Below are 202,261 nucleotides of genomic sequence, written 5' to 3'. Positions count from 1 at the left end.
TAGTGGATACATTGACATCTTGACCTGATGATGCAGGTGGAGGAAAAGTCGGATCGCTGATTGCTGTTCATCCTGAGGGGAACATAAATGCCTGAGCCGGCAGATTTTATGCTGGGTCCACATCATGTGGGGAAGATTCACTTGTTTATCACTTGCAAATGTTCGTGTCACAGGACAACTGTTGTCTGAAGTCTGAAACTATTTGGAATTCCAGTGATTTGATGAAACCTCTCTCCAGCTACTGGAGAGATTATAAACCGATTGTATGTGATCATTTGAAGAGTTTTCCCTCAGGGGAGCAGAAAAATAGGAACCGGCCACTTCTGCAGTGTGTTCATCGCTGCCACAGCCGGCAGCTCTGGAGAGGATGACCACGCATAAAAGGATGGCTCTGCAAAAATACTTCCGCTCTTGCCTCCTTTCATGTGTTGGAGGAAGAACAGCCTCCGGTGAGCTTCACATGATGCTTTGACCCCCGTCATCCAAATCTGCTGAATCTTTGTCACTGTTAAAGCAGCGCAGTGGGGGTCAGATCCAGGTCACAGTCAAACTCCCTCTTCCTCCGTCAGTGTTTTCTGTTCAACGGTCGTTTGCAAAGATTCTGTTGAGCTGCGAGCAAATGACTCACTCAGCCCCGTAAAGCATTGAAATGCATTAAACATATGTTTCTGTATATTTCAGCAAGACCAGTTTATTTATAGACAGAGCCCGTCGTGTGACTTGTCATGACGTCCACAGGAGTGAAACAAAGCTAATGTTCAAAGCACTTAGCCTCACTTACGAGTACAGACGGAGCGTGGGCCCCCCCGCCTCCTGTCCTCTCTGTGAACCTCCTGCTGCAAAACGCTGCAAGGAGCACAACCGTCCCGATACTGTTCACATTTCCTCCTGACTCACTTTCTTCAGACTACACTCGCACACATCTTGAGAGCTGGCAGACTGGCGAGGGCCACGCAGAGGAAATCATGCATACATCAGCTGCAGTTTGTTCAGAGATGAGACGAGATGCAGCTTCGGAGTCTGAAGCTCTCCCAGGCTTTTAGCATCCGACGGGAAACAGAGGAGGAGGAAACTGCTTTCTAGTAGCCAGTATTTCACTTCCATATTTTATCAGGAAGCCGTGCCTCAATGTTCACTCTTGTTTGGAAACTGGTTTGAGGGAAACCCTAACACAGCGAGCTTTAACTGAGGCAGTCTGAGATAGTCTGAGGCTTCACTACCTGACGAACTCAAACCTGCCGAGGCCAAGGTGTTTTAAACATACCCATACTGGCTTTGAACAACTCATAAACAGCGCCGCCTTTCAAACATGGTCGAGTCCGAGAAACTAATCCTAATGACGTCATCATCAGAGAGCAACGAGTCTGAGCTCAGGAGCGATTCAGGAAACTCCAGAGAGTAGCTCTGTGCAAGGAATGGACCAAAGCTTTACCTTATTGAGGGGGCGTGGTTGACCCTGTTGCTAGGTGTGAGGCATTCTTTTAAAAGGTGTGATTGACTGGTAAAAACACATGACGCTCTTTGTGGTAACGGACAATGAAATCTATAGGCCAAAGTCTCTGTTAAGACATGGTGTAATCATGAGTACTGTTTGATGTAATGAACATCTCTGGTGAATAAATGGTCAGTCATACTGTAAAAGTAGCCTGCAAAATGTCTGAAAACATGCTGATAGTTGTTCTATCAAGTTTATTTACCATGATTGTGATTTTAGTACTAAATCTAATGATCCTATTGATGAGGAGAAATGGTTCAGCTTCCATCAGCCTCCATGATTGCTGGTGTTACTGCGTTGGGTGGAAATGTGAGCGCATCTCTAATTAGATCTAATCTAATCTATAGCGTTTCATTAACTGGCTGTCAGTCAACGCTTGGAGAACATTTCTCCTGTCTCTCTCTCCTTCCACCTTTTTCTCCTCTGCTTCAGAAATTCTTAAGCCTCTTAAAAGTCCTCCTCTGTGCAGTTTTTCACCTTGTTTCAGGCGCGTGCAGCTTCAGAAAATGACATTTCAAAGTTAGTCCCGGTGCAAGTGCTCCCAGCTGGATGGCCTTCTGTGGCTGGACTGTCCGAATCTTCAAGCACCAACCCCTTCAGCACCATCCGTTACCTCACATACAACCATCTGTTACCGACCACTGTCGCGTGTTTAAGTCACATGGTGACAACTGAGCCCTCTCTGTGACATCCTGACTCCATCCACTGAAGAAAACCATCAGGCGAGGAGGAGGCCTCCAGTACAATGGATGTGAATCTCTGAGACGCATGTCTGAAAACACAGACACATCAAACCTGAACTATCTGCCTGCTTAGATACCACTGAAGCTGATTGAGGAAATATGTCTTGTTTTGCTTGGGTGAAATGACCTTTTACCAGATTCCATATGGATTTTTGGGTCATTTCTGTTTGATCGTGCCCTTTAAAAATGACAAGATCTAAAATAAAACTTGAGCTTTGTAACATTAAACTTATCCCACTCCAAGACAAGATGCAAAGCTTTCTGGCCAAACTAATTCAACAAAAGTGACCCTGGGCACAACTTCATAATGTACTCGCAGTCTGCCGGCTACGTCAAAGGCGATCCCACTGACCTTTTGTAAGAAATGATGTAAAGCAGAGAAAATCAAGAGAGTTCAGGCAGACTGGAGAGTTTTTTGCCTCCTGACCTGTGCTTCACCTCAGGCTTCCCAGAGGCATCTTGACACTTGAGTCATGTTTAGCCCCTGACTCACACCTGAGGAGCACAGATTGTCTTTACACTGAAGTGATTTGAGGAATCGCAGCGCCGCTCCGTCTTCTGTGTCACACTCCCTGTGGGAGAACAGGCAGGTGTTTGTGTGAGGGGCCGTGGACTGCATAAACAGCTGTTCATTAGTTTGGACAGCAGAGGTCATTGTAACTCAAACACACTTCCCCTCGGCTCCGAGCGATGCTATTATATTTACATATAGATAAGATTCATAATGAAAGAGGCAGGCTGGAGCATGTCCGGGGTCTGACAGCATGATGTTTAAATCTGTTTAGCATTTCTGGACACTGACAGCTTGGAAACTAAGTGTCAGACCATACTGACTCCTCAGTAAGTGGTGTGTACCTTGACCTTAACCCACTGAGCACTTCCCCGCCTGTTGTGCTCGCCAGCGCATACCTGTGCTTTTATCTCTGGGGAACAAAACATCCAGCACTGCGACTGAAAATCTATTCTGAAATCCCGGCGAGCAGGTGCTTTTTTACTACATCTGAATGTAAAACATTTGATAAGGGGGAGCTTTCAGTTCAGCACATTCAAGCAAAGCAGAGGAGGGTTGAAAGTGCGTTTCCTTAACCCTTTCATGCATGAATTATGACAGCCTCACTCAAGATTTTTGTGTTTTATTACTCTTTAGGCATGAAAAAAAACTGAACTAAACTTTTGCCAATGTTAGTTTTTCACATGTATACTCAGGTGGCCAGCATGCGTTTGAGTTTTCAGCTGAAGAAATATGTATTTCACACACCAATAAATAAAATGATATATTATTTGTAAAATCTAAAGTAATATATATTGTTAATGCTGTTAAAGAAATGTGTTCACATATTTTAACATATTCTAATACTGTCCATGTCTCTCCAAATACTCTTTCAGATGTCATTTAGCAGTATTGTGTCTTCAGTTGGATTTGTACATCACCCAGGGCACAAAGCCACAAGACACTGCATGTAGATGTACTTGGTTTTTCGTGTGCTTGCAGCATCATGGCATCTGTTTGCATTTTTTTTTTTTTGCTGTGGTGAGTGGTTTCCAGGGCCAAACCTGATCTCAGGGGGTGCCTTGGACACTGCTCTGCGCTTCAGAGGAGCGCAAGGGATGAGGCATTAGCGTCCACTGTGGTGGCTGATGTGCAACTATACCATTAAAACCCATGCATAAACAAGAAAGCAGCTTCTGAATAACTGTTCACTGCACTGTGTGAAAGGGTTAAAGCTGCACTTATCAATGTTTTTATATTAACAATGGATCAAATCACTGTGTGATGTAAAAGCTGTAACTCATTGAAAATTGAGTTCATTGTTTTGATTTTACATCCCATAGATGTAAAACCAAAACATAGCTGCAGCCCACTGCCACAACCAGCAGACATTATGCATTTATTGTGTGGTAAAATGGGGTTGTTGTGTTCACAGATGGTTCTGCTCTCCCCATGTTGCAAAAAATCTAGTGAAGCCGCTTAACCGACTAGAATTTCAAGCTGCTTGTACTTGTTACCGTGTTCCTGTCCCATGCTGCTTTATGCTTCTACTCCACTTCAGATTTCAGGGACAAATATGAATGGAGCTGTGAAGTGGAGAGGAGAACATTTGAGGGCAGAGGAGTCAGGCCGAGGCGCCCCTTAGTCACAGCCTGTGTGAAGTGATGTTATTAGGAGATCTCATTCCAAAGTGAAAGGGAAAAGACCCCTGTGCAAATATGAAGGAATAACCCAAACATTTACCTTGAGGCTGTCACAAGCTATCAAAAGCTATCGTAGGGAACCCCTCTGGATTCTACGTAGCATGTTTAAGTTCACTTCGGGTGTTGACATCATGCAGTCAGGGCTCTCTAAATCTGCTGAAAGACAACTTAAACTCCAGTCACTTGGTAGGATGGGCTTGAGCATCTATGCTCAGGGTGTGATCAGCTTATAAACTATAAAAAATCTTATAAAATCTAACACAGCAGCAGTTTAGTGCTGCTTTTACATTAATGCAGCATAAGTAATAGCCCAGTTACTACATATATAAAGTATTAACTGATAAACCCTCCACAGGGACTGGTCCTTTATGAGTACTGCTCATACTTTTGAGCTGCAGTGATCCTTTTTGGCCACTTGGGGGCAGAAGTTCACAACAAAGTGAAAATCCCACAAGTTGTGTGAAGACCTTGTAAAGTTGATCCGGCTGAAGTGTTGGCAAACAACTGTGTGTTCACACATCCAGCAGACACGTGGAGTCCTGTTTCAGGCCACCTGATGAATGGAAGTCCAGCAGTCTCTCTACTTCAGCTCTGCTCTAGTTTCCACTTACTCCAGACGCTCCACTGTCTCACCAGCTTGTCTCTAACCGTGTCCGTCTGCTGCCTGATGCTGGGCAGCTGCTGCTCAGTGGGTTCATCGAAGCCATCTCTCTAAAAACAGCTACTGCTGGAAATGACACTGATGACAGGACAGTGGTGAGCGTGAACCAAAAATAACTGTGAAACGAAGCACTGAGCTGAAAGACAGTAAAAGGTTGACGCTCTGTACAGCTGAAGGGAACTGCAGTCTGCTAATTTCTCTTTGGTTTGTCACTGTTGCACTGCTTTTAAATCACTTCTGACCCATTCTGAAAATATTCCTTGTCGCCTTTAGTTTATTTAACTAGTTTTTCTTCTCAAGCTTACACAAGGTTTTGAATGCAACATGTTTGAGTTTATCACTTTTTACTGAAAGGATCTGAATATTTATCCCACAACTCTATAAAAGGCAGCTGGGCACAGCCTTGTGACGCCTGGAAGTCTGAGCGGTTTGTCAGTAATGGTCATCGGTCATTCACAGTGCTGGATTTGAAGTGCAGCTATGTAACTTTTGCTCAACAGCAACCAACATCCTCACAAATGACAAGCGGGGTTTAACTGTAAATGTTAAAACGTAGCGTAATAGTGGAACAGAAAGAGTCAATAAGTCAGTAAGCTGACTGAGTTAATGTTGAATACACAGTATCTACTTTCAATTTATAATCATTAGCAAACACTAGCCACCGTACGCATCCAGTCATATCAGACCAAATCAGGCAGAAGCAAGAAAACCTCTGAGTCTACTTCTGCTTTTAAAAGTTAAAGTCTCGCTGTCAGTACACAAAGTCTCACGCAGCCTATAAATGCAGCATACAAACTTTGCTGATTAACATTTTGCTTTATTGAGTTGTGGTTTTAACCAGACATCTGACAGGAACATTTCTATTGATCAAAGTACCCAAGACATTTCATTTGGCACACTGCCCATGTGTGTGTCTGTTTACATGTTTACATGACTCATCACATGTAAACTGATATGTGCCGTGCCATGACTTTATCAGCTCCGAGGACAGCTTTCAGTCACCTGACTTAGTCGTATCACACAACTTTCAGACAATGCATTAAGTGGTACAATAATGGAATATATTAGCTTGAACTATGGGATAAAAATTCTTTAGAAAAATTACCTTTCTTTCTCACTACATTAGAAAAGACACAAGGTGAAACCCAGCCTTCAGAAAGGCTTTGATGAACTTAGGTACACATAGGTAACCATGAGCTTCAAGTTTTATTTTCCTAACAACCACAAGGATTAGCACTGCGCTCTCCCGTACAGTCAGAAATGGATGCTGTTTTCACACAGGCACGTGGTTTTTTCATCCCTTTGAAGCCCAGACCTCTTTCTCCTCATACATGTATGTGAAGAGAAATGAGAAGACAGCTTGTCTTTATTCAGCCAACTTACAGTCAACCATGAGTTAAAGTCCAGATCACTTGAGCCTGTGTAAATCCAGTCTGAGATGGCTGAGCCAGGATGTAGCATTTCCAGGAGTTTGCTAAGCTGCTGTCTAGTCTATACTTATAGTGCATCGTGGTAGAGTTTGGACAATTAGGGATTGAATTTTGACACTTAAACAGACAACAGCTGATATCTGAAATTTGTGAGGCAAAACTTTAGGACAAGAATAGTGCAACGTCTCTATCTCTTTAACAAACTCTCTTAGAAGTGCCGGTACTTTCCCAAAACTCAAGGATTACTTATCGAGATCAAAATAGGATCATGTATTCAGAGGCCCCATCTGTAAACTTGATTCACTAATCATTTTTCTTTCTAAAAAACGTTTTTCCTTCGGAGACTCTGTCTTTGGTTTCCTGCAGTTTCTCAGAAAGCTTGTCTTTAGTCTCTTCCATTTTCTCTGAGAAACGTTCTTTTGTTTCCTCCATTTTCTCTGAAAATCTCTCCTTCGTCTCCTCCATCTTTTCTGTCAGTTTCTCCTTTGTCTCCTCCATTTTGTCCTGAAAGTATTCTTTAACTGGGGGCGGTGTGGGTAGGTAGCCATGCTTGCGGAGATACTGAACAGATAGTGACGTGCCGCCCAGAGTCACCGTGTATCTAGCAGGGGTAGCAATCTGATGAAACAAAGAAAAAGACACTAGCTGAAAGCAGAGCAAAAGGCAGGCCTGAATCCATCACTCATAAATCACTTGTTAGATGTGCTGTATCTGCCTTTCACATGTGCTCTAGCTGAGGAAATGCGACACATTCTACGTCGGATTCAGAAATTTGACAGTGTGACTGTTTTATTCAAGTGTTTTGATGCTGATCATTGAGCAAATATGTTTAATGTTCATTTTAATAAAAACCCAGAGGATGTTGGATGACATTACCTTGTACATAGCATACGCAGTCAGAGCATAGCCACTCGAGGAGTCTCTCAAAAGGCCAACTAGTGACTCTGGTAGACCAACCATCTCCAGGAATGGCACTACATTCACTCCTCTGAGGGGAAGAAAAACACGGAAAGGGGGAAGAGTTCAAAAACTGAGCAATGCTGTGTTGCTGACAGTGTGTTGCATCAGCAACAATTTTATATAACAGTATTTGTTAACTTAATAAAATAAAAATAATATAAAATTGTGGTAGTTAGTATACCAGTTAAAACTGTACAGCTGACAAAATACAGTTTACAGGACATAAAATAAATCAAGCAAATGTCAGTCTGATCTCTGATGGGGGGGTCACACAATACTCACTTCATAGCAGCGTAATAGAAGGTTCCAAACCAGACGGATGATGTCAGGAGATGCACAGGGATCAACACCTTCCCATACTGTTTGAAGGTCTTCTTAAACCTCTGGACGAGCCCGCTGGACTTGTCCTGCAGGGGGTCCACCTCTGCAACATCAAGCTCAGCTTCCCCTTTCTGGACCTCCTGTGTTGGAGGTGTGGAGCCGGACTGAGGCTCCTCCTGTGGTGGCTGGTGTTTTGGCTGGTGTGCTGCCTTGTTGGAGGGTGAGGTCGACAGCCAGCGCTGGCCTGTGGGTGGTGGCAGTGACAGGCGGAGGGCAGTGCAACAAAATGCTGCTGGCGGCTCGGGGACGGTGACACCTACCAGAAATGGGCGCACTGCTGCCACCCGCCGCAGTGTCCCATGACTTAGGATGCGCTGCATTATCATCCTCTTCCTGTCCTTCCTCTCCTCCTCTGGGCTGCTGTGACGTTTAACCACAGACTAGGGTAATACAAAAGAAGACACTCCAATGACATATTGAAATGATTATATGCGTCTTTAGTGTGGTGACTCAGCTATATTCATTATCGATCTGCTAATCATTTTCTTGATTAATAATTTTGTGTAAAATGTCACAAAAGAATGTCCATCATAAAGTCTGTTAGTCCAAGGGGACATCTTTGAGCTGCTTATAATATTTTGTTTATTATCATATCATAATTGACATTTGAGAAGTAATTTTTAGCATTTTTGCTTAAAACATGGACTAAATGATTAACTGACTAATCGTTTCCGCTCTATTATTGTTCCTTAAGTCACTCTGATTGAGGTGTAAGGAACAAGACCAAATGGGCATTTTTGGAAAATCTGCCTATGCCATGATTAGCATGCATCAGAGACATGTTGCAGGAAAAATAAAGGCTAAATCATTTACTTGAATTTCTGAGTTTTCATGTCATGGACCCAGATTTGCCATGACATTCTGTTTAAAGCACCCACATATATTGTAGAAATGTAGCAACTGTTTTTGATCACCTGTCATCTGGCTAACATAACTATAAATTACAGTTGATCTGTTTCTCTCTGTGCTAGAAATATGCCAATATATCAAATACTGTGGATCAGTCTTTAACATACATTTGAAATACCAGCAGTCTGTCTACATGACAGTGATAACTGGGTGACACACTGAACGCTACATGACCTCATTGCAAAATCTATGGAGCACAGACATGTGAGCACTCCAAGTCCAAGTTCAAATTCAGGCCGTGAAGACAAACATGGACTAAATTTAACTAGTATTCATTGAAAAAAGAAGTGTTGTGTATCCCTGACTTTGGTTTCCTGTACATTTCAACAGATTTCCCCTTATTCCTACAGCGACACTGTTCTTACCATACAGAAGGCTGAGCGCAACCTTACAATTTCTTTCATGCCTAAGTCTGGACTGCAGACTTTAGGGTTTTTATGATTAGCCTTTTCCTATGACTTTATTCTCTTTAAAAAGCATACTGTATACTTTATAAAAACACTAGCTACATATATGTCTTACTTTTACACAATAGCTAGCTTTTGCATTATATATAATAAATACTACTGAAACTACCAAGTCAACCCTCATCTTCAACAGTTCACTGAGCACACCAACCATGACCCAACTCCTTCATGCATTAGCTAGAACATTATCTCTTTTGCATTCACTGATCACACAGGTTAAATGACAGGTTGAAGGTCCTGAACATACCTTGAGTTATGACTGCACAATCATAAATGCCGCACCTGAAGCAAAACAAACAGGCTGGTGAGTTTCACGCGGGATGATCGAGTCAAATTACGTGTCAAAAGGTAGTGTACACACTAACGGTACTAAGAGCAGGGCAGTTATTTCTCTCTCTCCAAACTTCTGGCAAACCGGCTAGCAGCTAGCCAAACTACTGCAAGAGCTGTGTGAAACCACAATACACACAGGAAGTCATTACATTTAACTTCAAAATAAACGTACTCAAATAGACTGTAGGATAACAAGTCAACAAGCTACAACCGGAAAAGTACCGCTAAATTCATGATAGCTTTACACAGGCACTATTTTTGGCTAGTTGACATTGGCCAATTTTGTCTGGAGGACAAGGAGGAGGCAGCATCAGCTAGTTCTTAGGCTGCTGCGCCACTGTTCAAGAGGTGAAGTGAGGACGCCTTTATCTTATTACTGCAGACAGTGGATCTACTAAATACTCTGTCTGGCAGGCAGGCTTGTTAAGGCCAGACTCTGAGCTGTTGCCAACTTTGGCTTCTGACGCCTGACGTTAGCTAGTTGGCTGTTAGCTAAGCTAGCTGCACTGCTAACCCTCACAGGCAGGAAAACAAGTAGTAACTATAGAAGTAAAAGATACTAAAGCAGAGGATAGAAAGCAAACCACACTTACGTTGGTATGTACGTGCTGAGTTCAAGACAAAATCGTACCCCTTAATTCTGAGGGCCATACGAAAGGTACCTGGGCTAGGAGTCCTTCAAGTACCACATTTATCGCTGCTGCAGCACGGACTGGTGGAAAGCAGCATGTAAACCCAACCGCGCAGACAGCCACGGGAAATGTAGTTCGCGTACAGCTGACTGTTCAACGTTCAAAGACGTTCACGAAATCCATTTCCCAGCGTGCCTTGCGCAAAGTCAACTTCTTGGACAGCGATAATAGCCAGTGGTTTGTACTCGCTTTCTGTAATGTGCCACTGACGACCTTCAAACGTATCTCTACAATGGACATAGAACTATTTACAGCTAAGTGTCTGCGGACCACAGACACACACTTTTAATAATGTGTGATTTTACCTTTTGGATTTAAGTGTTAATCAATTAATTGCCTCCACGGGCAACAGACAATGCAAAAAATAGTGCTAGATATTAAAACATTTTTTAAAAACACAATCGTTCGTAAAACCACAGTGCCATGTCTGTGCATCAGCACCATTCATTACACACCCATACTCAAGGAAACGTGACACTTGGCAGATTACATCCGCACATGCAGTACATAACTTCCTCCAGCAGAGGGTGGTCTGCTCGTATTTTTGAATCTAGACCACTTTCTGTATGTGATGCAGGTTTTCAGTCAGTTATATATAATGGAGAAAAGATGTAGAACACATTATTGTGTAATGTGGGAAATATAATTCAGATAGGGAGACATAAAGAAATACAGTACACACGACAGGGCAGGAATAGAGTTTCATATCACTACTGAGCACAGGACAGGACAGGACTTCATGGAAATCAGAAGTGTCTGGTAGGTTACATAATATAGGCAGAATTAGGAAAAAGGGTGTGATTTCTTTTCTATATACCAATCAGTATTCAGATGATTTAATGCCATGATTCTACACACAAGAACACAATAGGTGCGATATGCAACTTTAAAGCTGGTTTGCAGTCTGAACTGCATCGTCATCTCTATTTCAAAGATATGGCTGGCAGAGTTTATTAATCCCCAGCCTGGGAAAATCGGGTATTCCAGGCAGCAGGTAATAGCAGTTGGAAAAAAATAGCAAAAGAAATAGAGAAATAAAAATTACAAAATACAAAATAAATGCTACCTATATGTGTACATTTTATTCAATTATTTATATTTTAGACTATTATTTATACTATTAAAGAACTATATAAAAATATATATCCCACATAGAACTGTAAGAAAATTGGCATAAAAATATACTACCAAAAACTCTATAGAATTACACAGTTTTTACACAAATTGCACTTGGGTATAAATTGCACATGGTGGGTACAGATTAGAATACCAGTATGTATCGACAAGTTGAGTACTCAATGAGAGTGAAAAAAGTAATATTGCACAACGTAATTTGTGTATGATAAGTCACACATCAGTGCAAAAAAGAGTCTGAATATGGATCCAGTGCTACATGAAGCAACGCTGGAGCTGAACACTGACAGCTGTTGGAATGAAGGACCTGCGGTAGTGCTTCTTCTTGGCAGTACCACCTTTCAAAAGCAGTCTGTTGAAGTAAAGGTCCTGCATTCAAAATCTTATGGAAAAGTATGAAAGTATTCGCATCAAAATATACTTAAAGTACCCAAAGCGCAGAATGGCCCACTTCAGAAAAATATATATGTTATATTACTGGGTTATAGTGATTGATGCATTAATGTGTGCTGCAGCTGGTAAAGGTGGGGTTGATTATTGAATTACTTTATATTCTGCTGGGTAGCCTAATTAATAAACATCAAGTTAATAGTTCTTTTTTTAATTTAAATTTTTGAATCTGCAAAGTAAGAGGAGTAAACTGCTAGTACCTCTACCGCTATTAACTCGTCTTCTAGCTCTGTGTGGTCTCCATCAGCTCTATCTGGCTATATCTGGCTCTTTGCCCACTAAATGTTCACCAGCTTGTCTCTAACCTTGTCTGTCTGCTGCTTGGGGCAGGGTAGGCAGTCTGCAGTGGGTTTAATAGAGCGTTTTCACTGCAGACATATGGCTGCTGTGGCTGGAAACCAGTTGGTGGCAGTGATTAACCCAAAACAGTGAGCTGAAGGATGCTTAAAAGGCTAAAAGGGAACTGAAAAGTCAGGTGATAATTCACTGTTGGCCCCATTCTCTTTGTCATGTGCTTTGTCTGTGAGCAGGTCCTTTCACACTACACATCCCCATATCATCCACTGTTAAAAAGATAGTGATTACTGCATATGTGTCAGTGTGTACAAGCTAATTCAGCATTTAGTTGTACATCAATGAAATACACACATACACAGAGTTTCTAGGGATGAAACAAATATGGCCTTCATCCCGTATTCTCAGGTTATAGTCAGCGTTCTCTGATCTTTGCTCCACAATTAACACTCATCTGTGTCAGTTACTATAACTAGAAAATCCTATTCTGATCAAAGAAGACAAAGCCAAGGTGGAGTTGAAGTGGAGCAAACCAGAAACAGCTATTCTAGCTCACTGCTTTATGCCAGTAAATTAAGCAAACATATCCCAAAATAGAATTTTCTATCCTCAGTTAAGTAGTCGTTGGGACTGCTGCTCACACACTCACACTCACAGTGTGTTCAGTGCTCAGGAGGAGCTCTGTCAAGCCTGAAAAAACCCAGATGATGTGTTCAGGGTTGCTCCAGCTCGGACGTGGTCACTAAGCATTTACAACTGAAATCCAACATCACAAACTGGCAGCATGGAGTTTGAAAGCAGTGGGTATATTGTAGGCAGGGACGGTCTAAAAAGCATACTACTGCTTGCATGATGGGAAATGTTGGGTTTTTGGAGCTTGACCCACACCAGGAATTAAAAGTCATTGATTGTGACTATTTTAAAAAAAAAACAATAAAAACATGTATCCCACAAGCCCCAAAGTGTGTGAAAATGCAATACTAAGTCACTTTGATGCCCCTTTGATGCCCCTCTACAGTCAACAGTCTCAGAATGACCACCAGTATACATACACACAAGAGATGAAGCATCCATTTTTTAAACTGATCTTAACTGTTGGAGTAGAACTGCTGCTCCACCACACTGAGTCAGCTGAGACAGTTTTGGCATGAAATCCCAAAAATACAGTTTTGACCGCTGTCGATAAATGCAGATGATTGTATTCTGTTTTTAATGATGTTTTACACAATGTCCCAACTTTTTGGAATCGGGATGTTAGGAGGCCAGAACTGGTCTGGGTAGACACAGAGAGGTTATATGTTCCACATTGCGCAGGAAGAGCTGGAGAACATTTGGGTAGAGCAGTGCCTGGGCTACCTGTCTTAGCCTGCTGCCACTGCAACACAGATTCAGATAAGTACCAAAAAATGGATGGATGGATGGATAAATTGTGGGGGGCAGGCGTCTAGATCCATTTGGGGTACTGCATCTTCAACATTCACTTTGGCTTCGGTATCAAACGAGCACTCAGACTGTTGGCACTGCCAGCCCCCATCTTTCTGGAGGGTAATTGGCAGTAAAAAGTGAGCACATTAGCTCAGTGTTGCTTGTATAAAATTGGGGGGGGGGGACTCTATTAGCGCTTTATGTTTTGATGCTTGCACTTTTTCAATTTGTACTTCTGATCTTTTTCTGATTTTGCCTGCAGTGACTAAGCTGCTGCTACTTCTAACAAGCACTGGTTAGAAAGGAAGCTGGTGCAGCAGTGGCTTTTTCCTGGCAGGAGGCATCGCTCTGAGCGATGCACAATCTAAAAAGTGAAGACGTCAGTGTAAACGATTCCAGACTGCTTCGCAGAGTTTGATGCAGCATTTTGTGTGAAGATGTGATGTTGTTGTCAAGGTTATTCAGTCGGCAGCGTGCAGACAGCGAGGCACAATAGGATCAAAATGAGCCCGTGATGCGTCTGTCACCTCCTCCAAAGCAGGCAGCAGCAGGCTTTCCAGTCTGCCTCTCGGGTTTACCAATTGCTGTGAAGTGGTCAGTGGAGGTGGATTGTTTGCTGATATGAACCTTTCCAATTCCAGTGTGTTCATGGCATTTTCTGCAGCCCCCAACAGCAGCGCATGAAAAAAATGTTAACCTTTTTGTTTTGTTCAGTTTGCTTTTTTTCCTTCTGCACCGGGCCTCTGCCTTCAGGCAGTTCGCAGTTGTTAGTAACCACCAAGTCATAGCAACAGGATGTTCTGTGCTGCAGTGAGACACAAGGTGATACAACCTGTTCTCATTTTGGTCGGGTTTAGGCACCAGTTTAGGAAAAGATCATGTTTGGGCTAAAATAACAACACAAACAGCGAGCTCCTGGATGAGATCCTGTATTTTACTCATCCATCCACCACGACCCTAAATACTGTACATAAACCACGCCACCTGACTTCCTCTGACGTCTAATACTGCTGCGATGGGAGCGCTGGTTTGTGACACCCTGCGAAGGAGAATGGTCTGTGTGCTACTGTGGTAATCTCAATCACATTAAATTGTTGACTCATATTATTTATCAGATTTTTTTATTAATTGATTTTTTGGGTTTTTTTTTTCAAGCCATCATAACAAGCTGTAAACACAACACTGACATATTAAATTATTATGACAGACGTGAGAAAGCACATTTAGTGCACATTAATGCATATAAGATAATAAGGCTATCATAAAGATTAGATTAGATTAGATTAGGTAGTTAGTTTATTACCAGAACCGATGACATCCTTACCATCTCCCAGCACCACCGCAGTACCTCAAGTCAGAGCCAATAGCAAGGCTCTAGATGACTGTCCTTGTTTCAGCATAACATAAATATTTTACCACTTATTTGCTTGTTAGAGAATTATGGCCTTAAGATATATTCTGAGTGGGACAATTTACAGTTGAAAAATAAGCTTGCTCTGCGGTGGACAAACCACATAACAGTGTTTAGAAATGTCCTCAAACATATCTTTGACATTTCTGAACTGGAGTATTTTCTTACTTACATCCATATACTTTCTAGAGCAACTGGGCAACTGAGGTAACACATTGCACAAGTGTAAAGAAAAGCGTGCACAATGTCAAAAGCCTTGTGATATGTGCATGACTGCTGGTTTTTTCACAGCAGAAAATGGATGTGGCATCATGGGACCATAGCTTTCATTTCATGTGTATTAGTTCCTCATGCTTGCTGAACATGGATGAGGCATTTCATGTTGCCCTGTGAATACAACACGCAGTACCTCCTTGTTTCAGCTCCGGCCACTGATTTAGAGACATTATGCATGACAGGAATTTAGTGAAGATAGATATTTTCCGTGCTTCTGATGCAAGTTATGAAACTGGCTCAGTCCTCTGTTGTCGTGTAATTTGAAGATATAATCATTTCTTTGGCTCTATTATAGTTTTTGTTGTCTGCTGTCGAAAGAAAACCTGAGCTCAAGGTCCAATTCTATGGCTGGTTCAGGTGAGTTTTATTGTAGAATAGATAAATAGATAAACAAATTCAACGTTCATATTTTCTTGCGATGCATTTTAAATTGGCACCAAGCTCTTCCAGAGGTGCAGCACCTCACCTGTCTTTATTTTTACCCACTGTGCTTTGTTCCCGTGTCTTATCTCTAGCCAACAGCTTATTTTGTCAGCAGTGTACCTTTTCAGTATACTACCCTTGCAAACTGCGCCCGTCATGCTGACACACAAACATCATTAAATAAATGATAGTTTGTTTCACTAAAAAGAGAAACATTGCAGGGTTCAGTAACAGTTGGCAAAAGGTGTGCTGGGCTCATGTAAGACAGCGACGGGCTGTTCAAACCCCTCTGCTGCATCCTCAGAGGCTGTACTCCAAAGTACACTGAAGCCTATTGTGTTTCTTGTAGAAATGACCTAAATACCACCAAAGTTCACCAGGTCCAAGGTTCAATTTGAGATGAACCAGTTTCTTACTGAATTTAAGGTCATGGAGGCAATAAGTAACCATATCTGGATTATAACAGCACAATAAAGTAGCTGATGAACCACAAGTGCAGTACATGCAAAAAGTTCTTTCCCTTGTCAGCAAAATAGGCAGGCGAGCCACGTGTGAATTATTAAATAACCTGAATTTTTAAATGACAGTCACAGAAAACACAGTCATTAAAGATAAATGTTGCTGCTGAGTTGTAGGATCCTTTCCCAGTCCAGTTATATATAGGTCACAATATTTAATCCAGGATCAACACTGATGCACCATAGTTCTAATCAGCAAAAGCTTGTTTTTATAAAGGAAAGATCATGGTTTGGGTTTAAATAATAAGTCAGTGTTTTATTAAGCTATTCAGAAATGCATTGTCTGATCCTGGCATTACTCATTACTGGAATCTACTAACCACCACAGTTTAAACCATAAACACTGCTCTCTGTGAAAAGGCAAACTACAAACAGCTGCTTGTTTAACCACGGAAAGAAGCAGATTCCCTGAACCACAGTGGGGATACTCAAAAGTGACAGACCGGCAAAATGACATTACATAAACAGAAAGGAAGGAGAGAAAAAAAGAATTATTTTGCTAATTAGCATCAAGTTGGTTTAACTAGGATGAATGAATGGCACACTATTAAAGTGACCAGTCAGACAGGCCTGAAGGGTGAAGCATTGCTTTCATTAATGTGAGAGGTGCTGTAGTGTGCAGACACACTTAATTACTCTTCTGTTTCTTGCACACTGTCCTTGCCACGCTTCCTTCTGCCAGAACATTCAGAGGCTGCGGCTGTTAGAGCTTTTCATCTGGTTGTAAAATTCACTGTGAATGGAAAGGATCACTGGAAATATTTATTTGAAGGATACATTTTTGAAGGATTGTTCCCACTGAAAGCCTCTTGGGTGTGGATGTCACTTCCCCTGTCTGGTCCCCTGTCATTAGTCTAGCCTCATAGAGACTAAAACAAGTGATGAGGACCAGAACTAAATTAAATAATTATGCAACTGAGCATGACCTGATGCAGTAGGCTCACAGACAGTGAACTGGTGACCTCATAAACCTCATAAACCTCATGAACTCTGACCTCAATAAATGCTGCTCTGGAGCATTTAAGCCCTCAATACTGTCTTGGTGACAAAGACCACTGTTGCTGTCTCCCTCACTAGGCTGGACTGGCTGTCTGTCGCTATATAACTTGGGCCATGAAATAAAGATAAATATATGAAAAACAAAAACAGACACACATACACACTGGGCTGTGCATTGGTACAGTGTGGCTGTGGGTGGATGTCATCTCCCTCACATCTATCCCCTTGTATCCCCTCACAGCCCATCACATAAGGTCATCGTATTATTAGAACCATATAACATTGCACAGAGGTTTCTACGTCATATACTGGATTATACTGGGTTATATACTGGATTGCAGTGCTGTACTGTGCACACAAGTAATCACACTTGGCACACCTATGGAAAGTGTCATAATCACAGCATACTGAGTGTATAAATCATACTTATTATATTCTCACATCATTCCTACACCGACACATTCAATTTCCAGGAATTCATAGGAATTCAGCCTATTTTGTGGAGTAGAGAGTGTGGGTCTGGACTAATGCTCTGCTCCTCTCCTCTGCAGTGCTGTTGCTTCCCTCTGGGTCCACATATTAACAACAGCATTTGTAGGAACATGCTGATTCTCCACCTTCTCTTGATTTGCCTGTTAATGGCAAATTAACTGTTAACAAGAAAACCCCTACAGTGTCAGACAAACAGTGTACGTCTCACCAATGGCCTCTGTTAGTGACTACTACTGATGGATCTTTGTGATTTGGTATTCCATTCCATTTGGTATTACTGATCAGTGTTTATGACTGCATTTTTTTCTGCAATTATGGGATAGTCAATGTGATCATTTGCAGCCAAACACTGCAGGAACAGGTGCTCTGAAAGTGCTTTAACAGTCACACTGAATGGCCAGAAAAGTGAGCAGGTGAGATATGAGACCACTACAATACCAACAAAGAGAAAGCGAGGTTTGGCCTCGATTGGACAAGGTTGAAAACATCAAACACTAAGGCGGGGTCTGTCTTTGCCTTAGGTGGTCACTATCAAAGATGGTGCCGTCGCTTTTTAAACACAGAGTTTAACCATGTCAAAAGCAGTCTTGTGAAGTGGACTTTCAGGGGGCTTTCATAGGACCTCAGGAACATGTGAAACTGTGTTCGCTCACCTGCAGACACCTAATTATATGCACCGCTCGTTGGTCCACAGGAAAATCCATAATGGTAACTAGATACTTAACTAGAAAATGCTCTAAGGGCTCTACAAAGGAGGCAGAACCCACAGTTCAACAAGCAATGAATGAGTCCTGAACTCAACTAAAAACTCCTCTTCAGGATCCCAGGAAGCAACAAAAATACTCAGTTTGGCCAAAAAAAATAAGCTCAAGTGACTCCTCTTGTGTCTAATATACAACCAACCCCCGGCAATCCGATCAGTGTGCTCCTGTCGGCTCCAGGGAACATTCAGTGAGGCCATGGAGTGGAGAGGGGGAGTTTGAGAATAACCTGCTTCTGTAGAACATGTTAACTATGAATTACGGACTTTTTGGCTCATTGACAGGCGTTGACAAGCAAACCCACAATCACTCTCAGGACGGACTGGGCCTCTTCACTGATATTCTGCAAGTGGATGGGAAGCTTTGGTGGGCCGCATGTGGCCCATCACCCAGAGGGAGAGTGAGCAAGGTTTATTTTGAAAGTCTTACTCAATGAGGCAAAACATGACACCGACATGGCGTACTGGAGGGTCTATCACTCTTTGCCATAATGGCGGGCTGAATTAGATCTCTGCTGACGGACTGTTCTTCTTGTAGCAAGACCATGACTACGAGTCTGCAGCTCTGCGAGAGTGTATTTCAGCACATCAGTGCACGCTAATAAAATGACAACAGTGACATGTTGATGTTAAGCAGGTGGCATGTAAATCATGTTCATCATCTTCATTTAGTGTGTTAGCATGCTAACATTTGCTAATTAGCAATAAACACAAAGAACAGCTGCAGATGTCATTAATTCTGCAGGTATGTGGACATAAACCAAAGTAGAGGCACTGGTCATGGTGCTAAAGGTAAAGCCAGAGGATCTACAAAGCCATCAAAGTTCATTGAATTCATTTGAACCCTTGAAATGAGCAGATCCCAAATGACTCTTTTTTGCAACCCTTTCTAGCACAACCCTGACTTTTAGCTCAACGGATCTCCCTTTCACTTCCACACACAGGAGCAAAATGGAATCACACATCCACCACCTGTTTCAAGACAACTCATTCATCCGATCTATGTACCAGATCCACAGATATGGGCTCAGGCGGGGAAATTTCCCCCAGTGCTTACAACTAAAACCAACTGCTGAAAATAAAGTCAATATAATGAATAACCCTCTCCTTCCACCCCCACCAGCAGAGGAGGTCATGAATGTTCTGCAACAACCAAAAATCTCTATGACTCGTGAAAATTAATTTCCAATACAGATGACAACACACGCCTGCCAACTGCTCCATGAAAGAGACTCATCTCACCTCTGACACCAGCCTCTGGACACAGGTCTGCAGAAATACATTTGAAATGACCAGGAACACAAATCTATAATTAATCCAAAATGGAAGTCTCCATAGAACACACACAGTTTGTTCACACTGCACACTTTATGGCTCTGTCCACTTATACAGTGCTTCTGGTCTAAGCTAGCACAAAAGCTCTCTGCAGCACTGGGCTGCAGGATTCCTCTCTCTCTGTCACTGTGGATAATTGGTGATCTATCCTCAGCTGAACTTCCACCAGAACACACAAAACCCACTCAAGCTGCCCTAGCTGTCACCAAGACGACCATGCTTACAACCTGGAAATTCAAACAAATAATAAGCACCATTCATTGGTCTAATCTGTCACAGATCATATAACAATGGCAAAAAATAACTGCCTCTCCAGGAAAGAAAAATCAAAAAACAAAAAAACTGGACTCCATTTGTTAATCTTGAATGCCTGCATACACCCATCATACACATGCCTCACACTCACTACCCCCTATCCTTAACAACTAACCCTTTCCTCTGCTCCCTCTCTGTGTTGTGACGTATTTCTGGGTGCAGCAGGACAGCCAGGCTGGACAGAACGCTGGCAGGAAGCTGATTTGAACATTGAAAAAAAAAAAAACGTGTCGTGACAAACACGGAGAATTAAAGTGACTCAGAGTGTGATAGCATCCATTCAGTTGTGGAGGACTGCTTGCCCTCTTCAACAACACCATCACCTTTGTTACCCCTCCAACAGCAGGAGGTCCATGTAGTTGCTGAAGCAGTGCTCTGTAAAATGCCTTATGCATACGCTGGAGCTGTCACAAATCCCATTTACCTCAGAGTGAATAAATTCTAGCCAACAGGACATAACCACAGTATTTTGGGTTGAAAGTGACGAACGCACACACACCGACGTACGTGTTGCTGAGGACTAATTGATGGGTGGATGCCACGATTTTATTGGTTGAAAATGGTTATGTAAGCACATGTCATATTTCATTTTACAGGAAGAAAACATGATTGGCTTCTAATATAGGAATACAATAAAATGGGTGAACTTGGAGAACAAAATACTGTACAATGGTTCAACCAGACTGACAACTGAAAGGGCAGAAAGATAAATAAAGTTGAATAAAGAACATAAGAAATCATCAGTCATGGGTAAGAAGAAGTTGGAAGCTTAGCATCAAAGCCTGTGCAGATTTAAATAGGAACAGGTCTCTGCTTCAGTGTCCCAGTAATATAGAACAAGCTGTTCTGAAGAATAAATAAAAGTGGCTCTATCTTTGTATTTAACACAGATGTGAAAATCTCCTCGTCTAAGTCAGGGACCATTTCTTTAAAGTCATATTCTGTCGAAAGCAGTCGGTCGTGCAGCAATCCTCCATAAGCTTGAAAGCTGCCATTGTAGAAGTTTGTAGTGTGCTTGCTCACAGAAGGCCGTGTGCTCTAAATCGCAACTGATAAAGAAAACTGGCAGCATGAACCTTTTCTCTGCTGTGCATTCACTGCATGTTCCATACAGCCGTTGTTTCCATAAATGAGACGCTTTCATCAGTGCTCGGAGGTGAAAAAGGGCCACAGCGTGAGCAACAAGCAAAACAGTCTGGATCATGCATGCAAAGTGGATTTTACATAGCAGAGGTGGTACAGATATTTATGTTTTTTCTACCATTAAAGCATGTCACCACAAGAATCAGTCTAATGAATTCCAGTATTGTAAGTGTTGTGCTTTATTTATTGCTTTTAATCACGGTGAAAGGCTGTCTTGACACAATTAAGGCAGATTAAAATTCCATATAAGAGAGGCCAGAAAGGCATTTCAAGGACCAAGGTGAAGTAAAGAAAAAGGGACAAGACTGAGCTTTTCATTACTGGTGAACTGCAACATATGGTCGAGGTGCTGACATTCACTTTGTTGCTGCGATACAAATTGAGAGATAAAATGCAAAAGAGAAGACGATTGGGCCTGATGACTCACCAACTGAAAAGCCAGAGAAAATAAAAAAAACCTTAAACGCGCCTCTTCCATTATTACATAATTAAGTTGCTCCAGTGATTCTTTGAAACTTCATGGTTTTAAAAAAATGAACAGATTAGTGGGAGGTCTGGCTGCAGATTGCACTCGCATCTCCTAGACCTAATTGCCACTCAGGATGCTCAAACGTGGCAAATGTAGCCTCCCATAAGGATGCCTTAAATGCATCTCTCATTTGGTGTAATGCCTCTGTTAGGATTTACGGAGGAAACACACAGAGTATGCAGATGGGTTATCCACATCCATGGTTTGATTTCTGGCTAGAAATGCTCATCTAGCGTGCTGACATACTGTTTGTAAATGCAAATGAATGCGAAAGCAGTGTATCAATACTGTTTCCAACAGACCATCCTTGAAGTGGAAAGGGCATTGAGGTTGTAGGTTCTTGCTGTCCTGCCATAAATAACATTATTATGAGAGCAACAGGAATATATTTTGTGCCTCGAAAACAAAATAAAGCAAACTGAATGGCGTTCAGTTCAATGAAACATCCCATAGTGCAATGCTGAAGAATGATGACAAAGATGAAGAAAATGTTTTATCAATCAAAGGGACTAAAGAACATTTCGTAACAGTGAATGTTCTCCTTTGTCATCCTGAGTCCCTGCATCATGCGAGCCACTATGGAAAATCTTTTCCTGTTTTTTTCTGTTATAGCGTGTTATTCTGTGTCGTCAAGAGGCTTCTTGTTGAAAAAAATAAGGCCATGTATTCTGTCGGCAGAGACAACCTCAGGCTGTGGTTACAATGCTTTTTAAAGATCTGTGTGTGCAGGAACTGAACACAGATCACGCTGTCTGGCTACAATGTCTGCACTGTGTCAAAAAGGTTGTCCTCTGGAAAATGCAAACATTTAAGAAATATAGCTAGTATAGCCATTACTAACCTCAGAAGAAATGAAGCGGAACGAAGAGCAGAAAAATGCATGATACATTGATCTACTGAAGGAACTCATTGTCCTGGATTGATATAGAACAAACAATCAAAAAGCACAAGAGCAAGCAAACAGAGAAACAAATTCAACGATCACGGTCTTTCTAATTTGGCGCCACAACCTTCGGTCACCTAGTTAGAGAATATGTGCTTTGAAAAGCACAGAGAAAATGTGACATGTTGTGCAGTGTACTTGTGCATAATTAACATTATTGTCTCTTTGTGCTTGAATTACCCCCCTATGCTGCATGCACTGTAGAGGATGAAAAATAAGCGACCTGTTTAGCGGATGTGGAGGACAAAAAAGCCAACCACAATCACGCCACTCGCCATTACTTTGCCAGTTTGTCTGTTAATTAGCTCATGGTGGAAAACACTTTTATTATTTTATATAATAAATTATATAATTTAGGCACTGACTGTATCATCTGGCAGATTACTTTTGGAGGTGAGCGGAACTATTACTGCTGTGAATTTGGCTCTCATTGTTTCACCATCCAAAGGAGAACAGGTCTGGCATACTGTGTATTTATTTATGAGTGATGTCATAGTGCTGTCATTCCAGTTATCCTGGCTTGAGAATACAAATTTATCATTTGTATTCTCTCACTGAATCATAGGAACTGTCAGCTAGGATGCTGTGGATCAAACATCAAGATATCTGCTGCATTTTTTAAAATTTTATCTTACCTTTTATCTTTATCCCCCAAACTTTGGTATTAAATCTGTAGACTACGTTTTTAGAAGAACTTTTATTGTATAGTTTCACCCTCTGAGGTGTCACTATGATATTTGTATTGAAACTCAATGTTTGTCTGTGCTACTAAGTAGAGAGTTCAGCGTGAAATACAGGATTTTCAGGGTCGTATGACTGAACATGTTGCAGCTGAATGATTTTTAGTTTGGGTTATATTAAAGAAATATTTTCAGATCATCTTATCTTAAAAATTTCTAATATATGGCAGACCAGGTGCATTAAAAAATGGAACTTTGAGTAAACTTATTTTACTGGAAATGGGAAAAACATATATCTAGACTGCAACGGGTAATTTCCTTTTTTTAGATGTGACACACACGTATGAGTGCAGGATTGTTTTTTCATATTGTTCATTCATGCATGAGGTTTAAGAACCAAGATTGCTGTCACCAGTTCTTGGAACAATGACCAAGCCTGCTTTTGTTCATTTCTGTGAATTGAAGACCTAATGTTTCGCTTATTACTGCAAATTTGGGTGTTGAATCTTCTGCCGTTATCAATGTACAGTCTGTATATACAGTGCAAGAATGAAAGCTTGACAGGTAGCAACAGTAACTAACAAATTACTAGGGAATGGTCAGTTTATAGTATTTATTCTTCTTCATTTAATCCAAATAAAATATAAAGCTTTGGTGAAACTCAGGTTAAAAATGTTAGACTACACTGCTGTTTGTAAAATTAGCACACAATGAACAACAGTATCACACTTTTTCAGTACAAATGTCCTCTAATGAAAAGCTGGATATGACCAAGATGCATTTAGTAGCTTTTGCTTCTTAATGCTCACCTGACTCAGTCTTGGATACCAGTGATAATGCTGCAAAAGTAATTTATCATGACACCTTGTAGCTGCAGTGTTGGTCTGCTGCTGCAGGATATCAGAAGAAGGGAGCTGTGTTTGGTCTACTGCATGCGTATTTCCACTTGACCAAATGTATTATGGATTGTTGAGGAGTTGAACCCAACAAACACACAGAACAAAAACGACTAAAGTCAAAATGTCTGTTCTTCCTCTTCCTATGTTTCCTTGTGCTGCAGACTGAATTCTGCACACCTAAGAGCTAAATTCTTGTAGGAGGGAGCCCCTCACTGACAGAATATTTAGAGCATGGAGGAAGCTCTGCACTTTTGGCCACTGCTTCCTTCAACCTACTGCGAGAGAGATGGCTAAAAATCGCCGGCAGTAGCTGCGTGTCATGTCCACGCTGTGAGATCTGAAGGGGGAGTCCCTCTCTCCCCTCCCACTCTCTCTCTCTCCTCCCTCTCCGTCTCACTCTCTCTCTGTCTCTCTCTCTTTCAGCTCAGCATCTCCAGTCTCACGATGCGTAAATCCACCGGTCTGATGCTCCACAGAGGCACCATCCAGTCCATCTGAGCCATTTGTGGAGAGGATTTGAGTCACTGCTCCTGCGAGAGGTGAGTCATTCTTTATCTCTGTCTCCCCACTCATCATGGATTCAGAAGACATCTTTGCAGTTTTACATTAATTTTTGTCAAATCTGTCACTTGTGAAAGAGTTGGTACGCTGGACGTCATCGCACTTGCTCATTATTTTCACCCTCTGAGGTGTCACTATGATATTTGTATTGAAACTCAATGTTTGTCTGTGCTACTAGCAGAGACGTTCAGCGTGAAATACAGGATTTTCAGGGTCGTATGACTGAACATGTTGCAGCTGAATGATTTTTTGAAGGTTTTTTTGAGATATTTGGATGATATTTCCCACTTTTTGTTAGGGGCATCTTTGTGAAGAGAAACTACAAATATATACAATAAACCTAAAAATCATATTATAATTACATGAATTTTATTTTAACTTCTAAATCCTCTAAACAACTACTGGGGATTATGGGCATCCACCTGCTCATCTTAAACTCCACATCCTAACCAACACTGTCCACACACTGTGTGGTTGTTGGATAGTTGTGTTTTAATAGCTTTTGTCTTTAATGGAATCAAAGCTCTGCAGAATTTGTGTTCAAAAGGAAAAACTGACTTTAACCTACATCACCCTCAAAGCAACTTTGTCAACAGCACAATCTGGATGTCTGTCGTGAGAAATTACCACCATCGTTATATGCACTGATTCTATGTGCTGTGGCTATGATTTGTGGTGAAATGTGCAGGATTAGAGTTTCAGTCAGATAGAGCCTGAGAGTTTTCCTATGGAAACAAACCCACAGAGGTGCATAGTCAGCTGAACACATTGCTCATCCAATGTATGGTGGCAAAATACTGTAAGTTTGCTGTTTTTCAACATAGAGCTGTCTGTTAGCTGGTGGCAGTTAAAGCATATTTTATGTCGGCACAAAGTGTCACACTGGCACAAACGAGCAACACCCAGCGAAAGCTGAGAGACCACTGATTCATTGGCATGAAGAAAGCTGAATAGATGACACCTGCACTGTGCAGGAAATGCTCTGCTTGTTCAGTCTAATTGTTGCTGAAATAATTGTTTGAAGAAAATATAATTTTCTCGCAAAATCACCACAGTGGGAAAGCAGAAGCAGTGAGCATCACTAAAAAAATACTCGCCTCCACACGCAAGTTCTTTTCAGTCCTATTTTATGGTTTGCATAATAGCAGGTTCACGTCATCTCCTCTGTATGTTTCTCTCTGCAGAGGGAGAGATGTGTGGCAAGCCACTTTATTAAAGCTCATGTAAACAGTGACTGGATTTAACAGAACATAATTGCAAAACGCTGCACAATAATACATGCATGTAGTTCACAGATAGGCATCGGTTCTCAATGTGGTTTCTAGCAGTGGCCGTTTGGTACCTCTCCCTCCACACTCTCTGGGTGTATTGCATCATTTCGGCCAATTGTGAAAATCAATGAGCAGGGCAGTTTTATGGCAAGATGAGAGTTTTGTTATTTTTTCATCAATGTGATGAATAACCCAAAGGGTGAGCTCAGATTTTTTGAAACAGGGTTGTATGAGGTATTCATCCAGTTCTGCATTAGTTCAGATCCAAACTAACCCCTTAACACCAAAGGCACACAATCACACAAACTGATCAAGGCAGCGGTAGAACAGCAACTCCTGTGTTCTGCTACGTAAAATGTCTATTTTTGTCAAAGGAGTCTCGTGGCTTTGAAGACAGTGATAGGCTGGCTTCAGTTCCCCATCTGAAAAGTCTGTCTGACTGCAAGGTAAAGCAGTGAAAATATTGTAAATATAGCATATGCTTGAATTGATATTAATTTTTTATGGTGGGTCTTTTATTAGGTGGCTAAAATAAGTTTTGCTGCTGCCCCCGTCCACAACAGTACATTGCTAAGCTTCCGTTTTCAGTCCTCTTGCTGTTTCTCCAAAGTGTGGGTGTGCTGACTGACATTTTCTGTAGGTAATACACTAGCTATGGAAAAGAGCCTCAAACAACCCCACTCCACAAAAACCCATTTATTTCAGTGGATTACCCAGAAACATATATAACCATCAGCTTTAACAACTGGTTTTCAAGAAAATATACTATATGGCAATATCTCATATCTCAAAATCATGATGTAGGAGTGCATAAATTGTATTCATATAGTACACTCCTTGTCCCCTGTAGATGTACAGTGTATTTGTGAATATGTGAACATTTTGTCTGGGTTATATATCTATGTTGTTTATTTATCTATTTTATTCTATTTAATACCTCCATGTCTGTAAGTCCTGCAGCTGTCTGTCACCTGTCTCAGTAACAGCGTCACACTCACGTCAAAAAGACGGACTGTGATCATGTTCATATACATCTCTGCATCATATACCTGCAGGGTATAAACCATTAGATGAAATATACGTGGCACCACCAACTTATTAGTTGCTTATTAGCAGCAGACTCGCTGTGAACACATGCCAAGAAAGGCTTGATCATGACTTGAATATGAAGCTGTTATTTTTGGGGATGTCTGAGAGAAAAAGAAAATGCCATTAACACTGTGTTTGTGATAGCGTAGCCATGGCAACGGTTGAAGAAGCGCTCATGACCATCATGTTTTGCAGTCGTCCATGTCATTGTCATTTGAGTCAGTCCTATCACGAGATCGGCTGCAGACTGAGATCTGATGCTCGCTCTGTGCTCGGTTAGTTGTGGTGGAGCCAGTGCAGTCCATGCAGATCAGAGGGAGAGGAGGCTCAGCGGCAGCAGTGCTGCCTGACTGTGAGCTTTCAAACCCTGACAGATGAAAGGCATCCAGCATGACTGCACTTTGCATATAGCTGAACACATGACGTTAAATAAGTAAAATGCAGCGTGTGAGGGGATGCATGACATCATGCGAACCAAGAATTCACCTTGCCAGGTTTCAAGTTATGCCACTTCTGGTTCTGTGGAACAAATCACATGGCCCATCAGGTTACCATATTAGCACAGTACCGAGACGGTTTCAGCCAGCAAGCTATTATTAACAGAGTGAGTGAGTTCACACTACTTACTGTCAAAGTTCGCAGACACCACAAGCCTCATCTTCAAAGCATTATTTTAAATGTCTAATGTTTGTCTTCATGAAGGATCACAACAGATATAGCACTTGGGCTTTATTGTTCCTGACATTTTGTACTAGTTTTTTAATGTCTCCTTTCTCACAGTGTCGAACAACAGTAAACTAACTAACTAATAAGTTCCAAGTGGCGTACATAGGCTTTTTTAGCATTAGCTTGCTGTCTAATTAAGCCAAATCACACAAGAAGGAGTGTTGTTGCTCTGAGTATCTACAGCACTGTGATTGGGTCAGAGGCAGGAGGCCATAGGTCTAGTGGCGAAGATAACAGTAATAAGTGACAACACATTATGATTTGATTGTTTATTTAATCATTTAGCTCACAAATAGTCCCACAAATGGACTGGGATTGGACTGTTGCCAGGCAACACGTTCCCCTGCACACTAGCTTGCCACTATGTGTAGGTCTCCATGTTACTGCACACCAGCTTCCTTGTATCACGTGCATTCATCAGTATGGTTCCATTTACTGTGCAACCAGTGAGACAGGACTCTGTCGACGCTTGCTTTGGTGACATGTGTATTCCAGCGAGTCGATCGGACAGTACGTTGCTCCATCGTCTGCTGCTCTGCATGGATCGTCTCCAGTAACTTTTCAGCTTTCAGACATGTAAGACAAAAAGTTTTTTGTTTTGATTTTTTTATCTTCCACTACTCATTGTAAATTACAAGTCACATCACAGTCTGTGTATGTTTACATAAAGGATGTCACCTGTGCCACTCATTGCCACGGTCTCCCTCGCCTTGAATCCCCCCTCAGACAGCTTTTGTATGGCAGAGGCCCTCAGGCTGTGTTTGGTCTAAGATGTGTGTCCTGCCTCTTTACAGCTGGTTTACTCTCTGTTGTCCAGATATATCAGACACTGTCGGTGGCAGCTGTTACAACCCTGGGCTGCAAACAGAGGGCTTGTGCACCAGGTGGAACTTTGCTCAGGTATTTTTCGAGATGGGCTGCACGGTGGCTTGGTGGTTAGCAGCGTCGCCTCACAGCTAGATCCCCGGTTCGATCCCGCCTGGGGTCTTTCTGTGTGGAGTTAGCATGTTCTCCCTGTGCAGCGTGGGTTCTCACCGGGTTCTCCGGCTTCCTCCCACAGTCCAAAAACATGCTTAGGTTAATTGATAACTCTAAATTGTCCATAGGTGTGAATGAGCGTGTGGTTATTTGTCTGTATATGTAGCCCTGTGGTAGGCTGGCGACCTGCCCAGGGTGTCCCCTGCCTTCGCCCGAGAGACGGCTGGGATAGGCTCCAGCCCCCCCGTGACCCTGCAAAGGATTCAGCGGTGTGTAGATAATGGATGGATGGATTTTTCGAGATGAGGGCTAGTGTGCTCCTCCCACATATCACCCGTCTGATTGTGTCATGGTGAAATACTTTGCTCCATTCTCACCGGGTTTTAGGATGAATGAATCGGGTTTGAGATCCCGACTCCCGTCTTTTTCCCTGTGTCCAAAGTGCAACCCAGCATCATTTCATTCAGGAAACTTTTTGGATTGTCTGGATTTCAGGTGGAATCGGGGGGATGATGTGTTGTTTTGTCTTTAACTGCTTGTCTAATCTCTTTTACAACACCTTTGAAAACATAATTAGCTGATAGGAATTCTGGGTCCTGCATTAAATTTCATGAACGGCCATCTGGAGGCTCGTTGATGTAATAATTTAAATCAGCTGAAGGTAGCTACTGATTCTGTAAAGCTCCCCTTTAGGTGTCCGGATGGATCCATAAAACTGCCATAGTGAGACTGTATTCAGCTCGGTGTTCTTAACAGATGTTATGTCAGGACAGGGAACACTTAGGATATCTAACAGTGGTAACACTCTGATATCTGCAGATCACACAGATAACTGCAAGGTGATTTCATTGTGTTTCATTGTGGTAGACTATATGCAAAGAGTGCAGGCTCACAGGTTCCTGTTTTGCTGTGATTAACATTTCCATGTGATTAGATTTAATTACATTTGCTGCACTATGCATAATTGATTTTGTCCTGAATATGAATGAATAAGGTAGAAAACATCTCAAGTTACATAAATTCCCACCTGAGAGAAGACTGTTCTCTGTTGTTTTTATTTTGATTTCATTTCATGAATATTGAAATAACCTTCAAACCCCGAAATATGTTCAGAGTTACACTGGCTGTTCATGCATCCTATTCTGGCCCACAATGTGAGCCTTCACAATCACATAAAGTCTGCATGTGGGGGCTCACAAATTGTTTACATAAGCTCTTGCATCCAGATAAGCTTTGTTTGGTCTCATATTTCCGTCTAGAATCGCTGAGTGCATCCATGATGGGATTTTGAAGGGATGATCATTAGCTGAAGCAAAGAAGCTTCAAGATGGCTCTCTTGATGTTGTGATGAAAGCAGTGTGGGTTGGCTCTCTGTTTTGTGACAATGACCCCTGTCAATAGTTGACCCCCTGCGGATGTCACTGCAGAGAGGTGTGGGCCTGAGTCACAGACAGGAGGGCAGGGACCAGGGGCGTAAGACTGGGTAAGAGGACAGTGGATACAGGGCCCTCATGTGTGGAGGGCCCACACAGACACTAGAATGATGCAGGGACGTCGATGTGCAGGGTTCAAACAGGGAGTGAAGCATCAGAGCAGCTGAATTCACAAGGGAAATGTGATTATGGCACATGAACACACGCTCAGTCACACAGCCACACATACTAGAAACTGTGAGTGAGGGGGGTCACTGCAAGAGTACAGGGTGGGTAGGTACTTTAATGTGCACCGATCGTAAGTGAGAGCATACTTTGTACAGTACTTACATCACATGCTGCACACAGCTCCATCTCTGATCTCCATCACATTTTCAAACAGCAGCACACGTCAGATCAGAGCAGGAAACACATATCAGCATGTAAGCACAACGCAGCGGAGCACAGGTGGATATACCTGCAGAGTATTTCACAACGTGTTTTTGGTTTTTAAACAGATGTAAGCTCCTCCAGGCTTCCCCCCTCTCGTTAATGATTCACTCGGGGCCGTGGATGTTGACTCCTCAGGACATATGAAAATGCCTGCCGATGTTTTCACGTAGTTTGAGGATTTAATTAAAACCGAGAGCCCTTTCTTCTGCAGCGTGATGCAACGTTTAAAACAAACCATTCAGGAAACCCAGCATTGGTTTGTTAAGAAAGAAAGGCAACCTGGCAGTCACATGAAAGTGAAATGTTACTGGAAAGGATGAAAAAACAAAGCAGGCCATTCAAGAGAAAATGGTCCCCATCTGTCTTCTTTTAGTTGAGGCCCGTACAGTTTGTCATGGTCAGTCGTTCAAAGACAAAGCCCCTCCATAGGCAGCAGTTGTTGATTGTGAGTATTGCTCCTGCAGCTGAATTTCTATGTATTGTTCATTGTTTCTATGTAAAGCCTCTTGCCACAGCAGATCCTCTCTTTCCACAGGTATTACCTAAAATATTATATCCTACTTATGTTCAATGTATTGTTTTGAGTGGATTTTCATATATATATATATATATATATATATATTGTATGTCTGACTCATTGCTCTATTCTTATATTCATATCAGTTTCAAAAGGTGGGGCATACAAGAGTAATCATATATATTTAAATTGATGGATTATTTAATGAAGGCTCACTACATTTCAGGTGGGCTTTGTGCGCAGGGAGTTGTGTATTATGGGAGGTTGTTCAATATAAAAGGACTCTGATCAGGATCAGGAGCAGAAAAGAAGTGATTGAGGGACTCTTCCCCCTGCTACTCTCCGACAGGAAATGTTTTTGTTACCAGTCTCTTCAAAGCCAAAAAAGGCTCTGACTAAGGGGCCCTCTGACTTCCTAGACCCCTGTAATCAAGGCCCCCTTGTATCACAGAGCTCCCCTCAGGCCTGTTCTGCTATCCATGCATATAGGATTTCTTATCCAGTGCTGTTACACTGAATTCTCTCTGCTGTGCTGTATGATAGTTCATAGCTCTCTCTTTGATGGGTTGTCTGTGATATGATGTTATCAAGAATGTCTTCAAAGGTTAAGGATACACGGATTAAAATCTCTGTTGTCTCATGAGGGCCAAGTGAGGTTGCTGCACCTATTGACCAAAACCTTCGACACATTTTCACTTCATGCTTTAAATCAAAAAGAAATTCAGGTTGTCTCTGAACCCACACAGAAGCAGCCGGTCTCACTTTCTCAGAGCATCTGTTGAATTTGTGCTTGATGTCTTGATGTCTTGATGTAATGCTACAGGAACAACGGCGAAATGTCGGTTTAATTTTGATTTCTCTTTTCCATTTTTTTAACAGAAAGCATCAAATGATTGTTTCATCTGTGCTTGTCGTCTGAAATGTTAGAGCTCGAGCACCATGCATGCATTTCCAACGGTGTGTGTGGGCTCGACAGATGGTCAATAATGTTCTCTCCTGCTATCATGCAGCATACAATATGGGAAACATCTAGTCAGCTATTAAAAATTGGCATTTTTTCAGTCATTGCAACCGACTGAAGAGATCTTCTTAACATTTCTGTGTATTTGAAGTGAATATGGTATGATACTGAGAGGAACGGATAATAAACTCATGTGAGAAAATGTAAGCTGTTTATGCGCACTGAAAGACTCACCATATAAAGTAAATAATTGAAATTGAATTGCTCCAGCCGCAGGGATTTGATTGACATCCTCACTTTAAGAGTTTAAATGTCATGAACTGTATATAGTTCCAGCATAAATTACACTTTTTAGTCACAGTAATTGCTTCTCGTGTTTGAACAGCTTAAGACACCTGCAGTGTCTGTTAGTGCTGGAAAAATTAATTTCACTCATGTTGATATCATTCATATTTCCTGTCTTCACGTCTTCATAGTGAATACATGACAGCAGAAAAATGTCTTAACTACTCAAACAAAACTGGCTCGGCTTTTTCATCTGGCCCTGCAGCAAAGGTTAATTATGGTACCCACGAAGCTCAGAGTGTCAGTTTGTAATGGGATTTGGATAACGGAGCGGACTGCAGTCCAAACAGGCGTTATGTGGGCATAGTGGAGAATTAAGTCTATCGCTTAGCTTTGTTTAAATGCTTTTCTTTCGCCGTCAGTGTGTTTGCTTCCCTCTTTTTCCATTCAATGTCTAGACATTGTCTTTATCAGCTTTTGGCAGCAGCTTTAGTTTTGGTGCCGCCTGAATACCACATGACTCTGAGGAATTTGTGAGATGAGTGAAAAAGTTTGTATTAGCTCTGTGCAGATGTATATAGCAATGCAAATAGTGTCATTTGACATCACTGGAGGGTCCATTAACGGGTCACAAGTTGAGCTGAGAAACAGGGAAGGCACTTCTCTGCAGGGAAGACTGAACGCTAATCTGCCACGTCTCATCAGCTGAGGCCAGGACCTTAACACTGAGACGTTTGTGTCCCGTTCACTTACCGCAGGAGTGTCATGTCGGACCCCCGCCTTTTCTCTTTTGTAGCCGAAGAGGAATATTCCGAACAAACCTCCACTCCATTTTATTTGGTCAGCTGAGACCGCATTTATCTCCCTGACATATGATGGGATGTAATTTGTAGGCCATCCCATGATGATTTTGACTATTTGCATCATTTTATAAATTTACATAATTTTCTGAAGTGATTTCCTCAAGAAACCCCTCATTGCAACAGCAGACCACTGGTAACTAAACTAATCCAACCTAAACCAGTGCAAGAGACTGACTAGTTTTAGACTCAGAGATTTGTCTCCTCAGTTAACATGAAAATGATCAATCAAAGTCAACTTAAAAAGGGGTGCAGATGTGGCAGGAGCGGTGGTAGAGAGGTGGTATATGGTAAATATGTAGCTACTGCCAGGAGTAGGTTAGTTTAGCTCAGGATAAAGACTAGAAGCAGGGGAAAATAGCCCCCAGCCTGGTTCTAGGTAACAAAATCTTCCTACCAGCACCTCTCAAGCACATCAAATTAATACATTATATGAAGACATTACAGCGCACACGGAAAGTTTCAAAGAGCTGGCAAGCAAGAACAAGTCTTTTTGGGGTGTTTCATAAATTCATCAAAAATGAAAGACTGAAATATCCTCACTTACAAAGTACATTTAGTTCTTGGTTAAAGTGGCTTTGGCTGAAGTGACAGCCTCAAGTCTTCTTGGAAATGATCCTGCAAGCTTGGAAAACCTTTGACTTGGAAATTTCTCCCATTCTTCCTGGCAGACTCGTTCAAGCTCAACCAGATTGGACGGGAGCGTCGCTGCACAGCCTCTCTCAGATCTCTCCAGACATGCTCAGGTCTGCCTCCTGCTGCCACTCCAGGGCTTTCACAGCCCACAGCCACTCCTAACATGACTTTACATGTCAACTTAAAGGTCTTTTAATGTGTTCAGTATGTTTGATTACTATCTGTTAAAGTAGCATGATGTCTTTATCTATTCTTTACACAGTGTTTTAATGTTCTATCAACCTAATCTGCTCAAGTCGTTCTCACACCATTGAGTTATAAAGCCCTGACGTGTTTTGTTTATCAGTTCTATATAATGCTTTATGGAATCTGATTCCCCAAGTATTTTGCCTTTTCATCATTTCACCTAGCCTTGCTATGCCTCTTAAGTGAAACATTTACTGCTGTACATTTTTGGAAATATTTTGCAAATATGGGAATAAGCAAAAAACAAATTTCCTGCCCTTACCTGTATTTGGTCAAAGAAAATTGTACAGCGTCACCCAGAGTCTGGATTTAAAACACTGCAATAACAGTGCAGTTCAAACATGTCCATGGATGGAAGGGAACGGTATATACATACTTATAAAATAAAACAGTTAATGACACAGGGATGCAGTGCACTCATTTCCTGTCATTTTATCATGTCACTGCATGTCTCTCTTTGTGCGAGCTCATTTTATCAAAGGCACTTTGGTTGCAGGAGGCTCATGTTATAAAATGTGTCAGTGAAGCAGTTCATAAATAAACATTATTAAAAATGGCTGCATTCAACAATAAAGGTGGCCGTGGTGCCATAATGCTCTGTAGCGATTCTTCCTCTCTTCATACAAATATCTTCAGCTGCAACCTGTCACACAGCAGGTGTGACAAAGCTAAGTCCTGTCCCTCTAGAGGGAACACAAGTGTTACATCAACTCCAACAGCACATCTTTTACACACATTTCATGAAGCATTCATGTTAACAGATAAGGTTTTGAAAGCTATTAGAGGGCTAATGTGAGTGTGACTGGTGGTAGCTAACACTTGCATTACTGTTAACATCATGCTGCTGCTGTCAGGTCGACTGGCTTAGAAAAAAACAATGTATCTTAAGAGAGCATCTCAAACTGTGACTGATTTGATATGTTTGAATTATCTTCACTGTGTACAAACTCTGAATGTCCACATCAAATCCTATAAGCAGCAGGCTTTCTATTTTCAACACATAACGTCTGTCATTCATCTCAGCATGACTGAGACCAGTAGACTTTACATGCCTCAAGACTAAAGGAATTCTACAAGACTGAAATATGTTTCCCTCTATACTGGCAGACCGTTTGACTGTATGAAGGGATGCTAATAAGGTGACTGGCTGGTTTCCTCCAAACATGCTGTTGGGAATTGTGGTCAATCTTCATTTCATCAGACCAGAGGATTTTGTTTTTCATGGTCTGAGAGTGTCTTCGGTGGCTTTTGGCGAACTCTCAGTGGAGCTCTGGATCTTATTCATAGGGCTCGATGGCTTCTTGGTCACTTGTCTGACCAAGGCCAAGAAGACTGCTGGTGGTTCCAAACCTCTTCCATTTGAGATGGATGGTGGCTAATCTGCTGCATTTTCAGTGCCGCAGAAGTGTTTATGCATCCTTCCCCCGGATTGGGTCCTTCACAAGATCCTGTCGACCTCATGGCTTGTTTTTCACTCCGACATTCAACTGTCAGACCTTATATAGACAGCTGTGTTCCTTTCCTGATTATGTCTCATCTGTCTCAAGGACCACTGAAAGAAGAAGAATGCAGTTCAATTACGAGTGTCATAACAAAACATTATTTTTAATGAATGTACAAAACACTCCAAAAAGCTGTTTTTGTTTTGTTCTTGCGGAGTATTGTGCATAGATTGATGAGGAAAAACTAAATTTAATCAATTTTAAGATGAATCTGAAACATAACAAAATGTGGAAACCTTGAGAGTTCATCTGGGCTGCAGAGCCAGAACTATTTCACAAAATAAACACAATGTCTGACTTTTGCATCTGTTTTCCTTTGCAGCCTGCTTGAAAAATGATGCCCACAATCGAGCAGCAGTGATCTGGACCCGAGCCACAGCAGGGATGAATGTGTCCGATGGGTCCTCCTACCAAGAGGAGGTTATGCTGGGTAACTCCTCCTGGGCTTACTCCTATTATCACCAGAACTACACCCAGTCCCCTCCACTGCTACCAGACAAGACCAGTACTTCCAAACCTGCAGCATGCGAGCAGGTCCACATCGCTGTAGAGGTATGAACAGTATGTGTGGTACTGAACACCAAAATGCTAAATATCATTCTGTTAAATATAAATTTTCTATCAAGTTCTCTGACATCTAATTCAATTTTCAATATTGCGACACTATTCTACTTTAACTCTTACCATAATACTCCATTCCTCTGGTTCCCAATCTTTTTTGGGGTGAGAGTGGATTCATTTTAATATGAATTACAAACTCAAAGTCCCAAAGAGGTAAAGTGCTCCAGTATTTCTCAGGATAAGGAAAAACTTTTGTGAGCAGCCTGAAAAAAAATAAGTTTTGTTGTTTGGCTGGGAGCCATACTTTACTCGTTTGTCTACCACCCTGCTGTTGCACTGCTCTGATTACACTGTGTTCTACCGTCCTCAGGTCTTTCTGATCCTGGGTATCATCTCCCTGCTGGAGAACATCCTGGTCATCACAGCCATAGTAAAGAACAAGAACCTCCACTCACCCATGTACTTCTTCGTCTGCAGGTGAATAGCTGACACAGCATGAGATAGACTAGAACAATGGAGTAGGCCTCTTCCCCTGTGTTTATCAGGACTGCAGGATCAAAGCCCCATTCTTCAGTGTTTAATCCTCCATCTTTATGTAATGCATCCAGAAACAGATTGGGACCCCAAGGCAAAAATTGGTGAATTGGACCCCCTGTTTCTCCCAATTGTTATGCATTGTGTATGTAATACTGTAATTTTATTACAGTTAGGATACTTTGGGATTATACACGATTTAAGAACAACATGAAGTGAAGTTTTAAGGCCTTAAAAGTAGACTCTAACACGGGCCTATATGCAAAATAGGGAATTAAGACTAGGTAATAATGTAGGCTTCTCCTTGAGGGCCTTATATTTTAATTTGTATTGTGTTTTTGTGGTGTACACAGTATTAGCAAACAAATCTGCACTTTATCACACTGGACTCAGAGCCTTTGGGCTGTTAAAGGGTCTGGGGCCCCCCGGGACAGTTGCCTGCCTGCCTGGTTGATAATCCAGTATAAACGTTAATAGTGTCTCCAGTTTATACTCCATTTGTTTGTGCAGGATCATCTTTTTCCTCCATTGTGACTACTCTCCTGTAGACCCACACCTACAGCAAATTGAATGACACTGTTTTTTTTTTTTAAATCCAAGATGGCCGTGCATATAGCCACACCAGCTATTTGGCTATACGATGGCAATTTTATTCAATCTGATTGGTCCACCACTTTGGTCCAGAACTGTTTAATAGATGCCTTGAAATTTATAGACATTCATGGTTCAGAGAATGAATGCGAATAAGCTTTTTTGATCCTATACTTTTTGTCTACCACCACCAACTGTTCAAAATTTAAATTGAAAACTGCAACGCCAATGACAGTACCCATCAGCACCAGCTGCACTTCGTGTTTAGCGTTAATTCGCAAATGTTAGCATGCTGACATGATGGTAAACATTACACTTGTAAGACATCAGCATGCAAACATTGTTACTGTGAGCATATTAGCATGCTAACAGTAGCTCAAAGCGCTGCTGTGTGTAGGGACAGCCTCACAGAGCTGCTGCCGCGACTGTCGACTGTCGTTAGTGAGCAAAATCTGAACACAATTCTCAAAGTGGGGCTTTGCTCATTTGCTGGTTCTTGGACTAACCTGTGCCCATTTTTGAAAGGAGATGGAGCTGCGCAGATTGTTGAAAGAGAAAAAGAAAGAGAAAACACAGGGGTGTTTGGTTTCGAATGAAGAATGGGATCTACTTATTATTGGAAAATCGAGTTAACAACAAATTTCACTTGTAAAGGCTACACAGTCTGAAGGACTAAAACGTATATATGTAAATGTATAATTATCAGAGTGTGTTGTACTGTGAGTTATCAAGACTTGTGTTGGACCATGTTTACTTAACTTCCTTATTTTGCTGTTGTGAAGGTGTGTGAAGGTGATGACTAAAGTTTGTTTCTATGTGTGTATATGGACGTGGAGCTTATAACCAACTCTTTAAGCACATTTTGAACTGCAGAAAACATCAGAAATAATCTTCACTTTTAAAAATAGGCCCGCTCAAGATGTGCCTGAGGTGGCACATCTTGAGCTTGAAACATGTTATTTTCCTTGGAGCCCTGCTTGACCCTGCATGGAAATCAGATTTTTGATCCTCAATGATTTTGCATGTTTTTTTATGCTGGATGCCTGTCCTGACACAACCCTCCCCATTTATCTGATCGAACCACCAGCCCTGTGATCAGTAATGTCTTGCTCTACCTCCTGAGCCACCCTCCCTTTGAGCTTGTCATAACACAATTTTCAAATAAATCAACATGTAGGGTCTGCCTCCTTATTGTTTGCCCCTACAACAATATCCCACAGTACTTTGTGCCAGAGGAAATAAATGCATCCGTGAAACTGATTGCATATACATATAGCGTGAATTAATCAAGTGCCATGACTGGAGTTATCAAAGAGTATCTGACATTCTTGATTCTTGTACACTCTGTGATAGGAAATCACAAGATTAGAAAACACTGATTATATAATTGTAGAATGTATTGATTTACCAGTTTTCTCTACATGTGACTGCAACTCTCTGGCAGACTTTCAGGCAGATGTAGACTCATGACATGGATTGCGTGCTAGAGTCTAGTCATGAATTTGATGACTCAACAGAATCAAGAAATTGCTGCCCAAAAGTCTGAGTTGACGCCAGCAGCATGTTTGAGACAGAGCAGACATTCAGGTTACTGTTTTGATATGGTTTTGAAAGTTTGAGGTGAATAGATCTTATCTTAACACAGACTGACAGAGAGGGTGACTGGATGAAAGCATGCTTTTATTTGAAAATGCATTTGTGTCATGAAGGGCGAGCTTGTAGGACCCCAAGCAAAACAGTAGACAGAGATCAGTGCAAGCAGTTTAGTGACCGTACAAATGGTCAGAAGGTGCAATTGAGTGGAGCTTCATCCGGGCAGGCGATGCGGAATGGCTGATGCAGGCAGAGAGAGTTGGCTGACTTAATGCAGGAGATCCAGGTGAAGAATGGCTCGGAGGCTTCTTGGCAGAGGAGATAAATCAGATGTGGGGTCAGGAGCATGGGGTAGGCCTTCACACATGTTAACATGTGTGAAGGCCTACACACGGCAGCAGACCAGCAGGAGGATGGTGTGAGGCTGTATTTGGAGCACACACCGAACAGGCTTGGACATATTCCCAGGTGTCCAAGTCCATGGTGGGCCACCAATAAGCTCCTTTGAGAAAAGACAATGTGCCAGGTGTGACAGGTGAAGCGAGCAGTGTGGACCCAATGCAACACTTGAAATAAGACTGCTTCAGGGCCAAAGGTGCGGTTTCGAGGACCATTACCTGGGTCGGGTTGAGAGGGCTGAGCCTCCTGGATCCAGTATTCAATCTCCCAGGTAATGGCTCCAACCAAACAGGAGGAGGACAGGATAGCCTCAGGACTGTCGACAGAGTCAGTGGAGACATGCTGGCAAGATAGTGTTAGGCTTAATGTTGCGGCATCCAGGACAATAGGTAGTTGTAAAGCTCAGCTGACCAAAAAACAATGGCCACCATGCCTGCCGAGAATTGAGATTTTTGTGGTCCATTATCACTATCCACTTGCATAGTTGTTCTCAGCCACGCTAGCGGTGTGGTTCTGTAGGTAGTGTATGTCATTATTGGTCAGGCAGTCCACTATTTGGGTCCAGAGTAAAACAAAGTAAAAAAAAAAAAGTCATTTGACAATAAAAGTACCAAATCAGGAAGTTCACCTGCTGTGGATACATGTCTGTGGAGGAGAGGATCATTACCGTGGCTAATAATATACCTTGTGCATGTCCTTTGCCTCCAGGATTACAGACGCAAACAAACACACACAGTCATGGAAATTGTTGGAGAACATACTAGTTTGCCAAATGACACAATGACTGTGAATGACAAGCATCTGAACTTTGACACAGAGCAATGAGAGAGAAGCGGTCGAGGACGTTCTTTGCCTACAGTTGGTCTTCACTGCAGGCTGATATATGAATGAAGGGATAGCAGGCTAACGTGCTAAACTAAGACTGTGAACAAGGTTAACATTCCCTGCTAAACATCAACATTTTAGCATTGTCATTGTGAGCCTGGTGCCACGATGACATCAGCATTAAGGTCAAAACACCACAGCTACAATGAGCGGCCATGTCAAGTGTTGCTTCTCACAAGGCTCACCTGGGTCTCACTTCTGCCTGTGTCATAGATTGCCTAATGCACTTTTTGCAGTCAAATGATGTAATTGCTGTTTTCCACCATTGTATGAGTGTGTCGTCATGCAGGAGGAGGTCTAGCACAGCTGCTCTGTGGGCTCCTGGGTTCATGGGGAGAAAGCACATAAACAGAAACATGTACAGATTTGCAAATTTATGATCAAAGCTTAACCCAACTTGTCTGGTTGTTGCAGTCTAGCAGTAGCGGACATGCTGGTGAGTGTGTCCAACGCCTGGGAGACCATCATCATTTACCTCCTGAACAACAGACAGCTGGTGGTGGAGGACCACTTCATCAGGCAGATGGACAACGTGTTTGACTCCATGATCTGCATCTCTGTTGTTGCGTCGATGTGCAGCCTGCTGGCCATCGCTGTGGACAGGTAATGATGGAGGGAGGTGTGTGTGGATGTATACAAGCACTTTCATCTCTGTCGGAAACACTCTTGTTCGTGTTACTTATTATTGCTCCAGGAGAAGCTCATTTCAGGCTTTTAAATGAAATTGACTTTTTAAAAAAATGCACTCACAATACTTAGTGTACATGAAAACATTTCTCGGTTTTATCCTGAAGCAAGGTACAAGGTCAGCCTTTGTCAGCTAATGAAAATGCTGCATGAAAACAAAGCCTCACACAAGGTTACCTAACAACAGAAGCTGTGTCATGTAATTAGTGAACAACAGCAACATCCTTGTGCCCACGACTACTGTTTTTTTCAAGTCTCTCTGTTTGGCTAGAACAAAATTAATGTATCATGATAATTTCTTAAGAAAGGTCCTGTAAAGGGCCGTGTCATTTGGTGCCAGGAACAGTGAGGCACTGTGGTGTTCTTTCAGTTAATTCCAGTGAATAGGAAGCATAATGTTCTGTTATCAATGTTTTAGCCAGAGCACAGCAGGTCAACAGAACATGCAAAAATGTACCAGTGGTCTCTCTGCATGGTTTTAAACTTCAGGCAAACATGCAATTCAAGTAAAAGCAAATAATTAAATAAAGGAACATTTACTTGGATTTAAATAGATCTTTCATTTTTTTCAATCTCTGATATTTTAGGAATTCGTTTAATCTTTTACAGGAATTCTTCATAAAATCACAACGTCACTGTAATTACCAAATCATTTCCTCTTTCTCCCTGGCAGTCTGTACACACTTGTCAAATGTTTCCTGTGACTCTGAAGGAGCTTTGTCACATCTGAGAAAATAACCTGATGATGACTTATTCTGAAAAACCTAGGTGTTTGCCAGGAAGTAATGCAGTTGGGTTACATTATGGGAACTCGGATCCACTGTTCGTTCGTCTGTTTGGAGTTTTCCCCATGCTAGCAACTAAAATTCAGAATGTCTCGACCTCTGCTGCTTCAATTTCTAGTTTTTTCAGCAACTTCTTTTCCCAGAAATTGGAACTGCGATACTGAATTACTAGAGTACGCCTTTAAAACTCAAATAAGTAAGAGGGCACATGTATGTGTGCTGCCTTAGAACATTGTTATTGTGCACAGGTATATATTTCTACTTCTATGCTTTGCGCAATTTGTCAGTGGCTAGTAAAGGCTGCCAGAAAATCATAGATTACGTCAGTCACTTCAGATATCAACATTTGTTATTGTCTACAGGTACGTCACTATCTTCTATGCACTGAGGTATCACAACATCATGACAGTGAGGAGAGCTGGCTGCATCATCGGAGGAATCTGGACCTTCTGCACGGGCTGCGGGATCGTCTTCATCATCTACTCAGACACCACCCCCGTCATCATCTGCCTGGTCTCCATGTTTTTCGCCATGCTGCTCATCATGGCCTCCCTCTACAGCCACATGTTCATGCTGGCGCGTTCGCACGTCAAACGCATTGCCGCCCTGCCCGGCTACAACTCCATCCACCAGCGGGCCAGCATGAAGGGGGCCATCACACTGACCATCCTGCTGGGGATCTTCATCGTCTGCTGGGCTCCCTTCTTCCTCCACCTGATCCTGATGATCTCCTGTCCGCGGAACCTCTACTGCGTATGCTTCATGTCCCACTTCAACATGTATCTCATCCTCATCATGTGCAACTCCGTGATTGACCCACTGATCTATGCCTTCAGGAGTCAGGAGATGAGGAAGACTTTTAAAGAAATCATCTGTTGCTACAGCCTTCGAAATGCCTGCACCAACATCTGTGCTCTGACGGGTAAGTGTTAAGAGAGGCAGACCAATGACAGGAAGGGCAGGATGAACTGACTGGAACTGACACTGGAGCATAACCATGATATCTCATCAAAATACACTGTCTGAGAACTGGTTCATTGCACTTCTCAGTCATACAGTGCACAATCAAGCACATTCTCGTCTTATATCCAGTATGAACAAGAAAGGGGACACTCAGGGTATGCAGGAAGTTTAAACTACTGTCTCCTAATGTATCTGCCATGCAAGCACAGTGGCTAGTTTATTAGGTACACACAGGACGCACCATTTGAAATCATGATTGATTTGAAAGTGCATCACTCAAAACTGTGTTTGTGGCTCTCTTGTCATTCCAGCTGACATTTCTTTTATCATTCTGCTTTGACCTACTTCTTTAAATCAGTTAGCTGTCATCTCTTAGGTGACAGGATTTTACTTTCTCACTTCTATCATTAGTGCACCTTTAATGCTGCCAAGAGCACTTATATATTTGCTTTTAACTACTGGACACATTAGTGTGCGCATGATGACTACCCTGTATATCTACTGTTGTCTGCAGCAGTGGTTGTACTCCTCCTTGAAAATCAACACTGAATGAATTATGGAGGAGTCAAGTCACCAACAACAACTGGGCAGTGTTTTGAGGGGCACCTAATGGGGCTTGTTTCTATTATCCATATTTATATGAAGTGTCTTGCTGCTGCTGCTGCTGTTTGTGCTGTGATCTTAACATTAAAGGGGAACTCCACTGATTTTACACATTGAAGTCTGTTTACAGGTGTTGGGGAGTGCTACTAATTATGTTATATGATTTTGTGATGAAGGTTGTATAAAACCTTTTGTGGCTCCAAAGGTCTGATAAATTGCTGCAAGTGATGTCACCTGAGTCAGTGTGGTTTGGTGTGTGGCATTACAGAGCAGTCATCTCAACAGACCGTAGCCTGCTCCTCATCTCTGCTTGAGGCTAGCAGCTCCAGGCTACATTAACTTATACTACTGTAGCATAACAAAGTCAAATCTCCACATGGACTGTTGACAAAATTGCATTGGCCAATCAGACACTCCTGGTAAATTATCATTGTGATTAAAAATTCCCATTTAGGTGTTCATGCAAATAGCTAAAATAACAGGTTTATTTAACTATGAACTGGTGGCTGTTTCAAATTATGCCTCTTTCATTTCAGAAGTAGCTTGGCATTATTAGTGACACATTAGCTCTTATAGATAAGGTTGGAATGGAGGAGATTGCTGTTTCCCATTTTCCACCAGCAGTCAACACTGGTTAATTTTAACCATGAACACTGTCTTTCCTTAACATTAACTAAGTGGTCTTAAATCTGAACTTAGCCACCTAACACTAACCCAACCTTACATGTCATTATGACAGACAGTAACAAACGTCTGTTTCATTCAGTACAGAGGACATTGCAGTCACTCGTCTACATGAGCACATTGTTAACAAGTCAGTGTATACAAACACTGTAAACAAGGGAGTACCACAAAGCCAATCATGTGTTCAATGAAACAGAGGAACGCACAACACCAGTCTCACAGTCTGTCAAAGGCTTTTAAACTAATATTCAATCCAACTACATAAAGCTAGGATTCACTTTTAAGCAGATCATGGTTCTCATAATATATGTAATAGACAGACTGTCTGTGGATTATGTGTTTACACCTCTAGAAACCTCAGAAACCACAAGTTAACATGTCTGAGGCCATAGATGACTTGTCTGTGGCCTCAGCTTTATGTACCTTGTTGTTACTCCCTGCTGCTGCATTACTGCTACAGTTAACAAGCAGCTTCCAACTCTACCAGCGCTCAGCGGCAAAGCTGTTTCTGCTTTGATTGATTACTTATCATTAATTACAATTAATAACTGTAAGAAACCCTTTTAGCCGCAGAGAGTATGAGGTTGGGTCCTGGGGTTCGCAGATTTGTGACGCGCACTGAGGTTATGGTGACAGATTCGCTGAGATCCAAAGATGCATTTGCTGCATTTATTGTGGAAAAACAGCACAGAGCTATCACAGCGCAACAGATTTCAACAAATGACGAATAAATGAGTGAATGATGAATGAGTAGCGCGGTCAACAAAAATTATGGCTACTACCCAACCGTGACTCTCTCTCATCTGTGTCACCAGTGAGTGCACACCTTTACACACACACACTTCCGTCCAATCACACGCCTACTCCCACGTGAATCACCGCCCCCCACAGCACACACACACGACCAGGCGAACCGTGAACCTCATCTCCAACCTGTATGTCTCCTACAAATCACAATAACAATAGTGTGCCCCCCGATGATCTTTTCAGACCTACACTATGAAAACAGGCTATAAGGTTGCTCTTGAAATGTAAAAATGAATGTACAAATAGCTTCACAGTGCTCTCTGTGTTAGTGGCGCCTACCTCCCTACTGAGAAGCTTGACTGTACTTCATCACAACCATCAGCTGAAAGTGCTTTTCATGACAAATGTTATGCATCGTTTGTTGGTGGTAGACACTAAGCATTTGTTACACACTCATGTTTTTTGCAAAAAAGACATTTTGCTGTTTGCATTGTTTGTACACTCAGACTAATCTGTGACTTTTTCTGCATATAGACAGCAAAAAAGTGATGCTTTTGGAAAACGTTTCTATTATTCAGTATTACAAGGATGTTTCTTCTGAACTGTGTTGTAATAGCCTTGTTGTAGCTTCCATTAATGTTTATTAGAAGTGCTTTGCGGTTATGCAGAAGAGCATATGAATATGCATTCAAATGTACATCATGCTCCTACATAGAAAAGTGCTTTATTAAAACCCAATGATATTTTTTTTCTTTTCTCCATTTTGCTTCTTGTACATTCACCCCCAACATGACATTAATGTAATTCATTGTTATTGCTGATTGTGAAATACTCAAAGGTGAAGCCCACATGCAAAGTGCATGCTCAGTCTTGCATTTATGTAAAGTAAGACATATTAACAGCTGTTGGAACATCTTTCATGTTAGTTTATGTTCAAGTGATGGCATGCAAAAATATAAATGTGAGCTTCAGTTGAAATGCCTCATGTCACTGTTGGCAATGTTAAATAAAAATAATCCTTTTATTTATGTGTCTAAATAAAAGCAAGAGGTAAAATGGTGAGCTGCTTTCATATTATTGTTTGCATCAGTAACACTGAGGTTCTAGACCATATGTGTGTCATGTGAATGTGGTTCAAATGGGTAATTTTAAACAGGATTTGAGAAGATTGGCAAGAGATCACATCCAAGTCATGGGAGAATAGAATGTTGGAGGAGGGATGGCTGGTTAAATAGCCGGCGAGGCAGGGAGGAGATGGACAGATGGCAGTTTATAGATAAAAACACAGAAACACTCAGGTTTGCAGAGGTGCATGCACACATGCCCATGACATGTGCTTGATGAAACAAAAAGGAAATGAAATGCTGCAGGATGCCCTTGGCCACCCACAGCTGATCAGAGGCAGTACAGTGTCTGCATTGTTCACTCTGAGGTGTAAATACATGTAACCTGTGGATATACAAAGGCTAAAATGAAAAGTTCAAATAGATTTTCTCTATGAGCACCGCCTGCAGTCGGAGCAAAGCAGCATCCTCCTGAAGGTGTGTCTGAGCTCAGCGCTGCGGAAGGCGTAGATGGCCGGGTCGATGAGGGCGTGGCTCATCAGCAGCACCATATGCAGCTGGAACAGCGATCGGTAACATTCACAGTATGGGTTCATGGGACACACCATGATGATAATGAGGTGGACGAAAAATGGCGCCCAACACACCACGAATGCCCCAAACAGAATGGTGAGAGTCAGGGCCCCTCTCATACTGTTGCCCCGCCACCGCTGATGCCGACTCCTCCCCCCGCTGCTGGTGGGCAGAGCAGCGATCTTCCTGGCATGGATGCGAGCCAGCATGAACATGTACACATAGAGGAAGCAGATAATCACCAAGGAGATGACGAAGAAGACAACAAAGCAGATCATGATGAACCGGGAGGTGAAGAACCTCACCATGAGCACAGCTGACAACCCACATGTCGTCCAAATGACACCCAAGATGGCCCCCGTGCGCCGCATTGTCATGATGTTATGGTATCGCAGTGCATGGAAGATGGTGATGTAACTGAAAGAGAAAACAAATCATTTCATCATCTTCTCAAACAATCCAGTCTTTTGAGTTTCATTTGGACGCTTTAAACATTTACATTTTTCAACCGCTTGGGTTGAAGTTGTGAACACATCATTGACAAATCACCTTTTAAAGGTCCAGTGTGCAGAATATGGGGGAATCTATTGGCAGACATGTAAGATGGTATTATTAGCTGTGTTTTCATTCGTGTATAATCACCTGAAATAAGAATCATTGTCTTTTCCGTTCCTTAGAGTGAGCTCTTTATTGCTACAGGGAGGTGGTCCCTCCCCATGTTGCCATGTTGCACCGCCATGTTTCCACAGTAGCCCAGAACAGACAAACCAGCATAGTTAGCAAAGCTTATTCTCACATTTTGGAAATCCTGAGGGAAATATCCGGCTCTTTAACGGCCAGATGCTCCACTGTGTTCATCAGCTAGTCTCGAGCTGTGTCTGTCTGCTGGCCAGGAGCAGTACAGTTTGAGGATAGCTGCCTCATCATCAATTTGAGTGATACCCATGACACATTTTTATTTGATCAATTGTTAATATGAAAAATATTGATTAGTAAAGTTGGCCAAACAATGAGTTGAAACTCATAAAGCTCAGAAAATCAAGTGGAGCTGCAATTTCAGGTGACAGTTTTCTCGAGGTTCATCAGGGAGGGACCCCTTTCACACTGTCACACTGTTTTCTGGATGAAATGGCGTAATGTGACAAACCCACAGAGAATTATCCCCTGGCTCTTGCAGGTCACCACAGCTCAATAGAGTTTTTTACTTCTTCTTTTTTTTTTTGGTTTAATGGCTCACAAGTTTGTTTTCATCAACAGGCAGCTACATCAAGACACAAACAGATTCTGTGCAGGCCTACAAGAGAGATCTGGTATTTAAATCTTTAATATATATATATATATATATATATATATATATATATATATATATATATACATATATACATATATATGTGTATATATATATGTATATATATATACAAAAAAAACCTGCTGTATTTTCACTGTGAAGGGGTACAGGCATGTTTTGTGTCACTACATGTTATCATCCCACACTGACACCATCTGAAATGAGTGGCAGCCTGGAATGTGTGAAAAATGTGGTGAACAGTAACATGACAGTAATGTAAAGTGCACATGACTCGCGGTAAAACACGCAGAGCCACTGCGTTTAATAAGATGTGGATGTATGAATTAGAGCCCAGCGAAAAGTTGGATGCTTTCAGATTCTCCCCAGAGTCCTAGTTAGTGAGACCCGATGCTTTGAATTTAAATATGAGCAGATGGTAATTGGTTATAAAGCCAGTCCACAGAGAAACAGCTCAAAACAGCAGGAGCAGTAAGCAGATTACATGAATCACTTCAGTCTATAGTTTTACAATCTATAGTATGCCCTCCATGGCTCTGGTCTCCTTTACAGTCACTGAAGCCAGTTTTGCCTTTGAAAGGGAACAAAATAGCTTTCAGCATCATGATTCCTTTGAAATGGGGATTCTGCTGGATTAGTGGGCTGGGGTGAAAAATTTTCATACCATCACACATTCAAATCCATCCTTCAATCTATATCTGTCAAATATAAGGTATTTTAAACGTTCATCTAAAACATTTCTGTGTCCAGTCCAAGACCTACGGACTTACCGGTCCACAGCGATAGCCAGGAAACTGGAAATCGAGCCCACGAACGACATACACAGCAGGGAGTCCATCACATCGTCCAGTTTCCTCTCTGAAGAACCTTTCTTCTCCAGATGTCCCACATCAGCAAATCCAATCATCACATTCTCGCAGGTTTTGGAGAGGCTGGCGATGGTGTTGAAGGCCGCCAGGCTGCAGATGAAGCAGTACATGGGCAGGTGGAGGTTCCTGTTCCGTATGACGGCCACCACAACCAGCAGGTTCTCAGCCAGGCTCACTACACCGATGGCGAAGAAGAGAGGGATGGGGACCTTCACCTCGGGGCAGTCCGTCTGGTTCGCCATGGTAGCGTTCATAGTTAGCCAAATGGTGTTCTGTCAGGGTTAAGAAGCTGATTAACATTTGTACTACAGCTACACAGAAATGGTGGCAACAGGTGTATGCAACATCCTTACGGTTTGTCACTTGTCACAAAATGTCCTTTTGACATATGCCCTATTTTCAGCCTGGGGGGAAGGGGTTGGTGGTTTTGGTGATTTGCAGCCATAAAGGCACATCTGGGACTTGCAACCAATTTTTTTCTTTAAGTGTTTTTGTCAGACAGGGGATGGTTGTCCAGACACTCAATTATTACCAGTGATTTATAAGAGACGGCAGCACAGTGGTTTAGATTGCTGGTGTCAATCCAATCCTGTCTGTCCTCTCTTAGAGCAAAGAGAGAATGTTTGCTTGCACCTGTGCAAAGACAAGCTATTAAGATCCATAACTGTAGTCCTCCTGCTTGCATAAACTCAGTCACCTTTCTTCCAATGTTTCACGGGCTGAATTCAGTATGACTCATGTAGCATCATTCCCAGTGAAAAAATATTTTCTCTTTGATGAGTCATGAGACCTTTCATCCAAGGTCTAACAGCTCATCTGTTATTTTGCTCTTCAACTTGTAAATAGTTAGATACGCCTTCATAATTGAACAGTGTTCTTACGATTATGAAACCACTTTTAAAAAGAAACATTTTATGATCATAATTCAGTGAAGGAAATACTCTGTGATCTGGGCTCTGAGTTTGAATTCCTGCCAGGCTGCAGACTGAAGATGATTATAATAATTATACCAAGCTTTTATCCAAAACCCTCTGATCCCTCTTTGCCTTGTCAGTCCCTAAGCTGATCTCAAATACTGTGAAATAGACCCACTTCACAGCAGACAGTTTGGCATGTCATGGCAGGGAAAGAAAAGGCGTACTAACTCCTTGCATTGTGCAGTCAGGTTCACCATCATGGTGTACCGACACCCTCAATGAAACTGAGCCATCGCTAACAAGCTTGTTTCATCTGTGCTTTTCGTGTGATGACAAGTCGAAATGTATGCTGTGAAAAAGGCCAATAGCACAGTGGTATATTCTAACAAGGGACATTGCAGGCGGACACACACCAAGATGCTGCTGCTTGGCGGACTTATATAGAAAACAATGGCCACAGGTGTCCTGAGTCTGTGTTGCTGTCCATAGTACACTAGCAGCTCTGTGAGGCTGTATATAGGCAAATAGTGCTTTGAGCTACATGCTAACATCAGCTTGGCAACATGCTAATGATGAAAATATCAGTGTGCTGATTAGCAGCTATAATGTTTACCATTGTCACCATCATTGTTTAGCATGTTAACTGTCAAACATTTACTAGTTTGCACTAAATGCTATGAATATCAGCGACTGATGGGAATAAAATTGGATTTACATGTATTTGGTTGTCGACAAAAACTGTATTGGGCGAAGTAAAATTTAGGCCTGATGGTGGCGCGAAAGGAAGAGTTAAGATATCACAAAGTTTATGACAATTTGTGGGGAACACTGTCTGTACCAGCGCTCATGGCAGTCCATTCTATACTTTTCAAGATGTTTCAGCATGGACCAAAGTGGTTGACCGAACAACCAAGCAACATTGCCGGCCCCCAAGCCAAGTGTTTCAGAACACATGAAAAACATGAAAGCATGAAAAATAACGAGTAATAATAGCCCCAGTGACAACAGTCGGGACAGGCGCAGCTGTGAAAAGACATGTTCATATTTGTCATTTGGGTTGTTCACAGTCAGGGATTTATTGACAAGTAAATGACGGAGGGTGGAATTATCTCCGCTGGTGGTGTGAATAGTTCAGGAAATCATGGTGTGTCTGTCTGTCTGTGTGTGTGTGTGTGTGTGTGTGTGTGTGTGTGTGTGTGTGTGTGTGTGAGTGTGTGTGTCTGTTTTAATAGATCCCTTCTGGCACATGATCAATATTCAGATGTCATCAGACTTATGGACAAATTAACCTTTAGTGTAAAATTTGCGGGGCCCTTCCAGGTTATTGATTAAATGACAAAATGAAATTGATTAAACACTTATCAAGCATTTTCAGTCCCGTTGTAAAGATAAAAATCCCATCCCCATAGTTCTTTTCCTGTTATTTCAGGCAGTTATCCCTGGCAAACAACTGCATGCCTTTCTTTACTTTAGCTTATTTTTCATTCCTGCACATCCACCTCTAACCTGTCTCTTTTCACATTTGCATTCTATGTGTATCCTTTGCTGCTGCAACGGCAAATTTAGCCTCAGGAATCATTAAAGTTTCATCTTTATTTCGTCATTGACTCATGACTCATGTCTGTTTTATTCAAAAAGCCACACTTAACTCTTCAACCTCAAAGGGGATCAGAAAAGCTACAAATTCTCTGAACCAAGAAGTTGCACATATACCAAACTCCCCCACAAAGTTTGAGCACACCATTGTCCAAAATATCAATGTATGCTGTGGAAACAAAGGCTGATATGAACGCTTTCATACGGCGTGTCCTTGAACCAAGACTGAGGTGTTTATAGCTGTTCAGATTGAGAGTTGTTCAAATTGTCAGTTGCCTCAAAGGCTGTCATGTTGTACATGTTGTGTTGTACTCGATTGTTGACATGACACTTGTTGGAGGTAGTTTTGAGAGATGTCAGATAATCCAACAAACTCTTTCTTTGACGCACACTGAAGTCTTCACTCATCTTGGGCTGTCTTGCAGTTTGCTCGATGCTGGATGGGGTTGAGGACAAATCTCTGTGCAGGCTGGATGAGTTCTTCCACACCAAACTGGGAAAATCATGTCTTTATGGACCAGACTTTGTGCACAGGGTGACGGAGAAACAGGAAAGGAGAGGGCCTTCCCCAAACTGATGCCACAAAGGTTGAAAAACTCACTTGTCTCAGGACACTTTCCATATTGAGCAGGACCATACTCTTAATCTACAGAGACCCAACAACTCTCCCATGAGCAAGCATTTGGCGACTGTATGTGTGCAAGATGTCCTACCCCAGTTGAGTATCTACACAATTTTGGCCATATGGTTTGTAACATACTGCTTTATAACATCGGCCTACTGGGTCACAGCTAGTAGTAATTAATCAGGCATGATATAAGAAAGGAATAAACATCACAAGGCTTTCATCAGAAACACACTTGATCCACTCTGGCCTTCTCTCTCTCTGCCCACCTCCTTACCGCTACTGCTTAATGCTAAAACTCACACACATCTTATTTGCATTGCCTTCCTCCCTGCACTCTCCCTTCTGTCTTTTTCATGTCCTGAAGATCAAACAGCTTGCTTTACAAGCGCTGACATGGTGTAATGCTATTTGATGTCCCTCGTGATCATATGATCAATCCTCCTATGCTGCACGGATGACAAAGACAAAGGTTTTATGCACAGCTGTAGCACCTAGCTTTGGGCTCAGCAGCAGGTTTGATTAGATCACTAAATATCATTTGCCGGGGTTAGGGTTAGGGTTGACAAAAGGAATGAATGTTTCAGCATATATCACACAACGCATGCAGCTGGAGACTACCAATGAGTCCCTGATGGATGTTTTTTAGCAGACATTATTGTAAACTTGTACAGTTCTCAGAAATGGGGTGGAAGACACATAAAAGTCTATTTTGCTCCCATTTCCTATTTTGTTGCCATTTCATGACGACGGAAGACCCATCACTCAACAATGAGCTCCCTTTGAAAGGTGATCAAAGAGATATGATTCAGCCTGAACTGCAAAAAGTGGGAGCAGGAGTGGTAATGAACAGAGTTTTAGTTGCATCTACACAGTGTCAGCTCATTCACCCCTGCTTACTGTCTTTTCATTCAGCAGCCTCAGACCTTAGCGGTTCTTTCAGCTTGTATTTTAAGGTAAAAGGTTTCTCAGCAAAAGATTCTCCTAATGTAACCTTTATTGGTTCGTTCTTCTCTTCCAGGTTAGCCATGGTCAGACATACTAATCTGAACAACTTTATTATGTAGCTACAGTAGGCTTTAAAAACTCAGAACATCGGGGGTCTGGATGCTTACAGTTATGTGAGCATGCACTTACAGTTATGCACTCCTATGTTCTGTATTCATAGAGCAAATATAGATTAACTTTTAGTTTGAGTGTCCCTGCCTTGATAAGACATTGTCCATGCAAAAGCTTGAATTAAGTGAAGAATAATACAAAAGCCTTACTTGTTCCTCACTCTGCTGCCAGCTGCTTAAACAACCGTGTTCTATGGAAGATTTTCAGAAGATGATTTGTCTCTTTTTGGTCATCATTTTTTTACAGCAGTTCAACAAAAGGCACTGATGTAAGGGATGAAGTGAACCTCTCTTCAAGAGAGTTTTATGCGTGGGTTGAGAGTAGCGACAGAGAACACTGTTGTTCTAGCCTCCAAAGGCTGCCTCACCAAGGCTGTGACGCATGTTGCTTCATCCATTTCTTTGTTTTTCTTTTTCGTCAGAAGGTCCATTTCTGATATCAGCACAAGGACGGTCAGTGTGCCGACACACTCACTGCCTTTTTTTCTCGGTCTGTCAGACAAATGTCTAAATTTGTTACATTTTATTAATTAAATGAAATAACACCTGCCAATATTACTTGTTTATTGGTCCAAGTTTGGAAAGTAGGATCCAACATCTAATAATTCGGCCAACAATTTCTCTAGTGCTGCAGAGTCGTTAATTGTCAGTCTTCCTGCACATTGATCGTGGCCAAAAATGTAAATGTAGTATGCATACAGTGTGTGTGTGTGTGTGTGTGTGTGTGTGTGTACAGCAAATGTTTTCAATCTTGCTCAGGTATATTGAATTCTAAACTATTTTCAAGCCTTGTGTTGGCCCCACATGCTACAGTAGTGTGCTTGGGCCTCTAGAAAGAGCATCTTTATGCAACTTTGCATTTGCAATGAGGTTGCAGGGTGCTGTAATTGTTTCTGCCATAATGTAACTTCTAATTGTTAGCATGCCTGGCTGGTCCATTTGCTGCCAACCTAGGTTTGAAGGGTGAAAGTTTATTTTTCTTTTAAACATGCACATCCACTGTGTATTCTCCACCATTCTTATACATAGATACCACATCCAGCTTGTGAGATACAGTTTCTGCTGTCCTGCAGCAAGACTCTGGCTCGTGCATCAGTAGAAAATGCCAGCCTTTTTAGCTGCTTTTGGATGTTTCATTGAAATAAATGCCAAACCATGCAACAGGGAATGAGATCAAGAATGAGATTTTTACTGCTACAAACGTGTTGATTTTTATATATCACAAAAGAAAAGCTAATATAATGTTAAGTGACTGTCCTGACACTAAATAAACTAACTTCAGCCAGGTGAAGTCAAAAAGATGAACATTTTTATTGAAGTAATATACTGTATCAGAAGATGCTGATGACGGTATTTGTTTTATTGTGTTTAGTTGTTCCAAAGTTATCTCATACAGTAACTTACTGTATTTCCTGTATCGTAGAGCATGCAAAACTATATATGTAAATAAACGTGATTCACTTTAAATGTAATAAAAACAGTTGTGAAGACTGACAGAAACACACTTCTTCATCTCTTAAATTTAGTTTTTGCTGTAATTATGTCGTTTTTGTTAATGCATCGCTCCGATAAAAAGCAGTGGCCAGTGTGGTGGGTGTAGGCTACATATCTGTGATTTCCCACTCCTGGATGCTATCAAATCTTAAGCTAATATTACTGGCCTGAGCCTTGACCCTCCATCAACCCCAGCCAATACCAGCCTCGTCCTAAAGTCCCTTTCTCTTGTAACATTAAAAGTGTAACATAGATTTCTGTTTGAAGGGATGAAGAAGTAAGCAGCCAGCAGTGTGATGTTCAAATAACAGTCTCTATCACATTCTCCTGCAGCATTACTAGTCATCATTACAGACTTTTCTTGAGGTGCAGCATTTCAAGCAGATAAATCAAGGCCTCTTTCATATAATCTTGCTGTGATTTCGATCTATGATTAAAGCATTTCACGCTTATAATGAAGCAACAAGTGCTTGCACCTGAATGGCTACATTAACGTCTTCTGTAAAGTACATTTTTCACCATTGATCAAGCCAGCCTCATCCTTTTTTCTCTCCCTAGTCTTTTTGAGAGAAGACCTGACCTTCTGTAAATAGCCCCACTGGGCTGATGTGCCGAGATAGAAGCATTACAGAGATTGCAGTGCAAGTGAAAACATGAGCAGAGTCCGTCCTTGTTTGGGAGGCTGGATAGAAAGGATGGGAGACAGGTAGCGAGGGAGAAATGTATCAAAAAGGTGGAGGTAGACAGGCAGAGACAGCAACAGATATGACAGACAGGGTCAGAAAGTGGATGAGTGTGATCTTTGGTGAGTCACAACCACGCCATCTTCATTCATTAGATGTACACTCTGCCCCCATCCTCTCACTGGAGTTCAGCAGCCATACCGTATGTAATATCCCAGGTGACTGCAAAAAACCCAGTGGAATGTGCTTGTCTGAGTGGACCCCTATGGAAAACCACAGACAGAAAGGTGAATTTAAATTGCCCAATGTCATGACTCTGCATTGAGTGGTAGTTTGGCTCTGCACAGCCGCATGTAGGTGTTTTAAAGGTTTTCTTCTTGGCAGGGGATATAACAAACATACGCTCAGTTTTTCTTGTTTGATATTCATTCAGAGAACAAAGATGATACCTCGCTCACCAAGGCAACGAAAATCAACATCACAGTCAGTGCCATGGCGTACAGGAATTTACTTTGTTTAGGGTGGTGCAGGTGAATTTAAACATCTCATATTGTATTACTCACACAAACATGCAACATAAAGACATCTTATTTAGTGTAAGACGAATACACGACACAAATCAGACAGCTGACTGTATGTGAAAGCATGCTATAATTAATGAGTAGATAGACTACAGTAAAACTATGACAGAATGTGTTGAATATAAACTGTACAATGATAGTGCCTCAGTAATATACTGGATATTAGTAGTAGACATGTTATGCGCCCAGTTCATCAAGTTGCTTTTAACTAAATATTTCTTCTATTCAGAGAAAAAAGCTGAATCATTAGACAGGAATGTAATTGGCTGCTTCCAGATCTGTAAATGAGTAACATGCGCTGCAGCTGGGACATATGAAATAAGTGAACACACTGAGTACTGGTTTCAAGGGAAAATCAACTTTCCACAACTGCTAGTGCAATCAAGGAGTTTCAGTATAAAATCACAGTTAGATTTCCACATACAATGTTAATGGAATATTATACTGACTACTTGTATCAAAGCTGGCAATATTGTGTCGCCTTTTTTTGTTTTTGTCAGTAAAGACATTGTTCTTGAGGCTAAAGTGAAGTGAGGCCTAGGCTTCACTGATATAAGCGTTTGAGCCAGTAGTTGATATCTGCTATTTTCACAGGGCGGAAAATCCTCTGAAAGATCTTTTAGGCCAGAGCAGGACATTAAACTCGCCACTGTAACAAACAGGAATGATATTTTTCTGTGATTGCTTTATATGGTGACTATGCAGGCCGTATATGAGAGGATATTAAGTAAGAAATCAGGAGTACTTTGTAAGAGATTGAACAAATCTTAGGAGAACATTCAGGAGTTGCACTTGAAAGACTCCTAAGGCCGTCCTAATGCTTCTTCATAAAAAACTGATTAGAGTAAGAGCACTTCAACCCGCTGATCTTCATGGGTCAGTAGAATTTCCGAAAGGAAAACTATTTGGACAAGAGGGAGTAGGCAGAAGAGAACCAGACTGTAATGGAAAATGCCAAGATGTGGTGGCTGATCAGTAGAAATTAATGGGGATTTGATGCTTGGTACTGAGATTTCTTATTTCCTGCAGACAGAACATCCTTTGATGATTCAGCTGAAGTTATCATAGCAACTCCTGTAAGGGTGAGAGGTGAATCCAGCTTTATGTGGGTGATGTAGAAGGTAATATGATAATCAAAATGAGATTTTCAAATGGTCTTTTCCTCGTTAGATAATTCACATTTTATGTGTGTTTTACATTTTTTAACGAAATTAGTAGATACAAATGAAATAAATCAGCAGGTCCTTAATCCATATGCTGCACTGTCAAAGTTACATAATCGAGGCTGACACTGTCTCATGGGGTTGTAAAGAAATGCTATTTCTGATGGAAACTGTCTGTCAGGTTGTTGTGATGAGGGAGACTCGTGTTTCAGCACATCATTGAGACCAAAGCTGTGAACATGTACTCGTAGCTGTACATATAAGTCGATTTGAATTACAACGTTTCTGACCTGAGTAATACAGCGCAGGCACAGCTGCACAGTGCTGATGAAGAAAAATGATTTTGTGTGTAACCTCAGACCTTACAGCAAAACTAGTCCAGTCAGTAATCTGGACTAGTAAGCATGCACACCAGCTTGGGTTCACATGCCATTATGTATATTAAATCCCATACATGTAAAACACTGCTGTGTGGAAAGGGGGAAAACAGACTGAATGGTCTTCATATGTTTATTTTGCTGCGCTGTAACTGCATTTTCCTCACATGATGTATTTATAGAATGTTTTTTGGGTGTTTCTTTTGGCAGAAGAGGAGATTTTCTGATTTTCTCAAGGCAGATTTAAGAATCCATATGACGACTTCTTCACACGATTCCACTCTCTATAGACTCCTTTAGGATTTCACTGCTACACAACAACTTTATGTTGACAGAACCCGTACTGAAAGTTTAATACTCTGCCTTAATGTTTTTCAGTACAAATTCTGTGTTTTGGAGTAAAGCCAGAAAATTAAGAAATGATTGCACGTAATCCTGTGGTGGACTTCACCTGACAATTTCAATAAATTAATATTCTCAAGACACAGCAACACCAGACTTAATCAACGTAGGCTGCTGTGATCAATGAGTCATACAGTCATGCAGAAACAGCCGTCTGTATGGTGCTGCCCTCTAGTGATGTTTATGAATTCTAGGAGGTCTGGGGTAATGGAGCCCTCTTCCTTTTTCTTTCTGTCTTTTTTAATATACTTTTTTGAACAATGTCATGACTTCTAAAAAATAACACATAATGACTGCTGAAGTACAAATCCTTGGCATATGGCTTAAAACTTATCATCTTTACTAGCAGAACACCATCTTTTACTTCAGTGGAAATCTTAATAAAAGTTTAAAGTTTACTTTATTTTTTGTTCATAAGTTTGAGGGACCTACTGTGCAACTGGAATGAATAATAAAACCCATTAAAAAGTGATGGGTTGTCATGAATCCGACTGTTGGTTTTTTGATGTGCATTAATCAGTACATTTGCCAGTGCTATTACCAGTCCATATGTGATTGGAGTGCCGCAGATATGGATTTCTACATGGCTCAGTACACATTATCTCCCTGACTCAAAGCTTCTACAGAAAATCACCACCACAGAAAAGATGTTTCTGAATGCCCAAAAATGCTAATACAAATATACCTTTTGTAATACTCTTAGGTTCTGGGATAACCTGGCCAAATAATCTCCATGACCATTTAGCCTATAAATGTCTTTTTTTTTTATGTTTAATCTTTAAACATCGCATATGAAATGAATGAATCAATATATACCACCTCATGTGATACCTCATTGGATTCTTCAAGTTCATTATAAATATTTTATCGATACATTCTGATAAATATAATACGTTGATATAATATTAATATATTGATATAATAAAGATAAGATAAGGTAAACTTTATTGATCCCACACTGGGGAAATTTTGTTGTTACAGACAGCAAGAATAAAAAGGAGACATAGAAAAATGACAAATAGTATACAAAATGAAATCAACTAAATATATGTACATAATACAAAAAGGGTATAAAAAATAATGATGGCTTAGAATAAAATGCCTTAAAACTAACCAGTTAGCTTTAACATGTGGGTAGATGGAAATGGGTGTGTCTGGACATGTCCTCTGACGTGAAAAGGCTTGAAACCTTTCTGATGATCCCATTGGTTCGCTTCTTGCGTCATGACGTGTGTTGTTGGTGGAAGGGCAGCAGTAGCGCAGCTGAGAGGAGCTACCAACCAGCAGCGTTAGTGAGATCGTCCGGAGGATGCTCGTGTTTCAGTGAGCTTCAGCGGGATATAATGATTATTAGGCTAAAGGGAAGGAAGACAGACGTTCCCGGGCTTCTACCGATTTACGCCTTAAGGGAAGGACGCTGACAGGAATATGCAAACAGGTGAGGAAATGCTCATTCTTAAACGTTAGCTAAGCGGCTCGCGTAAGCTAAAATTAACTGACGTTAGCTAATGTAACTATGTCGGCTGGTGCTAGAGTCAGTCAGGTTTCAGTAACCTTAGCCTCCCATATAGGCCTATAAGCTGTTTAACCTAACAGAAAGCAGTCTTCGGCGGCTTTTACAGATATGGCATTACTAGCCGCCATATTATTACCTTACCTGGCTAAAGGTAACGCAGCTAGCTTGTTTACCTAGCAGTGAGATCGAAACTTTCGCCTACTGAACAGGATGATCTGGAAGCCAGTGACCTACATTCTTTGCTAGAAAAGGCAATCAGTGCTCACTTTTTAAATCTGACATGTCGTAGCTATTCAGATAACATTAACTTAGGGACTCGGGGCTTCGCTGGCTCCTGCAGCTGCCAGGCTTGAAGACGTGTTCATTTTTGTGGTTGCTATGCGCTAGGCTGTGATAACCACAGACACTAGGTCATCACCTTTCTGTTGCCTCCCCCGTGCAGAGGCACGCGGCCCTGTGCTGCTCCCTGCTGTGTTTGACTTAAGAGTGACAGACCAACTAGAGCCTCACTGAATATCTGATTGACAGAAAATAAATTGGCAACAATTTTGATTATCAGTTGATTTTTTGATTATGTTTTCAGGCGTGAGTTTTTTCCATAGTCTTCAGTGGTTGTAAATGGAATTTTAAGGGTGTCTGGACTCTCGGTTGGGCAAAACAAGACAATTGAAGAAATCACTGTAGGCTCTGGGAAACCGTGATGGAATTACACATATGTTTCTCTCTTCTCCAGCATGCAGTGACTGAGACTGAGGCCTGAAGGCACAGTGGGTCCGGTGGCGGCAGCAGCAGCAGCAGCAGGCATCTAGCTTAGATGAAGGATGAAGAGCCCAGTGCACAGATGCAGGGATGTGGAGCACGGGCGTGGACAGGGTGGGGCCGCGGCAGGAGCCAACTACCTACAGGCCGAGCAGCGCATCCCTATCTCCAAAGACGTCATCACTTCGTCCTCTGCCTCTGCCATGTGGTTCATCAGGGATGCCTGTGGCATCGTGTGCGCTGTCATCACCTGGCTGCTGGTGTTTTATGCGGAGTTCGTGGTGTTGTTTGTGATGCTGCTGCCTTCCAAGAATCTGACGTACAGCATTGTGAACGGGACCCTGTTCAACACTCTGGCCTTCCTTGCCCTCGCCTCACACCTCAGGGCCATGTGCACCGACCCTGTAAGGGATTTTTGGTTTGGTGTTATTTGTACACACAAAAATTAGATGACAGGCTGTCATGCTTTAATTCTCAATGTCATGCAGACAAGTTTAGGGTCATCAACTTTTTATAATCCTGATTAATGGAGCTCAACTAATAACTAGTTATAAAATAAATAACATAATCATACATATTAATATATATAAATTCTTTAAAGGCATGTTTAGCCTCTGCCTACTTGTTTCACTATGATAATTAGTGAGCTGCAACTTACGCTGAAGTCATCTACTGTGTGGTCATGTGTCTTGTTAGGGGGCGGTGCCAAAAGGGAATGCTACTAAGGAATACATAGAAAGCCTTCAGCTGAAACCAGGGCAGGTGGTCTACAAATGTCCCAAGTGCTGCAGCATCAAGCCTGACCGAGCACACCACTGCAGGTAGGGCAAAAAGGACATGAAATTCTCACTGCTGCATTGGCATCCTCAAACACAATCCCACACATAACAGCTGCAGTGTTTTGGTGCACTGAAGAAGTCAGACTGTTATCATAAATTCTGACTTGATTAATTTGTCATATAGAAATTCCCAAAATGTAGTGCTTTTCACTTTCTACTAATGTCTCTGTGTGGCGTTATTGTTGTTGCCTTGGCGGATTGGTACAGTATGGGTTTTGTTTTGATCTATTCCCTTTCCTTCACACTTGCTGTCTCTCTCGCAGTGTTTGCAAACGCTGCATTCGAAAGATGGACCACCACTGCCCCTGGGTCAACAACTGTGTAGGGGAGAACAACCAAAAGTACTTTGTGCTTTTCACAGTAAGTCCACTGCAAGAATGAGTCTCTCATAATGAACCCAAACCAGCCTTTGATTTAAAAAAAAACAAAAAGCTGCCATCAGATTGTAGCTACCTTCAAGGTCACAGGTTTGACCGGCAGTTTTGACTGTGTTACATGGGAAATCAGAAGTAGTTGCTATTTTAATGCAGCACAGATACGAGGGATTCCTCAGGGAATACCACCCTGTCAAGGTTAGTGTATGTTTTGAATGTTTCTTCTTTTTCTTTTAAACCTAGATGTACATTGCACTCATCTCTCTCCATGCTCTGGTCATGGTGGTCTTCCATTTCCTCAACTGCTTTGAAGATGATTGGACAAGTGAGTGTTTTTTTTTTTTTACTTTCTTCAAGTGGAGAGCTAAACTGACAATCCTCCTTTGAAATATTTTTTAATTGGATGAGCACTTTCTATTAGTAAAATAAAACAATATATTATGATTGTTTTTATATTCAGTATGAATGAATACATTTGTATAGAGCAAGTTTGTATTACTATCAACATTGCTTTATTCTACTTTATCCACCATTATATTTAGTTTTACATGTCATACTAATGAAGCAAATTGAGATGGGTAAAACTGACAAACACAGTCAGAATCATTCCCATGGAAAAATAAAAATACAAAACCCCCCACAAAGCAAGCTATTCTGTAACTGCCCCTGCCACCAGTCCCTTTAATTTACCTGGCCAGGTTAATTCGAGTGAAGGTGTATTTCACCAAATGTTCAGTATTTGTTTATTTGGTTGTTTTTGAGTTCTATGGCACAACAACAGAAGATCTATCAGGCATTGACTGCATAGGCAATGCTTATGAGTAGTAGGATTTGGCATCTTTGGAACATTTGTTGATAATAACAAAATACAAAACATTACGCTTTCCTTTTTAATTTATGGTGCCTGCTGCCTGTGAATAAAAAGGGAATATATTAATAATAATAGGAACTTCCCCTTAGACCTTACAGCACTGTGCAAATATCATAGTGTTTTCCCTTAGATCCCCTCCACAGCCTTCAAAAATACAATATTCACAGGTATGAATGAAATTTTGTGCAAACATTTACATTCATGCTGATGTAGGGTTGCTTCCTTTTCCTGCTGCACTTTGAAGGAACCGGGTTGCATAACACACTGACAACCTTCATGAGTTGCTTGTGGTCAGCACATCAGCAGATTGAGGATTGCATGCAAGCCACATTTTCATTATTCTGTCTTGCAGTAATGTGCAACAAACATCTAGAGGCCTTTACACGTCATGAACCTGTTCTGTTTGTGATCCTGTTTGCAATGTGTTGCAGCTCAGACGTAGACTGTTGTGTTGGGCTTCATTCAATATGTCAGTCACATTTAGATTGTGTTCAGTTAAAGAGCAGTCTACAGGACTGGCAATGAGTGGCAGGTAAGACAGAGAATCACAACTCTCTTAAACAATGATTTTATGCATTGCCACATGGCTTCAGTAGTATTCAAGGCTTTTCTGCAGGCAACATCTAGCTGTTTCCCAGTGTATATGTGCTAAAACTATAGACACACATTTGCCTACCTGTTTAACAATCCACCCTAAACCTCCCGATCCTGAACATCCCTGAATACAAGTGTAGCCTTCCCTGTTTACTAAAGCACCCTCAGCACGTGACAGATGGACATACCTATTGAGAGTATTGCTTCAGTGCTTTGCATCCCCTCTGTAGTGGCTCAGACGAGTTACCAGTAGAGTGCAGTAGTTTCTTTGATTGTAGTGTATAGCAGTTCTTCATATAGCCCTCTTTTTGCCCCTTCACTTCTCTTCCTCCATGTCCCTCCACCCCCCAGAGTGCAGTTCCTTCTCTCCTCCAGCAACAGTCATCCTCCTCATACTCCTGTGCTTTGAGGGTCTCCTCTTCCTCATCTTCACCTCTGTGATGTTTGGCACCCAAGTCCACTCCATCTGTACCGACGAGACCGTAAGTGATCCATTTAGCGACCAGCAATCCCCCTCCTTTCCTCTTCTCTCATGGCTTCCTTCTGCTGTTCTCCCTGCTGCTTTTCAACATTAGCATCTTTGACCATCTACTTCAAACTGTTAACAGTGAACAAGTGACTTCTCTCAATCTGCAGCCTGATGTAGAATAAGTTAGAGCAAATTCCATGCAAGTCTTTACTTCGACTGAAAACATTGTCTGAAAAGTGAGTAACTGCCAAAAAGAAAGAAACTTTAATATTGAGTGTAGGGCTGTAACTAACAATCATTTTCATTGTTAATCTGTAAATTATTTTCTCAATTAATCCATCGGTCTACAAAATATCAGGAAATGGTGAAAAATGTCCATCCCAAACCCCAAGATGGCAACCTCAAATGTCTTGTTTTGTTCACAACCCAAAGATATTCAGTTTACACTCATAGAGGAGTGAAGAAACCAGAAAACATTCACATTTAAGAAGCTGGAATCAGAGAATTTAGATTTTTTTTCTCACTACAAAATTACTCAAAACGCTTAATTGATTATCAAAATAACGGGTGATTAATTTCCTAGTTAACTAATTGATTAATCATTGCAGCTCTTATTCAGTGCTTTAAAGGTAAATTTGTGGTGCCTGTGGAGCATTCACAATGCTGATGGTAAGATGGTAAAAACAGTACTTATGCAGAGTAAGAAAAGGCTATATATGTGGATGGAAGCAGTGCAGTGGTTGTGAAATCACATTTCAAATCAATGGTCTCTAAGAATTTTTCATGGCAAATCTGCCACTGATGTCATTATGTTCTTCCTGCATTAGGATTCAAAGCTTGACATGTGTAGCAACAGTAACTAGTACCCCCTTTGATACAGGAGACTGAACCCTGCTGACATTCTTATTTCACTGTGTGTAATGCTGCTGCTGCACTGCAATTTCCCAGCTTGGGATAAATAAAGTATCTATCATTCAGTGTGTCTTGGAGTTGGACCCATTCATATGAGACAACCTTCATAGGTTAATCGCAGGCTCTCACAGTTTGCAGAGACTCCACCCTGCAGTATAGTTCCATAAACCACACACCTTCCAGAATAACACTGAATAATTTAATGTAGTATAGAAATGGAGTTGGATTTCTGTTCAATTTCTGTTTCTCCTCCCTCTAACTGTTCATATATGCACCCTCCCTCTCTTTCTTGTCCTGATGTGCAAGCTTTGCATGTCTCTCTCAGTCTTTGGCGGGTTGGTTAAATTATATCTATACCTCTTAGACACAGTAGGTCACCAAAGCCAGGCAGCGCCCAACCTGTGTTTAAAGAAGGGTCAGCTGATTCACATCGGGCAATTCAGATCTGTGTGTCACTGTGTCTTTCCAAGTGTAATCTGAGTACAAGGGCTTAGTAAGCATTCAGTTCAGCCTCTTCCAGGTTCATTTAGTCCTCAGCTGTTTCCCTCATTTTGGCAGTTATCTCAAAAGCACAGTCTGATCCCAGTGTAAAGAAAAAGGTTGCCCCATGACCAAAATATGAAACACTTTGGAACCTGCTGTCACGTCAAATCTAAAGGGGTCTTAATTTATTTTGGCAAAGCTCATGAAATAACTGAGTTTTCACGGTTTGCTGCAGCCACAGAGGCAGTGCTGAGTGTGTAAAATCACTCTGATGTATTTGAAAGATGCCAGTGTATTTTTACAGGAAGGTAGACCTGTCCATGTATCAGTGGAAGAAGGAATCAGTATCCCCTCTGTGTAGTTTGGTGCCATCCTAAAACCATTCTCTTGGTCTGCTTGTGTATTGGAGCTCACCAAACCAAACCCCTTTTCCTGCTTTCAACTTCTTTTTGTCTGCAACTCTCGGTCAGATATATGGGATCATTTCATCAAGGAGACACATAGGGGACTACACAGAGGGAAAGGCAACCGGACACAGTTAACATGATGCTTGTAGAGGAGAAATCACTGAAATACTGGAGATCAAACAAGTTTTTTTTTTTTTTTTTAAATGGGTTTTTTTCAATCAGTATTTGGAAATTGGTTTGTGATTACTGACTGGGTCACCAAAGTCCACCAACTGAAGTTTGGTTGTCTCTTGTTTTCAGGGCATAGAGCAGTTGAAAAAGGAAGAGAGAAGATGGGCTAAAAAAACTAAGTGGATGAACATGAGGGCGGTATTTGGACACCCTTTCTCCTTATTGTGGTTTAGTCCCTTCTCCACCCCTGACCATGGGAAGGCTGAGACTTACCAGTATGTGGTGTGAGAGCTCAGCACAGGGAACGAGGAGGCTGGGTCAAAACTTAAGTGGGACGCCCTGCCCACTGTGCCCAGTGCTGAACGTGATTTACACTGTATCGCCCACGCTAGCCATGGACAGCTTTCCATCTGCTTTTTGTGTTGCCAGCTAAGTGCGCTATCCGTTTATTTTTGTGTTGCCTTGAGTGAGTGGAGTTGCAGAGAAAAAGAAAACACTTTCAGTTTGTGAATCCTATTTGCAATCACTGTGATGAATCTGTTTTTTCTGAGCTGTTTCTATTTCTGTTGTTTTATGAGAAACCTTCTCTTTTCTTGCTCTGTGTTTACTATTGCTTTCCCATACGGGTCATTTCAACTACATTCCAGAAAAACACATTTTCTCACTTATCTTTAGTGGTGTCTAGCCATGCTGACTGTTTTAATTTTAGGTGTTGAGGTTTTCAAAACCCAATATAGTGGGAGAGAATGGAATTTAATTTAGGTCAAATAATAGTAAAAGAGTCCCCATCACATGTTCCCACACCCCTAGTTGATGTGTTTATTCAACCAACAGTCCAAAACCCAAAGATATTCAATTTACGTTCAGAGAAGAAGAAAACCAACAAATATTCACATGGGATGAGCTTCCAATTAGTTTGACTGACTTATCGCTTAATCGACTAAGCGTTTCAGCTCTAGTTTCATATGTGGTCAAAGCATAGAACATGGCATTAGAGAAGCTCAGCGGCAATGTCACATTGTAGAATGAATATCTGAGTTGCTAAGGTTGATTCACAGACCTGTGTGGTCTGCTGATTATTCAGAATAACCAGGACATTGTTTCTGGATATATAAATGCTGAATTTCAGATGAGTTCCATTCACCTCCACTGTACAAGGGTGAAGCAGAAAATTCAAATGCTGGGCAGATTAAAGGAAAACCATCTGCATGGCTACATACTACTAGAGGTAAGTGTAAAAATGTCTTTCGTAATTTGGGTGAATTGACCCTTTGAATCTTCCTCGTCAGACAGTAATCAGCAGTGTGTTCCAGATGTGGATAAGCTTTTAAAGAAGTCCCCACTAGAATGGATTAGATGAATGGTCAAGTTATACTAGTTTCAGTCTCTACAAACAGATTCCATGTGGGAGCCAGATCCATTCTAAGGCTGATCCTTTTAAATGGTGCCAAATACATCACGTAAAGGAACACTTTCCATCATTACTGTGGATTTGTAGTCAATTAGGATTGTGAAAATATTTTAAATACACCCTGCAAAAAAGTTTTTTTCTGCAAAAAGTCAAGGCCTCTTTTGCCCATTCTTACAATTAGAAATGCACTGATCCCATTTTTTTTCCTGATTACAATTCTGACACATCAACTCAGGGTGTCTGCCAATAGCCATTCCCAGTGTAATACCAGTTACCATACTCTGTTTTTCCTGTTTTTAAAACCTGTACACCACACTGTGAGGTGCACTCCTACTGACAGTACCCGGTATTTATTGTAAATACTGAGAGCTGAGATTATCAAATCACTTTGATAGTGTTATTGGTGGGTAAATTATTATCCACAGCTCACCTGTGAGTCCCTGGTCAAGTCGACAGTATCTCATCACAGAAGAAAACAAGTGATCCTTTAACGTGCTGTATTTGAGCTTCACATGACAGACCAAAACAGTCACTCTGCAGTTTAACCGTGTGTTTTAAGTGACTTGAATAGCTACATGTTGCCCAAGCGAGGAACATTCTCCCTGATTCCTCTCTGATACATGCTCGACATGAACAAAGCCTTTGTCGGGGGGCAGAGGTGTTTTTGTTTTTTTCTTCACAAGCCAGGAAGTCTCTGTTTGCTCCATCAAACAGAATCAATTAAGGATCAGAACACCAGCTTTTTTTGGTCTTGGCAGGTTTTGCTCAAACATCCTTGCAATGCTCAGTGAGGAAATGAGATGGTTAAATGTCAGCCAGCCTCAGCTTGTCTTTCAGCAGTGAAACATGGCTGATTAACAGGCTGTCAGCATCCATATTGTAACGTGCTTATTCTCCCTTTTTTGAGGAAAGGTTTGGCTGTCCACAGTAGCACTGTGTGTTTGTGTGTGTGTGTGCTCATGCATGGACACTTGCCAGTGAAACAGCCCCTGTGGTGTTTTCATGTTGTGAGGGTGTGCCAAATTGAATGATTTCCACAATTACATGATTATCTGGGAAAGCTTTTAAATGAAATTCCTCAAAAAGATGACACTGGCTTAGCTTTGAAATTATCTTTGCTGGAGAAAACTCCTTAAATCCTGTGTGGACTCAAAGGGAAGCGCCGTATGAAAATGTGTAACTCTGCATACACCTTATTATGCAGCAGCAGGATATTAGCTGGACTGTATTTCTGCACTATTCCAGGTTACTTCAAAGCGGTTAACAAACTATTAACTTTCATCATTCACATTTCCACATGTACTAAAAAGGCTAATTCGCACTTTGTATTTATCATTTAAGATTTTCTTCTGTGTGACCTACTCTGTTCTACAGTGTGCATTTTATTCTTCTATTCTTTGTTTACATGATATTGTATGCATCCTTTGTTATTTGAATGCATGGTACAAGTGAAGGCTAGTTTAGTGATGTATGTGAAACACTGCTGGTATGATGGTGCCAAGTCTCGCTGGTGAGAGTGATGCTGGAGATGATTTGTTTTTTTACAGAAATTCTTTCTAAATATTCTGAAGATATTTCAGCACATGCGCAGAGAATAAATACTTCTCAGTTGCAATGCAAAAACTGTGTTTGCTTGCTTTTTTTGACTTATTTATTTCCCTCTGATTGTGTGTGGGGGGTGCTCTTAGGACCAAATATGGGTTCTGCCTCTGTATTTTTTATGTTCAGATGTTGTTGAAGAGGTTTCTACTTTCCCTGCATACTGTCCTTCCGCTCCCTGCATTCTTAAAAATGTTCACTCTGTCCTTGTCTTTCATTCTTTTCCCACTTTACTGTCTGTAACCTGCCTCTTTCCCACGCAATGTTTTCTCCACACTCATGCATTTGCTTTGGTTGATGACTCATTCGGCCAAAAGCTTTCTGAAGCAGACAACTCTTTAAAATGTCGAGGAGAGGTAAGCTTGTAACAGAGGTGACATTAGCCGTCCCATCAAGCTTAGCACATTACAAGCATGCAGATTTCAATCTGAAGGCCAATGTGTGCTTCATGTCTTGTTTTTTGACGTTTCAGATTCAACCAAACATTATGAATGAATGAGTGACTTCCATGTGTGACAGGATGCATGCTCTCTTTTGGTCATTTCACACGTTTTCTTCTTCCGCAGGGGTTCTTTTCCATTTTTTAAATGCATGTGAGTCATTCTGTGCAGTGTTTTGTGGCATTTTGGGCATGTTTCTGAGAAAACAAATGAATCAGAAAGCATTTAAATGAGAGACTTTAAAAGCATTTAACACAACACTCACATTATGTACATGGAAAGAGATGTTGGTTGCTGTAACCAATCCTGTCTAAACTGACCCTCCACAGCTACACTGGAAAAGGTGGAGGACAAAATCCAGTCTTTACAATGTGCAAAAATACTTTAGCCATTCAGTCAGACAAATGAATCTTCTAAGACTGTTACTGTGAGCAAAAATAATAACTAAGCCGTTCAGATTCACTTCCATGCACCCTGCAAAACCTAACCATAAAATATGCTGCAGAAGTCAGTGTTCTTTCTCACTGCTTCCACAGCCTCGCTAGGTGACAAGCTAACAGGTGACTTTTATTGTCATGGTAACGTGACTGCAGACAAAAGGCAGCCAATAGCCTAGTATTTTTTATATATTATTTTTCTGTTCATAGTGTTGAATTCTAAATGATCAACAATCCCTTTTGCTGAGGGTCATGCAATAGAGCAAAGATCAAATTGCACCCAGATCCTAGCATACCAACATACTGTAGACCTGTTTCCAAGCTACTTTTTGCATTTTAAGATTTTAAAAAACTTAGTCTGCAGGCACCTTCTGCAACTGTTGTAAGAAACTGACATATTTGATGAAAACCAATCAGGCTTTCGTCAGAAACACAGCACCGAGACAGCTCTGCTGAGGGTCACGAATGGTACTGACGTGCAGCTAGAACATAGTGAATTTGCCATTTTAGTTCTTTTAGATTTGTCTGCGGCCTTTGACACAGTTGATCACGTAGCACCACACCAAGTTTTTAGTATCCACGGAGGTACCTGTGCTCCAATAACTTGTGGGGTGCCTCAGGGATCAATTCTCAGACCCTTTTTATTTTCATATTATGTGTGCTCCCCTTAGGTCACTTGATGCATTAATTTGGTTGTTTTATCATTGCTACACTGGTGATATGCAACTCTACTTAGTCCTCTCAAATTTAACTACCCTCCACAAGTGTCAGGTTGAGATCAGAAACTGGATGTCTCAAAGTTTCAATAAAATCACAGTAAAACTGAAGCTCTGGTTTTTGCCCCAGATCAGGTCTGTACTAACATCCTCCAACACCTCATTTCATTGGCCACTAACAGAAAATCCTTTGCCAAAAACCATGCTTAGACTGCTGTAATGCTCTTTATTCCTTTCTAAACCAAGATGCTGCTACCCCGGTTACAGTTAGTCCAAAACTCTGCAGCAAGACTACTCACTAAGACCTCACATCTGATCAAATTCAAGATGCTCCTCTTCATCTATCAGGCTTTGACAAATCATGCTCCACAGTATATTAGTAAAATAATAATGCTGTATACATCTGCTAGGCCCCTCAGGTCCTCTGAACAAGGCAGGCTGTCCTGGGTCCCAGCCGGTGGAACAGTCTCCTCCTGGGAGGCAGATCTGCAGACTCTCTGGGTATTTTAAGTCCCAGCAGAAGAACGACCTTTTCTCTAAGCCATTTTGTGTTGAGCCATCTACACTATTCTGAGTTGTGATGCTTCTGATGTTGACTCATCTTAGTCCGATTAACCTTTTATCTTTTTGTAAAACACTTGGTAACATAGGTTTTGAAAAGTGGTATACAGATACAATTCTTAATGAATAAAAATCTTACTAGAATCTATGTATAAACAGCCCAACCCTGCTGGAGTACACAGCACAACCTGGTGCTCTAACACATGATGTATAGCTTTTGATTCCAAACCATAATTACAGATTTTTATTTTATTTTTTTCACAACTACTAAAAGTTGGTCAAATTGGAAATACAATGTGACAAGCCTAGTATCTTACAAAGCCGCTCTTAGTCGATTTGTTTCCCCTGAGCCCAACCTTAGCATTAACCCCAGCTGGTCATCTCTATAACACCAAACCATTAACATGAACCTAAATTAACTTAACCATAAACTTATCCCAGTCAGGAATGGGTGTTGTCAGGAAACGCTGGTTGAAAGGGACTGGATAAACACCACAGTCATCCTACACCTGACTGGCAGAATGAAGAAACCCAGACCACCCTGATGCTGGTGCGTCAGTCTGTCCACCACTTCGGTCCAGATTGAGAATTGATCCTGTTTACTTTGGTGCTGTGATGACTTTTCATCTAATGCCACCAGTAGGTCAACATTTTTACTTATTTGTGTGAAATATCTCAACATCTACTGGATGGATTTATCACAAAAGTTGGTGCAGGCTTTCATGGTTCCCAGACATTTCATTTTTTACCGTGTAGTCACTCTAGGACGGGATTGTTTGATGGCTGGTGTGGACAGGAGCAGTGATTACAGTGACCAATAACTCCTTCAGCATACATACGGCCAGTGAGTGATCTATTGAGATAGATGTGAAGAAATCTGAAGGCTTTTTGTCAGGTTCTCTTTAGTCTGATTTCTGTCTGAGAAACAGGCCCAAAGAGTGAAATCATAGTGTTGCAGTTTTACTCATCCTTTGTGTCGGTGAGTGATGGTGCATGTAGAAAGCAACAGACCTCCAGTCCTTTCTGGCTCAGCCCCTTTCACCTCAGACCCTCCTTGTTGTGTCTTCTGCAGGGAATCGAGCGTCTGAAGGGGGAGACGGGGAAGTGGGGGAAGGTGCCGTGTTGGGAGGCCATGCAGTTGGCTTTCGGCGGCCCGTTCTCTCTGTCCTGGTGCAGCCCCTTCGCAGGGCTGAGCTGCAAGCAGAGCCCCCCAGAGCACGTCACCGTTCCACAGGGGGAGATCATCGAGGAGGACGTCATAGAGATACCACTCGAGTAGCACCTCCTGCAGTCTGGAAGACATTTTTTTCTCAGCCTGGCAGCTCTTCTCTACGAGCAGATAAAGATCTCTTTGGAATTTGTGGGCACAGGAGTATATCAGGGCTTTCTGAATCGTGAGAACCCACACGGAAATAGAATTTGTATTTATATTTTTTATCTCAAAAAACTTAATCCCAAGACTTTCTCTCCAACTGTCAGTACAGACATTTGCAGGGTGTACAGGGCTATGAACTTTTTTTTTTCGTCAATACATTTACCAAACATTAGCACCTTTGGCCCTTTATAAGTGATCTGCCATTGCACATACAGTATGATGGAGTCTAATAATAGCATGTAGAAGTGAACCTTTAATATATAACTCATGCTGCCAAAGTACAGTTTTCTCCTGAAATCATTGTGTAATAAAGGTAGCTGGTGGAGCTGGAAGGACTCAGAGCTCCTGTTAGCGCGACCAAAGTGTTTTTGACTGGAGGTGAGAAGATGATGGATTTTACTGTGTCTCATTGAGCTCTCAGGCAAACACCACTAACAGTAGCACTAATGTGACACATGAAGCATGAGCAGTCTACTTTCAACCACTTTGCTGTCTCCAAAGCCTTTGTGTGAGGGTTTGAAATTCACTGTGTGCCTTATCTGTCTTGACAAGCAAGCGTGTCAGTGTGACAGCGTGGAGGAAAACACTTTGTATGATAAATTGTTCTGCTCATCCGTCTAATTCTGGTGTCTGCAGGTACCGTTTTCATCTTTATGGCATGTGGAAAATAGAAGGTAACTGACTTCATGTGGAAGGTATTACTGTGTCATTGAGCAAGCTGTTGGATAAGGGCTTTTAGCTGTTCAGTGGGTGCTGGATATCATGGGAACACTCATGTTTTGTCATGTTTACATTATTTTAACAAACTGTTCTGTCTGTGGGTTTCATTTTTAATTTCTAAAATAAATGGAAATATTTCATTATCTGTTCACTATGAGCTGTACTGTCTTTAAGAGTTTTGCTGTTACTCATCGAAGAAATGGAATGAGTGACAATTTATTTTTTTACAAAGTAACCTGCACAGTTTTACATAGCATACAAAAACTTACAGTGGTATGAAAAAGTATCTGAACCTTTTGGAATTTCTAACATTTCTGCATAAAATCACCATCAAATGTGATCTGATCTTTGTCAAAATCACACAGATGAAAAAACAGTGTCTGCTTTAACTAAAACCACCCAAACATTTATAGGTTTTCATATTTTAATGAGGATAGCATGCAAACAATGACAGAAGGGGGAGGAATAAGTAACTGAACCCTCACATTTAATATTTTGTGGCCCCCCCCTTTGGCAGCAATAACTTCAACCAGACGCTTCCTGTAGCTGCAGATCAGTCTGGCACATCGATCAGGACTAATCTTGGCCCATTCTTCTTTACAAAACTGCTGTAGTTCAGTCAGATTCCTGGGATGTCTGCCATGAATCGCTGTCATGAGGTCATGCCACAGCATCTCAATGGGGTTCAAGTCTGGACTTTGACTTGGCCACTCCAGAATGTGTATTTTGTTCTTCTGAAACCATTCTGAAGTTGATTTACTTCTGTGTTTTGGATCATTGTCTTATTGCAGCATCCATCCTCTTTTTAGCTTCAACTGTCTGACAGACGGCCTCAGTTTTTCCTGCAAAACATCGTGATAAACTTTTGAATTCATTTTTCCATTAATGATTGTTGATGATAAGTTGTCCAGGCCCTGAGGCAGCAAAACAGCCCCAAACCATGATGCACCCTCCACCATGCTTCACGGTGGGGATGAGATGTTGATCAGCTGTTCCATTTTTCCTCCACACATGACGTTGTGTGTTCCTCCCAAACAATATAACTTTGGTTTCATCAGTCCACAAAATATTTTGCCAAAACTTCTGTGGAGTGTCCAAGTGCCTTTTTGCGAACATTAAACGAGCAACAACGTTTTTTTCAGACAGCAGTGGCTTCCTCTGCGGAGTCCTCCCATGAACACCATTCTTGGCCATTGTTTTACATATAGTCGATGTGTGCACAGAGATATTGGACTGTCCCAGTGATTTCTGTAAGTCTTTAGCAGACACTCTAGGGTTCTTTTTTACCTCTCTGAGTATTCTACACTGAACTCTTGGCTTCATCCTTGGTGGACGGCCACTCCTCAGGAGAGAACAGTGCCAAACTCTCTCCATTTGTAGACAACTTCTCTGACTGTCGATTGATGAACATCCAGACTTTTAGAGATGGTTTTGTATCCTTTCCCAGCTTTGTACAAATCAACAATTCTTGATCGCAGGTCTTCAGACTGCTCTTTTGAGCGAACCATGGTGCACATCAGACAATGCTTCTCATCAAGATAATTCTTACCAGGTGTGTGTTTTATAGTGGGCAGGGCAGCTTTAAGCCACTCATCAGTGATTGGACACACACCTGACTTAAATTGTTTGGTAAAAATTGGTTTCAATTGCTCTTTCAGTGTCCTTAGGCAGAGGGTTCAGTTACTTATTCCTCCCCCTTCTGTCATTGTTTGCATGCTATCCTCATTAAAATATGAAAACCTATAAATGTTTGGGTGGTTTTAGTTAAAGCAGACATTGTTTTTTCATCTGTGTGATTTTGACAAAGATCAGATCACATTTGATGGTGATTTTATGCAGAAATGTTAGAAATTCCAAAAGGTTCAGATACTTTTTCATACCACTGTACATTTGTCAGGCTGCCCTGAATTGCTGATTAGACAGATTGAGTCTGACATTCCTAGTTAATAAGACTATACCAAGTTAGATGCCTTAATTTGCTTCAATACAAAAATACTGTCCATCCAGAGTCTTTTGATATACCTTTCAAAAATTCCTAAAAACTGTTCAAGTCGAACATCTCAATTCAGTGAGTTGGTACATATTATGTATATCAAAGAAATAAAATGTAACTCATCATGACAACTTTCATTCCTGTTTCTGATGCCTCGGATGGAGCTGGTCAGAACGGCCGTATGTGGCTGCATAAAGCAATCCTGAGGGCACTGAGCAGGATACACTGCACAGGTACAAGTCATTATTGGTGAAAACATGGCGATGCGGCTCACTTGAACTCTGTTTTCTCGCTGCTGGTAATTTCCCACAGGTGCAATGAGGACCCTTGAGATTTTGATCCTAATCAGAATGTAACTCCCTGCTTTCGTACTACTGCCTCCGTATGAATTTCCCTGTCACTGCTGGATGGTGCAGAGTATCAAAATTCTGTTTAGAATCCAGAAGAAAAAAGGTGTACGGTGACGTTTCCTTTCATTAACATGGCCTTCCTTTTGAAAAGGTGACCAAGTAACTGCCTGAAGCCAACCACGCTGTAATAATCAAACTTCTCTTTACTCATGGGACTCAGGGAGATGTGCAGTGTGGATGTATGAAACAGCTGAAGAGTTAGAGGCCACACTTATTCGTCTGCCTGCTCAACACGCTCTCACTGAAGAACACAAAGACAAAAACCCACACCAAAACAAAAGCAAATCAATCCACATTCAGGGAGTCGTTCACTGGCACTGATGGCACTGAATGCACCACCAGCTTTGTGCAACACAGTCTTTAATTGCACTTCAAGACACTATGAGCAACATTTTGAGAAATTCCATGATGTGCCTTCAAAGAGTCTTGCCACAGGCTGCAGTGGCTGCGTGCTTGTGACCAGCCAAAGCTACGTTACTTTTCTTTTTTGTCCTCCTGCTGCGGGAGCACCTGAGGTGAAGATCCATGAAGCACAAGCAGTCCGCACAGAGTGAGAGAGATGCCCACCCACCACAGAGCTGCGTGGGTCTCTCCAAAAATCACCCTCCCCAGGACGGCCTGGACACAAGCAAATAAACTCACTGTAGCACAAAGACAAAGGAAGGAAGTCTGACTGCTTTCACTAAAAGCACACGTCTTTTCACAGACTGGGTGAAAGGTGAATACCAGACCACCGCAGGGGAGTGCTGAGAGCTTACTGAGGAGATGAAGTTGGATGCAGTGGTAGTGACGGTGGCCCTGGCTGAGGAGGAGCAGTGTCGGAGAGCCTTCGAAAAGAAGGTCCACATGACGGCGTTACAGGTGAACAGCAGGCCTCCACACAGCAGCCTCAGGGGGACGTGGAGCTGCACGCACGCACGCACACACACACACACACACACACACAGGTGAAATGAGAAAGCAGCAAGGGGCTACATAGTTACACATGGGTGACAAATTAAAGGACAGACCTCCTATAGGTTCAGATGGTATTCCTTTAATTTGCCACCAGACTGTGTGTACTGTATGTAACCTTAAAACCATGTAAATGCCTTCTTCACAGCAGGCAGAAATAGTGGGCAAAGCACAGGCGTAACTAGATAATATTACATTCTATATTCATTATTAGTTATATGAATTACACCTCTGCCTTCCCTTTAACATGAAAATGTCTGCAGTGAAGGAGCTGTATAAAACTTCTGCCTATTCAATTGGTCCTTCACAACCACGTGATTTATTTCTATTCTACACAACACGATGAAACCAAGTGATATGTTTAAGTAAGCATATTTATTTCTAACATGTTCCCAAACTTCGACCAGGAGAAGAAGTTCTGACAAAGAGCCACGGAGGCAAACACAGAGGAATATCTGATTACACTGACATTAGTCTCACCCAGTCACAGGCTCCACTTCCACCGTGTGCCTCAGTCCAGCCGCTGAGCCCGGACTCACACAGGTCTCTCAGGTAGTCTGCACCGAGGGACAGCTTGGCAGACAAGGAGGCAGCGGCCCCCAAAAAACCCGCAACTAACGCGTAAAAAGACCCTGAGATCATATCTGAAGAGAATGAAACACACTACACTCACAGGAGTCCATCACAGTAACTCCCACTGACAACAGTATCAGGTATGAATTAAAGGATATGGACCGAGGTAGAAAGTTTCAAAACAAAACCTCGAAAAGTGCTTAAAGATGCCACATCATTACAGCTATTCCCAAAAATGTCCTGTCAGTTTTAGTTAACCTTTACTAATGATCTACACCACTTTAGAGTAGTCTTGTCTTTCGGTGATTTTTTCTTTTTTTGCCCCCAATAAATTTTATTCTGAAACAAAATCGTTTTTCCGATCACATTTTCGCGAACTTAACTTCAATTTCATTCATCCCCCAATCACAGTAGCTCCTGAAGTCATGTGACTATCGGCGGCACATCTTAATGACGTATGTTTTGGTGAAACCCTGTGCTAATCGAAAATCTACTTAGGCCTGTAATTCATGTGAGTTTGTTTTGTATTACTCGTTTGCAATGAACAAAAGCAAGGCCAGTGGCGTGTCATGGGTGAAACCAGCGGAACCGTCCTTTCTGAAGAAGTTTAAAAACGATGTTGGTTACAAAGAGGGACCGACTGTTGACACTAAGGTACGTAATGGTTTGGCTTGTTTGGCTAGTGGTGTAAGCTAGCAGCCCAGAGCGCCTTAACGTTAGCTCATTTGAGTCTATGAAATATTAACATTAGGCAAACAAACCCGATATGTTTTACAAGCTACATGTTCTATTGTACTGAGTTTTAGTGACCGTGTGCTGATTGAAAAATTCACTAGGGAACAAAACACAATCTCCGCATCGACCCGTTCATTCAGATCACATAACGCCCCCCTCCATTGGAAGGGGGTGTCGATGCTCATCCACCGCGGAGAATAGAACCGTATTAAACGGGCTGACTTCTCTCACGGGCTGCCTGTCTGGTAAAGTAAACCTCTTTGTCTGTCCGCCCGCTCAGCGCCAGCTGATGCCAACACTGGACGATGACAGCGGGAGTGATCGAGAGGATGAGCTCCCTCAGGTCGTGGTCCTGAAAGCCGGAGACCTGACCGCAGAGGAGGTGAGGAAGGTCAAGGACGGAAAAAGTGGTGGAGGCGGCGCAGAGAAAGGTAAGACTGAGCGTGAGCCATCTGTTTGTCAATAGGGCCTCTTTTTTCCACTTGACAAGAGGAACAGTGCGGTCCGGTTCAGTGTTTTAATCACTGCTGATAAAACTTAAGATCACTGAGATCATTTTTACACAAATTGAAATGATGCTGTGTTTTGTCAATGAAAACCGCTGCCTTTTTAATGAATCGTGCACATCCATCTTGTCCACAGGTGATGAGCCTCCTCCTGATGGTAAAATCCTTTTCAAGAAACCAGCCAAGCGCTCCTCCTCAGAAAAATTCCAGGGCATCACCGCCAGCTCCAGCAAAAAGAAGAAGAGCGATGGCGGAGCGAAGGAGAAGGAAGAGGAGGAGAAGAAGGAGGTGAAGTCTGGAAAGCAAGTAAAAAATAACAGCCTTCTGTCATTTGGTGGGGATGAGGAGGAAGAGGAGGACTGAATGTTACTGGTGAAATGTAAGACTGTCAAAACGCTCTGTGACAGAGAGGAATCATAATGACATTTAAACATCAACGGTGAAGTGTTTCATATTAGGGGGAGGGGTGAAATGAACAGGTTCTGTACTCTACTAAACAGATGGGTCTGGACTTCATCCACAGCTTTTTTTAAAATGCAAATAGTTTGCATTTCTTAGCCCACTGACTACAAATAGCCTGCACTCGATATTACTGACGACTGTTCCGTTCATTTCAGCTCACTGTTAACGTCATTTGCAGAGATTCAAATACCTTGAATAAGAAATCCATCACAATGGACATCTTGGTTTTTTTTTTTGGCCTCCATGTTGTTTTCTGTTGTTCCCTGTTTCCAGCGTGTTCATGATGTTGAATGTGACACACCAGAGAGGCAAACTCAGTTGCAGCTAATTGCATATTTTCTATCGGGTTTACCTGTGTTTTTAAAAGTTTTGTGTAAAAGTGGTATCAGATTGTTTATGTAATGAACAGCAAATAAGACACTGAAACTCTCTTGATACAGCATTTGTTAATTATATCCATTAGACTTCATCTGAAGCTCTTGTGATTTGAAAATTGTTCTTTTGAATTGCGATTTCAGTGAAAAAAAATGTTTCAGTGCTAGGAACAGCATTGCATTAATGAGCTTTGTCTGCATTCTGAAAATCTGACCCTAAAGATAATCGCAAACAATGGATGTTGCTAGAAGAAGATTCACATTTGGCCCGATCAGCATTAAAAATGTCACAATGTCCATAAAATTGTCAGCTGTCAGACACCACTCAACTGTCCCATGAGAGCTCGTGAACGCACCAACAGGGAGTTTTTCAGAAATGCCCCAGCTCATAGCTTCATTCCAATAGTATATTAATTCATCTCTACCAAAAAAGGGAGTAAGAAGTATTGAGCTATATTATTAAAGTTGACTTGAAGTTGATTTTCATCCAGTACTGAAATGAATGGACACCCATATAAAAACCTTTGGAAATGTCAAGTTCAGGCTATTTGTAGTTAAAGGGCTATTCTATGTATAGTCCTTTTTCATTAAACATATAACATGAGAACACGGGCAGCAGTCATTGAAACAGAGTTATGAAGTCAGAGCGCACATTGTCCAGAGATTTCTGCAGTCAGAAACACAGGAGCGAGGCCGAAGCTGTGCTTTTCCTGTTTGAAGGTGCTCCTCAAAACATGTGGTCAGCACTCAGTTCCACACAAACTATGCAACTTCATCTGATAAATGGAAATCTGGCAACACCAGGTGTAAAACACATTGATTATTAGCGATGAAATTTTTTGACCTATTTCGCACTGATCAGCCATCAGATGTTTGGAATTAGTTTAACTACCAGTAAAACATTGTGAGGAACAGGAAAAAAAGAGTTTTTCCTTCTTTTTACATTTGACGAGTGTTATAGATTTGCAATCTCTTGTGATGAAATCCAAACTTTTAATGAGAATTTGTCTTGTGTTCTTGGTGCCTTCCACTTCAACATTAACATTTTCCATCAAAAACTGACCCTGTTAAGACCACAGTTCCAGTAGCTTCTGGTGTCTGCACATTGCTACAGACCTCCTCATGCATGGATTCAGAACTCATGTCGGGGTGAAACACCTGCCTCTCATACATTTTAAAATCCTTTGTTGCTTTGTGTGTGAATCCCCAACTCGGGTTCATTTGTATCTCTGTGGTGTTATCAGAACTGTTGTGTGTTTGCAAGTAGTGTGGAAGTGCTCAGTGTAGAATTTTTAATACATTCAATGATGTATTGAATGCATGAATATATTCTAGCTTCGGCAAAGGAGCTATAACAGTTTATGTACAAACGATGCATTCTTGTCAATGCAGTTGTATGATTTTAAAATGTGAATCTGTTTTTATGTTGTGCATTTTTAGGGAATGGTTGAAATATAAAACATTAAATCAGCTGTACAACATCCTCTATTGTAAGCTCATTGTTTTCTGTGTGTGTGTGTGTGTGAGAGAGATGAGTCTCTGCTGTGCTTTGTGTTTAGTTTGGGGAAATATTGCACATTTCTACTGTCAGGTAGTCATGACTCGTGAATTGTTAAGTGACCAGCCAGAGTTGCAGGTGAGGAGAAAGACTTCACCTCAGAGCCTTCAGTCAGTGCTTCACAGGACTGCAGTCATGAGTGTATTTTAAACCTTTAGTTCAGCATCCACAAGCTCCATGTGGATTGCATGAAGGTGTTAGAAGTATTTCCTCTTTCGCATTCAGCTTTAAAAGGAAAAGTTTAACATTTTGGGAAATACTGCTTCACTTGCTTTCTTGAGAGTTAGATGTGCAGACTGATCACTCATGTATGTGACAGCGGTATCAATCTCCTCATCCAGCTCTCAGCAAGAAACCAAATCATATGTCCTGAAAAAGTGAACCAAGTATGACATATTAACTTCAATTTTTAAACGCACATTAGCTGCACGTGTTGTGGTCAGGGAACTAAACAGGCACCCAGAAGCTGCACAATACTGACATAAAGCTCACTGTAGTGGTATACAGTGTTTTTTAACTGGCACTGAAAACAACTGAGAGGAAAAAGATTAAAAAAAAAAAAGATCAATTTCAAATACACTGTAAGCAGATGTGAGTATAAGCTGAAAGAAGTAAAAACACTGTTATTTCAACCTCTTTATTCAAAAAGGCATGTTTCATTCTTACACCTGCATCCAGATCATTACAATTGATGGAAGAAACCTTTGAATTAGAAAATCAAAACAAAATAAAATTCTTGCATTTTGTGATAGGACGCTACTCCCGCTTTAGTCATCGCAGCCTCCATCGTCCAAGTAATAAATACACTCATCTACTCTGTCGAGCTCTGGAATTCTCTGATTTTTTTTCTGTTAAGGCCAATGCTATCCTCTCCACCTGGATTTAAGTTGGCGTTCTTCTGACAAAACCTCACAACAGAATCAAAGTCGGCTCACGCAGGATGGATACGTTTCTTGGAATATCTTCAAGAAAGAAGAGTAAGGCGGATTAAATCATGGGGAAAGTTTGGTTGAGAAAGGGAACAAATTACACTCTCAAATCATAATAAATCACACATGTAAGAAATAGCCACTTTTATGCCACTGGTTGCATGGCAGAACAATTGATTTAAAAAAGAGTGGAAATTCAGCCAATTAGAGAGAATCGTAGAGTGTGAAGGTGTTTTGAAAGTGCCCCTTCTTTGTGTGGAAACAAAGCCACGTCCTGCTGACAGCTCAGAGGACATTCATGCTCTCTAAATTCATTAGGGAATAAGCAGCGGGGGCACAGAGTGTTTGATGCTGTTACTGTGCCTGTGAAGGGAGAAGCAGTCTGGTACCTACAGAGTGCAGCGGAACATTTGACAAGAGATCGAAGGGGATCAGGTGGACACACGTCAGTCTGTCAGGTGTCCACTGATCAAAGGCGAGCACCTGACAGACTCACAGCAGGTTGTGTGGAGGAACTCTTCAGCTGCGTGTTCACCACAGGGTGCTGCTTTCCATTCACATTGTTTTCAACTGGAAGAGTGTTTCAAATGCCCCCGGCCACAGATGGCTGAAAGGCTTTCAAATGTGAGCAAACGAGGGCTACACTTCTAATGGCTTTTTAATGATCACACTGGCAGACATGACAGACATCCCGTTAGCATATGCTACAAGCAACAAAAAGCAAGGACATGGGCCCCATTACTTTCAAGTGGTAGTGACTCCCCAACGATTTACAGTCACTCTCACATCCAGTGGCACTCAATCCAACTCGCTCCAATTTACCTTCAGGCAAACCAGGCTGCTGACTAAACCTGCAGCCAGAGTTATCATTAAAAACAAACACACACATGCTTTTCACTGCTTTTCGTCTCTACATTCAGTTTCTCACCCTGAAGCTCAGAAACACATGTGCATGCACTCCGCTGGGGACTGTGTGAGCAACACATTCATTCATTAATCATCGTCCAGTGATAAAATGCAGACCTGGCTTCCCTAAAGCATGTTAAACAAAGATATGCTATACCCACTGAACTGCAACTGACAACTGATCGGGGTTCAGTGTGGTTCAACTGTGTATGAATGTTACAGATAAGATCAGCACACACAGCTTGAAGGATAATTCTGGTATATTACAACTTGAGTCTTATGTTCATAGTTTTAGTCATCAGTTCTGTCAGTTATGATAATATTGTACTCACTGAAGTCACTGCTGAGATCTGGGAACACGGTGATTTCACTAAAACAAAGGGGACGTGCAGACAAGAAAGTCGAGCATTCTGACGATCAGACAGGTTGTAAACCAGCCAGCAGTTCAGCCAGATGACCTAAACCACTCCACTGTACTACATCAAGTTCAGTTCACTCATCACTCCCACGTGAGTCTCAACTTCATGGAAGTGCTGTATGAAATTGCTGGAAGACCCCTTTAATTAGAGGTAAAACACGTGAGTGCACCTGAAATGGTAATATCCCTTCATTCTAGAGGACAACTGTGTGTGCACAACCATGGCAGATGGAGTAGATCAAAGCTGAACCAGGAAGTAAGTTGCTAAACTGAGTCATTTTACTGTGTGTCTTTGTTTTCCAGTTGTGTTGGTCTCACATGGAGGTTGTTTAAAACCCATCTAATCACCTGACTGCTTGTGTTTCTTGGCTGGCCTTGACTTTTTACTGACGTCACTGTGGCGACCGTGCTGAATAAAATGTGATCATTACTGACAGAAACTAGTTGTAATAAACGTGAATTTTCCTTAAAGTAGCCTGTGCAGTCTGGTTCTAAGATGATATGTGAGGCTGTATGAGGAGTGATGGCTGCTCCTTGTTGGCACATGTGTGTACTCGCGTACTCCTGTTAGTAATGGAATCGTGAGGGAAATGAAAAACTTACTACTGAGTATGTTCCAACACCTGCACCTTCCAGAAGCATCTGAGCACAAACACATACCTCTGAAAGGTGCTGTAAGTGGTCAAGACTAAAGAAGCAGGTGTGTTTGTGTGTCCCGCCTGTCCAATGAGAGCAGGTCTCGGGTTTCAGCGCTGAACTGGGGACATGGTAGAACAGTGGTGTACTATCTGTGGGCTCTACAGCGTGTTATTTCTATCTGAATGATGCGATGCATAGAGCAGTCCCAAGCTGAGTCCCTGGATTAAGGACAGTTTATCTCCCTCTCTCTATCACGTTCAAGTACAAAAAGAAAAGCGGGTCAAAGGTCACAGTTCCTCAGGTTAAAACCAGTGTGGGGAGGATCTCAGACTAGCCAACATCCCCTGTTCTCGGCCTCCCTGACCCCAGTTATCAGGTCAGCGGTCAGATGGGGTTCGACGCGTTCTCCGAGGTGATGGTAATATTTCCAGCCTGGACCTCCAGGTGAGGACGTGCGGGATGACAGGGATCTGGAGAACCTCTGGTGTTCTTTATTCATCTTGATTGGTGGATTTACTGTTGCTGCTTGTTTTTGTTGAAAGTTTTGTTTTTAAGATTTTTCCTCTCTCCCGTCCACAATGTGCCTCTGTTGTTGGTAGACTTTCTATAAAGATTTCTTGGTCAGTTTCTTGCCCTTCTTGAGGGAAAGCTTGTTCTTGATGTATCCCCGCTTCCTCTTGGCTGTCTGCAGAGGAAGAAAAAAGGTCCAAAAGCACTCTTCAGGAACCACTTCAGTATCAGAAGGCAAATAAAGGTTCTACATTACTGGAACAAACTTTTTTCAGTGAGAGATGCAAGACACTGTAAGACTGTATCAGTATGTGTTTCACAGAAATATCTGTACTGGGATTTATAGTGAACACGTCTAGGCTCTGCACCAGCAGTTGAACAAACGTTAATCTGCTGACAAAACATAATATAAAGTATATAAAGTATTTATATACAAATATAAAGTATTTAGTGTATATATATATATATATATATATATATATATATATATATATATATATATAAACATGATTCACATTAACTGAGTGTGAATGTGTGAATAACAGCCGTGTAGCTCTTAAGGGTGAAATGAATGGTCTATATAAAGGGAAATGAGGTCCAAATGAAAATAAAGTGGGTCTGAAGTGCCTTTAAAAAAATGAAAGCGTTATGACATGAATCTGGGCTTTTTTTGCCATTTTGCACTTTTCAGACACTCCTAACTTCAGCTTGTTAGTTTCTTGTCAGCTCAAGTCACACAAGCCGCCAAGCTCCAACATCAGACCCTGAGGTTAAGATGGTAGCTTTGACACATCAGGGAGAGCGAGTTCAGCAATGTTACTGTAAAAACTGGGATGCTGTTCACATCTGGTAAACACTCATTATCTAATCATATCTGAATAATGTATTTGTTGTTGTTTACATCCTCACCACATCGTACACATTACACATGGTTAACTTGGCAGCATACTGTGTAAAAGGGCACATTATGGCTTAAAGAAACACCACGTTAGATCATTACAGAGCTGTCAGGAGATTGGTTTCAGGCTGAGGCGCTCTCATCAAGACTGCTAAAGCTCCTTCAACATAAAACAAACACAGCTTTACTGTTGTTTGCCCACTGAGAACAAGCTCAATCCACTTTTCTCAGAGTCTGCTGCCACAGTTAGATCAGACATAGTCCAGAGGTTGAAGAGGATCCCAGCTTACCTTTTTGGAGGTGTACTTCTGCTTAGTGGTGTCAGTGCCTCGCAGCTTGTGCTCTACGCGGTCTCTGTTCTCCAGCTTTTTGACCTTATAAATCCTGACCAGCCAGTGCTCTGAGGTGAAGGCTTCCTCCAGGTGCTTCAGCTTTATGTCCTTGTTGCCGATCTCAGCATTGCGTGTTCGGTCAAATCCCGGTGGTGTCCGGAAGTCCAGCTTAACAGAAAATGAAGACACATGAAGTTGTTTGTGTCTAAATCCTATTTGTCCATTTGAAACTGTTTCGTCAAACTCGTTGTAATGACACAGTGGTCTTTGCAATCAATTATTATGTCAGTTTTTCTAAGTACATGCTGCAGAATGATTACTAATTTGGACATACTTGCATTTCTCCAAAGCGGTAGTAAGACATTTTGTACATAAGGCAGTTGAGGAGGGTGGGGGAACCAGCTTTGTCCACTCTGAACTCTCCCTGCGGGGTAAAGTAGTCACTTTCCTGGGTTGACAGGCAAGACAGGGAGACAGATGGAGGGAGAAATACATGAGCTCGCACACACTTTGATCCATGACTGAAATTCATTTTGCAGGGAAACAACTTGAAGCAGACTTGGTTACTGATCCTTCCCTCAGTATTCCCTTCAGAGAGCACATCAAACATTCATATGACTTCCTCTCAGCAGGCATTCCACCATCTCCGCAGTAAATATTTAACAACCGCAGCAAGCTCGCCTTTGATTGGTTTCTCCTAATAGAAATAACCCACTGAAGTGGCTGAAATACAGTATGTGTGACGTCTCTCACCCTGATGTCCCTGGGGTGCTCCCCCTCAGCGATGCGCACCATCCAGAGGAACTTGTTGATGTCATCGCCTGAGTAGCCAATCACCCCTCCAAAGATGATCAGGACATAGTCAACATCCAATGACTTCATGATTTCATAGGCTGCACTCTCATTGGATGACATGGCTTTGCCCACCTGTAGGAACACAAAGACACAGCAGTTGTATAATTTGTTTCATTAGACAGAATTCACATACAAAACTACAGTAAGATTAAAGGGACAATGCGCCAATTTCACACACCAACGGTGGCTTTGCCGGAGTTCATCAACTCTAAGAAAATAACCCTGATGATGTCACCATGATGGTGTTATCTCCATTTGGGCTGCCTTCACCCAGCAGGGAAGGGTCTTGCAAAGAGATGCTATCAAGTTGGAGTTTGGGAAGTGTAGGTTCCAGTGCTGTTGGAGCTTCACCCATATTAGCAATTCAAAGTCAGGATGTCTTATCTATGTCCATTTGCTGCTCCTTTTTTAACATGTCTTATGAGAGTCTTCTCTTAATGAAGATGTAGCACTAAAACACTGGACTGTCCCCTAAAAGATGACAGTATAACACACACCAAATGTCAACTGTCATGGATATAAGGTCCCACTTTCAGTCATGTGCAATGCAGTGCAGTGATATAACATTATGTCCACTTGGTGGTGCAAGACACCAAGGCAACAAACCTGAGTTCCACATGGTGATTGGAAAAACACAACCAGGAGCTGTTAAACTAAATAATCATGGAGAGTGGGGGCAAAGAAAAGTGAGAAGTAGTAAAAACACAAAGAAACAAACAAAGCTATAACAGTAACAGTCACTGATTTCCACAGGGATCTTTGCAGAATTATATTTGAAGTGGCTACAATAGATATTTCTAAAATAACTATGTATCAAATGTATTATTGTGAAAACAATGTGAAAGAGGTCGTGATGAACGTACAGAGAATTACCAGCTGAATCTGCAGCTCTCCTCGGCTTTATGGAGCTTTATAGTGACTTTAATCTCCCAGTGTAGTCAGTGGAGGAGAAAGAGAGAGCTAAAAGAGAGTGAACGTTGGCCTGACATTCATCAGGTGGACAGAAACTCCACTCCAAATGAATGATAATGTTTGATTTAATTTACACAAGCAACTATTCAGTGTCATCAACTTCAGAAGTATTAATATGTCACTGTTGTGTGAATATTTTTCCTGGTTTGTACTTTGTTATCACAGGTTTAAAACAAATTTGTTTCAGAAACATCAGTGCGACATCATCAGGGTTATTTTGTCCGCCATGACAAAGCTCTATGTAGTGCCCTTTTTCATTTCTCTGAATTCTGTGTGCACATTTAGAATGTGTCTAATTGTGTGGCGGACGAATAAAACAAAGAATAAAATAAAAATATTTAAATTGTAATGAATATCAATTGATCATTATTTTTTATCAAATGCATACAGCCACATAGTCTTCAACAAACTTGTGTCTTGCATCTGCTGATGTGGTTGCACTTCTGAGAGTTGGCTGAAGTGATGAGCTCTTAGTATCACGCTGCCCCCTCTTTGTTTTTTTTTCCATTCTGCTTAGGTATTGTGACAAAAAAACCCCACTTATGATGGAGGGATACCTCTGATGCTTTTGTTGAAAGATATCTGGAATTTGTCAGTTTCCGCAATATTTCGCCTTTTACAGTTGATTCAAGCTTTATTATCAAATTCCAAGATTACATCCATGTTTTCTGCACAGCAGAAATCATAAGGCCCTTATTATACATTTCTTTTCACAGGCTGAGTAGTACTCCACGTATATTTTAAATAACCTGATCCTCATGTGTAAAATCTGTGGAGCAGGCCTTTATCAAACGGTTACTTTTATTAAATCTGTGGCATGAAACTGAGGTTAGATGTAGTCATCAGTATTACAGGCGTAGCAGCTCTCACCAGTGCTATGTGACTGTTGTTCCATGTGTTGTTGTCGACCAGCGTGGTTCTGTTTGCCATGCCTGCTATCTGGTAGCCATAGTCCCACCAGGACATCACTCTGGCGTGCTCGTCTGTGTTCTGCCTCAGCCAATAGTAGGCCTCCCTGAAGTCATCCAGGATGTTACGGGAGCTGGATCAGAAAGTCACACATGAGTAGGGTAACGACAGAGTCAGAGGTGGAGAGTAAGTCACAAATAAGTCTATTTGCAAGGAGTATATACTATAAATATTAAGTCAAGACTTATTACTTAATATCACATAATCACAATAATAATATCTTATAAAAATATGTTTGACAGTAGAATAGCTCTGCTTGAAGGAAACCTGCAGTTTCCATTTGATGGTGGTCTATTATCTTTAGTATATTATGCTGCAATAGTTTGTGTGCTATCTGTGGAGAGGAGAGCCAGTTTGGATATGTTATGGTCTGAAAAGGTGTTAAACATCTCTACAGAAGAACTAAATACTGTAGTTTAAACCCAGAGCAGAACTTTAGAGTAAACTTCAGAATAAAACAGAAAAAGATACAAAACAATCTGCCAGGTGGAGAAGAGGCCTTTTATGCATCTATGAGCAGGGGCCTAAAGCCTTCTAATCCGTCCAAGCTCAAAGTACTGAAAGAGACTACTGCTTCAGTAGAAAGTAATTCCCCTGAAAAGTGATGACAACACGGTCTGTGGATTAATGGGAACATGGTTTCTGGAAAGATGCTACTGCTGAATTTTTTAAATGCAATTTTTCATTGCTGTGAGTACTGCAAAAAAAATCCATTGTGTTAAATAAGTAGAGGCAGAAATCTCAGAGGTGGGTTCAGTATGTCAAAACCTGGCCAAAGAAAACAAAAACTCTGCATGGCTACATAGCACAATAGGTAGAGGAAAATAATTGTTGTAATTTGGGTGAAGTGACCCTCCACAGAGCTGCTAACCCTACAAGAATCCAATTAGTATGGCTGTCAGTGGGTTTAGTGTGTAGTGCTCTCGCGCTGTGCTCTTGTGAATAATACAACCAAGTTGCAAACAAGAATCCATATGGTCTTTTGGCATGAAAATGTTCAAACTTTAAACAGTGAAACGGTCTTACTGTCAGTTTTCACCCAGAACATACTGGTATTGTTAAAACTCTCACCCATCATGGTTGTATGATGCCAGTACAACACTGGGGCTGGAGTAGGCGTTGCTGGTGACCCAGGTGCAGTGGACGGCAAACATCATGAGCAGCATCAGCATCAGCATGGTGACAATGGACTTGATGTTGGGGCCCAGGCCCTCCTCAGCCTTCTCCTGCTCTGATACGTGTTTACGCACCTTACCAGCCTGCAGGGGGCGCACGCACACGCACACACACACACACACACACAGGACACTAGCTGTAAAGGTTACTGAAATCTAACGAGACAGTATCACTGTAAAACTGAGCTGATAATATACTAGAAGACTGTTATCTGTGCCCGTTGAGACAATTCTCAGACAGACAATTAACTGTTGTAGCCGTTTTGTGGAGGCCATTCAGGAGACCTGTGATAGGCTGGATATAAATTATTCCCAATCTGGAAGAAAAGCAGCAAAAGGATAGCAAAAAAAGAGGACATCAGTGCTATTTGGTTTCCCCAAAAAGGAGGAGAGTGATGAGGCTTGATTTTTCATTTTATCATAGATACAAGAACACATTATTCTCAGTCAAATTAATTTACCATAAGATCCATCCAACAAGACAAGTGCTGTTCAGATGGGTCTATAAAATCATAAGAGGAGTAGCTTCTGACCAAGTGTCTACAAACAATAATATTTGGTAAATTATGCTGTGATCTGCCGCTTGGATTCAATACTTTTTCACCAGTGGCTAAAAAAATAATTTTTGATGGGACTAGGAAAGAAAATATGACAGTTGTGGCTTTTTATTTGTTTTATCATAGAAGAGACAACAGTATATAGACAATAGAAGCTAAATATTTAGATAAACTTATGTGGTTTTTGGAATGTAACACACTTCATACTTAACTAATACAGCAATCGTTTTGTTTTGTGCACAGCACACACATTGTGTTGACTGCTAACCTTGTCATAGAGGTTTCCAGCGTTCTTCCTGTCGTCCTCATCGCTGCTGTCCTCTGCAGGCGGGGTCTGCCTCTTCATGTCATCTCCCAAGTAGTGTTCAAAGACGCTGGAGAAGGCCACGGCCGACAGCATGCACACCACCGGAGTCAGAGTCAGCATCAAACGCACCATTACGCCGGCAAAATATACAGCACTGATGGCATACAAGGCCACTGGTGTGAGAGAAGACAGAGACAGGGAGGTTACAGGTGAGCAGGATGTTATGATACAAGGCGGATGAGTCTGATTTAATTTGAACTATAAGTCAGGTCAGGTCATATTACAGGCGCGCTGTCTCTCTGCTTTGTTGTCTAACACGGACCTGAGATTCAGACATTCCTTTCCTCTGTACTAACAGTGATCTCACTGGCAGGTGGAAATGAGCCAAAACAGAAAATGTAACAGCAGAGAGAAAATACATAATCAAGCACAAAGCCAAATTTTTGTCTGTGCATTTGTGGCTGTATTAATGGAGTGTTTTCAGCTGAACTGAGATCAAAGAGCCTTGGCGAAATGATGAGTAGGAGGCAACAGGTAGAGAGCAAAAAGAGATGAACACAAAAAACTGACTGAGATAGAGCAGAGAAGAAAAAGCAAATAATTAAGAAAGCAGTGCAAGGCGGAGGAGGAGGGCAGGGAGAGGGTTCATTCAGCCAAAGGAGGGCAGCAGGAGACTGGACTTCATGTTGGCGTACAGGAAGGTCACAGATATGTTTAGACGAGGTGTTCTTGGTTGAGTTTAAAAACCTGTGGCTGCATCAAATAGACAGAACCAAAAATGAGATGAATTAGTCATAAGTGACAAAATCTAATCAAACTAATGTAATGCTCATAATACTGGCTTGCAAACATCACATCCATTTAATGTTCAGTTGCTGTTCATGGTTCAAATTAATTTAACCAATGAACTACAGGACACACGCAGATTTAGAAACAAAGCTTACGCATGACAACGAAATAAGCATCAGCAAATAAGAGACTATACTGATTATGTCAGAAAATCATAATGCGGCAATGGAAAAACAGCAAAAGAAATTGTAGAGAAGGAAACAAGAAAGAGTATGTGTGATACCTATGGAGATAAAGCAATAGAGGCACCACTGCTGCAGCTCACTGCTGTGGACGCAACTAAAAAATAAATCTATGATTGATGCTGCTGGCAAATATATTACGAACAAATCCAGCACACTCTAGTCTGTCACAACAGTTATTATACTGCACAATGAGGCTTATACACTCACAGAGAGGTTTCCAGTCAAGGGGTATGAGTTGTTTTGGGATATTTTATATTATACAGTGCTACACTCGCAATTTGCCCATTCTGAGTTTTTTCTTTGGAGAAGAAGTAACACTACAAATACAACATTGTGAGTTTATTTAACTGTTATAAATGATATAAGATGCCCGTACCACATTGTACAGAAAGTACTATGTGGAATGGGCAAGCAGCAGTTTTTATAAGATTTTCTAAATTACCTTGGCTAACATGTACACCAACACCAATAAACAGTAAATGTGATCTGTCACATCTGGCAGGTAATATGGGCCATGCTGATGTATTAGTCAGGCTCTACGAGGTATATGCATAATAATGCTCTCTCAAGCGTGCTCTTTCTTAAGCATACAAGCACAAAAAAATGAATTTCTTTGCACATTTCTTAAGAGCCTCTATGTAGGGAGATCATATTTCTCTCAGGTGGCATAGTGCAGAAACATTTCTGTGGCACTTTCCTGTTAAATATGTTAATGAAAACATCAGTTCATGAGAGATAACCAAGTAATAGTGCACAGTGCCAAGTTCTCCCAGGAGTGTGGTGGAATATGCACACAGTCACGAAAATGTGTGAGCAGACACAAAAGACTAATTTGACACTGTTGTCTCTTTTTCCTGTGTCTACTTCTATCACAGTGCAGTTTTATTGGACAGTGTGTGGTACGCTGTGTCAGAATAAGGGACAGCCTAAATGAGATGACTGAGGTCTGGACTGCTTTCTCAAACTGTAACAAGACAAACAAACAGAGAAGGAAAGAGCAACAGAAGGAGCGTGTGAGCTGGACTGCTTTACTGGCTGATGTAATATTCACACACTCACTGACACAAAAAATCCTTTCTTAGCACACGTCACCCAACGATATTCTGTCAGTGATATCTTTAGAGTCAGAAAGTGTTGTCAGGACACCAGCTGTTCCACTTCAGCACCAGGCTGTATCACAGCTATCACATATACTGACCAATAATACCCAGGGTAATGTGCAGAAATCAAATGATCAACCACCCGAGATGAGCACTCTAACGTTTGTGAGCACCAGTAATCCTCAAGATCACACAAAGGAGACAGTTTGCTCAATGATGATCCAGTGAGCAGGAGCGGAGGAGGCAGTTGAAAGCCCTGAAAAGGTGGACCTTAAATTGACATTTTTGTTATCAATTTTTTGTGTTATTCTCGAACTACAGTCTGCATGGGTCAGTAATGAACCTTCATGCTCAAATATGTAATGTAGAGTATATTATCAAAGCAAGGCACTGTTATGTTATATCACTACTTATACGGGACTTTTAAAGGATAACTTTCAATTTTTACAACATGGACTTTATTTGTAGCATTAAATACGACCATTTAGACACCCAGACAACTTTGGTGGCATTTGGAGTCGTTTTGAAGAAATTAGCCACAGAAGAGCGGCGCGTATATCCGTATAATGCGAGTAATTGGGGCACCCGTGCGTAGCCTCTATAAACGCATAATCTGCGGCAAAACTCGTTCATATTCCAATATTTTGTTGTGATATGCTGGTGCTATTCCCCTCTGAGCCCGTGGTGGCATGTTATCAATATACAGAGTCTCGAGGAAACTACTTCTGACGTGGATGACGTCATTTTCAAGCGCCGCGCGCTGCGAGCAGCCAGCCCCAACACGGCTAACTCTGCGGCGGTCAGCTAGTTTAGCTGTAGTTCGCGACTGTTATTTTTCACAAAATGGATGAATATTTTTCCGACTCTGAGGTGGTGGACGATGACTTTGTTTACGATGGACGTCCTCACCGTTTTGAGCCAGAGTACACGGACGAGGAGCTCGTTGAAAGGAGGACGCGGAGGCAGAGAGAGGAACATCATCCACGTCAGAGGTAGTTTCCTCGAGACTCTGTATATTGATAACATGCCACCACGGGCTCAGAGGGGAATAGCGCCAGCATATCACAACAAAATATTGGAATATGAACAAGTTTCGCCGCAGATTATGCGTTTATAGAGGCTACGCACGGATGCCCCGATAACTCGCATTACGCGCCACTACTCTGGGGCTAATTTCTTCAAAATGACTCCAAATGCCACCAAAGTTGTCTGGGTGTCTAAATGGTCGTAATTAATGCTACAAATAAAGTCCAGGTTGTAAAAAACGAAAAATTGATCATTAAAAGTACAACAGACAAATGTAACCTCGATGCATACAGAGCATGACATTCATTACGCCAGTGGCAAAGTTTCACATGAGGGACAACTATATAATATGGTGAAAGCCTTCCTCCTTGTTATTTCAGGCATGTTCAGGCATTTTCTAAAGCTCGTTGTCTCCAGCTCCACCACGACACTTCCATCACTAACAAACGCTGCCTCGATCATCAATCCTTCAATACTGGATCACAGTCTGATTGTGTTTAAAAGGACAACAGTGACAGTTTCATGACCTCTGTCAACAACAGTGTTCTAATGTTTAATGAAAGAAAAAACGTACTCCATGATATGGCTCTTACCAAAGACACGTTCATCATTGATGTTCTTAATGCAGAACCAGAGGCCTGCTGGGAAGGTGCAGACGAGGATGTGCAAGTCAAAGAAGAAGGACACCCAGGTGGTGGGCTGGTGCTCAGACACTGACGCTATGATGGGAATGTGGATCTTAGCATAGCTGTGGATAACATGTAAGACAGAGAGGAATGAGACACCACAGAGGGAATACAGTTAGGCAAAGGAAGAGGAAAAACGAGACCTTTATTATGACAGCATTCAATTGAATTGAATGCATTATCAATGTCAAACAGCTCTCTGCTTTAAGATAAAAGCCATAAGAGCCCATTTTATTCCCTTTAATTTCCACTTGACTCATTCTGAAATGAACTTCCTGATAATAAAGCAGTGAGATCTTCAGAGTGGGATGAGAATCAAGTTTGGCTGATGTCAGTTATCTCGGGTCAGAGGATGACCTCATTACTTTTACTGCACTGCAGCAAAACTTAACTTCCTTAAAAAAATATATATATATATATACTCAGGTGTGTACACAAACACATAAACATATGTGCACATACACTCAGTGAGAGTTTTAGAGTTTTACAGCTGATGCTGCAGTCTGGCAGTTCTCTCTAAGCCCAGATCTGGGAGGGGAGAATGGGAGCATTATCTCTTTAGGATTTTATGATGGGCCTCAGTGACGGGCTGACTGACTCAGTGTTTGACCATAAAAACACTTTGACGGCTACACAGAGGCAAAGGCAAAACTGCAGTGCTTGGAATGCATTTGACTTGTCTGTTAAATCTGGCTAAAATGTGAGTGTTGAGTGAGAAATTCAAGGAAAAGTAATCTCTTTTTGCAAAAATAGGTAACAACTTTCACCCATGCACAAGAAAAAGTCATTATCTCCTTGATCTTTTATTAAACACATGCTCTGAGATGGACTAAAGCTGAATAAATTAAAAGTTGGACTTCATAGTAAATCAACCAGTAGACAAGGTGGAATAAATCTTTGATGAAACTTACTCTCACCCTGCCACTTTCTGTCTGGTACAGTTCAACAGATTTACAGATAAATTTGCTATTGTACATAATTTAAATCTAATTAATAATCAGCACTACGGTCAGGTACTTTAAATCAGGTGCAAAAGTACAACACATCAATTGTGATGACTTACCCAGTATCCCAGAGGGAGTAGAAGCGCCCACTCCATGGAGCGATGTACCCTGAAGGTGAAACACAAACCACATGGACCCAGTTAAAAGTCGATTTAAACAAACACACTTCTAACAGCCACCGACCTGTGTTCACACACTGCTGTGGACCGCCAGGATCTGTGAATTCTGTCATGCCTCAGTGGAACGCGTTATTGTTTTGCAACAATCCTCCTGCGTGTATCGATCATATAATTCCTGTGTAATCTGCGCATGCTGTTGTGTGTTGCTGTGCTACACACATGATGAGTGGCTGTAATGAGCGATCTGTGGCCTGATGTCCACTAAGCTTAGCTCAGCAGAACAATGATGAATGAGAACACGGAAACTAGTCACCACTGATAGATAGCCAGCAGTTGGTCCTATCATACATAGATGATAGATGTGATGTCAGTGAATGGCTGATTCTAATCATAACATAGCTTTAAATGTAGCATGGCCTTTTGGACCCTTCATTACTGTGACCACACTCATCACAGCACTCAAATGTCTCTTCTAATGTGGAGACCCAACAACATTATGGCTTCAGGCATTATGGATGAAACATAGCAAAGCACAGTGTAAATAATAAAACTACAGACTGTCTCATATTCTTTAAAACCTCAACATCAAAACGAACTACTACTGCGAAACTACTCTAAAGGATGAGGCTGGTGATGAAGTTGAAAAGACCAAAAAAAAAAAAGGAGTTGATGCTACTAACAAGTATTGTGTGTGTATCAAAGCCTGATATATCTTATTGGTCTGCGCCATAGAGGACCATTGTCTAAAAACTATGATAAACACATCAGTGAGCCACACTGTTGCACTGGATGACATGTTTCTTCATTACCATGAACACACATGTGCGTTTTCATTGATCATGTACGCTGGTTAACTCACCTCCCATTTTAATTAGCCAGCAAGTTTTAAGATTTAAATGGAGCCGCAGGAAGAAGATACAGACAATATGCTCTGTTTGCCCTGCATCACAGCAGCCTCAAAACTGCAGTTGTAAAATACTACTACAGTGACAGTCAAACATTTCACTACAGTTTATAACAGATATTTTGACAGCGGCCATGTGTGACTGCTCAAACTGCACACGGTCGAGCAAAATGTCCGATCTGAAAGAAATTAATCCAATGGTCCTTCAGCCAGATCAGGTAATTTATCAGGTGTTGTGACCCTCCTCAAAATGCATGTCAACAACAACTGATCTGGCAGAAGTTTGGCCCGATTCTAAAAACAGTCATGTCTGCCCGGCTGAATTTTATCTGACCGAGATGTGTGTTAGTCTCCTCTTCAGTTTCATTCCTTTGCTCATTAAAAACAGGCTCATTATCTCTGATGAAGTAACAGCTCTATCATGAAAATGCCATTATCGATGATTGTGAATGTTTCAACGGCTGTCTAAAATCAGCTTTCACATTATAAGCAACTCCCAGCCAATCTCCCTCTCCCCACAGCACTGATTTTTCATAGGAGCTATGTATTGTATAATAGCTATCATGACTCTTCCACAGAAAGTGAAACCCCTCAGTCTAGTCTGATCCACCATTCCTTTATGACTCCTGGGAAATATGCAAAATAGAGTTTAAATGTGGGCACCTGGAGCACTTTGTTTTTAATCAAGTACGACCAGCCCATAAATGTAAAATCAAACAATCTGACATAAAATACACAAAGCATTTCCTGGGTAAAGCTGTTATGTACACAGCAGCTCTGTATGAACGCAAATCCATATTAGTCATTATGTTTGAACAACTAATTCTCCTGCTTGGTTGAATGTGGAACCAAGTGACTGGTCAGCTTTACTGCAGCCTGTGTGCACAGTAATATTGTGGCATGCATGTCCAGCTGTTGTTTCATTTTCAGGTTTAAATGCCCTGTTTTTCCTGAAAATGTACTTGACACACACACAGTTGACCAACCTTCTAATAAGCAATGTGAACCAACCTGTGTATGTCAGATAGATGACTGAGAGAAAAACCACTCCAGCAGCTACAGAGACTCCCAGAAAGAACAGAGTCTGGAACTCCTGCCTGGTCAGTCTGTCCTTCAGGTACAGCAGGAAGGCATAGACCTGAAGCAGTACAAACACACCTGCAGAGATACAGCACAAATATGATTTGAAATATACTCCTTGTTCAACTGGTAAAAAGAGCAGAGTCTTTTTTTTTTCTTTTTTCTTTTTACAAAATTAGTGCTAATGAAAAACAATAATTTTGTTTTTAAGGCATAGGCAGGTAAAGAAAAAGTAAAGCATATTCAAAACCATTTTTAGGATGTTTTTCATGTTATTTCAATGCTAACCAATTATTTTCTTCAAGACATGAGTATTTAACGACAATCAGAGGCATCATATTCACTTAACCTACAGTGTTTCAGTACTATGCATGTCTGGGTGGATTAAGGTGTCTATGCAGTTAATATATGAGTCTGCACTTTATTTCCTCCGTACTCTCACTGTCCTCCACAGATACATTGGCACAGCCAAACTGCTGTGGGCACTGACATCAGGTAAATGGTCCAAGATTAACTCATCATCATGACATACTCTGGTTTCAGGGCTCACAACAGATTGAATTTCAGGATCTAATATGGTAGCAGACATCCATATGTTACCAAGTGTAAATTTAAGAAATGACAGTGATACTTTAAAGGATACGCTATCTTAAAACAATACTCACATGCATGTATGTCACAGTAACAATTCCAATGTACATATGGGCATATTAGTATTCTATTAATAGATCTGAATAACGACAACCTGTCTTTAATCCTCAGTGACAGAGTAGTGTGCACTTAATGTTGTTTGAAGTATAAAAGAAAAACATTTCTGACATTTGTGTCATAGGCCCGCAGTAAACACATATTATTGGCTTCCAACGAGATTTTCCACTGTCCACCCAGACCACAGGTTATTGTTTGCTGACCTGCTGCGGCCATGTGTTCACTGGTCCTGATTGGCTGAAAGCCCACAAAGGGGATCTGCATGGACAAGACAAGGCCGATGATGTAGAAGGTGCTGTAGGCTGGAGGGAGAAACAAATAGGTTAGTGCAGTTAAGGACAAGCCATTACTTACTTTCATGTGAGCAAACAGTAAAGAAAACCATCGTAAAGGATAAGTCTGCTACAATATCGCTTAACTCAACAAATACCATGAAAAGACCCAAACAAGCAATGAATGCATCCTAATAACAAGTACTGTGTGTATCAAAGCCTGATATGTCTTACTCCTCTGTGCCACAGCGCATGCACATTTTGAAGTATTGCATTAGAAAAGACTGGTGGTGATTTTTTCCTTTTATGAAGAAGTTAATGTTTTTAATGGTAAATGGAAACACCTTTGTATTAAGTTCTGAAAGGGCAAACATTTAATTCACATGCTATTCAGCTGTTTCCATCCTTCGTCGCTCCACACAGATCTGATGTAACCTTCCTTACATTTATATACAAGAAAAACAGAAAATCATGTTTCGCTTATGTTTTCTACATTATTTTTCACCATTTGAGGTTCAACTTGTATGCTTTCAATTACATCATCTCGATGAACTAATAATTGTAGTAGTGGATGGAAACAGACATTCATATGCACTTTTGTTATTTTCTACATATTCAGTTAAACTGAAACCCAGATAGTGTTGCAGTAGGAGACATGTCTCATCATTGCAATGGACATGGCATTGTTAGATTATTTTGAGTCAATCCTGCACACACCATGTATGCTCCTGCAGCAGAGCACCAAATATGCAGTAACATTTAAAAACTACAAAAAACTATCGTGCCCACCTGTTTCAGGATTTAGGATTATTTTCCTTTCCAACAAAATAAACAACATATTTGTGACCCATTTTAAAAGATTTGCATGCTCAGCAGGAACAAATGGGCTTGTAGATGAGAGCCACACACAGGGCAGGGAAGTCAGAGGTAGGTTAGGGAAAATGTGAAATGACCCAGAAGGATCTAAGTGGCAGCCAGATAAGAGCTGTCCGAATTCTCTAAATGCCAAAGAAAGATGCTACAATGCTTACTTTGTATCCTCCTTTAGCATAAAATACACTGGACCATGCTTCCAGAAAGCACATAATGCTGTCCCACAATTCCTTTTATCAGCAGCAACATTTAAAGTGACACACGATTCAGCCGTTCATGAACGCAAACGATCAACATGTCCCATTACACAGTAATGCATCAGCCGTGACAACTTCAAAGCACAATCAAGTCAACATTTCAAGGTGTTTTGGTTCTTAAACTATTATACGCATAAGCTCAGAATCTGATCATAATCAGTCTGTCTTTCAAGAAAAATGGATATGAGACGTTTTTAGCTAGATGTTTTTAAGTCAACATGGTTGAAACTTAAGAATGATGATATGTTAAGTAAAAGATTTATAGGCCGAACACATTATGCCGAACCCTAACCCTTTCATAATGTTACAACTGTTTTCAGACAATCATACTGAGTTGAGAGCGTTTTACAGACAGAAGACAGCACACTTGAAAAACTGATGATAACTGTTTGTCAAAGCAGCCACATCAATAACACAGAACTAACACATGAGAACTGCAGGGGATGAAGAGGCTAGAGATGTGACCCACAATTTATCATCGTTTATAAGAATGCAGGACAGTGAGGATACAGATGTTTCACAGATGACACGAGCGTATATAATACAGTATATAATTGGTCTGTTTGTCACTGTTAACAGAGACTCCAGTCTGTAGTATTGTTCATACACTTCACTGATAAACAACAGAACTGTAGAGTAATTTCAGGCTTCATGATCAAAGAAAAGTTATTATATCACACTTCTGTCCATATTCTCACGCTCCCTCTTGCACTCTCTCTGCTCAGAGGCTGTATCATATGTTTCTATCAATTGATGTTTTGATAATGCCTGGTTTTAGGGGGTGCTGCAGTCCCCTCAGCAGCCCTACTTCCCACATCCATAGCTATATTCCTTTTTGATTTGTATTCCAACCTTGCCAATGAAGTAATATTTTTCACCCGGTTGTCATGTTTATATAGTTTGCATGAAACAGTGAAAAAATAAGAACACACAGGGCAAAGTACCTAAGAAATGCTTTTAGTAGTCCAGTGTCATCACAGCAGACCCTCGTCAATAATGTCATAATTACGTTGCCTCCTGTAAGTGCATGACGTAATATTATGTAATACTTCAAGAGTTTTCCTTAACTCTGCAGGTATAAAACACCAACTCATGCTCACATGGATTGGAGAAGTAGATCATACACACACACAAACACACACACACAAAATATAAAACACAAAAAAGGTTAAGGCTAGACAATATGTTCTAAAACCTATATCATGATAAATTGTCCAAAGCTTTCTCTGTCAAATTATATGGGATTAGGAACTTGCTAAATTCTACAGAACTTTTAATAAGGATGAGACAGATGGCACATACAAACATACAGGGCTAGCGTATATGGTCTCCTGCAAATAAAACCTCACAAAGTCCTTGACATGGTTCACAAGAACAAAATGCCTTTTTAGCCTAAATCATGACTGACAGTCTAAGAATGATTAAGCACCAGAGTTCAAACAATTTACACACTTGGGAGTCAGCAGCACAACCAAACAGGCACACTGTGAGCACTCCAACTAAACCTGAAAGCTGTTTCAAACAAGCCCTCAGGGCTCAGACACACTGAAACAAAGCCTCAATAACAAAAACCCCAAAGAAAGTCTGCTGGCCCAACACTGCCACAGGACAGCCAATGAAATAAAAGCTTTCTATTCAACAGCTGAAATTTCCTCAACATGTACAGTTAATCACTACATTTTAGTGCTGAAAATCAGATTTCGACCTAACGGAACATTAAATGGAATTATTATTTCATGTTGAGAAAACTGGATGGATGATGATGTGGTTGTCACTCTGCAATAAGAGCGAATCTGTACGCTTAAAATAAATCTAAGGCTGAAGCCTCATCAGATCACACTGAGGGGAATTGTGTGTGGGGGAAAAAAGTTTTAGCCAATTTGTGTCTGGGCATAGAATCAAATCTCAATTCTCTCCACTGCACTACTCCTCACAAGCAGACATGATTATTATTGGTATTACACCAAAAGACGTGTGTCTTGCTGTGAAAATAGCCTGCTGTTCTGCTGGAGCAACACATACTTTCAAAAGATTTTGGATCATGATTAGCTCATTGCCTTGATATAACTGGAGGGAACAAAGGGAAAAACATTCACTTCAAATATTATGCTATCCAGTCAGAATCAATGTACTTCCTCTGCAATCCTTTAGAGAAGACAGCCATGAATCCCCACAGACCGGACTTTTATTCCCTTTAAAAGCGGCAGATCCAAGGTTGTTCTTTTTCTGACTTGATCACATTCTTTCTCTAGGCCTGTCCTCTGTTGATGACAACATTATTAGGCATGCCGAAGCGATGAAAATGGAAATAGAAGATTGCTGTTGACCCGGCCTGTGTCACAAACTGCTCTATAAAAGACGGTTCTGGTAAATCAATGCAAATAAACACCTTTCTTACACTAAGTTGCCAATTTAGACACCCTCACAACCGTATGTGATCAAAGCCAATCAGCCCCTGCAGTTAAACTTACCTTTGCAAGAAAATCTTCTTAAGTTGATTATGTCAGACAGATTTGGATTCAACTCTGTAATAACCACCGGCGGTGCTGTGTTGCATCACACTGACAAAACGTCAACAGAAAACTGAAGATAGGATTTATTGCAAAGCTGTTGTATTGTAATCATATTAGATAACCTAGTAACTACCAGTGATTACACTGATACAAGAAGTAATGAAGGAAGATCCTGTATCTCCATATTGTGTTGTCATAATAAAAAATAAATAAAATCATCATCATCATCATCATCATCCTCCTCCTGTAAAGTATAACAAGATCAACTGTATATTCATTGCATTTTTGGAAGTTCAAGTAATCATTGGCAGATAGTGAGTTGCTACTGCAGCAGTGTTTCTGCACTGCACCTCTCAGGTTACTTTGCAGTCAAACAGTGTCCAGACAGGAAGAAGCTGGAGGTGCTTCATTTAAATGGCAAAGTGTGAAAGAGTGAAAATTGTGAGGCTCAACAGGCAAAACAGCCAATACACAGAAAAAATAAAATGATATAATATGAGCCATGATGTACACATATTTACAATATAGCTTTAACAACTTAGCATTGTTTGTTCCAGGCCTTAGTTAGATAGAATAACAGATGACCAATGCACCTTATGTTATGTTACCAAGCTTACACTCTATAAGTCAAAACCTCAAACTTTCAACTGATAAAAGACAAAAAAAAAAAAACACCTTTAGAACTTGAACGCTTCAAGAAAAAAGATTGAACAGTTTAATACATGACTGTTAAGAATCCATCTACATGACAACTGAGCAAGCTCAATCTGTTGATAAGGACCATGAGTTGTGGCTGAACGCTCTGTAAAAGGCTAGCAGTAGGTTAACCCAAAGTTAATATTATTTTCAGGCATAATTGCTTTTTTGTTACTGTCAACACATCCCATAAAGAGACCAAAACCAACAGTGTATTTGTCTCGAAATATTTTCTGACTACCCTGCCCACAGGTTTCATTGACATTTCATGCTCAATGACAATAAAGAAATCTTGAATCTTGAAAACAAAAGTATTCAAAATGGGTGTCAAATATATAGATTTACTTTTCAGAAAGCCTCAGTATTTTTCTAAAACTGCTGGTTACTGCAGTTTTTAAATCATATATGATGCAAACATGAGGAAATAATTAGTTGAGGACTATTTTCAGCATCAGACTAATCCACATTGAACATCCACATTTGTTCATAGGTGGTTTTGGTCTATTCATGGGATTTGTTGACAATAAAGAATATATATATATATATATATATATATATATATATATATATATATATATATATATATATATATATATATATATATATATATATATATATATATATATATCGCCTTCTGGCCACTCCACTTTGATTTGTTGGTAACAAGTGGAAGTTGGCATAAACTGTATGTGGTCATTTACACAATTTAAGAGGGTACCTTAAAATGCCTGCATTTTCTATTGGAACAGCATCCAAACAGCATACCAAGTCAAAAATGATAATATGTGGAGTACTACCGCTCCAAGAACCTCTCATAAAGTCTAATCTAATCCTCTAGTCTTGCTACTGGATGCCAGGCAGCACAATTCTGTAATGGATGAGGGCCTGGTGCTACCCTGTTCAAGTGCCCCAGCAGGCCACACATATGGCACCTGCTCTCGAGACCCTGAGCGATGTGATGGCCCGGAATGGTACCGGGAACTAGCAACCAAGCTGATGCCTGTTAGAAAGTAGAGGCATCCATCATAGGAGTTTCTATTCTAAGTTTTCTATTCTGCTGCAGTGGAGACGCTGCTCATGAGATAATGAAATTCCAATTGGATTTCATTATGGTGTTTCTTCTTTATTAGACGGGAGATGGAGCGAGAGGGGGCTGGTGTTTGACAGCAGGTCACAGACTGGACCTCAAATCACAGTGCAAGGTATGCATCACAGAACACAGTGAACTACTACAACTTTGAACTAACTCAATTACTGTGTTGCTGCAGGCATAATGTGCAGTCCTGGACTTCAGAGAGTGACATACACAGGAGGCGAGGAAAAATAGCAGTGGTGATGCGCACATGGGTGCGGGTGGGTTCTTCTTTGTACTTGTCCTAAGTTCTAGCAGCCCTCAGAACAAGTTGTATTTGATTAAACATTGCACAGTTTTCTTGTCAAGTTAACATTGCCCAGTTATGCACTTTTTAAGTCTAGATATGTCATTATCGCCATACCATTGTGACCTGATGTGGTAAATATGGGATATTGATTTGAACATGGAACAATGGTATGGTGTTGTGTCTGTGAGCCCGGGGTCAGGGCTTGATTCATAATCACTGAGGCAGGTTCAGGGTTTGCAACGAGGCTAGGGCTTTGAAAGGAAGACAGCTTTCATCTTGTTTCCTTCTCTTTTTTCCTGCCTGCATTTCTTCTTTCCATCTCTCTTACTTTTATGACACGACTCTTCTGCCCGTCTCAGGGGGATTTGTGTAAACCTGATATCTGTCTAATTACAGACACATCATCAACTGCTAGTGATTGGTATTAATTATCAGTGACCATGTTTATACAGTGCAGATATGACAAAGAATAACAAGCCCCTCTCCCTCATCAACGTGCTTGGCTTGGAGTCTTCTGAAAGTAGAAAAATACAGATGCGCGTGTGTGTGTGTGTGTGTGTGTAGCTGGCGACTGGACAGTTGCTATACCTTGCCCTTTATGTTGCTTGTTCATCCAGGATGTGCTACACAGAATGTCAAATGAGCATAATTGTGAACCCCCCAAGTCATCTGTTTATGCCCTTGAATTAATGTGAGCATAAATAAAAGTATTTGTGTGTGTGTGTGTCATCTCACCTATGTAGACTCTCCTACTGAAGCGCTGCATGAGAAGCAGGACAAATACATGAAGAGGAATAAGGTTGATGATGAACACGTAACCACCCCAAGCTGAAACCTGTAAAACACACAAAAACAGAATGTTTTTAATGAGAGCATTTTGTTATTAATTTAGAGCTTTAGAAATAATAGTCATTAATGGAGGGGTGTAACTATTTGGATTTTGCATGCACACATGCTCACCTGCAGTGCACACAGATGTATGCACGCACAACTACACACTCAGTTACTTTACTGCGTCTTGTCATAATGGGATTTTGATCCCTGCTGAATCTTTGCAATGCTTTCAACTGCAGTGGATAATCAGTATTGTAACCAGCCCACGAGTCCCTGTAGGCTGGGAACTGAAGGGTGGCTGTGTTTTCTCTCTTATTCACAACAGACACACACACCCCCACACTTCCATAATGAGATGGGTAGCAATAAGAGGGAGGGTGCAAAGCTACACAGCCCAACTGAGAGCCGTGAAATCATTATGAACTACAGTGTTAAGATTGCCATTCAGATCATACAGCCCACAAATCCTCAAAGGTTCTCTCTCATACACACACAGGTCTACACATGTTCAGAACAACAGACACACCATGCACCTCTTCTCAAACATTGAGACTATTGTCTCCAAGTGCCATGTCTCCATGCCACTCCCAGGCAGTGAGCAGCTGCCCGAGAGAAGACGTCACAGCTTGCAGCGTGAGAAGTTCAAGTGATTCATTACAATCTTGCTGAATGATACGTGGGTAAGGGAAAAGCTTCCCCAAATTATCTGCAGAGGATCTGTGAGTGGCAGGGTGATAACACTTAGGTGCCTGTGTTACAGAGTGACCATGTGATCTAGATGTTACTCTCCCTCTAGTTCATGATGTGACTTAGCATTAGGGTTGGGTTTGAAGTTGTCAGATTAGGACATGAATGTGGGTCAATCCCTACAAAAATGAATACAAACAATACAACAAACACTTTTCTGTGTTCTCACCATGTAGAAATAGGACAGGCAGCATCCGATGGTCCAGAAGACTGATCCTGTCTTCACCGACTTCACCTGCAGTTTCACACACGCACACAAACACACAAACACAAACACAAACACACACACACACACACACAAACAGAGTCAAATCTACATCAACTGCTACCATAAAGCTGAGCGCTGCTCTGTTCACTTTTTTTTTCCTGGAGGATTCGCTCTGTTGCTGCTTACCCAACATGTCTGCCTGAATTATTCATCATGTTTCCCTCTTTAATGACCTGCGCAGAGCAGAGCACCGTGTTCTACACATCTTTACCTTCCCCAGCGCCACACATGAGAGCTGCTAACGAGGCCCTAACAGGGCTAACGAGCCCTGACTTAACGAAGGCATGGTTGGGAGGCTCTGCTATTGGCTGGATGAGATTGGATAAATGGAGGAGCTGAGCCAGTGATATGTGGTGGACGGAAGTAGGCAAGGGACATAATGAAAGTTGAGGGAGAATGAATTAGAGGGGGAGAGAGATTATGAGAGAAAGTAAAGGACAGGGGCAAAGCTTTCACTAACACTTTCATTAAAGTTACTGGGTTCTTCTGTCCAAGCATATTCCAGATGTAGTAGGAGCTTTAAAGTCCCGTGTGTCTACGAACGTGTCTGATTTATTTAGGATCTGTTTAAAATACAAAGTACAGAAACAAGGTTTACTGTTCATCTTTAAACCAGGTAATGCTATTCCCCATCTATTCATACCACCAATTAACAGTGACTTCAGGGCTTGATAACTGGGATAGCATATTCCTACTTTAAATCTCAGAGGTATGCATGAAATGTCGTGGTTGATCATGTTCACTGAGAATAACATTAGCCCACATAGCCACATGCACAAACCACTGAGGACCAGTGTGATGAATAAATCTGTAGAAGCAGATAGAGACACTTACATCTGTGGTTAAAGGAAAAAAGCAACTTGGATTATCTGCTCCTATAATTAGGAAACATCTCAAATGAACACTTTACACAGCTTTACAAGATCACATGAATGAATATGAAGATAGTGCTATTAGAGTACTCAATCCTAACATTGCCTTTATGTAGTTCCACATAAAGCTTTCACTTCATACTTGCTACATTAAAAATCAATTGTGCTCCATTCTAAATTTGCATCAACTGACCACCTTGTCGCCAACGTTGTCCAGCACTCTGCTGTGGCTGCAGATAAGGTTTATGAGAAAAAAATTGTGAATTGGAAAAAGCAACCCAGTAAATGCTTAAATAGGCTAAAAGGCCCCTCGCAGCTGAGGGACACTGTTGGTGTGGTTCTGCATCTCTGAATTCACTGTCAGCTTATTGAAAAAAATGTTTCCCCATTTAAAAAAAACAAATTTGCCAATCATAACTTTGGGGGCAGGGCTAAGAGAGGAGACCTTAGATCTTCCTGTGCCAGAGTCAGAAACATTGCATTACACAGTCACCTGAGTCATTGTTAATATAAAAATAGTGATTATTGCAGCTTTAAGTCATTGTGGGAAATAGACATGATTTTTGTATTGCAGCCTGACTAACTTCATTCCTTCACTTCAAACAAAGAGCAGACAGCTGAAGCAGCAATGACGACTGTTATAAATAGCTTCATCACGAAGGGTCAGGACTATGGAAGGACTAATAAAGTATGTATAGGCGTACCCAGAGGTAGTAGGTGAACTGCAGGGCAAAGATGGCGATGCCTTCATTGTCGAAGGAGCCAGCAACAGAGCGGGAGATGTAACCGGGGACGATGGCGATGAAGCAGGCCGCGAGCAGGCCTGCACCCTGGTTCCACAGCTCCCTCGTCAGCAGAAAGGTGGAGATGGAGGTCAGGCCGCTGAACACCGGAGCCAGGAACACACACACGTCCCGGATGTGAACTGTAATGTGCAGCAGGTTGAGCACATAGTGGATGAGGCCCGCTGTGACCATCAGACCTGGGTACACCTGGAGAAGGAGGGGAAGCAGAGGGGAAGACAAAGGCAGTGATTATTAAGACTCTGGTCAGACAGGTAAGCCACATCTAATTTTTATTTTACAAGAGTTAAAGTGTTATTAATGATGTCTGAAGTTTGTTTTTGTCTCTCCCCCACATTGATGTGATGAGAAGTGCACCAACACTGACAAGCCAGCAAGAGCTCTGAACAACTACAGATGCTGCTTCATACATCATTCACTATAGGGACTGCAAAACGGCATCATTAACAGTCTGAATGAGACAGTGGAAGAAAGAAAATCACATTACAAGCTCATTGTGAGCTAAAAGAGCTATGGGACAGGAAATATGCTCTTGCCAGCATACTTCATTACCTCACAACCTCAAACACCAAAGTTTTGATGACAGAAAATGTAACTGAAGTACCTACACACAAAACAACCTGCTAACTTGCTGTTTGAAAAAGCACAATTGAATTTTCTTTATATTGAGGATGACAACCAAGCAGAGGTAAGCAGAGGCAAGCAGAGCTAAAGAAAGTCCAAATCAAAGCCCATAGTAACTGGAATGGAAATGGGAACTTAAACTTTATTTGCAGTTTGGAAAAGTGGCGACTTCTTGTCGCCACTTTTCCAACACTTTCTCTAACCTAATTGAAAATGTATATTAAATATATACAATATACAAAATGACTCAGCTTAAAACGATTAACTCTACCTGTCATCTACGACTTGCACACCCCCCTAAGTGGTACTATAACAGTACAGCTTCTAGAGCAGAGAATCATCTTTTCCTTTATTTCTTTCCACTGTCATATGCAAATGGGTGCTCCAAAGTCAAAACAATATGCTTATAAAGCTGTTGTTTAGTAAGCTAGTGTGAATGTCCAAAAATGCACCCTGGGGAACAGATAAGCTGAGAACAGTTAGTTCTGTCTTCATCAACCCTCGCAGAGAGATCACACAGAGGGGTATAAATATACAGAGGAGGAGATGAGTTGTATTGTAATGATAGCATGCTAAAAGTGACCCCCGCCTGTCTGTTCCTTAACTGTTATTAAGACAGATCTACTATGTGTTGTATGAGTGCGTATGAGTCCCTGTCTCCCCCAGGAGCTGTTTAACCACCCAGCCATGCTTACTAAGTGTGTGTGTGTATAGTGTGTGTGCGTGCGGCCTGTAGTTTAGAGTGAGTTCAAGAGGATGATTGAAGATTCATCACAGTAATGTGACTCATGAGAAATAAGGACAAAGAAAGGATGGGGCTGAGGCAGAAAGTACACCTACTTACACAATCTCCCACCAACCTCCTGAGTCGCACCACACACTCCCACACAAAGCGTAAGAAACACTCACCGTGCCCCCTACTATCCTACCCAGAGGGTACCAGGCTCTTTCATCAAACCAGTTGAGAAACTCATAGAAGCCATTGGTGGTGAGATGATGAGTCGACCTGTAGTTGAACCTGCAACAAGAGAGACAAGAGGCATAGAGTGGGGTGTCAGACAGGGCACAGCACCAAAACCATAGCAGCTCAGTCATTCTCAGTCATTCTCCATTGCAAGATTAATAAAGTCTTATCTATTAGTCATTATTTTCACTTTAAGGAGAGTAAGCACGAGTCTGGCTTTAGAAAGCAAACTTGTCCAAACAAAGCATTCTTGGCTAGTTTTAATCTGCACACTTTTTAAGTACATTTTTAGGTGTTTTCACACCTAACCTTTAAGGTGTGCCTGAAACAAACCAGTGCATTTGTATGTTTGGTTTGGTTCATTTAATTCAAAAGCTGTTGATTGAACTCTGGAGCAGACCGAAACCACAAGATCAAGACTGCTTGAAAAAGATGGTTCTGGTCCAGTTCCAAGTGGGCTCTGGTGCCGTTTGTTTGTTGTGTGGCACATTGTAGGAAATTATTTAGAAAAACTGTGAAGTTTACCTAATTTAGCTTTTTTGTTGGAACATAATTATCTTCGGTTCAACATAATAAATCTGAGGTCAGGTCAGTTGACCTGTTGTGGGTTGGGACAAGTTACTGCCGCTGTGTCAGACAGGCAGCAGTGAAAAGTATGAAAAGTAAAAACTTCATGCACTGTGAGGAGGTTGGAGAAACGTTAACATCAAACAAACTTCGACTGAGAGCATTTAACAGAATTTAAAAGCTGCAGAACTGAAAAGATGCCACAAAAGAAACTTCAAAGTTCCAGCTAGGAACGAGGTCGGAAGTTATGACTGTGTCACAACAAAGTCACAGCATGGAAAAGATTTCAATAACATAGAAGTAAACTGATGAAATAATATCAACATGAAGAACTGTACAAAAACATCTACTGCAAGACTGAGGCGGAAGTTATTGCAGGCATAAAAAGACGAGATACAGATGTGCCCTGAAAATCCTGGCAGCATCAGTGCCACAGCTAGCAGCAGCTGCCAGCTGGAAGTACTATAAATGTGAGAGAGATGTTTAAAATTGAGAATGGTTAATAGCATTGGGATGTTTGATCTGCATGTGGGAACTTGATCTTACCACAGTGTCTAATACTTGGAGTTCAGAGTCTAAATGGAGTCAAGAGAACAAAGAAAGCCACACTTGCAGACAAGTATACTGGGGTTCAAGCATCCGAAGCAATTCAGAAAAGCTGACAGGCTAATATTGTGGTGAGAAGAGATCACAAATACGTTTAGATCTTTTCATTGAAGTCAGTTCAGGTTCTGAAAAACTAATCAATGTTAACTGACAGACTGTTGGGAAGCCGGCACAAACTTCGCTCTTCCACACCTACACAAACGACTCTGATCTCAAATAACAGCACAGCACACCAAAGGTTTTATTAACATTTTCTCTTAGACAGGTGGAAAGAAATGAACAAAAATCAGCAGGAGAAAATTCTCAAGTGGCTCTATTAGCCCTTTCTTCCTGACACTGTACCCTCTCATTCTACCTCAGCCTTCTGATGGTCTTTCATTTCTCAAGTTGTTTACAGCCACCAAGGATTTAAGAGGAACGACCCAACTACAGCCTTGTCTATAATTAGTTGGGCCTGGTAGACAGAGAGCTGCTATTGTGCAAATCCTGCATCTAAATCGTAGCCTACAGACAGACACTATGCTGCTGATACACAGCAGTTAGTCTGCTTGTCCCCTGAGCTTTTCCCCAAGTATTTAAGTGTTCAATAGAAACTGTCCCTCCATGAAAAACAGGAATTTGATGGAGGGATTGCAGCATATGCCTTACTTAACCCCCTTAGGAGTGAGTGCTAGATTGAGGGTACGGGCGTTCACAATCACTCTTGAGGCTCAGTCATTTGATTGAAAAAAAGAGGGGAGAGAAAAAGTGCATGCGCGCACACACAGACACAATCCATTGGGTCTCTGGTGTTCTGATTATCGCCTGGATTGACAGAATGCTTCTATTTTTTCCTCTTACAATCATGGTCCCAGAAAACCAGCAGTATCCTAAAGCGTTCAGCCAGCAGACAGAAGAAACGCTCACCACCCACACTTGACTCTCTGGATGATGGGCTCTTAAACCTTTTCCAGGCTGGTTCTCTGACAAAGCAAAATTCTGTCTCACCCATGGGATCTGGGCTCGTGAAAACATAAGAAAGCTCTTTTCGTGTGCAGACTCACCAAAAATAGGCTAACTAGCCACTCTTGCAAGGGCATGAAATGAACTGCAACTGCCAAAGAAATGTACGTGCATTGACAAATAAATTTCAGTAGTGGCTGGTGAGGAGGTTGTCTGTCCAACCAGTCCTCATTTATGAGTCCTTTTCTACTCTGAAACTCTACTGAGCCGGCAAAACAGAAGAAGAGGTTGGTGAAAATCAGTCAAGCTGGCAGGTGATGAGGTTTGTCTATTGTCCAAATGCTCAAACTGACGGGGCTAACGTTTGGAGAATTATTTGATATTGGTTGAAAGTGCAATCCAACCAATTAGTATCTGACTTGGAGCTTAAATTTTTCGCTTCATGCACCTGATCAAGGTTTACAACTTACAACTAAAAGCCTTTGGGACTCAAAGTCTATGCACCTACGTTGTGATCTTAAAGGCATTAATGGCTTCAAAACCTGACCAAAGCATCCATATAGGGATGTAACAAAGTAAGGAGTTCAGAGCATAATATAATGCTCCGCCAGGGACAGCAAACAGTGTCCTACTTATGTCAGGCACATCCCTATACCTGGAAGATAAATTAATAAAACAAAGATAAAATGGAAAATGTACAGCACCACGATTAGCTGGAGTCATTATTCACTCTTAGCTAATAGCTTTAGTGTGCAGAGTACAGTATATTTAAAAGGCCATTCGTTAACATCCACTGAGAGAAAACATAATTTTCCTCACAGTTTTTCCACTTAGATATATTGCTGACAGGACATATGCATGAAAGATTTTGTAAAAAAATCCAGACTCAAATCCAGCATGTCCATTAACAGCAGCTTTCTGGGTTACAAATGAATATGTCTTGAGAAGCAAAGCACTGCAGAAAAAACACCAATCATTCTAAGTCACCTGTCATTAGGAAAATAAATGTAAGATGGATAAATTAAAGCCTGTAAATAATTCAGACACACAGCTGAAGGCTATCCACAGATGTAAACCTATTGTACACAGGCCCCCCTGTGGGCTCACCGTAGCACCTTCCCTGGTCCCCAGGGGGCAGACACTGAAGCAGTGCAGTGAAATAAAAATACAAGTATCATTTGGACTAATCACCATGGCAACACTTGCAGCCTGCCACTGCATATACAAAATTATTCATGAGGTGATGCATATCTCTCTGCTGAACTTAAACACATTCATAAATACAGTAAGTCAGAAACTCAGTTTCCTCTTCTTCACATCTGGCATGAATTTCTCAAGGCCAATATGTCATTTTATTTAGACAGTAACCGTAGTGTCCCCTTTGTCAATCACCCTTTGATGATTTTAAAATGCTGCAGTGCAGTGGTGAGGTTGGGGGTGTAAGTGATTACCAGTGAAATAAGTTAAAAAACAAAACAAAACCATTGTTTATTTCTATATCTAATCATCAGCACAGATAGATTAAGAATCAGTCCATTTTTTATTAAAATCTCTGTTAGATTTGTTGATGTCTTTGGTCATTTGTTCAGGACAGGCTGATGTCAGATTTGGCATTTGCCACAATACCTTATCATTTCTGACTACAAGGCCTTTGCCAACCCTTTCTCTTCCATGTGTGCACACCGACAATTGCTCTGCTGCATCTTTAAACATGGCAGATGGCCAAAGAGCAGGCAAACTGAGGGCAGCATCACCTTTTAATGACCTGTACTAATATCTGTTCCAAGGACAGGCAGGGCAGCAGCCGCAGCAGCCTCTGCAGGGTGATCGTACTCCCTGCTGTATTCAGATGGCATGTGTGGGAGCCCCACACAGGAGAACTGAAAAACACACAGCTCTGAGGAGATGACAGGAGGTGGCATCAAAGAGACTATGCGCACACACAAGCACACGCACACACACACACACACATTAAATATAGGGGCTGATAAAAGCATGAAAAGATATTTACACAAAAATGTCCCAAAAGAAACAAAACATTGTGCATCCTGACCAGCAAATTTAAGACTGACAGACACACACAGGGCAAACCCTAAACGTGTTACCTCAAGGACATATTTACAGGTGATTTTAAATGATTACTTTATTCATTAAGATATCAAGTAATTGACTGATGTTTAAAATGTTAAAACCAGCATGACCTCAAGTGTTTCATTTCAAATACTGTTTCATGTAATAACACTGCATCTGGGGCAGGTGTGGGCATATTGTATCAGGATTCCCCATGTCGGACGACTAGAACTGTAAATCCACCCCATGCTACTCTAAATGTATATTTCAGAAAGCATGCTATACCTAACTAAGACAGCAGCGTAATGTAGGAACTAAACTCCTCTCCCACAGCAGAAAACAGCCAGCTTCATGATAAGATGACTCCTCACATCTTATGCATGGCCATCGGCCGTACTGACCAAACCATCTTCAATGCTCTGTCCTCCTACCTTTACTTTAATCCAAATGAACCAGGTAGAACAGATCCTCACTTAAAAAGACAGTGAAGCAGGAACTGATGAGTCTCACCTCTCGCCATAAGTGTGTGAAACAATAAACCATGACAAGCATTTGATTCGGCCAATACAGGAGTGGTGGAAGAACTAGTAAGAACTTAGTAGCAATACCACAGTGTAGAAAAATACTTTGTAACAGTGAGAGTCCTGCATTCAAAATTTTACTTGAGTAAAAATATAAAAGCATTAGCATCAAAATATGCTGAACACCAAAAGTAGAATTAGTCATTATGCAGAATGGCCCATTTCAGACTCAAAAAACAGAATTATGATGTTAAAGTTTTCCCAAATTCCAATGATGTGAGGTTAACAAAAACATAGTGACATTCATTCTAGCTTGATCCACGAATGAAAGACTCTTAACATGACAATAACTGAATTTGACATACCAGTCATATCCTACAGCACCCTTTCTTCTCATTGACTTGATAATCTGAGAGTGACGAGATATGAAGCTCTAGTGAAAGTTCAGTCACTAAGATTATTCTTTTGCATGCTTAGGCCTATAGCTCATTTCTCATACTATCCTACATTCAATCCTCTCAAACATGATCATGCAATAAATATCCCTGCCTTCACTGTCTGGGTCTGTCAATCAAGATATCGGCTCTTCTCATCAGCTGGTCACATCTATCCAACAGCACAGCAGCACACGGCCTTTGCTAGCCGATCATCTTGCTGTTGTCTCGTTAAATATGATTCTCTCTCTCTTTCTCTGCCTTAGTACATTCATGCTGCTGTAATGCACCCTTCCACCTCACCATCGCCGCCCAGCCTTTGATTCATTAGCTTCATCATTTCATCAACCTCATCAGCCATCAGTCTCAACAGAATCATCAGCCGCCACCAACACCACCACCAGTGTCTGGACTCCATCTGGCTGCTGCTCAGGGTAGATGCCCGTCCTTACAGTCTGAACACCAAAGACTTTGTGACAAGACTGAATTATCACACATCATCTGTTAAAACAAACAATTTTCTTTAAAATGGGTGTGGACCTCTGTCACAAGTGTGGACCTCTGTCCCAATAACTGGGATGGTGCATCACTGCATCAGATCTGACAATCACAGCGGCATCAACTCCTTCCATGGCTTAATCGGGTGACTGGCAAGACTCCAAGTATGACCAATCACAGCAGGTCATATTTCACAACCACGAACGAGTTCAGATCAGTCAGTCATCGGGGAGGCAGGAGAAGCAACTGTCAACCAAACTGAAAGAAACATTGTGTGTGATACTGGTGGTCTTGTGTACCAAAAAAAAAAAGGATGGAAAGAAAAACTGGATGTGGATGCGCTATAACATTAAAAGCAAGTGCAAGACACATAAGTAACTGTCTTTATTCATACATCCACTCGGCAGCATCCAGATAACTCGGACAGATACAATGAGTTTCACACATAGTCATTTTATTTCCAGAGTAATTTATTCTACAATGAGCAGGCTTGGCTGTGTTGGCGGCATCAAACTACTGTAACGTTAGATCTGGAATAAGCAATGATAAGCATATTCCCACAGTTAGGACTGAGGACGCTGCACTACATGTCATTAAGCATGTCACACTGCACGGGAAAAGACACCAGATTGTTGTTCACGATTGGACATGACGCTGGTAATTGGTTGGCCATGACAAAATCTTTTTCAAACCGGGCTACATTCATGTAGTCTGATCCTGGCAGGTTTTTAGGCAGGTTCATTTTGTATATAGTCAGTTGTAGCCATCATTGTCAAACAAGCTGCTGTCACACACACAATTTTTGTGTCCTTGTGTCAATACAGGGAAGGAAAATTACAACTAATGGGAGCTAACAGACCTCCCACCTGTGTGTAGGACTTCACAAAAAATAGTCACAAAACATTCAACAGTCAGCCTGGGCTTCTGAGAAACGTACCCAATTCACTTCTTATTTAACTAGAGGTGTAATACACAGATCTTGTATTGTTATAAGCTCACAAACAGAGAGGGCAGACAAAGTATTGTGGAAAGTCAGGTTTTCAGTATTTCCCTGAGAGGGAAATTGAGCTGGCACAGGCAGCCACAGTCTCATACATCACAGGACTGGAGGCAGGGGTCACAGGGGCAGCAGGCTCAAACATACTGAGCTCCATACCATGCTGGAGAGAGAGCTAGCCACTCGTTCAGAGGAGTGGGCCGAGGTCAGAGGCCTGGGGTAAAATAGATAGAAACTAGCCTACAATAGCATTTTTTTGTTCAACTATCTGGCCTGTGCTGGTGTGTAAGCAGACGTGTTGTGCCACCAGTCGGGGCTCTCTGAATGCTTGATGAGGTGAGAGCAGGCAAGATGAGGCTTTCTTCTCTTGCTTCTCCATCTGTCCATAACTGCAAACAACAATCCCTTAAATCACTCCCATCATCTCTAAACTCCACTAGCCTCATTTAAGGTAAAACCTAATTTCACAGTCCATGAAGACACTGGATGGGCAGCTCTGCATCTCCGTTTGTGAACTGTTGCATTGTTCTGAGGCTCGGTGAGATATGATCTACCGAGAGGAAGAAGGAAGGAGGAGAAAACGAGAAAGAAGAGGAAAGAGGAGACAGAATCAAAATGGATGTAGAGGGGAGGAGAAGGAGGAAGATAAGGAGTGGGAGTACAGAAAAAAAGGAGCAAAAGAATAGAGAGTAGAAGTGGGGATTCATTTTTTAGTCAATAAAATATGGAAAATGTCCAAGACGACAAATTTCTTATTTTGTCCATCCAACAAACCAAAGTCACTAAGATAGAAAGGCTCTAGGAAGAACAGCTTCTACTTAGATGAACCTAATAGATGTGTCAACTTTCTATCATTTGTACGTAGACTAAAAGAAACGTGACAACCTGAGTTCACAGTTCAGCAATTAATAAAAAGAGCTTTCAGTGTTAAAATCATCATGGCTTAGACTTAGATCGTGACTTTGTCCACAGCGATGTTTCTGTTCACCGCCAGTGGAGAACAAAGCGTGGGCACTGAGGCTACTGAGTATGGGAAGGAAAGCAACAAGACACAAAATACCCCACAGCAAGAAAAATGGAAATGCAATAAAAAAGTGTAATGCGGCTTTGCTGCTTATTAAAAAATATCTATTAAAGCACAAGTGTTTTCACCTGTGTATCATTAAGAAAAAACTGCACTTAGAAATGGTGCTGATCTTGAAACTGACCCAGGAGCAAAAGTGGTTCTTAAGACTTTAATTAAAGCCCGCTGGATGGGGGGAAAGACTGATCAGGGCAGAGGAAAAGTGCGTATGGACGTGAGTGAGCGGAGACTAGTCTTATTTTGGCGTGATGTTCTAGTCTCCCCATGCAGAGGGTTGGGGTAGCTCAACAGAAGATACAACAACACATCAAATGGAAAATATAGCAATAAAACCAGAGTAAAGATGTGTAACGGCCTAGCCCAAGCTTAAGTCAAGCAAACAGGCTTGGTATTCATTAGCATTTGATCCCACCTGTAATGTTTGAATGCTGATTTGTCAATGTGGAAGGTATGAAAATCTTTGATAATAATTAGTGCTGAGAGAAGTAAAACCACGTGCCTGAGAGAGAGAGAAAGAAGCTGAGAGAATGCGCACAGAGAGTAAAGGAGTGGAGAGATTTTGTTTGGTTAGATAGATTTGAGGTGGTGTGTGGAAGTCAGAGTCAGAGAGTGAAAACTAAGCCGGTTTAGAGCCCAGGGGCGGAGGGGACCGCACACAAAAGCATTTATTAAAATCTGATGATGTCTCATCAAATTCCAACAAATCCTATATTGCTGTAAGCGGGGACAGGCGATGGGACACAGTGAGGATGACTGCACCAGATTATGACTGGCTGATTAAAAACAAACATCCAAGGGTGAGTACAGGTACGAACCACCAACTGTACAACTCACCCACAACTTTCCCCTCACTCTCCATAAGCCTGACAAATCAGACAAAACAATTTCCAAACTAAACTCAAAACCTTCAATTTAGTTTGCACCTAGGAGGCTGCAGACAGTGGTGACCCTCATTCATTCAGGCAAGGGGAGGTAGTAGCAGGGGACAAAAGGGACAGAGATGATACTTTATCACATGTGGCCAGAAACAAAAGCATATTAGCTGATGTACATTTTACCCCAGGGCCAGCTCTAATGAAAACTTCCTTTAGTTATCTGGGAAGCCAGAAAAGTTGGCCCATCAGAGATCTAAGGCTCACACCAGTGCCATGGATGTAGAATAGATGCCTTCAGTATCTTCTAAAGCAAAACCAACGTACCTGCTGCTAAACAGAAGCCAGTGAAGAATGTTTACTGTGTGAGAACTTGGATTTTGGTCCTCTTTTTTTGGCTAAAACCAAGCACACCTAAAAAATCCTATTCAAAAAAGTCATTTGAGTTGGAAGCCTATTTCATGGTCTGATTCTCTGCACTTCAAGTCCATTTCAGAAACTGATGAGATGAGAAGAAAACCTTTAAAAAGGAGCAGAGTTGTATCTCATCATGTTAGTCTGATTCCTTACATCAGTCTGTACTGTTCACCGTTCCAGCCCATATGGCTTTGTTCAATTTTGTATCAGTGTTGTAATTTCTTTATAGAAAAGCCATCCAGTATGGCCTTGAAGTGGAGCTACACCACAATGAAGAGGCACCACTTTGTATCTGCATGATGTGTAGCAACGTGACTGAGGAGTCTGAGGAGAAAACAACACACAATTTAAAGTTGCACTGATCAATATCTCACCACTAGGGGCAGAAGAATTCCAAATCAAACCTACGTATTTATACATCCACCAGACACAGAGATACATTATCATTCAAGTGGAGTTGTGTTTTGGGCCTCCTGCTGAATACCAGTACTCCCAATATCCACTGTTTTAGCTCCATTTTGGTCTTGAACAACTCCTAAGAAAAAAATTGGCTTTCACTGCTAGATGTTGAGCCATCTTCAACAGCCAGTCAATAGAAAAGCCACCCATTGTAGCCTTTTTTTTTCTTATACTTCTTTGAGGCAATTTTTTCTCTTATATAGTCCTTTGTATAAAATGTACATATATATAGTTAGCTTGTATTTTGATATTGTATTTCTCTATTTCTGTTGCTATTTTTTTGCAACTGCCATTACCTACTGCCTGTAATAACCGAATTTCCGCGGCTGGGGATCAATAAAGTTTATCGTATCTTAATAATTTTCATCTATCTGCTGTTTGGTGCTCAGTAGGTAGTAAACATTGAGTTTATCAGGCTGTCAACTGAAAATGACCGCTTGCTACTGTTAAAAACAGTGCTGATGAGAATGGTCCAGCATGGACCGCAGTGACTTTGTAGGCAGTAAAAAGAGTCTGCAGAGCCCTGTACAGCTTTGAATGATAATTATTCACTAACCATTTCAAATCACATGCAGTCATTTAATATTAACAAACAAAATAGAGGAATGGGGCTTTAAAAAGATATATGATTACGGTAATCAATGCTGAGTTCATCCTATATTCGTAATTTGTATAAGAGAAATATTTTGATAATTAGTTCATGGTTTGTCATTTTTCAAGCAGAAACGCGAACAATTCTGATTTACGTGACCATACAATTAGATATCTGTCGCTTTTGGACTGTCAGTTGGACAAAACAAACCATTTTAGGATGTTAGCTTGGGCTCTCTTATTTTTTTCACTATTTTCTGACATTTTATAGAACAAACGATTAATCAAGAAAATATTTGCGAAGTTATACAGTAACTATATAACTATAACTAATTAGTTAAAGCCCAACTTGGAATTGCTACACATGCTACCTAAACCGTGTGCCTTATTTGTATTATGCATTCATTATGAGCAAATTCTCAAATGCTTGAGGCAACTGACAAGTTTACCACAAGCATCAACCTTTAATAGAAACAGAAAACTATTTACACAAACACACACACACACACACACACACACACACACACACACACACACACACACACACACACACACACACACACACACACACACACACACACACACACACACACACACACACACACACACACACGTTCTCCCAAAAATGATTCCTGTTTCAGTCAAACGTAAGTTAACTAGGCATAGATGTGGCCCAGATGATCTTTGACAGAAAGGAGGAGGGAACCACATTAGCTTCCCAGAAGTGCTTGCCTTGCTGACTGGTTAGCTTAGAGGCCTGACACAACAGTGAAAAAGCCTCTCCTCTGGACAGGAGACACTATCAAATATGCATTAAGGAAATGTGTCTTTTTGGAGTTCTGGAGCTCGTCAAAAAAGATCCTGAGGCAGCAGTCTGAGGGGGATGAGCGTATGCTATGGCTATGGTGCAGCGAGGATGTGGAGAGGCTGAAATTCTGCACTGTGTTGATTATAAACATTTTTGACCTTTGACCATTTCAAGGGATGTCCAGTTTTGGCGGGCATGTGCTCCAACAAAAAGTATAAGTGCATCTTTCTTTTTTAGGAGTATTAGACTTATATTTGTAACCACATGTACAGAATGAGATTCTCAATACGATACCAAGTCACAAACAACAGTATTTTCATAATCGCTCTGCCTTAATGAAAGCTGAGTTCACAGGGTTGGTTTAGCTCTTTTTCAGCGGTGCTGGTTGGTCAGTCAGAAGCACTAACAGCCTAACAACAACACTGTCTCAGCCCATTGCAGTCATGATGATTATTTAATGAGAAGTTGCTTTGCTTCTGCAACCAGCTGCTCAACACATCTGAGTGCCTTAGGAGCAGATCATAAGAGATGAGGCAGCTCTGCGAACTATCATTTACTGCACATACAGAGCACACTGACGAAGACCGGGCTATTCACACAGCCTCTGGAAAAATAATACAAACCTATTGACCACACCACTAGCATAGAACAGTGTGAGTCTACCAGCTGTCCTCAGTGCCTGACTTTGTCTTCCTGTATCTCTATATGTCTAAGACTCTATAAAATAACACAGTTTGCTATAACAAAATATACTTTAAACACATAACCACACACACAGTACATTAGCATTGCAACTTTCCAAGACATTGAAAAAAAACACTGTGCTTGTGCTCCAGTAGAGTTGAGAGACTGTAATTTCAGCCAGAAAGGAGCTTCATGAGCAGCCTGCAGGGCTTTCATAGCAGCTTACACCTACTATAGAGCAATGGTTCTCAAAGTGAGTACCTTAAGGACAGGCCGAGAGTACCATGAGATTCATGTTTATTTATTCATTTTCTTGACTGTCCGTTACCATGGGCCTTCATTTCAGTTCAACAATCCACCACTTTAAAAAAAAATGAGGAGACATTTACATCAAAGAATAACTTAACACCTAATCAACTTTCCTCGCTTACTAAATTACAGCTAATCAATCAATGAATCTACAGTGAGTTTATTACATATCAGTTACCCTATCCTCACGGCATAAATGTCATTCGTGCATGTTTTTAAAGCTACCTTTACTTTTTAATAGAACAAAAGTATAAAAAGAGTCTAAGTTTTCTTTATTAGCCTTGTCCTCCAATTACAACACTGTCCAGTCAGTTACGTCGAATTTTATTACAAAACACATTTGACAACAACACATGTTGACCAAAGTGCTCGGCAGACCGGACCAGGTTGTTAGGTTGTTGCAACGACATAAATATCAATGCACACAACTCATAGGCACAAGTCAAAAATCAGCTATAGGAGGATTCCAACGTTGGTGAAGTGAAATGTTAGTTAAGGGGACTTAAACCAGTCGATGGAGGGGGCAGATCAAATAGGAAGGAGGATGCTGTTCCACAGTCTAGGGTCCAGTCACCCCTGAACTTTAGTTTAGATTGTTGGACAGCCAGCCAGAAGCCCCAGGTCAGGGACCTGAAGGTAGAATGAGTGGTTAAGAGGTCTGTGATATAGAAAAGGACCAGCCTATTTAGTGCTTTATAAACAAAGAGGAGAAGCTTAAAATCAATCTGAACCGTACTGGCAGCTAGTGAGAGAGAGGCCAGAATAAGGGTAATAAGGTCTGTCTTCCTGGTACCTGTCAGGAGCCTGGCTGCGGCATTCTGGACTGGTTGCAGGCAGGACAGGGATGACTCACTAATCCCAGTATACAGTGAGCTACAGAAGCCCAGGTTGGAGGATATAAAGACGTGGAAGACTTTCTCAAGATGTTTGAAAGAGAGAAACAGCTTGAATTTGGCAATAGTACAAAAGCTGAAAAAATGGCTTTTACTACTGCATTAAATAGACACTTTGCCAACCTTTTCTCTCTTTTTTTAAGTTCTCTGTGGCACCACGCTAAAATCTGTTGTTTTTCCACAAACGAGTGGTTCTCGGAAGAACTACAGGCTACTTCAGCCGGAGCAGCGCAGTCTTTGCCTCTGGGTATCCAGATTTAGATGCAGCTTGTCTTGCCTGTATTGGATAGCCACATTAAAAAAAATAATTAATTAAGTTAAATACATGGATATTTAATATCTATTTTAACAATACTGAGAGATTCAAGTAATATAACTAAACAAGCAAAACTAAAGAAAATATTTTTAAAACTTTCTGTAAAATGTAAGAAAATAAAAATGCAATTTCTGTTGAGGAATAAATTAGGACACCCCACATTTTTTCCCTCTTAAACTGTCTGAAATCACACACAGGCGTATCACAGTAGGTGCACATGATCACAACATTGTCACTCTGCATTTTGAGGGAGACTTGCTCTATTCAAACCTCAGTCATTCAGTTTGGTGTACTCCTGACTGTCGAGGTGAGAGTGAACACCATTATGGGATCAAAAGCCTTCAGAAAGAAGAGTGTTGCAGCATATGAGTCTGGTAAGCGATTTTGAAAAAGGTCTCAAAAGATCTTGAATTTAGCCATTCCACTGTTCAGAAAATAGTGTACAAGAGGAGGACATTCAAAACAACTGCCAACATGCCCAGGTCTGGCCATCCAAGCAAATTCACCCCGAGAGCAGACTGCAAGATGCTTAAAGAAGCCTCCAAAAACCCTAAAATCTCATCACAGGACCTACAGCAGGCGCTAGTGAATGATGTGAAAGTGCATGCCTCTGCTATCAGAAAGAGACAGTTAAACAGAAAGTTTAACTTTCATGGGAGGTGTTCAAGAAGGAAGCCATTGCTCTCTAAGAGAAACATTAAGGCTTCACAGAAGTTTGCCAGAGAGAACATAGACAAAGAACATTAGTGTAAAATTGAATTATTTAGACACCAGAACAGAGGACATGTTTGGCGCACACCAAATACTGTGTTCCAGGAATAGAACCTCATACCAACTGTGAAGCCTGGAGCTGGAGGTGTCGTGGTTTGGGGATGCTTTGCTGCAACAGGACCTGGCCAGCTACCATCACAGAATCCACCATGAATTCTGCAGTGTATCAGAGGGTGCTTGAAGAACATGTGAGACCATGAGTCTCTCAAACTGAGAATTGGAGAGTCCTGGAATGGGCCAGTCAAAGCCCAGATCTTAGTCCCATTGAGATGCTGTGGGGTGACCTGAAACAGGCTGTGCATTCAAGAAACCCCTCAAACATCATACAGGTTAAAGCATTCTGCACTGAGGAGCGGGGAAAACATTCCTCAGACCAATGTCAGAGACTCGTAGAGGGTTACAAGAAGCGTCTCACTGAAGTTATTTCAGCCAAAGGGGGTAACGCTTGGTATTAGGGGTAGGGTGTCCTAACGCTTTCCTCAGCTAGAATATGCATTTATGGTGAAAACTGTGTTATTTTTTGTTGTTTACCTGTAATCAGATCACTTTCTTTCCCAGCGATTAATAAAAACAAGATTAGACATCAATTTGTGAACATTTCTTGATGAATAACTGAATATGTAATGGGGTGTCCTAATTTTTTCACATGACTGTATATGAGCCAGAATATAGTGCGGAGGAATTGCAGGTTATAGAGGAGGGCGAGGCCAACTCAGCCGAGAGTCAAGCACCGCCAGCCAATGAGGAGAACTTCACAGATCTTGTGCCATTAAATGTGCGCCAATAGAAACAGAAGTGAAGTCGCCGTGCTGCAGCAAATTTCACAGAAACCAGGATCTTTTGGATGAAACTGCTGAATTTAACGTTACAGAGGAAGGGGCACAAGCATGTGTACCATTACGGCAACGCTTTGGGCCACATATGAACAGTGCTGGAGACATATTGCAGGATACCGAAGATAAACTGGAAAAACAACCAAGGCCTGACAGAGCATGGAGTAAATGCAACAGCGACAACACTACAGTGTGAAATTATGCGATAAAATATTTTTTTATAAGGCCCATTCAACACTAGCTTAGCATAAAATGCACTTCAGTTTGTTACCTGCTGGTATCAGAGTATAGCCTAACCTCTGCAGTCTGAGCAACTGTTTGTAGGGCTTGTCATCTGAAACAGTTTTGTGCTTGAAAAAAAAAAAAAAAAAACTGTTTAGTCCTCATCCGACAAAAACAAGAAAACAAGAAAAACACATTTTATTTATGAAAAGTGGGTGTTATGATGCCCTAGGAAAAGTAGCATGATATTGCCAATTATTTTTGTTTTTCTAATCATCAGGGATTTTTCACAGTCTCCACTGATTGCTCACCAACAGGAACATGTCAGGCTGTGTAGTGCAGACCATTAGAGCACAGGCTTCCATCACCTGACTCTTGACAGTACCACGGATTTAAAGAAACAACATACGTGCTGAGTCCATTTTTGACAGACGACACGTCAATCTGCAAAGAGTAAATCGAGCCAGACAGGAAGTCAAACACACAATCGGTGTAGAGAATCCGGTACATTTTCAAACGAAAACACCCTGCGCACATCAACAATAAACGCAATTAAAACAGACAAAAAAAGAAACCACTTAACTATGAAGCCAACTTACCCATGGTAGAATCCCAAAAATCAAGGGAAAATGACCAAATAAACACGATCTGAGCAAAGCTCAGCACGCAAAATGCTCAACTTGTAAAACATGACCAGTGAGGATTGGAGGTGCATGGAGGACGGAGCTCGTATGCACTGCATATGCGATGCCACAGATAGACACCCTGTGATAATCTTGGGTAAGAAATACAATTTATTTTTTTTGCTGTGGAAAAAGTTTGAACTTCGAACTTCTGTATTGGCACTGCTATGTCCAAAAAAGGTTAATGTACAAACTTATTATCACAATGTACAAATTTATTATTATTATTGTTATCACAAATTATTGAATAAGCAAAATCAATAACAAAATATTGCACATTATTGCACAGTCTACCCTCACACCCAGAAGTCTGTCTGCCTCAGAAGCAGCTTTGCAATTTGGTTGCAGCAGCTCCCTTTGAAGGTGCAATGTTGGCAGTGCAGGCTGGGGCAGTACAAGTGATGGTGCTGGTGTGGTTTGGTCTGGAAGCTCTGGTCATGCCTATCCAATAGGACTGGCCTGGGAGTCGCCTTGAAAAGAAACAAGGGCAGTGCATTCTGGCTGTTGTAGGTTTTCAACATTTTGAGCAAAAGGAATAAACCAAACCCTTTTCTCTGTTTTCTCAGGTCACGTAGCACCAATTTCAAAAATATTTGTGCTTTTCTACTACATACACAGACCAGCTTTATGTGGCCATGAAATTTCCCATTTGAATTGCTTGTAAAACTTTTTAAAACAAGGCTTTTTGACATGGGGTTTGACAAGGGAGCACAGGTTGATAAGACTGTTTCAAAGATGGAGCTTTGGTGTAGGTATGGCAGGAAATGTTTCTAGCTTTCTAACTTTGCTAATGAATACTTTCTTCAAAAGTTCTTCACACTTAGCAGGGGTTTAGTGGGACAACAAACACGAATATTAAAGTCACGATCAGAGTTGGCCATAGTGTCTGAGAGAACGTCAGAGAGTTAAATTGAGAGCAAAGTCTTTAAGTATTTTTGGTGGACGATACAAAAGTGTATTTTTGAGGGGACTGACCAGGCCCACTTTAATTAAATACACCTCCAAACTGGACACATAATCAGAGTTCAGTGTGGATAAGGATCTCACATTAATCAGAGTCACTTTGACTAGGATAATATAATCTGACAACTGCTCCCAGGTTCGAGAAGACTACACCACTGCGCTTCACAGATAGCCCGATGGGGAGCCCACAGGGCAGCATTCTGGCATCCCAGTCTGTGTCTGGGATAACTGGTCAAATAAAGGTGTACCTGGTCTCAAGGGAGTGCCAAAGTATTTAGTGACGTGGCCAACCAGGTCAAGGCTTGTGCATCATGCATACAAACACACAAAAAGATCAAGGAAAAACAGGGGCAGAAATAGGTGACGACAACCTGTCGAACAAAGCTTGGATCCCAAACAGGCATTAGGGGAACTCAATCACTGCATACACACAAGCATGCAGTAGAGACAGATACAAACACATCAGTAGATACCTTATGATCCTTTCTGAGGACATATTTTATTAGGGATGTAACGATTTACCAAATCTCACAATATCCCAATACAAATGTGTCTCAATGCTGTCATGGGATTGTGTATCTACCAGGACATTACGTGGATATGTACTATCTCTCCGTGTTGAAAACTGTATTGTTCTTGTTTGAACTGCAGAGGGCGCAATCATAGTAGTCAAGAGAACAGACTCCTGTCATCCATGCAAGACAAGCACTGCTAAAAATAAATCCAATGAGAAAATTACAGATGAACTTGGCGATTTTAGATATACATATATATGAATGAAAAAAGAGAGAGATTGAGGATGCTCCATCAACTATTAGAAGTGATGTGGGTCAGCATTTCGGTTTTCCCTTTTCAAGAACTGACAATGGTGAAAGAAAACTGATAAATGCGGAACAACCTGCAAATACTGCCGGACTACAGTCAACAACACTACGAGAAACACATCAAACATGAGAAGTCATTTGGCACATCAACACAACAAAATACTGTGAGAAAAAGCTTCAGCCAGTCCAACGAAGCCTGCGAGAAGCATTTTGAGGCCAACTTAGAAAGCTAAAGAAATAACAAGATGTATCGGTGAATATCGGTGGTCGGCAACGATGGATTTCAGTGGTTAGTAAACACATTGGAGCCAAAGTATACAACTTCATCAAGGCCATACTTAGCACAGTGATAGCAGCTCTGTACCAAGAGACAAAAGCTAAAGTGACAAAAGATGGATGGACCTGCCGAACTACTCAGAGCTATATTACAGTCACAGCTCATGTTATCACCAGTAAATGGGAAATGAAAGGTTTTGTCCAACAGACAACAGACGACAGCCATCTGCTTGCTCGAGTGAGGCATTTAACAGCTATTTTCCGTCAAAGTGCAACAACCGGAGCTGTGCTGATCACCAAACAGAGACTGTTTGACCTGCCAGTACGTAAACTGATCATTGATGTGGTCACCCGAAGGAACAGCTCTTTAATTATTTTATAAAATGACTGCTACTCACTGCTGCATTGTTTTTGTTTTGAAATTGTACATGGTTCAATCATTTATAGTCAAAGACAATTCATGCCAATTTTTTGCACACGCTTAGGCCATTTTTTCAAGTCATTTTTCATCCTTTGTTTCTTTTTAATATCACAATAAACATTGTGTCATGGACTTTTTATCAAGGTATTTCTGGTATCATTACTTCCCTAATAATTATTGCAGTTTAAATGGATATAATGTGCATCAATATTATGGGATGTGTGCAAAGTTGACTAGTTGATTAAAAGCTGCCACCCTCGCTAGTTGGCACGAGAAATACCAGTGGGTTAAATGTATTATTTTATTCATGTACACATTCAAGCTACGGCATGGTGTGCAATGTAAATAATGCATGGTCGGGTTTCCGTTATCTGGTAAATACGTTTTTTTACCGAGTTAATACGCTGTCAGTCACACATATCACTCCTCTCCTGAGAAAGTGAATTAAGAATTTATTTATTTAATTGGTGCTTGTTGGAACAGTGGGAAGACAAAAAAGTAGGTTTTGGTGAGTTTTATTTTGCTTTTGTCAAGTTTGAGTTAAGTGTTTCACAATAACAAAATTACCATGTCTATAAATGAAGGTGGTGTGGAAGCGATAAAGAGGCTGTTCTGGTTAAACAACAAGGATCTTAATAAAAGGTCGCTCAGTAGGGATCCTTTAAAATAACAATCTGAGCCTGCAAGTGGCAAACACAAGCACTTTTAGTGGAAGTACACTGACAAACGCCTGAAGGGAGCGCTCTCGGCCAATACTAGGCCAATTTCAAAAATTGTTGTCCCCATTAGTCCCATGGACACAAAAACATGGGAAAATAGTGTAAATGATATACGCAATATATTTTGGACAATATTTAATTACACAGATTAAATAGTGCTTGAATGTGCCTGTTTTTCTGAGGGTTTTCTTACTTTTAGACTGGCCTAAATTTAAACTTCTCTTTAATTGTCAGGGAAATTAGTTGCTAGGATCATCCCTAATTAATATAAAGTGCATTAACCAACCAAAAAATTAGCAAAATATTATCACCTTATAGAACATGCACAATAGCTTCCTCTTAGAAATCTCTAATCTGTCAGTGCTGTAGCTTGAGGATAGAAGGTAGACTGTGTGTACTGCCCATGGTGTCTGGCAGTTCTCAGAGATCACTGGCTATTTTCATTTTATTAAACAGTCAAAACAAACTCTTGGTACTGAACAAAATCTCTAGCTGATGGCTAATTACTTGCAAACATGGCTAACACAAGACAAACTGACAAGCCACAGAAAAGTTTAACCTTCATTTAGCAGGTGGCTTGGTGCCATTACACACCTTGCACGTCAGAGCAAGTTATTAAGTGCTTAGTACACAGCATGGACACACAAGTGACACGGTCAGACTTCTAAAAAGCCTCTACAGAGGAACAAAGATGTGTATTATCTTACACCTTACAAAATTAAATTTGCTTCAACTTTCCTACATATGAACATTTTTCTTTTTTACATTTAAGAGGAAACTCTCAAGGACTCCTACCACCGGGTTGAAAAGCCATGTTTTACTGCTGTCTCTGGTTTAAGGTTTCAAGCCTGTTTTACTTCTGACCACAACCAGCAGGACTGTTTAGTGTGGTAGGGTGTGGTCAGGAAGTGTGCTGTGTTGAACCTGAACCCATAGCAAACAGGAAAGTCAACAGGTCCACCTGTACACCTGTACATCACTGCAGCAGGTTGAAAAGTCATACCGCTGAGGCTCAGCAAAGCCTAACTCTAAAAGATTTTAAGAGAGTGTTCATTGACTCTCTAAAGTTCACGATGAACATGATTTTGTTTGCTTTGATAGCAGACAGGCTTTGAAGTATGTGAAGTGTCTGCTTCAGTCTTATTTTTCCACTGAGTGATGAGTCTATTTCCTTTCATATCACTGCAGCCTTGGCCTGAGGACTGCCGTTTTGTGACTACTGTGCATCAGCTCCTTTGCAATACCACCATAAAATCATGAGGTTTATTAGGAATGCGGATGATACAGCCGGTCTGTCTGTTTGTTTGTGTGTACATGTGCTGTGGGGCTATTTAATGCAGACCATGAAATCTAGCACCCAGGAATATGGAGTTGGACTCATCCATGAGAATGCACTGATTACCCCATAGAATGCAGACCATATGGTGAAATGCATGAGACCTATTAGAGACTACAGACAGAGGGAATGGCTGGCTGGCTTTGATTTGCTTGTCTACTGTATTACTGATGTGACTGATCATTCCTTTGAGTAGTGTTAACATCATTATGGAAAACTGTATGTACAGTTTAAGTTTACATAAACTTGCCTGAAGTCATTAAAACTCACGTTTTAAGCATTGCACAGGTTTCAACTGGTAAGGACATGTACTTTGTGCATGACAAAAGTAATTTTTCCAAATATTGTTTAAACTCATTCACTGTATTATAATTCCAGTGGGTCAGAGGTTGGCATACACTAAGTTGACCATGCCTTTAAACAGCTTGAAATTTTTCAGAAACTGATGTAATGGCTTTAGAAGTGTCTGATTTACATCATTTGAGTCATTTGGAGGTGTACCTGTGGTACACAGTGGTTTGTTGCAGGAGGAACTGGTGCACTCAAAAATAGATGGCATGGCCCAATAGATGAGGGTGTAACATTCTGTGGATATATTGAAGCAACATGTCAAGACAGGAAGTATAACTTTGGTCACAAATGGGTCTTCCAAATAGACAATGACCCGAATTATACTTGTAAAGTTTCCAAGTGGCAAAATGTCATCAGGACGGTAAAGTCAAAGTATTGGAGTGGCCATCACAAAGCTCTGACCTCAATGCAATAGAAAATTTATGGGCAGAACTGACAAAGTGTGTGCAAGCAATGAGGTCTGCAAACCTGACTCAGGTACACCAGTTCGGTCAGAGGGAATGGCCTGAACTTATCATGAGACACACAAAACATTTGACCCAAGTTAAACAATTTAAAAGCATGGTACCAAGTACTACCTATGTGTATGTAAACTTTTGAGCCACTGGGAATACAATGAAAGAAATGAAAGTTGAAATTAATCATTAGTCTCTACTATTATGTTGGGCATTTCACATTCTCAAAATAAAGTAGGATTAAATGCCAGGAATTGTAAATTGTAATTAGCTAAGTTGTTTAAAAAATAAAATCTTTTCTCAAATCTTTGTTGACAAAAAAAAAAGAGGAGATGAAATATTATAGATTTCTTTTTTTTTTCCCCTCAATGCAGCAGTTCCAGTTCCTGTGCTGCATTGCTGCATCATATCAAGAATACACTAGTACAGCACAGGACTTGGTGTGTGTGTGTGTGTGTGTGTGTGTGTGTGTGTGTGTGCGTGTGTGTGTGCGCGTGTGTGTGCGCGTGTGTGTGCGTGCGTGCGTGTGAGAGAGAGAGAGAGAGACAGAGAGTCAGTAAACACAGGTGTTGGTTATGCGCTGGAGTGTGTGTCTGTTTCTATTTGTGTTTGCATGCACACACACGTGTCGGTTGGTGTCTCAAGTGTCGGTTTTATGTGACCGGGTGCCAACATGAAACTGTAGCGGGCAAATATGTTCTTTATGGGAAATGCTGAAGTTTCAGCTAAATTGCAAGTTTACTGAAAGCAGCAGTAGGAGCTTCAGTCCAAACTAACGAGCTAACTAGCTAAGGCCCATATGCCTTGCAGTCACAAACTACAGCCTAGTATGCAGCTAACTAAACTGATGTATTCTGGCACGTATTTGGTGACATAAAAATGCTTTGTGTTCATCTGTCCTTCACACTACCATCAAAATTAATTTGATTTGATTTGGCATCAAAATGAATCTGGTTGTATTCCTTAAATTGATTCCATCAGGCCACTCGACCAGACACTTTCTCCAAAGCTGCATTCTTAATCATGCAACCTGTGACTTTCATCAGATAACGATAAGATAAAATCTTGTGTGAAATAACTTTGACTAAAACAAAAAATGAATGGCTTTAGCCTCAACTAAATTGACTGAAATATTAAATATAATCGGATGACTGAAAAGACTAAAATGTCAACTGGCCAGACTTTTAGTCAACTAAAACCTGAATTAACACTTCCTTTGAGAACAATATGCTTTCTCTTTAACTTTTGCTGAGACTCTAAAAATCTCGCAGCATAAGCAGGCCACCCATCCACTTACTTTCTCTTGGCCTATATACTGACTCTACTATACTCAACCTCCATTCAGACGAAGGTCAGATTACTAATAATAAATGACACAGAGCTATAGCGGTGGAAATCATATTAAAAGCAGGCCATCTATGCCAATACAAGGTTGCTGTGTGACAGACTTGCCGTCAGTCATGAGCGTAAAGCAAAGCATAGCCATTTCCATTATGCAACTCAGTGGAACATGTAGGTCAGTGTGGCCACACTGGGTCTAACTGTGGAAAAACGATGCAGATACATTTAGAGTAACTACAGCAATTACAGTACGTCATTGTGAGGCCCGAAGCTTTGTTTCCTAAATTAGAGGTCACGGGCCTACGGTATGGTGGGTTGCTGCCCACATGATGAAGGAGGCAATATGTTTCCATGAGTCTGGTTTCTGGGGCAAGACTGTCCTATTTGTCATTTGGCTCTCAAGCTGAAAAGAGAAATTCACAGCCAGCTCCTGACAAAGGTTTTCCCCCACCGGGGCTCAATGAAACAGTTTTTCTTGGGTTTTAAAAGCTGGTAAACTACAAGTGGACTGGGATTTACAGACTGCAGGCTAACAGTGGTCATACAGACCATCCGGCAAGCAGTCCTGTTGAAGCATACTGGCAGCAAAATTTTTTGTGTCTTGGACAATTTTAACAGTCACCTGTCAGGCAATGACAAGTAAGTATTTTCTATGGCCATAGCATAACTGAAATAATCTGCAATCCAGTATTGTAGCTCAGCTTTATGTAGGTTGTGGCCTTCTGGAACTGACCTGCCAAAAATGTTCACTTTTTCCACAGAAAAGGTAAATATGAAATATTATATCTGTAACACTTCTTTCATTTGGTGAATTTAATGCAGTATTTCCACTCTTAGAGGAACACCTCGAGTGGATACAGAAGGCAATTTGTCCTGAGATATTACAGCTCACTCTCCTGTAGTCACCCAGGTCACCCGCCAGGATTCAGCAGCATCCAATCATCAGCACACAATCTCCTTATTTAAAACCCTCTAATCTCTTTATCGGGGGAAAATACAACAACCACTGCTATCTCCTTTGCTAACATCCCCATATGTTCACTTTGCCATTCATGTCACTGCCAGGCTAACATGCAAGCACCTGTCGCTCCGCTGGCAGTCAAGACACGTGATGGGGAGAACAAGAAAAACACGGGAAAAGGGAGCACAGAGAAATATGTAGGCCTTGACAACAAGAAGATTAGAGATGGAGGGAAAGAGCAACAACAAAAGAGTAAAAGTGAGAGTGCAGGGACTGGCTGGGTTACATCAAAGAGGAACGCTGCCCTGGGCTAATTTAACTGGCAACCAGCAGCAACCTACAGGCTGCTAACAGTGACACAGTGAAGACCACGAAACGAGATGTACAACGGGGAGAGGACTGAGAAAGGGAAGGATGTAGGAAGGAGGAGAAATGTGAGTGAAGCCTAGCCTGGAGTTAAATAGAGAGAGTACGTGCCATTTTTCAATTAAATTCTCCCGTTTCAGTACTATCTTGTGCAGCGAATGGTAATGTTATGTAACAAGAGGCAGACAAGCTCCTTTGTCTTTGTCAGTTATCAAACTGGGACAAAGAATGCGTAATTCTGCTAAATATTTATCTGTGACGGCCACAGAGACTCTGTTTGTTGTCACATTAAAAGATTAATCAGTTGTGAAAAGAAGGCAAGGCCATTATGATAATTTCTAGCTTTATTTGTACGTTTAATCAGGGTAACAACATTTCTTTGATGGGAAGTAAGCTGTGCAGTCATTTCCTTTAATGCGCTGTTCCTCTGGAAACAGTAGGGAGGAATATCAAGGAAGCTCAGAAGAGGAGCAGGGAAGGAAATCATCTGCTGTTTTCCATTGCAGCACCGACCGCAGCTTTCTCACCTTGCTTTTAATGTTATGTTTCAAGTAGACTTAACCCACCTTGTCACACTCTTTGTCATAGACATTTTATTATCACAATGGAAAGTGATCGCCAGTAGGGCTGCAACTAATGACTATTTTTATAATCCATCGATTATTATTTCAATTAATTGATTATTAATCAAATAGGGCTAAAAGCTAAATTTTATTATTTCTAACATCTCAAAAAACAAAACTTATTCTTCCTCTAATTGAACAATACTCTTTCAAACAACTTGTCACGGAAACCACACACAAGGCCACTACAATAAAAAAAATAAAGACAAAGCACTGAGAATAAAAAGGAAATGTAACTAATATACAGTTTTATCAGCTATTGCTCAAATTTCTGTTGTGAAGAAAAAATGATTCACTTTAGACTGCCTCTGATTAATGACGTGAAAACTTCCAGAAACTCAATAAAGTTACGCTATACCCCAGCATCTCTGTGACCTCATTTCAGCTAATTAGTGTTAGCTAAATCTGCTATCTTCAGCAGATTTGCGTCCATTTTGACAGGCAAACACACAATTAACATGCAGGTTAATTAAAAAGCAAATAATGGACAGCAATACTTTCCCTCTGTTTTATCTAGCTTTATCAAGCCTTAGCTCTAAAAGAGCAAAATGGATAGAAAACAGACAGACAGCATTTCTGTGAGTTAAGTTTCTTTTAAAATTAGAAACTGTAATCCACTGTATGATATGCTGTATCGTTAGCATCTGCCTCTGCTGTTTTTCAAATGCTCATCCCGTAGATAAAGTAGACGGCGTCATTTCCTGTAAGCCATCACGTGAGCTACACTGGCTGCCTTACTGCTCACACCTTAGGAGACACTGTCGCAGTGCATGCTGTACATCAAACCTAGACCCGAGAAATCAATGATGAAATTCATTGCCAACTATTTTTATAGTTGTTTCTAATTGTTTTAATCAATTAGTTGTTTCGCCACAGTATACACAATGCTCATTCAGCACTTACCACTATGGAATCAAAAGCATATAAGTATACGTAAAGTAAAAACACCTGCTGGGATTTTCCCAACCACAGCACAAAGAGAAGACATCCAACACAACTTTGTAACGTCGTGTGTACAAAATATTGCATAACAGGCATGCTGAAATGCTGTTTTTTTATCATGTTGTCTACGTACTTGAATTTGCATTCAACAATCTGGAGTCCTGCTGGCTTTCTGCAGTAAGCAGGTTTCTTCCATGTCAAGAAACTTAGTTTCCATAATCCAGGTAAGGGTTTAGAGAAAGACAATTTTCTCAACTAGATTTCCCCTGAGAGCGCAGATTTTCTGGTTATGTATATGCTCATCCAGGTTTCTAATTGGCTTCTTAAGTATGCACATGCAAGACTTAGTCAAGGAGGGTATGACTGTGGCAGCAGGGCACCAAGACGAAAGGAAAGCCCATAAACCCCTAGATTCAAAATCCATCTAAAACAAAGACTTAAGCAGCTAAGCAGCCTCTGTAAGTCCACATAAGTTGATTTCCACTGCCTAACGTTTGACAATAGGCCTTTTTCATGTAAGACGTTTTGACATTTAATAGTAGGAAAAGCACAGGTGTTAATAAAATGAATAATGGTGCAATTCCATTAAGCTGTTTCAATTTCAGGATCAGAATGGAGCCATTGTTAATGTTATTAGGACCACCTAGACTTTCCTTTTACGGTGACAAGTCAAAATGGCTGCTGTGAAAAAGGTCCATTTGTAAAATTCAGACAAACTGTGGTCTCACTACAGTATCACATCGAGAGAGAGAGAGGGAGAGAGGGGGGAGAGAGGGAGGGAGGGAGAGAGAGAGACAGAGACAGAGAGAGAGAGAGAGACAGACAGAGAGATTTCCATTTCTGCATGTAGAAATATATGTGAGCATTTGCAGATACACAACACATGCAATAAAGCAAAAATCACCATAGTTTATTCTGACTTTTCTCATGTGCAGTTGTCAGGATGGTGTGAACGTTTCAATTACATCCAAATAAAAATCTGAAAAAACTGCAGAAACAAAAAAAATTCATGTGTTTTAGTTTGTTTTGGCGGAACAGTATATTTGACTGAGATGAACCCTGAACGAGCAGAAGTGAAATTAGAATGAACATGTATTTAGATACAAAGTCAGGATTTATACGAAAGCACATTACCGTAGATCCCGAAATGATAATGAACAAATCTGAACTTATTTTTGTCCAGATAACAGAACAGGTAGAGACAAAGTGGGGTCTCCTTTAAAAAAAACAGGGAAGGAACAAGTGAGCAAGAGAGGGGCCTGCAGCCAGACTGCATCTGTTTACTCATCAAATGAACCATGACAAATCCTCACTGCTTATGCACACAAGGCCTAACAACACTCATCTGATCCCCGACAGATAGCAAATGGACTGAAATGCTTATAGATGACTTTCTTCAATGTATGGGACAATCTGCAAGCTCAGCACATTCACATTAAATGGATGCAGTTGGAAATAGCTGCAGCTAAATAAGTCAGACGCGCAGTCCGTTTTCCTGCCTGCCCATGTAAAGCTGGCAGTGAGCTGGTCAGCTTCGGAGGAGGAAGACTGATGATACACGAGCGGATGTTTGTTGAAAAAGAGACAGGCGACAGTGCCTTCAGCAGAAAGGACGGCAGGTAAAAGTGGACAGAAGAGTCATCCTTTCCCAAAAGCAGTGTCTGTTCTACATGGCTGCTAAATGGAATCTAAAATGGAGTCAACATTATATGTTAAAACCAAGTGGGAACAAGAGCTGGGTGAGGAGATTCCAGAAGGGACATGGCGCGATCTGTGGAAAGCACATCAAACTACTACTCAGTCACTGAGATGGAGAGAATTTAATTGGAAAAATTTCATTCGATATTTTGTTACACCTAGAATCAAAAGCAATGCTGGAGAATGTGCAATGACATAGATTCAGACCACACACACATTTTTTGGAATTGGATGGATCGACATATTAGCGATGGAACATCTCACATACAAGTTGAAAGTGAAAGAACACTTGTTTGTTAAAAGATGGAGGAAATGGTCATTATATTAGGAGAGACTAGATCTTACATAATTGTATACAGGCTCTGCTCTTGATGATTGTATTTTCTGTTTGTTTGATTTTGTTGTTGTTGTTTGTTGTTTGTTTTTTTCATTCTCCATTATCCAGAGGAGATTGCATTGCAATGTATTGTTAACAAAAACAAATAAATACAAAAAAAAATGGACAAAAGAAGAGTGATGCGTGTCAAAAAAAGCCTAAAATTAACTTAAAAACTACATTTTAAATCTGTTAAATGCAGTTATTTTATCCAGTCTAAAAGGAGTAACATGGATGGACTTGTTTTCAAATGTCCTCGTACTGTAGTGTCGTGAACATGTCCATAGTGAGTTTTAATAGATTTTTAATAATTGGGTCAATTTGCAAACTGTGCTGACTTTGTCATGTATTGTGTGGCTACTGTTTCATGCTCTCCCTCACTGTGGTCTTGGTGGCCTGAGTAGCAAATCTGATCTGCTGCTGATGTGTTTTGACTCTTAAACTGTTGTGGTTTGGGACAAACGCGCCATCTTAGGACAACTCAGTTAATGTGTTGTGTTTATTGGGGGGTTCTGTCTGTCAAGTTTGTCTTGGCCCACCCTAACTATAACGTTGTATTGGTCTCATTGTCTGTCCTACTGTATCTGCTGCAACTTCACTCTGAAGTAGCTGTTGGGATGGGGTGCTATTCTACTGTGCATGTATTCACACTGAAATACTGACACTGATTTGAGCCGCACCACTGTATGGATTAGCCCCACCACAGTTTAGCCAAAAAAAAAAAAAAAAAAAGACACTGCCTGGACATGCTAGCTACCTTCAATGATAATGTCGGCCTGTCTTTTGTAACACCCTGGGAACTTGCTATAACTTAATTTTAGCAGTAGTTATGATATAGTGGTAAAGATGGTTTTAGGTGTCGCTCATCGAAAACTGAAACTTCTGTGCTTCTCCTCATTAAACTGTTCAAGCATCAGTGTGTGTTTGGATGGAATGTGATATTGGTTTTATACGGTATGTACAGGTAAGACTACAGCATGAATTTTTAATCTGTATCATTTCTGTTGCACAGCCCTTGTAGGGCAGCTTTTTGCTGCAATGGCACTGAGTATGAGTTTCAGTTTCTGAAAACTGAAAATGAACAAAATAACCATACAGTAGGGTTGTATATCTCCACCACTGAGGCCGATTCGATATGCATCTCGATGCGCTGACACCGATACGATACAGTTACGATACACTGAAGCTCCTGTCGATACAATGCGATACGATTCACTCCTGCTCACGATACGATGCGATTCAAAAATGATTTGATAACGATATGACTTAACTATAAAAGGATGTTTCGATATGATGTGATCATTCAATACAGTTAGTTGCAGTATGAGAGAGTAACAGTAACATCAGGTTTTTTACCTCAATAGCACAATTCTGCTTTATCTCTGTATCGATTTGAGGGATGTATTTAATATTTGTTTTTTTATGGAGTAACCAATAAATCATATTTTAAAAAAGACATATTTCAGTAGACAGAGCATTCAATTGTATTTATAATTAGCACTCCTAACTCCCAATTATGTTCTCTGTCTCTATAATTATACAAAATGTATAAAACTTCACAGTTAAACTGTTTCAGAAAGCACAGTATTAACAATGTGCATAGTGCAAATAACATGACCAGCAACACATACTACTGTCTGCCAGAATGATTGTTTCAGTAAGTTGACTGATTTCTTACAAAGAATGAAAATCAAATAACAATGTTTTACAGAATCAAGTGTAAAAAAAATAAAACTATAACTGGCAGCCAGTAACAGCTGCTGTAAACAATACTCTCACCAAGGGGCTCAAATAGAGGTATTTCTTGTCCATAGTGCTCCTGTGTATTGGAGGAAAACGTATTGGTGTAATTTCTATAAGAAATTGAACATATAAATAAATAACATTTCCAAACAAGTCTTTCTTAACTGCTCACAATGTAAGCAAAAAACATCAACTACTGGCAATCAAACAATGTCATTTACTGCAAACACCTCACTGATTTACCTCATATGACTTAGTTTCAGGTTTTTCTTTAGAAATATTAACAGGTCTACATGTTCTGGGAATAGCAAACTGCGCTGAGCAGTCACTATTTTTTTTTTTTGTTTTATTCTGCTTGTATTTATCTTGTGTTATTTGTGTTTTACCCGCACTGTAAAGTGTCACTGAGTGTTCTGAAAGGCGCTTCCAAATAAAATGTATTATTATTATTATTATTATTATTATTATTACTATGTCACCAGCGGTACTGAACACTCGTTCAGAGGGAACGCTTGTTGCGTCGTGCTGCCGACGTACTTGATAGCCGCATGGCATTGTTTGCAAATTGCGTGCGTCTTGTCTAGCTGACCCCCTCGCTTAAAAAAAAAAACCAAAATATTGCCACACGTTTGATTAATGTGTCTTTTTTGGTGCATTAAATATCTCGTCGCAGCTATCGTCTTTCTCGTTTGCCTCGTTTGTCTGTTGTGTACAACACCTGCTTGCGTCACTGCCTGGGGACGCGATGGTGCATTCAGGTTGCCTTGAAAATACTAGAACATAGATAGAAATAGTCGATTTAACAATGGGATTTGCCGGTGTAGACAGGCTAGAAGAGATGCACCGCGAATTCACCCGTAAATTATATCCGATGCACGTTCATTCTACCGGTGCAGTCGCATCGCAAACGTTTATATCGGACCACCGATACGAATCGGTGAATCTCCACATCCCTACCATACAGTACTGTCTGTTATAGACTAATCCTGAAAATGAAATACCCAACAATAAGACTAAAATTCCTTCATATTATATATTTCCATAAAACAGTTATAACAGTGCAAGCATATTTAAGGCAATAAAGCAAACAATTTTAACTAACTGCTTTTTCTCGCCACAGTTCAGGGTGGTAGATGGAGAAGATATTGTTGAGTGAAGGGAATGAATCGTACTGTTGCTCTGCAGCAGACAGTTTAAATATTTAACACTTTAAGATATACACATAGAAAGCTACTGTCAATTCAACACCTGGTAAAGAATTTTGGAAACAAAAAAACAGGCATAGACATGGCGGTGTTCAACAGACAAGTTAAAACCATTAACCATAAATACAGAAATAAATTATTAGAATAAATTATTTGTACAGACAGGCTGCTTTACTCTTCATACAAGTCATCCACATGTGATGGAGTCCAAAGTGTAGTCTAGTCTGAGCTCTGTGGGCGGAAGTAAAAACACAGCATATGGCACTCTGTCTTTAAATGTGTCTGTGATGTTTGAATAAAGAGAGAGTTGTATCTAGTCTCCATAATGTGATTAAAAGAGACTACGTGAACTAATGTGTTAGCAGTATGTAGCACCAGTGCAAAGCATGATGGAAATCAGAGCAGAAAAATGCTGTTACTCAACAACAAGAACATGTTGAAGTATTCTTTCAAAGGATTTTAAGATTTATATTCAAATCATCTGAAGTATTGGCAAGAGCTCAAAAAAGCTCTAAGACAGTGAGAAAGTCTTTTCTCCATGTCATGTCTTACTGTAGATGCCAAATGGATCTTTGGCACTTCATGGCACTTTATATTAATTCATTGTCTTTACTACAAAGCAACAGTTTGGAATAAAGGATGTTTTAATATGTGCAAGCCAAGATTAAAGAAGAACACTGTGCACTTCACTATCAGTACCCCACGCCGACTGGTGCATTTACTCATTACATTATTACATTACATTTCTACAGTAGAAATCATGAATCATCATCATCTCTCTTATCTTTCTTATTGTTTCTAACATAGGGTTTGCAATGCAAATTTCATTGACATGTTATGCTCAGTGACAATAAAGGCAATCTTGAATCTTGAATTTTGAATGACGAAAGTCTTGTAATAACACCAACACAGCCTCTCCCACAAGACAATAGTATCAATACTGAGATATTTGAGTATACAATAAAGGCCTCTGCACAGTGTGCAATTTTGGGTTGTCCCTGGCGAAAGTTGGCAATCCTGAAATTGTTAAATAAATCCAAAAATGCTGGTCCTAAATGTTAAGCATTGGCAACCAAATGTGTGTGTGTCAAAATTCTGACATTCCCAGAAATTAAGGACCACTAAACTGGCATAGTTAAGTCAAATGCAAAACCACTTATTAGATCCATCTTGCACACTGACATGCAGCGAACCTGCAAGATCACAGACAGCACAGTGTGTAGGGGCTTTAAAGGTGTACTCAGCTGTTCAGTTGTACTATTTAGTGTCACTTCCATAAAGTTGGAAGACTCAAAAGATTAAAAAGAGAATGGCTAAAGTAACAGCAGCAGAGGCAGACATATCCTGACGTCTAGTTTCTTGTATGGGTTATGTTCCGAAAATGTTGAATCTTACACTTCACATACTCCAACTCAATAGCGTCTTCCATTACACCCTCTCGGCCTCTTAAATGCCCACTTTGTTCATAACCCACACTTTTTGTAATGCAGGCTTTTTGTTCACATTTCAAGTCGCAATTCCAAACTGAGATAACCCTGATGACACAATCAGGGTCATTTCTGTCAGCACCCAGAAAACATTCTGACATTTTCAGAAAGAAATCGTGTGCAACTTTTCCACAACTGAAAAGTTACATTTGCTTGCTCAAGGAAGCACATCAGTTAGATCCACAGGGCGGATAACCAGGAGAGCACATCTTAAAAGAATAATGTGAGGAGGACCAGAGCAATACAGCAAGGGCTGATGGACACAGCCATTCAGAGTGACTACAGCTCAACATCCAGCTATTCTGGAAAACATTCACCATGGTTTATACATGTCAGAACTGAAGACTGCTGCAACGCACAAGTCACATGGCTTTTTCATGTCCTGAGCCTCATTGCTGATGCCACTTTATATATTATTAATATACAGGACCTTTATGACACAACTGTAAACAAAGTATGCAACTACTTTGTCCGAGCTGAAAACTATTACTTGCTTTGCTTTACAAGGTCATGAAGGTTGGCTTCACTCTGAGAATAGTTCGTGGAGAAGCAACTACTGCCTTAGTCTCTTTGATGCCAGCAGGGTCAGACCAACATACCTCCACACACTGAGACAATTCCCAGAGAGACGTAAAGAGAAGCCAATTAGCTGCTGACAGGGGAAAACACAGCAGGGCAGGAGGAGAGTAGGGCGCTCAAAGAGGTGAGACTGGTGGGATGAATGGAAAACAAGTAAACTGAGAGGTGCGTGCGTGTGTGTGTGTGTGTGTGTGTGTGTATGTGTGTGTGTGTGTGTGTGTGTGTGTGTGTGTGTGTGTGTGTGTGTGTGTGTGTCACAAAGCTGGAGCTCCTTCCACACACTCACTCTCCTCCAGTTACTCCTCCCTGCTACTCATTTGAGAGCACTTGCTGCATTTCTCTGTCTTATACCATTGCACAGTTAATGCCTTTGGGCTTCAGACGATTGGTCAGACAAAAGAATGACTTGAAAATGTCTTCTTGGGCTGTGGCACATTAAGATGGGCATTTTTCAGCCTTTTCTAACACTTAATTGACTGAAAGATTAGCCAATTGATCAAAAAACAACTGATAGCTGTGTCAATAATGAAAACAATTGTTGAAGCCCTAATTACTTCATAATGTCAAGAAAGACTGAAGCCTAAAGTCATCTTAAAATTCACCTATTACCTCTGAATGTCTTATCTCACATGATGAGCGCATATGCTACTCAGAGACTTTGAATCTAAGATAAAACACATGATTAGGAAGTGCACTATCAGCTGTAGGCAACTCTGCACTACAGCAAAGAGCCTATCAGTGTGTTGGATGAAGCGGCACACACATCACCCACATCAGGTATCAATAAAACTGGGGTGACATCATATAAACCGATAAGAACAAATACTGAACAGAAAACAAACACACTGAAAAGCAAAAGACACGATCAGGAGATGTACGACAGGAACACAAGGGTTTATTGCACAGCTGTTTCATCATCACAATCTGTCAGCATGCTACTATAGTACTGGTATTGTGGGACAAAGAAATCCAGCTCTAGGGTTAATATCCTCCAAAGAAGTGCCACAGCAGATCACAGCCCTACTTGCAGATGTGCACGTGCCACACAAACACAGATGGCACAGAGAGAAATAAGTAGCCATAGTGGGAGTTGCAGATCAAAAAATGCGCAAATAGTCACACACACGCATGTACACATGCACACACACACACACACACACACACACACACACACACACACACACACACACACACACACACACACACACACAGATAAACTGTGATATCTACTTCCTCTGACTACAATATTACAGTTAAAATATCCATTCATTTATTCAGTCATTTATTTTTCCCCAAACAAATGGACAAATTGACATTAATGTCTCAATAAATGCCAGAGGCCAGTGACAAATATGACAGAGAGACACTTTCTGTCACCTTCCACAGATAAAATAACTTCACATGAGTAGAATGGTGTGGTCAAACTGTTAAGGTTACAAAAGTGCTGGGCTATTTTACCCTCCCATCTGAGTGATAGCTTAAAATGACTCATCCCCATTCTGGATGTTGCATAATGAAACACCAGAATTAGTATTATGTAAGATAAATAAAGGGGATATTCCAAATGCACATGGTGGGGAGGATGTCCTGGTGAAAAACAAATTAGTGTGACAGAATGGGGCTTTAAAGCTCAAAAAATTTCTTAATGACATTTTTCCAATGTCCATGCCCTCCTGGTGCACCTTGCCAGTGCAATGGTGCTGTGATGCAGCAGCTGAATTAGGACTCGGGGGAAGCTGTTTTAATATGGCGCGAAGAGAAATGACTAATTTGTCAACTTCCTGAAGGTACCAGCAGATCTGCAATCATCGACTATCAGTCACTACAGCCGTGTTAGTATAATTTTACGTTTCCTAATGAAAACCTATAAATATGAAGAGAATGTCATTTGTATCTGTTCTAATCACAGGGTATGTGAGGTTTAACATCTTGCTACTAGCTATCCCATAACACCCTGTTCATTGCTAGCATACACTGTTTTTACACTGCACTATTACACTGAGTCCAATACTGTGACACCAATACTGAGCCATACCATGCATCAAAGGATCGTTCAAGGGAAATCATATTCCACAGCAAATGTTTACAACAGAAATATTGAGTTAACGTACAAGATGGTGAACAGGGTTTAGACACAGATCAGTATGTATATATATAAATATAAGTGAGTAGCATAACTCTATATAAACATGTTGTACACTCCAGAGATATAGAAAGCTCTCTATATCGTAATGAAATACAAGAAAACATACCTGCAGTAAATCTAATACTTCAAATTCAATGTACATATTTCATTGACAAAATATCTGCACTGGTGCAGAAAATTCAAAACAGATTTTTACCAGATATTTGTGCTCTGTGCCATTCAAAATGTGTTCTTTGTCATTCTGTAATAAGATAATCTTCACTGCTGATGAAAGTAAACAGCAATCTGGTGTCGCAAACACAGCTCAGAATAGACTTCACGTAATAAACAGTGAGCGGAAAAAATTGTGCAAAGGCAAATAAGCTGCTGATCAAGACAGATGCAACAAACAAAAATAATGGGTGATAAACCAATAATGCTATATTTTTGTTGACACTGTCTGAGAAGAGTTGACTCAACTCTATGCAAATTTGAGGGTAATAGTTTGTGGTGGCGAATACTAGTGTATATTGAAAGAGGAAAAAGATTAGAAACATCTTTCAATTTCATGTAATACAGTTCAACACAGCATCACTCACTGCTGTTGTAAAATGTACTATTAAGTTTAGTCAATTCCTCTGCTGACACAATGACATCTGGGACTGTAGTTTTTCCTCATAATGGTTGAAGCCCACCCAATTTGTTAAAATAACCCCACAAACATTCAATATAATATCATATATAGAGGAATTGTATAATGGTATGTGATTGAATTTGTACAGGAGTTTCTATTTTTTGGGTCAATGTGTGTCAGACCCAAAACTAACTCGTTGCCAGGAACTGGAAAAATGCCATCAGTTTGGCAGTAAATGAAGTATCTGCACTGAGTGTGGAGTAAAGTCCAAACTGTACAAGGTCCCAGCCACCCAATGGCTCTGCAGGTGTGTCAGCCTGCTGCTGTGTTAGTCAGGCAGTCTATCTGGCCCATCATCTCCTTGTCTGTTTCTGGCAGCCAGCAGGCCAGCACATTTGCTCCACTGTCCAGTGAAAGCAGTGGTGTTTGGCAGAGTCACTGCCACTAAAGAGTCAGGTTTCAGGTCTGTCAACAGAGCGGGCCAGCAACACAAAGTGTCATGACCTCTGTGGCCAAGCAGAGTGCACTGCTGAAGGCACCTAATAGGAGACAGCAGGACTGTACCCGCTACGATGAATCATCAGCCACAATCTAGACACTGCCTTACAGTGCGCTGCTGACTTGAACCCAATTTTAGTTTAACACAGGGTTTCTGGGGAAACCCTGAAATAAAAGAGAAAATGAAGGAATCTAACTTCATCAGTTAACTTCAACAGCAGTGAAGAGATGATTAAGCAGAAACAAGTGAGAAAAGAATCTGATCTGAAAAGGCAAGTAAATGAAGCCAACAGGGCCAAGTGTAGGATCTGCTATCCTATTCCCTTTCAAGCAGGTATTTTTCATTTCTCCTCCCAAGCCTGCCCCCCTTTTCATTTTAAACCTTCAAAGCACCCTTTTCCTCTCAAGAAAACACAGAGGAAGAACTTGATCTTTTCAGACAGAGCTACAACAGCAATACAGCCTGGGTCTAATACCTGTTCATTACAGAACACAAAACCACTTGCTCTCATTCTCTGAGTGCCTTGTAATGTGGCACAACTGATAACCCATTCTGCAGCCAGGACACAATAACAGTGCACACATCATCAACTCCATCCTCAAACACCAGGTCACTTTCTATTATCTTCCATTGGTGAGACATGTGAGAACAAAGAGAATTGGACAGATTTAAATTTTGATGATGGCGGCACTACAGGAAAAGTCAGGGGATCAACAAAGCAATTACAATTTATCCTGAGGGGGGCATGAATGTGTGCACCAAAATTCATTACAAACCATCCCACAGTTGTTGAGATATTTCAGTAGGACCAGCCAACAGAAAAACAGATCCATCCCTCGATCTATACCGCTAGCATGGCTAACAACCACTGCATATTCAGATTCAGTTGACATCTGTACTTTTTGTTGGCTGAGAGGACAGAAACACTACAGTTTTGAGTGTCAGCCTACTAAATGTGCACAACCTGCAGCTTCAGCCTATGAGATAAGCAGCAGAAGATGTGGACTGCTGATTAATGACACATAAGAAAAATCGCTGCAGCCAGTTGACTGTTGCACGACATATTTTACAGAAGCCACTTGCTCAAAATACTAAATTCAGATTTATCAAAGGCACTAAGTTTAAAATATTGCTAAGATATGAGTGAAAATTTAAGAAGGATATTCCTAAAGGTGAAATTAACATGATGTGATCAGTGAGATCTTCTCCAGAGAGGACTCATTTTGCTGGTCTAACTGAACTAAAAAAAAAAGTGCACAATGCACTTGCCATTGCAGAGGGATGTGTCAGAGTGGTGCATTTCTTAATAACAAATGATGTTTGACAGAGAACAATCACAATCTTACAGAAAGTGCATCAAGCAGAAAACAGCTAGGTTTCATTTTGCATCAGGTATTACCCGCTCAAACAATTACAAAAAAGATAGATTTGACCAGACATTAAATGCAAGCTTTCGGTAGTTTACCGCTTCAATATTCAGATTCCATTCACACTGAGGTCTGTAACAAGAAAGTATTGAGGTTCAACTCACATCCAGCCCTGGCTCACCTCAGTTACCTACTTGAGTTGTGTGCAGATATGATGAACGCTCTAACAAAAAGAAGACTGGATGGTTTTGATTGGCTCCCCTCTTTTTGAGTGGTTTCACGTCTGCACTGATATCAACCATGTCATTCTTCACAAGAGAACAAGTGACACTAATCAAACTCAAATTTACAATGAGCCATTATTCACAGAGCTAGAGCTTTGAGCACATGACGACAGGTGGATCAGATGCGTCTCCTTGTCAGACCTTTCTCTGAGGGAGGTCCAGCTCACTAGCAAGCAAACTTTAGTACATCAGACAGAGACATAAGTTCTAATGAAGCTGGGTTTTTTTCTGATGCTGTTCCGCACATGATTAACACGGGCCAAACTCAAAGCATAAGTAACCATCTACCGGCTGGCTGCCTAATGCCAGTCCCGACCTGCTTTGCTGTCAGATCTAATAGCACGATCTAGCACTTCTGAAGGAAAAGGACTGTTAACTAGCCACATCAAAAGGACACATAAGAGAGAGTGTGTGAGGGAGAGAGAGAGGGATAGAAGGAGAACAAACGGGGTAGCAGAGGGGTGATATTACTGTTAGCTCTCCTGCGATCCTCTTTTAAAGATAAGCTACAGTATGACAGCAACCTTGCAGTTAGGTCGTGGGGTTGTACATGGGGGAATTGTCATCAAACAGCGATCAGAAAAGGCTGTATACCCTGCTGCTTTTATCTTCCTGAACGCTTGACAACCTTGAAGTTTCTTCAGTATGACCTCTGAATATCAGACTCCTTCCACACATTAAAAATGTCTGTTTGACAGAAAAACAGCAGGTTCAAACTCCAGCCTGTTGTACATTTACAACAGTTAGGCAAAGACAACACCTTCTTCTCATATTATATTTTCCCCAGATTGTCCTGCCTGCCTGAAACACTGCAATCACCATTTGAAAATTAATTTACTATATTTGATGTGAAAATCAATTAGTCAATTTCTGTGATACAATTTCAAAATGTGGGACTGTTTTAAAACATTAGCTGATAAATATACAACAAATATTAGCTGACCTTTACCATCTTTTATCTTGAGATAATTTCCTGCAGGACACACACACACACACACACACACACACACACACACACACACACACACACACACACACACACACACACACACACACACACACACACACACACACAGCCATCCAAACATCTAGTTTACATAATGGTGCCAGTTTGATAGCAGAGGGAGAATGATAGAACAATGAAGCAGTGTATGAATAAATTTCACTCCATGTCATGCCATATTAGGCTTTCAGACAGCGACAGACAGAAACTGAAGGATTCTCGCCCAGCCAAAGCTCTGAAGCCTCCTCTTGTATTCAGAAGACAGACATGAAGCTGGCATTTTAATCCACACTGCTGGTCTCAGAATAATCATTAAATGCTTTCAGTGATGCAATGCAGGCTTGGGCCAGGCAACCGTCCTTTGGAGTACAAATAATTAAGAAAAAAAAAAACATACAAAAAGCTTGGACAATTTCTGGCAGAAGCCAACCTGGTTGAGGTTTTGAAATAAAACACAAACAATATGATGGCCAGTGCAAAAACGAGCATCAGCTCCAGTTAGGCCAAGAGCTAGCCTGTTTTATGTGACTTGCTACACTATCTCTGAGCTAATATTTGAAAATCATATTTTTGGAAGGGAATACACGCATGAAGAAGTACAAAATCTGACTGTTACACTCTGTCTTGCGGCAAAGTCTGCTAACCTCACTGTCCAACTGTCAGCTGCTGCCTGGCTGCACTATTGTCTGAGACAGTGTGAGGAAACCGTTTTCATACTCGAAGTAAAACCAGCAGCATGGATCACCACACTGCCAAAGTATTCAAGGCAAGTCTGACAGAAGCGCTCCTATTACATGGGTTAAATGAAACTTTCAATGCCATATGAATCGGCATATCATCCTGCAGAAAAAAAAGAGTAGATTTCACAATCTAAGGACAAACAATGGTCACCAAAGACTGTAGGACTAATATGCAGGATCAGGCATGACCACTGCTAAATCAGAAACGATATGTTCCTACAGAAATATGTGCGTGACACACAGACTAAATTAGCGGTGTAATCAGTGTTAGTGCTGCTACAAGGCAACAAATGAGAGCAGAGGTGATCCGCGGGTAAACAAAGGAGAAATCTGTGTCAGGGGAACCTCAGCCAGTCACCTCGCGGCTCCTTCTTTCCGGGTTCAGCGCGCGTCAGATGAAGCTGTCACCATTGTCCTCATTTACTCTGCTGTGGCAAACCCCCACCCCCTTCTCCACTGGCTGCTTCAACGTTGCACTTTAACTGAACTGCAATAGATACGCAGGCGTCACTTGGCACTACAAGGGTGAGTTCAGATTAAGTCGTGCATTTTTAATCAGTGTAATGAACATGGAAAACGCAGAAAGGACGTATATTTGGACAAATGTGCATGATGACTGGCTGGTGGCTCAAATCGAATTACTAATCACAATTAGTAGATATCAGCTTTGCAACCATTGGTCCAATTTGTCCCCATAATGTGAGCCGATATATGCAGGTTTTAAAGTTACTGGTGGCCAAGCCAAAGAGCAAGGATGTAGTTAGTGAGAAGTTAGGCGTGTGACAAGATACGGTACACACGGTTTACTCGACATGTTTAAAAAGAAACTTCCTCGCTGCGCAGCCCGGGCTCACTGCTCGTTTGTAAGCAGCCTTTCCTGACAAACAGGTCGGTGTGTCCGTGTGTGTGGGGGGGGGGGGGGGCAAACTCACCAGGGGTCAAACTCGTGAATGATGCTCTCGAAGCGAATGACAGCAAAGAGCCTGGAGCTGAAACCGGCCAGCCAGGCCAGGAACAGGATGGTAAAAGACAACAAGGACTGCCACCCGGCCGGCTGAGACAGGCCGCCGGACAGACCTCCTCCTGCCCCGGCGTTGCTGCTCCTCTCTGCGACCGCCGTGCTGCTGCGCCCGTTCCCCGAGTACGACACTCCGGAGTTCAGTGAGGATTTGTGTTTGCTGTCGGAAACCGGGTGATGCTCCGCCATATTCTTCGTCAGTCCCGTCGCGGCAAGCAAGCGAAACGAGCTATCTTTTATCACACAGGAAAGAAAAGCCCCCCTTCTTCCTTTTCGCTGCCACGCTCCACTTCCGAAACCACTTGCACCACCTTCCCTACGCGCCCCGCACCCCCAAAAACACTGGCTGTAATTGCAAACGTTCTAACCTTACTTCCCACCAACCTCAAGACCAGCTAAATAATCCCAGGGAGTCACATAGCAGCACGGTTTTGTAGCATACTAGAAGTGACACATGCGGCTCGTGCAGTTCCTCCTTCCTTCCTTGGAGCTGGATGAAGGGGCGGGAGCTGCTCGTGGAGCAGGAAGAGCCGTCAGCCTCTCACAGCGAGACAGGTACCGCCAAGAGGGACGTAGCTCAGGGAGAAACCCAATCCCACGACAGAGCGCGCCTGACAGGCAACCAAAGCGACCAATGACAATAGAGGAGCTTGATCGGCGAAAGAGCTCCAGCGCGAGACAAGAGCGAAAGACGGCGGGTGACAGACAGCGGGAAGAGCGTATAGCACGTGAACAGCACAAGGGCGCTGGAGTCACAAGAGCCAATGAAATAAATGAATCTCACAGGACATATTGAAGATATCGACGACGCAAGAAGCAGTATGACAGGAGCGGGGCTTTATGCCAACTTTAGGCCCTGACTGAAGCCAGTAGGTCCTCATTCACACCGGAATGAGCTGTAAACCCTGATGGATGAAGAGCTCAACATTAGGACATTTGTTGAAACGTTCAAAAAGCTCATGCTGCTGTGAACGATGTTTGGTACCACTTTGTGATACTCTAGTAGTGTTTGTAAGTTGTAAGTAGTGGTTTAATTCATGGCAAATAAATCTTTTGCTATTTGAACTATTATAAGACATTAAGTAGCCCCCCTACTTAAGTGATTTTGTATTGCACTTCCTTGAAGTTGGGGGACTCACAAGAGACACATTAAATGCATGGTCAAAACTGAAGCACCAGAGGCCGAAATATCCTGTCATACAGTCTCTAGCATGGGTTAAGCTCATTTCCCATTTGGCTGGTGTTTTTCTTCCCACAGGACACTAGAATAGCCTCTTTAGCTCTTTAGTTCATCAGTAAAACGCATTCAATGAAGCATTTGACCTCTGATGTTCAGAGCATCTGGATCAAAATTCCGTTATTAACAACTCCTTAACAGCTGCAGACATGAATATTGTGGTGAATATTATATAAACAACTGTATTGACTTCTTGTTTGCATTGAAAACGGCTTATTAGACAGTGAGAAATTACCCTGTATTTAGTGCAAATTTGATGTTTTCACAACCTGGCAGCCCAGAAGTTATGATTAATGTTTCTGATGTATTAATATCAGTAGACAATTTATCAACCATTAATAGAGTCATTATTTAGAATTTTCTTTTATAAAGAAAAATATGCAAAAGTGGTTGTCTACAGTATATTTCTATCCATCACATTTTCTGTTCTATTTTATTCTTTTCTATTCTATCACTGTGCATGTACTTACACAAGTAGTGTGTCATGGTGGAGCAATGAGCCGACAGATCGACAATACTTTATTTCCCTACCAGGAAACATTGTCACTGGGCCATAAAACAAAGCTGGATTCCTCCAGCAGTTTGGGGAATCTGAGACCATTAGATCTATGTGTCTTGGATACAAGCAGACAGACAGAGAGGTTCTGTTAAAACCCATCCTCACAAACAGAAACATGCGGAGAGGATAGTGCTGAGATGAAAGAGCTGAGCTGCTTGGGGAGGAAGTCCAGAGCTTGATAATCCATCAAGTATCTGCTGAAGCAAAGGGGAGGCTGTCTGAGCAAAGAGACATTTTTGGAGACAGTAATGAGGTTCACCTCCAGGCTGAACAGCGTCAGCCCTCTTGAGAAGAATCAGCTAAAAGTGAATAAATGAACCTAGAGGATCTAAATATTTGAATATCTTTTCCATTTCTGACACGGAATGATTCATCATTCTAACTTTTCATGATGTATTCTTTCAAAATCTTCCTTGAGAACAGTGAGAGGAAAGAGCAAATATTCACTGGTTTCCTTTCTACAAAAGCCCCGAAACCCTATTTTCTCAATCAGCTTTTTACTGTATGTGATGAGGTCTGACACGAGCGCCATTTTCTGCCAAAGTCACAACACTTTTGCTTTTTTCCAAATGAGAGATATTCTGTTCTCGTGTTTTTGTCTGTGCTCTTTTTTTTCTGTGCCAAACTCTGTAAAAATATTTAAGCCACTGCCAGACTTTAGCTATGACCGTTTTATAGTTAGTAATGATGAACACTTCATGTTATGGAGAAGTATTTAGCATTTTCAGGGCCTTTATTGAAAAGGAACATCTGTAGATCTAAATCTGTTGAAATGAAAAAATGCATCAGGATTTCCACAGGGGTCAGTTTGTGGACCACTGCTTCTTCCTGCTTGGCAAAACATTGAGAACAGCTTCACAGTTAAATAAAGACAGGTACTTGGAGCCACGGTATCTGAATTAGGACTTTTTGAGTTATTTTCTGATCTTAACTTTAAAGTCATATGAGTAACATGTCTACTTCAGAGCACCTTGTGTCTGTAGATTACACAGTATGTTAGGGGTGTGTGTTGGTTCTTTACTGTCTTTCAGATTGGTGGGTGGTTGCACAAACTCACTGAATATTGTTGCAATGAAATGTGTTATGTAAAACTGCCTTGCCTCTGTATGTAAAACAGGTGGAAGCCAACAAGTGTGGAATAGAAAGAGACTGAGGACAGTGTGTGACAAATAACAAAAAAGACAAAATTAGAGCAGAATTTAACTTTCCTTGCATGAATTACCTCCTTTTCTTTGCAGTGTCTGCAATATACTTACAATCATGCTCATGCTGCTTCAGTTTAGAGGAGAGATGAGACAGGAATTTTAAGGTTGACCTGTCTCTTCTTGTGTCATCTCATACAACAAACACATGTCCACTGATGATATGCAAGCTAGCATAGTTATAGTTGTTCATATGCTTTTACAGAAGTCAACAAAACGAATTAAAGTGAGGTAAATATGTAACAGCAATGATCTAGTGGTTAAATAATCTGACTGCAAATGTCCTACAGTATCTATGTTATAACACAGGGAGTTCTGCATAAAACAAGATAAAGGTTATAGCTCATATACTGTGTTTAAAGGAGGCATAGACTGAGAAAGTAACCCAGTATGTTCTCCCCACCTATTTTGCAAAATGTGGTGTATGTGAAAATAATACCAAAGCCAGATTGGTTTCATTTTTCACATCAGGTCGACCAGCCTTCTCAGTTTAGAAACCTTATTCATTAATATGCAGGCCTGAGCCTGAACCCACAATGGCTTTATCATCTACCCATAATCATCTAACCTATTGAAACTAGCCCAATAACACTTACTGTCAGTTTGTTTATGAAAATGTGTTCTATATCCCCTGCGGATTTAATGCAACTTCAGCATTCCTGCTCTGCAGACACCGTAGTTCAGTATCTTAATGAATGATTCATGTAAAAAGAAACGACACTGGACCTTAAATTAACATTCATGTATGAGTCCATCACAGCAGGCCCGCTGCTGGTAGAGCCCATATGAAAACAGTGATAATGTGCTTAATAAGCATGCCATGAATCACCATTGTACTAATGCTGCATTACATGTTTTAACAGTGGCAGCCATTACAGTAATTAATGAAGTGGAGAGGGTGACTTTTGCAGCTAGTGAGACAAATTCATTCATTTATCACATCTCTGTGCCGTACACCCCCATGCAGCAGAATCAGCAACTATGCTGCCATCGGACGCACAGGAAGCAGTTTGTGGTGAGCTGTGTTCCTGTTGTAAGCACAGTGGTAAACCATGAGCGTTTACACTTGAGTGAAGGTGTGATACAGCTTTCATAATATCAGATAACATATCCTGTAGGGATACAGCACTTTGGGTCAGATTTTTGCACCTGCTCATTTCTCTCACTTTCATTTAGACATTTTTCTTTTGCCTTCGGGCAACAACGTGCCATGTGGGTAGAAAATCACCAAGAATCACAGTGAAAATCTGATTTCTGTTGGACATTTATCATGTGAAAACAAGCAACATATTCATTACAAAGTTGTACTAGACCATGCATATGGTCACATTTCTTTATGTAATAATGAATATTTCTGCCTCCCTTTTCTAGTTTCTTGTGTAGAACCTCAGGAAACAGTTGTTTTTGGTCATGAAACATGAAACTCCTTTGCATAAAAAATACAATGTATTTGTCAGGCTGGTTTTCTCCTCGGTTCCTTACTTCTGCAAATAAGCAGGTTTAAAAAATATTCAATTCTATATGGATGAAGATGAAATCGTTTCTGTGTGTGCTTCCATGCTCTACAGCAACACTGAGCATTGTATTACTTTAACAAGTAGGATAACTACACATTTCTTGAGGATGAGAAATACAAAATCACATTTTAGGAACATATATTAAATAAACCTTCAATTATGCCTCCTGCACATCACATTTTTTTCCACGGTTCATCCTGATTTAAAGTCTAAATTTATCATCATTTTCTGATGTGCCACATGTAACTCTGCTTCCTTAAAGAGTTTTCCCACCCCAAAATGCATTATACCCACTTCGTCATCAGATATTACAACATAAAAAGGTGTAGTCACCAGAGAGGCTTTGTGTTGCCTCAGGATATGCGGTACAAGGTTAGTGTACTGATATCTGTGGACAAACTTTTTTCCTTATACACACAGTGCAGTGCCATTTTCAGCCACCTGATGGCAACCAAAAAGTTTTTCGCAAAGAAAGCCAAGATCTACAGCCTTTCATGCTGTACACATATATACCCTTGACAGGGTGTTGCCTATATATAGCGAGAGAGAGAGAGAGAGAGAGAGAGAGAGAGAGAGAGAACATCAGAGACTGTTGAAAGTTGAGGTGTGGAAGATGCACAGGTGGTTCTGACTCCTACAGGCCTCACACTAAGACATAAGCCGCCTGATCTGCTCATCGGCTGGATTTGTAAACATGATGCCTGTCTGTAATGTTGCTCCTCTCAGTGAACATTTAGCGTCCCACCCACATGGCGCACCTGGACAAAATGCAAATGTACGAGCGCAATAAATAGACACTGAAAACGAGATTTCATGGATGGGCAGCTTTGCTCAAATGCAATGCCATTTAGCAGATAATGCAAGGAGAATTATGTTAAGGCCTGATTCATTCCTGTGGAACCATATGGGCTTAATGAGCCTGTTGATCTGAACCCAATCCTATAATCTACATTAACCCACGTTTCTTTGTCTCCACAGTGTAAAGTCAGCGGTACTGGCTATATTGCCTCATTAGATAAAATGTGCTGGATAAGACTGGAGCATCTGTACCCTAAAGACAATTAACAGACACCAGCTGGAAATTATTTAGCTTTTTTTTTCTACAACCACACTTGATGTGTACAGTAAAAAAGACTTTTACTGACCTGTGGTTGCTACAGAGCATAATTCAACATAAGCATGGGATGTGGGACAGCATGTCAACATTTTCCTGCTGTGCCTGTTAAATGTGTGTAAAATGTGTGAGATGCCCTCTTTATGTAAAAACATGAGTTTTGAGCAATGTTTTGACTAATGGCAGCGTGGAAAAGCTTGACCTCAGTCTGTTGTCTCAGAAGTCTGGCTTTTATAGGTGCTGTAAATTATTTGTTATCGATGGTAAGCAATGGATATTTCCACATGAGAAGTGACGGGCAAACACCTCACCTCATTCCTCTAAATGTTCTGACATCTTGTTCATTTCCTCAGCAGGAAGATGAGTCATGTAACTTCAGGCTATTACGCACATCAGATTACGAAACAACAGAAATTCGACTCCACTTCGACTACAGACACGCGCGCGCGCGCACACACACACACACTTTATTCACAACAGAAGTATTAAAAAGTGTCAAAAAATCCCAAAGTCACGCTGTACAGATAAAAATATATGAGTACACACACTGCGGAGGGTGGGGGGTTTTTAGGATGTCAAGTACTCTTTAAACTAAATTTGAGTGATTTAAAGCAAGAATTAATTGGATTAAAGTTAAAGGAATGCATGTGTTCTTCATCATAAATATCCCTGGCACCACACAATAATGTAGGGGGATTAAATCTACCCAAAGTCGAATTAAAATTAAAGTAAATAAATGTGCCTTCTTGTATCTGCACATGCTCGTCCTTAACGATGGATGGACTTAAAGCGAACAGAAAATAAATGACGACGAATAAAACGGACGGCTGATAAGTACAGCATGCTACTGAGTACGTGATGTGGCCAACTTGGTGCACTTCGCTGTCTGTTGGAAATTTACTGAACTTAAATCTATGGCGCAACGTGTTAAAAGGCCGGAGCGTCATCAGGAGGACAGGAGGTGTATATATTCATGCTGCCACAGTGAGCTGCACAGCAAAGCAGCATCGAGGCAAAGACATGGCCCCAACCAAGCAGAGACAGAACGGTGAGCATAACTGGAGAACTTTTTTTTCCATTGGACGGCTTAATTCCTTTATTTTACACTTATTTAACTGCTGTTCATTTTAAAATTCAATTTCTGCTATTACTAATTACATGATGCTTAAATATTCCAGATAATATTCTTATCAAGTGAAAATGAAATGGCTATAGATGTGCAGACCCTGGCTGTAGACATGTTTCTTCTGGCAAGCTTGTTTACACAGTTCCATACAAACTACTGCTGATGATGCATTTTGAGATCCTTTTAGATTCCTTTGAAACAAATACTGTAAACCATCCAAATGTCATAGCAGTCATCTGTGTCTCTGGAGGATAGTTGATGAAGGGCTAAAATAGTCCTTAAGATGCCATCAAAGCTCATGTCTGAATCCAGCAGGAAATCTGGAATAATACAGAGACAAATATTTTTTAGTGGTCCAGATCAGGTCTGACGCAGTACCTGTCACATATTTTATGTCAGATCATGTGAAGTTATATTTCTGTTTATTACCTCCGCCAGGATGCTATGTTTTCGGGTCGATTTGCTAGTGTGTTTGTCAGCAGAATAAAGGGAAAACTACTGAGGAGATCGCTGAAATATAGTGATGAACTATAACCAAGTGTAGAAATATGACGACTCCATATCACAGTTGAAAGCTGCTTGTGACAGTAATCCTCTGGTGCAGCTGCTCAAACTCGTTCCAGAGCCCTCCGGGACAGAGGTGTCATTGGAGGACTGGAATGGTTGTACTGCATTTCTAACAACGCCTTTTTCTTAAAGTATAGGTATGGAAATGTACATACACACATAGCATGCAATTAAGATTACACAACTCGGGACACAGTGTACATCGTGCAGTTGCAGTGTTAACAGGTGTGCCTTGGCAAAGGTATTAGGCCTACTTGAGGACATGAAAGGCAGTCAAGGCAACATATCCAGCCAAATACTGCATATGTGTAGTGGGTTAGCTTGCAGATGTGCATATCATAGAAGAGTGGACTATTGGTCTTGGTGAGGTCTGCGCTCTCTTAGGGTGCTTCTAGTTTTCCAGACAGCAGACAGGCTGGTTCCACCGATTGAGGCCTTTACTTCTAAAATGACCAGCTGTTAATGACGAGGCTGGTGTGAATGAATGTATCTGTGCATGTGGCGCCACACACAGTAATCAACTACAGTAATGACAAAGACATGCTCCGATTTTTTATTCTTAAAAAAATGTATTGATGTAAAACACAATATATGATCTGACAAAAGGTGAGCTAGGACTTTGAGTCCCACACTGTCCCAGCGGTGTAAAATTGAGAATAAGAATCCTGGAAGTATGAATATCTGGTCTTGGTGAGAATTTAGTGAGCAGAACTGAGGGAGGAGATGTCATACACTTAATCCAAGGATCAAACAGTCAGAGGGACAACATCTGTTGTGTCAGCAGGAAAGAAAAAACAACAGACACGCACCAAAGCCCAAAACACAGGCAGAGTCCTGGGCAGGTGCGACACGGGCGACTGTTTGGGAACAGGGAAACTTTATGTGCTAAAGCGGTCTAAACTGGGATAGTGAAGATTGCTTGCAGACAGATTGCCAAACAGCTCTTTCTACGGGAAATAGACCTTTAACTTTAATCCGGTGCCCAACAGGAAGAAAATATGGAAATGAAGCTCTCAGGGAACTGAATATATATGTATGAAAAAGTGGAAAGACCCGGAGAAGTTATGAAGTCAGCATGTTGCAGTAACCACTAAATCAGCACCACAAGTCCTCACTCTGCCAGCCTGGGGCACAATGTTGCATTTTATCTTTAGCTCACATAGCAGGCTGGATCATGCCGGGGTTATTTTATATATTATCTACCTAGACACAGCTGTTCATATTCATTCATTGATGTCAGAAGTAGTAATTTATAAGTAATTTAGTTTTTCCTTATTCAGAAGAGAATCTCAGTGAATGGCAGATCTCCAACGCAGATCCTGGACATCCGGTGAAATGCTGTCCGGATACCACAGATGCTGCTTCCCTGAGCAGCCCCGCTCTGGACGTACTTGCAGCAGAGAACTTCATTCACCAGTCCATGGCCATCATTATGGAAGATGCAGTGAAAAAGGCCACTGATGTCAGAGAAAAGGTAAAGGTGCAATGAAGCACTCGTCTGCATAGATATGTAGACTTAAATAGAAGGTTGTTAAATTCTTGGCAGCAGGTATGTGCTATAAGTAAAGGCATAGAGATAGTACCAACACACCTTATTAGGACTACTGTTACTACAGTTGACCCTGACAGTGAGATGTTTGTCCATGTTGACCAGGTCTGTGAGTGGCGTTCCCCCGAGCAGCTGAAGGAGCTGCTGGACCTTGAGCTGAGAGACGACGGAGAGTCTGAGTCTGAGATCCTGCAGCGCTGCAGAGATGCAATCAGATACAGCGTCAAGACCAGTAAGTCTTCAAACCTTCGTGAATTAGGCTGAGACACAGTTCAGACAGTCAAACTCAAGAAATGTTTCCTTTGCAAAGTGCTGCTCACACTGAATGTGGCAGATTACTTACTGTCAATCCTGGTATCCCCTGGCCGTCCCTATTCACCCTTATGCACCAATAAGTTCACACTGGCCAATGGAACTGGCAAACTGGTCTCCAGTATCAGCTGATATGATATCAGAAATAAACGGGGGGTTGTAAGGTGTTAGAAAACACCACTGTAGTCATGCTTTGTGTAAGTTTAAGAACTCACTCATTGATTTGTACTGTTGCCAAGCAGCTACACACCCTCAGAGGCAAACAGCAATTCACACTCATCTCAACTTCTTGCAGAAAAAGATCCAATACTGCAACCATCTTTTGTAAACTACTTAGACTGCAGCACCTCAAACTGACACTCATCTGATTATCTGTTCTGAATCTTTTCTCTGTCATCTCTGCAGCTCATCCTCGTTTCTTCAACCAGCTGTATGCAGGCATGGAGCCCTATTCCATGGTGGCAAGCTTCATCGTGGAGGCCCTCAAACCCAGTCTGTGAGTCACACATTTCATTGTAACATACAGTAAGTCACACTTAATTGTGTTAAATCAAAGTTTAAAATCATGCAAATGGAGTAATATGTGGTTTTCCTCAGTTACACATACGAGGTGGCTCCAGTCTTTACACTGATGGAGGATGCTGTGCTGAGGAAGATGATGGAGATTATCGGCTGGGAGGAAGGAGGAGATGGAATCTTCAATGCAGGTCAACAATCACTGTCAGAAACTAATATTTGGACCTCTGTTGCTATGACAGCCTCTATTTTTTTTTTTTGTTATTTTATTCCATCCAACACAGAATGTGATATTTGCAGGTCCTTATGCATCAATGCACCTTTGCTTTAACACATAACACCTGTGTACTGTTTTCCCTCCAGGTGGCTCAATGTCCAACATGTACGCTGTGAACTTAGCCAGGTACCATCACTGCCCTGACATCAAAGAGGTCGGCCTCTCTGCTGTGCCGCGACTGGTCATGTTCACGTCACAGGAGGTAGGATTTAGAGGAAACGATCAAGATTAAGTTAAAAGAGCATATGTTTCAGAATAAGTTAAACATGTTGGTATAAGTACAAGAACCATCTGCTCTCAAATCAGCCGGTTCAGGAAGCTACATTGTGGTGGATTTTGTCTTTCTACAAAGTCTTGTTTTCATTTTGGAATTTCATGAATTATTTTCTTGATATAACTTGTGTGTGTGTTAAAGCTCTCCTGCACTCTTGTTAATTAAAGAAAAATGGTTTGCAAGCTGACAAATGACTTACTTGCTTGATTAAGCAAATGAAATCTGTCTCCGTGTGAGGACGTTTAACTTAGAAATCACCCAGACACGAACAGTTGAAATAGCTAGTCATATGGTACAGACAGAAATGAGACGTATTACTTGGGCTCGTCTTCAGCTCTGTACAAGTTCCCACTTAGGCATAGAGTATGTTTTTATTGACAGACTCTTGTTTAATCTCTTTCAGTGTCATTACTCCATTTCCAAAGCAGCGGCTTTACTGGGCATCGGCACTAAGAATGTTTATGTGGTTCCATCTGATAAGAGGTAAACAGCTTCTCTCACACACTTCATAATCCTATCTGACGTACAGGTTCCTCCTCTGTGAACAGAGACGCCTGACTGACACTTTGGCAGTTGGCATTGGACTCATCTGTTTCTGTGTAAACTCAAGAATTCAGTGCATTATGACTGCATTGATTACCTGAATCAGAGTGAATGAATTCACTCATTTGTTCGTTCTCTGATCACAAACTGAATTATTCTGTGTGTTTGTCAGAGGGAAGATGATTGCCTCGGCTCTGGAGGAGCAGATCAGGACTGCTAAAAATGAGGTGAGGAACCTGTCTTACCTGTTCAGGTCTTCATTTGAACAGACACATTGTTGCATGTCTTTTGAAGGACAAAGGTCATTTAGAAAAACTGTGTGTGCATGTTTGATCAGGGTGCAGTCCCCTTTATGGTGAATGCCACAGCAGGGACCACAGTGCTCGGAGCTTTTGATCCCATCCAAGAAATTGCAGACATCTGCGAGAAGTACAATCTGTGGCTGCATGTGGACGTGAGTTCATTCATTCACTCGTTCGTTTGTGTCTATTAATGCTGTTGTACCATCTGTGTAAATGTCTCTTTCGGCTCTCCTCTTCCTCAGGCCTGCTGGGGAGGAGCAGCTCTGATGTCTAAGAAGCATAAACACTTGTTAAAGGGCATCCACAGGTAACTGATCAAATCCAGGCAACATCCCTGTCAGTGAACATTTCAGAGCAATATAAGAGACGTTGTGTCTATTTTTAAAGCGCCATCATCTACAGAATCAAGTGGAATGCCCGCTGGTGTTGTGATATCTTCAGTGATAACACAGTGACTGTAAATGATCTCTGCTGTGCTGCTTGTGTCTGATTAGAGCCAACTCTGTCGCCTGGAACCCTCACAAGATGCTGATGGCATGTCTGCAGTGCTCTGCTTTCCTGGTCAGAGACAAAACGGTAAGACGAACTCACTTATTATCCATATAATATCGAATATCCGCGCCACACAAACTTAGTGGCTTAACTTTGTTTGGCTTATGCAGCCCCAAAATGAGGCTAGACTTTTGCAGAATTAACCTTTTCAGAGTGTCCAAACTGACTAACAGGGGCACTTGCTGCACGGCTAACTGAGCTATCTAGCTAATGGCAGCTAGCAGCCTCAGTCATAGATAGATACAGCAAGGAGGAGTATAGGGAATGGGAATGTGACATCATCAACAGCAAATCGGCCATTTTTGGAGGATACCTGTCACCTGTACACCATCACCACCCATCGAGCTAAGTAGTCTCAACCCGTTCAACCCTCGGGTAAACATCATGATGGGAATGTCATAAATTGTGGAGGTATTTGGTCATGAACAAAGTGTGAGATAGAGGAAAGGCTGCAGATATAGGCTAAAGATATAGGCTGAAGTATGTGCGTTAGCTGCCAGATGCAGGACAGATACCCTCATTCTGGGCCTGGGGCAGACCTGACAGGCACAGTTCACTACAGTGTCCACCTTGTAGTCTGTCATTACCAGGCTGAAGGTGAGCTGACTGAGCAGTTCGTCCTGTCAGAGAGCTGGAGAGAGAGATTTGTCAGAGGCAGTAAGCATCAAGTCGCAGGCACAGCAGACAGATGTGCAATACCAAGGGCAAAAAATCCTGTGATATCATAACAGCTACCTTTAAAGGAACAGTTCAACACTTTAGATAAATTGCTATCTGCTTTCTTGCAGAGAGTTAGGTGACATTTAAACCAATCTCTCTGTCTATCTGAAGTTATGAACAAACCATCCTTGTCATTTTGGTCCCTCAGGGTCTCCTCCAGCGCTGCCACTCTGCTCGGGCCTCCTACCTCTTCCAGCAGGATAAGTTCTACGATGTCAGCTACGACACCGGGGACAAGTCCATCCAGTGCAGCAGGAAGCCGGACGCCTTCAAGTTCTGGCTCATGTGGAAGGCTTTGGGAACTGGGGAGCTGGAGCAGAGAGTTGACAGGGCCTTCGCCATGGCCAGGTTAGTCTGAGGAAACAGACACAGACACATTTACAGTAACATTACATTTATTTTCATTATGCGTACAGAGTCAGGGAGAGGCTGAAGTGAACTATACGTTCGCCCATTCCACAGTACGCATTAATAATGCTACGTAATCGATGCACATGACTAATGTATAAGTCATTGTTGGACCTCAAATTACTTGGGTAGATTTACAGAAGTCAGCTTGAGGACAGTGCACTCTAGCGGTGATTTTGTGAATAACCAGAGTTAGGGAAATGTTTATGATTGTGTTTGAATGAACTTTAAAATTCAGTACTAATACTTGCCAAACCTTATATGCAAATAAACCTAACACAACGTGTGCTAAAGCTAAATGTGGTATTTTCTTTTTTGCAGGTATCTTGCGGACGAGATCAAGAAAAGAGAAGGGTTCCGTCTGTTGATGGAGGTAAGTTTCTGCAAGTTTAGCAACAGTTTCACACAAAAGCAATACATTTCACAGTCTTTTACCGTTCCACCGTTACTTGCATTTCAGTGAAGTTTTTAAGATATTTGTATTGTCAGTTTTATCTGGAGTAGATTTCCCATTTTGAATTTAGCTCTTTTCCCCATCTACAGCCTGAATATGCAAACATTTGCTTCTGGTACATTCCACCAAGTCTGAGGAGCCTTACGGATGGCCCTGAGCTCTGGAAAAAACTCCACACTGTAAGTACCTAATTTGACTAAATCCTCTCTTATGTTAGTGAGTTGTCAGTGCTGTCAGTCATTACAGCGTCCCCTCCCTCGTCCTGCAGGTGGCCCCGGTGATTAAAGAGCGCATGATGAAGAATGGCAGTATGATGGTCTGCTACCAGCCGCACGGAGACAAGGTCAACTTTTTCAGGATGATCATCATCAGCCCACAGGCCAGCACACAGGACATGGACTTTGTCCTGGATGAGATACACAATCTGGGAAAAGACTTGTGATGAACTGTCAGCATCAGTGAAGGGCCTCTCTAACGCACTTTGTTCATCTATTTTGCACATAGCACTGGTGCGTCAGTAGTTGAAAGTTTTATTGCACAAACCACAAAATTGTAGCACGAGTAACGTCTGTTACCATCCACAAGTAGCATAGTTCATCACATAAACAGTCATGTGACTGGCAAAGGGCATTCATATACATGTTTACAGGTATTTTTTACAATTGAAGTGCTGTCGAGAGCTTCCAAACTAACCCTCAAAGCCATGCTGGCCAATCTGAAGCCTGAAAAAACAGGCAGGTAGCTAATCCTACCACTTCTTACCACCACTATCATAATCTACATATACACTGATTCTTCAGTTGCTTTTTGGGAAAATGGACCTTTGGGCTTGGCTAGATTTCACTAATCATAAGCTGATTTACAGCATGTTCTTCCAGAATATTCCTCTCCTCTCACTTTTTCTCAAATTCAAATCAATTGAAATGTCTAAATCTACTTTAAAAGAACATGTATTTGTTGTGAAGGAGACACAATTTAATGGATCACATCAGGGGAGACCTATGTGTCTGTCACAGTGACAGTGGTGTTTACAACTGGCATAACATGCAGTGTTTTACATATTGCTAATATCTTATATCTTTATATCAGAAAGCTAATGTTTTAGGGACAGCTTTGGGAAGTCTTTCATGTTTACCTATTATGTTACATGAATCATATGTCAGAGTCACACAATGTTACTGTGTTACCTGATTCTCTTTGTTTAATTGGTTTTTCTGTGAAGGGAGTCCTGTTTTTTGGTAGATGGTGCAGTTCTGCTGTGAATAACTTTTTATGAGAATCTTAAATAAAACAACAAAATCTACATACTCCGGTCTCAAAGTTATTATTTAATTTATTTAATACTATTTATTCAAGATCAAAAGAGAGTTTACCCATCAGAATGGAGTGTGTCAATATGGATCTGAGAAACACAAGGGGTCTATTACTGAGTTTGGATGTTTTACTACAACTCAGCAGGTCAACACAGACCTTGTAAACTGAGTTGGAGAGAAATCAAACATGGATCAATAGTTGAGGACAGGTTTACAAGTCCCAGCACGTCTTTGTATTTATCCAGCTAAAGTATATCCAGTCTACCTAACAGGTGTCAATAACCTGAACTTGGTGAGCAGTGGATCCACGAGCTCTGTGGCTCTGTGTAAGCAAGAGTTCATCACAGGGGACAAGCTCACCCTAAAGACAAGGGAGACAAGTTCACACATGTGCTGTACATTCTGGGTTTAGATCATAATTCAGAAACCAGAATTCGTTTATTACCAAGTAGGTTGTCACATACAGGGAATTGGTATTTTGGTGCAAGGCGACAAAGCAAAGACAGAACAGACAATAAATCTGAAAAACAAAAAACAAAACAAAACATAAAAGACAAATATATATATACACAAATGAACAACACAAACAGCATACAGAATATGCTACCATTATTATACAAATGAAAGTAATGACATGAAAGCTGTACGGTTTTGTGCAAGAATATGCAACGCATGCACCAAACCTACCTAGATGTGAAGAGTTCACAGGTAAGACCCACAATCTTCCAAACATCCAGTCACAAAAAAAGAGACCAAATTATCATGGCTGGTAATAAAATCATTAAAACAGTCCATATGTAACCCAGACTATGTCTTAAGACTACACAACACAGAACACAGATGCATTAAGTGCAGAACCTCCTGTGTGAGCATCCTACATCCCTGAATTATGTCATCAATTATGTGTGGTAATACACATATAAATGGCATGTTAAATAGCATGTTACTTTTCAACACAGAGCCTGAAGGTTACTTCACTTTACACTTCTACTCCACTACAGCTCAGAGGGAAAGATGCAGTTTTATTCACAATTATATAAGTGAAATTTAGCAGCATATTTTATTTCCCAAATTTCCCTGGCTGGGGAAGTTTTTATCTTATTACAGAACCTGCATTATAACATTTGCCAAATGAGACAGATACTTTCTCATTTTTTTTCAATGTTAGGAACAAATTTATAAAGAAAAAATTACTAAATCTGTAATATATGGAACACTAAGCCTACTTCAGCACTGTTTTGGGTCTATTTCTTGTGAGCCGGCAGGTGGAAGCTAGCAGAGATCTGCTTGATCACAGCAATACTAACCAGTATACCAGCCACTTCTATCTGGTGACATACTGGTGAGTCTATTGTTTGTCTTTCACATTTCCACCTGCAGCTAGTATGCTACTGAGGTCAATTTTAATTCCTGAAAATTTAATAAACTAAGCTTTGGGAGAACAAAACGTTTGGGGCAGCTCTGAGCTCTGGCAAATGCCCCACTTCTTATTAATTAATGCTAGTTTTATCCTGTTACATAAGAGTTCTGACAAGGAAGATCTGCTGTGGTGCTTGAATCCAGGACAGCCAATAAATCAGTGAGTAGAACATGGCCTTATGACACAACTATGACATGGTTTAAAATCTATGAAGTGATGGTCCTTTCACATGATGTGAGCAGCATGTTGCAGAAATAATAAGTGTGCAAAATACAATCCATATTTTCTCCTTTTTTTTTTTTTAGCACTCAGATGCTTTTGGGGACCTGTATGATGGAACACATGTATTCCAGCGGGTATATGCTGATATGTTTTGAATACTTTATACAGTTGTCGCTCAAATTCACCATCGGAGGCTCTACTGCGGTTAAAGTCAAAATGGTTAAATGGAGAAAGATAATCTCAATAGTATTTAAAAGGCATGTCATCAGTATACAATAACAAATAATTAATTTTTGACAATTATTTTGTAATCCACAAGCAAGTACAATCCAACTTGATTGCAGTACATTTTCACTTTTTTCCTTTATAACTCCCAAAAGCACATCTGTCTACTGCTGGTATAACTTGTGTGTTACGTTTGTGTGCTTGTGTTTGGCTCTTTATCCTCTCGATATTAATCTCATTAATCCTTCCCTCAGTGGATGAGTCAGACATCGTCTGTTAGGCTTTTGATGCATTAAAGTCAAAAGCTTAGGGTGTGACAAAGGTAATGGATGATGTTTTAGATCAGCCTGGATGCAGCGTGTCGTGATTATGTTCAGACTGATTGCAGGGTCGTCCATTAGTCACCCAAACACTGGAGTTGAGAAAGGAGAGATGAATGGACAGAGCATCTGGGAGAGTTTTGTTCAGTTTCTCTTTCACTTCGAACTCAGAGCTCTGCAGGTATGATGACACACTTGTTTGCTTTTACTGCCCATCACATTTTCTGTAAAGAAATTCTGTTGCTGAATCAGAGACAAGAGGAGGATCTGGAATCTTCTGATCATCATTTTGAATGGATTTGTACACAGCAGCAATTCAAGGTGAGTAACACAACTTTTCTGAGTGCAGCACACTTGTCAACATTTTGTCATTAATGATACTGTAACCTTCGTGAACCCTTGGAAAAAAACAAAAAGTCTGATCCATTGTTATTTTTGGTTTTCAGTGACCACAGAGGTCTGAGGATCTTTAAATGGTAACGTGTTCTCATACAATGACTGCTAAGATGATTAACTGAAACTTCAAGTAACCAACTTCTCTGAAACTATAACGGTGAAAAAACAAAGGCATGTCAAAATAGAATAAAAACAACTTTGTTTAAATTTTTTTTTGATAAAATGGCATTTTAAATGGCTAAAATTGGCTAACGTGTCTGCAAATAGTTTGACCAGCTACAGAGCATTACCATTCATTTGGACTCCCATCTCTGGGTACATGGTGTGTCTGTTTACCAGGTGCTGGACAAGTTGTATACAGCAAGTTTATTAGAGCATGTTTGTTGAAAACAGTTGTCTGCTGCTGCTGGTCATGGCCTTGAGGGGAATTTACAGAATTTTCTAGGCCAAAACAACATAACAAACAACAACAAATCAAAACAATGACCTAAAAGGTGGTAAAATGCTTCATAAAGCTGAGGGCAATGATAATATCTCTGTGGAGTTACTGGTCCATTGTTTATATAGAAAACACTGATTAGTGCAGATTTAAGTAAAAGAAAAGTCCATTTGCATTAGTTGCATAATTGTGCAATACATGCAGTTAATATTCATGTTTTCCATCAAATCTCCAACAGGACACAATACTGTAACTTCAGTGAAAACCTGCCAAAAACCAACCTACCACCATGGCTATCATTGGAAATGGCTTTGATGACCAGTCCTTTAGTAGTGAAGACACTTACAACCACGTCTTCACAGACACAGAGGCTGCCACCGTCAAAGGCTTGTACTTCCAACGTGCTCAGCTGCTCCGACCAGGAGCATCAGGCTGGAGCCTCGATCCCTGCCAGCAGGCCCTCATCAACGTGGGGGGCATTCGGTACGCCTACCCCTGGAGCACCCTGGAGGATATCCCCCAGAGCCGCCTGAGTCGTCTACGCTTCTGCACCACCCTGAAGGAGATAGCAGAGGTTTGTGACGACTATGATGAGATGCGACATGAATTCTTCTTTGACCGAGACCCTTTAGCCTTTCGGGCCATCCACAACTACCTGGCAAAAGGGAAGTTGCGTCTGCTGCAGGAGGTCTGCGATGTGTCGCTGCATGGTGAGCTGGTATACTGGGGCATTGATATACCACTGATGGAGCCCTGCTGCCGCCGTGGCCTGATGTCCTCTGTGGAGGAGGCGACCGCACACCAGCTCAAGGAGGAAGAGTGGCGGCAGGCGAGGAGGAGGAGGCTGAGAGCTCTTGTGGTAGAGGACAGCCTGTTTCACATGCTGGGAGAAGCAGTGGAGAACCCTCATTCCGGTTTAGCAGGAAAGGTGTTTGCCTTCCTGTCCGTCATCATGGTGGTGATCACTGTGGTCAGCCTGTGCATCAGCACCATGCCAGACCCACAGCATCAACAGCAGGAAGAAGCCACTGTACGTATGAACCGAAGAAATCTTTTTATTCTATCATGGATTCAAGTCAAAATACAGAGCACTACCCAAATTCTGAGCCCTCCTGGACAGAGTGGAAGTGGACCTCTATGTATGCTGCTGGGCTTATGGGAAAGTGGGAGCAGGTGTGCAGGTGGGTGGGGGAGCTCAGCTGATGGGAAAATGAGAATCATTCCAGTCTTCTGTTCTCGAACCCTCTTGTGTCCACTGTTTATCACTCGAGTTGGCCCAGTTTGGAAAGAGTCTGCAAGTGGATGTACACTGTTCGGAGGAGCCATGTTGGCTAGCCAGTCAAGCAACCCTCCAATTTGGCAGCGGTTTCCATTTGTTTTAAAAAATTATGAAAATCTGCTTGCAGACTTGAAACTTGCTCAAGATAGGCACTCCATCACAGTAAGTTAGTTATGTTGTTACTGCATACCATCATAGTTTTTAGCAGCAACTAGTGCTAAAAAAATCAAGTCTGAATTGATCTGAGGACATAATTTGTCTGAATTCATTTGAATGCAGCAAATGTAGCCTAATCCTACACTGCAGAAAATAATGGTCGTACATTCACAGAACCTTTGCTGCTTCACTTGAGTGACAAGCTAATGTTACCGTATGCTACGAAGGCAGTTTCATTTTATAATAAGCAACCTTTCCCCCCATATTCTAACAGCAGTTTGAATGGCAGTCTAAAGAGCTTCATTAAAGAATGCTATATCATGTGATTAGTGTTGCAATTCAGTAGTTTGGGAACTCACAATACACAAGTTGAAAAGACAACGCAGATGATTACGCTGACTTTTATGCTGACGTGACAGTGGGTCAAGCCAGTAGTTATCTTTTGTCAAATGCATCCTACTCTGCAAGTACTCAGATAATGCAGGTTTTCTGTTGCAAATTTCTGTTCTCCAAGCTGAGATGATGTCACCAGGGTTATTTTCTCAGAATTGACGAAGCTTATCTAGAGCCACAGAACCATTATGCTATTTTACACATGAAGGAATTTATGTTAGGCAGCTTTTTCTAAAAAATAGCAAAAATCTTTTTGCAAAATTATCACCACCACCATTGTGACAATGATAACACCACTTCAGAAAAGGTTAGAAATTGTTCTTGTAATGCATTTTCCCATACTATCTCAAGTAAGGCACAGCAAGCTGACTTCCATACTCAGTTAAGGGGCTGAAACATGTAAAACCTTCTCAGCACCTTTGTCTTTTGTTGTCTCCACAGAGTAAATGCTCCCAAAGGTGCTGCAACCTGTTTGTGGTGGAGTCTGTGTGTGTCGCTTGGTTCTCCTTTGAGTTTCTAGTGCGATTTTTCCACGCACAGAGTAAGCTGGAGTTTGTCCGTGGCCCTCTGAACATCATTGATGCTGCTGCCATCCTGCCCTACTATGTCTCACTGTTTCTAGAGCTTGGGGATGAGTCTGTGCAGGAAATTATGGCTGGTGCAGGAAAAGGCACTCTGGATAAACTGGGTCTAATCTTGCGTGTGATGAGGGCTCTGCGTATCCTGTACGTGATGAGGCTGGCCCGCCACTCTACGGGTCTGCAGACGTTGGGAGTGACTATCCAGCGCAGTACGACTGACTTTGGCCTGCTGCTGCTCTTTGTGTGTGTCGCTGTGACCCTCTTCTCCCCACTGGTACATCTTGCTGAGAGTGAGCTGGCCCCGAACGCTGCCAGATCCCCCCTGCTCAGCTTCAGCAGCATCCCAGCGTCATACTGGTGGTCCATCATCTCTGTGACCACAGTGGGATACGGTGACATGGTGCCCCACAGCATCCCCGGCCAACTGGTGGCACTGGTCAGCATATTATCAGGGATCCTCATTCTGTCTTTCCCTTCTACATCTATCTTCCACACGTTCCATCGAACCTACATCGAGCTCAAGGAGGAGCACGGGAGGCTGTGGAGAGAGGAAAGGGGGGCCGAGCTCGCCACTGAGACTGACGAAAGCATGAAAGAAAGAGAAACTTGGCCTGATAACTGGCCAGAACCCAATTTTTTACCTGGTCTTGATGATCCTTCCTACCTTTTCATGAAAGACTTAACAGTAGCGGCTCAGAGCAAGAGTCATGAACGTCTTTTTTCTCCTGTTACTTATTGAGTCCATGGAAATACTGTATATACTGTAGGCAAATGTATGAAATGTAGAAACCAAAGCAGTTTTAAATACGTTTTAAGGTATTCATATACATCCACATTAAGATTGAAAATTACCCTCATCACGATTTCATGAGTTTTGTATTACCGGGTATATCATTAGATGGCAGAGAGAACATTTTGATTTCACTTCCTGATAATAAATCCCAGGATACGATCTTATTGCGATAAATTGTTGAAAGCCCCATATGTGGATTGCTTCTTTGCAACAAGGACAGTTGCATACGGACATCTTAATAAAACATGGCACACCATTCTGTAGTTAACACAAACCTGTTTTTCAGTGACATTTCAGGTAAAAACTTGGGACACACACTTCCACTGATGTAGGGCATAGCTTTCAACCTTAATGACATATTTAAAAATGTATGTCTGCTTTTCTTCACCTCAAACACATGTCTAAAGGTTACTTGATGTTTTCACGATGTGTATGATTCATTATGTCCTCACTCCAACTGCAGCTGAACAGTATGTTCAGACGCTTTGAGTAGATAATGATGCAAACAGGTTGTACATGTTTAACCAGAAAACTGATCGCAGCTTGTAATTAGTGGGTGTTTGTGTGTGTGTGTGTGTGTGGGTGGGCACCACCCCTCTTTGGCATTCCTCAAAGACAGAGGGGAGAAAGTAGACATTCCTTTCATATAAAGATGTTTTGACACTGACATGTAATGATGTTATTTTACTTTAATTCAATTTTGTTTGCTGGGCAAACTGGAGGCGTACCTACTGTATGTATATGTGTAGGTATACACTGTCTAACAGTAGAAAAGAGGTTGTGACATTCTGACATGTAAACCTGAGTTAATACTGTCTACTACTCATTCACTATTAAGGATGATCTTTTGTCATTCATAAAGGTCTTTTGATATCCTTCAGCAACTGGAGAGCCTGACCTTTTAAACTTCTAATAAATTAATTAATGGCGGCGTATTTAATAATTAATTATTCAGGAAAAGTTGGAACAGGAGACAACAAGGTCCAAGCGAAAGCAGCACTTGTCCCTCCCCCCTCCAGATCAACCTCTTCCCTGTCATCAGAAGTACCAGGTGAAACAAATACTTTTCCTGTGATATTGGGTTGAAGCTATAGATTAATTAATTATTAGAAATACTAAAGAGAAATTAGGATTTCCCATCAATATAGTTACGATTTCTAATTACTTCAGATCATTTCTTTTGGCTTGCCTGCTCTCTCAGCTGCTGAAAGGTGCCATAAGCCGTATTTTACTGTTTACTCTTAAAGATTTTGTCCACTTGTTCTTTTGTGTTTTCAGTAATTAATGTATCTAATTGAGATATCATGTTTGATCTAGTATGATGGTCCTTATTCACATATTTGGTATGTTGCTGTATTTCCAACTTCATTCATTCAGTCAGTTATTCATTAATTGTACATTGCTGTATTCTGGCAGCCTGTTAATGGTCTAGTTTATTTGTATAGTAGTTATTCGTTGTGTCCATATACATTATTAATTTTTATTCGTTGTCACACTTCTTCATTTATTTCTGTGTTCAGTAGTTATTAGCTGTGCGTGTAATTAGTAGTTAGTTAGTGAGTTTGTTTGCATGAAGCACTACGAACACCGAACAAGAGTCAAGAACTCTGCAGCAACCTTCAGACTGAGACTATATAACTGGCTATCAACTGCACAAAAATGTCCTGGATATGGGTGCTGCCATCTTGTCTGCACGGTAGTCAGACACGTTTAAAGCAAATAGAAAAGTAACGCATAACTGAAGGACATTCAGCCCTCCGCTTTTCCACAAAGCGTTTCCTTCTGTCCTGCAGCGACCTGCGCGTGCAGCATGCCGCGTTCGTCGAGCTCCACCACATCTACTTCACCTCTTGACTCCTGCAGAACGTTGCTGTTTTCCAGCTTCTACAGTCCCCTTTGTCACAGCCTGGCATCTTCCTTTTTCTCTGGTTGTCTTCCACCCACACCAAATCTCACGCTGCTCTGTCACAGCATCTGAAGAAAGAAAACACCCCAACAGAGCCCCGTTCACCAATTTCAGTACGCTGAACCCAAGTGCCCAGGTCAAATGAAAAAACCCTGCGAATGCCCATCCCCTCATATTCATGCTTAATTGCCCTTCAAATGCAACAATTTCACAGGCTGCACAAGGATGGGTTGTTTTCTTAAGTTGTACTTGGGTTGAGAGATGGTCTGGACTTGACGAATCCCAGGATGACTTCGTGAGCGCCCTTCTTTAACCTGGGTGACCTGAAACACCAGAGCAGAGGCAACATATAGAAAAAAGGTCAACACAGACATGAAGACAGAAATGGCTTCATTCCTTAATTACCTCGTTATCACTCGTGAATTTAGCTCACAAATCCTGCTTGTTTTAAAGGGTTATTCATAGACCGGACTGCAGAAAAGTTGAACAACGTCATATCAAACTGCACACTGAGGTCTGGAAAATATCACGTCAAGTCTTATAAAGTCTTAAACTACCTGTTGCAGGTATTACCAGCATCAGGCCTAGTTGAACCTGGGCCAGCAGCAAACAAGATGTGGAGCAATGAAGGAATGAAAACAGGCAAATACTGTTTGTCAGCTGGTACACAGGTTTATTCTGAAGTAAATGAAATAACACAAACACATCTATAACATTATTAATCCACATTTCCCTGTTATATTTTACAAATATTGACTTTAAAGCTGCAGAAAAGTCTGATCTGAAAACTTTTTAAGCTACCCCAGTAAACATTTGTAGTGAAGTGAACGTCTTTCCTTCACACAATATACATTTACACTTTGCCGAATGATCACAAAGAATTTTAATTCATAGGAAATGTGGCTATAATCCTTCACATACAGCTATAGCTCACTAACACAGTAAAATGCCTGCGGACAAACCCTTTAACATGAGATTCAGCGTTCAATGCCTGCTTAAACAAACAACCTCGCTAAAAATAGCCTCTGCAAACACTGTGATCACACTGACATATGAAAACACACGCATTTAAATCCAGTGTTCTCAACCGTGAAAATACGTTTAAACATCATTGACCTCCTCTGACTGTTTCTGGTTGCTTTACAGAAACTGGATATCAAAGTTGTTCAAAGTAAATATTACTTTTAAGCTACTGAGGTGGAGCAGCTCCTGGCCGTTAGCGTTAGCATTAGCTTAGCTAGCCGTACCCGCTAACTCTGGCTTCACTCAACATCTCCCAGAAACACTCTTATCACATACAACTTCCATGACACATTTCTTCAGCATTTCACGTGTCTCAACAATGAATGAATGAATACTGTCAAACAGCTAACTGATCATCTGTCTAATTGTTTCTGCAGTAATATCAGCAATGCCAAATGGCTTATTGTCACCATGTGAGGTGTACGGCAGGGATTAATACAAAACAGCCTGTGACCTGGCACTGTTTTCCACAGCCTCAAAAGTGTTATTCCTGTACATCCTTCACATCACCAAGTGAAGTCAAGCACTGGTATCCAAAAAGAGCATCACTCCATCCTACAATTATCATCTGTGATACGATAAAAAAAAGAAAAAAGACTGGCAGATCTACAATATGCTGTTGTCTGAAGGAGCACAGCACACAGCAACAAAAACACACTGTCCACCACTGAAGTTCATGTCAGCCGCTCTGACAGCTTGAACTGTCTGAAGTACACACGCACAGTAAGATCATATCCAGTGCTGGAAGCTCCAGTTCTTTGTGAGACTTTAAGGAGCCGTGCTTGGAAAACCTACATGGAGCAGAAACAGGATCAGAGAACACTATTGTTTATGCTGATTTTCTTATTAGAGTTTGCTTTAATTTACTAAGTGCGACTGGAGCAAGAGGAAGGTCGGGAAACCTCAGCGTGTAAAGCCAGAATATTTTCATACCCAACTCTGTGAATCAAGTGCTTATTTCAATTGTTCAACTAAATTTCTGATTGTTGAAACAGTGAAAAGACAAATCAAGAGAATTTTGGTGAGTTTTATTTTGCTTCTTTTGAATCTGAATGAAGAGAGTGCAATGAGTTAACTTTGCAATTAAGATCTTAGTTCAGTCAAAGAGAGAAACTTGACTTCAGAAGGGGTACAGTTTGATTTTTCTGTTTAATAAAGAAAACAGCTGTAATATGTCCTTTCTGGACATTTTGTGAGTTTATTTTGTTCACTTGCTTGACTACAAAAGCTAAGAGAGCCCAGCTGAAACTCTGGGAGAAGCCTTGAGCTATACTGTCAGACCATAACCTCTGCTGATAATGTTACTTCATTTTTTTAATGGTCCAAACTGAAAGTCTGTTCATATCTTACAAATTGCACCTTCAGTATTAACACAAGGAGAATAGAATCTTGTTTTTGGCCCTCCGTGCATTGATTGTTGACAGGAAGGTTTGAGTATTATTAAGAGAAACAAGTTGAAGTAACAGTTGCTAAAATAAGTGTATAAATAAATAATGATTTTACTGCTCACTGCATGTTTTATTTGCTTTTATCATCCTATTTTTCAGCCACTAGGTGTCACTGTGACAGCACTACAGTCTACAGACATGCACTGGACACCTGAGCCAGGTGAGGAGGACACGTTGTTCCCAGGCAGCAGCTGCTATGATTGAAGGCCTGTTTCTACTTTCATTGGGTTTTAGTATTTTCTACATTTTGTGATTATGAGCAAATGTGTGTCCAGCTTTTGTAGATGTTTTAGCATTTGCAGCATTTTGAGAACCAGACTTCCAAAAACATTTAAGGGGTCTTATACAATACACGGTTTTTGTACCAATCTCATACAAACTCTACAGGAGGATCAGGACATAAAGAATGTGACTTCTTCAGTGTCAATAATTGTGCTCATAGCTCTTACTGACAGACCCAGTCGCTCAGCCTCAGACAGTGCTTGTCCTATAGCGGCCATGTCACCAGTCCTGTCCCTGGGGAGTGTTGGTCGAGCCGATGGAGTAGTTTGGTAAGCTGGAATAAGGTTTGGACGGCAGCCGCATCTGTTAGAGAGGGAACACATGAATGGAAACAAGGAGACGCATAATGATGACTGAGAAACAAAACTGAAGACAACTGTAGACCTACATCTGTATGAAACACAGGTGAGGAGTTCAGTTTGTCACTTTTTTGGGAGCCATTTTGGACACAAGGATTTAAAATCTTGGTTAAACTACTGTGTAAAGCTGCAGAACAGTAATGCTGCAAAGGGGAAAGCTGTCTTCAGGAGCATCACTCATGAATATAACTGAAATTATGTTTTCACTGATCTGAAGTCAGGAACAGTTAGTTTGGCCAAATGTTTACCCTGAATAATGTTTGCCATTCCTTTGAATTCAGCAGCACATTACTGCCAGCTGACTGATTTCCCCCTCATTTCATGTTTTCTCTCCTCTTTCCATCCCTGTGCACTCATTTGTTGTCTTAGAGAATATAAACTATTTTGTCATTATTGTAGTTGTTTTTCAGAGGAAACGTCCTGACACAACTGCACTTCAAACACATTTATTTACTCTTCATAAAGAACAAGGTAACAAATCAAAGCCATTACTGTGTATATGTAGTTTCATCCGATGAACGTTGACAGGTGGAGCATTGGGCCTTGGTCTGGATGTGGGTGTGACTGGGTTGTGATTGACAGGATGTGGGTTGCATACTTACACAGACATTTTGCTATTGGTGTAATACATAGATGTAGCATCTTTAGTTGAGTTCAAAGGGAAGAACCGTGATACCAGACCACAGGATGGATTAGCTCTAAAAGTTCCTCATACCAGCTCTGAACTGGGGAAGACTGGTTTCCAGCGCAGTGCACCTCACTACTGCAATGAACTGAAAAAACAAACTATAATGGAGACACTGACTACTCTGAGGGACTTGAAACTACTTGTCAAAGTTGTGATTATTAATGTGTGTTTGAGGACTGCTTTGTGTGTCTTGTTGTGATGTTTATATGTGTTTGTTGTTGTGTTAATCTCTCTTGAGATTGAGATTACTTCAGCCCTGCTGAAGATGAGGAGCCTGGTGTGGAGGACAGCCTCCCATTTAGAGGAATGGTATCTGCTGTCATTACTGCCCGCTCCACAGCCAGGATGAAGCAGGTGACCAGCCGGCACACAGCCCAGAGACAACTTCTGCTGTGGGTTAGGTCCTCCACCTCCTGTGACCCCTCCTACTTCAGTCCTGAGTGGTCGGGATCATTGCGAAGAACCGATCACAGAACCAGACTCCGTTGCGGCCTCAGCTCCGGCAGCTCGTCTGTCTCCTCTCGTCAGCACAGACGAGGCTTGTTTGGCTGGTTCAGAAAAACTTTCAGCTGTTGTTTCCTGTCTTCAGACACAGACTGAGACTCAGCTGGTTTATTTCTTTCTTCTTTTTTCTTATTACTACTTCAAATAATAAATTCATTGTTGCATTGCAGTTAGTTTGCATCAGTTCCACTTATTGTGACTTCAAGCAACATAAAATGATGACATTTTCAACAGGAAGTGCAGGTCACTCAACGTTACAGTACAGTCAAAGCTCGGTCCTTATGAAGGTGGAACACTTAATGTTTGGGTTCACTTATACAAACAGCCAGAAATAAAATCGAATAAAACATCCAGAAGGACACTGGAGTTATGAGACAGTGTTGATATTCGAGAGTCTGATAATGATGTAAGATTGGTCTGTATATTTAATGTTTTTTAACTACACACATAGCCTTTACATTTTCAACAAGGATCTCATCAGTTCATGTTTTAGAGAATTGTGACCATGTGGACTGAGTGGGACATTTTAGTGTGTAAAAATAAATGTGTCAGTGACCTCTGGTGGAAAAACTGTGTAACAGCAACACTGTCTCTATCTGAGCTTGAACAAATCTTTTTACATTTCTGTGCTGCAGTTTCTTACTTACTTGACAGCCACCACATACTAACTGTCTGTTAGTCTGATTTGTCAGTCCAGCTCGAGTTTACTCGAACAAAAATGTAACAAATGAGCTGGTTGAGGTGCAGGCACAAGCATTTGCTGCATCCACATACTGACTAGTTTTACCTTCCTGCTGATGAATTTCAAACGTGATGATGTTGAGGTGTTTTGTGGTTTTACATTACAGTAGCACCAAAGTACAGCCAAAGAGCTCAGGTGATGTTGATCATTATTCTGAACTCTTTCGGCTCACGGTGGGTTGAAAAAACATTCATGTAGCTGGTATGTTTGTTTGCTGACCACGGCATCCTGCTGAAAGCCTTTTTATCCGTCACACATCATGAGTCGCTGACTGCTGTAGTACGAGTTAATGCACGATAACTCCTGCTCTTCTCATGACTCCTGACAGCTGCAGTTTGCCGCTTTGTAACCCAGCCAAAGAAAGCATCGGACAAGTTCAAAATGATTTTTTCAGTCTTCACAAATATGTGAAACAACATCCTAAACAGTGTCTTCCAGAGCCACATATTTCCAGAGCCACAAATAAACCAAAATATGGAGGTGAGAATCAGACATTTGTTGTAAATACATCAACACTGGAGCAGATTGAAATGAACTTTAGCTGCAGCTGCCTACTTCTGTTTGAGTGTTAAAATCTGATCTAAAGCAGTGAAAGGAATGATTATTAAATCAATGATGTTGCTCACTAGCTGCGTGATCACACCTCAGATAAAAACAGTTCTCCTCAGTCTTTATTGTCAGCAGCCTGCTCTAAAGCTGAATGATCTCGAGTGAAGCAGGAAGCATTAGTAGAGCGCGGGCAGCTCCAGTTATTATGGCAGGACGGACTGAGGGAGACTGGCAAACCTTGTCCGACTCTCTTCCTCTGATGTAAATGGCCCTGCACAGGGCAAAAACTGTCTTCATCAGCCCCAACACAAATGCCTCCAGAGGGTGGGAGCTCTGCAAAGGGTGGAGAGTGGAGAGAGAAGGGTGGAGGAGGAGGAGGAGGGGGGTCCAGGGGGAGATGAAGCTATCATCCCGACCTGAATGAGAGAAGGAGTGTGTGGGGGAGAGGAAGAGAGGGGTTCCTGCTGCTTGAAGAAGCCACAGCAGGAGATAATGTGAGCAGACAATGTGAGAGAAAAAGGAGCAGAAAAAAAATCCAGGAAGACAAATGTCACTGAAATAAAAGGAGAAGTGAGATGACAGCGAGTGTTTCATTTCATTCCCTTCTCATTAGCTTCTCTGGGATCCTGATGCTCACCATCGTCCATTTCTCCATCTTTTTGACACGAGTCGTAGATAAGACGGATTTGTACACGGTTCGATCGTTCAGTCAGATTTTAACATCAAATGATGTCCTCCACAGAAAGGTCTGAAGTGCACTGAGGCAACAACGTTATTTCCCAACTTCATAATTCCACACAAGCAGTAGCTCAGTTGTACCCAAATTGTTCTCAGGATGCCTCTCTGATTGGGATGCTGTCTAAAAAGCATGACATACAAGCTGCTTTTAACAAAGAGGATCAATGATGCAACAGGTTCCTTTCTCAGGCTGCAAACAAGGAACACTGACTTCCCACAGGGCCGGAGCTTTACAAAATCCAGACTCCAGGTACTTTCATGCAGTTGTTTCAAAGCTTTTCCGCCCAACGTACAAAAGTATTTCAGGACAGATAATACATCGGTTGTGGTGGGTCTGTGGCTGCACACCTGAAGCCAAACAAAACACAGTGATCCTTGAATTGTTGAAGTTTTGGCTTCACCCTGCCTAAACTTGACACACCATCTCACTATCACAATTCACTTTAGCTCTCATTTGAGTCCACCGTCACAAATTACTCTTATTAGCATGTCTTACAAAGTCAGCAACAAACACACACATGCTGGAGAATACTAAAATATATGCACCAACACTTTACACGTACTCACATCAGTTAATTCTACAAAATCAACCCCTTTAGCATTCCTCATTAGCAGTCCCATTATACTCTATATGTTAGCAACAGCTCCGCTAGCCTAGCATAGCAGTGTCTATCTAAACATCTGGACTGCAAACTCAACACAACACGTTAAATCAAGGATTCACAACACATACCTGCCTGTGTTTGTGAGGAGTTTTAACCCACCTGTGCGGAAAACAAAGAGACAGAAAACGTTGACTTGTGTTCAGCTGGACTGCAGGATTTATTCTGCGGAAGGCTTCCTGCTGTGTCCTCCAGCTAAAAAGTCCCACGTTCAGTCATCTGAAAGCATGTGTTTGCAAAAACATATTCAGGCAGAAAAAAAACTTGTGCTTCAGTGTGTTCAAACTTGTGTCACTCGATGAAAGTAACACAGTGGTTCTGACTGCTGGGATTAACGTTCAGACTGTTACCTTTGAAACAAGACCAAAACCATGCATGTACTCCAAGTGGATCAAGAACAGCTTTCAGTTAACTTTGGGTCCGCTTGGACAGTTTTAGGCACATTTTGCTGGAATTCATTTATCTTTTTAAAAATCTATTTATCTGGCAAACCAGTCTTTGTGGATATAATCAAAAGCTTTCTTTTGATCTCAACCTACAATATAGACATTTTTATCATATTATGTTTGGATGTTATTTCTCTTCAAATACATTATTAAATAATAATGGCCTGAACCACTTCTTCTTTTCTCATATTTTCTGTAAATGAAGTGAAGTTTATAGAGTTTTTAACAGAGAGTTCAGTGAGTCTGTATCTGTACGTATTTTCCTTTTTTTAAAGCACATTTTGTCAGGTTGTAGAATTAGCTTATCACAAGGCCGGTATACATGGCGGCATAATCAGGTGCTGAGAAGCTTAGCCGCGGGCATTGAAGAGAGAAGGAAGCAGGTGAATTCTGGAAGTTCTAGAAAGGAGAGGTTAGGTGTGCAGTTTGTTCGAGAGGGGGAGAAAAATAGAGCTGCTAAGTCAGGGAGAAGGCAGGTAGGTGGCTGCCTGGTAGGGGCTGATGATTGGCAAATGCAGGTCGACTTGGGAGGAAAGCTAGTTGTGCCCCAGGAAATAGTTTGTAGTAATCTGAGGCCGGACATTGTCTTATGGTCCATGAGTAAAAAGACTGTGTATTTCATTGAGTTAACAGTCCCTTGGGAAAATTCAGTGGAGGCAGCTTATGAAAGGAAGAAGACTACGTATGCAGATTTAAAGACAGAATCTGAGCAGAGAGGATGGAAGACCAGGGTCTGTCCGGTTGAAGTGGGGTGTAGAGGTTTTGTTGCAGGGTCAGCTGTTTCACTGTTGAGGGAGCTGGGAATGCAGGGGCAAGGACATGCATGCATCCAGGAGAAGAGGTCGAAGTCTGAACAAGACACCTCTCCTCTGCTATGCGGCCTGTTCAGGTGAGTTTGCGTCGTAAGATACAGAGTTGGCTTGTTTTGTTCTTTTTTGGTTGTTTTCCTGTTTTGTTTGCTTCTTGAAGGAAATGTTAGAAGAGGCTGTTAAATTTAGTCTGTGGTTTAGGCCTCCACCTTCAGCACCCTCTAAACTTTCTAACCCCTACCCGAACCAGGGTTTGTATTCCCACCCCGCTTTTATTGGTGCAGTTGGCTAGAGGCAGGTGTAGATGATGGTAGTGCAGCAATTGGCAGTTACATGTGGCATCTAGGGCTGTGCTAGCATTGTAGCATCTAACAATAGCTAAAACAGTGGTAGTTTGATAGTGTCTTAGCAGTTAGCATTGGCATCTAGCAGTTAACATTAACAGTATAGGTGAATCTAGCTTTAATGTCTTCTTCTGTTCCTCTTAGCAGGTAGCATTTAGCATTAGCATTACCATTAGCATTGGCATTAGCTAAATGGTTGCATCGGAACTGTACTGTCTTCTTCTTTGTGGTTACCATGAGTATTAGCATTAGCTAAATGGTAGCATCGTTACTGGCCACTACCTGGAGCATCTCCCAAACAGGCCTGGGTCAGTTGAACATGGCAGTGCTGTTTGGATTGTGTAGGAGCAGTGTGAACTGGCACTAGAGGGGGTGACTCTGGGACGCCGGCCCAGGCAAACCAGTGTGGAACAAAGCAGGTCTAAAGGAGAAAAGAAAGCTTTGTAGTGGAACAGGTGCATAGGCAGGAGGAGATGTTAAGGCGGGCAAAAGCAGTTGATCAGGCCAAACAGGGACAATGGTTGAATTGGGAAGGTGTTGAGAGGGGGAAACTTAGTCATAACATTTTGAACATTTGTTTTCCAAAAAAAGGTGTTCCATTACCTATTTAGAAGAAACTGTGCATATTAACAAAATCCTTAATGACAGGCTTTACTAATGAACATAACTTCAGACACTGCATTGAAATAGCAACAAGAACAGTGTAACATTGAATTAAAATAGCATGAAGAGCAGTGTAACAGAACAGTCTAGCTTGGAAAGAAACCTTTTGCACATGTAGATAGTTTGAACAATAACAGTGAAAGTGGAGAAAGGGAAGAGAAGGAGAAAGACAGAGTGAACAGTGAGAGTACTTGACTGCAGCATTTGGCTGGTATCCTCAATCACTGATGACGAGTGCCTGGAAAACAAACAGACAAACAAAAGTTTAGCAACACAACAAAAATGTGACCCCCCCCCCACTTTCACCTGCAGAGAGTCAAGTGCTTGATGAATGTGGGCCTTGGAAACACTTCACATGACCAAAAATGATGTGCAGTACACCATGTTCTCACACACTCAAATGCAACACGAGAAAACATCAAGTCAAGTTCTTTGGGGACGCAGGAAGTCTTCTGCAAACGCACCAACCCTGGTGGTCCAATCCTCCTGTATTAACAAACAGCCAAACTGCTCAATACAAGCCAATGATTAAACATTTAACAGTGACTCACTTTTCAGAGCAGTTTGTGAAGTTAAGATTTGAAATGTTGAAACTGAGAAATTTTATTGAGTCTTTCTGAAGTAAAGATGGGGAGGGGTTCACCACTCTGTGACAGACTGCTCTGACAAATAGTGCAACAATTTAAGAAACCAAACCTTTATGGCGAGTACAAGGTGCATGAGGCCCAATAATAAAATGTAGTGGACTCAAGCGCCACCTGCTGGTTGATTGCAGAAAAAATGGTCCCTGTCAGTGTTTTATCAGGTTCCTGGAAGATTATTACTGGTTTAGTCGCATTTTGTGGCTGTAGATGTTTACAGTTGTGCTAATTTCAACTCCTTTATACACTGTTTGGTAGTTTAATCTACAGCAATGCATCATATTCTATAAGATCAACATGAGTGTTGACTCTAAAAAGTCTTCTTTTCATGAGCTCTGAAAAAAAGGTCCTGTTTCCAGCTTCGTGTCGTTTCCAGCAAATCCAACAAGGTTTTTGAACAGTTTATTTGGCTGGAGAAAAACAAGAAGTTTCTCAAGCCATAAAGGAACAATAGCTGGACAGGGAGGGTATGAAAAACTAGTCTGAAGAGTAACCAGTAACTAAAGCTGTCAGATGTAGTGGAGTGGAAGCAGGCAAACTGTATTTGCCTCTGAGATGCAGTAAAGTTAAAGGTACACAGTTCCATTAGGAAATCCTTCGATTAAGTAGAACCAGAGGTGTCAAAAGTATTCCACTGATTCTTGAAACTTTGGCAAAAACATGTCCCACTAAAAAAAGTGCTAATTCTGTTGGAAATAATTAACATTTTCATGAAAAAAAAGAATCAAGGTTATAATCAGGGGGTCCTTTGCACATATGTAAGGTTCTTTTATAGGTTTATTTTTATTTTTTATTAATTCAATGATAAATGCTGGCCTATTGCCAACAAAACCAGTTGTCCTCAGGTAGGCGATAATAATTTCAACTTGATTAAAAAAACAAAAAGTAATTATTGAATTGAACAATATCTTTACCACATGAAAGAGTCATTACAATATGTATTGAAAACTACAAACAGGGAGCTTTGAACAATATTTACTACTATTTTTTGGTTGCTCAAAATGTGTCCCACATATTCGTCACCACCGTCAGATATTTATAAAAAGCAATGAAATCAGGCACCTACAAGGTCAGCTACATTCCTGAGGACCACATTTTCACACCTTCAGCTCCACTGCATGCTTCAAGATCACTCAAGCTCCTGTAAGTTAGCTATTTTCTCTTAAACTTGTTCATATTTTTGGAAACTGCTACTGTCGCAACCATAACATGTCAACACCGTCTCTTTTGTATAAAAAATATTACATTAGAGTTTGACATAAATGTATACTTTTTAAGAAGAGGTATGAAGTAGCTAGCAACAGAGGGGAAGCAAGATGTCTAATGCTAACAACTCATGCATATCATGTGAAAGAGTAGGTTTTTGTCACCACCGTCAGGTTTTCTGTCTGACGGTGGTGACAAAAACGTCCAAATGGTCCTTAATGGAGGCTAGAATAAAATTGTTGTTCACAATAAATACCAATATGACCTGTAATGTTTCATTAATCTCTTTTTTTGTAATTCCCCCTATATTTCTTCCATATCGTCCAACCCTAGGGGATAAGATGTGTCTTCCCCTCTCTCAAGTCACTATTATGCCATGTTCATTTGGCTTATGTCATTACGTCTCCAATGACTAAAGCCAAATAAAAATGGCATGACAACATTTAACCAAATCTAACATTCACTGTAATTCCCCTCAATTTCATAGTCATTATTTTACAAAAAAAATACAAAATCAGGAGGTTGCACCAGTACATCGCTGAACAGCCAAGACCTTGGTCTATAAAGATATACCTTTAGATTTTGTAATTTAACAAACTTTTTATTTTCAAAATTAAAACCTGTTTTATCCAAATTCCCAAGAATCAGTGATTCACATTTACTCCTTAAGTAGAAGTATAGTTACTGGGGTTTAGAAATACTTTTTTAAAAGTAGAAGTATAAATTGAAGTTTATACTCAAGTAGAAGTACAAAAGTTTTCAGTTTCTAAACTACATTTTAAGTAAAAAGTAAAAGTATTAAAAGGGGAAAAATGCCATTGAGGACATTTGCGTAGATTATGGATGACAGGGCAAATTTGACTCATAGTGGATGGTTTGCAAGATAATAATAATAATAATAATGATTATTACTATTACCATTTTCTCTGCTGACTCAACATTGTACAGTAGTACTGTATGATAACATGTGCTGTTTTTTAATGTGCATTTATGAATTGAGACCAGTGAAATTACAACAGTAGTTGCTTCCAAACAAAATACATGAATGAAGAGTTATAATGACTTATTGAAATGGTGTAAAACTTCATACCTCAGAATTAGGTTATCAAACAATTGTCTTTTATTGAAAATGTATTAGATTAACAAAGCAGCATGGGGTCCACAAGTGTCAAAAAAAAAAAATTCGACATTATTACACTCGACCAAATGAATGCAACACACAATGGAGTCACAGAGCCCTGCTGCAGCACAAACACTACTAGACTACACACACACACACACACACACACACACACACACACACACACACACACACACAGCCCATTCTCAACTAGAACCAGAGCATGCAGCTCATAGAACAGAAACTGCTGGACATGCACGCACACGTACACACTAGTTACCAATAGGCCTTGTTCAGTCGCAAAAGCAACAAGTTCTCAAAGTTTTTTGCACCAATGCATGCCCTCCTTGGCCTGAAGATCACCCCTGCGACACTAAACAGTCTTTCACAGGCAGCTGAGGCAGGGAGTGCCACATTGAGCTTCTGTGAAAGTTGCAGCACAGCTGGGAATGACTTCAGTGCTGGTTCTCCTGGGCACCCCGGGTATGCCTCCAGCTGCTGGGTTGCTTCAGGAGGGCCAGCCTTCTTCAGGGAAGAAAAGAAGTCGTCTTCCTCTGATGATGAAGATTTCCCACCAATGTGACTCGCAGCTTGACTATCGAGGTGGCTTCTGATGTAGTCAAGGCCTGGAGAACAAACGAAACAGGAAAAAAAAAGAAAAACAAAAAATACCACAATTAAACTACACACAAGATCATGTAATTTTGTGTTGGCTTGTGTGTGTGTGTGTGTGTGTCATGAAATGTTATTTCAGCCTCATTTCACTCCAATTCACAGTATTAAAAGCATGGTTTCCCCCAGCACTTTACAGTTAAGGCAACCATCTTTTTTTGGAGATGGTCATATCGCATTTCATATGAAACTGCACACCATACCCTTTCCAATGATGACAGCCCTATCTATCCATCATTGGCTATCCCTCTACTAAAAATGTTCTGCTGGAAACACTGAAAGGGAAGTTAAAAAGTAAGAAGGAAGACACTTACCAAGTTTGAAGATATTTTGGTCTGTTGTCCAGCAGGTCTTGAATTTCGGTACGAGGATAGCTGCAGCGATAAGCTCAGGGTCTTTCAGCATCTCTCTTAGCTCTACTGTAGAACTAACTCAACTCTGGACTGTAGAAGTACCAGAGTAAGTGTCCTGCGTTACATTCCTACACTGATGTAGACACATGACTGACTAGCACCAATGATCATCACACTTTTTTTTCCTTTAAGTAAGAAATGATGGCAATCAACATATAAATACAGTGTTATGTACATCATGTACGAGATATAATTTGAAGAAGAAGAAGAGTGACGACTTCCAAAAAAAAGAAAGCTTTTAACAGACAATATCAGGAGTCCTGCTTGAAATCTGGATTTGTCGACAGGTGATTCCCACACACCGAGCCCGCTCTGCATCATATGGAGCGACCGGCTCTCTATGAGGCGATGAAGCCTGAAAACTGCTTCACCTGGAGACCAAGCAGCCTGGATCAAAAGACAATGTTGTTGGCGCAATGTTACGAGGAAGCTGCTAATAAAGTTGCAACGAGTACACAGCAGATTTACGTTCATTATTATATTTACAATATAAACAATCTACGTAGATGTGAACAATAACAGTGAAAGTGAAAAGTGAGAGTACTTGACTGCAGCATTTGGCTGGTATCCTCTATCATAAATAAAAGACGAATAACGTGACTACCGGTGGTCTCCAGCCCAAACTAACAAAACAAAAATCCCAGCCCATAAACGGACATGGGAATGAATGTGATTGGGGAAAGGGAAAACCAAAGCGGAGGAAAGAAAAACCTCCTCTCTACCTGCCAGGTGTTGTTGGTTGTGTACCATGTGCTGTGCTGAGCCCCTCCCCTCTCCACCCGCTTCCCCTCTTATTCCCTCCTCCTCTCCACCTGAGTGAGGATCCACCTCAGGTGTGCAACAGGTAGAGGGAGGAGGAAACTGAGAGAGAAGGAGAGAGAGGGAGGGAGAGAGAGAGACAGCAGCCAACTGCTACACGTAACAGATGGGTAAACACCTCGAACCAGAGACAGCGGCATCCTTTTGCTCATCCTGCACAGGAGTCGCCTCTGGAAGACAGAAGGACCTTGCGGGAGAAACTCTCAAGCGCAGAGGAGGAGAACACAAAGTTAAAGGCCGACCTCCGGAATGCCATCAAGGGGATTGGCGAGAGGGAAGAATGGATCGGCGATTTGCAAAAACGTCAGTCATGTGATCACTGGACAGAAAGCCACAGTCATGTTCACGATATTTGCGTATTTCACGTTCACTCATGAAGTTTCTCCCAAATTTGCACCATTAGTTATTTGTCCTGATAAATTTGAAGTAATCTGACCCAAGTTAATGATGCACATTTTTGCCACACGCATCCTGTGCATACTGAAGAATCCTGAGAGGAAAGCTCTGGACATCTCAACTGAGAAAGGAATTGTACCGCGTGAGTTTGAAATCCAAACTGTGGTGTAACTTGTCGTCAATTGTGATAATCGAGTGTTATTATTATATGATGATGATGATGGTGATTATTATTATAATTATTACAGTTATAACTAACTGTACAAAGCACACACCTCCATTTGCAAGATCCTCGCAGGTGCCACACATCGTATCGTGGTAGATCGAGCCGGGCAGGAGCACGATCTGTCCGCTTGGGCATTCCTGGTGATTTACGCACGAATCCAGCGCGGAAGATGAGTTGGAGAAGAAGCCCTCGGCACATTCTTCACAAACAGTGTTGCTTTGTGATGTACCTAAAGAAAACAACAGCGCAGTTGGGATCATTACAATGCTTTTAAAATGCCGTTGTGGCTGCGGAGAGCGCAGGTGATGGAGCGTGTTTCCATGCGCTTCGTGGATTTCCACTTTAACTTTAAATACAATTGTTTCGGGGCTGCTACTCTTGTAAAACATTAAGCAAAGAGTTCGCCTTTGCACGGCGCGCACCTGGTGGCCGTGGTGGCTGTGCAGTGCGCGGCCATGTGCGTGCCGGGTGGACATTTGGCACAGATGAGGGTCTCCCCGGTGGACGGGTCCTGGCGCTCGTAGGTGGGAACGGATTCCTCCACCGAAGCATCGCAGAGGACACCGGTGAGGAGGAGCGGCACCGCTAAGAGGAGCTGAAGAGAGGACTGCGATTACTGCTCTCTGTGTTTCAATACAACTATTACTGCTGTTGGCTTCACTACAGCTGACTGGATTGGCTAGTAGTTAGGACAGCCCACAACACTACTCTGACTTGTACAAATACTAATGTGGTTCATAGAAGAATGCTAATATCACAGCAAGATGAATAAGTTCGGCTTCCAGTGGCCGGAGAGCCTGTGCTGTGAGAACTTCCTGGTCCACGGTGCAGGGGAGATCTGCGTGTGTCAGAACACGACCGACAAGGACGGCCCCACGACCAACCCGAGCCCCATCCTCCCAGACCTTGTGACCCTGCCGCCATACACCAGCCAGCCCTTCTCCTGCCCCCTGCAGCTCCAGGTGCCCCCCTACCTTAACTACCACTTCCTGGGGTCGAAGGACTGCGGCGCCCCCTGTGAGTTCAACAAGCCCAATGGACTGATGTACTTCCGTGAGGAGGAGTTAGAGTTTGGCTGGCTCTGGGTCAGACACAGACAGGAGGAGGAACAAAAAATGCAAGAAAGAGAGAAAGAAAGAAAGAAAAATGAAAAAAAGAAAGAAACAGAAGAAAGAAAGAAAGAAAGAAAAATGAAAAAAGAAAGAAACAGAAGAAACAGAAGAAAGAAAGAAAGAAAGAAAGACAGAAAGAGAAGACAGGAAGAGCGCAAGACGTCAAACATGCACAGTTAAAATAAGCTCCCTTATTCTTCCTTCATCTTTCACTCTGAAAACTGTTTAACAATGAAACAAGATACAGAAGGAAACATGTAAAATACACGAATAGAAGAAAACAATGAGACTGGAGCCTATGATGGAGGGTGTTGGAGGCTTTGTGATTGACTGGGTGGGTGGAGTCTATGATGGAGGGTGGGTGGAGCCTATGATGGAGGGTGGTGGAGTCTTCGTAAGTGACTGGGTGGGAGGAGCCTATGATGGAGGGTGGTGGAGTTGTTGTCAGTGACTGGATGGGTGCAGTCAATGATAGTGAGTGTCCGGGCGGAGTCTTTGTCAAGTCTTGTTGTCTGATCTCAGATCTGTGACCATCGCTTATCTTTAAACAACAACAACATGCTGCTGGTTCAGGATCAGTTTGTGGCTCTGCTCAACCAGGACTAAGTTCCTCAGATCTCTTTCTGATCAGGGATCTGTTATTTCGAGTGTAAAATAATGAAGGAAAGAAAAACAGGACTCATCCCTGTTGAGCTAAAACAACCTTCATCATGAAAGACTAGAAAGAGACGAGACGTAGCGAGAAAAGACAGACAAGAAGTCGAGAGAGAAAGTAAAGACAGACAGAAGGACAGACAGGAGGACAGACAGACAGAAGGACAGACTGGAGTCTATGATGGAGGGTGGGTGGAGTCCTTGTCAGTGACTGGGTGGGTGAAGCCTATGATGGAGGGTGGTGTAGTCTTTCTAAATGACTGGGTGGGTGGAGCCGATGATGGAGGGTGGTGGAGTCTTTGTAATGACTGGGTGGGTGGAGCCAATGATGGAGGGTGGTGTCGTCTTTCTAAGTGACTGGGTGGGAGGAGCCTATGATGGAGGGTGGTGAAGTCTTTGTAAGTGACTGGGTGGGAGGAGCCTATGATGGAGGGTGGGTGGAGCCTATGATGGAGGGTGGTGGAGTCTTTTTAAGTGACTGGGTGGGAGGAGCCTATGATGGAGGGTGGTGGAGTCTTTGTCAGTGACTGGATGGGTGCAGTCTATGACAGTGAGTGTGCGGGCGGAGTCTTTGTCAAGTCTTGTTGTCTGATCTCAGATCTGTGACCATCGCTTATCTTTAAACAACAACAACATGCTGCTGGTTCAGGATCAGTTTGTGGCTCCGCTCAACCAGGACTAAGTTCCTCAGATCTCTTTCTGATCTGGGATCTGTTATTTCGAGTGTAAAATAATGAAGGAAAGAAAAACAGGACTCATCCCTGTTGAGCGAAAACAACCTTCATCATGAAAGACTAGAAAGAGACGAGACGTAACGACAAAAGAAAGACAAGAACGCCGAGAGACATGAAAGAAAGCAGGATGGACAAACACGCAGAGAACAAAAGAGAGACAAGAAGTCGAGAGAGAAAGTAAAGACAGACAGAAGGACAGACAGGAGGACAGACAGACAGAAGGACAGACTGGAGTCTATGATGGAGGGTGGGTGGAGTCCTTGTCAGTGACTGGGTGGGTGAAGCCTATGATGGAGGGTGGTGTAGTCTTTCTAAATGACTGGGTGGGTGGAGCCGATGATGGAGGGTGGTGGAGTCTTTGTAATGACTGGGTGGGTGGAGCCAATGATGGAGGGTGGTGTCGTCTTTCTAAGTGACTGGGTGGGAGGAGCCTATGATGGAGGGTGGTGAAGTCTTTGTAAGTGACTGGGTGGGAGGAGCCTATGATGGAGGGTGGGTGGAGCCTATGATGGAGGGTGGTGGAGTCTTTTTAAGTGACTGGGTGGGAGGAGCCTATGATGGAGGGTGGTGGAGTCTTTGTCAGTGACTGGATGGGTGCAGTCTATGACAGTGAGTGTGCGGGCGGAGTCTTTGTCAAGTCTTGTTGTCTGATCTCAGATCTGTGACCATCGCTTATCTTTAAACAACAACAACATGCTGCTGGTTCAGGATCAGTTTGTGGCTCCGCTCAACCAGGACTAAGTTCCTCAGATCTCTTTCTGATCTGGGATCTGTTATTTCGAGTGTAAAATAATGAAGGAAAGAAAAACAGGACTCATCCCTGTTGAGCGAAAACAACCTTCATCATGAAAGACTAGAAAGAGACGAGACGTAACGACAAAAGAAAGACAAGAACGCCGAGAGACATGAAAGAAAGCAGGATGGACAAACACGCAGAGAACAAAAGAGAGACAAGAAGTCGAGAGAGAAAGTAAAGACAGACAGAAGGACAGACAGGAGGACAGACAGACAAAAGGACAGACAGACAGACAGGAGGAGGAACAAAAATGGAAAGAAAGAGAGAAAGAAAGAAAGAGTGAAATAAAGAAAGACAGAAAGAAAGAAGAAAGAAAAAAGCAACAGAAGAAAGAATGAAATAAAGAAAGAAAGGACAGAAAGAGAAGAAAGGAATTGCGTAAGACGTCAAACATGCACAGTTAAAAAAAGCTCCCTTATTCTTTCTTCATCTTTCACTCTGAAAACTGTTTCACAATGAAATAAGATACAGAAGAAAACATGTAAAATACACGAATATAAGAAAACAATGAGACTGGAGCCTATGATGGAGGGTGGTGGAGTCTTTGTCAGTGACTGGGTGGGTGGAGCCTTTGATGGAGGGTGTGTGGAGCCTATGATGGAGGGTGGTGGAGGCATTGTAAGTGACTGGGTGGGAGGAGCCTTTGATGGAGGGTGGTGGAGTCTTTGTAAGTGACTGGGTGGGAGGAGCCTATGATGGAGGGTGGTGGAGTCTTTGTAAGTGACACGGTGGGAGGACCTTATGATGGAGGGTAGTGTAGTCTTTGTATTTGACTGCATTGGTGGAGCCTATGATGGAGGGTGGTGGAGTCTTCTTAAGTGACTGGGTGGGAGGAGCCTATGATGGAGTGTGTTGGAGGCTTTGTAAGTGACTGGGTGGGAGGAGCCTATGATGGAGGGTGGGTGGAGCCTATGATGGAGGGTGGTGGAGTCTTTGTAAGTGACTGGGTGGGAGGAGCCTTTGATGGAGGGTGGTGGAGTCTTTGTAAGTGACTGGGTGGGAGGAGCCTATGATGGAGGGTGGTGGAGGCATTGTAAGTGACTGGGTGGGAGGAGCCTATGATGGAGGGTGGGTGGAGCCTATGATGGAGGGTGGTGGAGTCTTCTTAAGTGACTGGGTGGGAGGAGCCTATGATGGAGTGTGTTGGAGGCTTTGTAAGTGACTGGGTGGGAGGAGCCTATGATGGAGGGTGGGTGGAGCCTATGATGGAGGGTGGGTGGAGTCTTCAATAGAGTGTGTGGAGTCTTTGGAAGTGACTGGGTGGGAGGAGCCTATGATGGAGGGTGGTGGAGGCTTTGTAAATGACTGGGTGGGAGGAGCCTATGATGGAGGGTGTGTGGAGCCTATGATGGAGGGTGGTGGAGTCTTTGTAAGTGACTGGGTGGGAGGACCCTATGACGGAGGGTGGGTGGAGTCTTCAATAGAGTATGTGTGGAGTCTTTGTAAATGAGTGGGTGGGTGGAGCCTATGATAGTGAGTGTGGGGGCAGAGTCTTTGTCAAGTATTGTTGTCTGATCTCAGATCTGTGACCACCGCTTATCTTTAAACAACAACAACATGCTGCTGGTTCAGGATCAGTTTGTGGCTCCGCTCAACCAGGACTAAGTTCCTCAGATCTCTTTCTAATCTGGGATCTGTTATTTCGAGTGTAAAATAATGAAGGAAAGAAAAACAGGACTCATCCCTGTTGAGCTAAAACAACCTTCATCATGAAATACTAGAAAGAGACGAGATGTAAAGACAAAAGAAAGACAAGAACGCCAAGAGACATGAAAGAAAGCAGGATGGACAAACACGCAAAGAACAAAAGAGAGACAAAAAGTCGAGAGAGAAAGTAAAGACAGACAGAAGGACAGACAGAAGGACAGACAGACAGAAGGACAGACAGACAGACAGGAGGAGGAACAAAAACCAAAAGAAAGAGAGAAAGAAAGAAAGGAAAGAAGAAAGAAAGAAAGAAAGAAAGGACAGAAAGAGAAGAAAGGAAGAGCATAAGACATCAAACATGCAGTTAAAAAAAGCTCCCTTATTCTTTCTTCATCTTTCACTCTTAAAACTGTTTAACAATGAAATAAGATACAGAAGGAAACATGTAAAATACACGAATAAAAGAAAACAATGTGGGTGGAGTACTTGTCAGTGACTGGGTGGGTGGAGCCTATGATGGACGGTGGTGGAGTCTTTGTAAGTGATTGGGTGGGTGGAGTTTATGATGGAGGGTAGTGGAGTCTTTGTAAGTGACTGGATGGGTGGAGCCTATGATGGAGGGTGTTAGAGTCTTTGTAAGTAACTGGGTGGGAGGAGCTTATGATGGAGGGTAGTGGAGTCTTTGTAAGTGACTGCATGGATGGAGCCTATGAAGGAGGGTGGTGGAGTCTTTGTAAGTGACTGGGTGGGAGCAGCCTATGACGGAGGGTGGGTGGAGTCTTCAATAGAGTGTGTGTGGACTCTTTGTAAGTGACTGGGTGGGAGGAGCCTATGATGGAGGGTGTTGGAGTCTTTGTAAGTGACTGGGTGGGAGGAGCCTATGACGGAGGGTGGGTGGAGTCTTCAATAGAGTGTGTGTGGAGTCTTTGTAAGTGACTGCGTGGGTGCAGCCTATGATAGTGAGTGTGGGTGCAGAGTCTTTGTCAAGTATCGTTGTCTGATCTCAGATCTGTGACCATCGCTTATCTTTAAACAACAACAACATGCTGCTGGTTCAGGATCAGTTTGTGGCTCCGCTCAACCAGGACTAAGTTCCTCAGATCTCTTTCTGATCTGGGATCTGTTATTTCGAGTGTAAAATAATGAAGGAAAGAAAAACAGGACTCATCCCTGTTGAGCTAAAACAACCTTCATCATGAAAGACTAGAAAGAGACGAGACGTAACGACAAAAGAAAGACAAGAACGCCGAGAGACATGAAAGAAAGCAGGATGGACAAACACGCAGAGAACAAAAGAGAGACAAGAAGTTGAGAGAGAAAGTAAAGACAGATGGAAGGACAGACAGACAGACAGGAGGACAGACAGACAGAAAGACAGACAGGAGGAGGAACAAAAACGGCAAGAAAGAAAGAAAGAAAGGAAGAAAGAAAGAAAGACAGAAAGAAAGAGAAGAAAGGAATTGCGTAAGACGTCAAACATGCACAGTTAAAACAAGCTCCCTTATTCTTCCTTCATCTTTCGCTCTGAAAACTGTTTAACAATGAAACAAGATACAGAAGGAAACATGTAAAATACACGAATAGAAGAAAACAATGTGGGTGGAGTCCTTGTCAGTGACTAGATGGGTGGAGCCTATGATGGAGGGTGTTGGAGTCTTTGTAAATGATTGGGTGGGTGGAGCTTATGTTGGAGGGTAGTGGAGTCTTTGTAAGTGACTAGATGGGTGGAGCCTATGATGGAGGGTGTTGGAGTCTTTGTAAGTGACTGCATGGGTGGAGCCTATGACGGAGGGTGGGTGGAGTCTTCAATAGAGTGTGTGTGGAGTCTTTGTAAGTGACTGGGTGGGTGGAGCCTATGATGGAGGATGTTGGAGTCTTTGTAAGTGACTGGGTGGGAGGAGCCTATGACGGAGGGTGGGTGGAGTCTTCAATAGAGTGTGTGTGGAGTCTTTGTAAGTGACTCCGTGGGTGGAGCCTATGATAGTGAGTGTGGGGGCAGAGGAGGAGGAACAAAAACGGCAAGAAAAAGAGAAAGAAAGAAAGACTGAAATAAAGAAAGACAGACAGAAAGAAAGAAAGAAAAAAGAAAGAAACAGAAGCAAGACATAAAGAAAGAATGAAATAAAGAAAGGACAGAAAGAGAAGAAAGGAAGAGCGTAAGACGTCAAACATGCACAGTTAAAACAAGCTCCCTTATTCTTTCTTCATCTTTGACTCTGAAAACTGTTTCACAATGAAACAAGATACAGAAGGAAACATGTAAAATACACGAATAGAAGAAAACAATGTGGGGGGAGTCCTTGTCAGTGACTGGGTGGGTGGAGCCTATGATGGAGGGTGGTGGAGTCTTTGTAAGTGACTGCATGGGTGGAGCCTATGATGGAGGGTGTGTGGAGTCTTCAATAGAGTGCGTGTTGAGTCTTTGTAAGTGACTGGTTGGGAGGAGCCTATGATGGAGGGTGTTGGAGTCTTTGTAAGTAACTGGGTGGGAGGAGCCTATGATGGAGGGTGTTGGAGTCTTTGTAAGTGACTGGGTTGGAGGAGCCTATGATGGAGGGTAGTGGAGTCTTTGTAAATGACTGCATGGGTGGAGGCTATGATGGAGGGTGGTGGAGTCTTTGTAAGTGACTGGGTGGGAGGAGCCTATGATGGAGGGTGGGTGGAGTCTTCAATAGAGTGTGTGTGGAGTCTTTGTAAGTGACTCCGTGGGTGGAGCCTATGATAGTGAGTGTGGGGGCAGAGGAGGAGGAACAAAAACGGCAAGAAAAAGAGAAAGAAAGAAAGACTGAAATAAAGAAAGACTGAAATAAAGAAAGACAGAAAGAAAGAAGGAAGGAAAAAGAAAGAAAGAAACAGAAGAAATAAATAAAGAAAGAATGAAATAAAGAAAGGACAGAAAGAGAAGAAAGGAAGAGCGTAAGACGTCAAACATGCAGTTAAAATAAGCTCCCTTATTCTTTCTTCATCTTTCACTCTCTTTCACAATGAAACAAGATACAGAAGGAAACATGTAAAATACACGAATAGAAGAAAACAATGTGGGTGGAGTCCTTGTCAGTGACTGGGTGGGTGGAGCCTATGATGGAGGGTGGTGGAGTTTTTTTAAGTGACTGGGTGGGAGGAGCCTATGATGGAGGGTGGGTGGAGCCTATGATGGAGGGTGGTGGAGTCTTTTTAAGTGACTGGGTGGGAGGAGCCTATGACAGAGGGTGGGTGGAGTCTTCAATAGAGTGTGGGTGGTGGAGACTTTGTAAGTGACTGGGTGGGAGAAGCTTATGATGGATGGTAGTGTAGTCTTTGTAAGTGACTGCATGGGTAGAGCCTATGATGGAGGGTGGTGGACTCTTTCTAAGCAACTGGGTGGGAGGAGCCTTTGACGGAGGGTGGGTGGAGTCTTCAATAGAGTGCGTGTGGAGTCTTTGTAAGTGACTGGGTGGGTGGAGCCTATGATGGAGGGTGGTGGAGTCTTTGTAAGCAACTGGGTGGGAGGAGCCTATGATCGAGGGTGGGTGGAGTCTTTAATAGAGTGTGTGTGGAGTCTTTGTAAGTGACTGGGTGGGTGGAGCCTATGATGGAGGGTGTTGAAGTCTTTGTAAGTGACTGGGTCGGAGGACCCTATGACGGAGGTTGGGTGGAGTCTTCAATAGAGTGTGTGTGGAGTCTTTGTAAGTGAGTGGGTGGGTGGAGCCTATGATGGAGGGTGGGTGGAGTCGATGTAAGTGACTGGATGGGTGGAGCCTATGATGGAGGGTGTTGGAGTCTTTGTTAGTGACTGGGAGGGAGGAGCTTATGATGGTGAATAGTGGAGTCTTTGTAAGTGACTGCATGGGTGGAGCCTATGATGTAGGGTGGTGGAGTCTTTGTAAGTGACTGGGTGGGAGGAGCCTATGACGGAGGGTGGGTGGAGTCTTCAATAGAGTGTGTGTGGAGTCTTTGTAAGTGACTGGGTGGGTGGAGCCTATGATGGAGGGTGTTGGAGTCTTTGTAAGTGACTGGGTGGGAGGAGCCTATGATGGAGGGTAGTGGAGTCTTTGCAAGTGACTGGATGGGTGGAGACTATGATGGAGGGTGTTGGAGTCTTTGTAAGTGACTGGGTTGGAGGAGCCTATGATGGAGAGTAGTGGAGTCTTTGTAAATGACTGCATGGGTGGAGGCTATGATGGAGGGTGGTGGAGTCTTTGTAAGTGACTGGGTGGGAGGAGCCTATGACGGAGGGTGGGTGGAGTCTTCAATAGAGTGTGTGTGGAGTCTTTGTAGGTGACTCCGTGGGTGGAGCCTATGATAGTGAGTGTGGGGGCAGAGGAGGAGGAACAAAAACGGCAAGAAAAAGAGAAAGAAAGAAAGACTGAAATAAAGAAAGACAGAAAGAAAGAAGAAAGAAAAAAGAAAGAAATAAAGAAAGAATGAAATAAAGAAAGGACAGAAAGAGAAGAAAGGAAGAGCGTAAGACGTCAAACATGCACAGTTAAAATAAGCTCCCTTATTCTTTCTTCATCTTTCACTCTGAAAACTGTTTTACAATGAAATAAGATACAGAAGGAAACATGTAAAATACACGAATAGAAGAAAACAATGTGGGTGGAGTCCTTGTCAGTGACTGGGTGGGTGGAGCCTATGATGGCGGGTGGTGGAGTCTTTGTAGTTGATTGGGTGGGTGGAGCTTATGATGGAGGGTAGTGGACAGTGAGTGTGCGGGCGGAGTCCGCCTATGATGGAGGGTGTTGGAGTCTTTGTAAGTGACTGGTTGGGAGGAGCCTATGATGGAGGGTGTTGGAGTCTTTGTAAGTGACTGGGTGGGAGGAGCTCATGATGGAGGGTGTTGGAGTCTTTGTAAGTGACTGCATGGGTGGAGCCTATGATGGAGGGTAGTGGAGTCTTTGTAAGTGACTGGGTGGGAGGAGCCTATGACGGAGGGTGGGTGGAGTCTTCAATAGAGTGTGTGTGGAGTCTTTGTAAGTGAGTGGGTGGGAGGAGCCTATGATGGAGGGTAGTGGAGTCTTTGCAAGTGACTGGGTGGGTGGAGCCTATGATGGAGGGAGTTGGAGTCTTTGTAAGTGACTGGGTGGGAGGAGCCTATGATCGAGGGTTGGTGGAGCCTATGATGGAGGGTGGTGGAGTCTTTGTAAGTGACTGGGTGGGAGGAGCCTATGACGGAGGGTGGGTGGAGTCGATGTAAGTGACTGGATGGGTGGAGCCTATGATGGAGGGTGTTGGAGTCTTTGTTAGTGACTGGGAGGGAGGAGCTTATGATGGTGAATAGTGGAGTCTTTGTAAGTGACTGCATGGGTGGAGCCTATGATGTAGGGTGGTGGAGTCTTTGTAAGTGACTGGGTGGGAGGAGCCTATGACGGAGGGTGGGTGGAGTCTTCAATAGAGTGTGTGTGGAGTCTTTGTAAGTGACTGGGTGGGTGGAGCCTATGATGGAGGGTAGTGGAGTCTTTGCAAGTGACTGGATGGGTGGAGACTATGATGGAGGGTGTTGGAGTCTTTGTAAGTGACTGGGTTGGAGGAGCCTATGATGGAGAGTAGTGGAGTCTTTGTAAATGACTGCATGGGTGGAGGCTATGATGGAGGGTGGTGGAGTCTTTGTAAGTGACTGGGTGGGAGGAGCCTATGACGGAGGGTGGGTGGAGTCTTCAATAGAGTGTGTGTGGAGTCTTTGTAGGTGACTCCGTGGGTGGAGCCTATGATAGTGAGTGTGGGGGCAGAGGAGGAGGAACAAAAACGGCAAGAAAAAGAGAAAGAAAGAAAGACTGAAATAAAGAAAGACAGAAAGAAAGAAGAAAGAAAAAAGAAAGAAACAGAAGAAAGAAATAAAGAAAGAATGAAATAAAGAAAGGACAGAAAGAGAAGAAAGGAAGAGCGTAAGACGTCAAACATGCACAGTTAAAATAAGCTCCCTTATTCTTTCTTCATCTTTCACTCTGAAAACTGTTTTACAATGAAATAAGATACAGAAGGAAACATGTACAATACACGAATAGAAGAAAACAATGTGGGTGGAGTCCTTGTCAGTGACTGGGTGGGTGGAGCCTATGATGGCGGGTGGTGGAGTCTTTGTAGTTGATTGGGTGGGTGGAGCTTATGATGGAGGGTAGTGGACAGTGAGTGTGCGGGTGGAGTCCGCCTATGATGGAGGGTGTTGGAGTCTTTGTAAGTGACTGGTTGGGAGGAGCCTATGATGGAGGGTGTTGGAGTCTTTGTAAGTGACTGGGTGGGAGGAGCTCATGATGGAGGGTGTTGGAGTCTTTGTAAGTGACTGCATGGGTGGAGCCTATGATGGAGGGTAGTGGAGTCTTTGTAAGTGACTGGGTGGGAGGAGCCTATGACGGAGGGTGGGTGGAGTCTTCAATAGAGTGTGTGTGGAGTCTTTGTAAGTGAGTGGGTGGGAGGAGCCTATGATGGAGGGTAGTGGAGTCTTTGCAAGTGACTGGGTGGGTGGAGCCTATGATGGAGGGAGTTGGAGTCTTTGTAAGTGACTGGGTGGGAGGAGCCTATGATGGAGGGTAGTGGAGTCTTTGCAAGTGACTGGATGGGTGGAGCCTATGATGGAGGGTGTTGGAGTCTTTGTAAGTGACTGGGTTGGAGGAGCCTATGATGGAGGGTAGTGGAGTCTTTGTAAATGACTGCATGGGTGGAGGCTATGATGGAAGGTGGTGGAGTCTTTGTAAGTGACTGGGTGGGAGGAGCCTATGACGGAGGGTGGGTGGAGTCTTCAATAGAGTGTGTGTGGAGTCTTTGTAAGTGACTGGGTGGGTGGAGCCTATGATGGAGGGTGTTGGAGTCTTTGTCAGTGACTGGGTGGGTGGAGCCTATGATGGAGGGTGGTGGAGTCTTTGTAATTGATTGGGTGGGTGGAGCTTATGATGGAGGGTAGTGGACAGTGAGTGTGCGGGCGGAGTCCGCCTATGATGGAGGGTGTTGGAGTCTTTGTAAGTGACTGGTTGGGAGGAGCCTATGATGGAGGGTGTTGGAGTCTTTGTAAGTAACTGGGTGGGAGGAGCTTATGATGGAGGGTGTTGGAGTCTTTGTAAGTGACTGCATGGGTGGAGCCTATGATGGAGGGTGGTGGAGTCTTTGTAAGTGACTGGGTGGGAGGAGCCTATGACGGAGGGTGGGTGGAGTCTTCAATAGAGTGTGTGTGGAGTCTTTGTAAGTGACTGCGTGGGTGGAGCCTATGATAGTGAGTGTGGGGGCAGAGTCTTTGCCAAGTATTGTTGTCTGATCTCAGATCTGTGACCATCGCTTATCTTTAAACGACAACAACATGCTGCTGGTTCAGGATCAGTTTGTGGCTCCGCTCAACCAGGACTAAGTTCCTCAGATCTCTTTCTGATCTGGGATCTGTTATTTCGAGTGTAAAATAATGAAGGAAAGAAAAACAGGACTCATCCCTGTTGAGCTAAAACAACCTTCATCATGAAAGACTAGAAAGAGACGAGACGTAAAGACAAATGAAAGACAAGAACGCCGAGAGACATGAAAGAAAGCAGGATGGACAAACACGCAGAGAACAAAAGAGAGACAAGAAGTCGAGAGAGAAAGTAAAGACAGATGGAAGGACAGACAGACAGACAGGAGGAGGAACAAAAACAGCAAGAAAAAGAGAAAGAAAGAAAGAGTGAAATAAAGACAGAAAGAAAGAAGAAAGAAAAAAGAAAAACAGAAGAAAGAAAAAAAGAAAGAATGAAATTAAGAAAGAAAGGACAGAAAGAGAAGAAAGGAAGAGCGTAAGACGTCAAACATGCACAGTTAAAATAAGCTCCCTTATTCTTTCTTCATCTTTCACTCTGAAAACTGTTTAACAATGAAACAAGATACAGAAGAAAACATGTAAAATACACGAATAGAAGAAAACAATGTGGGTGGAGCCTATGATGGAGGGTGGTGGAGCCTTTGTAAGTGACTGGGTGGGAGGAGCTTATGATGGAGGGTAGTGGAGCCTTTGTTAATGACTGGGTGGGTGGAGCCTATGATGGAGGGTGTTGGAGTCTTTGTAAGTGACTGGTTGGGAGGAGCCTATGATGGAGGGTGTTGGAATCCTTGTACGTGACTGGGTGGGAAGAGCCTATGACGGAGGGTGGGTGGAGTCTTCAATGGAGTGTGTGTGGAGTCTTTGTCAGTGACTGGGTGGGTGGAGCCTATGATGGAGGGTGTTGGAGGCTTTGTAATTGACTGGGTGGGAGGAGTCTATGATGGAGGGTGGGTGGAGCCTATGATGGAGGGTGGTGGAGTCTTTGTCAGTGACTGGATGGGTGCAGTCTATGACAGTGAGTGTGCGGGCGGAGTCTTTGTCAAGTCTTGTTGTCTGATCTCAGATCTGTGACCATCGCTTATCTTTAAACAACAACAACATGCTGCTGGTTCAGGATCAGTTTGTGGCTCCGCTCAACCAGGACTACTGGGTGGAGCCTATGAAGGAGGGTGGTGGAGTCTTTGTAAGTGACTGGGTGGGAGGAGCCTATGACGGAGGGTTGGTGGAGTCTTCAATAGAGTGTGTGTGGACTCTTTGTAAGTGACTGGGTGGGTGGAGCCTATGATGGAGGGTGTTGGAGTCTTTGTAAGTGACTGGTTGGGAGGAGCCTATGATGGAGGGTGTTGGAGTCTTTGTAAGTGACTGGGTGGGAGGAGTTTATGATGGAGGGTGTTGGAGTCTTTGTAAGTGACTGGGTTGGAGGAGCCTATGATGGAGGGTAGTGGAGTCTTTGTAAATGACTGCATGGGTGGAGGCTATGATGGAGGGTGGTGGAGTCTTTGTAAGTGACTGGGTGGGAGGGGCCTATGACGGAGGGTGGGTGGAGTCTTCAATAGAGTGTGTGTGGAGTCTTTGTAAGTGACTCCGTGGGTGGAGCCAATGATAGTGAGTGTGGGGGCAGAGGAGGAGGAACAAAAACGGCAAGAAAAAGAGAAAGAAAGAAAGACTGAAATAAAGAAAGACAGAAAGAAAGAAGAAAGAAAAAAGAAACAGAAGAAAGAAATAAAGAAAGAATGAAATAAAGAAAGGACAGAAAGAGAAGAAAGGAAGAGCGTAAGACGTCAAACATGCACAGTTAAAAAAAGCCCCCTTATTCTTTCTTCATCTTTCACTCTGAAAACTGTTTCACAATGAAATAAGATACAGAAGGAAACATGTAAAATACACAAATAGAAGAAAACAATGTGGGTGGAGTCCTTGTCAGTAACTGGGTGGGTGGAGCCTATGATGGAGGGTGTTGGAGTCTTTGTAAGTGACTGCATGGGTGGAGCCTATGATGGAGGGTGTTGGAGTCTTTGTAAGTAACTGGGTGGGAGGAGCCTATGATGGAGGGTGTTGGAGTCTTTGTAAGTGACTGGGTGGGAGGAGCCTATGATGGAGGGTAGTGGAGTCTTTTTAAGTGCCTGGGTGGGAGGAGCCTATGATGGAGGGTGGTGGAGTCTTTGTCAGTGACTGGATGGGTGCAGTCTATGACAGTGAGGGTGTTGGAGTCGTTGTAAGTGAGAAGAACGCCGAGAGACATGAAAGAAAGCAGGATGGACAAACACGCAGAGAACAAAAGAGAGACAAGAAGTCGAGAGAGAAAGTAAAGACAGACAGAAGGACAGACACACAGAAGGACAGACAGACAGACAGGAGGAGGAACAAAAACCAAAAGAAAGAGAGAAAGAAAGAAAGGAAAGAAGAAAGAAAGAAAGAAAGAAAGAAAGGACAGAAAGAGAAGAAAGGAAGAGCGTAAGACATCAAACATGCACAGTTAAAACAAGCTCCCTTATTCTTCCTTCATCTTTCGCTCTGAAAACTGTTTAACAATGAAAGAAGATACAGAAGGAAACATGTAAAATACACGAATAGAAGAAAACAATGTGGGTGGAGTCCTTGTCAGTGACTGGGTGGGTGGAGCCTATGATGGAGGGTGGTGGTGTCTTTGTAAGTGATTGGGTGGGTGGAGCTTATGTTGGAGGGCAGTGGAGTCTTTGTAAGTGACTAGATGGGTGGAGCCTATGATGGAGGGTGTTGGAGTCTTTGTAAGTGACTGGGTGGGAGGAGCTTATGATGGAGGGTAGTGGAGTCTTTGTAAGTGACTGCATGGGTGGAGCCTATGATGGAGGGTGGTGGAGTCTTTGTAAGTGACTGGGTGGGAGGAGCCTATGACGGAGGGTGGGTGGAGTCTTCAATAGAGTGTGTGTGGAGTCTTTGTAAGTGACTGGGTGGGTGGAGCCTATGATGGAGGGTGTTGGAGTCTTTGTAAGTGACTGGGTGGGAGGAGCCTATGATGGAGAGTCTTTGTAAGTGACTGGGTGGGTGGAGCCTATGATGGAGGGTGTTGGAGTCTTTGTAAGTGACTGGGTGGGAGGAGCCTATGATGGAGGGTAGTGGAGTCTTTGCAAGTGACTGGATGGGTGGAGCCTATGATGGAGGGTGTTGGAGTCTTTGTAAGTGACTGGGTTGGAGGAGCCTATGATGGAGGGTGTTGGAGTCTTTGTCAGTGACTGGGTTGGAGGAGCCTATGATGGAGGGTAGTGGAGTCTTTGTAAATGACTGCATGGGTGGAGGCTATGATGGAGGGTGGTGGAGTCTTTGTAAGTGACTGGGTTGGAGGAGCCTATGATGGAGGGTAGTGGAGTCTTTGTAAATGACTGCATGGGTGGAGGCTATGATGGAGGGTGGTGGAGTCTTTGTATGTGACTGGGTGGGAGGAGCCTATGACGGAGGGTGGGTGGAGTCTTCAATAGAGTGTGTGTGGAGTCTTTGTAAGTGACTCCGTGGGTGGAGCCTATGAAAGTGAGTGTGGGGGCAGAGGAGGAGGAACAAAAACGGCAAGAAAAAGTGAAAGAAAGAAAGACTGAAATAAAGAAAGACAGAAAGAAAGAAGAAAGAAAAAAGAAACAGAAGAAATAAATAAAGAAAGAATGAAATAAAGAAAGGACAGAAAGAGAAGAAAGGAAGAGCGTAAGACGTGAAACATGCACAGTTAAAATAAGCTCCCTTATTCTTTCTTCATCTTTCACTCTGAAAACTGTTTCACAATGAAACAAGATACAGAAGGAAACATGTAAAATACACGAATAGAAGAAAACAATGTGGGTGGAGTCCTTGTCAGTAACTGGGTGGGTGGAGCCTATGATGGAGGGTGTTGGAGTCTTTGCAAGTGACTGCATGGGTGGAGCCTATCATGGAGGGTGTTGGAGTCTTTGTAAGTGACTGGGTGGGAGGAGCTTATGATGGAGGGTGGTGGAGTCTTTTTAAGTGACTGCATGGGTGGAGCCTATGATGGAGGGTGGTGGAGTCTTTGTAAGTGACTGGGTGGGAGGAGCTTATGATGGAGGGTAGTGGAGTCTTTGTCAGTGACTGGGTGGGAGGAGCTTATGATGGAGGGTTGTGGAGTCTTTGTAAGTGACTGGGTGGGAGGAGCCTATGATGGAGGGTGTTGGAGTCTATGAAAGTGACTGGGTGGGTGGAGCCTATGATAGAGGGTGGTGGAGTCTTTGTAAGTGACACGGTGGGAGGACCTTATGATGGAGGGTAGTGTAGTCTTTGTATTTGACTGCATTGGTGGAGCCTATGATGGAGGGTGGTGGAGTCTTTGTAAGACACTGGGTGGGAGGAGCCTATGACGGAGGGTGGGTGGAGTCTTCAATAGAGTGTGTGTGGAGTCTTTGTAAGTGACTGGGTGGGTGGAGCCTATGATGGAGGGTTGGTGGAGCCTATGATGGAGGGTGGTGGAGTCTTTTTAAGTGACTGGGTGGGATGAGCCTATGATCGAGGGTTGGTGGAGCCTATGATGGAGGGTGGTGGAGTCTTTGTAAGTGACTGGGTGGGAGGAGCCTATGACGGAGGGTGGGTGGAGTCTTCAATAGAGTGTGTGTGGAGTCTTTGTAAGTGACTGGGTGGGAGGAGCCTATGACGGAGGGTGGGTGGAGTCTTCAATAGAGTGTTTGTGGAGTCTTTGTAAGTGACTGCGTGGGT

The 202,261-nt window shown here is 41.7% G+C and overlaps 9 protein-coding genes across 10 annotated transcripts; 5 read left to right on the top strand and 4 right to left on the bottom strand.

The window, feature by feature from the left end:
- Positions 1-5,897: 5,897 nt before the first annotated feature.
- fam210ab (family with sequence similarity 210 member Ab) lies at positions 5,898-10,290 on the bottom strand. Its single transcript, XM_041943088.1, has 5 exons — positions 10,166-10,290; positions 9,487-9,521; positions 7,765-8,243; positions 7,399-7,510; positions 5,898-7,140 (listed from the first exon to the last, which is right to left on the bottom strand). Exons 3-5 carry the CDS (start codon positions 8,187-8,189, stop codon positions 6,826-6,828), a joined length of 852 nt encoding a protein of 283 aa, XP_041799022.1. The 5' UTR covers positions 8,190-8,243; positions 9,487-9,521; positions 10,166-10,290; the 3' UTR covers positions 5,898-6,825.
- Positions 10,291-36,150: 25,860 nt separating this feature from the next.
- LOC121610345 (melanocortin receptor 5-like) lies at positions 36,151-42,755 on the top strand. The gene is made up of 4 exons (XM_041942384.1): positions 36,151-36,339; positions 36,719-36,825; positions 40,765-40,953; positions 42,185-42,755. The coding sequence occupies exons 1-4, from the start codon at positions 36,172-36,174 to the stop codon at positions 42,753-42,755; spliced, it is 1,035 nt and encodes a 344-aa protein (XP_041798318.1). The 5' UTR covers positions 36,151-36,171.
- A 3,559-nt stretch (positions 42,756-46,314) lies between these two features.
- On the bottom strand, positions 46,315-48,885 carry mc2r (melanocortin 2 receptor). The gene is made up of 2 exons (XM_041942908.1): positions 48,533-48,885; positions 46,315-46,873 (listed from the first exon to the last, which is right to left on the bottom strand). The coding sequence occupies exons 1-2, from the start codon at positions 48,883-48,885 to the stop codon at positions 46,315-46,317; spliced, it is 912 nt and encodes a 303-aa protein (XP_041798842.1).
- A 9,970-nt stretch (positions 48,886-58,855) lies between these two features.
- Positions 58,856-72,398, top strand: zdhhc3a (zinc finger DHHC-type palmitoyltransferase 3a). Of its 2 annotated transcripts, none has more exons than XM_041942506.1 (7): positions 58,856-59,025; positions 59,837-60,266; positions 60,559-60,683; positions 60,965-61,061; positions 61,319-61,400; positions 62,892-63,022; positions 71,219-72,398. In XM_041942506.1, the coding sequence occupies exons 2-7, from the start codon at positions 59,925-59,927 to the stop codon at positions 71,423-71,425; spliced, it is 984 nt and encodes a 327-aa protein (XP_041798440.1). In that variant the 5' UTR covers positions 58,856-59,025; positions 59,837-59,924; the 3' UTR covers positions 71,426-72,398. The 2 variants fall into 2 exon arrangements, with proteins under 2 accessions (XP_041798440.1, XP_041798441.1); XM_041942507.1 differs by having other exon boundaries at positions 65,112-71,356.
- Positions 72,399-74,126: 1,728 nt separating this feature from the next.
- Positions 74,127-76,290, bottom strand: tmem42a (transmembrane protein 42a). Its single transcript, XM_041943272.1, has 3 exons — positions 76,079-76,290; positions 75,403-75,549; positions 74,127-75,262 (listed from the first exon to the last, which is right to left on the bottom strand). Exons 1-3 carry the CDS (start codon positions 76,238-76,240, stop codon positions 75,119-75,121), a joined length of 453 nt encoding a protein of 150 aa, XP_041799206.1. The 5' UTR covers positions 76,241-76,290; the 3' UTR covers positions 74,127-75,118.
- A 353-nt stretch (positions 76,291-76,643) lies between these two features.
- On the top strand, positions 76,644-79,723 carry kiaa1143 (KIAA1143 ortholog). Its single transcript, XM_041942183.1, has 3 exons — positions 76,644-76,825; positions 77,187-77,337; positions 77,549-79,723. The coding sequence occupies exons 1-3, from the start codon at positions 76,712-76,714 to the stop codon at positions 77,773-77,775; spliced, it is 492 nt and encodes a 163-aa protein (XP_041798117.1). The 5' UTR covers positions 76,644-76,711; the 3' UTR covers positions 77,776-79,723.
- A 706-nt stretch (positions 79,724-80,429) lies between these two features.
- LOC121610189 (dolichyl-diphosphooligosaccharide--protein glycosyltransferase subunit STT3B-like) lies at positions 80,430-148,441 on the bottom strand. Its single transcript, XM_041942182.1, has 16 exons — positions 147,867-148,441; positions 107,985-108,093; positions 106,353-106,640; positions 104,678-104,743; positions 103,663-103,762; positions 97,138-97,236; positions 96,158-96,304; positions 94,183-94,231; positions 93,027-93,181; positions 89,235-89,446; positions 88,306-88,493; positions 87,136-87,307; positions 85,192-85,365; positions 84,773-84,886; positions 84,397-84,606; positions 80,430-83,383 (listed from the first exon to the last, which is right to left on the bottom strand). Exons 1-16 carry the CDS (start codon positions 148,139-148,141, stop codon positions 83,303-83,305), a joined length of 2,439 nt encoding a protein of 812 aa, XP_041798116.1. The 5' UTR covers positions 148,142-148,441; the 3' UTR covers positions 80,430-83,302.
- Positions 148,442-154,450: 6,009 nt separating this feature from the next.
- On the top strand, positions 154,451-162,475 carry LOC121609894 (acidic amino acid decarboxylase GADL1-like). The gene is made up of 15 exons (XM_041941654.1): positions 154,451-154,629; positions 156,555-156,748; positions 156,929-157,055; positions 157,541-157,631; positions 157,733-157,842; positions 158,015-158,130; positions 158,606-158,685; positions 158,918-158,972; positions 159,083-159,199; positions 159,290-159,354; positions 159,542-159,623; positions 160,468-160,667; positions 161,049-161,100; positions 161,271-161,360; positions 161,450-162,475. Exons 1-15 carry the CDS (start codon positions 154,602-154,604, stop codon positions 161,621-161,623), a joined length of 1,581 nt encoding a protein of 526 aa, XP_041797588.1. The 5' UTR covers positions 154,451-154,601; the 3' UTR covers positions 161,624-162,475.
- A 3,330-nt stretch (positions 162,476-165,805) lies between these two features.
- LOC121610343 (potassium voltage-gated channel subfamily G member 4-like) lies at positions 165,806-168,664 on the top strand. The gene is made up of 2 exons (XM_041942383.1): positions 165,806-166,546; positions 167,786-168,664. The coding sequence occupies exons 1-2, from the start codon at positions 165,806-165,808 to the stop codon at positions 168,662-168,664; spliced, it is 1,620 nt and encodes a 539-aa protein (XP_041798317.1).
- The last annotated feature ends 33,597 nt before the right edge of the window (positions 168,665-202,261 follow it).

Source organism: Chelmon rostratus, chromosome 8, assembly GCF_017976325.1.
Source record: "Chelmon rostratus isolate fCheRos1 chromosome 8, fCheRos1.pri, whole genome shotgun sequence".
Classification (NCBI taxonomy): domain Eukaryota; kingdom Metazoa; phylum Chordata; class Actinopteri; order Chaetodontiformes; family Chaetodontidae; genus Chelmon; species Chelmon rostratus.
Note: the sequence above shows the minus strand (reverse complement) of the source record. Positions and strands in the feature narration are given on the sequence as shown.

Coding starts and splice junctions, on each gene's coding strand:
- LOC121610189 (XM_041942182.1), bottom strand. CDS start 148,141: ATGGCGGAGCATCACCCGGTTTCCGACAGCAAACACAAATCCTCACTG. Junction 106,641..107,984: donor GTAGGATAGTAGGGGGCACG/GTGAGTGTTTCT, acceptor CTCCTTCTCCAG/GTGTACCCAGGTCTGATGGT. Junction 88,494..89,234: donor CTGGAAACCTCTATGACAAG/GTTAGCAGTCAA, acceptor CGCCCCCTGCAG/GCTGGTAAGGTGCGTAAACA.
- tmem42a (XM_041943272.1), bottom strand. CDS start 76,240: ATGATCTCAGGGTCTTTTTACGCGTTAGTTGCGGGTTTTTTGGGGGCC. Junction 75,550..76,078: donor GAAGTGGAGCCTGTGACTGG/GTGAGACTAATG, acceptor GCGTGCGTGCAG/CTCCACGTCCCCCTGAGGCT. Junction 75,263..75,402: donor CATCCAACTTCATCTCCTCA/GTAAGCTCTCAG, acceptor GCTTGTGTCCAG/GCCGTCCTGGGGAGGGTGAT.
- LOC121610345 (XM_041942384.1), top strand. CDS start 36,172: ATGAATGTGTCCGATGGGTCCTCCTACCAAGAGGAGGTTATGCTGGGT. Junction 36,826..40,764: donor ATGTACTTCTTCGTCTGCAG/GTGAATAGCTGA, acceptor TGGTTGTTGCAG/TCTAGCAGTAGCGGACATGC. Junction 40,954..42,184: donor CTGGCCATCGCTGTGGACAG/GTAATGATGGAG, acceptor TATTGTCTACAG/GTACGTCACTATCTTCTATG.
- LOC121609894 (XM_041941654.1), top strand. CDS start 154,602: ATGGCCCCAACCAAGCAGAGACAGAACG. Junction 156,749..156,928: donor CCACTGATGTCAGAGAAAAG/GTAAAGGTGCAA, acceptor CATGTTGACCAG/GTCTGTGAGTGGCGTTCCCC. Junction 159,200..159,289: donor ATCTGTGGCTGCATGTGGAC/GTGAGTTCATTC, acceptor CCTCTTCCTCAG/GCCTGCTGGGGAGGAGCAGC.
- kiaa1143 (XM_041942183.1), top strand. CDS start 76,712: ATGAACAAAAGCAAGGCCAGTGGCGTGTCATGGGTGAAACCAGCGGAA. Junction 76,826..77,186: donor GACCGACTGTTGACACTAAG/GTACGTAATGGT, acceptor CCGCCCGCTCAG/CGCCAGCTGATGCCAACACT. Junction 77,338..77,548: donor TGGAGGCGGCGCAGAGAAAG/GTAAGACTGAGC, acceptor TCTTGTCCACAG/GTGATGAGCCTCCTCCTGAT.
- fam210ab (XM_041943088.1), bottom strand. CDS start 8,189: ATGATAATGCAGCGCATCCTAAGTCATGGGACACTGCGGCGGGTGGCA. Junction 7,511..7,764: donor TTCTATTACGCTGCTATGAA/GTGAGTATTGTG, acceptor TCTTCCCCTCAG/AGGAGTGAATGTAGTGCCAT. Junction 7,141..7,398: donor CTGCGTATGCTATGTACAAG/GTAATGTCATCC, acceptor TTGTTTCATCAG/ATTGCTACCCCTGCTAGATA.
- LOC121610343 (XM_041942383.1), top strand. CDS start 165,806: ATGGCTATCATTGGAAATGGCTTTGATGACCAGTCCTTTAGTAGTGAA. Junction 166,547..167,785: donor AACAGCAGGAAGAAGCCACT/GTACGTATGAAC, acceptor TTGTCTCCACAG/AGTAAATGCTCCCAAAGGTG.
- zdhhc3a (XM_041942506.1), top strand. CDS start 59,925: ATGAAGAGCCCAGTGCACAGATGCAGGGATGTGGAGCACGGGCGTGGA. Junction 60,684..60,964: donor GACCGAGCACACCACTGCAG/GTAGGGCAAAAA, acceptor TCTCTCTCGCAG/TGTTTGCAAACGCTGCATTC. Junction 61,401..62,891: donor CTTTGAAGATGATTGGACAA/GTGAGTGTTTTT, acceptor TCCACCCCCCAG/AGTGCAGTTCCTTCTCTCCT.
- mc2r (XM_041942908.1), bottom strand. CDS start 48,885: ATGAACGCTACCATGGCGAACCAGACGGACTGCCCCGAGGTGAAGGTC. Junction 46,874..48,532: donor CTGGCTATCGCTGTGGACCG/GTAAGTCCGTAG, acceptor TTTCTCTTTCAG/TTACATCACCATCTTCCATG.